General features: G+C 44.3%; 2 protein-coding genes across 11 annotated transcripts in view; one reads left to right on the top strand and one right to left on the bottom strand.

Annotated features, from left to right (window-relative positions):
• Positions 1 to 35800: 35800 nt before the first annotated feature.
• On the top strand, positions 35801 to 225680 carry LOC110530414 (zinc finger protein 521). Of its 10 annotated transcripts, none has more exons than XM_090182424.1 (8): positions 35801 to 36066; positions 48927 to 48980; positions 66811 to 67020; positions 111812 to 115368; positions 115752 to 115836; positions 161829 to 161960; positions 192321 to 192436; positions 224161 to 225680. In XM_090182424.1, the coding sequence occupies exons 4-8, from the start codon at positions 112168 to 112170 to the stop codon at positions 224188 to 224190; spliced, it is 3564 nt and encodes a 1187-aa protein (XP_090038550.1). In that variant the 5' UTR covers positions 35801 to 36066; positions 48927 to 48980; positions 66811 to 67020; positions 111812 to 112167; the 3' UTR covers positions 224191 to 225680. The 10 variants fall into 10 exon arrangements, with proteins under 10 accessions (XP_090038550.1, XP_090038548.1, XP_090038546.1 ...); XM_090182422.1 differs by having other exon boundaries at positions 35919 to 36727; positions 115755 to 115836; XM_090182420.1 differs by having other exon boundaries at positions 35919 to 36727.
• A 17656-nt stretch (positions 225681 to 243336) lies between these two features.
• The window catches only part of LOC110530413 (histamine H3 receptor), an 18216-nt gene continuing 6264 nt past the window's right edge, over positions 243337 to 255288 (bottom strand). The window contains exon 3 of the mRNA XM_021613439.3: positions 243337 to 244255. Within this exon, the coding sequence (XP_021469114.2) occupies positions 243467 to 244255 (789 nt within the window). The 3' untranslated portion in view covers positions 243337 to 243466. The remainder of the gene's footprint in view (positions 244256 to 255288) is intronic.

Here is a 255288-nt window from a genome sequence, read left to right as displayed (position 1 = left end):
TTTAGACGATTACGGTCTGTGTTATAAATATGGCACACATACAGCCCACAACAAAGGCCATCATCTGTAAATACATTCTGTATGAACAGATATATATTACAATATTACAATAGATCTGTCACATTTTCTGGGAAGCATGTAAGGGTGTTTTTCAGGTGATCAGTTGGCAACGTTTAATGATGTTCACCAATAAATCCACTGTGTGTTCGTGACTTGAGGTAGAGTTAGTAGACAACTAATGATTTTCTATGCATATGATGTGCAGCTCTTTGCTTCGTTAAAACCAACCACACCATGTTTGTTGCAGTTTAGCCATCAACTCAAATGAACAGTGTGCTGTTTTTGTTTGTGTTCCAGCCTGATAGAAGTTGTGTCTCTGGGAGAAATAGCAGGTATGTTGATATCAGTATTCCCACAGCCTGCATAATTGGAGTAATTTGCTTTCCCTTTGGGTAATCTGTAAACATGGCTGTTTTGATGTTTTTGGCATCCTCCATTGGCTGGGCTCTCTCCTCCTCCGGCGGAGCCCTCATCTCAGCCCAGGGTGACACAAATAGATCCTTCCCCAAAAGGTGCACGTACTTTCAGTGTGGTGCGATCAATACGGCCCAGTCCTCACTGGGACACACTGGGGTGCTGGCGGTATTAAAACTGCCCTGTGAGCCGCCTCTCGCCACGCAGGCATTTTAGGGAAATAAAACCATTGATCCTCCAGGGCCTCTGGCCGAGCATTAACCTGGCTAATAAATTAGAACATGCTCATCTGAACACATCTGCCTGTAATGTTCCCAAAAAGGCTGGCCTGGGGAGAAGGAATGGAGTTTGAGAATGGTAGAGGGTGCCTGCTGGTTGGGAAGAAGAGTAGTGCCCTACTTGACGCCCCCGTCGAGGCGGGAGGGACAGGCAGAGGCAGGGAGAGGCATCTGGATGCCCAGGACTTCCATTAGAGGGCCAGGTTGGTGGCATGGGTCGATGTGGCCAGGTCTAGTAGGGGGTACGCCATCTCGACACAGTGTTTTTCAGCTCCCTGTGATGAGAAGAAAGAGGGGCTGTTGACCCACTGACATCCTGTGCTCCTGAGGGGGGAGGAGGGAGGTGGAAAGGGGGTGAGGAGGAGAAAGAACACCGTGTCCATGGCTGGGCTGGGCCCTGTAGAATTAAAGCACCTCTATACGTTGGATGTTGTTTATCGTTTATCGTTTATCACCGTAGTGTCTCTTTGAAATGTCATTAAATACGTTGTTCTCGTCATACAGGGATGAATAGAATTGTTAACGAAGCTGCCTTATGAAGACCACCTGGAATGACTTCAAGAAAACCGTTGAAGACCTTTTCTCCACTAAAATGAATAAGTGAAATAAGTCTTCATAGAGTGAGTTTCTTGGTGTATCACTTCTTTACCGGTGTACGCTATGCCCTGGAAGGTTCCCCATGACTCTTGAACTAGAGGAGATCCAACTTTTTAAAACCATGGAAATGCACACACTTGTAAGCACCATTGCAAACACTCATGTGTCTATAGAAGTTCTTGAGTCGGGAAACCTATAGTCACGCAGAGGATAAGTAGTAGGTAAAACCGGAAGCTGTCATCTCCATTTTCAGTTAAGATTCTTCTTTGTCTGCAAAATACATGATCGGCATGTATCTCCATGAAAAGCATGAATAAACAAGATGAGACAATATGTGATAGAGATCCCAAGCTAAACCACTCCCTGGGATAAGCCTATTATTATACAACCAATCAGTCATTATATTTGACTGTGAGATCAGAGCCTAGTAAAAACACACACACACACACACACACACACACACACACACACACACACACACACACACACACACACACACACACACACACACACACACACACACACACACACACACACACACACACAGAACTGTCTCAATAATGTTGAGAATAAGAAATGAGAAGATTTTGTATAAACTATGAGGCAAAGTTATTGTCATCATCTCCACACCAGACATCCACCAATGGTATAACTGATAATACAGCAGGAGACACTCTCTCTCTCTCTCTCTCTCTCTCTCTCTCTCTCTCTCTCTCTCTCTCTCTCTCTCTCACACACACACCTACTGTAGCAGTGGGAAGGTAGGAAGTTCTCTGCCCCAGTTTACGATGTCCTTGAGAGTTGTGCCTTCGCGCCGTGGCTGGTGGGGTCCCGTGGTGCACAATGTGTGCTTTGTGTCCAGACTCCCGCTGTACTCCGCTGCCCCTGCGTGGCTCTGGAGAGACGCCAAGCTCCAAGGGGATGTCCGTGCGAGCGGGGGAGCGTGCTACTGGAGAAACAGCTCGTCTCCTCCACACATCCTCCTATCTCTCTTGATCTACCATCCCCCTTTTCAAAACAACACCACACAATATAAATCACTGCGTTGTGTGGCACACCTAGAATAGAATGCGTATAAAAAAGTATGAATGAGTAACTAGATAGTAATAAACTGTTTACTGATCTGTAAAAAATTTATAAGTAGCTCCCTTTTTCCAAATTGTTATTTTTTCAAAGTGTCAAACCACAGGATAGGATGAAGGCCTACAGTATCCTATGTTGTGCAAGTCAAAAGGCTGCAACAAAAGCCTTTGTCAAATTAATCTAACCCATGTATCTTTTCTGTCTGTCATGGATCTTCCGGAGACCACTCTCAGTTGTAGGCCACCACTCCATGTTAAACTAAATGTATATCTTATTCAGGACATGTGATTTGTGTGTTTGTAGTAATTACTATGGATATTGGCCAAGAGCTAAAGATAAAGATCCATTTTCTAATATTTTGTCCTTGGATTTTGTACCACGGGAATTCTCTTCCCTTTTTTTTCATCCTTTCTTTTTCCCTGGCTTTGGCATGGGGAATTGGTGGGATGAGAGAGGCTATTCCCTAAATAGCCCATGGCAAGAGGTAGTCTGATTAGCATGCTGCCTGCTCTCTGGCAGCAGTCCTCTAGGCCACAAGCGCTATCACTTAGGCTACGTGCTGTTTGTATTTGTAGTTGATAGTGTGTGCTGTTATAATTGGAATGAGCTCGGGAACCTCGTTTGCTTTTGATCTGCTGCCAGCCACTTGGCGTGCTACTGGGCCACAGCTCTCACCTCAACACTCCCATAGGATTGTGGGAAACGGCAGTGCTTATGTTCTAAAAAGCTGCCTGACAGCATCTCATTCAAGGTCGAACAATAGTGTAGGGAATGATAGACCAAAAACAAATAAAATAATGGGGAGATAATCGAATGATGTCTGGCTCGTTATACATTTTCTCATCTGCCATGCAATGTTCAGTTCAGGCTTCTTCTTGCTTAGCTCTTTCTTCCATAGAGGACTGTCTCAGGGGAATTATGGGAGTTTGACGCACCCCTTTCTGCCAAATGTCAGTAGAGCCAATGAAAAATAAGTTATCTTAAATTCCTAAGCTCAATATTTAATCATACTCCTGGTTGGGTTACTTTTTCTGTTTGATTAGGTGAAGGAATTGGGCTGGCTTCCTCTCAGAAAGAGAAAGGGAGGTTTTAAATAGTAGTGAAAATATTTGACAAAAGCTTCTTCATTACACTCCTTGATATTGGGGTTGAAATAAATGTAAATTGTCTCCCAAACAACAGTAGCAACTTCAGGAATGGTTTCTTAACCTATTTATTCCGCTTTACAGATTCTAGCATCCCAGGCCACTCTAATACAGACACCAGAGTGTCAGAGGTAAGTACAAAATGATAGAATAAATACAAAAACATACTGTTCACTCCGTGACAGAATCAAAGTTGTTGAATTACGAGTAGTTATAGTAGGTTAGTTATAGTCGTAGTAGTAGTTGTAGTAGTAAAATTACTAATGACATTTCCATTATCATACTCTCTCATTCCATCATCAACTCTCAAATGTGAATACCGCTTAATGATTGTGGCCTAATATGACTGTAAATGACTGGTCCATCCTATCCCATCTTATCCACGGAGGACCCCAGAACAGATTCACCTGAGACTAACCCTGATGCGCTCGTTCCACCAGGGCTTTACCGCTGGTTAAGTACAAACACCTGCTAAAATATTGGCAATTAGGACATAATTAGCTGCTAATGTATTTGTAATTCCAAAGTGAGCCATAGATTTGTATTTTTTTGCGGAGACTCCCTTTTTTTAATGTTCTCAGTTGTTATTGTCTTCCTCAGGTATTTGTATCCCGAGAACATTGACTAAGTACCCTAGTTCATCATATGCAAATGTATTATTAATTACACATGCATTATGCCAGTATTCAAAAGACATCAAAGGGCCTGTGAGTCTTCAGATGCCCTCGGTAACAGGGCTCAGGTTACAAACGCCTGCGTGTGCACTTTCCCAGAAAGACGCCTTTTCAGGCAGAATAAATGCATGCTCAATTAAAAATGTTAACAGGAAATTTGAGAAGCATCTCCAGTGGTCTGAGGATGTTTGCGTTTTGGATATCATTCGAGCCATCACACAATGTCACTAGAGCTAGATGATTTTGTAGTCAAATACTGATAAGAAATTGCACAGGAGAGGTAGCTCGCCATTTGTTGAGCTACCACTCCTAGCACATCATCAAATAAGAATGACACTCTAGGCTAAACTCCGAACATCTCTTATATTCCTACTGTATGACACTGCTTTCCCCCTGTCATTTCTATAGTGTTCTATATTTCAGTTTTACATGCAGCCATTATAGTGCTATATGACAGTCTGGTCTGTCATCTCTCCCTGGTGACTTGCATGTTAATGACCCATAGAGTAAGTGCCAGACAATGATTTATATAACCCATAATGCATTACATTGATTAGCAATAGTGCTGTACCAGGATAAAAAAAAACACAACAACACACCCCACCATCATAATATACCTAATCCTATATCCTGCGGCAACATATTTCAACCATGTATCTAGGATAACACTTTATCATACTGTATATCCAACGAGATGTTGAAGGAGATGTGTAATGTGTGCAATCATTTTAACCCTGGGAAGTCCTGGGTTAGCAGTCTCTGGTGGCCTGGTCTGACTCGGTGCTGCTAGAATAATTAGCACAAGCTAATGCTTTGATGATAAACTGGGAAATGGAGACTGGAGAGTTTGTTTCCTTCCCAGCCTCCCTGCCTACCAACCTGATTTTACATATTGTTTATTGATCTAATTAAACATGATTTAGCTTTTAATTAAGTCTTAATGGAGGGTATTGGGGGAATAAAAGGCATACAAAGATGGCCACATGAAGATCCAGTGTTAAAGATCAAATTAAATGTTAGTGCTTCAGCTCTGGCCACATCAGTTACGGTGTTACTGTATGTTCTGCATTGATACAGCTACTGAACAGTATTCCACAGCACAGAAACAAACCACACACAATATATCCCAAGGCTAAAGCCACCAGGTGGGGCTCATACTTCCAATAGAAAGACCCATACAGAAGGGCTGTGGGGGACAATATTGCTGTGGTTGTGCTGCTGGGGCTGTGTGTCCTATCCTAAATGTTTTAGTTTGTCGTTCTTCTACGGTCGTTTTGTGTATGAAACACAGATCAATCATTCCCCATTAGTAGACCAAAGTGTTTCAGGTTTGTCCTCATTACTAAAACGGTAAGCTCTCCCCCTGAGGTAAACAATAGAGACAAATCTACCTCAGGTACTGCTCTATTTATCTTTCTGTTCTAACTCTGTTCTAACTCTCTGCCACAAAGATTTATTCTGTGTTGCTGTCAATCCATCTCTAATGGGCAAATGCATCTTTTTTAGTGTGTGTGTCTGTGCGTGTGCGTGCGTGCATGCATGCCTGCGTGCCTCTGAATGTAAAATAATCAAACACACACACTCACACACACACAGGGAGAGACTCCTAGAGGTTGCCGGAGACAGTCAGACTCAGAGACTCAGTCATCTCAGATTCCGGAGACCTAGGTGTCTCTCCCCAGCCAGGAAACCCGTGATACAAGTCAGTATTCGACGTATATCCATGCATGCCCGAGGACGTCGGGAGATGACGTGGAAATTGTCCACTAGGGGCCATTACCTTCAAGGAGGTTTCGGTAATCCCAACCTTAAAAATGCAGAGTTAATGCCTAAACTTAACCTTCAACACTTTTAAATGTGACGTTTGCAACAACTTCAAAATGTTACGTTTGAGAAAGATGGATGATTCTAATTCTGACGTGAGACTGTGAGAGCTAGTTGCTCTCTCTGTATGTGGGAGACACACACACACACACACACACACACAGAGAGAGAGAGAGAGAATCCTAGAAGTCGCAGGAATCAGAGACCCAGTCATCTCAGAGGTATGTTGCGTCGCGAGATAGCTGAGATGTCATGTCATAAAACGGACTAATGATGCTGAGATGGCTGCTAGGTACGAGGTTAATCTCCTCACTCCTCTAAAAGTCATAAAGAGCAACTTGTCAAACACAGATGGTCTCATAATGTCTTCTGAGAACTTCTGTTCAACTTTACAACAACAGTTTACTTCGAACACGGATGAATTAATTAATTAATTAATGCTATTAAAAGAGAGACAGTCATCATGCCTTTTGTATATACAGGACCAGTTTTTTTTTTTAAATGATCGATTAGCCTTTTAACGTGATCAACTTGGATTAGCTAACACAACGTGCAAAATGGAACTCAGGCGTGATGGTTGCTGATAATGGGCCTCTGTACGCCTATGTAGATATTCCATTTAAAAAATCAGCCGTTTCCAGCTACAATAGTAATTTCTAACATTAACAATGTCTACAGTGTATTTCTGATCAATTTTATGTTATTTTAATGGACAATAAATGTGTTTTTCTTTCAGAAACAAGGACATTTCTAAGTGACCCCAAACTTTTGAACGGTAGTTTACATGTATACAGTTGAAGTCGGAAGTTTACATACACCTTTGCCAAATACATTTAATCCTAGTAAACATTCCCTGTCTTAGGTCAGTTAGGATCACCACTTGATATTAAGATTGTGAAATGTCAGAATAATAGTAGAGAGAATGATTTATTTCAGCTTTTATTTCTTCCATCACATTCCCAGTGGGTCAGAAGTTTACATTCACTTCCACAAGCTTCCCACAATAAGTTGGGTGTATTTTGGTCCATTCCTCCTGACAGAGCTAGTGTGACTGAGTCAGGTTTGTAGGCCTCCTTGCTCGCACATGGTTTTTCAGTTCTGCCCACAAATTGTCTGTAGGATTGAAGTCAGGTCTTTGTGATGGCCACTCCAATACCTTGGCTTTGTGGTCCTTAAGCCATTTTGCAACAACTTTGGAAGTATGCTTGGGGTCAGTGTCCATTTGGAAGACCCATTTGCGACCAAGCTTTAACTTCCTGACTGATGTCTTGAGATGTTGCTTCAATATATCCACATAATTTTCCATCCTCATGATGCCATCTATTTTGTGAAGTGCACCAGTCCCTCCTGCAGCAAAACACCCCCACAACATGATCCCCCGTGGTTCACGGTTGGGATGGTGTTCTCAGCTTGCAAGCATCCCCATTTTTCCTCCAAACATAACAATGGTCATTATGGCCAAACAGTTCAATTTTTTTTTCAGCAGACCAGAGGACATTTCTCCAAAATGTACAAACTTTGTCCCCATGTGCAATTGCAAACCGTAGTCTGGCTTATTTATGGCGGTTTTGGAGCAGTGGCTTCTTCCTTGCTGAGCGGCCTTTCATGTTATGTCAATATTGGACTCGTTTTTACTGTGGATATAGATAGTTTTGTACCTGTTTCCTCCAGCATCTTCAAAAGGTCCTTTGCTGTTGTTCTGGGATTGATTTGCACTTTTCGCACCAAAGTACGTTCATCTCTAAGAGACAGAATGCGTCTACTTCCTGAGCGGTATGATGGCTGCGTGGTCCCATTTTGTTTATACTTGCGTACTATTGTTTGTACAGATTAACGTGGTACTTTCAGACGTTTGGAAATTGCTCCTAAGGATGAACCAGACTTGTGGAGGTCAACAAATTATTTCTGAGGTCTTGGCTGTTTTCTTTTGATTTCCCCATGATGTCAAGCAAAGAGGCACTGAGTTTGAAGGTAGGCCTTGAAATACATCCATAGGCACACCTCCAATTGACTCAAATTATGTCAATTAGCCTAGCTGTTCAAAGGCTGTTCAAAGGCACAGTCAACTTAGTGTATGTAAACTTCTAACCCACTGGAATTGTGATACAGTGAATTGTAATTGAAATAATCGGTCTGTAAACAATTGTTGGAAAAAATGACTTGTGTCATGCTCAAAGTAGATGTCCTAACCGACTTTGTTAACAAGAAATGCGTGGATTCGTTGAAAAAGCCAACAGCTGGAGGCAGGGCTTTCTGCTATAGAACTAATTTTTTATGGAATGGTCTGCCTACCCATGTAAGAGACGCAAACTCGGTCTCAACCTTTAAGTGTTTACTGAAGACTCATCTCTTCAGTGGGTCATATGATTGAGTGTAGTCTGGCCCAGGAGTGGGAAGGTGAACGGAAAGGCTCTGGAGCAACGAACCGCCCTTGCTGTCTCTGCCTGGCCGGTTCCCCTCTTTCCACTGGGATTCTCTGCCTCTAACCCTAATACAGGGGCTGAGTCACTGGCTTACTTGGGCTCTTTCATACCATCCCTAGGAGGGGTGCGTCACTTGAGTGGGTTGAGTCACTGATGTGATCTTCCTGTCTGGGTTAGCGCCCCCCCCCCCCCCCCCCCCCCCCCCTGGGTTGTGCCGTGGCGGAGATCTTTGTGGGCTATACTCGGCCTTGTCTCAGGATGGTAAGTTGGTGGTTGAAGATATCCCTCTAGTGGTGTGGGGGCTGTGCTTTGGCAAAGTGGGTGGGGTTATATCCTTCCTGTTTGGCCCTGTCCGGGGGTGTCCTCGAATGGGGCCACAGTGTCTCCTGACCCCTCCTCTCAGCCACCAGTATTTATGCTGCAGTAGTTTATGTGTCGGGGGGCTAGGGTCAGTTTGTTATATCTGGAGTACTTCTCCTGTCCTATCCGGTGTCCTGTGTGAATTTAAGTATGCTCTCTCTAATTCTCTCTTTCTCTCTTTCTTTCTCTCTCTCGGAGGACCTGAGCCCTAGGACCATGCCTCAGGACTACCTGACATGATGACTCCTTGCTGTCCCCAGTCCACCTGGCCGTGCTGCTGCTCCAGTTTCAACTGTTCTGCCTGTGATTGTTATTATTTGACCATGCTGGTCATTTATGAACATTTGAACATCTTGGCCATGTTCTGTTATAATCTCCACCCGGCACAGCCAGAAGAGGACTGGCCACCCCACATAGCCTGGTTCCTCTCTAGGTTTCGTCCTGGGTTTTAGCCTTTATAGGGAGTTTTTCCTAGCCACCGTGCTTCTACACCTGCATTGCTTGCTGTTTGGGGTTTTAGGCTGGGTTTCTGTACAGCACTTTGAGATATCAGCTGATGTACGAAGGGCTATATAAATAAAATTGTTTTGAAAAAATTTGATTTTTGCAGAATCTAAAATCTAAAATAACACTTTTTTGTTTGCTACATGATTCCATGTGTTATTTCATAGTTTTGATGTCTTCACTATCATTCTACAATGTAGAAAATAGTAAAACTAAAGAAAGCCCCTTGAATGAGTAGGTGTGTCCAAACTTTTGATTTGTACTGTATATATTTACAAAAACAAATATAATTTATCGGGAATTGGAAATGATGCAGACAATTACATTGATGGAAGCCGCAGTCTTTCTGCAATATTATCATTTTTTTTTACAATCGCTAGAACCCATTTCTCAATACTTAGGTCACTTTTTACAAACTCTTCACACAGTTCTCCTAACCAACTTTCAGCTTGGCACAGCAGTTAATTTCACATCCAAAATGCACTAAAACTACCAAAACACTTCATATATGTCTCAAATGAACACATTCTTCCTTAACACTAGCAAAGGTTGTCACCCAACAAGCACACTTTGTCACCCATGAAACAATGACCTAAAAAACACTATCAACAGGTATGTAAACACAATGTTTACTTTTGTAAAATGTCTTTACAAAACAAGAATGACACCTCTCTACTGTTTAGAATTCACTGCAGTATATGTTACAGGAATGAATCAGACATGATGCAATATGCTTCAATGTGTTTTGTCATTTTTTGGCATTGAGTGATTCCAAAATTCAATAATTTGTCTATACACCATTTACCGAAACAGATACAGTAGCAATGCTAGTCAACCCTGTCTTCTGCATTTGGCCACAAGTTCTCATCCTCATCACATCTTATGTCATCTTGGGCAATACATGGGAGGCATGCCTGGTCCATCCCTGGCAATTTTCTGCAGATATGTCCAGGCACCCAGCATTCATTGCGTTCAGGAGGGACATTTGATCATATGGATGGTGGTCATAAACCTTCCACCTCCATGAGGAAAATAAAATCATCGATGGGTTTGAGGAACGGAGAGTAAGGTGGGAAGAAAAGTGACACCATCCTGGGATGGGCTGTAAAGCCCCTGTGGCTGCACGGGAGTGGGGAAATTCCACATTGTCCCATACAATCACAAACGTTGGCCGAATTTGCCTCACTGCAACCCTTTCCTCACCTGGCACAACCCTTCCATAGAGGTCACCCAGGAATGAAATGAGGCGCTCAATGTTGTACGGCCCAATTAGTGGTTTGTGTAACAGCAATCCATCAGAGGATATTGCTGCACACATTGTGTTGCTGGCACCCCTCTGGCCCGGGCCATCCACTGTGGCTTTTTTCCCAATTACATTCCTTCCTCGCCTCCGTTTTTTGGCCAAGTTGAAACCAGCATCACCCGCAAAGATGAATATGTGGGGTGTTTGCCTGGATTCAATGTCCATGACTCTCTAAAATAAATCCACAAAGCAACATAAGAGTTAGGCTATTACGGTAGTTTACATTATACCTAAAAACATGCCATTGTGTGCCTCTGCCCTGTTTGGTTTTGTTCAAAACCAGTTCTCTATTTTATAGTCATCTTACCTGGACATATTGGATCCTGAGTTGCTTGACTCGTTCAGAGTTCCTCTCAAAGGGGTTAGTGTACTGCTTCATCCTGACTTGATGTTGTTTCAGGACTCTATAAATAGTTGTTATGCTTACATTGGGAATATTTCCAAATGTAATGTTGTCTGCCATCTGTCAGATTCTCCCTAGGAGAGGTGGGTGTGAAGTCAGGTGCAGGAGAGCAAGAATTCCAAGAAGTGCGTTTTATTACAAGTCCATCAACAGAACAGGTGCAGGACCTAAGAAACAGGAATGCAGTCCAGTCGAAAACGGAGGAACACACTCCTCTGACTTAACTAACGTGCGGGAAAACAGTCCCGTGAAATACACCTTTTTAACAGAAAAAACAAAAAGCAACCCGGCGATCCGGCGATCCGGATGGAGACTGTGTTACTGTCGGATGGAGGCTGTGGAGGCTGTGGAACTCACACAACAGAGATGGGTCCAAGATGTCCCCCACGGGCGCCCTTGGTGTCCAGGGGGGGTGGAGGGACCTCCCGCACCTCAACATCCTGCAGTGGACCAGCTACCACCGGCTTGAAGAGAAACACATGAAATGAGGGGTAAATACAATAGTAAGGGGGAGCTGTAACCTATAACACACCTTGTTTATTCTCCTCAGGACTTTAAATGGCCCCACAAACCGCAGGCCCAGCTTCTGGCAGGGCAGGCGGAGGGGCAGGTTTCGGGTCGAGAGCCAGACCCGGTCCCCCGATGCGAACAAGGGGGCCTCACTGCGGTGGCAGTCAGCACTCTCCTTCTGCTGCACACCGGCCCGTTTCAGGGCTTCCTGGATGGCTCTCCAGGTCTCCTTTGAGCGCTGCAGCCATTCCTCCACCGCAGGAGCCTCGGTCTGGCTCTGATGCCACTGTACCAGGACTGGCTGATAGCCCAACACGGCAACAGGTTCGTGGAGGAGTGGCAGAGTGAATTTTGGGCCATCTCGGCCCATGGGACGAACCTCGCCCACTCTCCTGGCCGGTCCAATACGACCGCAGAAACCTACCCACATCCTGGTTAACTCTCTCCACCTGCCCATTACTCTCGGGGTAAAAACCCGAGGTTAGGCTGATCGAGACCCCCAGAAGCTCCATGAACGCCCTCCAAACCCGGGACGTGAACTGGGGACCCCGATCAGAAACTATACGGCCAATACGGGAGCATCGGTAAACAAAGCCTTCAGGTGACCAAAAGCTCTGTCCGCCTCCGCCAACCACCGCAAACGCACCGGCCCCTACTTCAGCAGTGAGGTAATGGGAGCAGCCACCTGCCCAAAACCCCTGATAATTCTCCGGTAGTTATTGGCAAACCCTAAAACCCGCTGCACCTCCTTTACCGTGGTCGGAGTCGGCCACTTACGCACGGCCGCAATGCGGTCACACTCCATCACCACCCCAGATGTGGAAATGCGATACCCCAGGAAAGAGACGGCTTGTTTGGAGAACACACATTTCTCGGCCTTGACGTACAGGTCTTGCTCCAACAGTCGCCCAAGTACCCTGCGCACCAGAGACACATGCGCGGCGCGTGTGGCGGAATAGATCAGAATGTCATCGATATAAACCACCACACCCTGCCCGTGCAGGTCCCTGAGAATCTCGTCTACAAAGGATTGAAAAACGGCTGGAGCATTTTTCAACCCATAAGGCATGACGAGGTACTCATAATGGACTGAACGCGGTCTTCCACTCATCTCCCTCCCAGATACGCACCAAGTTATACGCGCTACTGAGATCCAGTTTTGAAAGGAAGCGTGCTCCGTGAAATGACTCCACCGCCGGGGCGATGAGAGGTAGTGGGTAACTGAACCCCACTGTGATGGAATTTAGACCTATATAGTCAATGCACGGACGCAGACCTCCCTCCTTCTTCTTCACAAAAAAGAAACTCGAGGAGGCGGGTGACATGCAGGGTCGAATGTACCCCTGTCCCAGAGATTCAGTGACATAATCAATGAGGAAGAGACTAATACGCCAGCCTGATGGACATGGTCTATCAGTTGGTTCAGAGTGAGGGTGGTGTCTCGACAAGCTAGCTCCCTGCGGACGTCCTCCGACAGGCTGCACCTATAGTGGTCCATCAGAGCCCTGTCATTCCACCCCGCTCCGGCAGCCAGGGTCCGGAACTCCAGCGCAAAATCCTGTGCGCTCCTCATCTCCTGCCTCAGATGAAACAGACGTTCACCCGCCGCTCTGCCCTCCGGTGGGTGGTCAAACACAGCCCAGAAGCGGTGGGTGATCTCTGGGTAATGGTCCCTCGCTGAGTCTGGACCCTCCCGGACCGCGTTGGCCCACTCCAGGGCTTTGCCCGAAAGGCAGGAGACAAGGATGTTGACACTCTCCCCATCCGAGGGAGTCTAGTGAAAGGTCGCCAGGTAAAGCTCCAGCTGGAGCAGGAACCCCTTGCACCCGGCATCCATCCCATCGTACTCCCTCGGGAGCGCGAGCTGAATCCCGCTGGGGCTGGACGCCGCCGGAGAAGGTGGTGGTGCAGGCTGGAGAGTGGCTGAAGACGGGGTAGGGAGGCCGCTCCTCTCCCATCTCTCCATTCTCGCCATCACTTGATCCATAGCCGTTACCAGACGGTGTAAAACGACGGTATGCTGGAGGACACGCTCCTCCATGAACACACTCTGACTAAACTAACGTGCGGGAAAACAGTCCCGTGAAATACACCTTTTTAACAGAAAAAACTCAACCCAACCCAAAGCAATGACAGTAACACAAACAATCCCGCACAAAACCTAGCGAGTAGGGCGAGATTAAATACCCCACTGATTAGCCTAAACTAGACACAGGTGAACACAAGACAGACAAAACCAAATAAAAAGAAAAGGGATCGGTGGCAGCTAGTAGACCAGCGACAACGACCGCCGAGCGCCGCCCGAATAGGCGGCGCTTCTGTCCCAAATCTCTGTGAGTTTATGCCATTGTTTCTGATGACCATATCAACGATTGCAGTTTCCTGCACAGCAGTGAAAATCCTACCTCTCCCGCCTGTGGGAGGTAACCGTTGGGTCCTAAGCAGAAATACAAAAACAATTACACATAAGTGGGTTTGGAGGCTTTGCTCAATTTACTTCTGTAATGAGCAGTTCAGTCAGATGCCCTTGCAGAATGCACATCTTACCTATTGTTTTGCCGGATATTTCTCATAAGAGATGCCACTGTTGAGCGTTCCAGATTTTGCTGCACTCTCAGACCAGCCTCTTTCATTGATAGACCATGATTTATTACATGATCAATTTTAGTGGCCCTAATCTCATCTGAGACTACAGCTCTTGATCTTCCTCTCAGCCTTCTTCCACCATGCATACGTACTCCTCTCCCTCTCCCAGCCACTCTTCTTCCTCTGTCAGCCACTTCTCTATCTCTGGCTGTGTCCATGTTTACATTACAGTACATCATTATTCCTAAAATGTCCCCTTTTGTATAGATAGTAATGAAATTGAAAGACTAACACCTGGGTAGGTGTTCAGTTACAATGGGAATCAGCTGTGGTTGGTCTAATTGTTTTGATAGTATTTCATTTTTTAGATTTGGAATATATTTCAATACGGTATTACTGTATGTAGCAAGTTGCTGTCTTATTCAATTTTGTGTTCTTTTTTTTGGGGGGGGGGGGGGGGTAGATCAGCTTTACAGTTTTTTTTAAAACAATCGCTAGGACCCATTTCTCAATACTTAGGTCACTTTTTCGAAACTCTTCACACAGTGAGCACAACAGCAGTCTATGTGGGCTAAACTGTGGATCATTTTTCATTGCTTTGGCACAAAATGCATTTAATGACTACATCTTTCAAATTTCAGACACAACCACCACCAGAACTTTATGTACCTACAGGCCAATTTGCACATGTTTACATACTCTTTTCGAAACTGCTAAACTTAAATTCAAAACCTAACAAAACCTAACATAACACAAAATTGAATAAGACAGCAATTTGGAACTTGCAACATGGAACTTGCAACCTTCCGGTTACTAGTCCAACGCTACACCATGCCTACAGTGAAGCATGGTGGTGGCAGCATCATGCTGTGCGGATGTTTATCAGCAGCAGGGACTGGGAGACTAGTCAGGATCGAGGGAAAGATGAACGGAGCAAAGTACAGAGGGATCCTTGATGAAAACCTGGTCCAGAGCGCTCAGGACCTCAGACTGGGGCGAAGGTTCACCTCCCAACAGGACAACAACACTAAGCACACAGCCAATACCATGCAGGAGTGGCTTCGGGACAAGTCTCTGAATGTCCATGAGTGACCCAGCCAGAGCCCGGACTGGTACCCAATCAAACATCTCTGGAGAGACCTGAAAATAGCTTTTCAACGACACTCCCCATCCAACCTGGCAGAGCTTGATAGGATCTGGAAAGAAGAATGGGAGAAACTCTCCAAATACAGGTGTGACACGCTTGCAAAAAATGATAAAAACCTGTTTCTGCTTTGTCATTATAGGGTATTGTGTGTAGATTTATGAGGAAAGACAACTATCTAATACATTTTAGAATAAGGCTGTAATGTAACAAAATGTGGAAAAAGTCAAGGGGTCTGAATAGTTTCCGAATGCACTGTAAACCCTGATTTCATTGATATATACGTTTAACAGCTTCCATCATATAGAATACATAAGTGTCACACCTTCTGACGACTTCATCATAAAGAAGGGTCTCTGAGTTCTTGATCATTAGGATGTCATTAGTTAGCGGACATGGTTTCTCATCATTAATGCACACAAACAATCCTCCCAACAGCAGCAGCAGATAATGTTGTCTGGTGGTTCAGTCTAATGAGGGGATACATTTGCATACTGCCCCCCACCCACACCCCAAGCCCCAACACCCACACCCACCCTCATTTATTCAAATAAAATTGCATTAGACCATCATGGGGTAATAAAGTGTCTATCCCATATCACAGGGATGTCAACGTTTCAGAGCAGGAAATCCATGTTAGCCTCATAGGATTAGTGTAGACTATTTAGTGGAAATATTCATGTAGAGATCGTTATTATCATGCTAATCTCTAATTGTGTTATTTCTATATGCCTTTAATAATATGTGTAATATGTAGTATCTCGCCAAATATCTCCAAAGCAACTACAATGTATAGAAGTTAAAAGTCAAATGAGGTAACATAACATTGCATCCACTTAGTAAAGTTTAATTGATTCCCCTCAGTGAATTATTTTCTTGATTAAAAACAAGAAACTGTTTAATTTAAAGTAATCTGTAATCTTGATTGCACTTAATTGTATAGGATACCACCTGAGGTGGGTAAATTTCCAGGCCATTTCTTCATTATCGAAAAGCTGTGGTTTTCTCCAAGAATAGTTCCAGGCATTATTTAAGCTGTTGTTTACAAAATATGTGAGTGTGTTACTTACAACAAGGTCATGTAAATGCATGCTGTCAACATTGCAACTCAGACGTTCTCCTCTCCTCACACTAACAACAATACTTTTACCAGAGCTCATCCCTGTGCTTTGTCTCTGTCAGTGTCCATCCTTGTGTGTTTGTGTGCGCAAGCGTGAGTGTGTCCGTCTGTGTGTGTGCGTTAGTGCTCCCATGTCGGAGGCTCCTCCTAAATAAACAGTGTGTTTCTCGATGCCTAACGGTGTGCACGGCCCATGCAACACTGTTGTTGATCCACAGAGGACAACCAGGGGCCCCTGTTCACTCGCTCGCACGCTCGCTCACTCCCTCCATTCCTTTCTTTGCCTGCTCCCCGCTCTTTCCTTCATGCCCAAATTGACACTTGGTTCAGCGGCAGAAAGACAGGGGGCCTCTCCACCCGGCGTCTCCAGAGATGTGGCCCAGCTGTCAGTTGTCTAATCCAACCCAACCTCCCCCGGAGCCAGGCATGGGGAGCTCCAGGCAAGCAGGGGCTCCAGGCTGCTCTGCCTCCATGTGCCCAAAGGCTCCAGCAAACAAAACCGACCTGCAGCATAACACAAGAACACAACACAGCAAGTGAGGATATCACTAAGTGAAATCCACAATGACCATTTGAGATAAATCAATAAACTGACCGTTTGGATTTTAATCCTGGAAGACAAGTGTCTGTATCAGAACAGAAGAGGGTTCGTCTTACCACAAGAGAGTGTCTCTGATGTCAAAACAGGAGGAATCTAATCAATTGCGAAAGGAAAAATAATGAGATTTACTTTGGTGGACAGTGCCACACATTATTTCGATTTCTCAGGACATCCCTGAAACTGTGGTCTACTGTAGCCAACTAGCTGTGATACTAGCAACCTATTTCATCTCTCTTCTTTCTAATCAGTTTTCACAGGCCTGATACAGACATCACTTGGCCTCATAACCATGTCACGCCCTGATCTGTTTCACCTGTCTTGTGCTTGTCTCCACCCCCACCAAGTATCTCCCATTTGTCCCAATTATCCCCTGTGTATTTATACTAGTGTTTTCTGTTTGTCTGTTGCCAGTTCGTCAAGTCCCATCAAGTCTTACCAGTGTGTTTTCCCGTCTTCGAGTCTTTCTAGTTGCTGTTTTCTAGTCTTCCTGGTTCTGACCATTCTGCCTGCCCTCAACCTGCCCTGGCCTGTCCCATTGTATAATAAATATTATGAGAAATTTACTATCCGCCTCCTGTGTCTGCATCTGGGTCATATCCTGAGTCGTGATAAACCATCTCTCTGATTACTAGTGTCGGTCATGTTACTATGGAAACAATGATACAGATTAAATTACACATGAATCCTTTGACAACCCTGAACAGCTGGCATGAGTAGGGCATGATTCACTATGTATTTTTACTAGTGTATTCTTCCCAACCAGGAGTGTTGGAGTCATGGTTTATGGTGTCATTCTTTATTTGCAGCATTAACCCATATATTCACTTAGTACTGTTTTACAAATCCAGTCCAAAGAGAATGTCAATCAGCAAACAATCCAATATCACATTTGTAAGAGCACTGTTATTACAGTGTAAAATACAATATACAAAGTCTTTATTGCCACTTGCTGTAAACAAGTGTTACGACCCAGCTGTGTATTTGAAATAATTGATTAACCATCCATAAAAACAATTGATAACAAAGCTCAGAGCATGGGCATGTGTGCCAGTGTGTGTGGGTGTGTGTGAATGTGTGTGTGTGTGTGTGTGTGTGTGTGTGTGTGTGTGTGTGTGTGTGTGTGTGTGTGTGTGTGTGTGTGTGTGTGTGTGTGTGTGTGTGTGCATGTTTGTAGCTGTGTGTTTTGTGTGTTTTTGTGTGATTCCCCTGTGTCGTTCTCAATATCAGTATTCCTGTAGATGTGTTTGATGTGTTTGAAGCCACGTAGCATACCTAGGAACATGACAGTAAACATGGCAGAGGCTCTCCCTCAGTGGAGCAGCCATGCACGTCACCCCTCAGAAGTGTGTGTGACGGGTGTACAAACCAAACCTACCTGGGAACGGCGTCTACCCTGAGAGCCTCCCTGACTACACCGCCACGCTGGCTGCATGTTGTTCAATGCAAAACTGTTCCAAATCACTTCACCGCCCTCAGCCTCAAGAAACAAAAGAACACCAAAGCAATAAAAGACAAACAAAAGAAAAAATAAATATGGACTCAACTGGAAGTGAAGAGAGAAGACACTTAAGTGAGTCTGTGGCCAACCAGCAGTAGCTAGGTAGATGACATGAGTATTTTCCCCTCTGTCCTAATGTTTTTCCTTCGTTTCATCCTTGGAAAATCACTGGTGTATGTTTCCTGCATGGCCCCGAGGGAAATTAAGAGGCACACTATGGATCCCTGGGGGATTCTTCCAAGAATGAGGAAGAAAAAAGGCAGGCAGCATGAAAGAATAGTGGAGGTGTGAGGAGTTACTGGCCTGGCGAAGGGCTTGCCAACACATCAAAATAAAATGGGTGTTGAACAAGACAACAGGAACCAGATCCATTTACACCTGCCAGAGAGAACGATATGATGTCTGTAGCATCATACACAATGTATGATGTGGTGTGAGGTGTTTGGCAGGTTGCACGGTGTCATTACGAACTTTAAATAAATAACACACATTACATAGTCTTGTCGCTGTGCTCCTTTGAATGTTATTTGAGCTTTAACAAGGTGCATATAAATCATCCAGATACAGTGATTCTCTCAAGATGTGGCCTACGCTGAGCTTTATTATTAACGTTGATGTGAAAAGACAGAAAGAAAGAAAGAAAGAAAGAAAGACAGACAGACAGACAGACAGACAGACAGACACAGAAATATATAAATTGTAGCCCACAAGGTTGCATGGGTATGGGCTGTGGGCTCCACCCGGACCACTCCTGGTTTGTGTTAAATAGGAGGTGTGTGTGTCATTAAGGGTGAAGCCATCTTGACCAAATGTTTTGGAACTAGGAAACTGTTCGTAGTTTAAAAGCCTAGTTTTCTCACTCAAAAGACTACAAGTGAGATCTTCCTCAAAGAATCATTAGGGATATTGTATTGTTCACCTGAAGAAGGTTCCTTTTGTAGACTAAAAGCATCGAAAAACCAATGTGTGGAAGGCTATTTCCAAGGCCTGTTATAGTTATTTTCCTCAGTGAAATAATTCAAAGGAGAAATAGCAACAACTGAACTGGTAAAGTCAAACCTTATTTTAGATGTCTTACTCTATTTTCTTTCTGGATTTTGTGACTGAATTGAACATGTACTTTAATTGGAGGATGAAGACATTGTTGCTAACTAATATAGACTTGATTTTGCATTTTCATGTGTGTTTCAGAGAGTCTATACATTTTGGGGAATTTTGTTTTGGTTCTGTATGCCAGCGGATTTCTTTGTGAATAAACATCATTTGTTACATAAAAAATGGTACCCTCCTTTGTATTTCTATTAGTGGCCTTGGGTTAAGTGCTAACTAACCGTTAAGAAAAAAGAAAGAAAGAAAGAAAGAAAGAAAGAAAGAAAGAAAGAAAGAAAGAAAGAAATAAAGGAATACAGGAATACAGGAATACAGGAATACAGGAATACAGGAATACGGGAATACAGGAATACTGAAAGAATTCAAGAATGAAAGAAAGAAAGAAAGAAATGTGGGGTACTGGATACTAAGGCTCCGCCTTCCAAGAGAGGGGTGGAGGGAGATGACAGTAGAGAACAGATGAGATGAGGCTGCAGCTTGGTGCATGGTGGTTAGGAGTTATAGTAGGTGGGATATGGAGGAAGGAAGGGGGAATCTAGGTCACTGTCCAGACTCCCAGCACCAAAGGCCCCTAGGTCCCTGGATGCCCCGTGTCAGCCCTCTGACAGGAGAGATGGGACTGTGTAACTGACTTTTCTATCCACACACTGCATCTTCTCTTCAGTCTCCTCTGAAGAATACCCCCCTCCCCACACCAGTCAGAGTTTGAGGAGAGCAATGCACTAGTTATTATAAGGAGGGCATATGACATGGGACCTCTTGCACTCTAGCTTTTGAAAGCAGCTCCCCTCTGCACTTCTCTCCGGAGTCTGGGAGACTTCCTTCCTTTCTACTTGATACATTACTGGAGTCATTGTGTTCTGAATAGTATTGTTGAACCGTATGTTCACACTGAAACTGTCATTGACAGCTGGTTTGATAGAAATCGATCACCTTACAGCTAACTACCTTGTATTAAAGATCGTACCTACGGAAACTATTCAGCATGCCAACCTGCCCATCATTGTTTTGTATGCCTCTAACACCACATACGATCTCCTATACAACGTTTCCCAGCACCAATATTGCATAGTAGGCGTAATATAGGGCATAATCAGGTACTGTGTGTTGCCTAGGTAATTAAAGCCTTGTTAAAAATATAAAACCTTGAGACTCAAACTCTGAGTGTGTCCCTGGCGAGTCAAACCTCAGAGCAGATCTATAAACCAAACAGCGCTCCGGTGGGAACGATGCTTCTCTCTCTGGATGGATGTGTAATTACCTTGGGCTTGTTTGGGGAAAAGGGAGGAGAACTGTTTCACTCCCTCCTGTTTGCCTTTAAATGCATTAAACTGTTTATTTAAATTAATTGAGATTAATCAACATGTTATGATGCTTGGTTTTAGATAGATGGCTGTCAATCTCATATATGTAATGCTTTGTTATTGTAATCAGAATCTTGCATTATAGTCTATTGAATTATATTTATAGGGAAACTGAGTGCAGTTTGGTAAAAAAAAAAGCAAACTATGTGGAGGAAATATACAGGGTTACCATGAATTTGTAATAGTATTAAGCCTATTGTTATGGAATACGGTAGTTATGCTATTGTCAGGAGCATAATTACACACTACGCTACACTTCCACACTCCATCGCCCGGGAGGCAGAAGCAACCGGGTCTAGATGCTGAGCCAAGCCTTGATAAAGCCGACAGGGGCAAGACATCAGGATTGATTGTGAGTCCTGGAGAGATAGGAAGCCAAAAGCCTCTCAGCCGGTCTTTGTTAGTTTCTTGTGTTAGTTAACCTCTTTAGTTGTGTGTGTCTTTTTGTAGTTGGGTTTTTGGACATATTTTTTTAGTCACCATTAAGATATGAATAATATGCTTGGACTGGCCGACCATGGGAGACATGACTGAGCTAGCCCTGGACTTAAGGTAAGGTACTGTGGCATTCAACACCTGGTCACATACATTCAACACCTGGTCACATACATTCAACACCTGGGCACATACATTCAACACCTGGGCACATACATTCAACACCTGGTCACATACATTCAACACCTGGGCACATACATTCAACACCTGGGCACATACATTCAACACCTGGGCACATACATTCAACAACTGGGCACATACATTCAACACCTGACCACATACATTCAACACCTGACCACATACATTCAACACCTGGGCACATACATTCAACACCTGGGCACATACATTCAACACCTGGGCACATACATTCAACACCTGGGCACATACGCTTACTTCTCACATTTATACACAGATCAAATCAGCTTACTGACCATGTAGCTAGGCCTTAGACCCCTAGACATAACTAGTGCAACAAAATCAGTAGGCTAGTTATTGGTTTTGTAACACTATCGATCTGAATATACATTCTTTGAAATGTATGATGTGTCACAGGGTGGAACTGTTGCAGGATTTGAATGCAGCCTTTGCCAGTCTCAAGTGTTGGCAATTGCAATCAAGGGTGGGATCAGTTACCAGAGAGGAAGAGAGAGAGGCCCAGCTCGGCTGAAAATCTGTCTCCCTCCAGCAGGTGGCGTTTCTTCATTGTTTCACCCACCAAGCAAGGAGTTTTTGTATGGAGGTTATTAATGAACGAGTGTTGAATTTGGTCGACAAAAAATATGTGGCTTATTTGCTACGTGAGGTTTATTTGATTGAATAGAATATTCAAAAAAGGATTACAATAATGATATGTGTCTACCAATCCAAATAAAGGTTTGGTGGGAGCTAAACAGCCCGCCGTGCCGCTTTGTGGACAATGACCCCCATTGTTATGGCGGATAGACGTATCTTGTCAGTATATTCATAATCTTTGGAGTTACTTATCTTGATTATAAAAATGTCTGTTTCTGTTTGTTCCACAGATCCCATTGTCATGAGAAGGCGCAGGGAGGACGGAAGTGAGCGGTAGCAGCATTAGGCATCCACTCAAGGACTGCAGGCATGATGGAATCAAGGAGATAATTGTCGCAATCCTGACAAAATAAGTAATTGGGCTAGATTTCCATCCACCAATTAATTCAATGACCAAGATAGGTAAATATATAACCAATGTTCACAACCTGGATACTGTTGTTGTAGAGCATCAGAAGCACTCAGATTAGCTCCTTCAAACTAGCCAACAGCTGAAAATGACAGATGCTGTGTTCAAAACTGAAACAGTTTCAGCCTGTTACACAATGTTTTGTGAAATTAGTTGTCATCACATTCAGGAATATGCATAATAATATTTAGTTTAATTACATGAGGTGCGCTTCCTTAACTTTAGGTAATGTTTTAAAAACTTGCTACATAGTCTTAACCATTCATCATTTATTCCCTATTGATACTCACGCTGAACTAAACTAGGCCATCTATTTCCCAACAGAAAATTCACCCATATGAAAACAATGTTATATATTTGGGCAACATGGAGAGATAATTTATCATCATTTAATGATGCTCATACAGACAGTGCTGCTCCATACATGGAGCAGTTGTAGAAGATACAAACTGTAGAAGATCAGTATGGACACCCAATTCTCTTCCGACATGCACCTCAACCGCTCTCATTGGTGTTTAATTAACTTTTTATAAAAATGACCACCTTAATTCCCCTCTTTTTATCTCTCTCTCTCCTTCACTCTCTGAAATCTCCTCATAAATAGGCCTCCATCCCACTGTCAGCCGGCAGCCATGGAAGTGTGTGTGTGATGGGGATGATAGTCGGGGTGTTAGGTGGGATGTGGGGAGGGGTGGTGAGGAGGGCTTCTCTGGGACACACTAATCAGCTCCCAACCAAGACCCAGGCATGCCGTCTCACACTGGACAGGTGAGAAGAATCACTTGCTAGCTAGCTACATTGCCCACCCCATGGATGCTCCTTAGTACAGGGTCAACCCAGCCACCACCCTCCCTTCATGGCCCAGTCCCGTATTCCAATTGTCCCCCACTCCCAGTTCACCTGGCTCCCATCCCCCGGTCCCCTTATAGATGGTGCTGAGGGAGAGGAAAGCCAGCAGCTGCTCCACCAAGGGACAATCACCAATACAGACTCTGAGACCCCTGTGTGTGTTCACCTTTTCCTGTAATTAACAACTTACCCTAACCTCCCCTGTGCCACCCAAAGTCCAGAGAGGGACTCTTTGGGCTTGTGCCACTGTCAAGGAAGTGGGGGAGACACTCTGGGGGGGATTGAGGGGGGTAAGGGGGTGGAAGGGGATGAAAAATGTGCACATGGTCTGGAAGTAGCAAGGTTTCCTCCTAATTCTTCCGAGCCCTTCTTATCCACATGCCTCTATAGAGCCACAGCACACCACACCACCCCAGTCAGTCAACTACAATGCTGCTGCCTTTTAATCAAGGGGAGATGTAGGTCCTAAAAGACAGCTTTTCTTCATCTCCAACGGACCTCATTCTACTCTTTAGTTAGAGGTTTCTTCTGTTCATGACCAAAGTTACTTGAGAACAATGTACGTATTAAACCTCAGTGACTCCTACCTAACCAGTGGGTTTAATATAGCTGTTATGCGGCTTGTGCACATTTTGTCCTGCTTGTACCAAGTAATATTATTAATATTCAGGGCGTTGTAACTAATCACAGTATATGACATCTGCTTACAAAGGAACTATTTGATAACAAAGGAACTAAATGAGGTGGGATAGCTCTGGCGAACCTGTGGGTGGTCAGACACATATATAGCTGCTCTGAGAGGAGTCGCAGTGATAGTGTAGAATGTTCCGTGAGATGAGTGTTCTGTTCTGATGCATCACTGCGTACTGTAGCCTAGTTAGTTGAAGCAGCATGTAGAAGGAAGGTACAGAGTCCGGATTTAAACTTGTAGAGACGGTCAGACCGCTAATGAGAATGAGTCGTAATGAGAATGAGTCGTAATGAGAATGAGTCGTAATGAGAATGAGTCGTAATGAGAGAGAACAAAAAATGAATCGCTCTCATTTGGATGGGAAATAATTTCGGAGGACTCTTTATCTTCTCTTTTTCTCATCTTGTGGGTTATTGCCAAGAAGAAGATAAAAGTGCCCATACAGCAATAAGAGTAGAATGTTTAATCTTGGCTCCAGGTAATTCCTCTAGGTATTCTGTTTCTTGGCATGTTCTCAGTGGTCACCATTTAACAGGAGATGGGTTTTAGAGGTCAAAGCTATTTCGAAGGACATAACCCCCCCCCCCCATGATTCTTGATCACACTATGAAACTATCCCATCGCGGATTAATGGTGTACAGCACGCCAATAATACGTCTTCATGAAAATCATCACACCATGAATTTCTTTCAAAGGTTGTCCCGAGGAAGTACATTCGCTGCCCTCAGACATGCATTGTGTAGCTTACAGTATATAATGCTTTAATAGTGAGGGTGGCCTATGAACAGTAGTATCTTGCAGTCTGGTCATTACATAGAAAGTGGGGTGCAGCTCAGCCCCCTATAACGCCTATAGCCTAAGTCATGATATAGTACGTGGGAGTACAGTGTAGAATCCTGTGACAGAAGCTCCTAACAGAGCCCTATATTCTGGGTCATGATATAGTTAATAAGGTAGACATGAGTGTAACATCCAGTGTCCCAGCTTTATGATGGAGTAAATGGGGGGAAAGCTGCCAGGACCTTCTTGTGGTGAAGACCCAGAGCAAGGGCACAGTCTCCCCAGCCCCATAGATCAGCCAGCCCTGAATGTCAACCCGCACAGCAGCCACTGCGGTGCCAGGAGTCCCCCTCTCACTCCCTCTCTGGCCCGTGATGGGCTTTCTGGTGACACCACCGTGCTAATGACCCGTTTTGGGACTTGCTCTGCAGGGCTCCTTGGCTGGGAAACATGGAAGTCATAGATGGATATCCAACTGGAAGGTCACTGTGTTGACGAGGACCATGCATTTCTGTTTCCGTTTCGGGTCTAGTTTGTGACACCTTTCAGTTGCAAGGACAACGATGACAGGTGCCGTATGAGGGACCTGTGAGTAACCTCTGTGAGTAGCCCAGTGTTAATGATAAGAATCTCTTACAAATGTTTTAAATCTGTGAATCTGGTGGAAATAAGTATTTGACCTTTTAATTACATTTTTGCTGAATAGATGATGTTTACTTGCTTAATGATTTTAGATTACTGTGATTCTGTAGAGCAGAAGACTACTGACTTGCCAACCAAGCAACTCTGAATCCAAGCTTGTGATATGTTTTTGTTAGTTTTTTTTAATCAGCTTGCTGTGTGAGCATGCCTCAGTGCTCAGAGAGGCCAATGTTTTCAGTCACTCCCCACAATATTCTTCCCTCAGCCTCAGGAGTTTGGCTTGTTGGAGCATGGTGTAAGGTCCCGGGAGAGGGTTCCTCCAGTGATGGGGGCGCTGGCTCGACCCTTCTCATGCCTAGTGTGGGTGGCATCGCATCAGAGTGGGGAGGCACTGCAATGGAGGTCCAGACAGAGGCTGCACGATGCTTCTGCTTCACTCTCCCAGGAGCATAGCCTTATTCTCAGGGTCATGCATCCCAGCTAGCACTGTAATTATAAGCAAAGAAAAAAGTGTAATATTCTTGCCTTTCTGGAGATGAATACATAGCCCCTCCTCAAGAGAGACATTCACATCTCAGAGTTCTAGTAGATAGGTTTTAATGAGGCAAGTGAAGTGTGTGTGTGTTTGTGTGTGTGTATTTTTTATTTATTTAACCTTTATTTAACTAGGCAAGTCAGTGATGGACAAATTCTTATTTACAATTACATCCTACCCCGGCCAAACCCTAACCCAGATGACGCTGGGCCAATTGTGCGCCGTCCTATGGGACTCCCAATCATGGGCGGTTGTGATACAGCCTGAAATCGAACCAGCGGCTGTAGTGATGCCTCTAGCACTCCCGCCACTCAGGAGTGTGCATGGATGCATGTGTGTGTACGAGTGCGTGTGTGAATGTGTGCACACTCTGCCCTGTTCTAATGACTGTAATTGATCTACTGTGGGTGCACAACACATTGCTGTTTTCACCATTTGTTAGGGCATTCTGGGTTCGACTAAAAAAGCCTTCAGTGGTAATTATTTTTGCGAGCATTAAAACTTTTTAAGAGACTCGTAGTTGATTTGTTGTCAAACACAGACAAAAAAAATCTGAAACCAGAGAAAGAAGTGAACTAAACTATGTATTCAGACTGCCAAAAACAACTGAACTGTTTTTGGCCGATGTGTCTGAAGAGTGAAGCCCTCCTAGACAGACAAACAGACAGACAGGCTAGAGGGCTCGGGGGCTCCGGGTGAGGCGGAATGTCATGATCCAGTCCCCAGTAGACCACATATTCCTGTAGGGAACATTTCATCCTACTGAAAGAGAGTGGAAACTCAGATGCTCAGACACACTCGGCATGAAGTCTCAGTGTCTCACCAACTAGTTATGAGTGGAACACAACTGCTCCATTATACTCCAAGATACTTTGATAAGGAACTTGTATTCTAATAATAATAGTTTTTGTGGCTGTTTGTCTTGTTTTCTCTTTACTTATGTTATTTTCATCAATTTAGCTATTATCAAAATTCCACTGCACCCTCAAATAAAAGTGTTGATTTCATAATTTTCAGCTGAAGGCTTAGTTGTATTTTCAGAGTTCAACTATATGATACCAAGAGATGATACAGAATCATGTTCTACCTTTTTCAGGTATGGGGCATTTCATATATTTGAAAGCATTTCATGGTGTGTTGTGTTATTTGTTTTTGTGTCTTCACTTATATATTTTCTTAAGCATGGTATGATGCTCATCACTGAAGAGTCAAATTGTCTATAGCTCTATTCTTCACATCAGTTATCTTTCACTCTTTTCATTCCCGCTATTTTGATTGTCATTTTGTCTCTGCTGAGTGGGTGGGGACAAAACACAACCAATTTGGTTGATTATCAATGTTCCTATTTGTTTGTGAAAACCCCATATTTGATTTCCAGTTCTAAACTCCTAGAGGTCCTCCATTGGGATCATGAGTCATGACAGCCTATTGTCACAGACTCCTGAACAACACCCTTCACATGATGCTCCTCTCAGTCTCACACACAACAACAACTACTTCTGAGCAACACTCCACATCACTGCTGTACCTCAGAGAGTGAACTGAGTGAGCGCTGCTGAGCCAAGTCAAGTCTTTTCCCTGTGACTTTGTCATCTAATCAAAGTAGCAAACCGCCCTGGAGGACCAAGCAAGGAGCGTACTGTTTGTGTTTGTGAGACTATTCGAGGGGGTAAGGGGGAAGCAGTGGTGGTAAAACTTTGGGAGAACCTCCTGACAGTGCGCTGGGACGGTGAGGAGGAACTTCGGAGCACACTTAAGATTGAAGTTGATGACAGCTGGGACCTCCTGACAGAATCCAAGCACCTACAAATAGACGTTTCATATGTGTTTACCCAGTGTTACTGTAGTTAACAGGTAGCTTTGAATTCACCAAATCACATCATGTCAATTTTTGCCAGTCTTCTCTTTTATTTAATCTTTCGTACACATATTTCTGTGTGGCAGCAAGTGGATGGGGATGTGGATTGAAGAGTGAAAGTTACGGCTAATATTACAGGATGTAAAATAAGCAAACAAAAAGAAAGTCTTGACAGAGTATATGGATCACAAGTTCCCACTTATGCAGTTTAGGTCCCTATGTATACAGAGAAACAAATAGTCTGATTCAAGGTAATAACACATGACAAGGCTTTCTCAGTCTCAACAATAGAAGAGTTATAAACTCAGCAAAAAAAGAAACATCCCTTTATCAGGACCGTCTTTCAAAGATCATTCGTAAAAATCAAAATAACTTCATAGATCTTCATTGTAAAGGTTTAAACCCTGTTTCCCATGCATGTTCAATGAAGCATAAACAATTAATTAACATGCACCTGTGGAACGGTCATTAAGACACTAGCAGCTTACAGAAGGTAGGCAATGAAGGTCACAGTTATGAAAACTTAGGACACTAAAGAGGCCTTTCTACTGACTCTGAAAAACACCAAAGGAAAGATGCCCAGGGTCCCTGCTCATCTGTGTGAATGTGCCTTAGGCATACTGCAAGGAGGCATGAGGACTGCAGATGTGGCCAGTGCAATAAATTGCAATGTCCGTACTGTGAGACGCCTAAAACAGAGCTACAGGGAGACAGGACGGACAGCTGATCGTCCTCACAGTGGCAGACCACGTGTAACAACACCTGCACAGGATCGGTACATCCGAACATCACACCTGCGGGACAGGTACAGGATTACAACAACAACTGCCCGAGTTACACCAGGAACGCACAATTCCTCCATCAGTGCTCAGACTTCCCCAATAGGCTGAGAGAGGCTGGACTGAGGGCTTGTAGGCAGGTTCTCACCAGAACGTCACCTATGGGCACAAACCCACCGTTGCTGGAGCAGACAGGATTGGCAAAAAGTACTCTTCACTGACGAGACGCGGTTTTGTCTCACCAGGGGTGATGGTCGGATTCGTGTTTATTGTTGAAGGAATGAGCGTTACGTAAAAACCTGTACTCTGGAGCGGGATCAATTTGGAGATGGAGGGTACATCATGGTCTGGGGTGATGTGTCACAGCATCATCGGACTGAGCTTGTTGTCATTGCAGGCAATCTCAAAGCTGTGCATTACAGGGAAGACATCATCTTCCCTCATGTGGTACCCTTCCTGCAGGCTCATCTTGACATAACCCTCCAGCATGACAATGCCACCAGCCATACTGCTCGTTCTGTGAGTGATTTCCTGCAAGACAGGAATGTCAGTGTTCTGCCATGGCCAGCGAAGAACCCGGATCTCAATCCCATTGAGCACGTCTGAGACTTGTTGGATCGGGAGGGTTGAGGGCTAAGGCCATTCCCCCCAGAAATGTCTGGGAACTTGCAAGTGCCTTGGTGGAAGAGTGGGGTAACATCTCACAAGAACTGGCAAATCTTTGCAAGAACTGGCAAATCTGGCGCAGTCCACGAGGAGGAGATGCACTGCAGTATTTTAATGCAGCTGGTGGTCACACCAGATACGGACTGTTGCTTTTGATTTTGACACCCCCTTTATTCAGGGACACATTATTCCATTTCTGTTAGTCACATGTCTGTGGAACTTGTTCAGTTTATGTTTCAATTGTTGAATCTTATCTTGTTATGTTCATACAAATATTTACACATGTTAAGTTTGGTGAAAATAAACGCAGTTAACAGTGAGAGGATGTTTATTTTTTTGCTGAGTTTATCCCTCGGCGAGGGATCACTACCCCGTTATTCACCCGCCGATTCCGAGCTGTGTTCGATCCCCCAATCGAGGGTCGGGCAGTGGGTGAACGGCTGTTCCACCTGCGTCAGGAGACGAGGAGCGCGCAGGACTTTGCCCTGGAGTTCAGGACCTTGGCCGCAGGAGCGGGATGGAACGACAGGGCTTTGATAGACCACTACCGATGTAGCCTCAGGGAGGACGTTCGCAGGGAGCTAGCGTGTCAGGACACCACATTCACCTTGGATGAACTCATAGACATGTCCATTCGTCTGGACAACCTTCTGGCTGCCTGCGGGCGTCCGGAACAGGCCCTATTGTTTCCACCCCCAGGCTCTCCTGCTCCCATCCCCATGGAGTTAGGGGGGGCTGCATCGAGGGGGACTTGCTGCACCAGTTGTGGTCGGCGAGGACACACGGCCGACCGGTGCTGGAGGAGCTCGTCTGGGAGTCGGGAGGGCAGGCGGAGCACTACTTGGTCACCCCAGGTGAGTCAGCACCAGACTCACCCAGAGCTTCCTGTCAGTCATGTGTTTGTGTTAACCTCTTTTCCTGGGTTTTCTCCCTCTCTACAGCACAAGGCGCTAGTCGATTCAGGCGCAGCTGGGAACTTCATGGATCGTGGGCTCGCGTTATTAAGGCTAGGGATTCCCCTGGTGTCGTTAGACCTACCTTTCCCTGTGCACTCCTTAGATAGCCAACCATTAGGGTCAGGAGTGGTCAGGGAGGTGTATAGGAGTTTCTGTTGGGGCGACTACGGTGGAGAGTCCAGACCAGGTTTCCACCGTGCGCATTCCCTCTGAATATGCCGATTTGGCTATCGCCTTCAGTAAGAGGAAGGCAACCCAATTACCACCCCATCGCCGAGGGGACTGCGCAATAGACTTCCTGGAGAACGCTGCACTTCCTAGGAGTCATGTGTACCCATTGTCCCAGGAGGAGACAGTGGCTATGGAGACATATGTCGCTGAATCGCTGGGACAGGGGTACATTCGGCCATCACCCGTCTCCTCAAGCTTCTTTTTTTGTGAAGAAGAAGGAGGGAGGCCTGCGCCCGTGCATTGATTATCAAGGTCTAAATTCTATCACAGTGGGGTTTAGTTACCCACTACCTCGCATCGCTACGAATGTGGAATCATTTCACAGGGTGCGCTTCTTCACAAAACTGGACCTGAGGAGTGCGTATAATTTGGTGCGTATCCGGGGAGGAGACGAGTGGAAAACCGAATTTAGTACTACATCTAGCCATTATGAGTACCTCATCATGCCATATGGGTTGAAGAATGCTCCACCATTCCCCTAGACCTGCTCGGACAGGGAGTGGTAGTGTACATCGATGACATCCTGATATATTCTGCCACACGCACGGCGCACGTGTCTCTGGTGCGTAAGGTACTTGGGTGACTGCTGGAGCATGACCTGTATGTCAAGGCCGAGAAATGTGTGTTCTTCAAACAGGCCGTTTCCTTCCTGGGTTATCACATTTCCACCTCCGGGGTGGTGATGGAGTGTGGCCGCTTTACAGCCGTGCGTAACTGGCCGACTCCGACCAAGGTGAAAGAGGTGCAGCGGTTTTTAAGGTTTGTCAATTACTACCGGAGGTTTATCCAGGGTTTTTGTCAGGTGGCTGCTCCCATTACCTCACTGCTGAAGGGAGGACCGGTGCGCTTGCGTTGGTCAGCAGAGGCGGGCAGAGCTTTCAGTCGTCTGAAGGAGCTGTTCACCAATGCTCCCGTGTTGGTGCATCCAGACCCCTCTTTAGCATTCATAGTGGAGGTGAACGCGTCCGAGGCTGGGGTCGGGGCCGTGCTGTCCCAGCGCTCGGGCATGTCACCAAAGCTCCGCCCATGTGCTTTTTTTTCGAGGAAGTTCAGTCCGGCGGAGCGAAACTATGACGTGGGGGACCGAGTGTTGTTTGCTGTACTCAAGGCTCTGAAGGTGTGGAGACATTGGCTTGAGGGGGCTAAGCACCCTTTTCTCATCTGGACTGACCATCGTAATCTCGAGTATATCCGGGCAGCGAGGAGACTGAACCCGCGTCAGGCTAGATGGGCTATGTTCTTTACCCGGTTTCGCTTCACCATCTTGTACCGGCCAGGATCCCAAAACACTAAAGCCGACGCGTTGTCCCACCTCTATGATACAGAGGAGCGGTCCGTCGAGCCGACCCCCGTCCTTCCACCTTCATGTCTCGTGGCACCGATGGTATGGGAGGTGGACGCGGAGATAGAGAGGGCATCACGGTTAGAGCCGGCCCCCCCTCAGTGTCCAGCAGGGGCTCAGTACGTGCCGAGGGGGGTCCTTGAAAAGTACTATGTTGGGCTCATATTCTACCCTCCTCGGGTCATCCTGGCATCGAGAGGACAGTGCGTAGTCTTAGGGGGAGATACTGGTGGCCCACAGTGGCTAAGGACGTGAGATTTTATGTCTCCTCCTGCTTGGTGTGCGCTCAGAGCAAGGCTCCCCGACACTTGCCTAGAGGGAAGTTACAGCCCCTCCCCGTTCCACAACGGCCGTGGTCACACTTATCGGTGGACTTCCTCACCGACCTTCCCCCGTCCCAGGGAAGTACGGCGATCCTGGTCATTGTAGATCGGTTTTCTAAGTCCTGCCGTCTCATCCCGTTGCCCGGTCTCCCTACGGCCCTGCAGACTGCGGAGGCCCTGTTTACCCATGTCTTCCGACACTACAGGGTGCCTGAGGACATCGTTTCTGATCGGGGCCCCCACTTCACGTCCAGAGTTTGGAGGGTGTTTATGGAGAGACTGGGGGTCTTGGTCAGCTTGACCTCGGGTTTCCACCCCGAGAGTAATGGGCAGGTGGAGCGAGTAAACGAGGATGTGGGCAGGTGTCTGCGGCCACAATGCCGGGACCGGCCAGATGAGTGGGCGAGGTATGTTCCTTGGGCTGAGCTCGCTCAGAACTCCCTCCGCCACTCCTCAACGAACATTTCTCCTTTCAGTGTGTGTTGGGCTACCAGCCGGTCCTGGCCCCATGGCATCAGAGCCAGACCGAGGCTCCTGCGGTAGAGGAATGGGTACAGCGCTCAAAGGACACCTGGAAAGCTGTGCAGGAAGAGGAGCACTGACCAGCACGGCAGTGAGGCCCCCGTGTTCGCACCGGGAGACCTGGTCTGGCTCTCGACCCAAAACCTGCCCCTCCGCCTGTCCTGCCGGAAGCGTACTTAGTACGCCTGCCCTGTCCTGCCCGGCGTACATAGTACATGGCATTCTGGACTCGAGACGTCAGGTGGGAGGCCTACAGTACCTCGTGGACTGGGAGGGGTACTGTAGGAGGAGAGGTGCTGGGTACCTGTGGGGGACATTTTGGACCCTTCACTCCTGAGAGACTTCCACCGCCTCCACCCGGTCGCCCTCGAGGCCGGTGGCGGCGCGCTGCGGGAGCCGCGCTTCAGGGGGGTACTGTCACGACTTCCGCCGAAATTGGCTCCCCTGCCTGTTTGGGCGGTGCTCGGTGGTCGTCGTCACCGGCCTACTAGCCACCACCGATCCCTTTTTCCGTTTTCTGTTTGTTTTGTCTTATTAGTTGCACCTGTGTCTAATTGTGTTTTCCTGTTGGGCTTCCTGATTTAAGGCTAGTAAACCCGCCCTTGTTTTGTGCGGGATTACTCTTGTGTTACGTGTTGTGTTGTTGGGTGTGTTCGTGCTCCGGACCGGGTACCCTGTGTTTTGGGTTGGTCCATATTTTTTGCACCCTGTGTGTTTTGGGCATTGCTTTTTGGTGCCATATTAAAGTGCACTTCTCCCTTTGGAACTCTCTGCTCTCTGCGCCTGATTCTTACCTCACACACCTAGTCCCGAGTGACAAGGTCTCTAGGTCTACTCATGACCTTGGATAGCCTTTCCCTTTCAACCCTCCTCCACACTCCCACCTTCTAATGTCTGCTTGAGAGCTACTCTGTTAAACCTCTATGAGGCCTTGCTCAGAGAATAAAATATCAATATTATAATATAATAAGATATCAACAATATGAAACTCTGTAAAATTCTGAAAATGTAGGTGTCCAATCTGAATAGAGGAAAAATGTAATTGTGTTTATGCTAAATGGAACATATGGAACATAATATACAACAGAAAAGGTCATGAACATTTGCTTGGGATATGAAATATTTATATGTGTTACATACATACATTTGAATTATCACAATGAGAGCTTGCACTTTCGCAGATCATTGTAGAAGTCTATTTGAAGAGTTTCTATCAATAACGCTAAATAGCCATTTTCAGAAATGTTGGTCAATTAGCTTTTATTGTTATTGTAAGAACTTATTGAAGAGTTTGGTGGGAGTTTTATCTCACTATTTAATCACAGCATGGGGTTGATGACAGAGATGTATTTGTTTCAGCGAAATAAGTAGTACTTTGAGGTTTCACCGGGTCAAATGTAACAAATAACTAAATGTTTTATAAAGAACAGTACAAATGATACATGACATCATTATTGTGACATCAATATTATGAATCAATACATTAATATGAGATCTGTATGTAAAACATTTACATTTTAGTAATTTAGCAGATGCTCTTATTCAGAGTGACAGTTAGTACATTCATCTTAAACTAGCAAGGTGAGACAACCACATATCACAGTCACATACAATACACGAACATTCCATTCCATCTAAACAAGAAATATATAGCAATTTGTAAGAAAAAAAAAACATTAAAAAAAATCTGAGAACAGTAATATTTGACACACACTTTAAAGGTACCCATAAGCAATCATTTCTGGTGAAAACACAACCGTGAAAAACTGCTGGATATAGAGATTTGGAAATGAACTCTTAATTTACACTGTAATACAGGTACCAAGATGTACTTTCAGGTGCATGTGATATTTCGTAAGTATTTAGACTCCATTGTGCTACTGTTCTACTGTTCTACATGTCTATATGAGGTGTTGAGCAACACTCTTCTCTCCCTCTCAGCCTCCATTCTGTATGAATTCAACAGAATAAAAGTGCATTGAGAGGAGAGATGTCCTTGTGTTTGTGTGATTTTTTTTTATGAGGCCCCTGACAGTGGCGTCGCTCTACCAGGATGTGGGGGGAAGAGGCCAGAGTGAGAAGCCCACCACAGGACTCCTTCTCTGGATCTAATTTTCACATAGCAGGGGTATGGACCTGGACATTCGTGGGGAGTTAAACCAGTAGCCAGCACCTCTATAACAAGACACTGCCGAGAGAGAGAGAGAGAGAGAGAGAGAGAGAGAGAGAGAGAGAGAGAGAGAGAGAGAGAGAGAGAGAGAGAGAGAGAGAGAGAGAGAGAGAGAGAGAGAGATAGAGAGAGAGAGAGAGAGACAGAAAGAGTCTATGTGTGTGTGTGTGTGCGTGCGTGCATGTGTGCGTGCGTGTGTGTGTGAGAGAGAGAGAGAGGTCATCCAATCCAATGACCTGTATCAATACTGATGTTTGATTTGAACATGTCAGCCTAAAGTTAAAAAGGATATGTATAAATCATTAAATGTATACTACTGTATTTTATAACTGGTTTGAAACAATTAGCTTTATATTAGGCCTACTCTTGATTTATTTTTTTGTTTTGAGTTATTTATACACAAATAATGAAATTAATTGTTGACTTCGGAGGATGAATTGTATTACAATAAACAGGAATAGGCTAGATAGTAATAACGCATAGATATTACATAAATTAATAATATAATATCTATAATTAATATAGCAATTTATTTTAATTTGCAATAGGTGAATATTTAAAACAAGCATGTTCAATTGTTCTTCCCAAACACCAAATATCATGGTTGCCTACATGAGGGATGTCAACAGCCACAACAAAAAACTCCTTCCCTGCTTAACCGTTTCTACCAGAAGGGGGACCAGTCCGTCTGCCGAAGACGGAGAGTGGTCGACCGCGAGCCGAGACAGACGAGACTGCGGGGGCGACCAAGCAGATTTTGGGTTGTGAGTTCGACTCCGGATCCGGGGACTAGCAGATCCAGCAATCCGCATCTTGCCATGATCCCGAGGATTTTAATCATGCCTCTCTGTCTGTGTGTGAGTGCAGGCAGGCTGACAATGATTTCCTCAGTGATTACGTACAGAGCGAGTCCCTGCGGGGTAGGGGCCCCCTCTGGAGCCATCCTGATGGCTTTGGGGGCCTTGCTTCCATTTTCCATTATTATGTGGACTACCGGAGCGACAGCGCAGTCCAAGACCTTGCAGGTTTGTGATGAGGAGGGAGCTTCCATCTTCTCTCTGCTTCTTCATCCTCTTTTTAAACCAATTTAGACGTAGATTTAGATCAGATACCGAACCTAATCCATGATTAGCTAACTGGATTGGGAAAAGGAAGACTCTATAAGAGTTTTGATGCTTCTAGGTGGATATGCAGGGAAAATTGTTATTCTTTTTTTCTTTTGTTTCATTTTTGCTCTCTCACAGCAGGCGTTTTGCATATGTCTTTCTCACGCGACTGCATTTGAGATCTGAAGCTAAAAGCAACAGTTCAGCTTTTATTTCTAAACGACTATTAGCCTATACCTACAGTACACGCGAATGTGTATTGCTGGAGAATGGAAGCGCATGACGGTACCACTATATTCTGACACTTTTCCCGATACGCAGTTGAACTAAATAGAGTTGCCTACCGATTAATGGATTTTAACATTAGGTTACATCCACCTACTCATCACAAAATAATCGCAACTGATATTCAGACCATATACATTTTTTTGTAATGGTAAAATAACACTCGCTGCTATTGTCAGTGAAATTTAAAAAGGATTTCCTTAGTGAATCCAATTTACCTGTCTGAAACTGAGCAACTTCAGCGTTTTCTGTAGGATGTCGCGCCGCAAGCAAGCTAAACCAAGATCATTGAAAGGTAAGTGATATGTTGGATGCCTCTGAAAAAGATCGTAAACTATGTTGGTGTGGAAACCAACCAAATTCACCAACTAACGTTTTAGATGAAATAAACTTGTATACGGTAGTGTGAGTTCATGTTTTTACAGAGATTAGATACTATTTTCCTCTCGTTTAAAAGTATTTTCCCCTTTTTTACATACTCATTTGGAAACGCCTGGCGAATTCATTTTTCTTGTAGGAAAACCCCTCATGGTATAGTAACATTGTAATTTGTGTACATTTAGGAAGCTAGAGAGGGGAGAAATGAGACAGCTCTATACGGAATAGGCTACCCCGAGCGATGTGATGGAACGCGGCGAGTTTGAGGACCATCTGGATCTGTTAATGACGCTGAAGTTCGGAGCTTGAGCTGTCTGTCTGCTGGAATGGTTGATTTGTAGTGTCACGTGACGCGAGTCTGATATTAAATGGGAGGAAGCATTTTTAATAAAGTGTGTGCTTGTGGAGGAGGAGATTAGTAGATTAAATTGATAGCTAGAAGGTACTACTTTGCGTTTGACCTGTTCCTTGAGAGCCTTGATAATTAGATTTCACGAACTGTCAGATTACTTTATAACTTTTTCATTATTGGTCAATAGTGGGGATTTTCTCATACAATCTATTCCACATTAGTGCTATATTAAAACGAATGCTGTTATATGATTATAAGCATAAAGCAGAACTACATCCACATGTGATATGTATTTATTTGATAGACTCTCAGTTTCCAAAGTGCTACATTATTTTTGCTCTGAACACATTCATTTGAGATTAACTTTGTCTTAATTTATTCTTAATTGGTCACATTATGATATGTACCAAAGGTATCTTAGATACATACACGTACACATACACACACATAGGGCTGTGACGGTCATGGAATATTGGATGACGTAATTGACAAGCCAAATGACCAGGGTCACTGTTCGAATAGCAAAAAAATGTATGCATTATTATTTAAACAAATTATTTAAGCACATTTTCTCCTCTGCTCCTTACTGCATGTGCTGCCATAGAAAAATAATGAATAGAACACCCGTCCCCATTCAAGGCAGTGATGGCATATAGGTGGCCATTGTGAATGTGCCCATAGGAGCAAAGCAGGAAGTAAAAGCAAGAACTAAAAGCAGGAAGTGCACCCATCAATATGTGCTGGGATTTGTTGATTCAGCTTAACTGACAAAACCAAAAATATTTTCCATTGCATGAGCCACGTCATATAACATAATTTGAATTAACATTCTACATTACCATGGAAATGATTGCATCACAATATTAGGAAGCCATTGCGAGTGTAGTGTACCCATGAGTTTACAGTCAAATTTCCAGGGTTAGAGGTTCCAAGCATGTTCTATTTGTTATATTTCTATGTACGCTGCTGCTGCATTGTGTGGGGGAGGGGGGAGACTCGTTTGGGAGACTTGTTTGCTACAACAACACCTTTTGTTTCAGCAAGGAGTAACAAAGTTTCATCACGTTGTGAAGAGTCCATGTTCCCTCCCCCAAAACAGTTATGACGGTTATTTTATTTTAATGATGTCTTTATCCATAACCGTCAGTTACACGGTTCTACGGTAGCCAGCTTTACACACACAGTATTTCTCTGTAGTGTTTGTGGTATGGTAGCTGCCGAGGTTCGAGGTTGAGCTGCAGTTCATCTGACAGGCATTGTATTTTGCTCAGCAAATAATTGTCCACAATTTCACTGTCTCAGCTTGTGGTCTGTTGACTCTTTCTTTCTCCCCTTTCATTCTCGGAAGTCTTCATCTCCAAGGATAGTTACATGGTCTATGGTAAAATTCCTACAGCGACCATTTTAAATCAATACCCAGGAGAGAGGGGAATGTGAGTGTGAGTGTATCATGCACATCTCACTGTTCTTGTCACAGACTTCTTCAAGTGTGTCTGTGTCTGCTGGTTATATTCACAGTAAACAACGCCTCTATAGATAGATTTCTGTTTTTGTCAGCAGCTCACACTTTGGTGGCATTGACTGGTTTTGATGCTGTAGGTGAAATGACATTCTCTATTCTCCAAAGATAAATCACTTAGACATTATATGTTTGAACCAGCAGATGTGCTACAAGTGTGTGTGTGTGTGTGCACATTTCTTTAGTATGTAGGCACATTTCTTCTGTGTGTGTGTGTGTGTGAGTAAACAGTATGTGTCAGAGAGAGACTGCATGCAATATTTTAAATATTGTCTGAGTGATGACATTTAGTGTTTGTTTTTGCAGTGCTATTGAAATCCAAATGCAACAGCTTAGTTGCAGAAACGGTTTCTACTCCCATATGTTCTCCACAACTGTCTTGTCTTTAAGTGAAGTTGTAATGAAATGTGAACCCGTCCTAGATTCTTCAGAAGAGAGCAGGCAGATGTTGTTTATTGTTTTGTGTCCACCTCTATCCGTAAGGACACAGTCACACTTATACTGATGTTCACAAGACAGCCTTCCTTTTCATCTGTTTTGGGGATTCTGCATAGTTTCAGTGTTTGCATTAGGTGGTGTCTTTCAGATTATATTTCCCCTCAGAATGTAGTAGCAGAGTATTATTTATTGGTTGTCTTGTGTTGGCTAGAAACAGTGGTCAGTGTTTGAATGTAATGGTAGCTCTTACTCTAGGTAGTTTACCTTTCAGACTGTAATAGCAGAGTTTCAGATCACAGTGTCATCGATTGTGTTGTGTGGGTTGTGTGGGTTAGAGACAGTGGTCAGTGTTTGAATGTAATGGTAGCTCTTACTGCAGGTAGTTTACCTTTCAGACTGTAATTGCAGAGTTTCAGATCACAGTGTCATTGACTGTGTTGTGTGGGTTAGAGACCTGGTCAATGTCCATGTCTCACCCTGACAGTAAAATAACACTTTGTTCTGTGACTGATAAAAGTAAGGTCAGACGCTGATGACACATGTAGGGACAGTCAATCCCAATCATGTCCGGAGACGGGGGTGTACGGGAGGCTATCGGTTGACTTAGGTTGAGAGACAGCATGTACAGAGAGAGAAATCAAATCAAATCAAATTGTATTTGTCACATGTGCCGAATACAACAGGTGTAGGCCTTACAGTGAAATGCTTACAAGAAAGAGGACAAAATGAAGCCTTGATGGTCGCCTCTCTTTTTCTTCTTATTCTGTCTATGGAATCTGTCCCCCTTTCTTTTCTCTGTGGAATCTGTCCCCCTTTAACTTCTCTGTCGATTGGATGCTAGAGGGAGTCAGAGGTTATGTTTTGGTCCTGTTGAGGAAAAGGGCAACGTTACAAGTCCCGTTTCAATTAAGTCTGAGAGAAGTAGCCGGCGCCGTTAATGCTTAGGGGAATAGATGGCACAGGACAAGACCGTACATAATTCACTTATATGCAAACACTTCACCCTCGCCACTGACATTTACTCAATCCTGTTCCATCTGCATTTCTAAACTGTGGCGGGTGCATCGTGATTTTGTTTTGATGTGAACGCTGAAGTGTTGGGTCAGAAGCTTGTTTAGTCACAGTGATCTGCAGTGATAGAGGGATAGAAGGACGATCCCTCAGTCAGACTAGTCCAGATTCTGCACATACAGAACATATGACTGCCTGCCACGTTGCTCACTGACCTCCTGAGCAGAGAGCGCGAGAGAGAGACTGTTTTGATATTTTCTCTTAGAGCACTCTCTCCCACTCCTCTGTCTTCATTGGCTGAAAACTATATTTCCAGGGTAGCTGTCGTCTGCATACATACATTTATTTTCTGCACCATTTAGTTAATGTATAGCAGAGTATGATGAAATCGTTGTCATGTCATATACACCTTAAATATATGATGTTTATCACAAGATGAGTTCCATCACCACATGAGTGAACTCTGGGAATTGGCTTGGCATTGAAGCAATGGAAATAGTATGCTCATTACAGTCAAGGAAATGCTATGAAATCAACAGCTAACATAGATCGTCTGTGTCATATAGGCTGAGTGTCAAAAATAACCCTGTTTTGGCTTAATTAACAGTCAGATTTAATTTGATTTCAGGTCATTGACGTTCAGGCTTTATTGTTATCATATTAGAAGGGTTCATTTAAAGTGGTGCAAATGTTGAGAGTTCAACCATAGTTAAACCATGTCTCCATCTCTAGTCCAGTATCGATGCATTTATTGATGTCCAACCTGGCCAATATGGAACTAGGCAGATGTGCTGCACTCTGTGGATCCATAGCCACTTTTTTCGATTTGCAAACCAAATTTACAGTACCTAATTTAAACCAAGTGATTGCAACTAGGCCATACAGTACTTAAGCTTTAGAGTTTTGTTGTTGCGAATATTAATGAAAAATAATTATTCAGTATGTATTCATAATTATAAAAAAATGCAATAAGAGCTGCACTCATTTGCTTTTAATGATTAAAGTGAGAGACAGAGTAGATATGCTATTCACTCTATTTTATTTTCCTCTACTTTAAACGCTAGCAAGCTCTAATGCCATTTCTACTTTAATAAGCTCCCAATATTTTTTACATTATTTGATTTTATTTTAATTTTTACAATTAATGATCTGTGATATAACACCCATTAACACTTTTCTAATGTGACACAAAAATATGGTTAGTATTATCATTAAGGAAATGATGATGGAGCCATAGAAATCCCATTAACATGGCTGTCAGTGTTCTTGATGTGCTGGAGGCTGGGGCTCAGTGAGTTGTGCCGGGCCTGTCTGGGTGCCACGGGAGCTGGCCGATATCTACTTTTATTTCATGGCGTGTGTCTCTCCTGTTGTCATGGCTTGTCTGTCTGCTGGGAGATGGTGCCTCCCCGATCTGCTCTCAATGATTGATTTCCTGACAAATTTGTTTGAATAAAATACATAAAGTATTATTATTTTTGTTTAATAAATATGAACATAATATAAAATAATACATTAGTATGATTATTTATCCATTGATAGTATTATTATTTTCAATAAGGTATTATTCAATTTCAAACTACTTCAGAATGACTATTCATATGTGTTTACATTATAATAATACATGAAGGATTACAAACATTACAGTGTATGATTAACACATGGCTCCTCCATTGCAAATTATTTATGACCCTAATCAGCAGCAGTTCAAATAATGCTCATTAAGAAAGTTATTCATGGGCAGTTTGTGTCCTCTCCCCTCCTCTCCCCCAGCACTAATTGAGGAGGTTTGACCTGGTGACCTCAGCTAAATTGAGTTGTAGTCCCTGTGGCGAGTGTCTCCTTCCCGGTCAGTCAGGGCCGATTACACAGCCATTGTGCTCCACATTGTAATGTCCAAGCTCACTGTAACCAACCAGATGAATCCCGCTGCTACTCACCGCTCGCATATCCAGGAACAGAGACTCAGGGCTTTGCATGTGTGTGTGTGTGTGTCTAGCAGTCCTGCTTCTCTCTCTCACACACACACACACACACACACACACACACACACACACACACACACACACACACACAGCCTCTTTACTTATGGCCTTACAGCCTTTCACGCAACAGGAATTCATTTGATGGATTAAAGCAAGTGATACTCAGATTGTGTTGTGTTTTGCCTGTTCACATCTTCATTAGATTGTGTTGTGTTTTGCCCGTTCCCATCTTCATTAGATTGTGTTGTGTTTTGCCCGTTCCCATCTTCATTAGATTGTGTTGTGTTTTGCTCGTTCACTTCTTCATTAGATTGTGTTGTGTTTTGCCCGTTCACTTCTTCATTAGATTGTGTTGTGTTTTGCCCGTTCACTTCTTCATTAGATTGTGTTGTGTTTTGCCCGTTCACTTCTTCATTAGATTGTGTTGTGTTTTGACCGTTCACTTCTTCATTAGATTGTGTTGTGTTTTGCCCGTTCACTTCTTCATTAGATTGTGTTGTGTTTTGCCCATTCACTTCTTCATTAGATTGTGTTGTGTTTTGCCCGTTCACTTCTTCATTAGATTGTGTTGTGTTTTTTGCCCGTTCACTTCTTCATTAGATTGTGTTGTGTTTTGCCCGTTCACTTCTTCATTAGATTGTGTTGTGTTTTGCCCGTTCACTTCTTCATTAGATTGTGTTGTGTTTTGCCCGTTCACTTCTTCATTAGATTGTGTTGTGTTTTGCCCGTTCACTTCTTCATTAGATTGTGTTGTGTTTTGACCGTTCACTTCTTCATTAGATTGTGTTGTGTTTTCTACATGATTTCTAAGAGACATTTCACCATATTGCTTTTATTGAGGACATATGGCCATGAGTCTTATTCTTTGGGTTTGTATTTATTGGTTGGTAATTCATTTGTAGATGACATGTTGAAGGATTGATTCTTGCCAGGGGATTGCCAATCTCTCCTAAATGACTTTGTGTTGGATTGTATATGTTAATCAGCGGACCTTCGATGCTACAACACTTGTAGTCAGATGACATTATTCCTGTTACATGTATAAAATCAAAGGAGCAGTGTTGATTTGGTCCCATGTGTATGTTGTATCAACACAACATTGCAGCATGATAATAAAAACAGTGTGTCACTGGCAGAGTTTTACAATGTACCTTGTCAAAAATGTATTAACTGATGTGATATTCTGTTTGTCTGCTCGTATAATATATTATTATAATATAATATATTATTATGTCTGCTCGTATAATATATTATTATATTATAATATATATATCTTCAATATTATACGAGCAGACAAACAGAATATCACTTCAGCAGCCGACCAGCTACCATCTCGTTGAGATGGTTATCAGGCAGCTGTAGTATATATTCATTAAATGAGTCAGGGGTATTATTATTAATTTCTCATTGAGTATTGCATCAATGGCTGATGAAATGTGTATTTGATCGTTGCTGAGTTGTCATTGTTGGAGAAATACTATGGGTAAATTATTTGCATGTCTGACAGGTTAGCTCGGATGACCAATAGCGCACCTAGGTAGCACATGTCAAATCCACTGAAACATCCCATGGAGTGATGGAAATAAAAAGGAATTTACATCAAGAACAAAAATGGCTTGGTTTGTCATTTTTTAATAAGTTCACAGTGGTGACAAATCATCAAATCATGGCTGATGCTGCTGTAATGGATAAGTTCTGATGGCATTCTAAAATGGAATTTTCTGCCTCAACTCCCTTATCTCACCAACAGGGACAGTAATCAAAACAAAAACTCCAGCTCTCCTCCAAACACACACACACACACACACAATCCTTCCACTCAACCAATCTTTGTACAAACCATGGGGCATTTATTAGGATCCCCCTCTATCCTGGTCCATTTAAATGATCCTGGATGCAAGGTGCTCAACACAGCTGGGTAAACTCATTAGATTCACAGGGACTCAGGCTCACTCTCTAAGGCCTGTATGTCTCCACAGGACGAGGCGAGGCTTCTGCACTGGTGAGACGGAAAGATACAGAGACACAGTTCTCTATTTACGGTGCTCTATGGGGACACATTCAACATTGCGTTCATCTGCCACTCCTCATCTCTCCCATTTTAGTGATGTGTTTAACAAATTAACTAACAGAGTTCAGAGGACTTTTGTATTCTCACAAATTGGATAAATGGTGTGTGATTAACTCTGGTAGGAGTGCAGATCTATTGTTCTTCCTTTTGTGGAATGAAACACATTTCCTAAACATGGCATGTCATAAAGACAGCTTTGAAGAGGATCTCCTTTACTGAAACTCTTGTTCAATATCGGCCAGCGGTTCCGGCAAGTGAAGGAGACATTGCCACTCCTATCTCTCGCGTTACCGTCTTCATAAGAAGCTGCTTGCCTCTTCCCTCTTGATTCTCCAGCGAGGTTTGACACCACTCTCTACATTGACTCCAGCTCACTTGAGAATAAGTTGCTCACCACCATAAGATCCTTGTCTTAATTATACAAAGTACAGGATATTTGGTGCCTTTGTTTAAAAGTGTCACTAGCTGGTTTCTGGTGTTGGCAGTCACACTGCCACTCTCCCCCTGCTGGGAGGTCCTGTCAGACACCCCTTTCTCTCTGCTGAAGGGAAATGAAAGGCTAGATGGAGAAGGCATAATGGAGAATGCATTTCAACTGCAGGGGAGGAACAGCGAGGCATCAGAAGTCCTTGGTGAGACCCTAATTTCACAGGGAACAGGTGGGAGAGTCTTTAGTTCTCTTCCCGCTGCTAAAATACATTTAGTTCCCTGTACTTGACAAGCTGCAAGGAACTCTCTCCCCCCCACCGTCACCCAGTTCAAAACAGTGCCCACGTGAAAAAAAATCCGGCCTCATCAAGATAAAGTTATTTTTGTCAAGACCAATATCACATTGTATCAAAGGGTTAATTGCCATGTAGTGTAGCTAATGAATTAATCTTAACGCTGATCAAACCATCACTCCTATGACAAGCGTTCAGTTACCTATCACTGACTGACTGGGGGCTGATCTGAATGCACAGTCATACTCTGACAAATTAAACCTCAAAATCGCACAAATATGCCACGTTGTGTGTGAACTGGCCTTGGATGAATACATATAAACACAGTCTTTCAAAACTACGAAATATAAATAATATTATATCTTATGATATAATATATATTATATCTTATTATATCTTATGATATCCTATGAATTGTTCATATCCCCGTAGTCTCACGTTGCCATATCTCTAAAATCATATCGTTGTCATGCCTCCCTTGGACTTTTTGTATTGCAAAAACGGTTTGAATGTTCCAAAATAGTTTTCTAACTCATCTTCTGTGGGGGTGGTGTGATATGTGCATCACTGTTTTCTGTCCGGGTAGTTGTTGCCTATGCTAGTTTTAAAGTTGTCAAGTGTGGCCGGCAGTCTATGATTTATATTTGTTGAAATTGAAAGAGGACTACGCTGGGAAAGTCAAATGTCACAACACGTTCTAAACCGCTCTAGTGACAAATTGACTTTTTCCTTCGTCTCCATTCATCCACATGGCTGCTGGCTGCACTTTTGCCCATTATTTTTCTTTTGTAAGGACCCAAAAAATGGAGGCAGTGGAAGAACCTATTCGAGTAAGTAAACACAGTTTTTATGTAAAAAAATAAAATAATTATCAGCTAGCTAGCTGGCTACACTTTGTATGCTAACTTAACGGAGCTGCTAGCTAGCTGTTTAGCTAAGTTAATTAAATGTCATCAACTAGCTCAGCGTTTCCCAAACTCGGTTCTGGTCCCAGCTTCAGCTGTCAGTAAAGGAACAGTGTAGGCTACTGGATAGGGCAGGTATTTTTGTGTGAGGACATTATGAAAATATTCTCCAGTTCCAGTCCCTAGAGAGGGACATTTTGAAGACAGAGATAATAGCAACATATTCAGTGCTGTCAATTTTGAGGATATTGAAGCCTGTTTGTTTGTTTGTGATGTTTTCTGTCCTCAGGAAATCTGTGAAAGCCTGTTTGCAGAAGAGGAGAGAGGTCCATATGAATATTCCAAGAGACTGGGTAGTTCCTATATTGTATGTGTAGGCCTACCTATGTTAGCAAATGTTGCATACAAAAAATACAGTTTAACATCACTCACAATGTATAAACCTATTACAATTGGCACTATTACCATTACAAACCCTGCATGAGGTCTGCTGGGAGTGCAGGGTTCTGTCTAGCAGGGGCACAACTTTGGTTTTATAAGTGGGGGGACATCATTAAATGTTTTTATCCAGTCGGATAAACACTCCAAACAGCCTACCCGACCGCTTGGAGGAGTTTGCATGGTCCTAAAGCACACCATTGCCTCGTTTTGTATCACATTCCAATGGTAAAACTGCCATTTCAGAATGTGGGGGGACATGTCACCCCCGTTCCCAGTGAAAGTTGCGTCCCTGCCTGAAATTATGCTTTAGTAATAATAGCCTACTTGTTACTACTCAAGTATCTATTGTTGTTTACTCTAAGATGTCTAATCTTTACATATGACTTAGCTTATTTGTACATTTTGAAGTGTTGATTCTTTGAAGTGAAGTGTTTCAACTTGTTTTAACTGTTAAACTATTATTCAAAATGAACTAGTGTCAATGTTGATTAATCATCACAATCCTGCAATAAAGAGGGGTTCTGTCTCTAATGTGTCTGTGTTTCTGTGTTGTATTCTCAAATGAACATTTCCTTTTTGTCTAGTTGTAAGATCACCAATCTGTTTTATTTGATTGTCACTCTCTCAGTATATCAGCTATGTGAATCCATTTTGCACATTATCATATGGCATGCATCACTAATGCAGCCATAGGCCTACAGTATGATGTATGTCTACAGACCCTGGTTTGATTCCAGGCTGTATCACAACCGGAAGTAATTGGGAGTCCTATAGGGCAGCTCATCATTGTAAATAAGAATTTGTTCTTAACTGACATGTATAGTTAAAAGGTTAAATACATTTAAAAAATGATGGCATTACTGGCCTTATGGGCAGTAAACTCACATATTGTTTACATGTAGAGATATATGTTCTCAATTTTAAATGATACCAGTAGACAATGTACAGTATATACCAGATTTTGTATATGCCTTTTAAGTGCTAACATGTACAGTTGTTTAGTGCACATCTAACCCTTGTAATTTAGGTACCATATGGAAATAAGGAGATGTCAATTAGGCTACAGGAGATGAGCATTACAGATAACATTTTATGAGGTTAATGAAATGTTATTTTATAAATATTTAGCAATGTTGCTTGCAAAATAATTGCAGTTGTTCCCATAGATAGACAGTACATGGTTGCTCTATGTATCACTGACCCTGCATAAGCTAGCGACTAGGCTAAAACAGCTAACTTTTAGGTCAATAAAATATGCTGTTTTTATTAACATTTTGTAGTCTTTATAATCATGTGAGAACGTTAACTAGCTAGATATACCAAGGTAGCTTAGAAGGTTAGCTGACTTTTCTAAAAACATACCTCGTTGTGGCTAGGTACTTCTTGTCCCTTATGCTAGCCTGTACAGCCAAATATCACTTCAGGAATATATTGATAATGGCTGGCATTGTAGGCCGTTGTCCTGAATGAATTGTGAGTTATGATGTGTGAGAAAGTTACAGAGGAATAAATATCATACCCCCAAAAACCTTTATTTAACTAGGCAAGTCAGTTAAGAACAAATTATTATTTACAACGCCGGCCAAACCCTCCCCTAACCCGGACGACGCTGGTCCAATTGTGCCCCGCCCTATGGGACTCCCGATCACGGCCGGTTGTGATACAGCCCGGGATCGAATCCGGATCTGTAGTGACACCACTGCGATGCAGTGCCTTAGACCACTGCAACACACGATCCAAAATTCTAGATTAATGCTGTGACAGTACCATTTTAGTCTAAATGTTTTATTTATCTATATCTTCTGTCTAATACATGGGGTTTTATTTTGTCTCAGAGATATCCTCTCACTAATGCAGTCATCAAGGTGTTTTTCAGTTTGTCACTGTTGATGTTGGGAGAGGGTTTCTTGGAAGAATTTAATGAATCATAATGTCATTACTCAGGCCAATATGTTATTTACGTGGGAGGTTGCCTACCTTGTTGCCGAACCTCATACACATGAAAGGCTTGTGGATTCCCAAACCCCAGAATTGCAGAAATCACTGAAGCTGGAGACTTATATCTCCCTCTCTAACTTTAAGCATCAGCTGTCAGAGCAGCTTACTGATCACTGTACCTGTACACAGCCCATCTGTAAATAGCACACCCAACTACCTCATCCCCATATTGTTATTTTTATTTTTTGATCTTTTGCACCCCAGTATCTCTACTTGCACATCATCTGCACATCTATCTCTCCAGTGATAATGCTAAATTGTAATTATTTCGCCATTGTGGCCTATTTATTGCCTTACCTCCCTAATCTTAATACATTTACACACACTGTACATAGATTTTTCTATTGACTGTACGTTTGTTGATCCAATGTGTAACTCTATGTTGTTGTTTTTGTCGCACTGCTTGGTATTATCTTGGCCAGGTCGAGTTTGTAAATGAGAACTTGTTCTCTACTGGCCTACCTGGTTAAAGGTGAAATAAAATACAAAATAAAAAAACAGGTTGAGCTGTTGAAATCTCCTGGAGTTTCCATGCAGTAAATAATAAATATAAAAAAGATAGTGTAGAAAAAAGGGAAAAGAAAGTCTCAGTGTGTCTGACAAGTGGAAACTTGTTTTTGGTTTCTTGCTGTTAATCGCTTCTTCCCCCTCTCTCTCTTTCTTTCTGGCAGTAGAAGACAATGTGATAGAGGAGCAGCACAGTCCTGGGCAGACTGCCATTCCGAGCGGTAATGCTCCATTTCATATTTCATAATTGGGGTCTGGAAAGTGGAGCGTGCGTGTGATCTATGGAATGAAGTGTGTTTCAACCATTAAGATATGTTACTGCTCCTTGTGTGTTTGCTCACCTGTGTGTGTGTTTGTGTGTGCGTGTGTGTGTGTGTGCGAGTGCCCGTGCAGGCACGCATGTCTGTTTGAGAGAGCATTTTTATCAAATGCTGTAAAATGCATGCGTTGTGTGTATATTGTATACATGCCTGTTTGTTTGTGTGTGTGTGTGTGTGTGTGGGGGGGTACAGTTGAAGTCGGAAGTTTACATACACCTTAGCCAAATACATTTAAACTCAGTTTTTCACAATTCCTGACATTTAATTCCCTGTCTTAGGTCAGTTAGGATCATCACTTTCTTTTAGGAATGTGAAATGCCAGAATAATAGAAGAGAGAATGATTTATTCCAGCTTTTATTTCTTTCATCACATTCCCAGTGGGTCAGAAGTTTACATACACTCAATTCAATTAGTATTTGGTAGCATTGCCTTTAAATTGCTTAACTTGGGTCAAACGTTTCGGGTAGCCTTCCACAAGCTTCCCACAATGGGGTGGCAGGGTAGCCTCGTGGTTAGAGAGTTGGACTAGTAACCGGAAGGTTGCAAGTTCAAACCCCCGAACTGACAAGGTACAAACCTGTTGTTCTGCCCCTGAACAGGCAGTTAACCCACTGTTCCTAGGCCGTCATTGAAAATAAGAATTTGTTCTTAACTGCCTAGTTAAATAAAGGTAAAATAAGTTGGGTGAATTTTGGCTCATTCCTCCTGACTGATTCCCTTTTTAACTGAGTCAGGTTTGTAGGATCCTTGCTAACACACACTTTTTCAGTTCTGCCCACAAATCGTCTATAGGGTTGAGGTCAGGGCTTTGTGATGGCCACTCCAATACCTTGACTTTGTTGTCCTTAAGCCATTTTGCCACAACTTTGGAAGTATGCTTGGGGTCATTGTCCATTTGGAAGACCCATTTGTGACCAAGCTTTAACTGATGTCTTGAGATGTTGCTTCAATATATCCCCATAATTTTCCATCCTCATGATGCCATCTATTTTGTGAAGTGCACCAGTCCCTCCTGTGGCAAAGCACCTCCACAACATGACGCTGCAATCTCTGTGATTCACGGTTGGGATGGTGTCTTTGGCCTGCAAGCCTCCCCCTTTCTCCTCCAAATATAACGATGGTCATTATGGCCAAACAGTTCTATTTTTGTTTCATCAGACCAGAGGAGATTTCTCCAAAAAGTACGATCCCCATGTGCAGTTGCAAACCATAGGCTTTTTTATGGTGGTTTTGGAGCAGTGGCTTCTTCCTTGCTGAGTTGCCTTTCAGGTTATGTCGATATAGGACTAGTTTTACTGTGGGTATAGATACTTTTGTACCTGTCTCCTCCAGCATCTTCAAAAGGTTCTTTGCTGTTGTTCTGGGATTGATTTGCACTTTTCGCACCAAAGTACGTTCATCTCTAGGAGACAGAACGCGTCTCCTTCCTGAGCGGTGTGACGGCTGCGTGGTCCCACAGTGTTTATACTTGCGTACTATTGTTTGTACAGATGAACGTGGTACCTTCAGGCATTTGGAAATTGCTCCCAAGGATTAACCAGACTTGTGGAGGTCTACAATCTTTTTTCTGAGGTCTTGGCTGATTGCTTTTGATTTTCCCATGATTTCAAGCAAAGAGGCACTGAGTTTGAAGGTAGGCCTTGAAATACATCCACAGGTACACCTCCAATTGACTCAAATTATGTAATTTAGCCTATCAGAAGCTTTTAAAGCCGCAACATAATTTTCTGGAATTTTCCAAGATGTTTATAGGCACAGTCAACTTAGTGTATGTAAACTTCTGACGCACTAGAATTGTGATACAGTGAATTATAAGTGAAATAATCTGTCTGTAAACAATTGTTGAAAAAATGACTTGTATCATGCACAAAGTAGATGTCCTAACCGACATGCGAAAACTATAGTTTGTTAACAAGTTAACAAGACATTTGTGGAGTGGTTAAAAAATGAGTTTCAATGTATGTCAACTTCTGACTTCAACTGTACAGTGCCTTGCGAAAGTATTCGGCCCCCTTGAACTTTGCGACCTTTTGTCACATTTCAGGCTTCAAACATAAAGATATAAAACTGTATTTTTTTGTGAAGAATCAACAAGAAGTGGGACACAATCATGAAGTGGAACGACATTTATTGGATATTTCAAACTTTTTTAACAAATCAAAAACTGAAAAATTGGGCATGCAAAATTATTCAGCCCCTTTACTTTCAGTGCAGCAAACTCTCTCCAGAAGTTCAGTGAGGATCTCTGAATGATCCAATGTTGACCTAAATGACTAATGATGATAAATACAATCCACCTGTGTTTAATCAAGTCTCCGTATAAATGCACCTGCACTGTGATAGTCTCAGAGGTCCGTTAAAAGCGCAGAGAGCATCATGAAGAACAAGGAACACACCAGGCAGGTCCAAGATACTGTTGGGAAGAAGTTTAAAGCCGGATTTGGATACAAAAAGATTTCCCAAGCTGTAAACATCCCAAGGAGCACTGTGCAAGCGATAATATTGAAATGGAAGGAGTATCAGACCACTGCAAATCTACCAAGACCTGGCCGTCCCTCTAAACTTTCAGCTCATACAAGGAGAAGACTGATCAGAGATGCAGCCAAGAGGCCCATGATCACTCTGGATGAACTGCAGAGATCTACAGCTGAGGTGGGAGACTCTGTCCATAGGATAACAATCAGTCGTATATTGCACAAATCTGGCCTTTATGGAAGAGTGGCAAGAAGTAAGCCATTTCTTAAAGATATCCATAAAAAGTGTAGTTTAAAGTTTGCCACAAGCCACCTGGGAGACACACCAAACATGTGGAAGAAGGTGCTCTGGTCAGATGAAACCAAAATTGAACTTTTTGGCAACAATGCAAAACGTTATGTTTGGCGTAAAAGCAACACAGCTCATCACCCTGAACACACCATACCCACTGTCAATCATGGTGGTGGCAGCATCATGGTTTGGGCCTGCTTTTCTTCAGCAGGGACAGGGAAGATGGTTAAAATTGATGGGAAGATAGATGGAGCCAAATACAGGAACATTCTGGAAGAAAACCTGATGGAGTCTGCAAAAGACCTGAGACAGGGACGGAGATTTGTCTTCCAACAAGACAATGATCCAAAACATAAAGCAAAATCTACAATGAAATGGTTCAAAAATAAACATATCCAGGTGTTAGAATGGCCAAGTCAAAGTCCAGACCTGAATCCAATCGAGAATCTGTGGAAAGAACTGAAAACTGCTGTTCACAAATGCTCTCCATCCAACCTCACTGAGCTCGAGCTGTTTTACAAGGAGGAATGGGAAAAAATGTCAGTCTCTCGATGTGCAAAACTGATCGACATACCCCAAGCGACTTACAGCTGTAATCGCAGCAAAAGGTGGCGCTACAAAGTATTAACTTAAGGGGGCTGAATAATTTTGCACAGCCAATTTTTCAGTTTTTGATTTGTTAAAAAAGTTTGAAATATCCAATAAATGTCGTTCCACTTCATGATTGTGTCCCACTTGTTGTTGATTCTTCACAAAAAAATACAGTTTTATATCTTTATGTTTGAAGCCTGAAATGTGGCAAAAGGTCGCAAAGTTCAAGGGGGCCGAATACTTTCGCAAGGCACTGTATGTGTGTGTGTTCACGTCTTTGTTTCCTAACCTCTGATAGAGGTAGAATAGAGCTCACAGAGCAGATGAATGTGTCCTGTCTGCTGGTGTGGCATTCACCATAGGCCCTCCAGGAACAGAGCAGTAATCCAGGTCAGGCTCACATAGAGCCCCCTATGAATGAGGCCTGCTTCTGATCGCATCCACCACGCGACCATTCTTTCATTTCATTTGTCTGCTAAAGGTTAAGTCTCATTTGTGGTTATTTTAAACCTGATATGGATGGCTTTGCCCAGCAGGTTGGGGACCCTGGGTACTCACACAGTCACACACACACTGCCTGGCACCTAGCACTGTAGTGAGTCCAGTAGCATTTGCACACATCCCTCTCCCTCTCTGGGCCCCTTCAGACAGAGAGAAATGCAGAAACGGGAAACACAAGGGCTGTTTTACTACAGTATGTCTGTGCGGATGAGTTGTTTTATTGGTTTTGTGTAAGAGAGTTAAGTCTCTTTCCTTCAGCCCCCTCCTAGTGTATATGTGTCTGTTCAGTATTTACCTGTCTTCCTCTGCCATCTCTGTGTAAAACAGTATTGTGCATAAGGCAAGAGCACCAGGCCCATACCAGTCTAGTCTACGGCTGTAGTGTTTTGTATTGATGTCTGGGTGTTTGTTGGTGTTTGGTAGAGAAGCAGGCTCTGTATGTCTAGGTGTTGGTTGGGGAGAGTCATACTCCGTATATCTGGGAGTTGGTTGGGGAGAGAGGCAGGCTTCGTCCTCAGCCAGCCCAGCGGCAGTAGATGAAGCGCTGGGCTTATGAGCTCCTGTTTCCCCTGGTTCCCTGGGACACCTCCTGTCATCCACAGCCAATGGCGGGCTAATGAGAGCCCCTGATTACAATGACCTCCTCAGACACACGCACACACGCCTCTCTCTCCTCTCCTCTCCTCCACACCTTCTTCCCCCGCCACCTCCCTCTAGACGCCATCTCCTGAGTTAGGGGAGACAGCAACGACTTGATCGATGTCTGCCTGTGGAGAAATCAAGAGGGCACACAAATTAATTTCTCACTTTTCTCATTTGAGTTTGTATGGCTGATTTTCTTTTAACCCTCTTGTCAGATGCAGTGTAAAGGATGCTAGTAGAAGTTGCAGAAATTTGCTAAAATATAGGACAAGATTATTGTTATTGTTTTGAATAATTTGCCGCACATTTTTGACTTTTCATTTAGTCTTTCATGTCATTTCACCTGTTATAGTGCCTTGAGAAAATATGATTTTGGACCAATGATCAAGAACAGTATTGTTTTTAAACCCCTTTATATTTAAATGACAGATCTAACATTACAGGGCCTTATGGTTAAACCATTGCCCATCAAGAGCTTTTTGATGTAAAAAAATACATCAGCTTCTATTCATGCGTGTAGGCCACTGATCAGTGATTGACATGGTCACAATACCCATTAGCCCCTTGATAATCCCCTACCTAAATCAGACGTGATGTGTCGAGGGCTTGGCTCAAGAGAAGACCCCCAGCAGTGTTCCTCTATGAGCCTGTATGTTCATTGTGTCTTACAGCCAGGTACCTACTGTATTATTATTCTATACGCCACACTCATGTTTGATGTATAACAGAATAGGAAAAAGGGGTAAATTATAACAAAATAGGTCTCTGGTAAAGAAGAAAGACAGCATTTTAGTTAGCTAGTGCGGAGGACAGGAACAGTATGATATGGAAGGTTTAATGAGGCAGAGTGCTTTTTACCCGGAGAGAGAGTGTGGAACAGGCTTAAGATCCACAGCTTGGCTTTACAACTGCCGTCACTGCCTGTGTGGAGTTATAACCACATGCTCCGCCTTCTTTCTTCTCTCTTTAATATCTGCTTTTCTTTCTCTCCTCCTGGCTGTGGCTGGTTGGGGCTGTTTTGTGGAAGACGATGTCTGCTCCAGCTAGAATCGGAGTGGACTAAGCTCTGGGTCTATGAAAGAGAAAGGGTGTGTGTGTGTGCCTGTGTGTGTGTGCCTGTGTGTGTGTCTTAGTGTGTTTGTATTCTTATAACAGGCGTACATGCTTACATGCGTGTGTGTCTGTAATAGAGTGTGTTAGATCTGTGAGGTTGTCTGGATGGCGATGTACTCTTACTGTAGTGCAAGCTAGTGGTATACATCATAGTGTCGGCTGATGGCTGAGGCAGCCCCAGATCAATGCACTGCAGGGCTTCGTACAGCAGGAAGAGGAAAGGAGTCTTTCACTCCAGCACTTCTCAAACCATATTCTCTATTATTCATTTCCTTTGTTGTTCGACTACACTAATGGCATGGCAAGGCGCTTCGTTCAATATTATCACTCAGAGAGAGAGAGAGCAAGAGAGAGCGAGAGAGAGAGAGAGAGAGAGAAAGAAAGAAAGAAAGAAAGAAAGAAAGAAAGAAAGAAAGAAAGAAAGAAAGAAAGAAAGAAAGAAAGAAAGAAAGAAAGAAAGAAAGAAAGAAAGAAAGAAAGAAAGAGGAAATCAAATCATGTTTCTCATTCGTGCGCTTTGATTTCCTTTCCTTAGTGTTCTTATATTCCTTTTGGTGCAACGATTTTAATGGTGAATGATGCCACCTGTGTTACCTGTGACATGTGGTGGTTTCTTTATCATGTAAGCTTCCGTGTTGTTTCGGTTGTTTGCTCTACATCCTCCAGTAATAGTTTGGCCACGTGAATCTAAAAATGTAATATCAAATCAAATTTCATTGGTCGCATACACATATTTAGCATATATTATTTCTGGTGTAGCGAAATGCTTGTGTTCATAGCTCCAACAGAGCAGTAGTATCTAACAATTCACAACACACACTACGGTTCAAAAGTTTGGGGTCACAGAAAGGTCCTTGTTTTTGAAAGAAAAGCAAATTTTTTGTCCATTAAAATAACAGAAAATTGATCAGAAATACAGTGTAGACATTGTTAATGTTGTAAATGACCTTTGTAACTGGAAACGGCTGATTTTTAATGGAATATCTACATAGGCGTACAGAGGCCCATTATCAACAACTATCACTCCTGTGTTCCATTGGCATGTTGTGTTGGCTAATCAAAGTTGAGCATTTTAAAAGGCTAATTGATCATTAGAAAACCCTTCTGCGACTATGTTAGCACAGCTGAAAACTGTTGTCCTGATTAAAGAGGCAATAAAACTGGCCTTTCTTTAGACTTTCTTTAGCACCAGCGATTGTGGGTTCGATTACAGGCTCAAAATGGCCATAAACAAAGAACTTTCTTCTGAAATTCGTCAGTCTATTCTTGTTCTGAGAAATGAAGGCTATTCCATGCGAGGAATTGCCAAGGAACTGAAGCTCTTGTATAAAGCTGTGTATTACTCCCTTCACAGAACAGCGCAAACTGGCCCTAACCAGAATAGAAAGAGGAGTGGGAGGCCCCAGTGCACAAATGAGCAAGAGTACAATGGAGTGTCTAGTTTGAGAAACAGACACCTCATAAGTCCTCAACTGGCAGCTTCATTAAATAGTACCTTCAAAACACCAGTCTCAACGTCAACAGTGATGAGGCGACTCCGGGATGCTGGCCTTCTAGGCAGAGTTCCTCTGTCCAGTGTCTATGTTCTTTTGCCCTTCTTAATCATTTATTTTTATTGGCCAGTCTGAGATATGGCTTTTTCTTTGCAACTCTACCTAGAAGGCCAGAATCCCAGAGTCACCTCTTCACTGCTGATGTCGAAACTAATGTAAAAGAATGGAATTAAGAAATATATAAATATTAGAACGAGCAATGTCAGAGTGGCATTGACTAAAATACAGTAGAATAGAATACAGTATGTACATATGAGATGAGTAAAGCAGTATGTAAACATTATTAAAGTGACTAGTGTTCCATTATTAAAGTGGCCAGTGATTCCATGTCTATGTATATAGGGCAGCAGCCTCTTAGGTGCAGGGTTGAATAACCGGGTGGTAGCCGGCTAGTGACGGCTATTTAACAGTCTGATGGCCTTGAGATAGAAGCTGTTTTTCAGTCTCTCGGTCTGAGCTTTGATTGCACCTCTACTGACCTCGCCTTCTGGATGATAGCGGGGTGAACAGGCTCGGGTTGTTGATGTCCTTGACAATCTTTTTGTCCTTCCAGTGATGCTGTAGGTGTCCTGGAGGACAGGCAGTGTTCCCCCAGTGATGCGTTGGGTAGATCGGTTTGGTATCTTTAACAATCCTTGGTTCCTGCCGGTGCCTGGTAAAGATATGAGGGGGGGCCATCATGACCTCCTCTTTAGGACCGTCTGGCAGAATGCCCAGAATATGTTCTTTAACTTAAGATAGGAGATGGTGCCCGACACATGCTGGAACCAACCCTATGAACTATGCTTATGTTACGTGTCTGTAACCTGTATATAAGGGAACTAACGGGAATGCCCCGTAATAGCTCCTGATCATCATGTGTACATGGTGCATTGAGTTGGTTGGAACCTCTCCAGCGTGCTGATAGTAAACAATGATTCATGTAAGATTGACTTCAGGTGTCCCTGTGTAAGATTTTGATGACAATGGTCTGAGGAGCCAAGCCGAATTTCTTCAGCCACTTGGGATTGAAGAGGCTCTGTTGCGCGTTCTTCACCACACTGTCTGTGTGGGTGGACCATTTCAGATCGTCAGTGATGTGTACGCCGAGGAATAGGAAGCTTTTCACCTCCTCCACTACGGTCCTGTCAATGTGGATAGGGGCGTGCTCCCTCTGCTGTTTCCTGAAGTCAACGGTCAGCTCCTTCATTTTGTTGCCGTTGAGGGAGAGGTTATTTTCCCGGCACCACTCCGCCAGGGCCCTCACCTCCTCCCTGTAGGCTGTCTTGTCAATGTTGGTAATCAGGCCTACTACTGTTGTGTTGTCTGCAAACTTGATGATTGGGTTGGAGGTGTGCATGGCCACGCAGTCATGGGTGAACAGTAAGTACAGGAGGGGGCTGAGCATGCACCCTTGTGGGGCCCGAGCATGCACCCTTGTAGAGCATGCACCCTTGTGTGTTGAGGATCAGCAAAGTGGAGGTGTTGTTTGCTACCTTCACCATATAGGGGCGGCCCGTCAGGAAGTCCAGGACCCAGTTGCACAGGGCGGGGTTCAGACCCAGGGTCCTGAGCTTAATGATGAGCTTGGAGCGTACTATGGTGTTGAAGGCTGAGCTATGGTCAATGAACAGAATTCTTACATAGGTATTCGTCTTGTCCAGATGGGTTAGGGCAGTGTGCAGTGCGAAGGGAATTGCATCGTCTGTGGATCTATTGGGGCGGTAAGCAAATTGAAGTGGGTTTAGGGTGACCGGTAAGGTTGAGGTGATATTATCCTTAACCTGTAGTGACACCCCATCCCGTGAATGGGACCGTTGTCATCATCTGACACTAATTAGCATAACGCAACGGACATAAATCTTCCTAGAAAATCTTCCTATTCATGAAAATCACAAGTGAAATATGTTGGAACACAGCTTAGCTTTTTGTTAATCACCCTGTCATCTCAGATTTTCAAAATATGCTTTACAGCCAACGCTAGACAAGCATTTGTGTAAGTTTATCATAGCCTAGCATAGCATTATGCCTTGCTAGCAGCAGGCAACCTTGTCACGGAAATCAGAAAAGCAATCAAATTAAATCGTTAATTTATTATCCCACTCCAGAGTACAGGCCTCGGTGTAACGCTCATTCCTTTGACGATAAACGTGAATCCGACCATCACCCCTGGTGAGACAAAACCGCGACTCGTCAGTGAAGAGCACTTTTTCACAGTCCTGTCTGGTCCAGCAATGGTGGGTTTGTGCCCACGTTGTTGCCGGTGATATCTGGTGAGGACCTGCCTTACAACAGGCCTACAAGCCCTCAGTCCAGCCTCTCTCAGCCTATTGCGGACTGTCTGAGCACTGATGGAGGGATTGTGCGTTCCTGGTGTAACTCGGGAAGTTGTTGTTGCCATCCTGTACCTGTCCTGCAGGTGTGATGTTCGGACGTACTGATCCTGTGCAGGTGTTGTTACACGTGGTCTGCCACTGCGAGGACGATCAGCTGTCCATCCTGTCTCTCGGTAGCGCTGTCTTAGGCGTCTCACAGTACGGACATTGTAATTTATTGCCTTGGCCACATCTGCAGTCCTCATTTCCTTTTTCAGCATCAGTAGAAAGGCCTCTTTAGTGTCCTAAGTTTTCATAACTGTGACCTTAATTGCCTACCGTCTGTAAGTTGTTAGTGTCTTAATGACTGTTCCACAGGTGGATGTTCATTAATTGTTTATGGTTCATTTAACAAGCTTGGGAAACAGTGTTTAATCCCTTTACAATGAAGATCTCAGAATTTATTGCAAATTTACACATTTTCTTTGACAAATAGTGACGTTTCCTTTTTTTGCTTAGTTTACATCCAAAGAGCTCAGACACAGTAAAATAAGCAAGCCATCCAGACTTAATTATGAATCGGATCTCATTGTATGATGATCTGACCATAGATCTGCTGAAGAAATACAGTACAGTAGCCCCTCAATGTTAACACCTGATTATCTTTAATAATGTGGTATCAGTTGATCTCTCTGCTCTCAGAGTCTCAGAGATAGATCAAGTTAAGTCTTTAATGATCTGTGATCAGTGGATTTGATGGGCTAAGTGGAGGGACCCCAAATTCCATGCAGCCACATAGAGGAGGAGAGGAGAGGATAGTTACTGTACATAGATACGTTCGGAGGAATTCACATGTGGCATTAGAATGTACTGTAATGTGGCTGGCAGTCTGACCTATATTGTGAGAGCTCTCCCGCTCTTCTCTCTCAGAAAAAAATAAAGTTTGAGGATTTTTTAATAATGAGGTGGCAGGCGGGCGGCAGCATCCGTGTGAAGGGTTTTTCAATCTTAATGTCCTATTTCTGACAGCCCTCCTCACTCTGATAAAGGAGCTTGCCTTTGATCAGGCCTGCCGATATGTGTCGACAGAAGCTGCTCGCTGGTTAAAATAAATTCTTAATTTGAACTTGGGGGTTGATGGTGGGAGGGGTAGCATGGCAAATGAGGGAGGGGAGGGCTGAGGAGAGAGGGACCATCCACACGATCTTACTCTCTTGGAAATGAGAGAAAATGAGTATGGAGATGGTTGAACAGAAGGACTCCCATTGAACCTTATGGAACTAGACGTACAGTACAGTAGAGACGTAGCAGGAGCAGGAGAAAGCATGGCACCACCCCGGGGTCATTTTTATTGCCATGTCTTCAACCTTTATGTTTCGGATGGATTTGAATGAATTTGATTTAGAAATATTCGAGACCCCTCCAGTGTAGCATTTAAAGACCTATAGTGTCAGCCAAATTATGTCTACCTCTCAAAAACTCACTTTCTCTCGCTCCACTGTACTGTACTGTACTTTTCTCAATATCTCTTTTTCTCTCTCGGTTTCTTTCTCTCTCTTTCCCCATCTCTATCTCTCCCCAGCCCCCGCCTCCCTTAATTTCTCCCTCCTCTCCTTCCCCTCTCCCCATGGCCAAAGTGGCCCCACCTGTCTCTCTCAGTGCTCAGTGGGAGGCCGTGAGGGGACATGGGGGGCCCGGCTCTGCTGGTGTCCTTCTGGTTCCCTGGTGGGGGTGAAGGGAGCAGAGAGGAAAACATCAATTAAAAGATTATAAATATTTAAGAGCAGAAATATTCAATAATATAAAGGTGGGAGGTCCAGGGGGATAAATGTCAATGCACCTTAACAGACAGGAAATGGATGATGGATGGACCCCAGGAAGACGTTACTGGGCGACTCAAAATGGCGTCAATCACTAGCCGGAATTTAATCTTTTGATTTACTAATCATCTACGAGCTTTTAACTCCCAATAATATCCACTGTAGCATTTTAGAATGCAGTTCACTGTGTAGATACATTCTGTGGTCTTATTGAATCAATATACAGATATCCACCTGACCTTAACATATGGATTTGTGGATTTAATTTAGATGAATGTAGCCAATGTTTTCCATATCTGGTGAACCCTTGTGACATTTCTATACTGATATAAGCATCCATTCCAACTGCAACTTGAAATAATTAAAATAGTCACACCAATGGATGCCAGAAATGAACAGAGCAGTGGAATAGACAGCAAAAAAATTGAAATACAGTATAACACCATAGCTGTCTTCTGTGTGTGACTGTCAGCCCCTCCAAGCAGCAGTAGATGTGTTGTTATTCTGTCCAGCCTGTAGAGGCCTGGTTTAAGAGCATGTCCGGATCTGATAGATTACTGTAGTGGTTCCCAAACTTTTTATAGTCTCGTACCCCTTCAAACCTCCAGCTGTGTACCCCCTCTAGCACCAGGGTCAGCGCACTCTCAAATGTTGTTTTTTGCCGTCATTGTAAGCCACACACACACACTATACGATACATTTATTTAAACATAAGAATGAGTGTGAGTTTTTGTCACAACCCGGCTCGTGGGAAGTGACAAAGAGCTCTTATAGAACCAGGGCACATATAATAAAATAATAATAATCAATCATTTTGCTCTTTTTTTAACCACCTTACATATAAAACCTTTTATGTTCATTGAAAATTGTGAGTAACTCACCACAGGTTAATGAGAAGGGTGTGCTTGAAAGGATGCACATAACTCTGCAATGTTGGGTTGTATTGGAGAGAGTCTCAGTCTTAAATCAATTTCCACACACAGTCTGTGCCTGTATTTAGTTTTCATGCTGGTCAGGGCCGAGAATCCACTCTCACATAGGCACGTGGTTGCCAAGGGCATCAGTGTCTTAACAGCGCGATTTGCCAAGGCAGGATAATCTGAGCACAGCCCTGTCCAGAAATCTGGCAATGGCTTCTGATTAAATTCAATTTTCACAGAACCGTTTGTTGCAATTTCGATGAGGCTCTGTTGTTCAGTTATCGGTAAGTGGACTGGAGACAGGGCATGAAAGGGATAACAAATCCAGTTGTTTGTGTCATCCATTTCGGGAATGAACCTTTGTAATTGCACACCCAACTCACTCAAGTGCTTCGCTATATCACATTTGACATTGTCCGTAAGCTTGAGTTCATTTGCACACGAAGAATCATACAATGATGGAAAGACCTGTGTGTTGTCCTTGTTAATGCAGACAGAGAAGAGCTCCAACTTCTTAATCATAGTCTCAATTTTGTCCCGCACATTGAATATAGTTTCGGAGAGTCCCTGTAATCACAGATTCAGATCATTCAGTCGAGAAAAAACATCACCCAGATAGGCCAATCGTGTGAGAAACTCGTCATCATGCAAACGGTCAGACAAGTGAAAATGATGGTCAGTAAAAACTTTCAGCTCGTCTCTCAATTGTGGTCACGTGGATTGGGATATGTTCTGCATAGCGTCGGACAATAACATTGATGAATACGCTGATTCGGTCAGTGAGTTTATTAGCAATTGCATCGGTGATGTTGTACCCACAGCAACTATTAAAACCTTCCCCAACCAGAAACCGTAGATTGATGGCAGCATTCGTGCAAAACTGAAAGCGTGGACCATTGCTTTTAATCAGGGCAAGGCGACCGGAAACATGACCGAATACAAACAGTGTAGCTATTCCCTCCGCAAGGCAATCAAACAAGCTAAGCGTCAGTATAGAGACAAACTAGAGTTGCAATTCAACGGCTCAGACACGAGGGGTATGTGGCAGGGTCTACAGTCAATTATGGACTATAAAAAGAAAACCAGCCCCGTCGCGGACCACAATGTCCTGCTCCCAGACAAACTAACAACTTCTTTGCTCGCTTTGAGGACAATACAGTGCCAACGACACGGCCCGCTACCAAAACCTGCAGGCTCTCCTTCACCGCAGCCAACATGAGTAAAGCATTTAAACGTGTTAACCCTTGCAAGGCTTCCGGCCCCGATGGCATCCCTAGCCGCTTCCTCAGAGCATGCGCGACCAGCTGGCTGGTGTGTTTACAGACATATTCAATCAATCCCTATCCCAGTCTGCTGTTCCCACATGCTTCAAGAGGGCCACCATTGTTCCAGTTCCCAAGAAAGCTAAGGTAACTGAGCTAAATGACTATTGCCCCGTAGCACTCACCTCCGTCATCATGAAGTGCTTTGAGAGACTAGTCATTTCACCTCCACCCTACCTGACACCCTAGACTCACTCCAATTTGCTTACCACCCCAATAGGTCCACAGACGACGCAATCGCAATCACACTGCACACTGCCCGAACCCATCTGGCAAGAAGAATACCTATGTAAGAATGTTGTTCATCGACTACAGATCAGTATTTAACACCATAGTACCCTCCAAACTCGTCACTAAGCTTGAGACCCTGGGTCTCGACCCCGCCCTGTGCAACTGGGTCCTGGACTTCCTGAAGGGCCGCCCCCAGGTGGTGAGGGTAGGAAACAACATCTCCACCCCGCTGATCCTCAAAACTGGGACTTTTTTAAACCACTCCACTATGTCTCCCTGTCATGGCTTTTGCACCATCAGTTCAGATACCAACATGAGCAGCAGCTACGTTTGGCTACATATGGACCGTTAGTGGAATTCCCGTTAATGTTAATGTGATTGGATGTTAATTATTTGACTAGGGTAACTTATTCTAACTTTAACATTGTGTTGTTATTTCGCTGAACACTAGATCGTTAAATAAACATTTTTGGCAGTGAAACGAGGCTACTCAATCGAGAAAAAAACCTCACCCAAATGTATAGCCACGCTGGAAAATATAAATGGATTGTTTGAAAATGTGAATCACATTTTTATTTGGCGTACCACCGACGGCATTGTGTAACCCAGTTTGCTGCAGGAGACCCAGAAAGACCCAGACAGGCTCAGGATCCTTAGTATTGACTTGGTGTGGTGGTGGGCCTGTAAACTGTGAGCCCCCCCCCCCCCCCCCCCCCCCCACACACACGTTCAACACTTTACCTAAACAACACCAGTTTAAAGGGGAGGTATGTGGGGTTAGTCTCATGTACAGAAAGCCATGATTCCGGCTTACATCCACAGGACACTGGTTTGACATTAGTGGTGTTCAGGAGGGAATGCTTATGTTTTTATAAGTTACTTTAGTTGCGTTTTTAGCCTTTTGCTGTGATTTCTTGAATCGGCAACCCAAAGAATAAGTTGACTTTTTTGAAAATATCAAATAAAAAGAGATGGTCACCCGGCCAAACTGAGCAGTCGGGGGAGAAGGGCCTTGGTCGGGGAGGTGACCAAGAATCCGATGGTCACTCTGACAGGACAACCATCTCTGCAGCACTCCACCAATCAGGCCTTTATGGTATTGGCCAGATGGAAGCCACTCCTTAGTAAAAGGCATCAAACAGCCCACTTAGAGTTTGCCAAAAGGCACCTTAAGAACTCTCAGACCATGAGAAACAAGATTATCTGGTCCTTTCATTTTTTCATTTTTTCTTAAAAAAACTAAATGTTTTTCTCCCCAATATCGTGGTATCTAATTGGTACTTCATCTCTGCAACTCCTGTACGGACTCGGGAGAGGTGAAGGCCGAGAGCTGTGTGTCCTCCAAAATACTACCCAGCCAAGCCGCTTCTTGACACAATGCCCTCTTAACCCAGAAGCACAAATGTGTTGAAGGAAACACCGTACACCTGGCAACCGTGTCAGCGTGCACTGCATCCAGCCCACCACAGGAGTTGCTAGTGCACGATGGGACAAAGACATCCCTGCCGGCCAAACCCTCCCCTAACCCGGACGATGCTGGGCCAATTGTGCGCCACCCCATGGGTCTCCCGGTCAGCTGCGACAGAGCCTGGACTCAAACCCAGAAGCTAGCACTGTGATGCAGTGCCTTAGACCACTGCGCCACTCGGGAGGCCTCATTCTTCTCTGGTCTGATGCAACCAAGATTGAACTCTTTGGCCTGAATGCCAAGCATCAGTTCTGGAGGAGACCTGGCACCATTCAAACAGTGAAGCATGGTGGTGGCAGCATCATGCTGTGGGGATATTTTTCAGCGGCAGGGACTGGGAGACCAGCCAGAATCGAGGGAAAGATGAACGGAGCAAAGTACAGAGAGATCATTGTAGCGTCTTACCCTAGAAGACTCTAGGCTGTATTCGCTACTAACGGTGCTTCAAAAAAGTACTGAACAAAGGGTCTGAATGTGATATTTCATTTAAAAAAAAAGTTTAATACATTTGCAAACATTTCTACCTGTTTTTGCTTCGTCATTATGGGGTATCCATTTTAGAATAAGGCTGTAATGTAACAAAATGTGGGAAAAGTCTGAATACTTTCCGAATGCTCTGCGTATATGTGTGTGTCATAAAGGCTTCCGTTGATTGAGTCTTCAACAAAAATAAGTGTAATTTCACTTGACTTTCTGGTGCCTGTGAAAAACCTTGACGTTTCTTAGATAGTTTTTTGTGGCACATTTGGAGTCGTGCTCTGCTGCTGGGCCTGTGAGTATGGATGAATCATGAGTGTATATTGTGTGGCGTTTGGCCTCAGTCAAAAGCAGCATTCCCCTTAGAGAGCCCAGCGAGGCCTGCATCTGCGAGGATTGGGTTGGGATTTTCATTTTCTTGAAACACCTTCTGTTCTGTTCTGTGGTGGTCCCAGCGGGGACTATAGCGCTGATATTTTTAGAGGGCATGTTCCGAAAGCCTCCGTCGCCAAGAGGGAAGGACAATGGTGGGTGTGATGTTACATCGATACTTGGCCGCGAGTGGAGTGGAGGGAGGGGGGAAGGAAAAATCCTGGGTGGCCTTGATGAGTTTTGGAACGCCTCTTCTCCGAGGAATTTCACACTGTTAAGAGCACCCCACAGACCGACCAGAGAAAGACTTTAAAATGGCCGGCCAACATGTAGCCCACATATGTACAGCCCGGCTTCATGCCAACACAGTGCCACAGACACGTTAATGCACTACTTCCTACCCACCCCATGTCCTTAAGCGGTCTTAACTGTATGCTAGGCAGTCCTGCTCATAATGTTCCCTCAAGAGGTTTCAGGCAATGTTCGAAGATAACTGGCAGTGGGACTCAAAATGGCTGCCAGTCAGTGTAGGGAGGGCTCCTTCCACTACCCAGAAAGCTTTGGGAGTTAGACCGGTGGGGCCATGATTGTTTAATTGTGAGTATGGCTTTGTAATCAGCCTTATTGTATTGAAATGGGAGAGACACAGCAGGGGAGAGAGAGAATGGACTGCAGGCAATGCTGCCTGCTGAATCTGAAAGATGCTGCTGATATTATCCCTCCAGTTTGTTTACCATATGTGTTTTGTTTTTTACTGTTCTCTAAATGGAGATGTTTAAGATGAATTAGCAAGCGATGCAGGGTTTGTTGTGTTGTTGTAAGAGTGTAGTAGTATCACCTGGACCTTGGTGCTGTCTGTCTGTCTGTCTCCCTGGGTTTACGTAGTTTGTAGTCCTGGTTTGTAGACTGGTAGGTCTTGGTTCACGGTAGTCGGCCCACCCCTGGCACTACTATAGCACAAAGCCAACAAGAGACAAAACTGCAGATGGATTGAAGAATATTGATGTGTGTGACCCGCGGCTGCCTGCGAGCAAGGCTGAATAATTCAGAGATGTGTGTTGTGACGACAGCGTAACACACACTAATCTCAGCCCTGTGTGTTGCTTCTCTCTCTCTCTCCCTCTCTCTCTTTCTCATAATTTGCCAACATTTCCAGGTTGGAAGTCTAGATTACATGGGTAGTTTCCTGTCTCCTTTGACACATCCAGAGTGATGCAGTTCAGCGTTCTCATGTGGAACTCTCAAATTTGGAAGAACCTGCAAGGCCTGCAATCCTGGATGTATTAACAACACATATTCCCATCCGGCTAGTTTCATACACTGTACTTTGAGGACAAACACAACATCAAACCATTTTTAATAAAATAGTGGTGTGTGTGTGTGCATGTGTGCGTACGGTGGTGGCCGGCGGGTGAGTGTGTGTGTGTCCATGTCAGTGTGTTTCCATGTCAGTGTGTGTGTGTGTCTGTACTCGATATGTTATGCTTGAGTTACAGTATTCCAAAAGGAACCTCCATCTTTATTACACTTTTTATTATTGTTTTATTAAAACTGGACTCTAGAGATTGTTTTTATTGTCACCCAGAGGTAGCCTCTCCTCTCCACTCCGGGTCACTCAACTAACTGTGTGGTGTTGTGTTGTTTCCTGTGACTCCAACAGACCCAGAGTGCGCCCTCGAGAGCGGACTGGAGGATGGTGAGGCTCAAGCCAGGTCCAGGCGTTTGAGGAAGAGGCTTCTCTCTCCAGAGGAAGGCGAGGAGGAGGAGGAGGAGGAGGAGGCCGCGCTGCACAGCTGCGACAGCTGCCAGCAGGTGTTCGAGTCGCTGAGTGATCTCACCGAACACAAGATTAATCAATGCCAGCTGACAGGTAAACAACGCTCAGCCCACCGAGCTTCCCTTCCCTCTCCACCAGTCAGTTCTATCTCTCCCAATCCAGTCTTCGCACTGGAAAAAAACATAGGAATCCATAGTGAGCTGGGTACTTCACCACACAGCCTGTAATTGACTGCAGCACTAGTCTACCTTAGATGAACATTGCATGCCATGAAATAGGCAGAATTCCAGTATGACACACTCACAAAAACTCTATTTTTTTTGCATGCATTATATGGATAGTTTCCATTCTCCTTTGCCGTTACTACACAGACACACAACACAATGTGTATGTATGCACACACCCACACTTCCTCTTACCGTACTGATCATTTGAGTTTTTAGGCACCTCACTACACCACGCCACACACTCTACTACATACTCCACCAAGCCACACAGTCATATTCACCAGTAGTCAAAGCCAATGTCATTGAGGTCTCACTGTAACCAGACCTCCTTGGTAAGTGGATCCCTACTATAGTGAGGTCTCTCCTCTTAGTGTGGAGGCATCATCCATATCTACTGGGACCCTGGGAGGAAGACGAGAGAAGGAAGGGTGCCATTGGCAGACTGTGTCATTGAACCTGAGATGGATAAACAGAACACTGCTATAAATACTCTGACAAGGTGGCTCAGAGAACTAATGATATGAGCTGCTGAAGGTTTCCTCCATGGGATTTTCATGGACTTGGTGTTCTCCTTTACCCTGTCCCTTTACCACTCTGTACTGTCCTGTTCTATACCGTCCTGTCCCTTTACCGTCCTGTCCGTCCTGTCCGTCCTGTCCTTTTACCATCCTGTACCGTCCTGTCCTGTACCGTCCTCTCCCTTTACCGTCCTGTCCCTTTACCGTCCTGTACCATCCTGTCCTAAACGTCCTGTCCCTTTACCGTCCTGTACCGTCCTGTCCCTTTACCATCCTGTCCCTTTACCGTCCTGTCCCTTTACCATCCTGTCCCTTTACCGTCTTGTACCGTCCTGTCCCTTTACCGTCCTGTTCCGTCCTGTCCCTTTACCGTCCTGTACCGTCCTGTCCCTTTACCGTCCTGTACCGTCCTGTCCCTTTACCGTCCTGTCCCTTTACCGTCCTGTACTATCCTGTCCCTTTACCGTCCTGTACCATCCTGTCCCTTTACCGTCCTGTATCGTCCTGTCCCTTTACCGTCCTGTACCGTCCTGTCCCTTTACCGTCCTGTACCGTCCTGTCCTATACGTCCTGTCCCTTTACCGTCCTGTCCCTTTACCGTCCTGTACCGTCCTGTCCCTTTACCGTCCTGTCCCTTTACCGTCCTGTACCGTCCTGTCCCTTTACCGTCCTGTCCCTTTACCGTCCTGTCCCTTTACCGTCCTGTACCGTCCTGTCCCTTTACCGTCCTGTACCGTCCTGTCCTATACGTCCTGTTCCTTTACCGTCCTGTCCCTTTACCGTCCTGTCCTATACGTCCTGTCCCTTTACCGTCCTGTACCATCCTGTCCCTTTACCGTCCTGTCCCTTTACCGTCCTGTACCGTCCTGTCCCTTTACCGTCCTGTCCCTTTACCGTCCTGTACCGTGCTGTCCCTTTACCGTCCTGTCCCTTTACCGTCCTGTACCGTCCTGTCCCTTTAACGTCCTGTCCCTTTACCGTCCTGTACCGTCCTGTCCCTTTACCGTCCTGTACCGTCCTGTCCTATACGTCCTGTCCCTTTACCGTCCTGTCCCTTTACCGTCCTGTCCCTTTACCGTCCTGTACCGTCCTGTCCCTTTACAGTCCTGTACGATCCTGTCCTGTACCGTCCTGTACCGTCCTGTACCATCCTGTCCCTTTACCGTGCTGTACCATCCTGTCCTGTACCGTCCTTTCCATTTACCGTCCTGTACCATCCTGTCCTGTACCGTCCTGTCGTGTACCGTCCTGTCCCTTTACCGTCCTGTCCCTTAACATTCCTGTACCGTCCTGTCCTGTACCGTCCTGTCCCTTTACCTTCCTGTACCGTCCTGTCCTGTACCGTCCTGTCCCTTTACCGTCCTGTCCCTTTACCGTTCTGTACCATCCTGTATTGTACTGTCCTGTACCATCCTGTCCTGTACCGTCCTGTACCGTCCTGTACCATCCTGTCCCTTTACCGTCCTGTACCATCCTGTCCTGTACCGTCCTTTCCATTTACCGTCCTGTACCATCCTGTCCTGTACCGTCCTGTCGTGTACCGTCCTGTCCCTTGCTGTACTGTGCTATACCGTCCTGTACCCTCCTGTACCATCCTATACCGTCCTATCCCATGATGAGAAAAACAGTCTGACACAAATTTCTTCTTGTCATTTTTGGGAGAGATCAGTGAAGTTCATGTGAAGAGGAAGACTTACTTTATGTTAGGAGTTCCATTGTAAGAGGGGGGCTACAGTAAACATTGTCCTATCAGACAGCAATATATACTCTCCTCTGTTTATACACAGACATAGTTTGATTTCATATTTTGCAATCCGCAACCAGCCAACCACAAAGGGCAGGACTGCTTCAGAGTGATCTCAGATTTCCAAACAACCAGTAAGATATCCCATATGAGTGTTACAAATATTTTCCATTAGCAGGAAGCATGTCTCACTGAATGGACAGTGTCTTGCTCACGTGTGTGGGCGCATAGATGTACGCTACCGTTCAAAAGTTTGGGATCACTTAGAAATGTCCTTGTTTTTGAAAGAAAAGCACATCACAGGAGTGATGGTTGTTGATAATTACGCCTATGTAGATATTCCATTAAAAATCTGCCGTTTCCAGCTATAATAGTCATTTACAACACTAACAATGTCTACACTGTATTTCTGATCGATTTGATGTTATTTTAATGAGAAAATGTTTTGCTTTTCTTTAAAAAACAAGGACCTTTCTAAGTGATCCCAAACTTTTGAACGGTAGTGTATTTGTGTCAGTATATGTGTTTATGTGTGTACTGCTTCACAAGCAGGAAGCCAATCAAGCAAAGTGTATATGAGAGAGGGCCTAGCCTACTTTTCAAAAGGTGTGGAAATCTGTTGAATGTGCACTTGCAAATTATGACTTTCCTGACTTGAGTGGAGCCCTCAGCCGTCTCCTCTCAATACACCCAGCAATCCATCAAACAAATATTGATTCCAGCACATTATATTTGGCATACATATGAAATCATTGCACAAAGGCCATTTCATTAAAGGTAGAGTAGGAAAGAAGCTCATGCTGTACCATTGACTTCTAACAGTATTGCCGATTTCTAATAGCTCTTTGATTTGTTTGATACCTTACCTTTTTCCTATTATGATTTGATTGGGAACAAAGGGAGGTATATTTCTAGGGGCACCTTTAAAGTGCTGAGAAATGTTTTCAGATTTTTCTTTTTAGCATTTTGAGCAAGACAATAGTCAAGCATGTTCTGACTTATAGACAGGGTCTTACATTATCTAGACACGGTCACAATTAACAACTCAGGCATATTATTTATCCTAGAATTAAGCAAAGGCCTTTATTAATGTCAATCTCACGGACAAATAAGATTTAATTGCTGAATGCTGGAATGCTGCAGTTTGGCTAAGAACCCCTGTAAAACCTGAGCATTATGCACGACCACTCTATAGGTATTCAAACACAGAGGGAGAGGAAAAATACACTTTGAGATACAGCAGACTGTGTGTGTGTGTGTGTGTGTGTGTGTGTGTGTGTGTGTGTGTGTGTGTGTGTGTGTGTGTGTGTGTTACAGTCGGGAGTCTTCTTCCTATGTGGCTGGCATCCATTACCAATTAATCAGCTTTACATCGACTCTCAGCTCACAGATGGATTCTTTTTTAAAACCACATTCTAATCAACAACCAGCACCTACTGAATCCTCCACTTCTACAAATCACTTTTTTAGGTTTTATTTTTAGGAAACCTATTCAGAGCTTGACTGGACCCAATCCTGATATTGAGAATGAGTAGGATTTTATGGAAAATGTAGAAATTGTTGTTGCAGTAGATATTCTTATTTGTTTGTGTTGGTTCCATGTTTCATGAGCTGAAATAATAGATCACAGAAATGTTTCATACGCACAAAGCTTATTTCTCTCAAATTGTGTACATAAATTTGTTTACATCCCTGTTAGTGAACATTTCTCCTTTGCCGAGATAATCCATCCACCTGACAGATGTGGCATATCAAGAAGCTGATTAAACAGGTGCACCTTGTGCTGGGACAATAAAATGTCACTCTAAAATGTACAGTTTTGTCACACAACACAATGCCACAAGTTTTGAGGGGGTGTGCAATTGACATGCTGACAGCAGGAATGTCCACCAGAGCTGTTGCCAGGGAATTGTATGTTCATTTCTTTACCATAAGGCACATCATTTTAGAGAATTTGGCAGTACATCCAACTGGCCACACATTTGGGCGAGCGGTTTACTGATGTCAACATGGTGGCGGGGGAGTTATGGTATGGGCAGGCATAAGCTATGGACAATTTATTTTATACCTTTATTTAACGAGGCAAGTCAGTTATGAACAAATTCTTATTTTCAATGACGGCCTAGGAACAGCAGGTTAACTGCCTTGTTCAGGGGCAGAACGACAGATTTTGACCTTGTCAGCTCGGGGATTTGATCTTGCAACCTTTTGGTTACTAGTCCAATGCTCTAACCACCAGGCTACCTGCCGCCCCAATGAACACAATTGCATTTTTTGATGGCAATTTGAATGCACAGAAATATGAACGCACAGAAATACTATGACGAGAAGCTGAGACCCATTGTGAGGCTCATTTATTTTAAGGTATCTGTGACCAGCAGATGCATATCTGTATTCCCAGTTACGTGAAATCCATAGATTATGGCCTAATGCATTTATTTTAATTGACTGATTTCCTCATATGAACATGAACTTTTTTTTTTTATCGTTTCGCTACACCCGCAATAACATCTGATAAATATGTGTATTCGACCGATACAATTTGATTTGATGTGATTTGAAACTCAGTAAAATATTTGACATTTTTGCTTGTTTCATTGATATTTTTGTTCAGTATAGTTAGCTTAGTAAATATTTACCATGTACTGTCTACTTGAGGAGATTTCAGAATGCATGCAGACAGATATGTATAATACCCATGCAGGCACATTAGAGCTGGGCAGTATGGAAAACAAATCCATATCGCAATAAATTGTCAATTTTTTGCACTAACTATAAATCAGTGATAAATTATTTTGGGGTGAGGTGCTAGAGCTGGCTGATATGGACAAAAAGTTATATAGCGATATATGTTACTCTTTTGCTTGATGAAAACCAATACAACCATTTTTTTTATGGACAGTTGCTTTACATTAATGGCAGGGCTCTAGATAATATTTTCCAGTGCCAAGTAAGATAATAGAGATTAGAGGTCGACCGATTAATCGGAATAGCCGATTAATTAGGGCCGATTTCAAGTTTTCATAACAATTGTAAATCGCTGATTTTTCCGATTTAAAAATATATATATATATATATATATATATATATATATATATATATATATATATATATATATATATATTTTTTACAACTTTATTTAACAAGGCAAGTCAGTTAAGAACACATTCTTATTTTCAATAACGGCCTAAGAACGGTGGGTTAACTGCCTTGTTCAGGGGCAGAACAACAGATTTTTACCTTGTCAGCTCAGGGATTCAATCTTGCAACCTTACAGTTAACTAGTCCAACGCTCTATCCACCTGCCTCACGAGGAGCCTGCCTGTTACGCGAATGCAGTAAGAAGCCAAGGTAAGTTGCTAGCTAGCATTACACTTATCTTGTAAAAAACAATCAATCAATAAATCATAATCACTAGTTATCTACACATGGTTGATGATATTACTAGTTTATCTAGCGTGTCCTGCGTTGCGTGTAATCGATGCGGTGCGCATTCGCGAAAAAGGACTGTCATTGCTCCAATGTGTACCTAACCATAAACATCAATTCCTTTCTTAAAATCAATACACAGAAGTATATATTTTTAAACCTGCATATTTAGCTAAAAGAAAGGTTAGCAGGCAATATTAACCAGGTGAAATTGTGTCACTTCTCTTGCGTTCATTGCACGCAGAGTCAGGGTAGATGCAACAGTTTGGGCCGCCTGGCTCATTGCGAACTAATTTGCCTGAATTTTAAGTAATTATGATATAACATTGAAGGTTGTGCAATGTAACAGCAATATTTAGACTTAGGGTTGCCACCCGTTAGATAAAATACGGAACGGTTCCGTATTTCACTGAAAGAATAAACGTTTTGTTTTCAAAATGATAGTTTCCGGATTCGACCATATTAATGACCTAAGGCTCGTATTTCTGTGTGTTATTATGTTATAATTAAGTTTATGATTTGATATAGAAGTCTGACTGAGCGATGGTAGGCACCAGCAGGTTCGTAAGCATTCATTTAACAGCACTTTCGTGCGTTTTGCATGCTTTAAGCATTGCGCTGTTTAAGCTATACTGTAACACTGGCAATACTAAAGTGCCTATAAGAACATCCAATAGTCAAAAGTATATGAAATACAAATGGTATAGAGAGAAATAGTCCTATAATTCCTATAATAACTACAACCTAAAACTTCTTACCTGGGAATATTGAAGACTCATGTTAAAAGGAACCACCAGCTTTCATACGTTCTCATGTTCTGAGCAAGGGACTTAAACGTTAGCTTTCTTACATGGCACATATTGCACTTTTACTTTCTTCTCCAACACTTTGTTTTTGCATTATTTAAACCATATTGAACATGTTTCATTATTTATTTGAGGCTAAATTGACTTTATTGATGTATTATATTAAGTTAAAATAAGTGTTCATTCAGTATTGTTGTAATTGTCATTATTACAAATACATTTTAAAAATTGTCCGATAAATCGGTATCGCCTTTTTTTGGTCCTCCAATAATCGGCATCTGTATCGGCGTTGAAAAATCATAATCGGTCGACCTCTAATGGAGATGGTTCAAAATGTAAGCTATTTCATTTAACATATTCAGGAGATGATTGATTGATATTTTGATGTGCAACCTGTCCAAACAGGATCCAGAATTATCAGATGTATTTTTGTCTCTTTAGAGAATTTGCAGACATCTTTGTGCGTATTGGGCTATAGGCTATATTAGTCACCACCTGAGGAAGAGGGAACTCTAAATATTATATTGTTGCTAGATTGCCAAGTAGGCTTATCGATTAATCTATCACTAAATGTAGGCTAATGTAGGCTAATGTCATACAAAAACTTCCCAGCGCTAGGCCTAGGCTACTTGATGTACGACTATTCACTGCAACTGGCTCCATGCATCATACTAACTACAGCCTACTCTGGTTGTAAAGTGGTGCCATGAACTCAATATTAAAAGGTGAGAAATACATGATCTACTCCCAGAAAGCTGTGACTCTCCTCTCTGTAACTAGAACAACAGTAGTTGCTTTGAAAACCCTATTCTTCCCACAACATTTTGAGCAACGGTAATGCTTTGTGCTTCACAGAATGCATCTCTCCATCCTCCTTGCGCACAGTGGGGAGAGGGAGTGAGAGTCAGCAGCCGACAGCAAAACAGGGACAGGCAGATACTTTCATAGCAGGGATCAACGTAATGCATAGGCTATTACTGTTGACCAAATAATAGTTTTAGAAACAATCTACAGGAATGTTGTGTAGAAAAATCACAGACAATTACAGACGTAAGCAAAATGCTTCGGTAAGAGGAAGGCAATGTCGGTGTCGGAAATCTTCGGTTTATTGTCCCAGCTCTAAGGCACATGCACACCACAAACAAATGAGTACCCATACCCACCGTCTCACTATCCCTTGGTAACTAAACCTAACAACACGATCTACAGTTTAAAGAACAAACCCTGGTGCTATAGCATTCTGTACCTCGGCCTACTAGACCACGCCCAACAGACAAGAGAGAGAGAGATGTATAACATGTCACCCTGATCAATGGCTGCCATTGTCTCCCCACCGTCTGGCTGAAGTTTAACACCTCTCCATGCACTTAAGCCGTGACCACTGCAGTGCGCTAAGGGAGCACGGGGGTATGGATTGCCTCGTGTCCCCGATGCGATCGGTGCTATCGATCGTGCTAATGCTGGACTGCGGAGGAAGGCAAGAGATAGCCTGGGAGAGAGGAGAGGCAAGAGGAGGGAGAGTGCTGCAGGAATGTGTCTCCAGAGACTGTCTTGGGCTGGGGCAGGGCTGTAGGAATGCTCCCCCGGAGGTAGACTTCCACTGTTCGAGTACAGGCTGATGGTGGAAGACAAGGCAGGGCTGGAAGAATGCTTCTCTGGAGAGCCGAGAGTGGAGAGGGTTGGAGAGGCTGGGGCTGGAGGAGTGCTCCCCCAAAGTGGTCATCTAACTCTGGGGCAGGACTGAAGGGGCTCCGGAGGGCAGGGGGGCTGGGTGTGGGGGTAGATGGGGGAGGCGGGCGTGGCCCCCCTCCAGGCTCCAGGATGGCTGCGGATCAGGTTTCCGTGTTGGGATCAGCATCCTGCCGTCAGGGCTTTAGGCTGCCCAGGGGAGGAGGCAGGAGAGAGACGAGTTAGGAGGCAGCCTTTTATTCCGTAGGCCTCTCTCTTTCCACTAGCTTTGTCTCTCAACAGTCTCAGTCTTCCATTGTCTGCTCCGGCTCGCATTGTTAGCGATTATGATGCGGGAAAGAGACACCTATGGTTGGTCCTCAGTGTGGCATGGGTTTTCTTTTGGGCCGCACACACATGTTAATAGTTGAGATACATGACAGTGTAATGGCATGTAAGAAAATGTACACTAATAGTAGCCCTTACTGTCTTTTAATGTAAATAAGGACAATGGCACCAGTACTGAGTTTAATTCAAAGGTAGTTTGGTTTCACAACGGCTTACCTTGCCAGTGTCAATTTTATTCTCCTATACTGCTGCTGTGCTGGAGGCATTTGAATAGCACAGTGCACACAGTGCTGTCATCCTAGTGGTCATACTTTCATTACTGGCCCGCTCCCTAGAGAAACACCTTTTCTTGTGTCCTTCACTAGAGGAGAAGCACAGCTCGTCCCTCAGGAGAGATATGTGGCCTGCTATTTTAACCCTCTGTGAGATGACCTTTTTAATAAGTGTCTTTCTCTGTTTTCTTGCCGGCCACTGTGAGAGCAAACAGAGCATGTCTTCTGCTTCCCTCAGATAAAGAAATCAATCAGAAAGAGAGAGAGAGAGAACTGGGCCATATATGGATTTATATTATGTAAATTCTTCCCTTTTTCTGCTCTTGCCTGTGGAGATTTAGCGATGCATTCAACATCCGATAAAATACATTTTAGATTTATGAGAAAAATACAAATGAGGTATATTCATGTACTATGAAACAATGAGTTGCACTATTTCCTAGCAAGACATCGCAGGCAATACTGCAGCGATTTGATGTAATTTGATAGGGACATGGGAACACAGAGGCATACTGTTCAGTTCTCTCTGTTAATGATTTAGCTCTGTTTATTTTCAAGCCTTTATAAAGAATTTCATTACATTAAGGCTCTCTGAATATGTTCTCGTTGTCTGAATTCGTACACCAACATGCTGGTACGAAGTAAAACAAGTCTTTGGGTCAGCGGCATGGAAACGTTCAGTAATACCCACAACTATCATTAACTAGTTGCTGGCGGACCGTGTTTTGTAATAACTGTTTCCAGTAGGATCTCATTGGCAGACCTGGAGCTTTTTTTCCACACAGAAAAAAAGGATGAATTGATCCAACGGCTGCTTTGCGGCAACCAAAAAGAACACTCCTACAAAACCACAAAGACTTTATTTGCTTCAAAAGCCTTTAGCAGACACTGATAGAGAGGAGACATGAGCAGCCCTGAATAGCCCAACTCTGAGCATTCTGCCGGTCATCAGAAATGATGCCATGTTTTTGCCTGGGCGTCTTGTGACAGTGCGGTACAAAGTGTGGCACAGCAAGGCTTTGAACGGGGGAGAGGTGGTCAGGGGAGAATAGCAGCGACTTCTGGCACAACGCAGCCACTGAAAAGAGAATTAGGTTGGAGTCTTTCCCAAGTTTGTGTGTTTGTGTGTGTGTGTGTGTGTGTGTGTGTGTGTGTGTGTGTGTGTGTGTGTGTGTGTGTGTGTGCGTGCGTGCGTGCGTGCGTGTATAAAGTAGTAGATCTGACTCCTCAATGTAGCAGCCCCTTGTGTTTGCTCTCTGTACGACTGAGCCGGTAACATTAACAGGAGTGTCATTAGGATTTCAAAGCATATTATGCTCTCATGAGGGTACCCTCTTCTTCTTTCCCCTGTGCTTCACACAGCACACGTTATGCACCGTATAAAGTATTTATTGGTCTTTTGTCAGCCGAGCTCGGCATTTTCTGCAGTAACACAATCAAAATAGTAATAGAGGAGTCTGTTTGTTTGTGGATGTGTATGAGACAGACTGATGGCCAACTCAGACCAGCTCAGCAGCTCGGCTTCTCTCTGTCTCTGCGCCTTTTTTGTACCCACTTCACTTGTCTCTTTATCTATTGTCATCTCTCTGTCTCTCTCTGTCTCTCACTTCATTCAATTTCAGTTGAACAGGTTTTATTGGCACGGGAAACATATGTTTACATTGCCAAAGCAAGTGAAATAGACATTAAAAAAATTAACAGCTAACATCATACTCACAAAAGTTCCAAAAGAATAAAGATATTTCAAATATAATTTTATGTCAAAATACAGTGTTGTAATGCTGTGCAAATAGTTAAGGTACAAAAGGGAAAATAATATATAATAATAAATATTTACAATGGTGTTTGTTCTTCACTGGTTGACCTTTTCTTGTGGCAACAGGTCACAAATCTTGCTGCTGTGATGGCACACTGTGGTATTTCACCCAGTAGATATGGAAGTTTAGAAAAATTGGATTTGTTTTCGAATTCTTTGTGGGTCTGAGTAATCTGAGGAAAATATGTGTCTCTAATGTGGTCATGCATTTGGCAGGAGGTTAGGAAGTGCAGCTCAGTTTCCACCTCATTTTGTGGGCAGTGAGCACATAGCCTCTTGTCTTGAGAGCCAAGTCTGCCTTCGGGGGCCTTTCTCAAAAGCAAGGAAATGCTCACTGAGTCTGTACATAGTCAAAGATTTCCTTAATTTTGGCTCAGTCACGGTGGTCAGGTATTCTGCCACTGTGAACTCTCTGTCCAAATAGCATTCTAGTTTGCTCTGTTTTTTTGTTAATTCTTTCCAATGTGTCAAGTAATTATCTTTTTGCTTTCTCATTAATTGGTTGGGTCTAATTGTGATGCTGCTCTCGCTCTCTGTCTCTCTCTGTCTCTGTCTCTCTCTCTCTCTCTCTGTCTCTCTCTCTCTCTCTCTGTCTCTCTCTGTCTCTCTCTGTCTCTCTCTCTCTGTCTCTCTCTTTCTCTCTCTCTCTCTGTCTCTCTCTCTGTCTCTCTCTGTCTCTCTCTGTCTCTCTCTCTGTCGCTCTCTCTGTCTGTCTCTCTCTGTCTCTCTCTCTGTCTCTCTCTGTCTCTCTTTCGCACACACGCACCAATACACACACATACAACCATTGTGCGCGCGCACACACACACACACACACACACACACATACACACACACACACACACACACACACACACACACACACACACACACACGCACACAGACACACACACACACACACACACACACACGCATGCACACAACTGCGCGCTTGCACTTTCCACCTGAGACTAAACATAATTTGTAGCCGGAGGGGCTAAACAACATGCTGTGTCTTTAACATTCATCCAGACAACCTCCTTGGAGATCGAATGGAGACAGAGGAGCAAGGTTGAAAGGCTAATGTAATGGGAAGGATACAGAAAATATCATGTAAGTATCCGTGAAATGACGTATTTGTATTTGCAACACTGTTGTGGTTTGCCCTTTTTTTCAACCTATGGTCCGTTTGTCGTGTGCAGACACGTCACTAGGATTGTTTGACGGTGGCTTGGTCATGGTGTAGCAGGCTGACTCTCCATCTCTCTCTCCCTGGCCCTGGCTCTGCTTGCTCTTTGTTCACTCTCCTACTCAGCCTCCAAGTCTTTTTCAGTGGGGCAGGCAGAAGAATGGCACATTAAATCTTAATAGGACTGCGTCTGGCCTTGTTGAATTGCAGAACGTGTTAAGCCGGTGCTTTCCTCCCCCTTGGCACATGCTCGTGGAAGTGGAAAACAATTGAATAAAAGAAACCGCTCCCTCGCTCTGTAGCACCAAGTGACTCTGACTTCTAGTCTGAAGCAATGAGCCGACCGAGAGAGAGTACTACACAAATGACTTAAGCCCCTGTGAAGACACTGTAACACAAATGACGTAAGCCCCTGTAAAGACACTGTAACACAAATGACTTAAGCCCCTGTAAAGACACTGTAACACAAATGACTTAATTGCTCACAGCACATACAGTGCCTTCAGAAAGTATTCATACCTCTTGACTTATTACACATTTTGTTGTTACAGCCTGAATTCAAAATTGATTAAATATTTTTTCTCATCCATCTACACACCCCATTATGACAAAGTGAAAACATGTTTTTAGAAATGTTTGCAAATGTATTGAAAATGAAATACAGAAATATCTAATTTACATAACTATTTACAGACTATTTTCTATACTTTGTAGAAGCGCCTTTGGCAGCGATTACAGCTGTGAGTCTTTCTGGGTAAGTCTCTAAGAGTTTTCCACGCTTGGATTGTGCAACATTTGCCCATTAATCAAAATTCTTCAAGCTCTGTCAAATTGGTTGTTGATCATTGCTAGACAACCATTTTTAGGTCTTGCCATAGATTGTAAATTAGTCAAAACTGTAACTCTACAACTCAGGAACATTCACTGTCTTCTTGGTAAGCAACTCCAGTGTAGATTTTGCCTTGTGTTTTAGGTTATTGTCCTGCTGAAAGGTGAATTCACCTCCCAGTATATGATGGAAAGCAGACTGAAACAGTTTTCCCTCTAGGATTTCTCCTGTGCTTAGCTCCATTCTGTTTATTTTTTATCATGGAAAACTCCACAGTCCTTAACGCTTACAAGCATACCCATAACAAGATGCATTTTTTTGCAAACAGGTTGCATGTTTTATAATATTTTTTATTTTGTACAGGCTTCCTTCTTTTCACTCTGTCAATTAGTATTATGGAGTAACTACAATGTTGTTGATCCATCCTCAGTTTTCTCCTGTCACATCCATTCAACTCTGTAACTGTTTTAAAGTCACCTTTGGCCTCATGGTAAAATCCCTGAGTGGTTTCCTTCTTCTCCAGCAACTGAGTTAGGAAGGACGCCTGTATCTTTGTACTGACTGGGTGTATTGATACACCATCCAAAGAGTAATTAATAACTTGCTTAAAGGGATATTTAATGTCAGATTTTTTTTTAACCATCCACCAATAGGTGCCCCTCTTTGCGAAACATTGGAAAACCTCCCTGGTCTTTGTGGGTGAATCTGTGTTTGAAATTCACTACTCTACTGAGGAACCTTACAGATAATCGTATATAATTGTATATTTGGGGTACAAAGATGAGGTAGTCATTCAAAAATCATGTTAAACAACTTATTATGTGACTTGTATAACAAAGGGACTGATTACTTTTGGCATTTTTAAAAACATAATTCCACTTTGACATTATAGGGTATTGTGTGTAGGCCAGTGGCAAAACAAATCTCAAATGAATCCATTTTAAATTCAGGCTGTAACACAATAATATGTGGAAAAAGTCAAGGGGTGTGAATACTTTCTGGAGGCACTGTAGACATACAGTATGATTCAGGTAGGTATAGGATTTACCGTGCCACCTATATAGACGCCACTACACAGAGTTCCCTGCCTGGAGACTGAACCAAAAATGGCATCAGTCCTCACATAAACGCAATTGCAAAAAGGAACCAAGATTATTTGGGGTAGATGCTATCATGAAACGAATAGATACTAGAGAAAGAGGGAACAGCAGACCGACAGCATTTGCAGCAGCACAATATATGATAGGACTAGAGAGAGACACACAGACAGACAGACAGACAGACAGACAGACAGACAGACAGACAGACAGACGAGGAGATTGAGACAGACAACACTAGCAGGCTGCATGGTGAATGCAGGCAGGGCATGGCATCTTTGTTGGAACGTAAGAGGTGGTAATTACCTAGTGATGAGTTGACTGGTTGCGTGTCCAGTGCACGGTGCTGCTGGGTGGGGCTGCGGGAAGCAGATAAGACCCCCATGCTGGAGCTTATCTCTGAAAACCGAGAGGCACCAGGCCCCGCCAGGCAAATCCACTGCACGGCCCACCGTCTGCGTCTAGCCCCCCGATTTATTAACGACATCATTAATGCCAGACAGGTTACGTGCATTGACTCTCCGTGAGAGGGGAAATGTGATAAAACAAATAAAGTCTAGATTCCTGGCTGCTCGAACCGGTCGACCGACCCCTGTGCCTAAGAGGCATTGGTGGGTTGACGTGTTTTGAAAGTGAGGAGGTGGAGATGTGATGTTTACCAGGTAGTGTTTCAGCCTATGGAAAGGCACGGAGAGTGAGCTCAGATCTTACCTCTGGGCTTCACTCGTTCTCCTCAGGGTCACAGGAATTCAAATGATTTTTTTTTGTTTCACTGAAACGTGCTGCTGCTCACCAGAATAATGATAAACCAGATACCAAAAAAAAAACATAACTAGACCAGTGGGGAAAAAAAGCAGGATAATGAATCTTGAAAACTTTATGAATTGTGTGTCTTGGCTAGGTTTTGTTCTGTTTTATGCTTTGTGAAATGGAAAAACTATAAGATTCTATCTGTTAAAAGACGATTGTGAGATAATTGGCGTTAATGTTCCAAACCCTCATTGGTTTGAATGGTGTCAACACTTTTTTATCTTGTATTCTTAGGAACTTAACAACATTGACATACTTCAAAAATCATGTCGTTGTCATGCCTCCCTTGGAGTTCTGGAGAATTTTGTATTGCAAAAAACGGTAGTAATGGTCCGCATGCTCCAAGCGGCAAATGTTTTATTGGAGGTTACATTTCACGAACCCTTCCCCTACAAGCCCGTAGAAGGGGGATGTGGTTATATGCGTCACTGTTAGTTGTTGATTATGCTAGTTTCAAGTGTGGCCGACAGTCTGCGATCTAGATTTATTGAAATTGAAAGTCAATTACACTGGTAAAGTCAAATGTCACAACATGTTCTAAATCGTTGTGGTGACAAACATTTTTAGCCTTGTCTTCATTCGTTCACATAGCTGCTGGCTGCGCTTTTCTACCACCCAAAAAAATGTGGAAGATTGCCCATCATTTAGTTTTTGGAACAACCCAAAAAACGGAGGCATTGGGAGAACCTATTCAAGTAAGTAAATACATTGTAGGCTAACTCAACTGAGCTGCTAGCTAGCTAACTTTACACACTGTTCAGCGAAGTGAATTAAATGTCATCTAGCTACTTCTTGTCCCTCATGCTAGCCTTTACAGCCAAATATCACTTCAGAAAGATAAAAAGCATTGGGGCGGCAGGTCGCCTAGTTTTTTAGAGCTGACAAGGTCAAAATCTGTTGTTCTACCCTTGAACAAGGCAGTTAACCCACTGTTCCTAGGCCGTCCTTGATCATAATAATTTGTTCTTAACTGACTTGCCTCGTTAAATAAAGGTCAAATAAAAAAATACATATAAAAACTGTAGACCAATTTCTCCCTTTGAAATAACAGAGAAATGTTGTGAAAATCCGTGTGCTGCAAACGCTCTAAAATGTTTTGGTGGCAGTGCTTCTTGACATTTTTTGTACTCGCGCACTGTTGCTCCTAAGGCACTAATCTGGTGAACACCTTTGGAGCTCTGCCCAAGCAAGGCATTTGATTAGTTTGATTTGTTGCGAGAATTTGAATTTTTTTTGTCAAAGACTCCAGTCACCTAAGTCTGTTCCCATAGACTGTTCCCACTGCTAACTGTCCCGAAGCTCCAAGTATAGGTTCAAAAGGCTCCTTTACAGCTTCTACCCCCAAGCCATAAGACTGCTGAACAATTAATCAAATGCCCCCCCACAACTCGGTTCCCCCTGTATATAGCCTCATTATTGTTCTTTTGTTGTGTTTTTATTTTATTCAGTAAATCTTTTCTTAACTCTATTTTCTTAAAACTGCATCGTTGCTTAAGGGCTTGTAAGTAAGCATTTCACGGTAAGGTCTACACCTGTTGTATTCGGCGCATGTGACAAATACAATTTGATTTGATTTGATTCCGACCCCTCTTCAGCTGATTTCTGCCATAGAACTTCCCCAGGCTTTCTGTTTTAGGGAAGCCTGGTTCGCGATGAGGCTATTCCACTACAGACTCCACCTGTAGTGTTATCTCTTCAAGATGTTTATGAACTTGTGTGTTTGTTAGAATGTATCTCCATCAATAACAACACTTTCAATTAAGCTATACCTGTACATGTGGTTGTTCGATGAATAGATAAGTTAAAATTCTATCTCAAGATAGCCTTATGATATTGTGTTTGCAGTCATCATGTTTCCTTTCATCCGTAGGCATCCTAGCAGGTGTCTGGCGTGCCTGCGACAAAAGAAACGCTCGCTAGCTTGCTCTGGTTAGAATTAATAAACAATCACGTGAAGTGTGAAACATGAACAAACATAATTAAAACCCGGTATTAGCATATCAAATGCCAAGGAGCTTTTCAGGGATGATGTACTTATTTAAGATGATGTGTGTCTCTGTGTCTTGAGTCTGTATGGGACTAAATGGGGATTTTGGAAACAGGTTAGTTCGCTGTACAGCACTGTGCACAGAACATGGCACTTAGTCCTAAAAAAGCCCTAGCAATGGCTTTTGGACATTACTAGCTTTTAATGCTTACTAATGAAAAGGTCACTGGATTTTTTTGCCTACGTCTGCGTGGAAATGTACTGCACATTGATACCCTAAGGGCTTGTTCCCGAGACGCATACGGCTTTGCCAAACTGGCCAGCAGTGCGGTGGGATGGAAGGATGGAGGGAGGGCGGGCGGTGGAAAGAGTGACTGGTCCGACAGGTTTATATGTCCCCACAGGCTGTATTCTGTGGACCGGGCTGGACCCAAAGGAAGGAACAGAGCCAGCTGTGTGACGGCATTCTGCTGGCCTGCTGGCCCCTGAGCTTCAGGAACTCTGGGCCTGAATTCACAAAGTAATGTCTCAGAGTGCTGATCTAGGATCTGGTCCCTCCTATCTATATAATCGTACACTCTTAGAAAAAAAGGCGCTATCTAGAACATAAAAACAGTCTTCAGCTGTCCCCATAGGAGAACCCTTTTTGGTTCCAGGTAGACCCAATTGGGTTCCATGTAAAACCCTTTCCACAGAGGGTTCTACATTTTAGTAATTAAGCAGATGCTTTTATCCAGAGAAACTTAAAGTAGAATACATTTTCATACTTCCCCCCCATACTGGTCCCCCGTGGGAAATGAACCCACAACTGTGGCATTGCAAGTGCCATGCTCTACCAACTGAGCCTCACAGGACCCTGTAAGGTCCTGTATTTATTTTCTTAGTCAACCTTGTGTTCTGTTTTGTTGTGTTCTTGAATGTAGCCCTGTCTTTCATTTTTGTTCATTGATTTCACCTGTGTTATTTACTCACCTGGTCTCATCAGCTCCTTATTTAGTTCAGTTCATTCTGTTTGTGTTTTTGTGGGGCATTGTTCGTTTTGACTCTACTAAGCCTTTTCCTAGCTTGTTTGTGTGAACCAGTCTTGATACACCTGTCTGTTTGCTTACCTGTGTTTGACCATTGCCTGCCTGTGACCGATTCCTGCCTTGTGTGAAGGTGAAGTATACACCTGCCGCGCTCTGCGTGTAAATCTACACCTTTTTCTCCCTGAGTTTCATTACATACCCAAAAAGGTCAAACCTGGAACTAGAAAGGGTTCTCCAATGGGGACAGACGAAGAACCCTTTTGGAACCCTTTTTGCTGAGTGTGTTCATTATGGCAAAACCTAGATCAGCAGTACTACTCTTAGATGTTTGTGAATGCAGGCACTATCACAGTCTCAGTGTTTCCCCTCCACCAACTCCTCCACCTCCCCTCCCATGGGTTGTTGCTTTTTGCCAGGCCAGGGGGATGGTGTCTGGTGTGGGGCGGTGAGGGCCAGAGCATCCCCCCTTTTGCCAGGATGGGGAGTCCACTACCCACCCACAAGACAGATTTCCTCTAACGTCAACTTGCAGTATAACACACTTGTTCCTCTGCACTAATTGCCCATTTTTCGAAGCTGGAAGGTGGTGGTTTCATAAATAAATGTTTATGTGCAGGATGGGTGTCGTTCTCAGGATCTCTTAGGGTACCGGCTGGACTGTGCTTTGGCAGGACAAACACTATGGTGTGTGCTGTAGTCGTAAGGACTCTAACCCATAGATCTCCTCTCATGCTTCAGAGGGGGGGGGGGGGGGGGTGTCGCTCTACTGCTGTGAATGTAAAGGTTATCCAATCTGTACATCTCACACCTTCCCACTTAATGGATTGGCTGGGGGGGGGGGGGGGGTGGCAATTGATTTGATCAGAGCTAGATCTTCTCTTAATTAAAGCCACGGTTGGTTGGAATTCTGCGGAGGGCTGCACAATGACTAGCTTTGGCCGTGACTCTGCTCTAAACTGAGGCATTAAAACCCCTGATTGAATAGTAAACCACCTGTGGTACTCTAGCCCCGCGCTGAATCAGTCGCTGTTTTAAAGAGAGAAGAACCCCCTGCAGTCATCAGTTCTACCATCTCCACAGCCACAATAACATCCAGCCATTTAAATCAGCTTCATTCTATATTCACTGGATGTACACAAAAAAAAACAAATCACATTTTCAAAAATAGCTCAAAGGAATTATGTCAGCCAAGAGGGACTGGGTTTTAGTAAACAGAGAAGCAATCTTTATGATTAGGACATCATGTGCCCTCAGTCAACGCATGAGGCATCCTGCTTTCTCCACATCGTAGGACAGGGTTTGTTCAACATACATACCCCACAAATAGAGTCAACACACCAAAAACCTAACTTGTGATTGGATTTTAATCCGATAGCATTATTATTCCAGTCTCCCATTGGCCATTCATTACTCTCACATGGCGTCTGTGTGGGCTGTGATCACCCAATCAGCATCCAGACCGTATTCCAGAGAGCATGCTTCCGTTTGCATCCCTTAAACCCTGTGAGATTCTCTCTCTCTCCGGGCCCCACCGACGGAATGCCTAATTCCAAAGTAAACTGATTGCTCTCTCCGACAAGATTACACTGTGATGATGTTATCCAAACGAGACGGTGCTAATCCGCCATGGATGCAACCAAGGTGGGCTAGAAGGAGGATGCTTACCCCAAGATGACTGATCAGCATGTTAAGAGAAATGAGGGAGGTGGAAAAGAATAAAGAAAAAAACCCCACAAGTGAGTTAGATTGATCGAAAGAGTGCGAGAGAGAGTTGTCGGTATGGGGGTATGTAGAGGAAACTTAATTTGCTTCTCACCTCAGGCAACTGGGCTCTGAGACCAGTAAATATGCAAACATGGCCGAGTCTGGCCATCAATATGCACACCCTGGATGATTACTAATCTTCACTGCAGAACACCAGACAGTACTAAGGTCTGCTCAGGAGCGGGGTGTGTGTGGGGGGGGGGGGGGGGGCTAGATCATGATCAGATCATGGGTGGTTTAGGCAGCGGTTTAGGATATGCATGAGATTAGGAGTTCCATACTGCCTGGGCTCTTAGCTGCATTCAAGATTGCAACCTTTTTGCAACGTTTCAAAATATGTTGGGCTTCAAGGCCATTCTCACTGTCTTGTCTGGATTTTATTTAAGCCCTTTTCAACAATTAACTTTTACAATGAAGACAATTATCCATCTAGTGCATAGGATTCTAGAAACAGTGAGCAACAGTTACGTAAATCCAGACCTAATCACAATTGAGATGTTGTGGCCGGATTTGATAGTGAGCAGTTTATGCTTGAAAAGCCACAAATGTTCCTGAGTTAAAGCAGTTCTGCATGGAAGAGTGGGACAAAATTCCTCCACAACATGACAGACTGATCAACAACTACAGGAAGCGTTTGGTTGGAGTCATTGCAAGGGGTGTAAGGGGGCAATTTATTTTTCACACAGGGGAATTGGGTGTTGCATAAACTTTGTTTATGAAATAAATAAAATAAGTATGTAATTGTCATGTTATTTGTTCACTCAGGTTCCCTTTATCTAATATTAGGTTTTGGTTGAAGATCTGATAACATTCAGGATAAAACAAATGTACAATGTAAAGAAAATTAGAAAGGGGGTAAATACACACACACACACACACACACACACACACACACACACACACACACACACACACACATTGCAGGTAGCGGGCTGCAGTCATTAGGTGTGCGAGGCTTACCCAGACAGCCAGATAAACCAGATGCCTCGGGATGGCCAGGGGTCATCTCTCTCTTTACCAGAACATGCTGTTGATGTCCTTGGTTCCCTCTCTCTCTATATCTCTCTGTAACACACTCTCTCTCTCTCTCTCTCTCTCTCTCTCTCTCTCTCTCTCTCTCTCTCTCTCGCTCTCTTTCTCACTTTCTCTCTGCTCTCCCTCTCTCGCTTTCCATCTCCCCCCTCTCTCTAGCTCAGTGCTATACAGTCATCACACACATGCATTTGTGCTCAGTACTAAAGAACCTGTCAGTTATCAGGAAGGAAGGGAGGAGACAGGGGAGTTGTCTGTGGCCCTAGTCTTAATGCCTGAGGGGGTGCTACGTGTGGAGGATAGTTAGTGCCGGCTGTAGCTACCTCAGTTTGCAGGTGAACACTTTCTCATTTGTGAGACTTAACTGTGTTTGAATCACGGCTCCTGTGGGGAAATATGATGACTTTCTATGATAGAATGAGCAGTGATAAATGCACCAAAATGTGTAATATCTGTAGTCTGAGTAACTCTATGGTAGAACCCTGTAAAACACACACAACCTAACCTCAGTGTATGGTCTCTTTCAACATTATTGACTACTTTCCGAGGTTGGAGCATCAGAGTGAGCTGTGTTTCCTCTCTCTCTGCAGTGAGCACATACAGTTTGAGGATGTTTATCTGGCATGGTTCCTGTTGTAGAGGAGAGCCAGGCTAGTGTGTGTGTGTGTGTGTGTGTGGGGTGTGTACGTGTGTGTGTGTAGGTGTGTGTGTGTGTGAAGGAGATCATTAGTAAGGTAAGGGTCAGATAGCATACTCCATCTTGTCTGGATGAGATCTGTCTCCAATGTTAGCTTTTATTTTCAAGAATCGAGGTGTGTGTGTGTGTGCACGCTACTATGCTCTCAGTCCTGAACTGAACTATCCATCTATTCACCCATCCATCTTCCCTCCTTCCTTCCCTCCTTTCATTTACTCATCTATCCATTTATCCATCTCTGGCTGGTGGCTGAAGGGCTGTGTCTCTTTGTGGCCCAGGTAATCTGGACCAATTTCCTCTGCAATTTATTTCCCAGCCACCCTGTTCAAGCAGCAGCTGCCTTCTCAAGGTAGAGCTACTCAGCTTTACCCCCCCCCCCCCCCCCCCAATCCCTATCACATTCTTTATCCCTTTCCATTGTTTTCATCTCTCTTTCTTAGCTAGTGTTTTATTCCTCCATCTCTTATATCCTCCCCCTTTTCTTCCTCTCTCCCACCCCTTTCCCTCTCCATTTTCCCACTGAAGCTGTCTCTGCCTCCATCCTTTCTCTCTCTTTCCCACCCTCCATCCTGTCATTCTCTCTCGCTGCCTGCTTCCTTTCTCTCCCTCCATTTCGCTCTCTTTCCCCTGTTCTCTTTCTCCCGGTCTCCCTCCCTCCATCCTGTCGTTCTCTCTCTCTCCCTCTCTCTCCCTGCTTGGCTCCTCAGTATTCAACTGCTGTCTTGTGTGGAGTGATTTTGCCCAGACACGTCTGGCTCTGGGTAAAGTGCGGTCCCCAGAGAGCACGCTCCGCAGCCCCCAGGTCGCCGGCACCATGAATACATTATGATCCCCATTTCCATCCTGTTGCCACGGCAGCACTTTCGAAGCCGCAGGGCGATTAAGACGTACGCACACCTTCGATACCCTGCCTGATACGAGCAGAAGTTGGATGCAAATGTTTTGGCCTTTGATCAGCTTCAATCCCTAGACTGGGTCTGGGTGGTTAGGACAGGAGGAGAGGAGACAAAGAGGAAGAGTAGACGTTGTGTTCTTGTTGTCGAGTTGACTACCTGACAAACACTTACATAAAAGCACCCATACACACACACCCTCATCTCTTATTCCTCCTCGATTTCATTCCCTGGCTGAAACCATTTCCCTCCCTTACCCTCTATACTTCCGTTCCACCTCCTCGCCTCAAGTTCCTCCTCTTCATCAAACCCTACCTCCCCTACTCTTCAGTTCAGCTAAGGCAGAATTATACACACATGCTCTTTATTTTCTGGTCTCCAATATTTTCCTTTCCTCACAAAGGAAGCGACTACCTTACCTTTTTTATTGTTTTCTTTTTTCCCTTGGTGGGGAGGATGGAGGGGTGATGTATTAAACATGGAGCCTCAGGTAGAGGATGTTGGGTAGGAAGCCATGTCCCCCTAAATGGCCAGCCGTGTGCATGCGCCTAACACTTCACTGAGCAATCTGTCAACATGTCAGCAACACATGTTTTGTAAAAAGCCTCTGGTGGGAGTCAGGGGACAAAATGCACTCCTGCCAGACCAGAAAGGAAATGTGCTCGTGCTCGTCCTCTCGCTCTCTCTCTCTCTCTCTCTCTCTCTCTCTCTCTCTCTCTCTCTCTCTTTCTCTTTCTCGCTCTCTCGCTCTCTCGCTCTCTCTCTCTCTCTCTCTCTCTCTCTCTCTCTCTCTCTCTCTCTCGCTCTCTCTCTCTCTCTCGCTCTCTCTCTCTCGCTCTCTCTCTCTCTCGCTCTCTGCAGTGGATTTTCTATTGCTGGTGCACACGCTCCCACAGGCCCTCCCTCCCCCACATATCCACCCCCTGCCTGCACTTCAGAAATGTGAACTGGAAACCCTCAAGGGGGTTGGGGGCGGGGAGGGGTATTTGGGGGGGCTCCCTACCTTCCCCTCCTTTTTCAGAGCGGCTCTGAAATTGTGAAGGTATATTGTGGCAGGTCCCCAAGCGGTCTTTTCTAATACCTGAGTTTCTGGCGAAGCTGGAAATTACTGGCAGCTTCCCCAAGGGACGGCTTTATCCACACCAGGAAGGGGAGCACAACTCAGTGGGGAGGTTGCTTAATGCATGGCTGAAATAAAATCATTTCTGAGAGACAGGGGGCTGTAAAGCTAGTCTTTCTTCACCCCCCACCCACCCACACTCCCTCCCTCTCTTCTTTCTCTCTCTCTCTTCTCCTCCCCAGTAGTGTAGTTTACTGCTCTCTGCCTTCTCTTGAAGGGTTCTAGTTTAATAAAGTTTCAGAGGCTGCTGGAGCAGACAGCTAGACAAATACCCTTGTGTGTTCTTCTTTGTCTGAGACACAGCTTTTTGTTATGTTCTTGCAAATTTGATTTCTCCCTCTGTCTTTCGTTTTCTCTCCCTCCCTCTGTCTCTTTCCCTCTCTGCATTTGTCTTCATATCCCTACTCTCCTTCTCTCACTCCCTCGATTTCTCCTTCTGTCTCTCTATCTACCCCTCTCTCTCACTCATACACACACAAACACACACTCATATGCACACATACTCACAAACTCTCTCTCTTGTGGTTGAGTTCGGTCTGTCGCTATGCTTTCCGTCAGTGCTCGCTTTCTTTCTCTATGTTTTGTTCTAAGTCGAGGCAAAGATGCTGAGATGCAGGCAGACTCTGCTCTGGATGGAGTGCAGATGATGGGTGCATCACACTTGTCTATTCATGGGTTGCATGTTTCGTCACAATATTGTTTTGAACATTCGTTTTGGACTGATGCTCGACTGAGCATTCTACTCAATGCATCGTCAAGGAGCGCTGATGAAGATTTCATCACAAGTGCATTACTGTGGCTTGACAATACAATGGCATTTAGAAGGAGGCAAATATAACTAGTAAGAAAACCTTTTGTCGTCATTTTGATGTCGCCAGATTGACTTTAGATGCAGTATAAGGTTTGCAAGCTAGCGAAGATTGAGGGGAGGCCACCGCATTTTAGCTAGCTAACATTATCATTGCTAGCTATTTTGACAACCTTTGCTAGCTAATGACAACATTGCCATCTGTCTAATAATGCCGACAAAGTTGTTTCCTACTAAATATTTGACCACTTTAGCAATGTCATCGTATTTCCAGGCACTATAGTGTAATTTAGACAAAACAGTAGTTAGCCTCCGTCCAAAATGACTGGATGCATCAACACTTTGGGGCACCACTATGGCGCCGCCAGTAGAGGGTGGCTTGAAAACGTTCAAAGCAATGGCATGACGCAACCGAGTGATGGAGGTGCAACCTATGAATTGGACAATGACCTATCTATCTATGACAACATATCCAAGCAATGCCTTTTGATTGCTTTAAAAACATATTTAGTCTTGCTACTGAACATGTTAACATATTATGTCATACTATGATGCACGACTATCGAGTTGTGCTATACATTTAATCAGATTTATCATCCGCTGAGGTTATAGGTAAGCTGATTTGGACTTGTCATTCGAACATCATTGCTTGTACTTGAAGTGCCACCTTTACTCATATGTACTGTATTTCTAATACTCTGTGAAGGTCTATATTGTTGTTTTGATAAGGAGTATTCTGCATTGTGTTGCCAGAGCAGCAAATTACCTAGGTCTAAATGTCCTATTTCATAATTATACAAGTCTGCCCTTTCCACTGGGAAGCCATGCACACTTCTATTTAATGTCTACGGATGATTTATCTTGTCTTTGTCGTAACCTCAAAAACAACATCAAACCCCAGCTACATGCAGCCTCTCTCTTTCTTCTCTCTCCCTCTCTATCCTCCTCTCCCTCTCTCACCATCCCTACCTCCTCCTCTCCCTCTCTCACCATCCCTACCTCCTTCTCTCCATCTCTCCACTATTGGTAAATAATTCACCCTTTTCCCTGTAACAAGCCGTGGCCTTAAGAGGACAACCGTAGCATACCTGTAGCTGGGATAAACAAAGCTGCCAGTCTGCCCCCACAAGGGAAACAGAGGGATTTGGTACAGAGGAGGGGGATAAGTCATTTCCTTGTGAAAGGCTAACACCAGACTAGCTGACAGTAATTAAACCCTATAGGATCAAGGTTATCTAAGGCCTAGCAAAGCGTACACCCTGGGCGTGCTTGCAGGATGCTGTGTCCGCCAACTCGTACAATTGCGTCTCTCTCTGCAGCTGCATACTCTGCAGAGTGAATGAAAGCCCATTCAACCAACCAACCAACCAACCACGTTAAAGCTGCACAATGTACAGTTTGAGTTATTTTCCCATCCCTTTTGACATAATGGTGGGTGTTGCAAAAATATGAGCAATAAAGGCTTAAACCCAAATATATTTGCAATAATGTGAATGACCTTTGGACAGTTCACTCCATTGTAATAGGAGTTAGTAGCTACCTCATTTAAATGTTGATATACCACATGTACCCCATCTTTATATCTGAATTATAAAATAAGTTTAATACGAGTGTTCAACGACTCATATACAACCCTGTGGTTGCACTCGTAACTTAACAGTTGGAGTCTCCTCCGTCTGCTCACTGGAGATTTCTCCCATGCTGTACCTGTGACTGAGTCACCTGACCCAGGCCTCAGCAGGGCGTCGAGGTGGCTTGACTCATGTTTGACAAATTACCCAGGGGGATGTGCATTCACCACCTCTTTGCCCACATTTCCTCCCCGCTGTATGCACAGTACGCAGTATTCTATTCCCCTCGCCAAGCTCCTCATTGAGACAATGACGAGTCGGCACGGCAACAGAGACACTCACCTTACTAACCCAGTGACTCACAGGAAAATACAAACTGAGGAAGGGATCCAGCACGGCTCTGACCTATCTGCTACTTCCTGTGTTTCTGTTGGTGCATGGATCCTGTGACCAGTAGGAGAGGCATCTTCTGTGTGTTGGCATGATGGGTACTACAGTGGTAATCTCATTCGTTCTACTTTATAGCTCTCTACCTCTATCTCTATATTTCTATCTCTTGATAACTCTATCTCTCTTTCTTTGTCTTGGTCTCTCTCTCTCTGTCACTCTCTCTCTCTTACACAATCTTTCTCTTATTATCTCTTACTTATTTGCATGCTAAATCTAATTAAATGTCACTTATTTGTTACAAGGTAAAATAAATATGCATTGGGGTATGACTGTGCCTTAAACAGGCAAACCATGGTAATCACATTGTGTATGTATACTACAGTAGACTACTATTAAATAGTTTGTACTAGAGCCAGATAAGTGCTAGTGTTGTTCTGTGATGTTAATAGCCTGATGTAGAAAAAAGGAATTAGCTGATATGGATGTAGCTGTCAGTGATAACTGATATTGGGGGACTATACACTCATTCCCTGGAATGATGATCCTTGAAATGGCTTCATCACGCTAAGCTGCTCATTGGTGATGGACGTGAGATTATGGACTGACTCCACGCCATAACGAAACACTACTACACTGTCAGCAAGTTGGATGAAATGAATATTATCTCGCAGACTGTGCTACTCCATTTAGCCTACTGATCATATAGTAGCCCCACCCAGAACTTCAGATTGTAGTAAATATGTGCTACTATGCTAGTGACATCTGTGAGAGTCAATGTGATGTTTCTGTGTTGATTTGAATGTGATCTTCCTTCAGATCCGAATTCCATATTGCATGGGTGATGACGATAATTCATCCGGGGGCGTTGTTTGGCAGTCAAACTGAGTTCCTCTCTGGAGAACAGACAAAATATTGTCTCGCAGGTGGTGGAGATGGGAGAGAGCTTATGTTAAGTAAATAAGAATCTGTGAGAGAGAGACCCAGAAGAGGGGCATCATGGGTAAGGATAGAGGACCACAGTTGTTTGGCTGGAATGCTGATGATTCAGACCCAGAGACCCTGGAATTTTACAAAAGAAAAGTGTCCAACAACTACGCAGGTAGCCATGTAATCTTTTCAGCATAGGCTACACCAGGTCAAGATAACTGTTTTCGTCCAGCTGATGAATAGATAAACAGGAATAAATCAATGTGTAGTGATGGATGAATAAATAAAATGCCCTGTAGTCATTTGTCTGATGTGATTCAGGCCTAACACACACTCACACACCATGTTCGACACATGAGTGTGAGGAGTTAGAGGAGAAGGAGGCGTTGTAATCTTCCACAGTGATCTGTCCGTAAAATACACAACAACGTTCTTCGAGCACTTTGTCATTGTGATGCGATGAGTCGCCTGAATACCAGCAGAAAGAAAACAATAGGAGGGAAAACAAAGCCACAAATCCAACCCGCCTAAATGTGTCTGCCATTTGCCGACTCCATACTGTTCACATTGCATGGGACTCCTGGCACGGTTCCTCGGTCGGGGAGCGGGGAGAGAGACAGAGAGAGAGGGAAGTGTTGGTCAGGAGCCTGGCCCATCCTCTGGAGACCTTCCCCGCTTCCTGCCTCTCTGTTGTAATATGGACCGTTTGAGACTACCGACCAGGTTTAACGACAGCCCAGAAATCCGCTTTAGGAACACAAACATAAAAACTGAGCCGACCCACCATTAGCGATCAGTAAAAAAATATAATTAGGGGGACTGTGATAATTGTGTCAGGGGGGAGATAGATCTGATGAGTTAGCGAGGGGAGAAGAAGCAGGAAAATCTTGCCATTGTGATCGTGGCGGCTTTGTTACTTTTTGGTGTTGATTTAGTTTCTCCCATTGATCCACCCATCCATCTGTCATTTTCTCCTTTGCTCCTTCCTTCTCTCTCTTCCTTGGATTGGGAGGGGAGAGGCGCCTGCTGGCTTTGGAGGAGCAGGGATGAAGATGTTTATTCATCTGGAGGGTATTAGAGCCATGATTAAGGAAAAGAGGAGGAGGAGAGGAGGACGGCGACGTCTGCAGCCTTTGCTCAGAAACCAGCTACTCAGATGGATCCTGGCACAGATGCCAAAGAAACAGAAAAAAAAGACAATACAAAAATAACACAGCTAAAAACATTATATCAGCTAGGGAAGGGGTTGGAGTTTACCTGGATCTCTCTATCTCGCTTTCACTCTCTCTCTGCCTGTCCTCTCATCTAATTATTAATGAATGCGGTTTCTGTTGAACCTCGGAGAAGTGTCAGTGCTCCAGTGATCTGAGTTTTAGGAAATCTTGACATTTAAGACAGGGATGCATAAAAATACATGGGCTGTTTGCTTGGTTTGCTTGTTTTCCTCCCTCCCCCTCTATGCCTCCATCCCTCTATCCCTCCATCCCCCTCTCTTCTCCTCAGTGGTGCATGTTTTCCACTCCCTCCTGGACTGTCTGGAGTTGTTATACCGCTGACAAGACCACATGGCATTGACGAGATATCAAACGGAGAGCCAGAGTGGATTAATCAGGGGAAGGCAGGGTCAGGGCTTAGAGGTCAAGGTTCAGGGTGTTCTGGTGCGTGCATTCTAAGACTAGTAGGCTACCTAGCATCTGTCTAGCTGTCTGTTGTTAGCCTCTCCTCGGTTCCATGCTTGATCTGGCTCAGTACTGTAGCTAGCTCAGTGCCCAGAGACACCGGAGGTCTTTGAAACAGACGATTGTCTAAACATCAGCCGTGTTCTCAGTGGTAGGAGGTTGAAAGGTTCACTGACCTCCGCTTTCCCCTGAACGGAACATGCTGCTGAGAGGTAGATTACTCAAGTGCTTCAAGAAGTAAACATCCACACATTTTCCATAGATTCATTTTTTTTCATTAGAGTGTCTAATTCTTCAAATTGTATAATTAGGCTGAGTGGGTCACCATGACAGTATGCATATGAAAATATGATTTATTTTGCACTTTGAGTCCAGCACTTGGTTCATAAGTAATAGATAGCACCTCTAGGAAGTTGCTGAGCCAACACGATTTTAATGAAGCAGCAAACCATTGAGTAACAGCATATTTCCATGGCTGTATATATTTATTTAAAAAAGTTTTATCACATAAATCACGTTCTCTGTGAGTAAATTAACAGGGAAAATAAAACACTACTGTCCATGTAAATTCCCCCTCTGTGATGTGTGGAAGAAGGTGAAACCAGGTGTAAGAGGATGGTAGAACATAGCGGAATGCTGTGTTTCTCCAGCTGGCTAGTTGTCCACTGGGTCTCCAGCCTGCCTGCCTACACGCTACCTGCCTTCCTGCCTGCCTAGCCTGCCTGCCTAGCATGACTGCCTACCTGCTACCTGCCTTCCTGCCTGCCTAGCCTGACTGCCTACACGCTACCTGCCTTCCTGCCTGCCTAGCCTGCCTGCCTAGCCTGACTGCCTACATGCTACCTGCCTTCCTGCCTGCCTAGCCTGACTGCCTACCTGCTACCTGCCTTCCTGCCTGCCTAGCCTGACTGCCTACCTGCTACCTGCCTTCCTGCCTGCCTAGCCTGACTGCCTACCTGCTACCTGCCTTCCTGCCTGCCTAGCCTGACTGCCTACATGCTACCTGCCTTCCTGCCTACCTAGCCTGCCGTATTGGTGAGGGAAAGGAGCCAGTACACACGGCCCCCTCTAGTACCCAGATCCAACCCAGCACTCTCCCCCTCACTCCCTCAGAGCCAGTGCAGTGAGGCAGGAGTGATGGGTCGTGCTGGGGGACAGATTGTCACCCCTCCTCCCCCTGCATCCCCCCCTTCTCCCCCCTGGGAGGCCCACGGGAGCTGGTGGTCCGGCCAAGGCCTGGGGCGGGGCAGAGCCTCCTTCCTGTTAGTGTGTTCTCTCCTCTCCTGTAGTAACTGCCATGGTCAACTATCTGTTCTTCCTCTAGCTTCCATCAGCAGCCTTGAGTTGAACAACACCCACAATCACACTCATATACTGTTAAGTTAGTTAACAATGCTTTATGGTGGGGCTGATCTTGTAACAGTGAATAGCTGGGGTGAGGAAAATGACCAGATCTCACCATTCTTGGTGGCCACAGTGTGTCTTCTCTGGCATGGTTTCATCATTGACTCCAGGAGAACAATAAGGTTCATCTTCATGATGATATCGTACAGTGCCTTGCGAAAGTATTCGGCCCGCTTGAACTTTGCGACCTTTTGCCACATTTCAGGCTTCAAACATAAAGATATAAAACTGTATTTTTTTGTGAAGAATCAACAACAAGTGGGACACAATCATGAAGTGGAACGACATTTATTGGATATTTCAAACTTTTTTAACAAATCAAAAACTGAAAAATTGGGCGTGCAAAATTATTCAGCCCCCTTAAGTTAATAGTTTGTAGCGCCACCTTTTGCTGCGATTACAGCTGTAAGTCGCTTGGGGTATGTCTCTATCAGTTTTGCACATCGAGAGACTGAATTTTTTCCCCATTCCTCCTTGCAAAACAGCTCGAGCTCAGTGAGGTTGGATGGAGAGCATTTGTGAACAGCAGTTTTCAGTTATTTCCACAGATTCTCGATTGGATTCAGGTCTGGACTTTGACTTGGCCATTCTAACACCTGGATATGTTTATTTTTGAACCATTCCATTGTAGATTTTGCTTTATGTTTAGGATCATTGTCTTGTTGGAAGACAAATCTCCGTCCCAGTCTCAGGTCTTTTGCAGACTCCATCAGGTTTTCTTCCAGAATGGTCCTGTATTTGGCTCCATCCATCTTCCCATCAATTTTAACCATCTTCCCTGTCCCTGCTGAAGAAAAGCAGGCCCAAACCATGATGCTGCCACCACCATGTTTGACAGTGGGGATGGTGTGTTCAGTTGTGTTGCTTTTACGCCAAACATAACGTTTTGCATTGTTGCCAAAAAGTTCAATTTTGGTTTCATCTGACCAGAACACCTTCTTCCACATGTTTGGTGTGTCTCCCAGGTGGCTTGTGGCAAACTTTAAACAACACTTTTTATGGATATCTTTAAGAAATGGCTTTCTTCTTGCCACTCTTCCAGAAAGGCCAGATTTGTGCAATATACGACTGATTGTTGTCCTATGGACAGAGTCTCCCACCTCAGCTGTAGATCTCTGCAGTTCATCCAGAGTGATCATGGGCCTCTTGGCTGCATCTCTGATCAGTCTTCTCCTTGTATGAGCTGAAAGTTTAGAGGGACGGCCAGGTCTTGGTAGATTTGCAGTGGTCTGATACTCCTTCCATTTCAATATTATCGCTTGCACAGTGCTCCTTGGGATGTTGAAAGCTTGGGAAATCTTTTTGTATCCAAATCCGGCTTTAAACTTTTCCACAACAGTATCTCGGACCTGCCTGGTGTGTTCCTTGTTCTTCATGATGCTCTCTACGCTTTTAACGGACCTCTGAGATTATCACAGTGCAGGTGCATTTATACGGAGACTTGATTAACACAGGTGGATTGTATTTATCATCATTCGTCATTTAGGTCAACATTGGATCATTCAGAGATCCTCACTGAACTTCTGGAGAGAGTTTGCTGCACTGAAAGTAAAGGGGCTGAATAATTTTGCACGCCCAATTTTTCAGTATTTGATTTGTTAAAAAAGTTTGAAATATCCAATAAATGTCGTTCCACTTCATGATTGTGTCCCACTTGTTGTTGATTCTTCACAAAAAATACAAAAAATGTTGCAAAAGGTCGCAAAGTTCAAGGGGGCCGAATACTTTCGCAAGGCACTGTACATGGGGCTATAAGAGACACATCATATGCATCTTGCTCTCATGTCCCCTTACCATGATCTGTCACATTCTTTTATGATAGAAAAACATGTTCAGTGGTTTCTGCTCTCACACTTCTCGTCTGTCTTCAAGACATCAGAACAGTGGGATCAAGACCCATGATAAGTAATTGAATCCCTCTCCTCCTCTCCTCGCTCTGTCTCACTCTCCCCTTCCATGTCCTCATGGAAAGAAAAAGGCCCCAGCTCGTAAAAGATGACTGGCCGCCCTACTTTCCCTCCGCTGGCCCTCCATTTGTCTATGTTTCCTGGGACGCCACTGGGGCACTGTGATTTCTGGGACAGTGACCAAGTGCTACTCTCTGTGCTGGGGGACATGGGTAATGTGGACAAAGTAGTTTACAGTTTTCTGTTTCCCCGTGGTTGGGGCAGACAGAGCCGTGAAGGCCGGTATAATGGACCCCAGGCCACTGAGACAGCTAGGCAGCAGTTTAATGTTCCAGCTTCTAGTGTCAGGCCCTGTGTAAAAGCCTCCCCTTGACTGCCATTTTGGTGTGTGTGTTGTGTTGTGTTGTGACAAGGCGTGTCATTGTGAGCATGACGTGACAGGAAGAGACACGTTGCTAAGGTGCCACTGAAACCATGGGAAGTGCATCCTTCTATCATTCTCGACCCCTCCCTCCTCTCTCCCTCTCTCTCTCTGTCCTCCAGTAATGCACCCATCCCTCTCTCCCCCCTGCCCCTCTTTTTTCCTCCTTTAGTAGTGTTGCTGTAGTCCCCTCTTCCCTCTCTTCCTGTAGCATGTCAGATTTGATTGTTCTTTGGCAGGAGGGAAAGCAGGGCCTGACATTTCTCACTGATGTTTAAAAAACATATTGTTTGCTAAGAGAGAGTGGGAGAGAGAGCGCAAGATAGGGAAAGAGGGAGAGAGAGAGGGAGGAGAGAGAGGGGGAGAGAGAGGGAGGAGAGAGAGGGGGAGAGAGAGAGAGATTGAGAACTAAAGAAAGAGATGGTGGGAAGGCAAGGACAAGGCTTGGCATTAAATCCATCTCCAATGGGCAAGAGAGGACACTCAATATTCAAGTTCTACTTGTGTATGTATGTATGTATGTGTGTATGTGTGTGTGTTTATGTTTGTGTGTAGTGTCAGTGGTAGTATGTGTGAGACTGGTGCAATAAGCCATGCTACCTGGCACTTCTCTTTGAGTGCTGCTGGGAATGTTCAGCACTCCATTTTGACTGGATGTGATTTCTTTTTAACCAGGGCTGTCGCAGTGTAGCAGTGGCACTGTATGTAAAGCCTTGGGGCTGGGCTCGCTCCAATAGCTGTGTGGGGTCCTGAGTCGGCTCAATGATCCAGTCATCTGAGGAGAACTGGAATTAGCCTGAAAATTGAAACCATTGAAACCTCTTTTTTTCATGTGAGGGAAACGGGAGTCTCTTTAGCTAGCTAAGCTGAAGCCTCTCGCAGCTTTCTAGCCTCCGCTTATTAGATCTTAAGTGGTTGTGTCACATAAAGCAGTGAAGATGATATTGTGTTGTTCAAACATGATATCATGTTTGATGTGCGCTTCAGAATGTGCTTTGAGATGACACATCAACAATGACACATTAACAGTCTCGAGGGGATTGTCAGACTACTTTTACCAGTAGCCATAAAGGATGCCTTGTTCTTCTTCTCTCTGAATATGAAGTAGGGTCATAGCGTTATATCAGACGCTTTGGCAGTTCTTTGTTTATTCAATGAATCGCCAATCCTTGCTGTGCGGAACACAAAGACACGCAAGCTTGTGCACTCACATTCAAGCACACACGCACGACCACGCACACATACACTTACACTCAAGCACACACGCACGACCACGCACACATACACTCACACTCAAGCACACACGCAAGACCACGCACACATACACTCACACTCAAGCACACACGCACGACCACGCACACATACACTCACACTCAAGCACACACGCACGACCACGCACACATACACTCACACTCAAGCACACACGCACGACCACGCACACATACACTCACACTCAAGCACACACGCACGACCACGCACACATACACTCACACTCAAGCACACACGCACGACCACGCACACATACACTCACACTCAAGCACACACGCACGACCACGCACACATACACTCACACTCAAGCACACACGCACACATACACTCACGCACCCTCACTTGTGTACGTGCGCACTGATACAGTTCCTAGGAAAATCCCTATAAAGATTTCTGGTATGATATCAAGTTGTTTTTTTTATTTGGGAAAGGTGCATTGACGGTTCTCTCTATCATAAGAATATGCAGTGATGGGGAAGCTTCCAATTACTTCACAGTGGAAGAAGTTAAGCTGCACTAATGGTACCCTTAAGGAAAATATAGTTTACTTAACTGAAGTTACTTTGAAAAAGTAGTTCACTTCATCCGAACTACTTAAAACTATCTGAATCTGAAATGTCTTAGAATACAAATTGCAAGAACAGACCACTCTGGAGTCAGATGTTAACACAATGTGTAATTTAGCCAAATTTAAATTAAACACAACATGTGAGAATTAGGCATACAAAATGTGTTTCAAGTGAGAATTAGGCAGGTCACCCATATTTTATCTTATTTTAGCAGAAAACAATAGTGTGTAGTTCCAAAAAGCTACACCATGACATGGTAAAACAGTAATTAATTACTGAACCACTACCGAGATGTGAATTTAGTTCCACTACCACCAAGCTACTACCAAATTTAATTAAATTACTAGTTGAACTAAATGTAGTTCATTACTCCCCAACACTGAGAACATGGAACAGGTGTTTGACAAAAGTCTAGCGGTATAATTGACAGAAGATCTCCTAAAGCCTTTGTCTGATAAGATAAGGAGGTGGATTTGGATAAAAGTTGTCTGTCTCTGGAATAAGAGACAAGGTGCTCTAGCCACCCCTGTTTAGTTCTGTCAGGCAGAGATAAGACTCCTTGAACTGCTCCCAGGAACCCAGACAGGAAGCCACAGGTGCCAACAGTGAGTCATTCCCTAAGCATGGCCCTTAAAAGCTTAATGCTGTCTGTGCGTTATGACTGGATAAAAAAACAATCACTAGCAGCTTGTCGTCAGTCGTTAAAGTTGATGTCCATAGCGGTGATTTAGGGGTAGAGGCCATAGACTGACACAGAGGCCTGTCTGGTCTAATTTATCATGCTACGCAAGCTGGGAGGGGAAACATGCTTTCACCTCTTCTGTCAAATTGTCCTAGTTCTGATGACAGGGCAGAGAGAGGTGGAGTTACACAGTCCTGCACTATAGAAGTATAGAATACGAGAAGCTTGAACGTATTCATATTCTCACCCACCTAAACCATAATGACCACACCTGTGACTTCACTGCATTCCTGCTCATTTCTCAACATGTTTTATAGTGAAGACATGAGGAAGAATGGGGTCACAGAAACAAACCAATTTGAACTAACAGATACTGTACTGTAGCTATATTTTTGCACTAAACGCTTGAAGTGAAGCGCATGTCAGCTTACGGGTCGTTAAGAGCAGTGTCTGTGTGTATGCAGGAGCAGTAATGGCAGCAGGTCCCTGGCTGAAGGGCTTATTTGAACAGCCATATTTACTCAGTGAGAGAGAGCTAAAAATGAACATGGAAGAGAGGTGGCACACAGAGAGAGTGTAGACTGGCTTGGAAGCTCAGGGTGATTGTGTATGTGCATGTGTGTGTGTGTGCGCGCACACGCGCGCGTGTGTTCGTTTGTCAGTGACTGTGTTTGTGGTGGGTAGTTTTGTTAGGTTGTGATTATTGTTATATATATTTTTTATTTTACCTTTATTTTACTAGGCAAGTCAGTTAAGAACAAATTCTTATTTACAATGACGGCCTATCAAAAGGCAAAAAGGTCTACAGCTGGGATTAAAAATGAAAAATACATTTAAAATATAGGACAAAACACACATCACGACAAGAGAGACACCACAACACTACATAAAGAGAGACCTAAGACAACAACATAGCATGGCAGCAACACATGACAACTAATAGAGGAAGGACAAAAAACAAACAAAATAAAACTATTGTAAAATAGATTGTCTCTGTAAAATGTGTATAATATGTATAAGCTGAAGGTAGAAGCCTAAGTGTTATTGTTTATTAGTTTACTCCAATTGGGGGAAGGGTGGTAGGGTTTGCAGGGAATAATAAAGTTACAGTGCCTTGCGAAATTATTCGGCCCCCTTGAACTTTGCGACCTTTTGCCACATTTCAGGCTTCAAACATAAAGATATAAAACTGCATTTTTTTGTGAAGAATCAACAACAAGTGGGACACAATCATGAAGTGGAACGACATTTATTGGATATTTCAAACTTTTTTAACAAATCAAAAACTGAAAAATTGGGCGTGCAAAATTATTCAGCCCCTTTACTTTCAGTGCAGCAAACTCTCTCCAGAAGTTCAGTGAGGATCTCTGAATGATCCAATGTTGACCTAAATGACTAATGATGATAAATACAATCCACCTGTGTGTAATCAAGTCTCCGTATAAATGCACCTGCACTGTGATAGTCTCAGAGGTCCGTTAAAAGCGCAGAGAGCATCATGAAGAACAAGGAACACACCAGGCAGGTCCGAGATACTGTTGTGAAGAAGTTTAAAGCCGGATTTGGATACAAAAAGATTTCCCAAGCTTTAAACATCCCAAGGAGCACTGTGCAAGCGATAATATTGAAATGGAAGGAGTATCAGACCACTGCAAATCTACCAAGACCTGGTCTTCCCTCTAAACTTTCAGCTCATACAAGGAGAAGACTGATCAGAGATGCAGCCAAGAGGCCCATGATCACTCTGGATGAACTGCAGAGATCTACAGCTGAGGTGGGAGACTCTGTCCATAGGACAACAATCAGTCGTATATTGCACAAATCTGGCCTTTCTGGAAGAGTGGCAAGAAGAAAGCCATTTCTTAAAGATATCCATAAAAAGTGTCATTTAAAGTTTGCCACAAGCCACCTGGGAGACACACCAAACATGTGGAAGAAGGTGCTCTGGTCAGATGAAACCAAAATAGATTTTTTTGGCAACAATGCAAAACGTTATGTTTGGCGTAAAAGCAACACAGCTGAACACACCATCCCCACTGTCAAACATGGTGGTGGCAGCATCATGGTTTGGGCCTGCTTTTCTTCAGCAGGGACAGGGAAGATGGTTAAAATTGATGGGAAGATGGATGGAGCCAAATACAGGACCATTCTGGAAGAAAACCTGATGGAGTCTGCAAAAGACCTGAGACTGGGACGGAGATTTGTCTTCCAACAAGACAATGATCCAAAACATAAGGCAAAATCTACAATGGAACTGTTCAAAAATAAACATATCCAGGTGTTAGAATGGCCAAGTCAAAGTCCAGACTTGAATCCAATCGAGAATCTGTGGAAAGAACTGAAAACTGCTGTTCACAAATGCTCTCCATCCAACCTCACTGAGCTCGAGCTGTTTTGCAAGGAGGAATGGGAAAAAATGTCAGTCTCTCGATGTGCAAAACTGATAGAGACATACCCCAAGCGACTTACAGCTGTAATCGCAGCAAAAGGTGGCGCTACAAAGTATTAACTTAAAGGGGCTGAATAATTTTGCACGCCCAATTTTTCAGTTTTTGATTTGTTAAAAAAGTTTGAAATATCCAATAAATGTCGTTCCACTTCATGATTGTGTGTGTCCCACTTGTTGTTGATTCTTCACAAAAAAATACAGTTTTATATCTTTATGTTTGAAGCCTGAAATGTGGCAAAAGGTCGCAAAGTTCAAGGGGGCCGAATACTTTTGCAAGGCACTGTATATTATAAAAAAAAGTATGTCTATATAGGTATGTGTATGTATATATGTGTATATGTATGCATGCGTGTATGTATATGGATATATATATTTACCAAAGAAATATACAGGGGATTGGAAATGATGCAGACAATTACATTGATGGAAGCAACATTCTTTTTGCAAGATTAAGCTGATCCACCCCTAAAAAATAAATAAATAAATAAAATGTAAAAAACACATGACAGCACAGCATGGTAGCAACACAACATGACAACAACATGGTAGCAACACAACATGACAACAACATGGTAGCAACACAACATGACAACAACATGGTAGCAACACAACATGACAACAACATGGTAGCAACATAACGTGACAACAACATGGTAGCAACACAACATGACAACAACATGGTAGCAACACAACATGACAACAACATGGTATCAACATAACATGACAACAACATGGTAGCAACATAACATGACAGCAACATGGTAGCAACACAACATGACAACAACATGGTCGCAGCACAACATGACAACAACATGGTATCAACACAACATGACAACAACATGGTAGCAACATGACAACAACATGGTAGCAACATAAGATGACAAAAACATGGAAGCAACACAACATGACAACAACATGGTAGCAACATAACATGACAACAACATGGTAGCAACATAAGATGACAAAAACATGGTAGCAACACAACATGACAACAACATGGTAGCAACACAACAACAACATTTCTTTATTTTTTTTATTTAAATAGGCAAGTCAGTTAAGAACAAATTCTTATTTTCAATGATGGCCTAGGAACGGTGGGTTAACTGCCTGTTCAGGGGATTGGAACTTGCAACCTTTCGGCTGGTAGTCCAATGCTCTAACCACTAGGCCACCCTGCAACATAACATGGCTGCAGCACAAGATAGTAGCATCACAAAACAGGGTACAAACATTATTGGGCACAGACAGCAGCACAAAGGAGAATAAGGTAGACACAACAATACATCACACGAAGCAGACACAACTGTCAGTAAGAGTGTCCATGATTGAGTCTTTGACTGAAGAGATGTAGATAAAACTGTCCAGTTGGAGTGTTTTTTGCAGCTTGTTCTCGTCGCTAGCTGCAGCGAACTGAAAGAGGAGCGACCCAGGGATGTGTGTGCTTAGGGGTCCTTTACAAGAATGTGACTGGCAGAATGGGGGTTGTATGTGGAGGATGAGGGCTGCAGTAGGTATCTCAGATAGTGAGGCCTAAGAGGGTTTTTTAAATAAGCATCAAACAGTGGGTCTTGCGACGGGTATACAGAGATGACCAGTTTACAGAGGAGTATAGAGTGAAGTTATGTGTCCTATAAGGAGCATTGGTGGCAAATCTGATTGCCGAATAGTAAAGAACATCTAGCCGTTCGAGAGCACCCTTACTTGCCAATCTATAAATTACATCTCCATAATCTAGCATGGGTAGGATGGTCATCTGAATCAGGGTTAGTTTGGCAGCTGGGGTGAAAGAAGAGCGATTACAATAGAGGAAACCAAGTCTAGATTTAACTTTAGCCTGCAGCTTTGATATGTGCTGAGAGAAGGATAGTGTACCGTCTAGCCATACACCCAAGTACTTTTATGAGGTGACTACCTCAAGTTCTAAGAGAGCTTCCTACTGCCTGAGCTATGTTGTTGATGTCAATTGAGAAGAATGTGGGGCATAAGATCGACCCTTGGGGTACTCCCTTGGTGACAGGCAGTGGCTGAGACAGCAGATGTTCTGACTTTATACACTGCAGTCTTTGAAAGAGGTAGTTAGCAAACCATGCCAAAGTCCCCTCAGAGACACCAATACTCCTTAGCCGGCCCACAATAATGGAATGGTCTACTGTATCAAAAGCTTTGTCCAAGTCAATAAAAATAGCAGCACAACATTGCTTAGAATCAAGGGTAATGGTGACATAATTTAGGACCTTTAAGGTTGCAGTGACATATCCATAACCTGAGCAGAAACCAGATTGCATACCAGAGACAATACTATAGACATCAAGAAAGCCAGTCAGTTGATTATTAAGTTTTTCCAACACTTTGATGAACAGGGCAAAATAGAAATTGGCCTATAAAAGTTTGGATCAGCTTGATCTCCCCTTTAAATAAAGGATGCACCGTGGCTGCCTTCCAAGCAATGGGAACCTCCCCAGAAAGGAGAAACAGGTTAAAAAGGTAGAAACTTTGTAGTGGGGCAGGGGAAAAAGAGGGAGGAGCATCGTGGGCTTGTCGCATTGGAAAGGGTGGGAGATGAGGAAATGTTGGATGAGCAAGGAGGTATGGCTGAGTCAAATAGGAATCCTGACTTAATGAAATGGTGATTAAAGAGCTCAGCCATGTGCTCCTTGTCAGTAACAACCACATCATCAACATTAAGGGACATGGGCAGCTGTGAGGGGGAGGGTTTATTCTCCAGGTCTTTAACCATATTCCAGAACTTCTTGGGATTAGACCCACAGAGAGAGAACTGCTCCTTAAATGAACTAACTCTGGCCTTCCGAATAGCCTGAGTGCACTTATTTCTCATTTGCCTGAACGAGAGCCAGTAAGCCTGAGTATGCAAGTGCCGAGCCTTTCACCAAATTTAATTCTTGAGGTGGAGTAACTCTGACAGATCACAGTCGAACCAGGGGCTGAACCTGTTTTTAATTCTAATTTTCTTTATGGGGGCATGTTTGTTAACAATACCACTGAAAAAAAAATAAGGTCCAAGCGTCTTCGACAGAGAAGATCAAGATGATTCTATACCAAGTCATGAAGGATGGCTTGCTCATTAAAGTTTTTTTTTCTTTGACAAATCAGGACAACTCGTTTCACTGAGCAGCCATTACGAACACAGGCTGTAAAACAGTGATCACTAAGGTCATTACAGAAAACACCAGACTGATACCTATCAGGATTATATGTGAGGATAACATCAAGGAGAGTAGCCTTTGGGTGTTTGGAGTCATACCTTGTTGGATAATAATCTGAGAAAGATTTAGGGAGTCCCATTGCTTTAGGACTTGGTCAGGTGGTTTAAGCATGTCCCAGTTTAGGTCACCTAGCAGGACAAATTCAGACTTAGTGTAAGAGGTCAGGAGAGAGCTTAGGGCAGGTAGGGTACAGGCCGGTGCTGATGATGGATGATTACATCCAGCAACAGTCAACAAATCAAATCACATACACATGGTTATCATATGTTATTGCGAGTGTAGCGAAATGCATGCGCTTCTAGTTCCGACAGGGCAGCAGTATCTAACAGGTAATCTAACAATTCCACAACAACTACCTAATACACACAAATCTAAGAAAAGGAATGGAATAAGAATATACATTTATGGATGAGTAATGACAAAGCAGCAAAGAGCTATTTGAAGTTTAATGCTTAAAACCAGCAAATCAAATTGTTTGGGAACAGACTTGGTGGAGACAACCGAGCACTGAAGGTGAACCTTGGTAAGATTGCCACTCCACCACCTTTGGAAGGTCTGTCTTGCCGAAAAAGGTTATAACCAGAAAGGTTAACATCAGTGTTCAAAATACTCTTTCTTAACCACTTCTCAGTAAGGACCAACACATCTGGATTGGAGCTGTGAACCCACACTTTCAATTGATCCATTTTAGTGTTAAAGTGCAAAAAAAAGAAGAAGAAAGAAGAACAAAGAAATCAGTGACGCAGATATCAGAGCAGAATTGGGGCTAGCAACAGTAGATGGGCCAGGGTGTACATGCGCATTAATACAATCAGGGCACGGCAGAGGACAGGGAGAGCTCTGCAGTGTTGATTTATGACATTTGAATGTGCATTAGATGGCAACGTTGTACTACAATTTCATCAGGGTTGTGTGTTTCACTGAAGCCTCGATAAAGGTTAGAAGTTATAGTAGTTATACATTTAAGTGAAAGCTGATATGCCAAGATTATTTTGTAATAAGTAGTGAACAGAGCCCAAAAATATTTTGTTTTTAAGTGCCACCATTCCCTGTGGACCTCCAACTCAGAACAAACCAAGAAAGATAACATATTTAAATGTAGCTTAAAAAACTATATTTGTAATGCACCAGTCTTAGCTAGAGAACGAGCACACTCTTACTTAACAGATGTCAAATGAGTTTCCAGCTGTCCCCTGTATCAGCCCCGCAACCAAGTTGTTTTGTTCTATGTAGCAGACATTTAAAGGAAAGAGAGAGAGAGAGAGAGAGAGAGAGAGAGAGAGAGGAAAGAACCCAGTAAGAGAGAGAGAGGAAAGAACCCAGAGAGAGAGAGAGAGAGAGAGGAAAGAACCCAGAGAGAGAGAGAGGAAAGAACCCAGAGAGAGACCATAAAGAGAGAGAGATTAAAGACTCCAGAGCCCAGAGAAAGAGAGAGAGGAGCAAGGGAGAGGGACCTAAGATGGAGGTCTTCCTCCCAGGATGTGACAGGCTGTTGGCTGGAGGATGCTCAGGAAGGCCTTGGCAGGCCAACAAAGACAGCCCTTCAGCTCCAGGGTGTACTTTTTCAGGCCTCAGAATACCCTTTGGCAGCGGCGCAGAGAGCTCTGGCGTGCACAGGCCCCAGAGACGGACGGACGGGGAAGTATAGGCCTGCTCGCCTCGCTTTTATTTACTCAGGCTGATGAGACCTGGGCATTTCTTGTCTGGGTGAAGTAGGGAAAAAACAGAGCCTCTCTCTCTCTCTTTCCTCTTACGTCTCCTGGGGTTGAACAGTACTTTCCATCTGCCGTTGTTCACACACTTGTCTTGGCTGTGTGTGTGGGTGTGTGTTGGGGAGGGGGTTGTGTGTGTGTGGGTTACCTGAGCTCTTGTCCTCAAGTGCTACCCCCATGGTGATATATGAAAAACATATAGAATATGCCTTGGTGATGATAGGGGCAGCAAAACATATAAAATATGCCTTGGTGATGATAGGAGCAGCAAAACATATAAAATATGTTATATAGTGAACACAAGTTATCTAGCTACGAGGGGTCAGTAACCACCTGTTTGCCAAAAAGCCATATCAGTGCATCTTTTGAATTGCACACCGACATCCTTTCAAAACAATGTCAAGTGTTAGTGGGAATAGCAACAGTTCAGAGAAAGCAGCGTAGATATCATTCAGAAGACATTAGGTCACACAGGTACGATTAACAAACTGTAAAGTACCTGGAATACTGTACTCACAGGTCCAATGTCAACACAGCTGTAAGGTCTACATACATATATCATCAATTCACTTGTGTTAATCAACAATGTGGCACCATGGAGCATGTTAAGTCAATTAAGCATCTGACAGTTCAACTCAAATGATGGCCCACATGTGTACATTACTCATGACTCCCACTCCCCACTCTTGGGTTTGTATGTTAACTAATGTATGCAGCTCAATGTAATAAAGACATTATATAAATAATATAAATCAGTCAACAAAGAAGGGAGGAGGCAGCCTTGACAGCATCGCAATATCGCAATGCCATCATCATTTAAGACAGGCGGAATTAGATTTTGCCTTGTATATATCTTGTTATATGTGTTTGTTTGTTTTGGTTTTGTCTCCTAGCTAACATGCTTGACTATAAGGCATTGGTCATTCCTCTCTGCTCCGCTGTCTATTCCAACCCTGTAAGTGTGTGTGTGTGTGTGTGTGTGTGTGTGTGTGTGTGCATGCGCAGATCCTCCCACACTGTGGGGGAGGGCATTCCACTGACTCACCCATCCTCCCTCAAAGCAGAATAAAACAACATGGATGAACTGGATAAAGAAAGTCAGTAGATGCTTTGGTTTTCTGCCTGCTCCTTGAGTGAGAGCTTGTGTAAAGTGGGCTGTGGGGGGGCAGGGGAATAACCTCTGACCCCATCTGTTTCCTGAAGATAGGCCCTGATGACGCCTGTAAGTGCTCAGTGAGGGTATGTTATCCTGACGAAAGGCAGATCTTTTTCCCCATCAAAAACAACAGAACGAGAGAGAGGGAGAGAGAGACTAACAGTATGTGTCAGCTGAAAGATAACATGGTGAAGGGGAAGGTTGGATTCTGGAATGATGGAGGCTTTATGCTTTTCCCCCAGCCGTCCCATAAATAAATAAGTCAAATACATCTGTGCAGTTTCCTCTTGTTTTTCCCGTTCCAATGCAGGTTTTGGCCTTTTGACTTGGGATTTTTTTCTGAAGGGGTGAGATTACGTGGTTTTATCAAGTAAAGAAGTTCACAGCACTTAGAATTGGGCGACGAATAGCCCATTGTGATAATGATAAAAGCGAGGGTACATTGGCAGTTTTTCTGATGTCCCCAGGTCATTCACTGCACCTGCTTGTCCTTGGGTGAGGTATTTATCCTCCCCCACGCTTCCCCCATCACTCTCTCTCTGACCTCACCTTAACCCTTCACAGTGCCCCCTGGCACACCTTATCTATCCAGCACCGGCTGCCTTATGGCTCAGTTTAGCCAGCACTCACTCTGCTCAGCCAATATTCTATAATCTAATATCTAGAACAGATTAATGGTCAGAACAAACCGCGTTTCTCTTAAAAAGTTGCTCATTTTGCGGTTGAGACGGGAGTGTTGTTTTTGCATATTTATGTACAATGTGTTTCCATTTCTGTCTTTGTTTCAAATCTCCCTTTTGACTTTTGTTTTCTTGTCTCCGTTGACGTAAGGTCATTTTAAAGCCTATTATTTCATAGAAGCTATTCAGGTAATTGCTAAAAAATAATAAACATGTCCTAATTTACCTCATGTGGGGCTTACATCTTGAAGCTCCCCATTGCCTTGTGTTGGGGTTTAAATGTCAGAGAGTTTGCATTGTGAGTCACGGTGGGCTAAGCCATTACATGGCCCCATACAAGGTTAATTGTGGTAAAAGCGCTTTCATTTTTCTTTCCTTACCTGTAATTATACTTTAAATAGCAGGTTGAAATGTACAATTTTAGATAACTCCTAAGATGAGGCATTGTTTCCTGTGAGAGGCAAGCATAACGCAGTAACAAGAGAAAAAATGTCAAAGTAACAAAGGAATGTAAACTCATACTTAGCTACCTTGCAATTACCATAATGACTAATGCCACAGCAGCCAACCTTTACTATTTAACAGAGCTGAGACAAATGAGTTCCTAATGCAATCTGACAAAACACCTCTCTCTCCCTCTCCCTCTTGTTCCCCACTTTCTCTTACCTCTCTCTCCCTCTCTCTCCCCCCTCTGCTCTCTCTCTCTCTCTCTCTCTCTTTCTCTCTCTCTCTCTCTCTCTCTCTCTCTCTCTTCTCTCTTTATGTACCTGTATCTATGTACAGACGGTGTTGATCTCGATGATGACCCATCCTGTTCTTGGCCTGCATCATCTCCATCCAGTAAAGACCAGACTTCCCCTGGCCACTGCGAAGACTATGATTTTGGCGAGGATGAAGGGGGCCCTGGCCTACCGTACCCGTGCCAGTTCTGTGACAAGTCCTTTAGCCGTCTGAGCTTTCTCAAGCGCCACGAGCAGAGCCACGGTGACAAGCTCCCCTTCAGTTGCACCTTCTGCAGCCGCCTGTTCAAGCACAAGCGCAGCCGCGACCGGCATGTCAAGCTGCACACCGGCGACAAGAAATATCATTGTGGCGAATGCGACTCGGCCTTCTCACGCAGCGACCACCTCAAGATCCATATGAAGACCCACGCCTCCAACAAGCCCCACAAGTGCCCTGTGTGCCGCCGGGGCTTCCTCTCCTCCAGCTCCCTCCACGGACACATGCAGGTACACGAGCGGGGCAAAGACAGCAGCAGCAGGGGGTCAGGCAGTGGATTCTCCAAGGAGGAATGGAAGCTGAAGGAGACAAGGAAGTGCAGCCGCTGTGAGGAGGGCTTTGACGTCCCTGAGGAGTTGCAGAGGCACATCGCTGAGTGCCACCCTGAGTGCTCTCCATCAGAGGACGGGGGCCTGTGCGGTGCCCTGCAGTGCATCTACTGCCACGAGCCCTTCAGCGATGAGGGCATCCTGCTGACCCACATTGACCAGGCCCACAGCCATGACCGCAAAGGTCACTGCTGCGCCGTCTGCTCCGAGCACTTCCTCTCCGTGGAGGACCTCTATGCCCACATGGACAACCACCAACTCCCTGAGTCCAGTAACCACAGCAACAGCCCTTCCCTGCTCACCGTGGGCTACACCTCTGTCTCCAGCACCACCCCGGACTCCAACCTCTCCGTCGACAGCTCCACCATGGTGGAGGCCGCCCCACCTGTGCCCAAGACCCGGGGGAGGAGGAAGAGGGCTGCCCAGCACACCTCACATGATGTCGGGGGACGCTCCTCCAAGCAGCCCAAGATCTCCTACAGCTGCATCTACTGCAACAAGCAGGTGTTCAATAGCCTGGCCGTACTTCAGATACACCTGCGGACCATGCACCTTGACAAACCTGAGCAGGCACACACCTGTCAGTTCTGCCTGGAGTTGCTGCCCTCCCTGTTCAACCTGAGTGAGCACCTAAAGCAGGTGCACAACGCCGAGGACCATGCCGCCCTGGTGGCCAGCCTGCCCGACGCCTTGCTCCAGTGTAACTTCTGCACTGAGGTGCTGAGCAACCTCAATGCTCTTCAAGAACACATCCGCTGCTCCCACAGCTTCCCCAGCCCTGTGGCTAAGGAGAGCAATGCCTTCTTCTGTCCCCAGTGCTTTATGGGGTTCCTGACCGAAGCCACGCTGGAGGAGCACGTCCGTCAGACCCACTGCGAGGCGGGCAGCCTGCGTTTCGACTCCCCCCTGGCGGTGACCCCCAAGGAGCCCGTCATGGAGGTGTACTCCTGCTCCTACTGCACCAACTCGCCAATCTTCAACAGCGTTCTGAAGCTGAACAAGCACATCAAAGAAAACCACAAGAACATTCCGCTGGCACTGAACTACATCAACAATGGAAAGAAGTCTCTGCGGACCCTCAGCCCTTCCTCACCCATATCGATTGATCAATCTTTCCTTCATGGTTCCTCCTCTCGTGGCAATCGTGGCATTAGCGAGTTCATCTGCAACCAGTGTGGGGCCAAGTACACCAGCCTGGACCTGTTCCAGACCCACCTGAAAACTCACCTGGACGGGATACAGCCCCAGCTCACCTGCCCCCAGTGCAGCAAGGACTTCCCCAACCAGGAGTCCCTGCTGAAGCATGTGACAGTCCACTTCACCATCACCTCTACCTACTACATCTGCGAGAGCTGCGACAAGCAGTTCACCTCAGTGGACGACCTGCAGAAACACCTGCTGGAAATGCATACGTTCGTGTTCTTCCGCTGCACCCTGTGCCAGGAAGTGTTTGACTCCAAGGTGTCCACTCAGCTTCACCTGGCCGTCAAGCACAGCAACGAGAAAAAGGTGTACCGCTGTACCTCATGTAACTGGGACTTCAGGCACGAGGCCGACCTGCAGCTGCATGTCAAGCACAGCCACCTGGAGAACCAGGGCCGGGCCCACCGCTGCATCTTCTGCGGGGAGTCCTTCGGCACGGAGGTGGAGCTGCAGTGCCACATCACCACCCACAGCAAGAAGTATAACTGCCGCTTCTGCAGCAAAGCCTTCCAAGCCATCGTACTTCTGGAGAAGCACCTGAGGGAGAAGCACTGTGTGTTTGAGGGAAAGGCCCAGAACTGTGGCGCCAATGGATCGACCACCGGAGGAGTGGACCACCACCCGGCGACCAAGGACGACGCAGAGCTACAGGGTCTGTTGACCAACAACCATGGTGTAGGGGTGGCAGGATCAGGGGGCGTGTTGGAGTCCCCAAACAACCATGATGGGAGTGAGGAGGAGGTGGACACCGCTGACCCCTTGTTCGGGTGCGACATCTGCGGGGCATCGTACACAATGGACTCCCTCCTCACCAACCACCAACTCCGAGACCACAACATCCGCCCGGGCGAGAGCGCCATGGCGAAGAGGAAGTCAGACATGATCAAGGGCACCCACAAGTGTAATGTTTGCCAACGCACCTTCTTCTCAGAGGCAGGTCTGAGGGAACACATGCAAACCCACCTGGGCCCCGTCAAGCACTACATGTGTCCTATCTGCGGAGAGCGTTTCCCCTCGCTGCTCACACTGACCGAGCACAAGGTCACCCACAGCAAGAGCCTAGACACAGGCAGCTGCCGAATCTGCAAGATGCCCCTGCAGAGCGAGGAGGACTTCATGGAGCACTGCCAGATGCACCCAGACCTGAGGAACTCCCTGACGGGCTTCCGCTGTGTGGTGTGCATGCAGACCGTCACCTCCACCCTGGAGCTCAAGATTCACGGCACCTTCCACATGCAGAAGACTGGCACAATATCCACCAACCACCCCATCGGCCGCACCACCAATCTGGCTTCCCACAACCACCATCATCACCAACAACACCACCAAGTAAACCAGAAGCTCTTCAAGTGTGCCTCGTGCCTGAAGGAGTTCCGGTCCAAATCTGACCTGGTGAAGCTAGACATCAACGGGCTGCCGTACGGGCTGTGTGCCGCGTGTGTCAGTGCCGCTGGCTCAAAGAGCTCCAGCCCCAAGGTAATGAACGGAGGCAGGCAGCAGCAGGGAGGGGGAGGAGCCACAACCCCAGCCATGCCTGCAGCAGCATGGACTGCTCATATGGAGAGTCTCAGCCCCGGGGAGGGGAAAGGCAAGCTGGCCCATTCATCGTCATCGTCCTCCTCCTCTATCTCCTCAAGCGCCGCCAAGACTCGATGTACCAGCTGCAATGTGAAGTTTGAGTCAGAGGCGGAGCTGCAGAACCACGCCCAGACGGTGCACAGGGAGCAGGGAGGGGACTGCAACAGCGGGCAGCTCAGGACCCCACAGATCTCCCCCATGCCCAGGGCAAGCCCCTCACAGACTGAGGAGGTAAGGGACTTTAATACAATGTAAATAAACAAAAGGTGCCGGTTTCCCTGAGAGAGATTCAACCTAGTCCTACACTAAAAAGCTATTTTAATGGAGATTCTTTATTGACCATGCTTTTTATTCCTGGACTAGGCTTCATCTGTGTCAGGGAAACCGCCCCTATGATAAAACATATCTTATAAAATTACCAAATTAGAAAAGTACCAGAGTTTTTTGGTTGTCCAGTGAGCTTGTTAATTAATCACAGAGTATACAAATTAGTTTCAGATTTGTAGCCAAAGAACTGCTCAGAACTACTCAGAGTGCTCAGTAAGAATGTGACATTGACATAGTATAAAACCCTGTGTCCTTGTGTTGTCTTTTCCTCCTGGTCTCTTGCTCAGAAGAAGACCTACCAGTGCATCAAGTGTCAGATGGTCTTCTACAGCGAATGGGACATCCAGGTCCACGTGGCCAATCACATGCTAGGTAGGAGAGGTGACTCATTTCATATTTCTCTCCATGTTTATGGTCACTTTTTTGAGGTACTGTCTAATACAAAGGAATATCTGTTGATATATTGTTAATTATTCAACATATTTCCCGAAGATATTCCATTTACACTCAATTTTTTTCATTTTGCAGACGCTCTTATCCAGAGCATATTGTTTCATATTTGGCTTTAAATCTTTCACACTCTCCCCAGATTGCAGTACTAAATACACCCTTTGTTGTAACAAAAATAATTACTGTAAGCATAACTATAGAATATAAAATCTTCTATTTTTATACCTTGTGAATATGTGATGAAAGCCTCTGGGATGCACAAGCATGAACATTGTGTGAGCCTGCTTTTGATTTTCAGATATTCTTGTCTGTCAATGCTGAAATGCCTGATCCTGTATGAAATGTATGAAAACAACAATGTAGTACAATTTGATGCATGTAGACTAAGTTCATCGAACAAGAATCTAGATAAAAACCCTTTATTCAAATGTTATTCAACACATTAATATTCTGAATGCTTAATTAAAACACAAAGAGCATACCCTCTCCTGTTCTATAATTCTCAAATGTCTTTACTTTTGGCTTTCATTTGTATGCAGGTAGAATCATTTGCAGAGAAAACACAATTCACTACCCAGGCTTCTTTCTTTCTTGCCTGCAGTAAGTAGGCGTCTGAATTCCAGTCTCACCTTCCTTTATTCATTCATTTATTCAACTCGTTTGGCGTCTCTTTCATTACACTGCATTATCTGTTGTCTTCAGTGGGAGAGAGACTCATTGATCTGGAACCAACCTGCCTCTCTGTTTGGGACGCGCTCCTAGGCGCAGGTGAATTTAAACACGGTGGGCAATTCTATAAGGACCGGTGGGCAATTCTATCAGGAACACACTGTTTGTGCATAAACAATCAGGCATGTGATTTCTGATTTTGAGCTGTGTTTGAGCTGTGTGTGTGTGTGTGTGTGTGTGTGTGTGTGTGTGTGTGTGTGTGTGTGTGTGTGTGTGTGTGTGTGTGTGTGTGTGTGTGTGTGTGAGAGAAAGTGTGTAGCTATGTGTGTGGTTGGTTTGTATTCATCTGATCTGCTCTCTCTACACTTTACTGGGGGTGCCTAATACATCACCATGCTAGCGCTAGTCCTCTCAAAACACCTCCCCCTGCTGGTTACTTTAAGTCTTTCAGCCACACAGACAGGCATGCTATTCCCCCATAATGTTAGAATCCAAACAGTTTCAGAAAACCAAATCTGAAATTACTTTATTTGGAATAAATACAAATGTGCAGTGGATCAAAATCAATTATTGATTGATCGAATGCGTTTTGTTAAAGAAAGTATATACTTCAAATAGATTAAAGAGAAATAGATATAATCAATAAAAAGTAATTGTAATTTTTTTGTAATTATTTGTTAATTGCCTATAGTTATGTTATTACACAAACATTGTTCAGAGTTGACATTGGTTGGTTTTATATGCTGAGGCATTTCTCTTTCTGCTTTCCCTCTCCGACAATGGAAGGGTTAAACCTGGAGCAGGCTGTAATTACAACAAACCCAATTTAGCTGAAATACCCTCATTCCCCCTCCAAAAAACTGAAATACCCTAATTTCCCCTCCAAAAAACTGAAATACCCTCATTCCCCCTCCAAAAAGCTGAAATACCCTCATTCCCCCTCCAAAAAACTGAAATACCCTCATTCCCCCTCCAAAAAATGAAATACCCTCATTCCCCCTCCAAAAAACTGAAATACCCTCATTCCCCCTCCAAAAAACTGAAATACCCTCATTCCCCCTCCAAAAAACTGAAATACCCTCATTTGGAAAAAGCTCTAACTACCGTCTCTTTCTCCCTGAAAAAGGGAGACTTTCTCACTTTAATGGCCATCTGCACTAGAGAGGGGAAACGGAGCTCGGGTCATCTCTGCTCAGCTCTCAGTGTTATTAGCCTAGGTAATGGAGCAGGAGCTGGATTCATAGGGGTGTTATTTTCAACCCATGCCCTGCTCCACTCCTACCCCACTCCACACTGGTTTTGCTTCACACTGATAACTATATATAGTGATGTGGCGTGACATAACGCTGTCGCTAAGTGTATGGAACAACAGAACCCGAGAAGTCCATCTCAGCTGTCTGTCTTTGTAATACAATCATCTCTGACCGTAAATCAAGTGCACTCTGTCTCCCCTTCCTCCCCGCTTTCCTAACCAAAGAGCTAGCTAGCTTGTGGCCTTGTTTGTACGTCTGCCAGCACATTTTGATGCATGGATATTATGCTCGCATGACGACAGAAAGCACAGCTCTCGTGCATTGCTTCTCAACATTTAGCATGATCATTTGGAAGTGGAAGGGAGGGAGGGAAGGAGGGAGGTGGCTATGGGTGTGAATGAAGGAGGACAGTACACTGCATACCAGCCCTAGCCTGGTTGAACCAGACTCAACACTGTGTTCACAATGTTGCCTCTGTGTTCAGTCTGGTTTAACCAGGCTAGACCAGCTCTGGCCAAGCGCTGGAAACAGACCCAAGTGTCTTAAGATGGAGGCTGCAACCTGCTAGGGCCCAGATGGATCAGTACACATTTGCTGTACAGCTGGTCGCTCTGTTTGGGGACCTGGTGTGATACTCCTATCGAGAAAAAAATGATATTGCCACCATCCAAGGAGCAATTTAATAGCAGGCCAGAAGACAGCTGGCCACTCTTTGGTTTACATTTTTTTTTGGCATGGTGCACTTACAGAATTGAGGGTGCCCGACAAACAGATTTATACTGCTTTCAATTGTTGTGGTTGTCGACTATCAATTCCCTCATTTGTATCTTTCTTCGTGCAGGATGTTGATTAAGGCATTCTGAATTCTTCATCCTCCACACAGATACAACACATTTGTGTCAATCATCATCTGTTTGGGTTGTATGAGACAAGCACTCTAGATCAGGGATGGGTAACTGGCGGCCAGCGCGTGACCCCCCTTTTGTAGGCCCGCAGTTAATTATTTTTTTCTCTCTGCTGTCAAGGAGACGATAAAATGTGTTGCTCAGGCCCCCCAAAAGGCTAGAGCCAGCTCTGACTACGTGTGTGTACGGATGTGGGTATGCAGACCTGCGAGACACCGCGGCCCTTCATGATGAGTTAAGATTTTTCTTGGGCCCCACCACCATCAAAATTGCCCATCCCTGCTCTAGATGGGTTGTTTGTTTGCTCAAGTTTTTGTTTGTTTTGAACTGTTTGCCTTTGAAGCTCCTTCATATGTCAGTTAAGCCTGTTGGGTTTAAACCAACGGGACATAACCTCTCCACAGCCCTTCACTTTGACCTCACCGTGAACTCATGGGGGGGTGACTTTTGACCCATTTATCCTACTGTCTCAAATATCCCTCTGTGGATTTCAGTGACCAATGACACCTTTTAAAAGCATGGGCAGTAATCGTGGTGCTTAAAAGGTGAAGAAGGGTCTCACATTTTCACAATTTTGGTGTCCACTCTGATCCTATATTTTTATACTAGTCCAGTCCAAGCTACTCCAGCCAAGGTGGCAAGGCTCAGAAGGACAATCATAAACAAACAAACCCTAGGCAGCAGGGTAGGACATTCCAGAAAGTGGTTTTGGGGTCACCTCTACCGTTTTTTGGGCTGGTGACAGGACAACGCTGAGCCTGCAGCCAATTCAGGGAGGAGCCTTCTCCCTCTCACAGAGCGGAGCCAGTGGCCTGGTCAGCTTGGGCGGGGGGTGGGTGGGGGGGGGGGGGGGGCACAGGAGGGGTAGGGTACGAGGTTCGGGGCGGAGAGGGAAAGGCACATTTGGTGTACAGCTGGCTGCTCTGTGTGAAGCAGGTCACTGTGGGCCGTTACAGAGCTGGAGAGAGGAGGGTGAGGAGCATGAGGCCTCTAGCCCTCCTCCAGATTCAACCTCTGTCTCTGTTATCTCTCCCTCCCTGACTCTCTGACACCGTTTTTCATACTAACCACCAATCTGGCAACCCTAACTGTGTTTGGCTTTTAGTGATGTAGTAAAGCAGGAAGAATAGCTGTTTTCAGAGGCTAAAAGGCTTGTTTAGTTTTTTATATGATCCACCAATCTGGCAACCCTTACTGTGTTTGGGTTTTAGTGATGATAGAGTAAATAGAGAAGTATAGCTGTAGTTGAGGCTAAAAGGCTTGTTTCATTGCCTTCTAAAGGGCTTCAAATGATCCCTTTCCTCCTGGTTGTGGGTCCCTGGAGCAGTTTGGACAATGGTGTGTTGATTAGGCTGTCTCTGTCATTCTCTTTACTAGTGGCAACACACTCACTCACTACTCCATTAAAGGACATTTATTTTCGTGTTGCGTAAAGAAATAGGATGGTTTTTAGTGTTTTCTTGTTATTACCACCAGACAGTATAACAATAACCTGTGCTCTGCAATGAATTAATCCCATTCATAAAGCACATACACATGTAATCTGTTAACTAACATAGTGGAACAGGCTTCTCATTTCAATCCTAGGGGGTTGGATCAGACTCTAAAACCCAATAGTCAACACAACATACCACAGCAACAGGAACTCGATCAATGTTATGAAATAAATAAGAGAACAGACCAGCCTCACTCTGACCAGCCCAGATCAGCCATTGGAAACAAAAGGATGCCATGCGTACTGTAGACTGAGTGCGATTTCTAGCCTGATTTGTATTAATTGGTGATTAATAATAACTCCTCTCGATTCGTTAGCGCAGTCACCTCCCGCGCAGTCGAGTGTGCTGCTGCTAATATGCAATTACGCTCACCTTCCTTCCCGTTACATTATACCTCTCTGCCTGACTAATGTGGAGTCCATGAGGAGAATAGAGAAACAGAGATGGGCTGCAAAGAAAAATACTATCTGTAGTTTCGACACATTCAATTGCACAGTTTTTACCTGACTGGATTATAACTTCTTCCTTAAAAAAAAAGTGAAAGTTCTCCTTTAACTCAGAGACTGTCTCTATTAAAAGCTTTTACAGCATTGCGGTGAATGTACCCTTCTTGGAAAGGTATTTCTGTTATGATGGTCTGTTGCTAGGCCAGACAAGCTCCGTCTGAAATGGTCCTGATATTGAGATTTTCTTGATATTTCCCCAAACCTCACAGACTAGGCCAACATGTGAGAAAATATGTGATGCTCCCACAGTTCATACGGTGTGTTTGCACAAGGTTTGAGTGAACAATGTCTGGACTCTGTTGTGATTGGTAGGCTGATGTCATGTCACCATGGTGATTTTATTTTGCCAAATCCTTTTGAGGAGATACTGTTGTAGTACTCTACCTAATGACAAATGTGTCTGTTGTAGCTCTAGCCCAGCTACCATGTCAGACTGCTTGGTTTCTCTACAGTCCTGGAATGAGCTTGAGGTAGAAGGCTCATCCTTCCTGTGCTCCAGTCCTGGCTCTTCTATGTTTTATTGATATACAGGAGGGATGTCTCCTTTAGAGTGTTAATGCCAACCCTTGTTCTGAATTGGCCTATAAATACTGGATGATCAGAATTAACCTCTCCATTCCTGTCCCTCCCCGGAGGTTCCTAGATGTCACGGAGGCCAACGGAGCATGCGCACCGCGGCACTCCCCGGTCCGAGGGGGTTGCTAAGCAGTCTGACGGGGAGGTGGCTTATGGGAGCAGTGCAAACAGACAGCTCTGCCTTAGTAAAGGTCAATGCTGCAACCCACACCTCTCAAATCGCAGAACGACCTCTCATTGTGTGACCCAGACTCTGAGTGTGACTGGAGAGAGATGCCTCCCTCTGCCCTGGGGAGAATTACAGGGCTAGCGTTGTGTTGTGGTAGACATGACGTGGTGTGGCGGTGTGGTGTGGTAGACTGACGTGGCGTGGCAGACTGACCCGGTGTGGTGGTGTGATAGACTGACGTGGCATGGCGGTGTGGTGTGGTAGACTGACGTGGCGTGGCGGTGTGGTGTGGTAGACTGACGTGGCATGACGGTGTGGTGTGGTAGACTGATGTGGCATGGCAGACTGACGCAGTGTGGTGCTGTGATAGACTGACGTGGCATGACGGTGTGGTGTGGTAGACTGACGTGGCATGGCAGACTGACGCAGTGTGGTGCTGTGATAGACTGACGTGGCATGGCGGTGTGGTGTGGTAGACTGACGTGACGTGGCGGTGTGGTGTGGTAGACTGACGTGGCATGACGGTGTGGTGTGGTAGACTGACGTGGTGTGGCAGACTGACGCGGTGTGGTTGTGTGATAGACTGACGTGGCGTGGCAGACTGACGCGGTGTGGTTGTGTGATAGACTGATGTGGCGTGGTGGTGTGATAGACTGACGTGGCATGACGGTGTGGTGTGGTAGACTGACGTGGCATGACGGTGTGGTGTGGTAGACTGATGTGGTGTGGCAGACTGACGCGGTGTGGTTGTGTGATAGACTGATGTGGCGTGGTGGTGTGATAGACTGACGTGGCGTGGCGGTGTTGTGTGGTAGACTGACGTGGCGTGGCGGTGTGGTGTGGTGTGGTAGACTGACGTGGTGTGGTTGTGTGATAGACTGATGTGGCGTGGTGGTGTGGTAGACTGACGTGGCGTGGTGGTGTTGTGTGGTAGACTGACGTGGCGTGGCGGTGTGGTGTGGTAGACTGACGTGGTGTGGTGGTGTTGTGTGGTAGACTGACGTGGCGTGGCGGTGTGGTGTGGTAGACTGACGTGGTGTGGTTGTGTGATAGACTGATGTGGCGTGGTGATGTGATAGACTGACGTGGTGTGGTGGTGTGATAGACTGAAGTGGCGTGGCGGTGTTGTGTGGTGGACTGACGTGGCGTGGCGGTGTGGTGTGGTAGACTGACGTGGTGTGGTTGTGTGATAGACTGATGTGGCGTGGTGGTGTGGTAGACTGACGTGGCGTGGTAGACTGACGCGGTGTGGTTGTGTGATAGACTGATGTGGCGTGGTGGTGTGATAGACTGACGTGGCGGTGTGGTCTGGCTTTAGAAATTGTCACCTATATACAGTATCTTCATCTGATGAAACTTTAGTCCTAACATAGTCCTTCCGTGTTGGTGTCAGCTGGGAGGAATTACAGCAGTACATCCGGGTGCGATATAAGATAACTCTTCTACTTAAAAGCAATAAAGAAAAGGCATTCCAGTGGCATAACTTATCATAAGCAGATTCTGTGGCTATGAACCAACAACAAACTGCTAAAGAGATGTACCCAAGGATTGGAACACTCTTAATGGCGCACAATTGGTATTTCCAAAGTGCTGTGTAACGATTGACTGTTCTCATCAACGCTTGGTGTGTGAACGACAGACATGGGAGGAGAAGGGAGGGGAGAAGAGAGGTGAGGGGGGTAGAGCGTAAGCCCCTCAAAAGGCCCCCCAGCGCCAAAGCCTTAATAATCATGTGAGCTGCACTGGACTTCATTACCCTCCTGTTCGACAGGCGGAGTGCCAGCCTGGATCGCTGGCTGGCTGCGGCAAGGTCAACGTTGGAGGAAAAAACAGTTACTGTGTTACTCCGGAGTGGGAGTAGAGAACGGGAGTAGAGGAGAGGGGCTGCCATCTGTCAGCTCGGGCCTGCCATACCCGCAGAGCAAATGGACACGGGCGGCCAGAGGAGAGGCCACAGACACCCATGGAGCTAAACCCACCGAGCATAACACTGAGGCTTGGACAGACAGAGATCCAGCCAATGCAGAGCAGAGCACAGAGATGGACCTTGATGCTGCAGCTAAACACAGGGACAGTGCAGGGACAGTGGTGTGTACATAGATAGAGCTAGCTAGCGTGGTAAAGTTGGCATTGGGTTCTGTGTGCTTGTTTCTTAGTGTGAGTGCACTATTGGGGTCTGGCTGTTATGAGTCCAGATGGCAAAGTATTGAACACAAACATGATCTGTTAGAGTATGTTGTCAGATTAAAGTCATTCTTGACATTTTAGCTATATTTTGATAAAGACCTCCTTTTTCGTATTTCATTTTTATATTTTCAGAAGAGCTCTTCACGCTGTCCTTAGTTTCAAGTTTCATTAGTCATATGTAAGGGATACGCATGGTATACATAGTCCAACAAAATGCTTACTTGCAGGTTCTTTCTGGACAACAACAATAAGAAATAGTAATAAATAAGAATACGAACAATAAGTAAATGGCAGTAGAATAGAATAAACATTTTTGCATAAATATAATACAGGAAGGCTCAATATACAGTGCCTTGCGAAAGTATTCGGCCCCCTTGAACTTTGCGACCTTTTGCCAGATTTCATGCTTCAAACATAAAGATATAAAACTGTATTTTTTTTGTGAAAAATCAACAACAAGTGGGACACAATCATGAAGTGGAACGACATTTATTGGATATTTCCAACTTTTTTAACAAATCAAAAACTGAAAAATTGGGCGTGCAAAATTATTCAGCCCCCTTAAGTTAATACTTTGTAGCGCCACCTTTTGCTGCGATTACAGCTGTAAGTCGCTTGGGGTATGTCTCTATCAGTTTTGCACATCGAGAGACTGACATTTTTTCCCATTCCTCCTTGCAAAACAGCTCGAGCTCAGTGAGGTTGGATGGAGAGCATTTGTGAACAGCAGTTTTCAGTTCTTTCCACAGATTCTCGATTGGATTCAGGTCTGGACTTTGACTTGGCCATTCTAACACCTGGATATGTTTATTTTTGAACCATTCCATTGTAGATTTTGCTTTATGTTTTGGATCATTGTCTTGTTGGAAGACAAATCTCCGTCCCAGTCTCAGGTCTTTTGCAGACTCCATCAGGTTTTCTTCCAGAATGGTCCTGTATTTGGCTCCATCCATCTTCCCATCAATTTTAACCATCTTCCCTGTCCCTGCTGAAGAAAAGCAGGCCCAAACCATGATGCTGCCACCACCATGTTTGACAGTGGGGATGGTGTGTTCAGCTGTGTTGCTTTTACGCCAAACATAACGTTTTGCATTGTTGCCAAAAAGTTCCATGTTGGTTTCATCTGACCAGAGCACCTTCTTCCACATGTTTGGTGTGTCTCCCAGGTGGCTTGTGGCAAACTTTAAATGACACTTTTTATGGATATCTTTAAGAAATGGCTTTCTTCTTGCCACTCTTCCATAAAGGCCAGATTTGTGCAATATACGACTGATTGTTGTCCTATGGACAGAGTCTCCCACCTCAGCTGTAGATCTCTGCAGTTCATCCAGAGTGATCATGGGCCTCTTGGCTGCATCTCTGATCAGTCTTCTCCTTGTATGAGCTGAAAGTTTAGAGGGACGGCCAGGTCTTGGTAGATTTGCAGTGGTCTGATACTCCTTCCATTTCAATATTATCGCTTGCACAGTGCTCCTTGGGATGTTTAAAGTTTGTGAAATCTTTTTGTATCCAAATCCGGCTTTAAACTTCTTCACAACAGTATCTCGGACCTGCCTGGTGTGTTCCTTGTTCTTCATGATGCTCTCTGCGCTTTTGACGGACCTCTGAGACTATCACAGTGCAGGTGCATTTATACGGAGACTTGATTACACACAGGTGGATTGTATTTATCATCATTAGTCATTTAGGTCAACATTGGATCATTCAGAGATCCTCACTGAACTTCTGGAGAGAGTTTGCTGCACTGAAAGTAAAGGGGCTGATTAATTTTGCACGCCCAATTTTTCAGTTTTTGATTTGTTAAAAAAGTTTGAAATATCCAATAAATGTCGTTCCACTTCATGATTGTGTCCCACTTGTTGGTGATTCTTCACAAAAAAATACAGTTTTATATCTTTATGTTTGAAGCCTGAAATGTGGCAAAAGGTCGCAAAGTTCAAGGGGGCCGAATACTTTCGCAAGGCACTGTATAATCCAATATTTAAATGTTTAATGGGGAAGGAGGGGCTGGGTGGCAGTGTATGAACTGAGCAGTGTAATAAGAGTCCGGTAGCAGCAGTTGTGATGTGTGTGTCGCATTAACGTATATTTGTGTGTGTATGTCTGTGTGGGTGTGTGCATGAGTGAGTGCATGTTTGTTAAGGTGCGGAGAATCAGAGCAGGTAGTCAGTCCAGTTCAAGTGTTAATCAGTCTGATGGCCTGTAGATAGAAACTGTCTCTGAGCCTGTTAGTATCAGACCTCATGCTCCAATAGCGTCTGCCCAGCAGTAAGGGAGAGAACAGCTCGTGGCTAGGGTGTGTGGGGTCCTTGATGATGCTGCGTGCTCAGGCACCGTTTTGAGTAAATGTCCTGGATGGGTGGTAGCATGATCCAAGTGATGTACTGGACCGTCTTCACCACCCGCTGGAGGGCCGTTGCGGGAGTGCACAATTTCCGTTCCAGACCATAATGCAAGTAGTCAGGACTCTCTCGATGGTGCAGCGGTAGTATCTGGAGAGGATCTGTGGTGGCATGCTACATTTCTTCAGCTGCCTTAGGAAGTAGAGATGCTGTTGCGCCCTCTTGACAAGAGTGGTGGTGTTGTTGGTCCATGAAAAGTCCTTGGTGATGTGGACGAGGAACTTAAAAACTTGTGACTCTCTCTACTGCAGTCCTGTTTATGTGGATCAGGGCACGCTCCCTCCTCTACATCCTGAAGTCAACAATCAACTCATTTGTCTTGTTGACGTTGAGGGAGAGGTTGTTGTCATGACACCACAATGCCAGTTCACTTACCTCCTCCATAGCTGACTTGTCGTTGTTGGTTATCAGGCCTACAACCGTGGTGTCACGAGCAAACTTGATGATGGAGTTGGTGTCGTGTAAAGCCACACAGTTGTGGGTGAACAGAGAGTACAGCAGAGGACTGAGGACACACCCTTCTGGGGCCCTTACGCTGCTCTAGTAGTCATATTTCCTTTTGCCATGCTGTATTGCCCGACTTGAACACCAACAACAAGAGCCAGATTGTTTTGACTCTTGTTGGACATTTTAGAAGCCTCTATCCCTTCTCTCACACGCAGTGGTGGTTGTATTGTTGTTTCAACTTGCCTGTCCCGGCTGTACAATACACTGGGTCTGGGGACGAAAAAACTACTGGGCATCTGATTTAGTGAGCAACCCTCTCAGTGAAGACCTTTATGATGCCCTCTGGCTAATGTGAAGCAGAGTGGAGGAACCCTGTGGAATGTTCTAAAGCGCTCTCTAATAGGTTTCAGGTGCTGTGAGACACCGGCCAAACCCCCGTCCCGTCCCGTGTGATAGCAGCACTGCCATTTCTCCTCTCAAGGAGACGGGGGAGACACATGACAATGGACACCAGTCATTTCTAGAGGAAAATGCTCAGTAAAAAGTTAATTGTCATGTAGACCCCTCCCATTCCCGCAGTGTGGTATTCCTGTTGTTTGTCTCAGTGTAACATTTCTTTAGCTTTTAGTTTACTGTACTCAGAATTGTACTATAGGCTAAAAACAAGTGTACAATTTCTTACAGTAGACTCTCCTCACTTGACCTCTTAACCTTAACAAGATGAGGAGAAAACAGATCTGCAGTTTATCCCTCCACCTCTCCACAACTCTTCCTGTCCTCATCTTAGAAAGTTACTGCTTGTTTTCCCTGTTCCATTCCGTGACTGCAGCCCCCTCTGGCTCCATCGTCAACACACTCCGGAACACTGGGAGAAGAGATGGTCCTGGGCGATTCTTCCTCATTAATGGAACTCCCACAGGAACTCCCAGGATGAAAGCTGCAGTACATACAGTATTACTCCCACAGGAACTCCCAGGATGAAAACTACAGTACATATTAAGCTTTAATGTTGATGTATCAGTGTTAATACAGTTCCTCGACTCTGCTGAGGTAGAATTGTCGGTGTGGCGCAGATCTAGTCTGTATCACGGGTTTTAATTGAGAGGATCCATTTCAGTCTTGTTATGTGGAGGATAATGTTAGTTATGTTGTTGGATAATGTGTGTTATGTGGAGGATAATGTGTGTCCTGCATGCATCATCTGTTACCATTATTGTACGTTGCATTGTGTTACAACATTATCCCCGCTACAGTTGATGATGAGCATGAAAAGACTGCTGGAGCGTACTGTAAAGTGGTTTTGCCTAATCAACAGTAAAAGAAAGCAAAATACTGGACAAAATTCAGTGTTTTTTGGTTTATGAGCTTAGATGTATGGGTTTGTTCTAAAAATGTAATATAATTTATCGGGAATATTTTTTTTTGCATCAACATTTTTAATTGACACATTTTCTCTGCAGATTTTTTGAAAGACAATACATTCAACTCAGACATAGAAAGGTATTAGTTGGGCGTTAGTGGTAGAATGTTCAGAGTTCTCTGTTCGTTCCGTAAAGGTTCAGAGTGAACATTGTGGCGACGCAGCCCTTTGTCTTTCCATTTGTCCCACTGGAGACGCAAACCTTAAGCCACTCTCCCTCTGATTAATCTTTAACGTTTATAATTACTGATTAAGTTAGTAAGAGACTTTTAATGTAGTCCTCCTTCAATGGGGAACAGAGAGGACAACAGATCATTAGCTTCAATAATGAACGTGAATGAGACGGATAATAGCCTATGATAGGTGAACAGTGACAGTTATATTAAATGAGGTGGATGGAGGGTATATGGGAAAGACTGTGAGGATGTGGTAGCTTCATGGATTGGGAAGCTCTGGAAGACAGTACTGTGGTTGAGTGGTCCCACAAAGTCTAGTGTGGTGAATAAACAACACTGAAATGGAGGGGTTTGGAGAGAAAATGTGTTATTCTAGTTGGTAGACAAAATGTAGGCTGTGGTTGGTTGGCACTCCGTCATGGTGTAATATATTCCATGTGTCTGTTGTTCATATACCGTGATAAATGTTGATCATAGGTGTCAAGCGTTTTTCCGAGACTATGTTCTTTTAAAAAAAATCGCATTATCACTTAAGTGCTTTAGTGTTGGCTGTCATTATCATGGTGTCTGTGCTGTGAGATATACTGCTCATTATTTCATCTAATTTTTTTACCTTAAAGACGACAATGATGCTAACCTGGCACTTCCCACAATCCGGCCCACTTTTGGGAAGGTGCTTATACCATAATGATTATTATCATTAAGAAGATATTAATGTGCTTAGTGTTTGTGACCCAGCTGCTCATCATGCCCGTCGCTGCCAAAACGGACCCTGCTCAGGGACCACAGGGGCTGACCGCCCACCTGTCCAGGGGCTCTCAGGGTCACCAAAGGTGACGCCTACAACCCAGGCTTCTGATTGGACAAGTTTGGTTATTAGTCGAAACCTACTCTATCTAGCTACATTTCCAGTGCAGAGGTGTTGGTGAAAGTTGTGGATTTGTGTGTACATTTTTTTTTAAAGTAGTGTGTTTATACTGTATGTGGGTGTAATAAACAAAAAAGTAACAAAATAATTGGTTGAAAGATTACCAACGTCTATAATGAAACTAAGTGATTATTATAATAACCAACCCAATTCTTAAACATCTCCCTCTTATACAATATTGGCGTACATATTAATTCTAACTATGTTATTCCGATGCAAGGGGAAATGTATGTTTTCCCTTCAGAGATTTATTCCACATAATTATACAGTACATTTCCATGTTACTGTTAACTCACGCTGTTCCAACGGTTGAGCAGTAATACTACATTTTGGGTGAAATTAGACTTTTTGTGCCAATAATTTGTTTAATTTCTGGTAATAGATTTAAAAACGGACAATGTGACAGTACCATATAATAGCTTTCTCTTTTACTCATTTCCACAATGACGGTGAATTAACTAAGGGTGTGAACATCATAGTTACAGTAACCTAGGATTAGAAGAACATGTTCTACGACAACTGTGAGGCAGTCATGATTTACATATTGCTGTAGTTGGGGCGGTTGGAGGACTACTCTGTTAGAGTAGCTCAATACAGTGTGATGTGGTCGTCACGGAGACAGTGTGTGTGGAGCTAGCTATAGGCTGTCTGGCTCACTCTCCTCCTTTCCCAGTTTTCAAATTGCTGCTTCATTAGGAGTTGGAAGAGGATCCTGTGGTTACATTTAATCAAACGAATCGCTATGGAAGACTCACACAATCAATCACAATCCTTATCCAATATGTCACATTCTGTAACTACCATGCTGGCTTGGAGAAAAGTCAATTACAACACTCTCCCCTTTCTCTTTCTGCGGCTTTTCTGTGATATTATGCATGTTTTGCGGTTGTTACAGTATGCATACGTTAGCATCTAGCTTATGTAGTTTCATAAACTAGATGTCGAATCTTAATTTGACCCATTTCGTCATAGGAGGAAAATAATCCTGCAGTAGGAGAATTTCCTCCTGGTCTAACGATGTAAAATGTTGGTCTCTACCGTGGAAGACCCGGGTACACACCTGTACTGTACCTTATGTAGGCTACTTGCAGGCTACAGCATCATGTGAATTCTAATGTGGATTGTATTTGTAGGGGGTATATGTATTTTTCATTCGTTGAAATAATGTATTTATTTATTACATGTTGAAGGCAAGGAATAGGCAGAATCAATTATTGGTTACCTCAGTGCTTGTGTGGTCCAGCGGTTTACCCCGGCACACATATGCTACAGCCCTTTGACTCATGAATGAATGTATATTTTTGACGCATTCATTCCTCGTGGTTACTGGGTTCATTCTGCATGGTTACTGGGCTAAAACAGAAACAACTAAACGGTTTAGGCGTTCATTCCGAGTGGTTAAGGTTATGGCTATGGTTTTGGGAAGGCTTAAAACAAAATAGTTTAAAACAACGCGCCTGTGTATCATCAGTATTTATAACATTCTTAGAGCTTGCATTGTAACCTGCCGTAGTGCAGTGGAGTCATGAGTTTGTGCCCAGTGCTGAGCGATCTAGTGACCAGCCTGAGCCTGCATTAGGCCCACAAGTTAATTGCACTTTTTAAAATGTTTTTAACAAGTAAAACAAATAGTCTGATCATTAACACATCAGAGAAAAGTGTCTGAGCTCAACGAAATCGTCTTTGGATTGGCTCAAACGCATAAACATCTTGACAGCTTTATGAAATGTAATATTAAAGCCACACAATACAGGCTTTCACTACACCAAAGACCATAACTAAATTGATAAATTATACATAGCTGAACAGTAAAACGTGGGCTAGCATCCACACGGGAGGAAAGTTTATACAGTAGGCCTACATCTGTCAATAAACTGATGGCCCAGATCAGTTCATCAACTCAGCTCGGAAAACACGAACACTGTTAATGGTTTTCATACCTTTTATTATGTGACTATGGCTAGGCTAACGGGTAGCCTACAGAATGTAGCTTATTGGAATATAATCAAATAACAAGGGACCTACATTGTTGGTACTAGGTTATCACCAGTTGATGTCTCGTTAAACCATCAATATGTGCTAAATTCACCCGCACAGCTGATCTTAATTTCTGGTCATCTCATTACCGCGGCCTAAAAGATGGTGATGGGTGACATTACACATTCAATACCGCCTTGCACACTCTTGCCTGCATATAGCTGATCTAGAGTGTTAATCATTAGTCCAGCAGTTGCAAACAAGAGTTTCTTTTGGACAAATTCAGGTATGATTATCCCCGTTTCGTTCGGTTTGCTTCTATTTAAGAAATGGCGGAATGAATACACCAATGATCACAGGCAAACACAGTTCACTTTCATACAGCCACATACAAACAGCATGATTATTTTGCTTGTTGTAGAATTCCTTCTCGCGTCTATGCACTCTCTCACCTTTTCTCTTCGCTTGTGGACTTCAGTGCACAACACATCAGCTGTCTGTGACCAGGCGATAAAACATTTCCATGCCATACCTTAATATCATAACTGCTAACTGCTACAGAAAGCATACATCGTGGTCACCATATTAGCTAACGTCACAGCAAGTCAACATAGCTACTAGAATTAACACGCTAGTAAACTATAGTAAAATCATGAAGTAGTTTAGCAGTTACACCGGAAACAAATGTATAAAACAAAAAGCTTACCTTGACTTGGAAGAGTTCCAGTGTTGGAACGTCAGCTAGCTAACATAGCATCCCTCTCTGTTTGAGGTGGGTGTTTGAGTAGGCTAAACTAGCTAGCTGCATTCGCTATCTAAGTGAAAGTAAAAAAATATATACGAAATTTCTCTCTCTCTATCTCTCTCTTGCTTCTCCTTCATTAACAGTTCGAAACTGTTTAACCTTTCTAGGGCAGGCGTTCTGCTAGCGGAACCCCTCGACAACATTCCGCTGAAAAGGCAGTGCGCGAAATTCAAAAATATTTTTTTGAAATATGTAACTTTCACATATTAACAAGTCCAATACAGCAAATGAAAGATAAACTTCTTGTTAATCTACCCACCGTGTCCGATTTCAAAGAGGCTTTACAGCGAAAGCACAATTTATGATTATGTTAGGTCACCACCAAGTCAAAAAAAAACAGCCATTTTTCCAGCCAAAGATAGGAGTCACAAAAAGAAGAAATATAGATAAAATGAATCACTAACCTTTGATGATCTTCATCATATGACACTCATAGGACATCATGTTAGACAATACATGTATGTTTTGTTCGATAATGTGCATATTTATATACAAAAATCTCACTTTACATCGACGCGTTACGTGCAGTAATGTTTTGATTCCAAAACATCCAGTGATTTTGCCAAAATACTAATAATAAACATTCATAAAAGATACAAGTGTTATTCACAGAATTAAATATATACTTCTCCTTAATGCAACCGCTGTATAAGATTTTTTTTTTTTACTTTACGGAAAATGCATAATCTGAGAACGGCGCTCAGAGCCCAATCAGGCCAAAGTAATATCTGCCATGTTGGAGTCAACAGAAGTTAGAAATAACACTATAAATATTCACTTACCTTTGATGATCTTCATCATACAGGAATCCCAGTATGACAATAAATGACTGATTTGTTCCATAAACTTTCATAAAGTCCATCATTTATGTCCAAATAGCCACTTGTTGTTAGCGTGTTCAGCCCAGTAATCCATCTTCATGAGGCACGAGCACTTCGTCCAGACAAAAACTCAAAAAGTTCCATTACAGGTCGTAGAAACAAGTCAAACGATGTATGGAATCAATCTTAAGGATGTTTTTAACGTAAATCATCAAAAAGGTTCCAACCGGAGAATTTCATTGTCTGAAGAAAAGCACTGGAACGAGAGCTAACCCTGTCGGGAGCGCGCTTCACGAGCCTGAGACAAACTGCCGGACCCATGACTCATTCAGCTCCCATTCCCCCCTCCTTTATAGCAGAAGCCTGAAACAATTTTCTAAAGACAGTTGACATCTAGTGGAAGCCGTAGGAAGTGCAACTTGACTCCATAGACACTGTGTATTCGGTAGACCAAGCTTTGAAAAATGACAAACCTCCGATTTCTCTCTTCCTGGTTGGATTTTTCTCAGGTTTTTGCCTGCCATATGAGTTCTGTTATACTCACAGACATAATTAAAACTGTTTTAGAAACTTCAGAGTGTTTTTTATCCAATACTAGTAATAATATGCATATATTCACATCTGGGACAGAGTAGGAGGCAGTTCACTTTGGGCACGCTATTCATCCAAAAGTAACCCCTATCCCAAAAAGGTTAACTGTTGTCTTTCTCTCTCTTTGAGTCAACTACTCACCACATTTTATGCATTTCAGTGCTAGATAGCTATAGCTTGTGCTTTCAGTACTAGATTAATTCTCTGATCCTTTGATTGGGTGAACAACATGTCAATTCATGCTGCAAGAGCTGTGCTAGGTTGGAGGACTGCGGAAGTTGTCGTAATTACTGTGTAAGTCTCTGGAAGGGAGTGAGAACCATGAGCCTCCTAGGTTTTGAAGTCAATGTACCCAGAGGAGGATGGAAACTAGCTGACCTCTGGCTACAACATGGTGCTACCCTACAGAGTGCTGTTGAGGCTACTGTAGACCTTCATTGCAAAACAGCGTGTTTTAATCAATTATTTGACGTGAATATGTTTAGTATGGTTTTATCTAAAAACTTTTAGAATGTTTCACTATTTTTATGAATTTCACTGAGGAGCATGGTCCTCCCCTTCCTCCTCTGAGGAGTCTCCACTGTAATCAAGGGGATTGAGTTATTTGTACCAGAAGGAAATCAAACCCACACCGACACAATAGTCCTATATGGCAGCTAGTCCACCCCAGGCCACGATTGAACTACATTTTGACAATTCATTCCTTAACCTCAGGATACACTTGACACTTGTACAGTTGAAGTCGGAAGTTAACATACACTTAGATTGGAGTCATTAAAACTAGTTTTTCAACCACTCCACAAATGTCTTGTTAACAAACTATATTTCTGGCAAGTCGTTTAGGACATCTACTTTGTGCATGACACAAGTCATTTTTCCAACAATTGTTTGAAGACAGATTATATCACTTATAATTAATTCACTGTTTCACAATTCCAGTGGGTCAGAAGTTTACATACACTAAGTTGACTGTGCCTTTAAACAGCTTGGAAAATTCCAGAAAATCATGTCATGGCTTTAGAAGCTTCTGATAGGCATATTGACATCATTTGAGTCAATTGGAGGTGTACCTGTGGATGTATTTCAAGGCCTACCTTCAAACTCAGTGCCTCTTTGCTTGACATCATGGCAAAATCAAAAGAAATCTGCCAAGTCCTCAGAAAAAAAATTGTAGACCTCCACAAGTCTGGTTCACCCTTGGGAACAATTTCCAAATGCCTGAAGGTACCACGTTCATCTGTACAAGCAATAGTACGCAAGTATAAACACCATGGGACAATGCTGCCGTCATACCGTTCAGGAAGGAGATGCGTTTTGTCTCTAGAGATGAACGTACTTTGGTGCGAAAAGTGCAAATCAATCCCAGAACAACAGCAAAGGACCTTTTGAAGATGCTGGAGGAAACAGGTACCAAACTATCTATATCCACAGTAAACGAATCCTATATCGACATAACCTGAAAGGCCGCTCAGCAAGGAAGAACTCAATGCTCCAAAACCGCCATAAAAAAAGCCAGACTACGGTTTGCAACTGCAAATGGGAACAAAGATTGTACTTTTTGGAGAAATATCCTCTGGTCTGATGAAACAAAAATAGAACTGTTTGGCCATAATGTCCATTGTCATGTTTGGAGGAAAAAGGGGGATGCTTGCAAGCCGAAGAACACCATCCCAACCATGAAGCATGGGGGTGGCAGCATCGTGTTGTGGGTGTGCTTTGCTGCAGTAGGGACTGGTGCACTTCACAAAATCGATGGCATCATGAGGCTGGAAAACTATGTGGATATATTGAAGCAACATCTCAAGACATCAGTCAGGAAGTTAAATCTTGGTCACAAATGGATCTTCCAAATGGATAATGACCCCAAGCATACTTCCAAAGTTGTGTCAAAATGGCTTAAGGGCAACAAAGTCAAGGTATTGGAGTGGCCATCACAAAGCCCTGACCTCAATCCCATAGAAAATTTGTTGGCAGAACTGAAAAAGCGTGTGTGAGCTAGGAGGCCTAGAAACCTGACTCAGTTACACCAGCTCTGTCAGGAGGAATGGGAAGCTTGTGGAAGGCTACCCGAAACGTTTGACCAAGTTAAACAATTTAAAGGCAATGCTACCAAATACTAATTGAGTGTATGTAAACGTCTGACCCACTGGGAATGTGATGAAAGAAATAAAGCTGAAATAAATCATTCTCTCTTCTATTATTCTGACATTTGACATTCTTAAAATAAAGTGGTGATACTAATTGACCTAAAACAGGGAATTTTTACTAGGATTAAATGTCAGGAATTGTGAAAAACTGAGTTTAAATGTATTTGGCTAAGGTGTATGTAAACTTCCGACTTCAACTTTATGTCATAGCCTAGTGGAGATCAATATCTATATTATGTTATTAAGATGGATGTTGATGTGTATGGCTGCATTTCAGATATATTTTTGTACATTTGAATGTTGCAGCAATAGGTGCTAGGCCTAGTGTTTGAGCGAGCGAGAGATTAGTTTGATAGCAAGCTCTCATTCCAATGACTCAACTGCCCCCCGCATGGAGAGAAAGAGAACTGCTCGTTTTAGGGACTCATGGGAATTTCCTGATGCAGCAGGAGAAGTTAAGATCCGACATCCGTATTGGTACCATGGTTATTGTATAATACACACACACTGACTTGTTGAAGGGTTTGATATGATATGCCCTACTTATAAGAATAAAATGAACTATTAATGAACATTTTCTAATTAACGTTTGTGCCACTCAATACAGTCAGTAGTGTGTCTCTGTCTCAGAGTAGTGGTGAATTCTAGGATCCTTCATTTTTTTAGTTGATATTATTTGCTTTTGTAGTTTGTCTCCCTGGATGTTCTAGTCACCCTATAGCAGCCCTTTAGCACACACACAAACACACAAACACACACACACACACACACACACACACACACACACACACACACACACACACACACACACACACACACACACACACACACACACACACACACACACACACACACACACTAGGTTGGGTAGGGCCACGGCCGCTGTTCTTCCTTCCTCTCACGGTGCAGTGTAGAGCGGTGTGGTCCCAGAGTGGCTCCCTGGGCTCGGCTGCCGGTTGTTTGCCAGCGTCTCCGGGTGGAATTCATTCAAATTAAAGCGTCGGAATGAGGCCCGGGTCCCAGAATGCCTGGTCCCTCTCCTTCATCAGCATTCCGCCGATGAGAGTAATTAAAGCCAAAATTAATTCTGCTGTAAGCAGAGGAGCCACAGAATAACTGATATTAGAGGCTGGATGATGAATGCTTGGCATCAAGGGAGGTCTCAGGGGATAGAAGGGGGAAATTCACAGATCTCTCTTTCTTCCTCTCTCTCTCTTTCTTTCTTTCTTTTTCTTTCTTTCTTTCTTTCTTTCTTTCTTTCTTTCTTTCTTTCTCCCTTCTCTCTCTGTCTTGTACTCTACCCTTTTTCCGATAGTTTCTCCCAATCACTCTCTTTTTCCTGCATTTCCATTCCTGTCTCTCTCTCTCTGTCTGTGTTGGTCCTGACTACTTTACTCTCCACTCTCTTCCTCTCTCTCTCTCTTTTCATCTCTTTCTCTATAGGTTTCTGTGTTTGTTCCCCCTCTTATTGTATTCCTTTCTCATTCATCCCCTCTCCTTTTATCTTCTGGATCACTGTTTTGTCATGACAAGGCTATGCTAAAGATTGCTACATGTGTACAAGTCAGAATGTAGGGTTGAAAAGCACACGGCTCACTGCCCTCTTCATTAGGTTGCCTCTGCCTGCACTGATGAAAAATAAATGTTATGGAGAGTTTTTGTTTCCTGGTCTCTTGGCATTGTGACATGACATTGTACCCTCGTAGCATTTGTTACCTTGAATGTTAGTGTTAAGTGAAGCTGCAAATGCTGGCAGTTTGTAACAGGTGACACCAGGAGCCAAAATGGAGGATGTGTACTGGTAAGGCTGTAGCCATAATGTTATAAGTAGAGCCCAAATGGAGAATGTGCTCTACTTTATCATGTATCTGTTTTCTTCTTATTTGTACAACAATTATAATCCAGGTTAGGACTCTTTTTTTATGATGAAAATGTTATTTGGAACAGTCCATAAATATAGAATAACAATATTTATACAGTAGAAAAATCCACCCTCTTCTTGAAGATCTTATTTTCGAGACCCAGTTTGATATTGAAGACAGACGCTTTCCAGATGATGTGATATTCTAGCCAGTATGATTCAATGATCCCCCATCTCCCCTGATGCTTTATTCTTGGAATAGCACGTCTTTAGCAAGAGCAGTCACAAGACTGAGAGACAAACAACAACTCTACTCATGAAACACATACACAGATTGGACGAGGCTGTCAGCTCAGCATTGTGATTGTTTTTATAACTCTCTTAGAATCAAATGAATTTGAACGAAAGCTTAGCCCTTATGGGGATTATTTTAATGTGAGATACATATGATGCTGCCATGGAATTTGCCTATGCATGTCTTTGCAGTGTCTGACTCAGAGAGATGAGTGAATGGTGATGATGCTGACTTCTGCCCTGTCTCTTAGTCCGCCCCAATGGGTATAGCACTTTAAAAAGAAGATAAACAATAGATACTATATCTGTATTGAATTTATGTTGTGCTGTCCTGTCTTAATTGTAACAGAATATTGGTATACATTGGAATATGTGTATGGATTGTGTGGCTTGTAGTGTTACTGCTACTGTAATTAATATGTTACTGGTTTTAATTGGTTCATTCAAGAATTTTAAGGAATATTTATTGTAAATTAGAAAAGAAGCTCAACTTGAGAATTACTGACCGCCATTAAGAATTAAAGGCCTGGTGTGGCTTGGCGGCAGGCAGTGGAAACCCAGAGTGAAAGATTAGAATCCATAAGGGGGCCAAATGCAGGGCTGCGACTGGGGCCCCTAGAGACTGGATGAACCCACACACATAGATGGGGGCCGGGGTGGGGGGAGTTGGAATGAAGCCTTCCCTGGCAATGCACTGTCCTGATTAGACTTAAAGGGGCAGTGGTCCTTTTAGTTTTCTAATTTATGACTATTTTGTCACCCTGTTTGTCTTGTTAGACTTGCTCTAGTAGTTCCTGTATTTGTATTTGTTACAGTACTGTATGTGGCCTTTGAAGTTATATGGAGTGTGCTGGTGCCCCACTGGGCACAGACGTCAATTCAACATCTATTCCACGTTGGTTCAACGTAATTTATTTGAAATGGCGTGGAAACAATGTTGATTCAACCAGCGTGTGCACAGTGGGTTGTGTGTGTTTTTCAATCTCTCAATCTTATCTCTTTCTCTCTCACAAATGCACAATTAAGGCTGGTTTATAGTTGGTCCATATACATGTCTGCAGTTGTCGCAGTGACATCAAACTTCTTGTTGTAGTTATGAAAAGGTATAAACACAAAACGACCGGCTCTGCATGATATCAGTAGCTCAGTGCTCCGAATAGCGTATTTGCTCTATTTATAAAATGAATTTAGCCAGGCAACTAAAAGCAACTTTCTAAACAATGTTTTGGTTCGTTGCTAGCTTGATAGCTAGCTAACTAGCTGGCTAGATAGTTCAAATAATGACCAGAGTATAGCTGACAACGTCTTAACTTTAGCAACATTTTATTCATTATTACATGAAAAATAACCCACAACAACATAGTTATTTACAAGGTAAGGATGGCTAGCTTACAGAAAATGGGTTACGGTTAAAAACTCCTGCACATCTGGTCACTGATGGATTTGGACTTGTTGCTGTAGCAGCCACGACAACGGATGTTGCGACAGTCGCAGACACATTAACTTTTTTCATGTCTGTGCAACAAGGAAACCACCAGTTACAGCGACGGTGTACAGGCATTCCACCAGAGTATGAATTACATTTTGAGCTGCTACACTTTTCACTTTCTAATTGTCTACAGACATGTCGTTAGACCAAGTATAAACTGATCTTTACCCACTTTCTCTATCTCTCTATTTGAAAAGGTGCAGTAAAAGTAATGACAAAGGCATTTATATGAATTATTTAGTGATCTTGTATTTTTATAGTTCTGGGGTTTACCTATGCACCTTACTAAAAGCTTGGCCTTTAATTAATGCTTGTTTTTAACATGCAGGCCTACAAATATGGCCTAAAAATTGGGACTAAAATATGTTTGCTACTGTACAAGGAATTGTTATTTATCCCTTCAAATGATGTAGTGTTAACAACTTGGTATTTGTTATATAGATTCTGTATCAGTAGCAATAGTAGCTTTGTTTGTTTAACAACTTTGTTTTAAAGGCCGATTAAAAAAAACACTCAAGATGAAACCTCGATGTAACAATGACCTTAAACGCAATGGCACTCTTTCCCATAACACTGTCCTATCCAAAAGTCCAGAACTATCCAAGAAACCTTACAGAGAGAGAGAGAGAGAGAGATTAGTTTCCTCCCTCCACTGTCTCTGCCCTGGCTGAATTACTGAAACAAGATGCTGCACTTAGAGAAGTCTTTGGAGAGAGTGAAGATGGAGAGAGAAGTGAGGGAGAAGAGGGAAAGAGAAACACTTTTAGGGACATGGGTGCCATTTAGGCTAGGTCCACCTCCTCACTAAAAGCAGTGTATGGTCGTCTTCTGGAGGGCCGTCCCTCAGAGGGCCACAGTGGTTTAGTATAGCCTGCTGGTGTGGTTAAGTGAATACAGAACAAACACTCAGGTTTGAGGTGAAGCCAAGATCATTAAAATGAGCATCCATTCCAACCCTCAAAGTATTGTGTTTTTACACATGGTGTAGTACTGCGAAGAGTGAAATGTCAGGGTTCTTCATAGGCCAATATGTCCACCAGAGGAGGCTGGTGGGAGGTGCTATAGGAGGATGGGCTCACTGTAATGTCTGGAATAAATGGAACGGTATAATGTCCACGGCCACGCCTGCATTTTATTGTCTGATATTGTGTAGATAGAAAATGAATCGGGCTCGTTTGGTAGACACATCGTGGCGCTTAAGGGATCCAATCCCTGTAAGTGCCATTAGGTGGAAATTGCTGTTCACATATTCCAGTGGTTTGATTAATTACTTTCACTCTCATGTGCTTCCGTAAAGGCACAATGAAATATGGTGAACAAATTGCATTGTGTTCCTGTATCCTGTTATGTAAAAGCAGTTTCATTATTGACACATGTTTTGCCACCTGGCAGAGGGAGAGGGGATGGTTGGACATGAACAATATATATTATGAGACTGGTATACAGATGTAGGATCTTATGGCCAGTATTGTCGCAGCAAAAATAATCCTACAGCAACAGGATCTCTGCCAATGTAATGTTTCTTGATTGGTGGTTAGGCTATTAGCTGGCCAAAATTAGGCTATATGAAAAGTGCAATACTGGTTAATAAAACATGTGTTAATGCAGTGATCAAATTAAGATCCAACACCTGTAGGGAGAGCTATAACTCTGGAGAGTCTAGAGCAGGGGTGTCAAACATAAGGCCCACTGTCCAGATCAGGGGTCCAATCTGGCCCATGGGTGGTTTGAGTAAAAAAAAATCTAAAATAATAATGAAGTCCATCTCTCTCTCTCTCTCTCATCTGTGGCACGTTTTCTTCCACTGTCTGTGCCATTCTTTGGATTCTAGTGCTGAATATAAGAGTGTGAATTAAACGATGGATATGTCACTCCTGTGAGTGATGTATTTTGAAGAGTTTATTGTATTTTTAACCCAATTTGACGACATACAGCAGGGCTGCTTTTTTGACAGTTGTAGTCTGATAAATATGTAGTTAAGATATTTTTCTGAAGGCTTTACACGCTCCTGGGGGGTTTAAAAGATCATTTGAAGCTTTGTGTGATATCTTAAGGTAGCTTTTTTTGATCAGAGAGTCGGCTTAGGCATTCAGCTGCTCTCTTTGACTGAGCAGGAGATTATGTACGGAGCCAACCAGCAAATCCTCGCTTTTCTGTGAACTGTCACTTTTCTAAAACCCCAGGCATCAACGTTTCTTATTTTCCTCTCTCCTTTTAGTATTTATTTCCTCCTAACGCTGTGTGTTATGAGGATGGCACCCCCTTCTGCCAGGGAGACTTAATAGCATGAATATGCTCTATTCTGTATTCTATACTGTACAGTACCTATTCTACAGTGTATGCAAAGATAACTATAATTCCATACCCTCATATGGCCATACTGAGCCTCACTCCCCTCCTCCCATGTCCCTGAGCTCTATATGAACAGCAGGTGATGCTTGGTTCCTCGTAGCTCCCTCCTGTTCTGTTTGCCCAAAACTATCCCATCCGATCTGGCCCTTCCTGATCTAGTTGACTGGGCTGGGTAAGTTAGGTAGGCAGTCCCTCCCCTCCACCCCTCAATCCCATCCTCCCTCCCTCCCTCCCAATATCCACTTGGACCAGGGCTCAGGCTGCACCTTTTGTGTTCCACAGGGATAGGGGGGCCAGATGGAGGAATTTGATTAACCAGCAGTGGAGGACCAAATGTTCATTTGGATACAGAACCAGTTGGAGGGAGGGAGGGAGAGAGAGAGAGAGAGAGGGAGGGAGGGAGGTGGGTATAGAGACGGAGAAATCTAAAATGGCTGGTGGTGGTGAGCGCCGGCCAACACTTTCCAAAGGGGAGCCGAAACAGGCACTAAGGTGTAGTAATGCAGAAGCCGTTTTCCAAGTACCAGCTGGGCCTTTTAGGAGCCTCTATCCCCACAGCAGACACTCAGCAGCCTCCGAGCAGCTTGACTTTACCATATGTGGAACTTTTTTTACGCTCCACCTGGTTTTCCCTGGGGACCCGTGCCGCTGGGACGCCGGAGGCAGGTGAATTGCTCTTAATGCAAGGCACTGAATCACTGGGCCAACAACACGAGGGAGAGGGAGGGTGGCGCCTAGGGAGAGGAAATGGATTTGAAGAAAGAAAGACTGGCACGACCTTGGAACCGGGCGCCCGCCATCCCGCTCACCCACCTGCGGAACTGAAACGGGGCGGCGTGATGTGCCATTCCACTCTAGATCTGCACGCCGCTGCCACTTAAAAAATATCCACAGTCATCAGTTTTGTTTTATGTAACAGTGTGTATAATTTTAAAATGGAACTTAATCCATTTGTAAACTGGCTATGTCTGTCTTCCTCCTGATCCATTTAGCTAGTTCCCCCTCCTCTGCTGATGGTCGATTTCTGTCTTCCACTCCACGTATATCCTGGGTAGCATTTTAGCATAACTACTGTTAGTTCAGTGTTATATGTAGCAAATTGAAACAAATACCATCACCCGTATTACTTGCATCACACCTTGTTGGAACATTGGAATGTTCTGTATGGTAATAGTTTGGGGGTGTACAGTACCAATATCAGGAGCACACTAGCTCTAGCCTGCACCAGGGGTTATATTGACTCCTGTCTGAGATTGGGGAGGGTCTCTGTGCAGATAGGTCAGGCGAGGATGGTTTTAGGTTTTAGGCAAGACAGCGGGATATAGTATGTCCAGTCGGCCACTCTTATGCCTGCACCTGTCTCACAGTGAGGAGGGGCTGGCAGAGGGCCAGAGGTCAGGGAGGTCAACGGTCACCACTGGGGACTGTTAAGGTCAAGAGGTTTAACACTCTTTGATGGTCTCTGAACCATCCCTCAGGCACTACTATACACTATGCAGTACACTATCACTATGAAGCCCCAGTGTGCTGTGCTTTAGTTTTCTTCTCCTTCTTTTTCTAATCCTTCCAAATGGCTTGGACGGATTAAGACTCTGACAGACAAACAGACACACAGCAGTGAGAGAAACTGTAGCTAGCTAACTGTGGGGTGTGTGTGTGGGGGCTATAAGCCGTCAGCTGGAGATTTCACTTTGAAAAACAACCTGTTTCATTTTCTCTCTCTCCGTGCTGCCCGTTTAACCAATCAGGGCCACCACCAGAGTCCAGGCACCCAGAACAGCTGCCCTCTGACCCCACTAGCAGTTGTTGGGTTGTTTTGTTTGATGGTTTTAGTGAGGTGGGGTGAGAGGGCTGTATTTTGACAGGTCAGACAGCAGGAACTTGGATGAGGTCTTTAGCGGAGAGAGAGAGACAACCAGACAGTGAGAAAGAAAGAGACAGCCAGTGTGGGAGAGGAAGAGGGAGAGAGAGACAGCTAGGGAGGAAGAGAGAAACAGAGGGAGGGAGATGAACCGTCAGTGAGTTGGTTTCAGCAGTGGCAGAAACAAGGCACTAGCTACCCTGTGTTTCAGCTCCAGTGTTAACAGTCTGATTACTGCAAAGAAAAAAAGAGAAGCTGTCTGGATCGTTACACTCCCACTCATTAAGACGTGAACAACGGCCCGTTTTGGTGGGAAAGTGGGGACATTCATGCAAAGTCCATTCCTTCAGCAGACAGACATTCCTTGATACCCCTGTTTGCGCAGCTGTGCTCTACGATTAAATTACACCCGACCCGCTCTCTGCACCCCCCGGCTCCCATCTGCACCCCCTCACTCGTCCCCCCATACCTCCCCTGAGCCTGCTAGGAGCTGGAATGTGTGGGATCCCAGTCGCTGGGGACAGAGGGAGAGGTGAGAAGAAGGGAGGGGGGAATGTAACCTGTGGCTCCCCCTACTGGCAGTCGTAATCGGGGTGAGGCCGTGGAGCCTCTACGGGTCAGAGGACGGGCCTGTCATGTGAAGGGTGTGGACAGGGGCAGGGAGTAGTGAGGGGCAGAGGTTGTAGGCCTATGAGGCACGTCCCTGGAGATGAAGCAACTAACCGTCACGCTGTAGAGCAAGCTCTGACAGGCCGTGGGGGACGGGGCTGCCGGGGCCACCGGTCGGATAGAGCCTGTCAGCTGTTCCAGCAGCTAGCGCCCGCTGCTCTGCTTCGAGCTGAGCCCCGATCGAGGAGCCCTCCACCGGGACTGTATTACTGAAGGCTTTTCTTCTCTGCCCCTCTCTTGGTTTTTGGGCGGGGATGGTTGGGGTTGTGTGTGTGTGTGTGTGTGTGTGTGTGTGTGTGTGTGTGTGTGTGTGTGTGTGTGTGTGTGTGTGTGTGTGTGTGTGTGTGTGTGTGCATGCACGTGAGGGGGTGTTGAGGGGTATAATTGAGAACACAGAGGGAGCTTCATCTCTCCATCTTATGATTTGCAGGTGAAGACAAGTGCCCGCGGGGGCCCCCTGTCAGAGCTTTTGGGCCCACTCGGCACAGGCTTCAATAAAAACACACAGAAAGTAATTCCCCCATAAGGGCGCCTGGCTGAATTGCTGACGCCAATGTAAAAGATTCAGTTTTCAGTTAATCATTTAGGGCACGATCCTGCCTGCGTTCTCTACACAATGTGACAACGACAGGAAGTACCCCCCCATGCTTTCCTCCTTAAAACACAACAAACTCAGAATACAGACCTATATTTTCTCAGATACTAGTTCACACATTGATCACATTCTCTCTCTCTCTCTCTCTCTCTCTCTCTCTCTCTCTCTCTCTCTCTCTCTCCCTCTCTCTCGCTCTCTCTGTCTCTCTCTGTCTCTCTCTCTCTCCCTCCCTCCCTCCCCCTCATCTGTCATGACAAATGGCAAGTGTAGTCAGTGAGGAGTGTGTGATGTTTTTCTGGGTAACCAGAACTTGCCAGAGTTGCCAAGTCGGTTGTACGGTGGTACAGTGGGACTACGAGGCTGCTGCATGAGGAAGCAACACACACCACATCACATCGGAGCCGCGGCATCAGACATGTTCTGAGAAAGTAACAGAAATGTTTGAAAGTGTTACAATCCCACAGGCTCCTGCTGTTGGCGTGCACCAGAGGGAGATGGTGCCTTCTCAGCCCTTTTGTCTCTCTCCTCCCTATTGCTATTCATCTAAACTCTGTTGGGGGGGGGTATTATTTTGTGGGTTTTGACAGAAGGGTTGGTTCTCAGTTGGTGTTGTAGTCAGAGGTAAAATTGGATTAGTTGCCTTTTTGTGTGACTTGGAGAGCTGTCATCTTCCTAGAAGCTGTGCTGAGCCTGTCAGTCAGACACAGGGTGTTTTAATCTCCTCTGTCCCACCAAGGATGTGCTGATTGATAGACCAAGGGTTCCCTGCCCTGGATAATACCATTCTGTTACATGCACTCTGATGTCACATGTAGCAACCGGTTAAGGAAAATGAAAAGTTTCTCTGTCGACTTCCTTAATCCCGCTGCAAAGCAATGGGGGAATCAAGCAATGGCTGCCAATGGGTTTTGAAGACATATCAGATATTATATCAGAAGTCTGTTTGAAGGTGTTTTGTGATCTTGTACTGTACGTCTTCTGACAGCTGGAAGGAAATAGTAAAAAAAAGCTCAACCGAACTGATAGAATCATTGTAAATCCTCGACTTCATAGCAGTGTAATGAACAAGGGTACCCCCGTGCGTGATAACAATAGTGTTCTGTAATTCTATACCCTTTCTAATAATACTCTAAGGAATTGAACACTAGCAAGAGATCCTTTGTAAACCAAAGCACGCTAGATAGTAAATGCTATTTCACAGAATGCAGTGTTACCCAATAGAGTCTGTTTATAGGAACTCTATGACTAGAGAACGATAGGAGATGGGCTTTTCCTCCAAGCAAAGTTATAGTAGCCAGACTATCTATCTGACTGAGATAAGCCAGAGAGCAGATTCAGCTTGACCCTGTGTACAATATAGTTGGCTAGTAGCTTCTAATAGTGCTCCCCTCTCCTCTAACCCCCAGCAGCCCCAGACTGAGTGTGCTCTCTAAAGACCTCTTCGGAGATATGGCCTATTGTATTCAAGGAGCATCCTCTGACAGTCTTAATGGACAAGTGGTCTCTCTCCAAGGCTATGGACTGTCTCTCTGTCTCTCTTTGCTCTCTCGCTCTTGCTGAAAAGACCACTCTGGGCATGTCTGGGATAAGAGCTGTTTTCTCTCCTATCCTCTTATCCTCCTCTCAGGCCCTACCAAGGCTGTTGTGTTTACTGGGAGGAACTAAACAGAGCGATCAGAGAACAGTGAACATAGAGAGTAAAGCTGAGGAGAAGAGGCTGGGGAGTGAACAAGAGGAGGTGTGGGGAGGAGGTTGAATGAAGAGTAGACTAGGCTGTGGAGTGAACAAGAGGAGGTGTGGGGATAAGATGCTTGGCAGAGGTGCTGAACAGGGCTGAGGAGGTTGGATGAGGAGTAGACTAGGCTGGGGATGAGGAGCATGGCTGAGGGATGAGGAGAGGGGCTGGGGAGTAGAGTTAAGGGGCTTGGATGAGGAGCAGGGCCGAGGAGGTTGGACGAGGAGCAGGGCCGAGGAGGTTGGACGAGGAGAAGGGCCGATGAAGTTGGATGAGGAGCAGGGCTGAGGAAGTTGGATGAGGAGCAGGGCTGAGGAAGTTGGATGAGGAGCAGGGCTGAGGAAGTTGGATGAGGAGCAGGGCTGAGGAAGTTGGATGAGGAGCAGGGCTGAGGAAGTTGGACGAGTAGCAGGGCTGAGGAAGTTGGATGAGGAGCAGGGCTGAGGAAGTTGGATGAGGAGCAGGGCTGAGGAAGTTGGATGAGGAGCAGGGCCGAGGAGGTTGGACGAGTAGCAGGGCTGAGGAAGTTGGATGAGGAGCAGGGCTGAGGAAGTTGGATGAGGAGCAGGGCTGAGGAAGTTGGATGAGGAGCTGTGCTGAGGAGGTTGGACGAGGAGCAGGGCCAAGGAGGTTGGACGAGGAGCAGGGCCGAGGAAGTTGGATGAGGAGCAGGGCTGAGGAAGTTGGATGAGGAGCAGGGCTGAGGAGGTTGGACGAGGAGCAGGGCTAAGGAGGTTGGACGAGGAGCAGGGCTGAGGAGGTTGGACGAGGATCAGGGCTGAGGACGTTGGACGAGGATCAGGGCTGAGGATGTTGGATGAGGGGCAGGGCTGAGGAAGTTGGATGAGGAGCAGGGCTGAGGGGGTTGGATGAGGAGCAGGGCTGAGGAAGTTGGACGAGGAGCAGGGCTGAGGAGGTTGGACGAGGAGCAGGGCTGAGGAGGTTGGACGAGGAGCAGGGCTGAGGAGGTTGGACGAGGAGCAGGGCCAAGGAGATTGGACGAGGAGCAGTGCTGAGGAGATTGGACGAGGAGCAGGGCCGAGGAAGTTGGATGAGGAAGTTGGATGAGGAGCAGGGCTGAGGAGGTTGGACGAGGAGCAGGGCTGAGGAGGTTGGACGAGGAGCAGGGCTGAGGAGGTTGGACGAGGATCAGGGCTGAGGAGGTTGGACGAGGAGCAGGGCTGAGGAATGAGGAGTGTGGATGGGGAGGTTGGCTAGGGAGTATAGATGAGGAGGGTCTCTAGGCTCCTTTGGGCTCCTGATGGGAGGTCTCTTTCAGAATGGGTGGAAATGGTCAAGAGTAGAGCTTTCTTAAAGTAATAAACTTGAACATGGTGGCATGAGAGTGGAATGCCGATATTGAAATGTAGTACACTGCGCCATATTATATATGCTGATCATTGGCATGCTTTTCATTGAGATCTTAAACATGGATATAAACAACATACCAAAAGTATGTGGACACCTGTTTGTCAAACATCTCATTCCAAAATCATGGACATTAATATGGAGTTGGTCCCCCCTTTGCTGCTTTAGTATAACAAACTCCACTCTTCTGGGAAGGCCTTCCACTAGATGTTGGAATAATGCTGTGGGGGCTTGTTTCCATTCAACCGCAAGGGCATTAGTGAGGTTGAGCATTGATGTTGGGTGATTAGGCGTGGCTTACAGTCGGTGTTCCAATTCAACCCATAGGTGTTTGATGGGATTGAGGTCAGGGCTCTGTGCAGGCTAGTCAAATTCTTCCACACTAATCTCGACAAACCATTTCTGTATGGACCTCGCTTTGTGCATGGGGCATTGTCATGCTGAAACAGGAAAGCGCTTTCCCCAAACTGTTGCCACAAAGTTGGAAGCACAGAATAGCCTAGAATGCCATTGTATGCTGTAGCGTTAAGATTTCCCTTCACTTGAACTAAGGGGCCTAGCCCGAACCATGAAAAACAGCCCCAGACCATAATTCCTCGTCCACCAAAGTTTACAGTCGGCAATATGCATTGGGGCAGATAGCATTTTCCTGGCATCCGTCAAACCCAGATTTGTCCGTCGGACTTCCAGATGGTGAAGCTTGATTTATCACTCCAGAGAACGCTTTTCCACTGCTCCAGAGTCCAATGGCGGCGAGCTTTAGACCACTCCAGCCGACGCTTGGCATTTGCGCATGGTGATCTGAGGCTTGTGTGCGGCTGCTCGGCCATGGAAACCCATTTCATGAAGCTACTGACGAACAGTTCTTGTGCTGACGTTGCTTCCAGAGGCAGTTTGGAACTCGTTTGGGATTATTATTACAGAGGGCAGACGATTTTTACATGCTACGGGCTTCTGCACTCGGCGGTCCCTTTCTGTGAGCTTGTGTGGCCTATCAGAGGGTCGAGGTTGAGCCATGGTTGCTCCTAGACATTTCCACTTCACAATAACAGCACTTACAGTTGACAAACTGACTTATGACAGTGCCACGTTGAAAGCCACTGACCTCTTTAATAAGGCCATTCTACTGCCACTGTTTGTCTATGGAGATGGCATGGATGTGTGCTCCATTTTAGCACACAGCAACGGGTGTGGCTGAAATAACCAAATCCACTAATTTGAAGGGGCGTACTTTTGTATATTTAGTGTATCTTCATCTCAATAGGCACAAGCCATGAGCTTTAAACTAAATAACTTAGCACAACAAATATTCAGACAAACCCCCTAAGCAATTAGTCCACTGCCTCCTTTCTCTTTGTCCACATCACCATTGTTCTCTTTTTAAAAGTCACTCTTCCCACCTCCACTTTCTCCATACTTTTTCCTCTGAGAAAATGCAAGTCCAAGGTTTCTGAGTTGAACCCACAGTTGGTTTAAGTGTAATAAAATGTATGTCATGTCTGTGGCTCTGAGGCTCTCTGGCTTTCCCCCCCTGGCTTCGCTCACCCCCCTCACCCCATCACTCCCCTCACCCCATCACCCCTGGCCCTGAAAAAGCCCTGAGTCTGTTCTGACAGGAAGGCCTCTGTGGCTTCCTCTGCAGTGATCTTTAGCCCCTCCGGGTCCTGTCAACTATTTCAGGACGTCTGTGTGATTTGAGAGCGGACTCAATCGTTTACAGCTCCACGTATGCTTCAGAGAATCGACTGAGGAGGAGGAAAAATAGACAGAAAGATGGTATGGGGATGGAGGGATGGAAGACTTGGACAGATAGACTAGTAGGCCTCTGGGAAATCCTACTCTGATGCCGGACTGGATGGAAAAAAACAGGCCGGATCTGGTTTAATCATGTTTATTAATATATGGAGTCTCTTCATATGGAACAATGCTATGGTGCAACGGTGCTATTCTTGGGGTTATGACATCTAGTAGGCACCCTTTTATTTATTGGATTAGTAAGTCATCTTCTTGTGTCCTTTTCTGTCCTTTCATTTCGATGGGTTCAGATAATGGAAACTATGGCAACAGAAGTCAGGTGCAGTCAGTGGCTAGAGGAGACCAGAGGCACACAAGCTGAGCCGTGTCCCAGATGATGCACATTTGAATTTTGACATATATTGACTCAATTCCTGGTATCTGTTTGTTTATCATATATTCAATTTTAATGTAGATGAGTGAGAATATAAATTATGTGTGAAGTGCTTTCCTTCAATGGCTTGTCGCACTTGTGTATGTGTGTCTGTGATGGGTAAATGTGTGTGGGTGCATGAGTATGTGTGTGTGTGTGTGTGCGTGCATGTGTTATTGCCACTCCGAGAGACTGTGTGTGCATGCACACTATATTAGACAAGGGGTGGCAAAGGGGGGTGCCCCAGCTCAGAGCTCTCGAGCTCTCCAGGGGCCAGCTTGGGGAGGGAGGCCTGGCAGGTGGGGGGTGGAGGGGTGGGGGCATAGCGAGAGTAACTGCAATTCCAAGTGCCACCTCTGCTTGACACCAGTCAACAGGCACAGTGATGACACAGTGGATGCCAGTCGGGGACACGTCTCTGGATTTTGGGGCGTTGTGTTGATTCTGGTGAACTGCAGTGGTGGATGGGGTGTGTCGAACGCAACACAGGCTTATAAAACTGTATGATATTGTTGGGGTTTTGGGACAAAATTTGGCAGGATTCCACTTTCACCCAAAAACACAGACATAGTGGATATCAATTTTGCTTCTCTATATCTCTCTCATGTGTATGTGGCCTTGTAGACTATTAGTTCATATTTGAACTAACCGACTGAGTCCACTGTCTGTTCTGTATTTGAGTGTCCGCCAACCAACCCAGCCATACTGTAGTCCTTCAGCCCCAGAGGCTCCAAGGTCTGTTGGGGAGACGGGACGTTTCAAACAGAATAACTCCCTCTCTCTTTACACCCTCTCTGCTCCCATTACTTCATTATATGCAGGTGTTTTCCTAACTTAAGTTCCTCTCTCAGTTTCTTGTTCTTTATCTAATAAAAATGTAAGTGTAAATGCATAAGGCAAGATAGAAGAGGGCAGAGGGAAAAGGAAAGGAGGAGGAAACAGGAGGCTGGTGAGAGAAGCTATATGTTAACAGGCTCATTGTAATGGCTGAAATGGAATCAATGGAACGGAGTCAAACACCTTGTTTCCATTTGTTTGATGTGTTTGGTACCATTCAATTGATTCCATTAGAGCTATTACAACGAGTCTGTCCTCCTATAGCTCCTTCCACCAGCCTCCTCTGAGTAGGAAGTAGCTGAATATGCTGTCTGAAGCAAATTATGGGCCCCATGTAGATTCATCAGTCTTCCCGGCTGGATTAAGGAAGGGCCTTTCTAATGAAGTTCGCCCTGTCAAAATGAAGGGACTAATTCTGATTTAGCTGCGGTAATGAACTTCTCTTCTCCTAGTGAGATCAGCACCATGGGGCGAGAACGGGGGAGAGAGAGAGAGAGAAAAACAGGACAGTAGAGCGACGTGGAGAGGAGGGACAAGGAGAGACTAGAGAATAAACTAGACTACACTCTTAGAAAAAAAGGTTTCCAAAAGGGGGCTGTCCCCATAAGAGAACCCTTTTGGGTTCCAAGTTGAACCTTTTCTGGAGAGGGTTCTACATTGAACCCAAAAGGGTTCTACCGACAATCAAAAAGGGTTCTTGAAAGGGTTCTCCTATGAGGACAGCCAAAGAACCCTTTAAGGTTCGAGATAGCACCTTTTTTTCTAAGAGTGTATAGACAGGTAGGTATGTCGCTCACAGAAAATAATTAAAAACATTATGCAAAATGCCTGTCTCATATTTGCTGAGATGTATTAAATTTCCAGCGTGGCTGTGTTATATAAAATTATGCTAATGTCTAGCTGACCCGCTGCGAACGGTGGCTTGCTGGTCCTGAGCATGCGTGGCTGGCCGCTACAAGGAGCGCGCTCAGTGGGACTCGGCTTTTCTATTAAGGAAAACCTCTAGATACCTGATGATGAATTCTCTCTCACCAAATGTTCCCCTCTCTTTTTTGTGTTGAAAATATGAGCGCTTTTATAAATGACTTTGGAGAGCCCGGCGTGGTGCTCGATGCTCCGTGGTCTGCGCTGAGCGGAGGGGTGTGGGGTGGGGGGGTTGTATTGAAGGGAGGAGGTGGTGGTGGGGTCCCTCTGCACCAGGCTAAGGGAGTCAATTAAAGAGAGCGCTGATAATTATAAGCTAGCAGAACGCAGGGGCTGGCTAATTGTACAGTGCTCCATGCCGCGAGACCAGCCAAGGGACCTTTCTCCATCTCTCCCCGCTCTCCAGCCATCTATCCTCCCTCCTGCTTCTTTGTGTGGATGGGCTGCGGACGGACACCATAGAGCCATGCGATCCTCAGCCTGCACAACGCAGCTGCCACCATGTGAATAGCGAAGAAAGGCCCTTGCAAGTGTGTCATAATTAACTTTTTACATTTAGGCCACTTACTCTTTTCATGGGCAGAAAGACAGATTATTGTTAGAGTTGTCCCTGCTCTACCTCCCTTACTTGTGCTTCTTTGCCTGTTAGCTATTTTGTCTGATTCACTTCTGTCTTTTTCTCTCTTTCTTTCGGCAGCGGGTTGCATTGGGTGCCAGTCAGAGCCTTCTTGTGCTGTGAAATAGCAGGACTATAGTCATTTGACCTTTATTTTCTCCCAACAAGAAAAGGCCCCATTAGTTTAGAATGGGGCATGGATGAAGTAAATGAGAGCAGTTGACTGCAGAATTGTGTTTGTATGGCTGCAGGGGGTCTAATGCTCCAATACCATCCATCTCAGCAGCTAACCTGCACTGTTTGGCCCCCATGGACCTCCATACCTGGCCTCAAGCTGCAGTGCCTACACATAATTCGTTAACAAGTCTTCTGCTCTGCTCTCCCCTTTGCTATGGTGGGGGTTTTGTGTGTGCATGTTGGTGAACTGCAGCCCCAAAGACCTACCAACTATTAATTTGAGTTATAACCAGTGTGTCTTCTTGCTTTAACTGTAGCTATTAAGCAAAAAACTGGCAGACAGTCAGAGGATCATATACTACCTAAGTCATGTGTAAACACCAGCTCTTCTCTGGTTTCACTGTTTGAGTGTAGCACACACTTCCATACAGCAGCATCCTTAACTTCAGCTGAGTACTGATTAGCTAGAGAAAAAAATGCCACATGCCCAATGTTTTGATGTTCTTATTACTTACCTGATATTAGCCATCTTGATGGCAGACAGTGACTATTAGCTCATACTGTATGTATTTTACCATGTTGATTGTTAAGTTTGTCTTTTAGTGACTATTTAGCAACACTTTTTATGCATTGTATAGGTCTACTGTCTACTATGCATAACCCATAAAGAGGCTATGATATAGAACAGACACCTTATAGCTCACAGATAACCCAGATATTACAGTGTGCTGTCCTCTTCAAGGTGTTCTAGTTGGCTACGCCTTTTATACTGTCTTCAGGCCTTACACTTGTTTATCTCAATACCAGTTTGGCAGTTAGAAGGTGCCTGTGACCTAGCCAACCTGGCCGCTAGGGGATGGTGTGAGACGGATAATGCCGGCGGTGTAGAGAGAGAAAGAGAGCGAGAAAGTGGCTAGCATAAGACTAGCTGTGCTCTGATTAGCACTTACACCCTGCGCTGTGCACTGTGCACCACTGTGCGTCCAGGTTCAAGTTCAGCCATGCATCAGGCCTGACAATCTCCCAGAGACTTAGGCTGCATCCCAAATCACACCCTATTCCCATTTGGGGACGTAGAACTATATCCCGCCCACCCCCAGATGCCAGCGGCAACTCGCTTGTAAGGTCGTCGCCACCACTGTCACCCGACAACCTCACCCCTTAGTTCAGTTCACTCTGGAGGTTTGAAATAAAAGTCACACAGACATGGCACAAGCATGGGACCCTGACATTGGGGTTTTTCTTTCTGTCTGTCTGTGGCACATTGGTTTCCACTTCCTGTTCTCTCCTTGTGATTGCCCCGATTCCCTTATACTCTCACTTCAATTAATGTCTTCTCTCTGTTTTGACATGAGTACACTTCTCTGCTACACATCTCTCCTGTATTCTTATTGTTTATAGCTGATATACAGGTAGTTTTATCAGTCTTAATGAGGTTATTAGCTAGCATTTGACCATACTAGGGCATCATTATCATCATACCTGTATAGTAATGAGGGTGATGTTCAGGACGTTTAAATAGGGTTTTATTCTATAATGTTGTTCATAATGGCATGTCCTCCTCTTTAAACTGAGAAGGCAGGAAATAAATATTAGGTATATTCCCCTCCAGGTGCCAGTTCTCCAATCAGCCTAGGTTCACGGGGAGCCAATCAGCCTTGGTCCAGGGGGAGCCTGGTCCCCGTGCGCTAGCTACAGTAGCTCCCATCTACCAGCTACATCCATATCCCGCCCCCTTTCTCTTCTCAACACACTAATGGGCCTTCTAGTATCTCTAAAATGAACCGAGTTCCACATGAGAAGTGGTTCTATATCTCCAGAGAACACACATACACACTCACTCCACCACACGGAGATGTATTTGTATTCACCCATAATTCCCTGGGCCTTAATCACTCAGATTTTCCCCCATTATCTGTTAATGGATAGTTCCCATGGAGATGTAGAGCCAAGTAAACCCACCTACTGTTTACAGCCTCAGAGCTGTCTACTGAACTCTGCCACCATACACACAACACCATAGCTTTACTCTATATACTAGTATGTCCTCTAAAAAAACAAATTATATCCTTCTCTCGCCTTCTCACAATTTAAAAAAGTATTGCAGTCACAAGTAGCATTTCAGAGAGTGTGTAAGTTGAAAGATGTTTGAATGCAGGATATGTAACTGAGTCTTTCAGAAACAGCTGTGGACTACTCTGGGTTTTAATGCCAGGCAATTTCCTCAGATGTTTCTTGGTGTGTTTTCTGTGACCTATAGTACACCATATTGCAGTCTGAAGCCTATCATCTTTAGACCTGATTGAGCACAAATAATACCTTGTTGAGAGACTGCAGTCTGAGTGTGACCTCAACCTTGACTTGACCCCGATTGTAGTTTGTTTAGTCTACCGTGTTTCCAATTCCTTTTCTATGACTACTGTTTTCTATGACTACTGTTGTCTTTGGTTGACATCTTTTGTTTTGTCTCCACAACTTTGTTAGAGGTTGTTGCCTGATTTTGAGAAGTGAGCAGACTTGGTTCCTTTAAGAGGGAGCTTGTGAGTAAGATTCACAGTGAGACAGAGAGAAGTGTAAATCTTACTATCAGATTACTATGAAGTGATCCTGAATTCCCCTTTCAACTGGACCTGCTCTGAAGCAGAATTGTTTATATAGGATAGTATGTAAGGGGTAGGGGATGAGGAGGGGACTTGGCTAGGATACATATTTTAATTAAGCCCTGTAGAGCAACATACTTAATTTTGGTCAAATTTGTGAGAAATTTGTCAGCAACTGTATTCACTAGTGCGCACTATATCCACACTAAATCCTCACACATACTGTACTGCACACACACACAGATTCACACTCTTACTCAAACCTACTCTACACACATACTCTACTATATACTGAGTTTACAAAACATTAGGAGCACCTGCTGTTTCCATGACATAGACTGACCAGTGAAAGATATAATCCCTTCTTGATATCACTTGTTATATCCACTTCAGTCAGTGAAGGGGAGGAGACAGAAAAAATAAGGAATTTTAAGCCTTGAGACAATTGAGACATGGATTGTGTATGTGTGTCATTCAGAGGATGAATGTGCAAGACAAAATATTTAAGTGCCTTCGAACGGGGTATGGTAGTAGGTGCCAGGTTCACCGGTTTGTGTGAAGAACTGCAACGCTTCTGGGGTTTTCATGCTCAACAGTTTCCTGTGTATATCAAGAATGGTCCACCACCCAAAGGACATCCAGCCAACTTGACACAACAATGGGAAGCATTGGAGTCAACATTGGGCCAGCATCCCTGTGGAACGCTTTTGACACCTTGTAGAGCCCATGCCCTGATTAATTGAGGCTCTTCTGAGGGCAATTCAATATTAGGAAGATGTTATTAACGTTTTGTACTCTCAGTGTATACAAAGCTGTACTTGAACATCCAGACGAAACCAAAAGGAAAACAAACCCCAGTGTCCCAAACAACCTTCAACAGAACATTAACTTCAGCCTGGTTGCTGAAGAATAAACACAAGAAGAAATAATAAAGGCTGTCCTTTTTTAAAATAGTTTTCCTACTCCGTCTCCCTCTCTCCTTACACATGGGAAAGATATTAGATGTTTGTGTTTTTCAGGAGCTGTGAAATACATAAACCATGAACCTTGGATGTGCCACCATGCCCTGTGGATATGCAGATGGACTTACTTTGCTGGTGTCAGGGACGCTTAGAGGGAGCAGGAACAGAAAAGCTCTCATCTAAAAGATTTCGCTTATGAGTGCAGGGGGACAGGGTGGTGGCAGTGGAGGCAGAACACTCACGAGAGTGGAGGGAGAAGGGAGGGTGAGGGGGGTGAGAGAGAAATATATATATAGAGAGAGAGAGCTTCCAGTCCCCAGTGGCTCTGTAACTATATCCAGAGTCTGCTCCAATCAGTGCAGAGCGGGCCAGGGTGGGGGCTCCTGAATGCTCTGTCCTGATTGGACAGCCCTGGGGGAGGCTGGGGGAACGACAGGAAGTGACCTCACCCCGATGAGGGAGCTATAGGGCTGACTTCCTCCCTTGACTCTCACTAAGGAACAGGCTGCCAGTGTGATCCAACCCCTGCTCCCCTGCCGCAAACAAACCCGTCCCCCTATACACAGTTACATTACAGGGGCGAGCAGTGCCGAACAGACTCGTGCACTCACACACTGAGTCATCCCACTTGCACTGTATTGTCTTACACACACTCTTCATGCACACACATGCAGTATCAAACAATCACGTATCTTAGATCCACAGACATATGCAAACCTCTCTCCCTCTCACACACAAATACACACACGCATGCACCCAAGGTCAGACGGTTGGGCAGGTGCAGAGTATTCTGCATAATGAAGCAGGTCAGGTCTCTGAAGGAACAGGAGTGTGCTCCAGGGTCAAACAAGGGCTGCACATATGGGCAAAGGCATGGAGTGCTCTGAACACACACACACACACACACACACACACACACACACACAGACGGCCAGGTTGAATGGGGATCAAAGAACTCTGTCGCTCTCTTACACACATGCACAAATTATGCACACACATATGCACGCACACACGTGCACACACACCATGTCTCATCTTTCAAAGGGGAATGCACAATTACAGGCGACACAATCAACTCCTCTGGTTTCTGTGATAAAATAGTTTTTTAAATCTTTCCATCCATACCTAAGCCACTAAGCCAGACACACACAGTAAGACAATAGCTTGTCATGTGAGCTCATTCAGACACGACCAGCTTTAAATGTTTGTTTTGTGGTCGTAGTAGAGGATTCTCCTTGACAGGGTTATAAGGAGAAGAGGGCTGGCCATATGGTGAAATAGAGCATAAACATGCTCTGTATATAATAAATTAATAGACTCACTATGCTGTGTAACACGTTTCCCATTGCCCTCCTAGAACAGCCCAGGTCGCTGGGTTGTATTGTCACTTTATATCGTATTACATGATATACAGTGGATACTCTCCATTATACTGTAGGTAGCTAGTCACCAAAACAGGTACAGATACCTCTAATTGTTTTATTACTATACTGTACAGTTACTGTACTATACTGTAGCACATCTCATTAAGTGACTACACTTCCCTTGTAAAGAATTAAACCAATAACATTTAACTTGGTATTAAAATGCTTTATTAACATTATTTTGCAAAGCTTGTTGTAATCGGCTGCAGGTTTCAGAAATTACCCGTTTTTTATAACGTTGCCAAATGTTGTTAGTGGAGCGATCCAGCCCATGTTGTTTAATGTGTGCTTTGAGCAGCGGAACAACAATTGACCATAAAAGTACAAATGGGAAAGTCACTGGCAGTGTGTGGGCGGGGGTTTTAAAACACTGGCATCTAGGTGGATCTGGGACGAATCTGTCCCGTTCATCTCAGGCCATTGTTGTTAAGGTGATTTGCTTTGCCAGATCTGTGAGTTGCGTTGCCAGATTTGCCCAAGGCCCATCCGGTAACCCCCCACTCTGATCCTCCAGGGCTTTAGATGGCCACAGCTGGTTAGGTGGATTGTGTGTTTCTGCGTCTGGTACCCTGGGCCCATGTTGTGGGCATTGGGCTGTAGAGACTGAAGGATGGGCCCTGGCCCTGGATAGGCACTCAGGGACCCTCCTTCCATCCCCCTTCACCCCCCTCTCGCTGGCCCCATGCCTGGACCCATGCTTCACGGGACAAGGGGATTTTGACAGAGTACAGGCCAAACTGCATGGATAGCAGAGTGCACTGGGTTTTTATTGGCGTGTAGTTCAGGAGATGGGCAGTTCGGTTCTGCTGAATGCTGAGTCAGCGGATCGTTGTGCAGCAAATGAGCAGTAGGGAAGGTTCAGTGTCTGAACCAATGCCATTTATTTCAGCTATCAAGGTCTGAAATATCGGTCCGAGGTAATCTAATGTCAGGGAGAGACGTGTCATACATTCTAATGTGACAGGGGAATGGATGCAGACTCACAGTTGTTTTGGCCATTGCCTTGAGCAATATCTCATTTCAGGTATTAATTATAACTCATGTATTAGTAATAACATGAAAACATGGGTATTCATCTTGGTTGAAAACCATGAGATTAAATTCAACAGTGGTGTTAAAGAGAGCGGTTAAAATGCCATGGTGATAATAAAGGGAAGTGTGTAAACGTTGAGATGTTGAAATCTATAATATTCTCACTTGCTCATATTGTTTATTATTAAATGTTGATTATAAAATGAATATGTTCCCCCGCTTGGCTATTCTTACATTTTCCACTTGAATCTGTAAATTAGCCTAGATGTTTTTTATGCATTACATCTTTCCCTTTATCAAGCTACAGTAGCACTGCACCCTACAGCCCATTTGCCCACACCAAGTCGCCCACAGAAATTAATTTGCGTGTTAGCCAATCAAAAAGAGCGATGCTTGCCATGTTCAAAGTGCAAGACCTCGCCTGTGCAATTAGGCCCCACACTGGCCATCCAATTTATGCCTGATGGGTCTAGATCACACATTATATTACTGTTGGTATGAGCCACGAAAGTTATAGGCAGGAGCCTTTGACACAAATGTGTTGGAGCTCAATTAAATGGGGAAGGAGGAGAAAATAAATAATATATACTACCATTCAAAAGTTTGGGGTCACTTAGAAATGTCCTTGTTTTTGAAAGAAAAGCACATTTTTTGTCCATTAAAATAACATCAAATTGATCAGAAATACAGTGTAGACATTGTTAATGTTGTAAATTACTATTGTAGCTGGAAATGGCAGATTTTTTATGGAATATCTACATAGGCGTACAGAGACCCATTATCAGCAACCATCACTCCTGTGTTCCAATGGCACGTTGTGTTAGCTAATCTAAGTTTATAATTTTAAAAAAATCTCATTGAACATTAGAAAACCCTTTTGCAATTATGTTAGCACAGCTGAAAACTGTTGTTCTGATTAAAGAAGAAATGAAACTGGCCTTCTTTAGACTAGTTGAGTATCTGGAGCATAAGAATTTGTAGGTTCGATTACAGGCTCAAAATGGCCAGAAACAAAGACCTTTCTTCTGAAACTCGTCAATCTATTCTTGTTCTGATAAATTAAGGCTATTCCATAACTTGGATTAGCTAACACAACGTGCCATTGGAACACAGGAGTGATGGTTGCTGATATTGGGCCTCTTTACGCCTGTGTAGATATTCCATAAAAGAATCAGCCGTTGTCGCGGTCGTCATATGGAGGAGACCAAGGCGCAGTGTGATGAGAATACATTCTTCTTTTAATTAAACGAACACTTAACAAACTAACAAAATAACAAAACGAACGTGAAGCTACAATAACAAGTGCTGACAGTCAACTACACATAGACAATAACCCACAAAATACCCAAGGAATATGGCACCTAAACGATAAACAGCTGCCTCTAATTGGGAACCAATCTAGGCAACCATAGACATAAACACCTAGAATATAACAACCCTGTCGTGACATTGTATTAGTTAATGTGACGACTGTTGTTCATCGAATGATTAAAAGTTTCTAATTGCGTGATTATCTGAATCAAGCAATTATTAACTCATTAACCTGGGGCACCATGGGAAAACTAGTTTTTATTGAGTTTCTATTTCCCAAATTAACTCAAAGAATATCAGAATATCGATTTTACAACAGCCACTAATTAACCAGTTACGTCTACCAATCTCATTCTGAACGTCGTATAGCCCGTGAATCTGCGCGGACCCGGGTCTCACCAATGAGTTCGTACCACACCAATCTTAGTTGAATATTTATTCACTAAAAAGCTAAAATGATGATAAAAGACACATATAGACAAAACACATTATAGGCTATTGATTAGAACTTAGTATAACGGGCCAACACACTATGGCGCGTGTTACCCAAAATGGGGATTTCAAAGAGAGAGAGAAAAAGAAAGTACACGGACGCTCTGGACTGCCGAGGCGCACTATAGGCCTGGTGCGTGGCACCAGGTGGTACCAGGCTGGGGACACACACCTCAGGGCGAGTGCGAGGAGCAGGAACAGGGCATAATGGACCCTGGAGGCACATTGTAGACCTGGTGCGTGGTGCCGGCACTGGTGGTACCGGGCTGGGGACACGCACCTCAGGGCGAGTGCGAGGAGCAGGAACAGGGCATACTGGACTGCCGAGGCGCACTATAGGTCTGGTGCGTGGTGCCGGCACTGGTGGTACCGGGCTGGGGACACGCACCTCAGGGCGAGTGCGGGGAGGAGGAACAGGGCATACTGGACCCTGGAGGCGCACAGGAAGCCTGGTGCGTGGTGTTGGCACTGGTGGTACTGGGCTGGTGACACGCACCTCAGGGCGAGTGCGGGGTGGAGGCACAGGATACACTGGACCGTGGAGACGCATTGGAGATCCAGAACATAGAGCTGGCTCAATACGTCCTGGCTGGATGCCCATTCTAGCCCTGCAAATGCGAGGAGCTGGAATAGAGCGCACCGGGCTAGAATAGCTTACTGGAGACACCGTGCGCTCTACCGCATAACACGGCGCCTGACCAGCTCCCCACAGTAAGCACGAGGAGTTGGCTCAGGTCTCCTACCTGACTCAGCCAATCTCCTCGCGAGCCTTCCCATCTTGGGGCTGCCCCTCGGGCTTCCGTGCTAGCCGTGTACATTCATATCATCGCCGTTCCTCTATTCTCCTGTATTTTTCCTCGTAGTTTCGCCGTTCCGCTTTCGCTGCCTCTATCTCCTCCTTAGGACGGTGATATTCCCCCGGCTGCGTCCAGGGTCCTGCTCCATCTAATATCTCCTCCCAGTTCCATCTCCCCATTAAGCGCTGTTCCTCCTTTTCACACTGCTTGGTCCTTGTTTGGTGGGTGATTCTGTCACGTTCGTTGTATAGAGGAGACCAAGGCGCAGCGTGAGATGAATACATTCCTCTTTTAAATAAATGAAGAACACTTAACAAACTAACAAAATAACAAAACGACCATGAAGCTACAATAACAAGTGCTGACAGGCAACTACACATAGACAATAACCCACAAAATACCCAAGGCATATGGCTACCTAAATATGGGCCCCAATCAGAGACAACGATAAACAGCTTGGCCTCTGATTGGGAACCAATCGAGGCAACCATAAACATATAAACACCCAAACTATAACAACCCCTAGACATACAAAACCCCTAGAATACAAAAACTACACAAACCACCCTCGTCATACCCTGACCTAACCAAAATAATAAAGAAAACAAAGATAACTAAGGTCAGGGCGTGACAGCTGTTTCCAGCTACAATAGTCATTTACAACATTAACAATGTCTACACTGTATTTCTGATCAATTTGATGTTATTTTAATGGACAATAAATGTGTTTTTCTTTCAAAAAATAGGACATTTCTAAGTGACCCCAAACTTTTGAACGATAGTGTATATTCTGGATCCATCTCTGCAATTTCTACTCAGATTATTCACCCTTCTAACTATGCTGTTTTGTGTGTTGTGTGGTCTCTTTCTCCTTAGAAGAGGGCCTGAACCATGAGTGTAAGCTCTGCAGTCAGTCGTTCGACTCGCCAGCCAAACTACAATGCCACCTGATCGAGCACAGCTTTGAGGGCATGGGCGGCACCTTCAAGTGTCCTGTCTGCTTCACAGGTGAGTGCCTGTGTGCATGTGTGTGCTTGCACATGTGTCCTCAGAGAGCCCCACCCACAAAATTGCATTACAATGCAAAGCAATTTTCAGAAACCTCATTGTTTGTCTAAAATGGCAAATGGTTTTCTAAATGAGTATGAAAAGGTCAGAAAGGCAGGTCAGCCAAAGCTGAAAGCAGTTTGTTGCGTGCATCTTAATATTTACTCAAATTGCCTCTAAATCAAGACCTGTCATGAGCAGAGGGATAGAGGGTAGAGGAGGGGAGAGAGAGAATGGGGGAGAGGGCGGGAGAAAGGAAAATAGGAAATAATAAGGAGGAAAAGAGTGTGCTAGAGTGGAATAAAGAGGAAGGGGGGATGAAGGGAGTGAAGGAGGGAGAGTGAAGTGCTAATTGTGGATGTCGGTGGTGCTGATAGCTGTAATGATCTCATCTGTCTGCGTGCGTGGAGGTGGAAGGACCATACAGGACTCCTCCGGAGAGGATAACGCCCTCCTTCAGTGTCAACAGGGTTAACTATCTCTATAATGAAATCTGCAAAGTCGTTAACTTCTCCTCATTCTTTCTTTTCCCCCTCTCTCAGCTCTTTAGCTATACTCGTTATTTTTCACTTTTTTCCAATCCTCAGCTGTTTACTCACTTCACTCGTTTTTATCTCAGTGTTTTTTCATCAGTTAATATTTAGAATTGATCAGGTCTCATCATTTTACTTTATATTTATATTTTCGCTCTTCTCCTCTTCATAAGCTCTTCTCTTGTCCCATTGTCCAGCAGATGCTCACTCATTTGGCTTGTTTCTCTCACTTTTTCTCAGTATTCACCCCTCCTCTCATACCCATCTCCTCTCATTGCTGTTTGGCCTTATCTCTCTTTTAGCAGCAGCTTATTGATATTTCCCCTCCTTCCCTTCTCCCCCCCTCCTCCCCCTGCCTGGGTCAGGCCGTTTAATATACAGAGCATGCTTTCTTCATCTGAGCCTTCATTTTCTACAGGCTGCTTTGACAGACAGGTCCCCCTTCTCCCTCTGCATCCATATCGATCACGGCGGCAGGCGCAGGAGAGAGAGGGATGCAGAGAGGGAGATAGAGAGAGAGAGAGGATGAGAATGTGAGCGAGACAGAGAGAGAGAGAGCCCTCAGGACAGTGGTGGTAGAGCAGACACACAGAGGCAGGGGACGGGGGGATGGATGGAAGTGGTGGACCATGGGGAGTATGGATGGAGAGACTGAAAGGCCTGCTACTGTTGAGAAATGAGGGAGGGGACAGGCTGAGACTCAGATCACACTAGCCTCCTCAGACATTTTCTGGATAGGGAGAAATGGGTTGGGGGCAGTTGTCTGTGAGACCCAGTCTGTCCTTGAAAACATTTATATCCATTAAGATGGACTCAGTGATACAAGTCTGTATCCAAATGATCCAGTTAACCCGGAGAGGCATGTCTGTGGCGGAGGGGCAAAATTACTTGCAGTTATTCATTTGAGTTATTCACCACCTGGATTCTGTCTTATGTAGTAACATTTGATTTTTTATTTGATTTTTTACATTGGATAAAAGTAGAGACTCGGAGCTACAAAATGATATATCATACACGTTTCATACACAATTGTTGAGGAACAATGGGAAAGTAATTCTGCTTTGAAAGTTGATACACTTTGAGAAAAGGGCCTTTGAATGTTGTGGTACCTACTGGAGAGCTCTCCTTTGTCTACACCCATTTAGCATTGTTCACACCCTCTTAAGCCAGCCCCACACATCTCTTTAAGGATTCACATGAAGTCATGTGCTAAACAGTGAGTAGTGTAGTAAAGTTAAGACTAATACTGGTAGTAGCCTACAATAAGGGAAATTCCAGGTAAACAGAAAGCGTCCAGATATCGCTAAATATTAAATGACACTTATTTATTTATTTATTATTTTCACCTTTATTTAACCAGGTAGGCAAGTTGAGAACAAGTTCTCATTTACAATTGCGACCTGGCTAAGATAAAGCAAAGCAGTTTGACACATACAACAACACAGAGTTACACAAACATACAGTCAATAATACAATAGAAAAATAAGTCTATATACAATGTGAGCAAATGAGGGAGGTAAAGGCAAAAAAAAAGGCCATGGTGGCGAAGTAAATACAATATAGCAAGTAAAACACTGGAATGGTAGATTTGCAGTGGAAGAATGTGCAAAGTAGAAATATAAATAATGGGGTGCAAAGGAGCAAAATAAATAAATAAATACAGTAGGGGAAGAGGTAGTTGTTTGGGCTAAATTATAGATGGGCTATGTACAGGTGCAGTAATCTGTGAGCTGCTCTGACAGCTGGTGCTTAAAGCTAGTGAGTGAGATAAGTGTTTCCAGTTTCAGAGATTTGTGTAGTTTGTTCCAGTCATTGGCAGCAGAGAACTGGAAGGAGAGGCGGCCAAAGGAGGAATTGGTTTTGGGGGTGACCAGAGAGATATACCTGCTGGAGCGCGTGCTACGGGTGGGTGCTGCTATGGTGACCAGCGAGCTGAGATAAGGGGGGACTTTACCTAGCAGGGTCTTGTAGATGACCTGGAGCCAGTGGGTTTGGCGACGAGTATGAAGTGAGGGCCAGCCAACGAGAGCGTACAGGTCGCAGGGGTGGGTAGTATATGGGGCTTTGGTGACAAAACAGATGGCACTGTGATAGACTGCATCCAATTTATTGAGTAGGGTATTGGAGGCTATTTTGTAGATGACATTGCCGCAGTCGAGGATCGGTAGGATGGTCAGTTTTACGAGGGTATGTTTGGCAACATGAGTGAAGGATGCTTTGTTGCGAAATAGGAAGCCAATTCTAGATTTAACTTTTGATTGGAGATGTTTGATGTGAGTCTGGAAGGGGAGTTTACAGTCTAACCAGACACCTAAGTATTTGTAGTTGTCCACATATTCTAAGTCAAAACTGCTGGACGGGCGGGCAGGTGCAGGCAGTGATCGGTTGAAAAGCATGCATTTAGTTTTACTTGTATTTAAGAGCAGTTGGAGGCCACGGAAGGAGAGTTGTATGGCATTGAAGCTCGTCTGGAGGGTTGTTAACCAGTTGGATTTAAGGGGCGCTATTTTAATTTTTGGATGAAAAACGTTCCTGTTTTAAACAAGATATTTTGTCACGAAAAGATGCTCGACTATGCATATGATTGACAGCTTTGGAAAGAAGACACTCTTGACGTTTCCAAAACTGCAAAGATATTGTCTGTGAGTGCCACAGAACTGATGTTACAGGCGAAACCCAGATTAAAATCCAACCAGGAAGTGCCGCATTTTTTGAAACCGCCTCATGCCAATGACTCCTTATATGGCTGTGAATGAGCTACGAATGAGCTTACGTTTTCCACATTTTCCCCAAGGTGTCTACAGCATTGTGACGTCTTTCTAGCCATTTCCCTTTAAGAATGACTGTAAGGGACCATATATGGCATGTGGTCACATGGTGTCTCCCGCAGAAAACCTTGCGTAAAATACTGAGGTAGCCATTTTTCCAATCGCTTCTTATGAGAAACCAACTGCCTCGATGGATATATTGCCGAATATATTTGTTAAAAACAACTTGAGGATGGATCCTAAACAACGTTTGCCGTGTTTCTGTCGATATTATGTAGCTAATTATGAAAAAGGTTTGGCGTTATAGTTGTAGCATTTTTCGGTCTATTTCTCAGCCAAGCATGGTGAAGAAACGGAAGCTTTTTCGCCCACAAAAATAATATTTTTGGAAAAAAGGAACATTTGCTATCTAACTGCTTTCCTGAGTGAAAGCATCCAAAGTTCTTCAAAGGTAAATGATTTAATTTGGTTGCTTTTCTTATTTTTGTGAAAATGTTGCCTGCTGCCAGCAGAGCCTAGCATAGCATAATGCCATGATAAACTTACACAAATGCTTGTCTAGCGTTGGCTGTAACGCATATTTTGAAAATCTGAGATGACAGTGTTGTTAACAAAAGGCTAAGCTTGTGTTTGAATATATTTATTTCATTTCATTTGCGATTTTCATGAATAGGAAAAGTTTCTAGGGGTATTTATGTCCGTTGTGTTACGCTAATGCGTTTGAGGCTATGATTACGCTCCCGGATACGGGTTTGTTTGCAATTGTTAACACAGTGTCCAAAGTAAGGCCAGAAGTATACAGAATGGTGTTGTCTGCGTAGAGGTGGATCAGAAACCAGCAGCAAGAGCGACATCATTGATGTATGTACAGAGGAGAGAGTTGGCCCAAGAGTTGAACCCTGTGGCACCCCCATAGAGACTGCCAAAGGCCCGGACAACAGGCCCTCCGATTTGACACACTGAACTCTATCAGAGATGTAGTTGGTGAACCAGGCGAGAAAATCATTTGAGAAACCAAGGCTATTGAGTCTGCCGATAAGGATGTGATGATTGACAGAGTCGAAAGCCTTGGCCACTGCAGTTATCACAATTCAGGTCCACACATGTTTCCCCAACTCCATAGTGGGTGAAGAAATGGAGCATGTTGATGACTGCGCTGCTGCCTTTTGCTTGCTTGGACCAGCTCTCTTTTTGATGGGAGGCATTAGACCATTCTCCTTGTATGACTGGTGGAGGAGAGTCAGGCGTGTTCTACTGATGCTTAAATACAAATTCCAGATACAAATATTTTTGCATTTATATACAATAGATGCGAAATGGCATTCTGAAAAAATATCACTAACATTACACACAATTCAATCATACACGATACTAGCAATACAAACCGATTGTCATAGCTAAAGTTAACCAAATAAATTAGGTTCAACATTAACGTTAGCTAGCAAGCTAGCCATCTAACCACAGCTAACTTTAGCTAGCTAATAGCAAGTTTTAACTTTGGGTCTTTTGTTTAGACATGTCACGTTAACGTTAGCTAGCTAAAAAATGAACTATAATCTCAATCCATAGAGTAACATTGCTAGAAATACAAACCGATTGTCACAGCTATTTTATTCTAAGTTATTCTAAGTTATTCAAATAAATTAGGTTCAACGTTAATGTTAGCTAGTAAACCAGCAATCGAACTCCAGCTGGCTAGCGAATCATACGCGTAAATTAATGTTAGCTAGCAAGCCAGCCATCTAACCTCAGCTAATGTTAGCTAGCTAACTGCAAGCTTTAACTTAGGGTCTTTTGTTTAGACAAGTCACGTTAATGTTAGATAGCTAAAAAAGAAACTACAATCCCAATCCATAGAGTAACGTTACTAGCAATACAAACCGATTGTCATAACAGGTCGATGAATACGGCTGCACAGTAATGTCTCTTATCGATGGCGGTTATGATGTCGTTTAGGACCTTGAGCGTGGCTGAGGTGCACCCATGACCAGCTTTGAAACCAGATTGCATAGCGGAGAAGGGACGGTGGGATTCAAAATGGTCAGTAATCTGTTTGTTAACTTGGCTTTCAAAGACCTTTGAAAGACAGGGTAGGATAGATATAGGTCTGTAGCAGTTTGGGTATAGAGTGTCACCTCCTTTGAAGAGGGGGATAACCGCGGTAGCTTTCCAATCTTTGGGGATCTCAGACGATACGAAAGAGAGGTTGAACAGGCTAGTAATAGGGTTGCAACAATTTCGGCAGATAGTTTTAGAAAGGGAGGGTCCAGATTGTCTAGCCCGGCTGATTTGTAGGGGTCCAGATTTTGCAGCTCTTTCAGAACATCAGCTGACTGGATTTGGGAGAAGGAGAAATGGGGAAGGCTTGGGCGAGTTGTTGTGGTGGGTGCATTGCTGTTAACCGGGGTAGGGGTAGCCAGGTGGAAAGCATGGCCAGCCGTAGAAAAATGCTTATTGAATTTCTCAATTATAGTGGATTTATCCGTGGTGACAGAGTTTCCTATCCTCAGTGCAGTGGGCAGCTGGGAGGAGGTGTTCTTATTCTCCATGGACTTTACAGTGTCCCAGAACTTTTTTGAGTTTGTGTCGCAGACACAAACCCAGACACGTTTGTCTAAATTGATGGGTCATGTGAAATGAATGCTATAACCCTCAGGCACATCCAGTGGTGGAAAAAGTACTAAATTGTCATACTTAAGTATAAATAATTTTAAATTCCTTATATTAAACCAGACAGCTGTGTCCTGTCCAGGTGGTGCTCATACAGGCATACGATCTATGGGAGAAATAATGTCAGTGTTGCGCAGCAGCTGAAACATGGTACCGACAGTCAGAACGCTTCTTGGCGACAACAACACCAGGCTCCAGAGCATCGAGGCTATAAAACAGGGAATAACAACAACAAAAAATCTGAAAACATTACAACCCTGCATAATGTCAATTCACCTCCTGAGTTTAGATCAGAAGAATAACCTCATAAAATGTAATGAAAATTGTTTTCACCTGAAGTGCTGGTACTGCTTGATCTGTGGCAGCGGCCTGAAGTACGGAGTCAGGTGTTGTTGCCAGCCATAGCTTTCCACCAGCACCGTACCATCCTCCAGTCCAACCAGCTGTAAGATGTTGAACCCTGTCACAGTGCTGTCCTTAACAACACCAGCACTCTGAGGCAAAGTGTTCACTCTGGTCTTTCCGAAGCGCTGTTTGATGAGACCGAATAACCAGTCGTGGCAAACTTGGTGTGACCTGGGATCAGGAAGTGAAAGTACCAGAGCACAAACTTGTTCTTGTTTTGGCTACTGCAGTTATCACAATTCAGGTCCACACATGTTTCCCCAACTCTGTAGTTGGTGAAGAAATGGAGCATGTAGTTGATGACTGCGCTGCTGCCTTTTGCTTGCTTGGACCAGCTCTCTTTTTGATGGGAGGCATTAGACCATTCTCCTTGTATGACTGGTGGAGGAGAGTCAGGCGTGTTCTACTGATGCTTAAATACAAATTCCAGGTACAAATATTTTAGCATTATTATACAATAGATGCGAAATGGCATTCTGAGAAAACATCACTAACATTACACACAATTCAATCATACACGATACTAGCAATACAAACCGATTGGCATAGCTAAAGTTAACCAAATAAATTAGGTTCAACATTAACGTTAGCTAGCAAGCTAGCCATCTAACCACAGCTAACTTTAGCTAGCTAACAGCATGTTTTAATTTTGGGTCTTTTGTTTAGACATGTCACATTAACGTTAGCTAGAAACTATAAAAAAAGAAACTATAATCCCAATCCATAGAGTAACGTTACTAGCAATACAAACCGATTGTCACAGCTAAAGTTATTCAAATGAATTAGGTTCAAAGTTAATGTTAGCTAGCAAGCCAGCAATCAAACTCCAGGGGGCTTGCGAATCATACACATAAATTAATGTTAGCTAGCAAGCCAGCCATCTAACCTCAGCTAATGTTAGCTAGCTAACAGCAAGCTTTAACTTAGGGTATTTTGTTTAGACATGTCACGTATAACATTAGCTAGCTAAGAAATAAACTATAATCCCAATTCATAGAGTAACGTTACTAGCAATACAAACCGATTGTCATAGCTAAAGTTAAACAAAAAAGTTAGGTTCCTTGTTAACGTTAGCTAGTAAGCAGCCTTCGAACTCCAGCTGTACAGCTAACAGCAAGCCTTAACCTGCAACGAAAACAACTTTCTGACTAAATTAGAAACGTATAATATCTGAAACTGTAGCTATACATGGATGAAAGCTTCACGGCAGACTGCAACTCCTTTCATTAAATAACACGTCCTGTGTCATTTCCGTTTAGTTTGCACAGCTTGTTTAGCCCGTTGTGTTCCACTGATTTCAAAACTAGGTCAACTTCTTCCGTGACAACAATACTGTTGATCACTGTTTCTTACCCATTACTGGCATCAGAAGACTCTACAATATCTTCTTCAATTGAAATGTTTTTACCTAAATCAGGGATTTCCTCATTGTCTGATTAATTTCAGAGAGTCAGAGAGTTAGCATGGCACGATCGTCCTCCAGAAAGTAGTTGTCGTGACGTTGTATTCGTTAATCTGACGACTGTTGCTCATCGAATGATTAAAAGTTTATAATTGCGTGATTAACTGAATCAAGCAATTATTAACTCATTAACCTGGGGCACCATGGGAAAATACGTTTTTATTGAGTTTCTATTTCCCAAATGAACTCAAAGACTATCCGAATATCGATTTTACAACAGCCGCTAATTAATCAGTTACCTCTACAATCTCGTTCTGAACATCGTATAATCCGGGAATCTGCACGGACCCGGGTCTCACCAATGAGTTCGTACCACACCAATCTTAGTTGAGTATTTATTTACTAGAAAGCTAAAATGATGATAAAAGATACACATACACAAAAACACATTCTAGGCTATTGATTAGAACTTAGTATAACGGGCCAACACACTATGGCGCGTGTTACCCAAAATGGGGATTTAAAAGAGAGAGAAAAAGAGAAAGTACACGAGAGAAATATACATTTGGGTGAATTTGTCATCTATGTTTATTCTAACCCTAGCCTTGCCCCAAACTGCCGCTCTTATGGGTCAGAATATAAGGATGTAATTACGTGGGGAAGGTCTCTGTGGATTCTCCGCGTGGACCGTCCAGGCTGCTCAATGACGCACTTCTCCGGCGCACCTCTCTGGTCGTCCTCACTATGTCAGTGTCCTTTTGGCTTAGGAGTCTGTTCCCTCGCCCTTGTTCTGGAAGGGCTCTTCTGAGGACAGACAGCTCTGTAGCTCAGAGCTCACAGCGTAGGAATGAAACAGTGTAGATACCACAATTCGATGGGAGATGGAGGCTAGGGGCTTTGACTTGAATTCACCCACTTAGACGCAGCTACTCATCCGTAGCTTGGGTAGAAAAATATTTATTTGTCTTCAATCTTGTGTTGCGTTTTGGGTTAGTTGACTTTTTAGACCTCGGCTGCAGCTTGGGTCACGTAGTCTAATCTGTAAATTCTTTACTCACAGGTTTTATACCCTCGTGTCAGAAGTGGGTGTAACCGCCTTTATGGCCCTTCTCTGGGCATACCAAGTTATGGGCAAGGTCTAGATTTGATTCAAATCTAACTTCACATTTCATCTTTACCAAAACATTCTCTTTGATTTGGACATTTTCCATACAACGTACAATGTATAAACATCAAACATATACTAGGTAAACTGTTGACGTTACAAGGTTTTCGTAATAACGTCATCTATTAACCTCTAGCGTCGAGCAATCCCGTATCCGGGAGTGTAATCATAGCCTCAAGCTCATTACCATAACGCAACATTTCCTATTCATGAAAATCGCAAATGAAATGAAATAAATATATTCAAACACAAGCTTAGCCTTTTGTTGGCAACATTTTCACAAAAACAAGAAAAGCATTCAAATAAAATCATTTACCTTTGAAGAACTTCGGATGTTTTCAATGACGAGACTCTTAGTTAGATAGCAAATGTTCATTTTTTCCAAAAATATTATTTGTGTAGACGGAATAGCTCCGTTTTGTTCATCACGTTTGGCTAAGAAAAAGATCGGAAAATGCAGTCACTTACAACGCCTAACTTTTTTCCAAATTAGCTCCATAATATCGACAGAAACATGGCAAACGTTGTTTAGAATCAATCCTCAAGGTGTTTTTCACATATCTATTCGATAATCTATCAGTTGTGGCAGTTGGCTTCTCATCAGAAGCAAACGGAAAAATACTGCAGCTGGAGATTACGCAATAATTGCAACGGAGGACACCAAGCGACCACCTGGTAGATGTAGTCTCTTATGGTCAATCTTCCAATGATATGCCTACAAATACGTCACAATGCTGTAGACACCTTGGGGAAAACGTGGAAAATGTAAGCTGACTCCTAGCTCCTTCACAGCCATATAAGGAGTCATTGTCATGAGGCGTTTTCAAAAAATGCGGCACTTCCTGATTGGATTTTTATCTGGGTTTCACCTGTAACATCAGTTCTGTGGCACTCACAGACAATATATTTGCAGTTTTGGAAACGTCAGAGTGTTTTCTTTCCAAAGCTGACAATTATATGCATAGTCGAGCATCTTTTCGTGACAAAATATCTTGTTTAAAAACGGGAAAGTTTTTCATCCCAAAATTTAAAGAGCGCCCCCTATATCCAACTAGTTAACCTTTAAAAACAAAACAAAAATGACATACATTTTCATATTCCATCTATCGTCATGACCACCATTGTGGCTGATGGAAACCATTGTTCCAAAGTGCCTTTATTTCATGTTTAATGTTCTGAGGCTGGTTCTCCATAGTAACAGGACAAAATAATTTGTCTGTGGCCTAAGATATACCAGGGGCGCGAGGGGTCATAAAACCACCACATCTTCAGACCCCTAGATCTCTCCTCCTCTGTTGGGGCTGAGAGATAATCTGTAGGGTTGTGGTCTCCTGTAACCTGACCTGATCAGGACAGTCATGACAGTCCCCCTCTGGTAGGTTCAACTTGGGATGATTCTGCATGTTGCAACAATCGGATGTCCTGGTTTGTGGATCACCATAGCAGGCCCCCCCCCCCCCCCCCCTTTGGTGGTTCACTCAGGCAATACTTCATTACATTTCCTCCCCAAACGAGCGCCATTGGGCTCTACTGCTTCCTAAGTGTCAAAGGAAATTAAACGAAAAATAATGGATTAAAACATAAAAGTATACAAAATGTGTCTACCATACCTTAATCATCTAATTTGGACTATGTTCTATATATGTCCAAGTTCTTGGCTAAATGACTCTATCATGGCATTGTCTCTAATGTTGGTCTAGGGTGATCCTACTTGCAGGTGGGTAGTTAAGGCACTTGTAAAAACTTTGCCGCTGAAGGCCAAAGCTTACATTGGGCACATTACTGGGCTGACCTAACGAGTTCGGGAGAGGAGGCTGGGACTGGACCCCCTAAGGGGGTTTCAGGATCCATTGCCAACTTTCCAAAAATCGGAATCGCTTCCGTCCCACGGGTGATCCTAGTATAAGACCTCATTAGGTCTTCCATTGCACATGTGCGCCTGTGTACGTAGTAGGTGCACACACCAAGGGAAATAAGACCAAGGATCATGGTAACAGTCAGGATACTGTCCGGCACCGTCCAAGAGCGGGACAAATCTTTTGGTCTGTAGTCAGTCGGGTCAACTAAAAGTGCCTTATCCTGTACCCTAAGATCAACAGTCATGGGTCCCTCATACTGGATTTGGTTTTGAATGGCTTGTCGTAACTAAAGGGAACGTTTAGAAAAAGCGCCCGGCATTTCAATCTCGGTGTCTATCCTGTGTCTATCCTGGAAGTTGGTATAGAGCTTACCAAAAACAGCCTGGTTGGGGAGGTTCAATTGGGTGATGGAGTCATGGCGTTCGTAAGTCATAGTGGCGGACGCGGACGGTGTGTTCCCTACCACCTCCACTTGTGTGGTGGTGGCCCCATCCCTGGCTTTTAGTTTGGCTCTCCCGCGTTCTTCGCTGGTGATAGCTTTAATACCACAAAGACGCTCAGTGTTATCCCTGACAAACGGTTTGCTAGGACAGAGGTAGTGGACATCTTTGGTTAGAGTACACATTAGGGGTGAGATAGAAATCTGGGTTGTTTTCCTGGTAAGCTACAACTGGGGGCTTGGCAATCTTTACGTGGGTACTGTCACTCCAAAATCTGACATTGAGAACTGTTTTCAATCTATAGGTATTCTCCAGTTCAACAAGCGGCAACGTAAATCCTCCAGTAATAATCGAACCAATTGGACATGGGCATAGTCATGGTTCATGACCTCTGCTAGCTTTCCTACAGACAGGATAGTTTTGTTCAGGAGAGTAGCGTGTGAGTTGACCACCAGAATAGTGTCCTGGAGAGACTCTCCCACATGTTGTAACCTGAGGGCCTGTGCCTTCATCTGCTGCTGGATAAGTGGCATCTCTTCAGTAATCTCCCTAACATTCCTCTTGACTGTGGCTAGACTGACTGTGTTGACGGCAGTGGTACCTAGGGCAAATAGTGACCCAACGGCTGCCCCAATCGATAGTAGCGCCCCAACTAATCGTTTCTCTCGCCTGGGCTCGGGTAGTTCAGACTGGGTTACTGTGAACTTTTGGAGTTGGGCCAACATATGGGCAGTGTCTAGCTGGGTGTGCTTAATTGCCTGGCTGGTCCAGTCAGCCCCGGCCCAACTCAAATGTGCCGCAGGTGGAATGTGTTGGCGGTATTTTGAAACATTACAGCGCAGAACGATATCAATAGTGTCAACAGATGTATATCTGGTAGCTGGGAAGCAAATAAGAGATGTTAGGTGCAACGTACTGATCTCCTGGAAGGGATCAGCTGAGGGGACTTAAGAATTTTCTCAGTACCTCTGACTTTGCCAAGTTTTTATCTATTCGGTGCTGGCTAGCACCCCTTCTATTCCCATGGGGGGAGTGTACAACTTGATTTGGTTCCGGTGGACACACTTTAATGTGGCGTTTTGTCGACCTTTGCTGATTCTTATCTGGTAAGCTACAGGTGATAGCTTCACCACAATCTCATGTGGCCCCGTCCAGTGGGGCAGGAACTTTGTTGCGACGCCCGCGGGTTTGGTGTATATGTAGTACCACACCTTATCCCCGACCTCAAACACCTGGTGTGAGGCCTTTTTTTGTCGTAATAGGTCTTGTCACCTTCTGCACTTCTTTCCAACTGTCCTTGAGCATATGCAAAGGTAGTGTGGAGATGGTTCCGCAGGTCAGTCACGTATTGATGAGCCGTGTAGGCCGTGGCTGCGGCGACATCTCCCAGTTGGTACAGGAGATGCAGTGGAAGTGTCATTTGCCGGCCCGTCATCATCTCGAAGGTTGTTATTCCTGTAGACCTGTTGCGTGTGGTTCTGATCGCCATCAGTACCAATAGGAGTTTGAGGTCCCAATCTTTGTGGTTGCCACATACTTCCTCAAGATTCTGACAATTGTTTGGTTGCTCCTTTCTACCCTGCCCGAGCTCCTAGGGTGGTATGCTATGTGGAGTTTAGCTTTGACTCCCAGAAGCCTCCACAGTTCGGTCATTACAGCTGCCGAAAAGTTGGTTCCTCTGTCGCTGTCCACGGTTTCTCCTGGCAGGCCGAAACGACTGAAAACGTGGTTTAGCAAAAGAACGGCTGTGGTTTCCACTGTGTCATTGGTCGCCGGCAGGCACTCCACCCACTTTGTGAATGCGCAAGTCACTGTGAGGAGATACTTGTTGCCTCTGGCCGACCTGGCAACTGGGCCGACCCAGTCGATCTGGATCGAGCTCCAGGGGTAAGACACACCCTTGCGTTGTAGGGGTGCTCTGTGAAGTGGCATGGAGGGTTGAAACTAGACACCCCCTCACGTATTGTGCCACGTCTTGTTCCATGTGAGGTCGCAATGTTTCACATGTAGCCTTGACCCCCTTTTGGCCTCCACATGGCTCATTATGGGCATGGGCTATCATTTTCCCCCTCTGTGTTTTAGGAACCACCCACCTTTGAGCGGTGTCGGTTTCTGAAACATACACCAGTAGCTCATCTACAAGTGTGAGGTGCTGTTTAGTTGCGTACAGCGAACGCAAGTGGTGTGAACCTGCCAAAGCCAGTTCGGACACTGGATATGACAGGAACGCCATAAAAGTGGCGAGGGACTCATCTTGGTGTTGCATTGCTACCAGATCGCTATTCAGGAATGAATGCGTTATAATGCGAACACATTATGTTCGTGCAAAGACGTTTTCTGTGGTGCTACATGGCTATGCGTTAACGCAGACACCATAGCTTCCTCAGTGTTTTTTTCGTCTTGAGCATCAAACACCCAAGGGAATTGATTTCGCCATGCTGTCGGCATGGTCATTTCCAAGTTTGTCATGACCAGGTGATTTGGAGTGTCCTTTGACTTACTTCCAATACACCTGTATGTCGTGTTTGGTGATGAGGTCATCACAAGCTAGGATGAGCTCTTTGTTTTTCACCTCTTTACCACTTGAAGTAGTCATTTGCTTTTCTTTTCAAAACGGCAAGTGGCATAAGAAGGTGAGTCTCGCGTAGTTTGAGTCGGTGCAGGTCACCAGTTCTGACAATTGGTGTTTCACCATCGTTTGCAGAGTGATCGACACACCAGCCACTTCTGCAAACTGGCCGGTCTTGTTGCCAAGCTGAAATTGAAGCGGTTTGCACGGAATGTCGTTGTGCCATACCAATCTCACCCCAGCTTGCAAGTGGTCTAGATTGCGGTAAGAACAGCCATCTACAAGTGCCATCAGCATTTCAAGACACTCGTTCTCTTCGAAGTAGAAGGCAATGGCGGAGCGATGTCACGCGGGGGTGGTGCGGAGTCGGTTTCATCGTCACCACAGCGTTGACACACCGCCATGGCACTGCCCAAAGACAGGTTTTTCGCTTTTGCGTAGTTGATTACTACATCATGGCTCTGTAGCGTCATAAGCCAAGCCGCTATCCTGCTGTTGTGTACAGAGCCCTCACGGATTCGTTGGCTTTTCAGAAAAGTCACAGGCTGGTGACTTGTTTCTATGATCACCTTTTGTCCGCCGACATAACTGGTGAAGTGTTTGACTGCCCAGACTGTCGACAGCAGCGCTTTTTCGCAGTCTGAGTATTTGTGTTCAGCAGGGTTGAGTGTTTTGCTCACGTTTGTCTTGGTCGTATTTTTGGTACAACCCAGGGCTAAGGCAGTGCTCTGAGAGACCGACTTCCAAAAATAATGTCTTGTCTTTGTTGGGGTATACCAGGCAGGGTGCCTCTCAAAGCAGGTTTTTGAAGGAAGCCACAGCTTCGTTGTGAGTGACATCCCAAACAAATGGGGTGTCTTTCTGAAGAGGACGAGTCAACGGTTTTGACAAAACAATGTAGTTTTCGATGAATTGACGGGAGTAATTACATACTCCCAAGAAGCTGCGCACCTCGTGAAGGTTCGTAGGTGTTTTGATGTTGCGGACTGCTTGGATTCAGTTAGACTGTGGCAGGATGTCCTCGGCACCCAGCAGAAGCCCAACGTAGTTTACCTTGGTCCTGCACCATTGTCCTTTCATGATGGCCAATTTAGCCCCTGCAGTCCCGAGTTGGGTGAGAACGTTGGCCATTTCATTGTCTCACTTCTCATGAGAACGTCGTCCACATAGATTATTGTCCCCCTAGAGGCTGCGTCTGGCATTGCCTTGTGCAGGAAGATGTTGAACTCTGAGGGGGAGTTCGCATACCCGAATGGGCAACGATTGAACGTGAAGAGCTTGTTCGAGAAAGAGAAGGCCAACTTGTGTTGGTCACGAGGGTTGACTGTCATGGTCCAGAAACCATTAGCCACGTTGACGGTGGAGAAGTACTTGGCGTTTGCTACCTTTGGAAACTCTTGTTCTAGCTGTGTCATTGGCCAACGAGACAACGGAACCGGTTTGTTGAGTTCTCTATAGTCAACGGTAAGACGCCATTTACCCGTTGGTTTTAGAATGGGCCACACGGGAGCGCTGTATGTACTGTTACATTCCCTGATTATCCGTTTAGCTAATAAGGAATCGATAATCTCTTGTACCGCTGCGTATGCTGCGAGTGGGATTTTGTATTGTCTAACAAACGTAGGAGTTGCTCCGGGTGGCGTAGGAATACGCACCACATGGATACCCGTCACCCCGCAATCCAGTGAGTCTGTTGACCAGATCTCACTTTGTTTGTTAAACAATTCTCTCAACTGATGGCGTTGACAAGAGCATCAGCCTCCGACAGTAGTTGTATTACCTGTGCATGGAAACCAGGATATGGTTCGGTGACATTGTGCAGGTCTTCATCGGGTGGTGATGGCATGTCACTTTTGGGAGAGTCATCGGTTGTTACCTCACAAGAGTGTACTTCGCATGCAGGAAGAGACGCTATGTCATCCTCCGTGACGATGGAGTATATTAACTCTTGAGGATAGGGAGACGCTAGTGTCTCAACTGGCCAATTACCTGGGGAAATGCAGAGCGCCAGATTCAAATAAAATGCTATAAAATTCAAACTTTCATTAAATCACACATATAAGATACTCAATTTAAGCTACACTCGTTGTGAATCCAGCCAACATGTCAGATTTAAAAAATGCTTTTCGGCGAAAGCATAAGAAGCTATTATCTGATAGCATGCACCCATCTGAACCAGTAGTAAACAAAAGAGCTAGCGTAGCAGGCGCTACACAAAACGCTGACATAAAATATAAAATATGCATTACCTTTGACGAGCTTCTTTTGTTGGCACTCCAATATGTCCCATAAACATCACAATTGGTCCTTTTTTCCGATTAATTCCGTCCATGTATACCCAAAATGTCCATTTATAAAGCACATTTGATCCAGAAAAAAACAGCTTACCAAAACATAACGTCACTGCAAAGCATTTCAAAAGTTGCCTATAAACTTTGCCAAAATATTTCAAACTACTTTTGTAATGCAACTTTAGGTATTTTTAAACGTTAATAATCGATCAAATTGTAGATGGGCAATCTGTATTCAATACAGAAAGTAAACAAACCATGCTCCTTTTTTCGTCTTGCGCAACTCTCAACAGTGTAACCTTGTTCCAGGATGTGCTTCTTCTTCTTGCACAAATTATTAACCTCAACCAAATTCCAAAGACTGGTGACATCCAGTGGAAGTTGTAGGAACTGTAAAATGGTCCCTATCAAATATCCCTTGGCAAAGACAACAGAGGGAACGGTCAGAGGCAAAAAACAAAAAAAATTCTGAACAGTTAGTCCTCTGAGTTTTGCCTGCTACATACCAGGAGGTAAGTGGATCTAGCGGTTAATTCCAACAGCGGGTTGCCTTTGATAGTTAGCCCCAAGTCGAATAGTTGCGTAGAGGGTTGGAAGAACGCAGTGTTGCCTTCCATCCGGTATCCGGGCGCCAGGTTCAGTCTTACAGAAACCTCTGTGGTTCTTGCTGGAATCAACATGGCGGACTCAGTTATCACCTTGCAAGCTTCAGGAATAGTCTGCCCGGATGCCATTCGCACCGGGTCGAAAGACAAGGCATGTTGGTTTGGCTGCGCCAAAGACCAAAGAACATGGTGTATGGTATCGAGTTTCACACCCAATTTTACCAAAATGTCCACTCTAACATAGACTGTATGTGGGAGGTCCGCGACAACCAGTGGGTAGTGAGATACTTCCTTGGTTCTAATGCAGATTGATAGCGCACACACCACTATTGCGGTGAGCGTCGTAAAGGGAGTCGTTCCTAGTGGAAATCTAAATGTTTTTGGCACAAGGGGATGGCAGTTAGCTGTTTTCGAAATTTCGTTGAACATTTCCAAACTGATTGCGGATTTTTCTGACCAGGTTGCCAGTCTGACATCCTCAACCATAGTGCCGTTTAGGCACACGCCCCCTATCAGAGGAGGGCGGTAAGTGTCGGCTGTTGAGTCACCCAAGCCACACAGGAAAACCTCATGTTCGGTTAAGTTCCGAGTTGAACTCACCTTGTCATTTGCCACCAATGGCGGGCTCATGGACAAGTTCACCGGTTTTGCGTCAGATGCTGACGTCGAACCCACGTCGTTGCACAATGTATGGCAGGTAGCCTTGGAAGAATGCTGTAAAGTCAATGGAGTTGGCATAGGTATTTGTGACCAGATTTGATTGGTTTTCCAATCCATTAGTGGTACCAAACGGTCAATTAAATCGATCCCAATCAGCATCCATTCAATTTCGCTAGTCACATACGCGGCTCAGTGACACGCTTTCGAAGTTGAGTTTAAGTAGGAGACGTTTCAACCAATGTTTTGAAGGGTCCACTGCCCTTTTTAGTTCATCCAGCAAGGTTTCGTATATGAGGGAAATTGTCGAACCCGAATCTATCAGAGCGTGACAGGTCAAACAGTCCTCCAGGTCTGTTCTAAGGTATGGTCTGTTCGAGTTGGTTGTCCTCGTCATATCCCCAACGAAATGGAGTGGGTTGGAAGAACGCAGCGGTTTGTAATCTGTGTCGATTTCCAAGACAGGTAAGTCACCTATGTGACCCAGTGGGTCCTCTATCGGAATGGGGGAGGAGTCATCTGTTGCAACGCAGCTTATCTTGTGCATCTCCACATCCGTATCCAAGTCTATAGACAAAACCTGCAGGCTTGTGTCTAGAACGAGTGGTTCCTGGACAGAGATTTGAGTGGGGAAGGGGATAATGGAAATGTTTGCGTCCTCTCGAATTGCATGAGTTTTAGCGGACTTGGTTTCCAACGATTTTATGCCTAGTCATGATGACTTATCCTTGTACTCTTTCTCAGATTTCTTACGATGCAGTACATCTCTTATCAGAGCTTCTAGATCATCTCGGTTAGCATTTAGATCATTGTTGAACACTTTGTTGCCCTTGTTACGCTTGTTACCCTTAGGTCCTGACCCTTTGTGAGAGTTTGGTGCAGGGGCATGTCGGCTAGGTTGATCTCTACGCGACCTGTTAGATTGGTGACGTTCATCGTAGCTATTGTCACGGCGGTGGTTGTCGGGTGGTGGTTACTTGGTAGCCACCCCCTTTCATTGTCATCTTTTACCGCACATGTCCCCGATGCAGCACCTTCTAATTCGAGTGATGGTTCACACCTAAGCTCGAAAGTCGAGGTGTCTGGGCTCTTAGCCCGGCTTGCTTTTGATGCTTCAAAAGCGGTGCTTGCAAGTTCTTGGAGTGTTGAGATTGGCAACCCAACGTGGGCAGTAGGGCCCAAGTAGTTAATGAAGTTGGGAGACATGTTTGACAGGAACAGTTGTTTAAATGGCAATAAATATTCCATTCCGGTTTCAGTGAGCTTGCCAAAGTAAGCTGAACGAAGCCGGTGATAGTAGGCTTGTGGATGTTAATTTCGAGCTTGTCTGATATTGTTAGCCAACGAGCTATCGTGTTTGCGAGTCGCAGAACCACTGAATTCTGTTTTCAAAACCGTGGCAAGTTTAGCATAGTCGTTTTGCACATGTTGCTCTTGTAGACGGATGAACCTTGTCACGTGTCTGTTGGATGTTCGCTTCAAAAGGTAGAGCCTGTCTGCATTCGTAGCATTTGGGTAGCCATCCAAGGCGTCCTCTATGTCTGCTAAGAATGTCTCAGTGTCGTTTGGCTTTCCTGGAACGGGGTCAAAGAGGCGGAAGTTTTTGACGATTTTGTCAAGGAGATCCCCGCCAAGTGCGCGGGGAGCATCTACACTCTCCTGTGGGGAATTGTGGGCCGAAAGGCCAAGAGGAAAAGTCAAGCTGTGGTTGTGTTGGCGAGGAGGCCCCAATTCACTATGGGCCGAATGGCCAAGAGAAAGAGGCTGAAATCTCCTGTCATCTACATTCCCTCCGTTTCTGAGCTCCGGATGTGAGCTATGTTGCTTGGTTTGGTTGTCCTGCGATAGCGCGTGACTGTTCTGGAGTTCCTCCAGATGATACCTAAGGGTGGTGTTCTGCTGCATCGCAGAGTCCACCTGGGAGTTGAGGGTGTTTATTTTAGAGACGTAGGTGTTGCCCTTGCTCCGCTCGGCCTCATACTTATCTGTCATGGTTTGCAGTGAGAGGTCCAAAGTGTGGAGTGAGAGATCCAGTGATGCGATGTCCTCCTTTTGTTTAGAGGTCGCCTTTTCCAACTTTCTCACCTGGTCTTTCTCATCCTCCATTAAATCAGCGACTTCAATGAGTTCTGCTGTTTTGTCCTCCAACTTGGTCATTGTGTTCATTAACTGATCGTCTTTGGTCTGCAGCTTTTGGAATAGAGCATTATTGCTTTGAGTGGTTTCATTCACAACTGTTTGCAGGGCATCAAGTTGCTCGCAATGGAAACCCATTTGATGGATTGCTCATTGTTATGATTATCAGTTATTTCAATTTATGTAATGTTTGAGTTTTTGAGTTGGAGGCTGCAAACACGATTTAACTCAATTTGTAAATGTCAATGTTATTACTGAACTTGCCAAAACAGATTTAATTGATTAAATCGATTTTAATGATCAATCTAGCCTGTATAGGCTATTTGGGAATTTGAACTTTAATTCACCTGAAAGAGTTGCTATCTCTAAGTTAACGTTGAAAAGTTTAACTATGTCTCATTGGTTAGAACACATTAGTTTGCGTATTATTTAAATAATCAACCTGGAAAGGAAGTGTAGCAATTTAATGTATGTATTAAATTGAATGAGCCAATGATATCCAATCAGTTGAGACTGGTTAGATATCGTACAGCATAACCTGAATTATTTAAAAATAATTACTGGTGATTCTTCACCATCGGAGGCCACTGTTAACACAAGCTAAAATCGACCAGGTACCAGTGAAGGTAGAATTTCACAATGCTGTAAAAAGGTCTCCCTAAACACCATTAAGCTGGTAAAACAGATTTAATTTATTAATCATTTTGAATGATTAGTCAACCCTGTATAGGCTACAGGAATTAGCTTTAATTAACCTGAAATAGTTGCTATATCTAAGTTAATGTGGAACAGTCTAACCATGTCTCATTGGTTAGAACACATTCGTTTGTGTATTATTCCAATAACCAACCTGGAAAGGTAGTGTATCAATTTAATGTATGTATAAAATTGAAAGACAATATTATCCAATCAGTTGAGACTGGTTTGATATCCTACGGCGTAACCTGAATTATTTCACGAAAAATGACTGGCGATTCGTCGCCAGAGGTTACTGATAGGGCAAGCTGAGATCTCACACTATGAACAAAGGGGAAAACAAAAATGGCTGCTCCGCTTTGTTAGCTTAGCATCTGGCGCAATGCTTTCTTGCGCGGGGTTTCCACCACGCCGCACAAGGGAAGTTCCCTCCAACAAGGGAACGGGTTTGCTAGGTGTCGTCTTACGTTCAACCCTTATACTCTTCACGTTACCTAACGCGAGAGGTAGAGAGATAATGACTTTGCTTCGGTCAAACTAATATATCTACTCCAATTTCCGTAATGGCTGGCTCATATGTCCTCTGCTCCTGAAAGCGATCGACAGAAATAACACTAAGTTGGGCCGGACTAGTATTATTCTTAGAATGCCTGCATCGGCTGGTACTTATGCCCTGGCTCGTAGCATTCAGTAGACCCCCCTACACACTGGCTTTCGTCAGAAATACCACAGGGTGGTACTCTCCCGACCAGTATCTGGGTGAAATTGAACGTCACACACACACGCGCTTCTCTCCCGCACTAGTCCTGCCTATAGCTATTAATGGTATATACAGTGCCTTGCGAAAGTATTCGGCCCCTATTGAACTTTGCGACCCTTTGCCACATTTCAGGCTTCAAACATAAAGATATAAAACTGTATTTTTTTGTGAAGAATCAACAACAAGTGGGACACAATCATGAAGTGGAACGACATTTATTGGATATTTCAAACTTTTTTAACAAATCAAAAACTGAAAAATTGGGCGTGCAAAATTATTCAGCCCCTTTACTTTCAGTGCAGCAAACTCTCTCCATAAGTTCAGTGAGGATCTCTGAATGATCCAATGTTGACCTAAATGACTAATGATGATAAATACAATCCACCTGTGTGTAATCAAGTCTCCGTATAAATGCACCTGCACTGTGATAGTCTCAGAGGTCCGTCAAAAGCGCAGAGAGCATCATGAAGAACAAGGAACACACCAGGCAGGTCCGAGATACTGTTGTGAAGAAGTTTAAAGCCGGATTTGGATACAAAAAGATTTCCCAAGCTTTAAACATCCCAAGGAGCACTGTGCAAGCGATAATATTGAAATGGAAGGAGTATCAGACCACTGCAAATCTACCAAGACCTGGCCGTCCCTCTAAAATTTCAGCTCATACAAGGAGAAGACTGATCAGAGATGCAGCCAAGAGGCCCATGATCACTCTGGATGAACTGCAGAGATCTACAGCTGAGGTGGGAGACTCTGTCCATAGGACAACAATCAGTCGTATATTGCACAAATCTGGCCTTTATGGAAGAGTGGCAAGAAGAAAGCCATTTCTTAAAGATATCCATAAAAAAGTGTTGTTTAAAGTTTGCCACAAGCCACCTGGGAGACACACCAAACATGTGGAAGAAGGTGCTCTGGTCAGATGAAACCAAAATTGAACTTTTTGGCAACAATGCAAAACGTTATGTTTGGCGTAAAAGCAACATAGCTCATCAACCTGAACGCACCATCCCCACTGTCAAACATGGTGGTGGCAGCATCATGGTTTGGGCCTGCTTTTCTTCAGCAGGGACAGGGAAGATGGTTAAAATTGATGGGAAGTTGGATGGAGCCAAATATAGGACCATTCTGGAAGAAAACCTGATGGAGTCTGCAAAAGACCTGAGACTGGGACGGAGATTTGTCTTCCAACAAGACAATGATCCAAAACATAAAGCAAAATCTACAATGGAATGGTTCAAAAATAAACATATCCAGGTGTTAGAATGGCCAAGTCAAAGTCCGGACCTGAATCCAATCGAGAATCTGTGGAAAGAACTGAAAACTGCTGTTCACAAATGCTCTCCATCCAACCTCACTGAGCTCGAGCTGTTTTGCAAGGAGGAATGGGAAAAAAATTCAGTCTCTCGATGTGCAAAACTGATAGAGACATACCCCAAGCGACTTACAGCTGTAATCGCAGCAAAAGGTGGCGCTACAAAGTATTAACTTAAGGGGGCTGAATAATTTTGCACGGCCAATTTTTCAGTTTTTGATTTGTTAAAAAAGTTTGAAATATCCAATAAATGTCGTTCCACTTCATGATTGTGTCCCACTTGTTGTTGATTCTTCACAAACAAATACAGTTTTATATCTTTACGTTTGAAGCCTGAAATGTGGCAAAAGGTCGCAAAGTTCAAGGGGGCCGAATACTTTCGCAAGGCACTGTATGTATCTTGCTACACAATTGGTATAGAATTAACCCAACAGTGCGGCCTAGTCCTATTTTAGAATCCTCACAGGGGGCGCCAATATGTTGTGACGTTGTATTAGTTAATGTGATGACTGTTGCTCATCGAATTATTAAAAGTTTCTAATTGCGTGATTAACTGAATCAAGCAATTATTAACTCATTAACCTGCGGCACCATGGGAAAATATGTTTTTATTGAGTTTCTATTTCCCAAATTAACTCAAAGACTATCTGAATATCGATTTTACAACAGCCGCTAATTAATCAGTTACCTCTACAATCTCGTTCTGAACGTCGTATAATCCGGGAATCTGCACGGACCCGGGTCTCACCAATGAGTTTGTACCACACCTATCTTAGTTGATGATTTATTTACTAGAAAGCTAAAATGATGATAAAAGATACACATACACAAAAACACATTCTAGGCTATTGACTAGAACTTAGTATAACGGGCCAACACACTATGGCGCGTGTTACCCAAAATGGGGATTTCAAAGAGAGAGAAAAGAGAAAGTACATGAGAGAAATATACATTTGGGTGAATTTGTCAGCTATGCTTATTCTAACCCTAGCCTTGCCCCAAACTGCCGCTCTTATGGGTCAGAATATAAGGATGTAATTACGTGGGGAAGGTCTCTGTGGATTCTCCGCGTGGACCGTCCAGGCTGCTCAATGACGCACTTCTCAGGCGCACCTCTCTGGTCATCCTCACGATGCCAGTGTCCTTTTGGCTTAGGAGTCTGTTCCCTCGCCCTTGTTCTGGAAGGGCTCTTCTGAGGACAGACAGCTCTGTAGCTCAGAGCTCACAGCATAGGAATGAAACAGTGTAGATACCACGATTCGATGGGAGATGGAGGCTAGGTGGTTCGACTTGAATTCACCCGCTTAGACACAGCTACTCATCCGTAGCTTGGGTAGAAAAATATTTATTTGTCTTCAAACGTGTTGCGTTTTGGGTTAGTTGACTTTTGGGTTAGTTGACAGCTTGGGTCACGTAGTCTAATCTAGAAACTCTTTACTCACAGGTTTTATACCCTCGTGTCAGAAGTGGGCGTAACCGCCTTTAGGGCCCTTCTCTGGGCGTACCAAGTTATGGGCAAGGTCTAGATTTGATTCAAATCCAATTTTAGACAACTAACTTCACATTTCATCTTTACCAAAACATTCTCTTTGATTTGGACATTTTCCATAGATCGTACAATGTATAAACATCAAACATATTCTAGGTAAACTGTTGACCTTATAATGTTTTCATAATAACGTCATCTATTAACCTTTAAAAACAAAACAAAAATGACATACATTTTCATATTCCATGGAGAGAGGGAGGAGAAGGGGAAGAAAGCTGGGGAACGGAAGGAGGGTAAATGGGAGTGGAAGCGAGGAGAGGAGATGAGAGGAGAGGAGAGCAAAGAGGTCCATAAGCCCCTGGATGAGGAGATAGTGTGAGGCTGACTCTCCCAGGACAGCTTTGACAGGTTTCAGAAGTGGGGGAGCCTGCAGCTAGGAGTGTCTGCTCTTCCCGCACCATTAGGAGCGGCTGCGAGGGGCCTGCCAGGGAAAATGTGATTGGGAATATTAAGACAAACAAACAGGAGAAAGTGTTGTGGGTGTTCCCCCCTTTTGTCACAGTAGGTGAATGAATGTCACAAAACTCCAGGATGTTCTTTGTCTTTTATTGGAAATAGAAAGTGATTTCTGTAGTCCATTTCTTTCATTCCTTCCATGAACTGCCAGTCTCTTCTGTTGTTGTATCAAACAAAAGTTTCAAAATAGCATCCCAAATTAAGCTTATTACTAACAATGAAATTACATAAATCTGAGAGTACTGAATCACGTTGCTGGAAAATCTATAGCTGTCCTATCATGAACTCCTGGGTGTGAAACACAAGTAAATAAAACAGATAAATAAATACATAAAAAAGATGAAAGGGAGAATAAAAGCAGGATCAACTTTTCTCCCACAAACAGCTTAGTATTGGTGATGTATGTTCAGAGAGAGTGAAAAAGAGAGACAGCCTGCAGAGAGCACCGTCCACCCTGCCAAAATAAAGATGAGTTGGGGCCCGTGCTGAGGCCCGTAGTAAAGGAGACGTCTGCCATGGCGGAGGCCCCTGAGATCTAATCAGAGGGCTTAATATCCCCGACAGCCAGGAGACCTTGGCCCCTCTGCCCCGCCCCTCAGCTCAGACCAGCCCCAGACCTGCTCACTCATTCGGCCTCCACTCACACAGCCAGAAAAGTCCACAAAGTCGTATTCCTAGCTCTCTCTCGCACTCGCTTGCTCTCTTTCGCACACACTTGTTTTTTCCACTCTCTCTCTCTCCCTCTATTCCCTGTCTTTCTCTCTCCCTCTCTTTCCCTGTCTCTCTCTCCCTCTCTTTCCCTGTCTCTCTCTTTCCCTCTCTTTCCATTTCTCTCTCTTTCCCTCTCTTTCCCTGTCTCTCTCTCCCTCTCTTTCCCTGTCTCTCTCTCCCCCTTTCTTTCCCTGTCTCTCTCTCCCTCTCTTTCCCTGTCTCTCTCTCCCTCTCTTTCCCTGTCTCTCTCTTTCCCTCTCTTTTTATGTCTCTCTCTCTCCCTCTCTTTCCTTGTCTCTCTCTCTCCCTCTCTTTCCCTGTCTCTCTCTTTCCCTCTCTTTCCCTGTCTCTCTCTCCCTCTCTTTCCCTGTCTCTCTCGCTCCCTCTCTTTCTGTCTGTCTCTCCCTCTCTTTCCCTGTCTCTCTCTTTCCCTCTCTTTCCCTGTCTCTCTCGCTCCCTCTCTTTCCTTGTCTCTCTCTCCCTCTCTTTCCTTGTCTCTCTCTCCCTCTCCTTCCTTGTCTCTCTCTCTCCCTCTCTTTCCCTGTCTCTCTCTTTCCCTCTCTTTCCCTGTCTCTCTCTCCCTCTCTTTCCCTGTCTCTCTCGCTCCCTCTCTTTCTGTCTGTCTCTCCCTCTCTTTCCCTGTCTCTCTCTTTCCCTCTCTTTCCCTGTCTCTCTCGCTCCCTCTCTTTCCTTGTCTCTCTCTCCCTCTCTTTCCTTGTCTCTCTCTCCCTCTCCTTCCTTGTCTCTCTCTCTCCCTCTCTTTCCCTGTCTCTCTCTCTTTCCCTCTCTTTCCCTGTCTCTATCTCTCCCTCTCTTTCCCTGTCTCTCTCTCGCCCTCTCTTTCCCTGTCTCTCTCTTTCCCTCTCTTTCCCTGTCTCTCTCTTTCCTTGTCTCTCTCTCTCCCTCTCTTTCCCTGTCTCTCTCTCTTTCCCTCTCTTTCCCTGTCTCTCTCTTTCCCTCTCTTTCCTTGTCTCTCTCTCTCCCTCTCTTTCCCTGTCTCTCTCTCTCCCTCTCTTTCCCTGTCTCTCTCTTGCCCTCTCTTTCCCTGTCACTCTCTTTCCCTCTCTTTCCTTGTCTCTCTCTCTCTCTCCCTCTCTTTCCCTGTCTCTCTCTCGCCCTCTCTTTCCCTGTCTCTCTCTCGCCCTCTCTTTCCCTGTCTCTCTCTCCCTCTCTTTCCCTGTCTCTCTCTTTCCCCCTCTTTCCCTGTGTCTCACGCTCCCTCTCTTTCCCTGTCTCTCTCTTTCCCTCTCTTTCCCTGTCTCTCTCTTTCCCTTTCTTCCCCTGTCTCTCTCTCTCCCTCTCTTTCATTGTCTCTCTCTCCCCGTCTCTTTCCCTGCCTCTCAGTTTCTTGCTCTGTATCTTGCTTCCTCTCTGCTATTACTATGGCCCTGTGTAGCCATTAATAGGGACAGTTCTAAACGCGAGGTGCCAAAACTCAGTGTCATAAAAAAATGTGCCCACTTCCCCAATGTTAAAAATATTTTCGCACAGCCCTCGCCTTGTCCTGTAAAACATTTTTGAACACCGTCCCCCTCATAAGAATAACTCAAATTAATGTTTCCGACCACAAATAACAATAACTTTAGTGACCCTGTGTTTATAAATATGGATATTGACTTTGCCACTTTGGCATGCTTTTGTGGCACAGTCGATTACACACAAGGCTATGGGCCAGAAGATTGAGGGTTCGCCGACCACCACACCTCTCCCGGCCTGTTTCATTAGACCCACACTATGATCTGAGCCAGCTGTAGACAATGATCAGCTAGGTGGAAATCAGATTTTTAACATGTTGATGTTATATTTATAATTATATATGCAACAAATGTTACACCAACAGTTTCTGTGCCAATGCACCACAACCAATAAGCAAAGCATACTGACTTTGGGTGCTTCAACGTCATGATTTACGTTTTTAACACCACAATCTGGACAGGTTGGATGCCTGAATTATATTTTGAACGAACGTGCACATGTAGCCTACAGGAGACTTTTGAAGTAGCTTAATCAGATTAAACGTTGTGTTTATGGAAAGGGGTCACCTAGTCCGTTGCACAACTGAATGCATTTAACTGAATTTAACCCAACCCCTCTGAATCAGAGAAGTGAAGGGGGCTGCCTTAATCGACACCCATGTCATTAGCGTCTGGGGAGCAGGTGTTGTTGGGGGTTAACTGCCTTGCTCAAGGGCAGAAATGCAGATTTTTCTACCTTGCCGGCTCAGGGATTCAAACCAGCAACCTTTTGGTTACTGGCTTAACGCTCTTAACTTGATGCTACCTGTCTCCCCTAAAAGGTAATACATTTTAAAAGATAAATTACAAATATTTAGGCTATATTGAAGTGTTAGGTTCTAGGTGCGCGAGGAATAGCTGCTCGGAGGCAGAGCACGCATGACGCTTTCCTGAACAACTGGGCCTGTTGGGAACATATGTGGCCACATTTTTATAGCACGACTTAGGAGAATGATGATCCGCAACAGACAGCGTATCTCAGGTCTTAAAATACGGCCAGACTGGCCTGGTATTGTGTCTTTATAGGCCTTATAAACTGTCCAGAGTAGACCCACAACTGATCCAAATTGAATTAATGGAATGAAATATTCAAATCACATGATTCTACGTGTGGTATCATTGTTAGTTAACATATTGCAGATCTGGACAAACTATCCACCTACCACTATTGTCACTTTGAAAGGTGGATAGAGGGCAGGATAGACAGTTAGACTGGTAGACTATATTAGCCTGTGGTATAGTTAGTAAGTGGAGATGTGCAGTGCATAATGGAACCTCCAAAACATCTTGATATAGGGGAGGTGCATGCAAGCAGATGAGGACATTTGTCTACAATGGAAGAAATGATATAGTAAAACCTGCACATTTAGTGAATGTGAACCTGGGGGAAAATGCATTATAAAAGCTAAATAAAAAGTTAGACAACACTCCCCTAATAGCCCACTGGGTGTTTTTACTCATAGTGTTTCAATTTCTGATGATAAAGCTGTGAATTCATATTTGCCAGAGATATGTTTCAAGGATTGGTACAAACGTACCAATGACTTCAACCCACTGAATATTGATGTATGAACAAGGTCAGAAGACATGTTAACATCATGATATGAGGAGCTCACCTGACACCTCTCTTGTGTACTGTATTGTAGGTAGGCCGGTGTGGGATTTACAACCCATCCCCATGATGAAAGTGTTTATTTATAACTAGGGAAGTCACTTAAGAACAAATTCTTATTTATAATGACGGCCTACTTGTAAAGTCCCCTAACCCGGATGACGCTGGGCCAATTGTGCGCCGGCCTATGGGACTCCCGATCACGGCCGGTTGTGATACAGCCCGGGATCAAACCTGGGTCTGTAGTGATGCCTCCCAGTCTTGAAGCTTTTTTTTGTCGTAGGGATTTCTCTGCCTCCCAGTCCAAAAATGATAACTCACTGTTGTTGGGTTGACCTGTTTCTATGCAGAGCAGACAGACAACACCATGGCTTTAAAAAACAGCTATTGTCTGCAAGCCTATTTTCAGTTTTTAAAAATATGTCAAAAACACAATCAAAGCCACAATCATTGTAGCCTCTTAGAACAAAGTAGTTGTATAGTTAAAGCGTTGGATATTCTCATGTTGTAGTTAACCTTGGGATAAAACAAGGCTGTTGTGAATAGAACATCCAGCAAGCTGTCTCTATCTCTGTCTGTTTGTCCTTGTGTTTTTAAAAGTGTGCCAAAACCAATACCATAGCTGTAGCATTGTTTGTTGGTTCATTAGTGTGACTTTGTTCATATCAGTGTTCAACACGGTGTTTAGTTTAGTCGTGTATCACAGACAACTGTCACTGAGATATTAGTAGCCAGGCAGTGTCTGTCACTCTGGATGTAAAGCGCGAGCTGGAGATATATAAACGTTTATTTAAAAATATATATTTAAGGACCGTAGGTGGCGGCCATCCTGGTGTCTGTTTGCCGGAGCTACGTGAGCCTCAGGCATATGCAGCTCAATAATTAATATCAGCTCTCCCTGGTGCACTCAAATTGGGACATGTTGATGTTGCGAGCTCCGCCATGCGCCCGTGCGCTGCAGTGTGGCTCCCATCAGGGGCAAATGGGCTGAAGCGACCCCAAAGTGCTCTCAAATAGACACCTCACCTTTAGCGGCTGCTTTTCATTCACCTCCCTGCGGGCCTCAGCCCCTCAGCCCAGGCGGTGCATGCATTAAGAGAAAAGTTATTTTGAGAAATTCAAATGAAGCCTGGCCCCACATGGTAACTTTTCGGAAGCAGTCTGTACGTACTTCCTTAAAGCACAGGGGTCTGGGATAACAAACGCCATGTTTGAAGTGCCCCTCTGAGAACACAGAAGAGACACACGCACACACACTCACAAACACACACACACACACACAAATTACACAGACAAGCACACACGCATACACCCATCTCCCTAGTCTACTGTAGCAACGTGGACTATCTATGGCTTAATTAAAGCACAAATGCATAGTATATATTTATATATTTTAAGTGCTAGGCAAGTTGTATGCGTGTATGTGTTTATATCATAGTGACTGTAGTCTTAGTCTGCATAAATAAATAGTGCATCTGCATGAATATTTATATTGTCAATATCATTAGCGATGTAGAGTAATGGAGGCCATGTTTTGCACGAAGCAATGCCAATTTCTTCTGTGGTTGTTTATTTTCTAGTTTGTTGTCCCCACAGTATTCCTAAATAAAGATCATCATTATTCTCATACCATTATGTCCTAGCTCACTGTAGTGTAGCAGCACAGCCAGGTCAATCAAAGCCTATCAAAGTTCACTTCTTTTTTTCTTAATTACTGACATCATAATGTCATTTATTGTCCGTACAACATATTCAGGCGCCCGGATTTAGTGCGTTTTCCTAGCTATTGTCGACGCATATATATATTGGCTTTACAATCATTTGTTGCTCTTTTTTGTTTCTGTTTCATTTAGCCTATTTAATTGTGTTTTATTTTGCATTTGCCGTTATTTCCTGATAGCTGTATTTGTTTTGTTAGCAACATTTTAAATAATTTACTATGATTTCAAAAAATAAACTCATTTTTGTTTTTCCTCTTTCTCTCCCTCTCTCTCTGTCCCTCTCTCTCTGTCCCTCTATCTCTGTCCCTCTCTCTCTCCCTCTCTCTTTGTCTCTCTCTCTCCCTCTCTCCTTCTCCCTCTCTCCCTCTCTCTCTCCCTCTCTCTCTCTCCCTCTCTCCCTCTCTCTCTGTCCCTCTCTCTGTCCCTCTCTCTCCCCCTCTCTCCCTCTCTCCCTCTCTCCCTCTCTCTCTCTCCCTCACTCTGTCTATAGTATTTGTCCAGGCCAGCAAGCTCCAGCAACACATCTTCTCAGCCCATGGCCAGGAGGATAAGATATACGACTGCTCCCCGTGCCCACAGAAGTTCTTCTTCCAGACCGAGCTACAGGTAAACCCAAACTTAGCCCTGGTAGTGGTCACCAACACCAAGCACACGCACGCACGCACACTCACTCACTCACTCACTCACTCACTCACACACTCACACACACATGCAAGCAGGAGCACACACACATACACACATTACACTGTGCCCCCTCTCTGTTCCGGTTGAGACTGGGAGACTCAGACAGAATTACCCCAGTTGGTTTCCAAACTAATTTGTGATCAACAGATATAGAATGATTTGATTTGCTTATTAGACCTTACATATCTAGAATTAGAAGGATTAGGAGAATGTGCTTTTTGGGGAGTATTAACTATACTGTGCAGAGAAAAAACACAGTTCAGTCAATAATATGCCAGCAACTCCCAGCCTCGTAATCACAGAGGAGGCACTCATAGCTAAATATGATCTGTGACTGTAGGGATGCCAAATCTGCCCTTCAACAAAGTTAGAATTTGGACTCTTTGAAACGTTCAACGTTGTAGAGATAATCCATTTGCAAGCCATCTCTTCCCACTATCCTCAGAGTACTTAAACAAAATTAAATAATTTCAGTCGTCAACTTGTTGTTTTTAAGCAGCTCGATCATATTTGGGGGAATTGTACCCTGGCAGGGCATGCCACATCTTTCCTAGTTCCTTGTACAAATCTTTTATTTTCTATCAGTACTTCTTGTATCTCTCATAGTTGAGAACTAAGAACCCTAACATATATGAATATAGCCATCTGAGTAGAGACAATTAAAGTGTTCATATGTCCAAGCACCTTGTGAAACCCGCTAGTACACTCTTGGAAAAAGGGTTCCAAAAGGGTTCTGCGGCTGTCCTCATATGAGAACCTTTTTTGGTTCCAGATAGAATACGTTTTGATTCCAGGGAGAACTCTTTTGGGTTCCATGTAGATAGGGTTCTAAATGGAACCCAAAATAGTTCTACCTGAAACCAAAAGGGGTTACTCAAAGGGTTATCCTATGGGGACAGCCAAAGAATCCTTTTCGGTTCTAGATTGCACCTTCTTTTCTAAGAGTGTACCGAACATCATACTACTGACCTCTAACCCCAACCACCACTTACACAGATTGGTGGCGCTAGCTCAGTATTAGCATCGAGCCAGCAGATGGAAGGGTGAATCCAAGGTTTTAGCTTAGCATTGATCAGACAGTTCATGTTGAGATTCAGCCAGTAAACACATATCCATGGTGTGCCAGGAGGAAGGTGAATGTGATTATTATCTACCGGTCAGTTGAGTCTACAGAACAGACCAGCATGAATAAAATAAGTGTTGATGCACCACCCACCAACATACAGGTTCCTCATGGAGGACAAGGTTATTAGTAACTAAAAAGTATTGTGTTTAACTAACACGTCTTGTGTGTGTTCTCTATCTCTCTACACAACATGGCAAACAGCATCTGATTTATCCCACTTCATCTCTCATTGGAACGAGTGTTTGGAGTGTTTTCGCTATAGCCAGGGTTGTTACAAGTACCTGTAAACAATCTCAAATAACCTGGGGATGTTTTTCCTACTTTTTACTCTGACATGTTTTGGGATCCAGCTCCCGGAGGTGTTGTTTCATGCTTATATTGTTTTACACCCTTTGTGAAGAGATGGAGAGCAAACATGAAAGATCTATGGCACTTTGTTGTGGAGCAGAGGGTTGTGAAAAGGAGAGCATGTATTGAGCATAGGGGATAAGATCATCATCAAATTCAACCTGTGCCATGGCATGTTCTTGAAGCAACCCCAAGTGGGTGCATACGCACATAGACACACACACGTGTGCGCACATGCTCAAACACACACATGCACGCACACACACACACACACACACACACACACACACACACACACACACACACACACACACACACACACACACACACACACACACACACACACACACACACACACACACAGGCTTATCACACTTAAACATGCATTCAGAACACAGCATTACATACATTCACATTATATAAGATACACAAGCAGTTTATTAACACCAAGACCATCCACTGACTCCGCCTGGAGTTCCTTATTTTTAATAATGAAGACACGTGTTTTCAATGTTTCTAGAATATACAGTTGAAGTCGGAAGTTTACATACACCTCAGCTAAATACATTTAACTCTTAGGGCTGAAATCCCGTGAACGGGATCGATATGACAACAGCCAGTGAAAGTGCAGGGTGCCAAATTGAAAAACAACAAAAATCTCATAATTTAAATTCCTCAAGCATACAAGTATTTTACACCATTTTAAAGTAAACATTCTCATTAATCCAGCCACAGTGTCTGATTTCAAAAAGGCTTTACAGAGAAAGCACCACAAATGATTATGTTAGGTCACTACCAAGCCACAGAAAAACACAGTCATTTTCCAGCCAAAGAGAGGAGTCACAAAAAGCACAAATAGAGATAAAATTAATCACTAACCTTTGATGATCTTCATCAGATGACACTCATAGGACTTCATGTTACACAATACATGTATGTTTTGTTTGAGAAAGTTCATATTTATATAAAAAAAATCTGAGTATACATTGACTCGTTATGTTCAGAAGTTCCAAAAACATCCAGTGATTTTGCATAGCCACATCAATTTACAGAAATACTCATCATAAATGTTGATGAAAATACAAGTGTTATACATGGAATTATAGATATACTTCTCCTTAATGCAACGGCTGTGTCAGATTTCAAAAAAAGCTTTACAGAAAAAGCAAATCATGCAATAATCTGAGAACGGCACTCAGAAAACATTTACATATATCCGCCATGTTGGAGTCAAGAGAAATCAGAAATAACATTATAAATATTCACTTACCTTTGATGATCTTCATCAGAATGCACTCCCAGGAATCCTAATTCCACCATAAATGTTTGATTTGTTCGATAATGTCCATAATTTCTTCCAAATAGCTAATTTTGTTAGCGCGTAGAAGCCTCAAACAAGTTTCTAAAGACGGTTGACATCTAGTGGAAGCCTTAGGAAGTGCAACTTGACCAATATCCCACTGTGTATTCGATAGGGGCTGAGTTGAAAATCGACCAACTTCCTGTTTGGATTCTTTCTCAGGTTTTTGCCTGCCATATGAGTTCTGTTATACTCACCGACATCATTAAAACAGTTTTAGAAACTTCAGAGTGTTTTCTATCCAAATGTACTAATAATATGCATATATTAGCAACTGGGACTGAGGAGCAGGCAGTTTACTCTGGGCACCTTATTCATCCAAGCTACTCAATACTGCCCCCAGCCATAAGAAGTTAAGCCATTTTGCCACAACTTTGGAAGTATGTCATTTTGTACCAGCTTCCTCCAGCATCTTCACAAGGTCCTTTGCTGTTGTTCTGGGATTGATTTGTACTTTCGCACCAAAGTTTGTTCATCTCTAGGAGACAGACCGCGTCTCCTTACTGAGCGGTATGACGGCTGCGTTGTCCCATTGTGTTTATACGTACTATTGTTTGTATAGATGAGGCATTTTGAAATTGCTTCCAAGGGTGAACCAGACTTGTGGAGGTCTACAATTGTTTTTCTGAGGTCTTGGATGATTTATTTTGATTTTCCCATGATGTCAAGCAAAGAGGTACTGAGTTTGAAGGTAGGCCTTGAAATACATCCACAGGTACACCTCCAATTGACTCAAATAATGTCAATTAGTCTATCAGAAGCTTCTAAAGCCATGACATCATTTTCTGGAATTTTGAAAGCTGTTTATAGGCATAGTCAACTTAGTGTGTGTAAACTTCTGACCCACTGGAATTGTGATACAGTGAATTATAAGTGAAATAATCTCTGTAAACAGTTGTTGGAGAAATGACATGTGTCATGCACAAAGTAGATGTCCTAACCACCTTGCCAAAACGATAGTTTGTTAACAAGAAATGTGTGGAGTGGTTGAAAAACGAGTTTTAATAACTCCAACCTAAGTGTATGTAGACTTCTGACTTCAACTGTAGATGTCTCTTTTCTACTGGATCCATAATGCGGCATACTGCTCGTCAAAGTTTATGTACCGTATACGAGTTGTTTGTTTTGGGATGTTGGTTTTTATATCACTACTCAAAAATGTCTCCCTAACATGGTGAAGATATTTGTCAATCTCTTTGTAGTGAAGCTGTCATCCAGCAATGAGGAGGTAGATGTTGCTTCTCTCTCTGCCTGGTCTACCTGGAGTTTTGAGTTTCTCTCTCCTCCTACACCCAGACACTCTGGCTACCTCGACTCCTCATCTCTCACTGTAGTCAGAGAGGTCAGGGGGTTACTGCAGGCAGGGGGGAGAGAGAATAGGGGAAGCAGGCATGGGGGAGAGACTAGAGGAGAGGGAGAGCTGTCTGCCATGGTAGGCAGGTAAAGGGAAGCAGCAACAATATTTTATTAATTTGCTGCTGAGATTCCCTGAAACAGACCAGGCTGTGACTGGTATGCAGGGCCACTCCCCTCTCCCCCACCGCCTCCCCCCTTCTCCTACACCGCCTCCCCCTGTGAACTCTACCCTGCGAGGGGTAGACAATTTTTGCCGGCCTGTCGAGATGGATGATGGGAGAGCATCCGTCTAATCAGCCCTCCCAGGACCCCCCTCCCGGCCACCCCCTCGGACCGGACAGATTGACTGACTCCTGGGCCTCGGTGACCCAGAATCCACAGTCCAGAAGAGACTCTGCTCTCCCCTAGACCATCATTGTTTCCTGAATCCTCCTGTGATCCGTCCCCAACCTCCACACACCACCTTTCCCCTTCCCCCATCCCATTAAAATATGGAGTGGAGATATTGCATGAGGTACTGATGGGGAGGGCCAATGGTTCAGTGTTGGTGCTATCAGGGCTAGCTGTGGTGTGGTCTCCAGTATGGTCTCCCTGCTCTCTCTCACTCGCTCTCTCTCTCGCTCTCTTTCTTTCTCTCTCATTCTCTCTCTCATTCTTTCTCTCCCTCTTTCATTCTCTCTCTCTCTCATTTTCTCTCTCTCTCTCTTCCACCACCCCCTACCGTCCACCACCCATGCACCTATAGGATAGGGGTAGGAGACACATCCTCTTCTAGTCTCTCCTCCAATCTACTGTACTCTTACTTCCTCCCATGCCCTTATCCTGGTTTGGACAAGCCAGGGGTTTGTGGATACTCAGGACTGGCCATACTGAACATTTTTTGTTCTCCCCTTTCCTCAGTATTAGATTCAGTGGATGTGTCTCTTCCTTATTACATAAGGCACTGAGTCACTGACAATGCTCTACTATTCCACTGGGTTAATGAGGCAGATATATTAACTGATGGAGGTGGCAGTGAATTAGCCACAGCTTAAATCTTTCTATAAGTGGAAGTTCATTTTGCAGTTCCACTTACATTTGTACATTTTTTCTGGGATGAAATTCCCCCTTGTTCCTCTTGGCTGGGGCTCTTTTTTATACTACACTTTCATATCATTCCTTGGAAGTCATGTATGTCCTGCTCCAATTGACAGATGAGAGGAGAGGAGAGGAGGGGAGTGAGTGGGTAGTCAATTTGTACACTAGGACTTCTCCTTCTCCCTTTTCTTAGATACCCGCAGGACACACCTTAATTGGAGTGTCTTTTAAAATGATTCCTTCAAAGACGCCAAGTAGTCACAAGAACACGTCTGTATCATGTTGTACTTCTTCTCACAAATTAAATCCTCCTTTTTCCTCTGTGTGTGATAGCCATTATTGCCAAGCTTTTAATAAATGAAGGAAATGTATTAGCTGGCGTGTCGCCGTGTTAGTGTAAACAGCGAAGCATGTCGTGACATCCATAATGTCTGGGGAAAATACTTCAAAATTGGGAGAAAAGATTATATCTTGGAAATAGAGCAGAAATAATCACCATGGTTTGTTGTATTACTAATGATATTATTGCATTAGCATATGTAATAGCATAGCCCATTCTACTGTAGATCGGATAACAATTTTAGGGTAATTTCTCAAAGTCTGTGAGAGCCAAATATACACGGTCATCACACAAAATATTATTTAAACAATATTACATTATATTATTTAGTGTTAAGTTTGTCAGTGTTTTTTGGAGAGTGATGTTTATCTGTGTTTTTGGGTCTCTCGCCGACGTTGAGAAACTGAAACGAGGCAAAGCATTATTCTGACACGGTACATCGGGACTATAATTCCCATGAAGATTGATTTTAGAATGTGCCCATTTGGAATATGCCCCCACCTTGAGTGCATCATGTCCCTAACACTTTCCACTCTGAGGCTGATCTACATTTCACTTTTTGAGAATACACTATCTTCATTTGCCAAGTGTGACAGCTTCACATGCGTTTGAACTTCTGTTTTTACCTTTTTAAATGACAAGCCGTTCTTCTATTCATCACCCCAGGTGCTCACAATGCTGTCACTATTTCAAAAAGTTGAGCATCAAAGTAAAAGTGAATAAAAGAGCACAACTGTTTGTTTGTGATGCGCTATAATTAATATTTAAATGTATCTATAATGATGTACAAACACGCTGTACAAACAGTCGTCCAGCCCTGTAAAAGGGGATGTGAACATTGTGAGATGAATGGCGACGACGTAACACAGTCTCGGCATTCTACTTTCCTACTATAGGTGGATCAGAATTAGACAGCATGACAAACCTAATGATCCTAGGAGGATTTTCTCACTGCAGTGTGTATGTGTGTGTGTTTGTGTATGTGTGTATGTTTGTGCGTGTGTGTGTGTGTGTGTGTATGTAGAGTATGTGTCTCTGTTTCTTCCTCCAAGGGTGGATCTGATGTGTACATGCAAACACAGTGTCTGGAGGGAAACATGACAAAAACTCCCAGAAGCCTTTGAGGCATTCTCTTTCTCTTCTTCCTCCGCTCGCTGTACTACAGGGAAAAGTTAAAACCAAACAGAGGGAGGGATGCTCAGTGCTGGAATTCATCATCGGATCTGTTCCCTAACACACACACATTTGTATTTCTATTTCACTTTCTGACACTTTGATGAAGCTTGTCATTAACGCCGCTTGAGAAATATATTCCAGGTTTAAAGAGATTCACTCTGCAAATGTTTGATTCTAAACGTGTTTTACAAAACCCTGTTGAGGCTAGCTGGTCCTCACAGCGTCAGATTAAACAGTTCTTCACAGATACGTTTTCAAACATGTACAATAATTATTAGACATTTCAATTCTGTACAAATGTTACATGACACCAATTGTGTGGCTATTAAAAGTGAATATTCTGACTGACTCTCTCCAAACAAGTGGGTAGATGTGAGAGTGTATTTGTTCTTTGTCGGCGTCACAGTTTCAACTCAAATCTAACAGTAGCCTCAAATTTACTCCTAAAATTCACTCTGTCACTGAAGTAGCTAGAGCAGCGAGAGGAAAGGAGAGAGAGACATAGAACAGAGAGAGGGGTATTGTATGAGTGAGTTTGCTGTGCTGTGTTGTAGCATCATCATGCAAACTCTTGTGCGTAAGGGAAGCAGTTAAATGTGAGAGTAATTTTGTTTTGTTTCTGGGACTGTGGAGCTCCATGGACCCCATCTCCCTCCCAGTGACAGGCTTGGATCTCACATCCTCTACCCCCCTTCCACCCCCTGCCTCAGTCTAATTAGTGTGTGTAGCCTAGGGCTCACGTCCCACCAAGACTCATCCCCACCATCTCCCTCCCAAGATGGCTCCCCTAAGAAAGATCCTTAATTGGGTTCTTTAGTCATAGTCTACGTTTTAAGTGTGGAAAGGCATCTGTGTTTGTAGCTATCACCTCAGAAATCAGCTCAGATTTTTCTCTTTCTCTCGCTCACTGCTTTCTTTATCTCTCTCTTTTCACTGTCTCATTCTCCCCATCTCCCTCCCTCTCCATCTGCTCTCTCTCAATTCCTGTATGTATCTCTCTCACCATCTCTCTCTCTCTCTCTCTCTTATTTTCTCCCCATCTCCCTCCCTCTGCCTTCTCTCAATTCCTGTATATATCTCTCTCACCATTTCTCTCTCTTGCTTTCTCTCCATATCCCTTTCTCTTTCTCCCCATCTCCCTTCCCTTCCTATTTCTATCTCCCCTCCCTCTTTCCATCCCTCCCTCTCTCTCTGTTCTCTCTCTCCTTCCCTCTTTGCCACTCTGTAGTCGCTTCACTTAATGAGGCTCTATAATAACCCAGTGGTTGTGCAGTTGTTTTGCTACCTCAGTCACTCACTGCATAGTGGGTTTCTAGCACCATTCACTTGTCTACATAGACAGGGTAATGATTATCATTTGGTGGAACAAAGCACACTAGCCATCCAATAAGGGATCTGTCTTCTCCCGTTGCACCTCAAAAAGTATCATTACTCAGGATATGACCCAGATGCAGGCACAGGAGGTGGATGGTTCGGTACTCAGAATATTTCTCGCCGATACATGGAGGAGGTCTAAAGAAGAGCGGACCAAGCTCTCTTCCAGGTAAGCCGACAGCGGCGAATGAACATCTGGGCCGAGGGTATGCTGACCTCTTCCTCTTGCTCAGGGAAGAGGGGGGCTGGTAACCCAAGGAACACTCGAAGATTGAGAGTCCAGTGGCCGAGCAGGGAAAGGAGTTGCGGGCGTACTCCACCCACACAAGTTTCTGGCTCCAGGTGGTGGGGTTGGCAGAGACGAGGCAGCGAAAAGTAGTTTCCAGGTCCTGATTGGCTCGCTCCGATTGGCCGTGGAGCACAGGCTGGCCAATGAACCATTGAGGGTGCAGAATGCTTTCCAGAACCTGGATGAGAACTCAGGACCCCGATCAGAGACCATGTTGACCGGAAGTCCATGGATCCGGAAGACATGCTGCACCACAAGTTGGGCCGTCTTCTTGGCTGAGGGTAACTTGGGAAGGGGAATGAAATGTGCAGTTTTGGAAAACCTATCCACCACAGTAAGGATGGTGGTGTTGCCAACTGATGGAGGGAGACCGGTGACAAAGTCCAGGGATATATGGGACCAAGGGCGATGATGAACAGGGAGTGGTTGAAGGAGGACAGCTGGAGCGTGCCGCAGAGTTTTGTTCTGTGCGCACACAGTGCAGGCAGCGATGAATGAGGAGATGTCTGGAACCATGGTGGGCCACCAAAAACGTTGGCTGATGAAAGCCAATGTCTGATGGGAGCCGGGATGACAGGGGAGTTTGGAGCAATGGGCCCATTCCAGGACCGGGGACCTGGCCAAATCTGGTATGAACATCCAGTGTCTGGCTGGGAACGCTGCGCCTTGAAGCTCCGGCTCTCAATACCTCAGACTAGTGTAGCTGCTAGACCGGAGGTAGGGAGGATGGTCTCAGGGTCAGATGGTGTAGCATCGGAACTATACAGGCGGAGAGGGTGTCAGTCTTCACTTTCTTGGACCCAAGGTGGTAGGTGATGGTTAAATTGAATTGAGTGAATAACAGGGGGGAATGGCCCTGGCCCGGGTATCCTGGAAGGATATTGACCTCATCCCGTCCGTAGAGGATGCCTGGTCGTTCTTTAAAAGTAATTTCCTCACAATCTTAAATAAGCATGCCCCTTTCAAAAAATGTAGAACTAAGAACAGATTTAGCACTTGGTTCACTCCAGGACCTGATTGCCCTCGACCAGCACAAAAACTTCCTGTGGCGGACTGCACTAGCATCGAATAGTCCCCGCAATATGCAAGGGAAGTCAGGAACCAATACACGCAGTCAGTCACTAGTTCCAAAAACATCAAGTGATTTTGCATAGCCACATCGTTTCAACAGAAATACTCATCATAAATGTAGATGATAATACAAGTTATACACATGGAATTATAGATATGCCTCTCCTTAATGCAACCGCTGTGTCAGATTTCAAAATACGTTTGTGGAAAAAGCAACCCATGCAATAATCTGAGACGGCGCTCAGAACAGTAGCCAAATTAGCCTCCATGTTGTAGACAACAGAAACCAGAAAATACATGAAAAATGTTTCCTTACCTTTGATGAACTTCATCAGAATGCAGTCCTAGAAATCCCAGGTCCACAATAAATGCTTTTTTCCCGAAAATGTCCGTTATTTATGTCCAATTAGCTACTTTGGTTAGCGCGTTTGGTAAACAATTCCAAAGTCATTGGAAAGTCATGTCCAAAAGTTCCGTAACAGTCAGTAGAAACATGTCAAACGATGTACTGAATCAATCTTTAGAATGTTGTTTACATATATCTTGAATAACGTTCCAACCGGAGAATTAGAATTACTTCAGATGAGCGGTGGAACGCAAGTCCTTCCCCTGTGAACGCGCCTGGTGAAAGCATGGTCCACTCATGGCTGTGGTGACTATTTCCTGTGTCAATCGACCCCCCCTTCACATTAGACTCATCAGACTCTAATGACTGCTGACATCTAGTGGAAGGCGTAGGAAGTGAAAACTCATCCATATCTCGCTGTAATTTCAATGAGACCTTGGTTGAAAATCTGCCACCTCCAGAAAAAAAACAGGAAGTGGAATTTCTCAGGTTTTTGCCTGCTATATGAGTTCTGTTATACTCACAGACATCATTCAAACAGTTTTAGAAACTTCAGAGTGTTTTCTATCCAATACTAATAATAATATGCAAATATTAGCAACTATGACTGAGGAGCAAGCCGTTTGATATAGGCAACATTTATCCAAGCTACTCAATACTGTCCCTGCAGCCATAAAAAGTTAATAAACAGATCACTGACCATTTCGAATCCCACCGTACCTTCTCCACTGTGAAATCCGGTTTTTCGAGCTGGTCACAGGTGCACCTCAGCCACACTCAAGGTACTAAACGATATCATAACTGCCATCGATAAAAGACAGTACTGTGCAGCCGTCTTCATCGACCTGGCCAAGGATTTCGACTCTGTCAATCACCGTATTCTTATCGGCAGACTCAACCGCCTTGGTTTCTCAAATGACTGCCTCGCCTGGTTCACCAACTACTTCCTAGATAGAGTTTCGTGTGTCAAATCGGACCTCTGGCAGTCTCTATAGGGGTACCACAGGGTTCAATTCTCGGGCCGACTCTTTTCTCTGTATATATCAACGATGTCGCTCTTGCTGCGGGTGATTCCCTGATCCACCTCTACGCAGACGATACCATTCTGTATACATCTGACCCTTCTTTAGAGACTGTGTTAACAAACCTCCAAACGAGCTCCAGTGCCATACAACTCTCCTTCTGTGGCCTCCAACTGCTCTTAAATGCTAGTAAAACTAAATGCATGCTTTTCAACGGATCGCTGCCCGCACCCGCCCGCCCGACTAGCATCATTACTCTGGACGGTTCTGACTTAGAAAATAAAATCTAGAATCAGCTTCCTATTTTGCAACAAAGCCTCCTTCACTCACGCTGCCAAACATACCCTCGTAAAACTGACTATCCTACTGATCCTCGACTTCGGCGATGTCATTTACAAAATAGCCTCCAACACTCTAATCAGCAAACTGGATGCAGTCTATCACAGTGCCATCTGTTTTGTCACCAAAGCCCCATATACCACCCACCACTGCGACCTGTATGCTCTCGTCGGCTGGCCCTTGCTACATACAGTATTTGTCGCCATCTATAAGTATTTTCTAGGTAAAGCTCTGCCTTATCTCAGCTCACTGGTCATGATAACAACACCCACCCGTAGCACGCGCTCCAGCAGGTAAATCTCACTGGTCATCCCTAAAGCCAACACCAAGTTTGGCTGTCTATACTTCCAGTTCTCTGCTGCCAATGACTGGAACGAATTGCAAAAATTGCTCAAGTTGGAGACTTATATGTCCCTCACTAACTTTAAACATCAGCTATCTGAGGAGCTAACCAATAGCTGCAGCTTTACACCGCCAGTCTGTAAATAGCCCATCCTATCTACCTACCTCATCCCCAAATTGTTTTTATTTACTTTTTTGCTCATTCGAACACCAGTATTTCTACTTGCACATCATCATCTGCACATCTATCACTCCAATGTTAATTTGCTAAATTGTAATTATTATGGCCTATTTATTGCCTTACCTCCTCACGCCATTTGCACACACTGTATATATTTTTTCTATTGTGTTATTGACTGTACGTTTGTTTATTCCATGTGTTGTTGTTGCACTGCTTTGCTTTATCTTGCCAGGTCGCAGTTGTAAATGAGAACTTGTTCTCAACTGGCCTACCTGATTCAATAAAGGTGAAATACATTTTATTTTTTTTAAGAGGCCAATGAGCGTGCCTAGAGATATTCCAAATTCTTATGGTCGGTCCACACTAAGAATGGATGTTCCGCCCCTTCAAGCCAGTGCCTACACTCATCCAGCACCATCTTGACCGCCAGAAGTTCCCGATTTCCCACATCATAGGTCCTCTCAGCAGAATCGAGATGATGGTAGAAGAAAGCGCAGGGATGCAGCTTTTGGTCTTGGCAGAACGCTGGGACAAGACGGCCCCCACTCCAATGTCCGAGGCGTCAACCTCCACCACGAACTGACGGGATGGGTCCAGATGGATCAGGATGGTGGAAGTGCTGAAACGGTGCTTCAGATCCAGAAACACCCAGTCAGCAGCAGGGGACCACATGAACGGAACCTTGGGAGAGGTGAGTGAAGAGGGGGAGGCCAGGGTGTTGTGGAGTTGAATAAAGCTGCAGTGGAAATGAGCAAATCCCAGGAAACGTTGCAGCTGCACTCTGAATGTGGGTTGGGGCCAATTCACCACCGCTCTCATCTGTCAGGATCCATCTGAATGTTCCCTGCAGTGATGACGTATCCCAGAAGGAGACAGTAGTACAATGGAATTTACATTTATCTGCTTTAACAAACAACTGGTTCTCCAGGAAGCGCTGAAGGACTTGTCGGACTTGGAGAACATGCTCTTGAGCTGACCGGGAAAAGACAGGGATGTTGTCGACGTAGACAAACACAAACCGGTTCAACATGTCACGGAGCACATTGTTGACCAGAGCCTGGAACACTGCAGGAGCGTTGTTCAGACCAAACGGCATAACTAGGTACTCGTAGTCTCCTCTAGCCATGTTGAAGGCTGTCTTCCACTCGTCTCCTTCCCGTATCCAAACCAGGTGGTAGGCGTTCCGAAAGTCCAACTTCCAAAAAATGGTCGCCCCCTGGGGGCACTCAAAAGCCGAGGAGAGGAGTGGAATCGGGTAACACTTTTTTACAGTGATGTCATTGAGGCCCCAGTAGTTGATACAGAGGTGCAGGGTTTTGTCCTTCTTTTTCACAAAACCCTGCACCGGCAGGGGAGGATGAAGGATGCATGGTCCCAGCAGTTAAAGAGTCCTCAATGTATACCACCATGGTCTTGGTGTCCGGGTCAGACAGGTGTCCGGCCGGAGGTCAGTAGCACAATCGTAGGGTTGATGCGGAGGAAGGGATGTGGCGCGAGCCTTGTTGAAAACCTCCCGGAGGTCCTGGTACTCTGCGCGAACCGCGGAGAGATCCAAGGCTTTTCACAAGCCCACAGAACGACGTCCCAGGGCAAGCTGCGCTGCCTTAAGGTAATGTGCATTGCAGAATGGGCTCCAATCCAGGATAGAAGGAGTAGCTCAGTCAATCAGGTTTTTTTTCCTCTGGAGCCATGAAAATCCCAAAGCCACAGGTGTATGAGGAGATCAAATTAGTAGAAACTGTATGGGATCATTGTGATTACCTGACACTCGCTGGTTAACGGGAACCGTACTATGAGTGACCCTGTCAACGGAGCATCAGTCCAAAGCACTGGCGTCCATGGGAATAGAGAGGAGTTGAGTAGAGATACCCAGCTCAGATACCAGGGAAGCGTCCATGAAGCTCTCGTCAGCCCCAGAGTCAATGAGCACCCGGAGAGATTCTGACCAGTCAGCCCACAGCAGGATAGCGTGCAGTGGAGTGTGAGTAATGGGAGTTTGGAGACTCCCTGTATGGCCCACCAGCGTTCCCGTACCTACTGATGAGCCTGATATTTTACTGGACAGGTGGATATGTCCTGAATGTCCTGTTGTACCACACTACAGGCAACTGTTGGCGCTCAGCCTGCGTAAATGTTCATTAGGAGACATTCGAGCCCTGCTCTGTTGCATGGGTTCAGGAGGAGATGAGCCGCTAGTCCCAGATGATCCCCGAGGGGTCTCGGGCTTTCTTGGGAATGCAGGCGTCGGGGACTTCCGGGGTTCTTCGGAGGCGAGGGTGAAACCGTGGACAAGCGTGTGTGGCTGAGAACAGACCTTCTCTCCCTCCTGCGTTCCCGGAGGCGCCCATCAATCAATATAGTCAAGGCTATGAAGGAGTTGTGGTCCCTGGGTAACTCCCGGGCAGTGAATTCCTTTTTGATTTCCTCCAATGATCCATGAAGGTTAGGTGTTGAACAGGGACTCCGGGTTCCAGGCTCTCTCGGCGGCCAGCGTACGAAAGTCAACCGCGTAGTCTGCCACACTGCGGGAGTCTAGATGAAGTAGCTTCTCAGCCGCCTCTCTCCCAGACACATGGGAATAAAACACCTTCCTTACATTCTCCATGAAATCTCCAGACTAGGGCAAACAGCGGATTGTTGATCCCACATCCCTGTAGCCCAATCGAGCACCCTTCCAGATATCAGTGTTCTAAGATACTCTATTTTTGACCAATCCAAAGGAAATGAAGAGGGCTGTGGATCAAAGATGAGCGAGAACTGGCTGAGAAACTCACGGCTGGTTCCAGGATCCAGGAGGTTTCCATTGTGGCTTGCTCTAGTAATGAGTTGAACATAGAGTTAAAGTCGGAAGTTTACATACACCTTAGCCAAATACATTTAAACCCAGTTTTTCACAATTCCTGACATTTAATCCTAGTAACACTTCCTTGTCTTAGGTCAGTTAGGATCACCACTTTATTTTAAGAATGTGAAATGTCAGAATAATAGTAGAGTGATTTATTTCAGCTTTTCTTTCTTTCATCACATTCGCAGTGGGTCAGAAGTTTACATACACACAATTAGTATTTGGTAGCATTGCCTTGAAATTGTTTAACCTGGGTCAAACGTTTCAAGTAGCCTTCCACAAGCTTCCCACAATAAGTTGGGTGATTTTTGGCCCATTCCTCCTTGGCCTCGTTGCTCCTTGCTCGCATACGTTTTTTCAGTTCTGCCCAAAAATGTTCTATGGGATTGAGGTAAGGTCTTTGTGATGGCCACTCCAATACCTTGACTTTGTTGTCCTTAAGCCATTTTGCCACAACTTTGGAAGTATGCTTGGGGTCACTTCAACTGTATGGTCAAGGAGTTCTTCCAAGGTATGGAGTCCCTCCATAAGGTTCTGAAGTAGCTCCTCGTGTCTTCCAATGGTGGCTCCTTGCAGGAAGAGCTGGTCTGAGTCTACTGGATTGAGGGCATGCAGAGGTTTGTAATCCAAGGCAGAGTCATCAAGGGACAGAACGGCAGGCAGGCTCAGGGTAGACATAAAGGTCAGAACCTGGAAGACTAGTAAACAGAACTAGAGAGAAGGTAACACACGTAAAAGACGCTGGGATGACTTGACGAGTCTTGACGAACTGCCTAACAGACAAACAGAAAACGCAGGTATAAATACACAGGGGATAATGGAGAAAAATGTGAGACACCTGGTGGGGGGTGGAGACAAGCACAAGACAGGTGAAACGGATCATGGTGTGATAAATTATGGCTCTTTTTTCTATCCAGCCAGACTATTCCAGCTATTACTCATTTATTACATGGCTATTATCCACATAACCACATGCCAGAGGCTAGACACAATAAGACACACACCAAAGTCTCCCCACTCCACGCTAGCCCCAGAGCTGTACTGAATGTCCACGTGTCCCCAGACACCTCACTTCAAACAAAGCGGTTGGTTACCAAGGAGACCATAGCGGTGGTGGCCAAACAGCGACAAGGTCAGCCCTCCCTACGCCCAAATAAATCAAATCAAATTTTATTGGTCGCATACACATATTTATCAGATGTTATTGCGGGTGTAGCAAAATGCTTGTGCTCCGAGCTCCAACACTGCAGTAGCATCTAAAAACAATTCACAATAATACACACAAATCTAAAAATGGAATTAAGAAAAATATAAATGTTAGATTGAGCAATGTCAGAGTGGCATTGACTAAAATACAGTAGAATAGAATACAGTATATACTAATACAGTCAATTAGTGTTGACTATGGAGAGTGACAGCTGCTAGTTTTATTAGTTGTATTTATTTATTTGATTGTATTCTTCATAAGCCAAACAGGAAGAGATTGCACCCCTAGTGGTTGTGCCAACAGTATGGAATGGAGATCAATGCAAGCAAAGGGGGACTGAGTCAATACTGGCCTGGGTTCAATTAAACCCGCAATCACTGCTCAGACAGAACCCAGGGAATGTAGCACTAGGACTGCATTGGCCTTCTCGGTCTGGTCATAGGGGTGAACTTCACGTATATAGGTTAGGTATGAACAGTCTTTTTACAGTATCTGGTGAAAACACCATAGAAAAAATTGCTATTTAGAGCTTTGTGGAATGAAATAGCATTTGTCCAGTGCTTTGTGTTAGTAGTTCGGATACAGCATGACCCATATGTGTCTCTTAAAGCAGCCCAATGTTCCAGTTTAACCTGTGATCTGTTCTGAGGCCTGTGAGTTCTTTGCTCAGCGTATCTGAGCAGCAGCGTGCTCTGCTCTTATGCATTAATTAAACATCTGACTGATGACTAGCAGTGTGCTGTGGCTGGATCTCTGTGGTTTGGCGCTCCGCTTGCTCCCTGTGCTCCAGATCCAGCTACTGTATGTCAGCAGACTTATGTCCGCTATGAGCAGAGAGGTAGTTTTAGCACACACTCAGTAGATATGGGGGGCATAGCCACTACTGTTTAGACATGGGGGGCATAGCCACTACTGTGTAGACACGGGGGGCATAGCCACTACTGTTTAGACATGGGGGGATAGCCACTACTCTTTAGACATGGGGGGATAGCCACTACTGTTTAGACATGGGGGGCTTGGCCACTACTGTTTAGACATGGTGGGCATAGCCACTACTGTTTAGACATGGTGGTCATAGCCACTACTGTTTAGACATGGTGGTCATAGCCACTACTGTTTAGAAATGGTGGTCATAGCCACTACTGTTTAGTCATGGGGGGCATAGCCACTACTGTTTAGACATGGGGGGCATAGCCACTACTGTTTAGACATGGTGGTCATAGCCACTACTGTTTAGACATGGGGGGCATAGCCACTCCTGTTTAGACATGGTGGTCATAGCCACTACTGTTTAGACATGGGGGGCATAGCCACTCCTGTTTAGACACGGGGGGCATAGCCACTACTGTTTAGACATGGTGGTCATAGCCACTACTGTTTAGACATGGTGGTCATAGCCACTACTGTTTAGACATGGGGGGCATAACCACTACTGTTTAGACATGGGGGGCACAGCCACTCCTGTTTAGACACGGGGGGCATAGCCACTACTGTTTAGACATGGTGGTCATAGCCACTACTGTTTAGACATGGGGGGCATAGCCACTACTGTTTAGACATGGTGGTCATAGCCACTACTGTTTAGACATGGGGGGCATAGCCACTAATGTTTAGACATGGTGGCCATAGCCACTACTGTTTAGACATGGGGGGCATAGCCACTACTGTTTAGACATGGGGGGCATAGCCACTACTGTTTAGACATGGGGGGCATAGCCACTACTGTTTAGACATGGGGGGGATAGCCACTACTGTTTGACATTGGGGATTGCCACTACTGTTTAGACATGGGGGGATAGCCACTACTGTTTAGACATGGGGGGCATAGCCACTACTGTTTAGACATGGGGGGATTGCCACTACTGTTTAGACATGGGGGGGATAGCCACTACTGTTTAGACATGGGGGGATAGCCACTACTGTTTAGACATGGTGGTCATAGCCACTACTGTTTCGACATGGGGGGCATAGCCACTACTGTTTAGACATGGGGCGATAGCCACTACTGTTTAGACATGGGGGGGATAACCACTACTGTTTAGACATGGAGGGGATGCCACAACTGTTTAGACATGGGGGGATAGCCGCTACTGTTTGACATGGGGGGATAGCCACTACTGTTTGACATGGGGGGATAGCCACTACTGTTTGACATGGTGGTCATAGCCACTACTGTTTAGACATGGTGGTCATAGCCACTACTTTATAGACATGGTGGTCATAGCCACTACTTTATAGACATGGTGGTCATAGCCACTACTGTTTTGACATGGGGGCATAGTCACTACTGTTTAGACATGGGGGGGATAGCCACTACTGTTTAGACATGGGCGGCATATCCACTACTGTTTAGACATAGGGGGATAGCCACTACTGTTTAGACATGGGGGGCTTGGCCACTACTGTTTAGACATGGGGGGATAGCCACTACTGTTTGACATTGGGGATTGCCACTACTGTTTAGTCATGGGGAAATAGCCACTACTGTTTAGACATAGAGGGATAGCCACTACTGTTTAGACATGGGGGGATAGCCACTACTCTTTAGACATTGGTGGATAGCCACTACTGTTTAGACATGGTGGTCATAGCCACTACTGTTTAGAAATGGTGGTCATAGCCACTACTGTTTAGTCATGGGGGGCATAGCCACTACTGTTTAGACATGGGGGGCATAGCCACTACTGTTTAGACATGGTGGTCATAGCCACTACTGTTTAGACATGGGGGGCATAGCCACTCCTGTTTAGACATGGTGGTCATAGCCACTACTGTTTAGACATGGGGGGCATAGCCACTCCTGTTTAGACACGGGGGGCATAGCCACTACTGTTTAGACATGGTGGTCATAGCCACTACTGTTTAGACATGGTGGTCATAGCCACTACTGTTTAGACATGGGGGGCACAGCCACTCCTGTTTAGACACGGGGGGCATAGCCACTACTGTTTAGACATGGTGGTCATAGCCACTACTGTTTAGACATGGGGGGCATAGCCACTACTGTTTAGACATGGTGGTCATAGCCACTACTGTTTAGACATGGGGGGCATAGCCACTATTGTTTAGACATGGGAGGGATAGCCACTAATGTTTAGACATGGTGGCCATAGCCACTACTGTTTAGACATGGGGGGCATAGCCACTACTGTTTAGACATGGGGGGCATAGCCACTACTGTTTAGACATGGGGGGCATAGCCACTACTGTTTAGACATGGGGGGGATAGCCACTACTGTTTGACATTGGGGATTGCCACTACTGTTTAGACATGGGGGGATAGCCACTACTGTTTAGACATGGGGGGCATAGCCACTACTGTTTAGACATGGGGGGATTGCCACTACTGTTTAGACATGGGGGGGATAGCCACTACTGTTTAGACATGGGGGGATAGCCACTACTGTTTAGACATGGTGGTCATAGCCACTACTGTTTCGACATGGGGGGCATAGCCACTACTGTTTAGACATGGGGCGATAGCCACTACTGTTTAGACATGGGGGGGATAACCACTACTGTTTAGACATGGAGGGGATGCCACAACTGTTTAGACATAGGGGGATAGCCGCTACTGTTTGACATGGGGGGATAGCCACTACTGTTTGACATGGGGGGATAGCCACTACTGTTTGACATGGTGGTCATAGCCACTACTGTTTAGACATGGTGGTCATAGCCACTACTTTATAGACATGGTGGTCATAGCCACTACTTTATAGACATGGTGGTCATAGCCACTACTGTTTTGACATGGGGGCATAGTCACTACTGTTTAGACATGGGGGGGATAGCCACTACTGTTTAGACATGGGCGGCATATCCACTACTGTTTAGACATAGGGGGATAGCCACTACTGTTTAGACATGGGGGGCTTGGCCACTACTGTTTAGACATGGGGGGATAGCCACTACTGTTTGACATTGGGGATTGCCACTACTGTTTAGTCATGGGGAAATAGCCACTACTGTTTAGACATAGAGGGATAGCCACTACTGTTTAGACATGGGGGGATAGCCACTACTCTTTAGACATTGGTGGATAGCCACTACTGTTTAGACATGGTGGTCATAGCCACTACTGTTTAGAAATGGTGGTCATAGCCACTACTGTTTAGTCATGGGGGGCATAGCCACTACTGTTTAGACATGGGGGGCATAGCCACTACTGTTTAGACATGGTGGTCATAGCCACTACTGTTTAGACATGGGGGGCATAGCCACTCCTGTTTAGACATGGTGGTCATAGCCACTACTGTTTAGACATGGGGGGCATAGCCACTCCTGTTTAGACACGGGGGGCATAGCCACTACTGTTTAGACATGGTGGTCATAGCCACTACTGTTTAGACATGGTGGTCATAGCCACTACTGTTTAGACATGGGGGGCACAGCCACTCCTGTTTAGACACGGGGGGCATAGCCACTACTGTTTAGACATGGTGGTCATAGCCACTACTGTTTAGACATGGGGGGCATAGCCACTACTGTTTAGACATGGTGGTCATAGCCACTACTGTTTAGACATGGGGGGCATAGCCACTATTGTTTAGACATGGGAGGGATAGCCACTAATGTTTAGACATGGTGGCCATAGCCACTACTGTTTAGACATGGGGGGCATAGCCACTACTGTTTAGACATGGGGGGCATAGCCACTACTGTTTAGACATGGGGGGCATAGCCACTACTGTTTAGACATGGGGGGGATAGCCACTACTGTTTGACATTGGGGATTGCCACTACTGTTTAGACATGGGGGGATAGCCACTACTGTTTAGACATGGGGGGCATAGCCACTACTGTTTAGACATGGGGGGATTGCCACTACTGTTTAGACATGGGGGGGATAGCCACTACTGTTTAGACATGGGGGGATAGCCACTACTGTTTAGACATGGTGGTCATAGCCACTACTGTTTCGACATGGGGGGCATAGCCACTACTGTTTAGACATGGGGCGATAGCCACTACTGTTTAGACATGGGGGGGATAACCACTACTGTTTAGACATGGAGGGGATGCCACAACTGTTTAGACATAGGGGGATAGCCGCTACTGTTTGACATGGGGGGATAGCCACTACTGTTTGACATGGGGGGATAGCCACTACTGTTTGACATGGTGGTCATAGCCACTACTGTTTAGACATGGTGGTCATAGCCACTACTTTATAGACATGGTGGTCATAGCCACTACTTTATAGACATGGTGGTCATAGCCACTACTGTTTTGACATGGGGGCATAGTCACTACTGTTTAGACATGGGGGGGATAGCCACTACTGTTTAGACATGGGCGGCATATCCACTACTGTTTAGACATAGGGGGATAGCCACTACTGTTTAGACATGGGGGGCTTGGCCACTACTGTTTAGACATGGGGGGATAGCCACTACTGTTTGACATTGGGGATAGCCACTACTGTTTAGTCATGGGGAAATAGCCACTACTGTTTAGACATAGAGGGATAGCCACTACTGTTTAGACATGGGGGGATAGCCACTACTCTTTAGACATTGGTGGATAGCCACTACTGTTTAGGCATGGGGGGATAGCCACTACTGTTTAGACATGGGGGGATAGCCACTACTGTTTAGACATGGGGGGATAGCCACTACTCTTTAGACATGGGTGGATAGCCAGTACTGTTTTGACATGGTGGGCATTGCCACTACTGTTTAGACATGGGGGGATAGCCACTACTGCTTAGACGTGGGGAGTAACAACTACTGCTTAGGCATGGGGGGATAGCCGTTGCTAGGACTGTGAGCTGTATGACAATAAAAACAATTGTGCAGGGTCTTGGATGGAATCAGGTAGCAGAAGTAAGGGGAGTTAGTGCTGGAATCACTTTCAGTTCTTGTTGATATGAATATATGAGTTTGAAGAAAGTTTCCATTGCAGACATGCATTCAAAATAAAATAGATTGTTTTGTCATTTTTCTGTCTTTCAATGTCAGTTGAAAATTACCTGACAACTCCCTGAATTGTCCTTTAGCAAACTATTCAATCATTGTTGTGAATTGGTGCGCATACAACGTGTCAACAAATGTTTACCATTTCAATTATGTCTCTTTGAGGCCTAATGAGAATCTGATGTTATTCACCTGGCCTGGACTGTGCTCTCTGTTGCCTGGCATTACGCTTGTATAATATAATGTCTCCTCGACTTTCCCCCAGTTTGAGGGGTCTCCCGAGACCCAAGCTTAGAGAGTAATTATTGTTCATTCCATCAGCTTTCTGAACACTCTATAAAGTCACAGCTCTGGGTTGTAGTAGACATTCCAGAACCAGAAAGAATGAGTTGAGTTTTTAGTCCTGCTATAGTTTTGCCTAGTTTGTAGATTAGGGACTGACGCATGCCAGATCTTACAACTCCTAGATAGGTATTTTAAGTATCAGCTAACCTCATCATATGTTATAGCAATCTGTCAGTCGATTACACAGTCGATAATGTGGCGTGCAACCATTGGTTGATGCATGCAATGCCTGAGCAAGGGACATGACCTAGAGTAAACGAGAGGTTTAAAATGGCAGCTGATCTGTTTGGCTTTTTCCTCTGCAGGGCTGATGTAACAGGTACACCTCTGTTGCCTTGCTACACTGGAGCCCAGACCGGTGCTATTGATGGAGACCAGAGGAATTGGAAACTACATAAAGAATGATTAGTTAATAAATCAACTCCCCAGCCTGCATGCACTTTCCCTGTCTCTCTCCTCCCTCTCTCTATCTCTCTTCCTCTCCTCCTTCTCTGTTAAATTCTTTAAGACATTTGCATGGGTTTTCATAGGTACACAGGACCCCTGCCGGGCATTCTCCCTCCCTCCCTCCATTCCCTCTCACCCCCCGAGGGCGTTCCAGCAATATGATGTAATCTGATGAAAGAAGGCGGTTGGAGGGTTAACGGTGGCAGAGAGCCAATCGATGGAGCAGAGAGAGGGGGAAGAAGAGCCTTCCCAGTCACAGGCTTTATTCGGGAGAGAGATGGATGCTCATTATTGATCAGAGCAAAACTTTATTTAGTGGAGAATTGACTGTTAAGGGTTTTACCTGGGCTTTGCTGGTAACTGGGACCTGCAGTTACCAGTATAGCAGCGTGTTGTATGTAGCCCAGCGGGTGGTCGGGAAGAAGAACCATGGGGGGTAAGGGAGAGTGTGGCTAAGAGAGGGGGAGATTGAGGATAAGATAGGGGGTGATGCGGGGTAAGTGAGTGTGAGATTGGGGGTTAGGAAGAAAGAAGATGGGGTAGCAAGGAGATTGGTGGTAAGGGGTCAGTCAATCTGTTATGAATTGACATGATTGATTTAGGTGACATTGGTGGGCTGAGGCTAGGAGCTGAGGCAGTGTATTTGCTCTATTTCACTGTGTGAATGGTTGCACACATTGGCCTTCAAGAATTTCATAAAATGATAGAGTCGAAATTGAATGATGAGTTCTTATTTTCTCTCCCTCTATCACTCTCTCCCTCCCCCTTTCTCCACTGATATACAGAACAGTATCTATCTTCCACTCTGTGGAGTTCAATATCCACAGAGGTAAAGGTATCATTTTCCTTTTACCTTTTTTTTAATCTCTTTCATTCTTTCTTTCTTGTCTTTCTATTTCCCTCCAGCCTGCATGGCTGCCACGGCCACTGAAGTCGTTTAGCACCGTCCTTGAAAAAGCCCTCAGTGAGAAAACTACTGGCATGTTTAAGGAAAAGGTAGAATGCAGTGTGTGTCAGACAAAGCTGGGATGTGCAAGGGGTAGGGTGGTGGAGATGGAGGGGGGGTACTCCCCAGGGGGGTTATTTTCCCCTCTAATAGCTGTTACGAGCCCTACATTATATCCAAGGAGCTACATTCCTTTGGGGTCCAGACACACACACATACACATACACACAAACACACACGCACACACACACACAGTACACATACAGTACACAAACACACACACACGCAGGCACACTCTCTCTCCCTCTCTCTCTCTCTAACACACATAGAAAAAAGCACACACACACTCTCCCGGCCGCTTTGCTCGCTCCGTGTCAATATCCTGCCATTTGAAGTCACGTACTGCAGGGGCTTCTGGGAGTCACCGAGGAGCCAGGCTGACGGGTAATGGGCCGCATTCATTAATAAGGTTGCCGTGCTCCTGTCCCTCCCCGGCAATGCCACGGATGTCTTCACCGGGGGGATGGGAGGTGGGGGGGGGGGCGTCCCGTGGGGAGTCTCCTCCCAGACTCACTTAAAGGAGCTTTATTTCATCGAGAGAAGAGAGGAAAGAGAGAGAGAGGAGAGGGAAGCAGAGGAGAGAAGAGAAGCCGGGACCGGCTCTTTAAAATGAAGTGCGGGGGCCCAGATGGGGCCCCAGGCAAGCCGAGGCTAACCCTTCTAGGGGTCAAACTCCCTCCTGCCCCCGTCAAACAGCTTATTACCCCACCTGTCGGAAAGTAATCGCCCCGGCTGAAAGGAAAGCTGTCGAGGTGTTTAAATGCTTTATATGGAGGCACTTGAAACGGTAAAGAGGGAGGGGATGGAAGGGAGGGGACAAATGGACGTGGCCTAGCCTGCCTTAGGGATTCTGCTATGTTGATAAGACTGAAGGTGACTGCAGTCAGTGCATTAGTAAACTCACCTTTATGGCTCAGGCTCGCTGAAGGAGTCACAACCTTTTGTGGTTCAGGGTCTTTCCATGTTGTTTATTCAAAGAGAATTCAAACCTATCCGGAGTAGGAGTTTGCTTATGTGTGAGGGTGTGTTTGAACTGTATGTCACTGTTCTTCTTTGTGTGTGTAATCAGCGTACTGATGAGTGTTTGACAGGTGTGCCTAGTCCGTGGAAGTGTAGCGAGTCCAAGGCCATGTTTTTAACAGAGCGCAGCAAGTGGGGCATGTGGTTTGCATTAAAGGGATTAGCAGTCACTTCAAAAGATGACCTGGATTTGGCCCACCAGGGACACCAGTTACACACCCCCTGGTCCACACACACACACACACACACACACACACTCCCTCCTTTAAAGAACCTAGCTGGCGCAGCTGCCCCCACTACAACCACTCTCCCTCACTGCACCACACCCCACTTGTGTGTGTGTGAGTGTTTGTGTGTGTGTGCAGGGTTGCATAGGTTACTTTCTAAATGTAATCTGTTACAGTTACTAGTCCAAAACTGTCCTGTCCAAAATTGTAATCAGTAACGTAATTTTGGGATGACCCAAACTCAGTAACGTAATCTGATTACATTCCGTTACTTTTAGATTACTTTCAGCTTAGGCGGCATTAGAAGAAGACAGAAATGTATGTTACCAATTGATCGACATCTATTGCAGAATAAACCAATGTTAAAGTTTAAATAGCTGGCCATATATTGATGTTAAATGTTACTTTATGGGTTGGTTATGAAGACTTCTTCTAACCCATCGCTTTCTACTACATATAATAACACAATTAAATTAAACTCAGCAAAAAAAGAAACGTCCCTTTTTCAGGACCGTGTCTTTCAAAGATAATTAGTTAAAAATCCAAATAACTTCACAGATTTTCATTGTAAAGGTTTAAACACTGTTTCCCATGTTTAATGAACTATAAACAATTAATGAACATGCCCCTGTGGATCGGTCGTTAAGACACTAACAGCTTACAGACGGGAGGCAACTTAGGACACTAAAGAGGCCTTTCGACTGACTCTGAAAAACACCAAAAGAAAGATGGCCAGGGTCCCTGCTCAACTGTGTGAACGTGCCTTAGGCATGCTGCAAGGAAGCATGAGGGCTGCAGATGTGGCCAGGGCAATAAATTGCAATGTCCATACTGTGAGACGCCTAAAGACAGCGCAACAGAGAGACAGAATGGACAGCTGATCGTCTTCACGGTGGCAGACCACGTGCAACAACACCTGCACAGGATCGGTACATCCGAACATCACAGCTGCGGGACAGGTACAGGATGGCAACAACAACTGCCCGAGTTACACTAGGAATGCACAATCCCTCCATCAGGGCTCAGACTGTTCGCAATAGGCTGAGAGAGGCTGGACTGAGGGCTTATAGGCCTGTTGTAAGGCAGGTCATCACTAGACATCACCTGCAACAACGTTGCCTATGGACACAAACCCACCGTCGCTGAACCAGACAGGACTGGCAAAAAGTGCTCTTCACTGACAAGTCGTGGTTTTGTCTCACCAGGGGCGATAGTTGGATTCACATTTATTGTCGAAGGAATGAGTGTTACACCGAGGCCTGTACTCTGGAGCGGGATCGATTTGGAGGTGGAGGGTCTGTCATGGTCTGGGGTGGTGTGTCACAGCATCATCGGACTGAACTTTTCATTGCAGGCAATCTCAAAGCTGTGCGTTTCAGGGAAGACATCCTCCTCCCTCATGTGGTACCCTTCCTGCAGGCTCATCCTGACATGACCCTCCAGCATGACAATGCCACCAGCCATACTGCTCGTTCTGTGTGTGATTTCCTGCAAGACAGGAATGTCAGTGTCCTGTCATGACCAGGGAAGAGCCCAGATCTCAATCCCATTGAGTACGTCTGGGACCTGTTGGATGGGAGGGTGAGGGCTAGGGCGAAATCCCCCCAGAAATGTCTGGGAACTTGCAGGTGCCTTGGTGGAAGAGTGGGGTAACATCTCACAGCAAGAACTGGAAAATCTGGTGCAGTCCACGAGGAGGAGATAAACTGCAGTACGTAATGCAGCTGGTGGCCACAACAGATACTGACTGTTACTTTTGATTTTTGATTTTGACCCCCCCTTTGTTCAGGGACACATTATTCAATTTCTGTTAGTCACATGTCTGCGGAACTTGTTCAGTTTGTCTCAGTTGTTGAATCTTGTTATGTTCATACAAATATTTGCACATGTTAATTAAGTTTGCTGAAAATAAACACAGTTGACAGTGAGAGGACGTTTCTTTTTTTTTGCTGGTTATATCTTTACATTAAAAACCAAAGTCTATCAGAATTAGTCATTCCAATAAATGTTATACCCATTGATCTTCAGGAATAGGACTTGGAAATATGGAAGTATAGATTAGCCAAGTTAAGAATTTATGAGCCAGCCCTACTCTGTTGTTGATGATTTTGTTGTCATGGAGGACTGATTGGGCTCATTGATTCGAGTTGAAAAATAAATGCTGCGCTCATGGAATGGCATGCTTTGACCACTACTGAAAAGTGATATTTACATGTGAAAAATGAATGCCATATGCTGGATTTGCTATAGGCCTATTGGTGACACTTTGATATCTTGATAATATCCAGCTGTTTAAAGGGCAAATCCACAGATGAAACATTAACAAAACGGATGCCCCGTCTCTGTTTTGGTAAAAAGCTGAGGGATGGGCTTGGAGAAATGTAACCACTCTCAGATTAATAGACGGAGCTATTGATGCAAGGACTGACCATCCATGACGAAAAAAAATGTTTAAACCATGTTATGAGGCTGTACAGTGTTTGTTTATATGTACAATGTTTACAAACATTGGAGTAAAACAAGCTTAACAAGGTTCTCAGAGAGTATGACAGTTGAACTAAGCACACGCGGCATGTATAAGTTATATTCTTCAACAATCAATGGATTCCTCCATATATATATATATATATCTTCCGGCGCCGACAGAGATGGCCGCCTCGCTTCGCGTTCCTAGGAAACTATGTAGTTTTTTGTTTTTTTACGTGTTATTTCTTACATTAGTACCCCAGGTCATCTTAGGTTTCATTACATACAGACGAGAAGAACTACTGAATATAAGATCAGCGTCAACTCACCATCAGTACGACCAATAATATGTTTTTCACGACGCGGATCCTGTGTTCTGCCTTACAAACAGGACAACGGAGCGGATCCCATGCAGCGACCCAAAAAAACGACTCAGAAAAAGAGGGAAACGAGGCGGTCTTCTGGTCAGACTCCGGAGACGGGCACACTGTGCACCACTCCCTAGCATTCTTCTTGCCAATGTCCAGTCTCTTGACAACAAGGTTGATGAAATCCAAGCAAGGGTAGCATTCCAGAGGGACATCAGAGACTGTAACGTTCTTTGCTTCACGGAAACGTGGCTCACTGGAGAGACGCTATCCGAGGCGGTGCAGCCAACGGGTTTCTCCACGCATCGCGCAGACAGAAACAAACATCTTTCTGGTAAGAACAGGGGCGGGGGCGTATGCCTTATGGCTAACGTGACATGGTGTGATGAAAGAAACATACAGGAACTCAAATCCTTCTGTTCATCTGATTTAGAATTCCTCACAATCAAATGTAGACCGCATTATCTACCAAGAGAATTCTCTTCGATTATAATCACAGCCGTATATATCCCCCCCAAGCAGACACATCGATGGCTCTGAATGAACTTTATTTGACTCTTTGCAAACTGGAAACCATTTATCCGGAGGCTGCATTCATTGTAGCTGGGGATTTTAACAAGGCTAATCTGAAAACAAGACTCCCTAAATTTTATCAGCATATCGATTGCGCAACCAGGGGTGGAAAGACCTTGGATCATTGTTACTCTAACTTCAGCGACGCATATAAGGCCCTGCCCCCCCTTTCGGAAAAGCTGACCACGACTCCATTTTGTTGATCCCTGCCTACAGACAGAAACTAAAACAAGAGGCTCCCACGCTGAGGTCTGTCCAACGCTGGTCCGACCAAGCTGACTCCACACTCCAAGACTGCTTCCATCACGTGGACTGGGACATGTTTCGTATTGCGTCAGACAACAACATTGACGAATACGCTGATTCGGTGTGCGAGTTCATTAGAACGTGCGCTGAAGATGTCGTTCCCATAGCAACGATTAAAACATTCCCTAACCAGAAAACGTGGATTGATGGCAGCATTCGCGTGAAACTGAAAGCGCGAACCACTGCTTTTAATCAGGGCAAGGTGTCTGGTAACATGACCGAATACAAACAGTGCAGCTATTCCCTCCGCAAGGCTATCAAACAAGCTAAGCGTCAGTACAGAGACAAAGTAGAATCTCAATTCAACGGCTCAGACACAAGAGGCATGTGGCAGGGTCTACAGTCAATCACGGACTACAGGAAGAAATCCAGCCAGGACATATTCAATCAATCCCTATACCAGTCTGCTGTTCCCACATGCTTCAAGAGGGCCAACATTGTTCCTGTTCCCAAGAAAGCTAAGGTAACTGAGCTAAACGACTACCGCCCCGTAGCACTCACTTCCGTCATCATGAAGTGCTTTGAGAGACTAGTCAAGGATCATATCACCTCCACCCTACCTGACACCCTAAACCCACTCCAATTTGCTTACCGCCCAAATAGGTCCACAGACGATGCAATCTCAACCACACTGCACACTGCCCTAACCCATCTGGACAAGAGGAATACCTATGTGAGAATGCTGTTCATTGACTACAGCTCAGCATTCAACACCATAGTACCCTCCAAGCTCGTCATCAAGCTCGAGACCCTGGGTCTCGACCCCGCCCTGTGCAACTGGGTACTGGACTTCCTGACGGGCCGCCCCCAGGTGGTGAGGGTAGGCAACAACATCTCCTCCCCGCTGATCCTCAACACTGGGGCCCCACAAGGGTGCGTTCTGAGCCCTCTCCTGTACTGCCTGTTCACCCACGACTGCGTGGCCACGCACGCCTCCAACTCAACTCCAACTCAATCATCAAGTTTGCGGACGACACAACAGTGGTAGGCTTGATTACCAACAACGACGAGACGGCCTACAGGGAGGAGGTGAGGGCCCTCGGAGTGTGGTGTCAGGAAAATAACCTCACACTCAACGTCAACAAAACTAAGGAGATGATTGTGGACTTCAGGAAACAGCAGAGGGAACACCCCCCTATCCACATCGATGGAACAGTAGTGGAGAGGGTAGCAAGTTTTAAGTTCCTCGGCATACACATCACAGACAAACTGAATTGGTCCACTCACACAGACAGCATTGTGAAGAAGGCGCAGCAGCGTCTCTTCAACCTCAGGAGGCTGAAGAAATTCTGCTTGTCACCAAAAGCACTCACAAACTTCTACAGATGCACAATCGAGAGCATCCTGACGGGCTGTATCACCGCCTGGTACGGCAACTGCTCTGCGCACAACCGTAAGGCTCTCCAGAGGGTAGTGAGGTCTGCACAACGCATCACCGGGGGCAAACTACCTGCCCTCCAGGACACCTACACCACCCGATGTCACAGGAAGGCCATAAAGATCATCAAGGACATCAACCACCGGAGCCACTGCCTGTTCACCCCGCTATCATCCAGAAGGCGAGGTCAGTACAGGTGCATCAAAGCTGGGACCGAGAGACTGAAAAACAGCTTCTATCTCAAGGCCATCAGACTGTTAAACAGCCACCACTAACATTGAGTGGCTGCTGCCAACACACTGACACTGACTCAACTCCAGCCACTTTAATAATGGGAATTGATGGGAAATGATGTAAATATATCACTAGCCACTTTAAACAATGCTACCTTATATACTGTTACTTACCCTACATTATTCATCTCATATGCATACGTATATACTGTACTCTATATCATCGACTGTATCCTTATGTAATACATGTATAACTAGCCACTTTAACTATGCCACTTTGTTTACATACACATCTCATATGTATATACTGTACTCGATACCATCTACTGTATCTTGCCTATGCTGCTCTGTACCATCACTCATTCATATATCCTTATGTACAAATTTTTTATCCCCTTACACTGTGTACAAGACAGTAGTTTTGGAATTGTTAGTTAGATTACTTGTTGGTTATTACTGCATTGTTGGAACTAGAAGCACAAGCATTTCGCTACACTCGCATTAACATCTGCTAACCCTGTGTATGTGACAAATAAAATTTGATTTGATTTGATTTGATTTATATATATACATACATACATACATACATGCATACATACATACATACATACATACATACATACATACATACATACAGTGGGGAGAACAAGTATTTGATACACTGCCGATTTTGCAGGTTTAACTACTTACAAAGCATGTAGTAATTTTTATCATAGGTACACTTCAACTGTGAGAGACGGAATCTACAACAAAAATCCAGAAAATCACATTGTATGATTTTTAAATAATTAATTTGCATTTTATTGACTGACGAGTTTCAATAAAACTAGTTTCAATGAAACTAGTCAAATTAAGAATTTATTAGCCAGCCCTACTCTGTTGTTCATGATTTTGTTGTGGAATGGCATGCATTGAGCACTACTGAAAAGTGATATTTACAAAAGTAATCCTCAAAGTAATCATCTAGTTTTTCAAAAGAATCTGTAATCTGATTACAATATTTTTGCTGGTAATTTAATGGATCCCTTACATGTAATCTCTTATACTCCCCAACCCTGTGTGTGTGTTAATATATTCCATCACAGATATTACATGGTAACTGTTGTTTCCGTGGCCACAGCCATTGATCTGATGTTGGTATTGATGGTTGGGGATTGAGATGTTGTAGGGAGGGAGATGTTGTCAGCTCCGTGGTGGCGTGTCAGTGTGTCAGGAGAGGACTTAACCATGTTTAATCCCTTGGAGGACCAGAACATATGGCTCCACATAACCATTTACTGCTGCTCGGGTTGATTGGACATACACCCACATCCTGACATTCACCACTTACAACACTACGTTATGTCAATCACTAACCCTCTGAAAAACCAATGGGAATTCATTATTTGGTATTAGGAATATGCCTTAATATTAATGAGAAGATATTCAGTGTTCAAATTCAAACTTTCTAAACGGAGTAAATGTTGAATGAAATGGAATGTCCTTGTGTTGAATTTGATCTTGATTCAGTCGTTTCATTCCTTTCTCTCTCTCTCCCTCTCTGTTCTTCCTCCTGTCCAGAACCACACGCTGACTCAGCACAGCAGCTAACCAGGCAGATCATCACTTGGCCTGAGGAGCAGAGGAGAACCATACGGCGAGGAGGAGAATCATGTCTGACCCAGTCAGTCCTCCAACCACCGTCAGTGCAATAGCCCACTGTCTCTTTTGCACTGAACTTTGGATTCACTTCACATCAGGAAGGACCATGTCAAACAAAAAGAAAAGGACAGATGAAAGACAGAGGTGTGAAAAAAAGACAGAAAAACGTATCTCTTTGTCTGGTCGTCATGTCACCAAAACTGGACAACTATCTTTGTAAATAGAAGTACTTCTTCATGTGTTGCTTAATAACTCCAGCTAAATTGTAGTCTTATACAGTACAGTATTTGCTAATGTACAGTTCAGAACCGGTTGTCTCCAAAAAATAAAGAGAGAAAAAAAGCTAAACAGAGAATGCCACTGTCAACAAGAAGATGTGGAACTCATCCACAATATGTTGGCGAAACAGGGTGCCAATGTGGGGTATTATTATATAGGGAACATGAAGTTGTGGTATGGTCAGTAAGGTCCCTTTTCATCAGCGCACATTTCCTGTATGTGACACTATCCTGACCTGGTCACTTATGACAGAAGGGTGTAGCAGGATGCTTGATCACCAGCAGAGCCTGACATGACATCACAGGTCTCATTCCAACATGGCTGCCATTCCAGTTGACCAGCTGAGGACTAAGTTGTGCATTTAATCTGGTCCGCCTGCCTAACTGCACATGGACAAGTTCAAATGAGACAAAGAAAAAAAAATAAAAAAATGGAGAAAAACAGGACAGGGTTCTGATATATGCAAAAGCAGTGACACAGATTTGAAAAGGCCAGCTAGCTACTCTGGTTGGCACGGTAACATAGACATTGTCAACCCCCCTGTGTCTCCTAGAGCATCATGGGAAATCTCCAGCCCACTGACTCAAACCTGTACGTTTCTGTTATTAATGTTTACTGCTCGTTCAAGCCTGGAGATTACTGGAAAAATTATGTCATTTTTCTTAGCTCTTTGTATTACATTTTTTTTGCAATGGGGAATAAATCCATTTTGATTTGGGGTCGTGGGGGAGACTACATGTATTAGGTCTCTCTGGGGGATGTGCTTAAACTTATGTCCTGGGCTCTCCTTGAGAACTCCCAACTCCTCCTCTTTCTTCCCTGTTTCCTGCGGTATCCCATTGCTCTGCTCTCTGCTCAAGCTGGAAGCCAATGTGGCATTATAATACACCAATATAAATCATTCTGTTATGTAAATGTTTTTGCATTCATTGAACCTGAGATGCACTTTTGTATGAAACTTTAATGTTTTGATCTTTTGATTGAGAATTGTTCGTACTCAGTTTACAGGAAATTAACCACCATCTCCTGCTTCAGCAAAAGGACAATTATCTTGTCTGTTATTCAAATGTTATTGTACAAATATGGAGTTCTGTATTTGGCAGACCTCGTTTTTTTTTGGTGTTGCACATGTGATGGAAATATTAAAACTGTATGAAAAATGCTGTGTGTGTGTGTGTGTGTGTGTGTGTGTGTGTGTGTGTGTGTGTGTGTGTGTGTGTGTGTGTGTGTGTGTGTGTGTGTGTGTGTGTGTGTGCGTGCGTGCGTGCGTGTGTGTGTGTGTGTGTGTTTATGCATGCATGTGTGCGTGTGCATACAGTATGTGTGTGGATCAATTAATTTGATTAAGTGGCAAAATGGGCCCTTGGCAGCATAAACATTATCATCTTCAAAAGCTTACTTTGCATTTTTGGATTTAAATCAAATTCCATCCTTTTCGCTGGTTCCCTTGTGGCTCTGCCTAACGAACATCTGAGCATCTTAAGGGAGGTCTGCGTTATTAATGACTCCATTACCCATCACCCTGTGCGGTCCCATTCCACACACCCTCGCACCAGGCCTATTAGGGAGCCTGCAGCACTCCAGGGGACCAATGGAAAGGAAGGATGTCTGTGCCGAATGGGACAAAGGGCCAACTAGTAACATCTGTCTGTCTTTACAGATGATTCCTCACAGCAATGAGATGAAAAACACAAAGTCCAAAATAACCGTTATGACAAGGGACATGAGTATGTCATGCAAAAGGATATATTTAACAAAGACAACAAATTGAATAATATTATAGAATACTTATTAATGTTTTAATAAAATGATGCCACTTTTTTCTGAACAAAATTAAGATTAGAAATAAATTAAATCAGCAGGGAATATTCATTCCCATATTCATGGGAATTCCTCGTTCCTGGGAAATAATTGCAATCCCCAATCCCTATCAGGAGGACCTGAAATATTCTGCTTTTACAAAATGTGATGCTGTTTTCAAATGAAACACAATACCTTGCTCTTGTTAAAGCTTTTAGAATGTATTTGTTTATTAGTATTATGATTCACCAACCTACCGTCTTAATACATCAATACAAGAAAATATATAAACTCACAGCACCTCCCATTGATCTGCCTGTAGGATGATTGGCTGGTAACAGACCCAATTATGTGTCCAGACAGATTATTGACCATGATGAGCCAGCACCACGACCATGGGGAAATAAAGTCACTTTATGTGTCAACAACAATTACTTCACTGGATTCTCCTTCACTGTATCCTAATGAACACATATAAGCCGATCAGAGATATATATATACATATATATGTGTGTATCTGATGTAGAGGTTTTATCTGCTATTTTGACTCCTCTTCATTATGTTTTTCTGACTGTGACAATCTTTTTCAATTGAAATGGAATGGAATAGATGGCTCATCTCACCAGTGTTCCAGCATTAACTGTCAAGCAGAATGCAAGCTGGGCAGCCATTAAACAACTCTGCTAGCATCTCCCCATGCCAGACACTTTTAATAAGCTTCAAGGGCATTCTGAACGGGTCCAGAACTTTGTGTTGCCAGAGATGGACTGGCCCACATCATCCATTACGTTAAATTGGGTGGCGGCCTCCAGCTCATATTTATGATTTAATTAAATGAACTTGTGAGAACCACCGAGGCCTCCCTTTCTCCCGCCAGCCTCAGCAATGAAAAGCACACACACAAAAACAAACACATGCGCACATGTATACACTCTCACACACAAAAACACACATGCATGTGCCTCCAAATTCCTCCTGCCCAAGAGTGAGACTGTGGGCGCTTTGGCAAGGGGACTCTCAGAGGCTCAATTAAAGGAATATAAATACACAGACCCCTGTCATCTCCGACAGCGAGCAATGGACCACATGGCCTGCACGGCATCTATAGAGATATCATTACTGGGCTGATCCACCATAATATGGCTGCACACACATACTGTACTTTCAGTGCAAGACGAATGATGTTCCTAGGTTGTTTGAACCGCGGTTTGGATATTTCACGTGCTGGTAGTCTTTGCCTGTGGACCTTCTTTATACCACACGGGGTGGGTCAACTCCCACCGCACATTGTAGGCCTGGATTATCCTGCGGTATGAGCATCTTTCCTGGTGAGGGGGCCTCCCTGTCATCCTACCCTAAACTGAGTTAGCAATGGAGTCCTGACACTTTATCATGGTCACTTCTCTTGGTCTATCCCTGCTTGCCACAGAGGTTAGCTCACTCCTTCATACTGTTAACACTTCATGGGTAGTTTGTGACACTTTATCCCACGTGACAGAGGGGGCAATCCAATAAAAAAAATGTGTCCTCTGCTCTATTTTCGTGTGGCCCGCCTCTTACTGCGTGTTATCTCGCTGTTCACGCAGGATACGTTCAGCCACGGGGTTAAACTATTTTTATAAGCATGGCATAATCTCAGACACTCCTGCTAGCGGCTGGTCTTCCCTTTATAGTTGATCTGATAACACAACTTCAGGGGTGAGTCACACTTGCCAAGTCCCAGCTTTAGGGTTTCAGCTAAAACAAATGTATTGAAATTAATTCTCAGCCTAAAGCAGGGGTTCGGCACTTCGTCTGAGTAAGGACAAACTATAGACACTCAGTAGTCCTTTTGTGTGATTGTTACACAGTTACCCACAAGCTCCCCTGTGGTTTCCTGCTCAAGCCCACAATATGGTATGGCCGCGGGACACCTAAGGTGTACCCCCTGAGCCTAAATTTGTTATAATGAAACTTTTTCTCTTCAGCACTTATTTAACAAATAGTGTCATTTAACTAGTTAATGAAAACCAGTAACACTTCTGTTTTGGTTCCACAGCTTCACAACTGATGGGTTTTCACGTTTTTTTTCTATAGCAATTACAATGCAGTAGCTTCTAACAATAGTAATTAAGTTGTGTTCTTACCTTACCCCACAAATTATTCCAACTTCTAATACAGGGCTGCCCAACCCTCTTCCTGGAGATCTACTGTCCTGTAGGTTTTCAGTCCAACCCTAATTTAGCATGTCTGATTCAGCTAGTTAAGGTCTTGTTGAGCAGCTAGTATGTAGAATCAGGTGTGTTAAATTAGGTTTGGACTAAAAACACACAAGACGGTAGATCTCCAGGACGAGGGTTGGGCAGCTCTGTTCTAATACATTGATCAGCTCCTGAAGCCCATGCCTCCTTTGAGTACAGCCACACAACACACCCCCTCCCACCTACACGTGATATTTAAGGAAAATTACATACCACATTTTCTCCTTTACACGTGATGTCTACACAGAGTCGGGTAACAAATTGATTCCTTCGTAGGTGACGACAACCCGTGGTGTCATCTGCTTCATGGCCACGTCCCATCAGGCAACTCTAACAACTCCATCCGAGGGCAGAGATTTGACGGGGGTGTCGTCAAATAAGATGAACCTCCACCATCCGGCAGAGGATCATCTACATACAGTCCACCCGCACCCAGAATTCCCTCTCTGCCTTTGGCTGGGTCTTGCTGCTCTTTAGAACTACTTGTGGTCCTTCTTCCATTCTTTTTGTCTTTTCCTATTTTCAGTTACCAGATTTCTGTCTGGGGACTGGAGGAGTCATCAGTTCATACTGACTAGGCTCATTCACGACAACATGAAGCTAGGGTTATAGTTAGGGTTAGGGTAATGGATAGGATTAGAGTTGAACCAGGAGGTGGACATGAAGCTAGGGTTATAGTGAAGGACCACGTAGGGTGAGGCGGCAATCAGCAGGAGAAGCAATCAGCAGGAGAAGCAATCAGCAGGAGAAGCTCTCTAGTCTGTTGACCTCTACTACCAGAGGCATATTGTAGTGTACAATTCATGAAAGAATAATGAAAACCTACTGGGGTATTCACCTTCCTTAAAAAGCGTTGTTTTTGCACTGCAAAAAACACAAACACCAAACAACTCCTTCGCTTCTTCTTGCTCCCTTAGCTTCTCCTTACTGTCGTTTCTTTTTTTTACTGACCACGGTTAAGACTGAGCATTCCTCCCACTGAACGGGACCTGGGAGACCTCTTATGGCATTCAATATGTGCGCCCAAGCATGAGCTCCAGATCCATTTAGCCGGGGATCCATGGGGACTGTCTGGGGTAACCCAATCTCTCACACCACCGCGCCCATAGAATTAGGAATTAGAATACTAGAATGGATATGAACCTTCTTATGGTGAGATAAAGGTCAGCCATTTTGGTCAGGGAGTTGGTCAACCTTGGTTTGCCAGTGCTGTGATAAGATATTGTGTAAAATAATGAATATGCCAACATTGCATTCAGCAGATGCAGTCAATCCACTGCCATACACTGACTGAAATCAGCTGATGATAGAACTTAGACAAGTTGTAAATGCAACAATTACTGCTAATGTATCATATAATAACACTCACATCTTTTCAAGAAAACAAACATTTAGACATTTAAGGTCTGTTTGCATACATTTTAGAGGCTATTTATATAGAAAATGTGTATAAAACCGGTAAAAACTGTATTTATGATTATACAATATATACTAACGTATGTGGACACCCCTTCAAATGAGTGGATTCAGACATTTCAGACACACCCGTTGCTGACAGGTGTATAGAAATTGAGCACACAGCCATGCAATCCCCATTGAAAAACATTGTCAAGAAAATAGTTCAGTGACTTTCAACGTGGCACCGTGATAGGATTCCACCTATCAAACAAGTCAGTACGTCAAAATTCTACCCTGCTAGAGCTGCCCGGTCAACTGTAGATGCTGTTATTGTGAAGTGGAAATGTCTAGGAGCAACATCGTCTCAGCCGCGAAGTGGTAGCCCACACAAGCTCACAGAATGGGACCGCTGAGCGCTTAAGCGCGTAGCTCATAAAAATTGTCTGTCCTCGGTTGCACTCACTACCATATTCCAAACTGCCTCTGGAAGCAACGTCAGCACAATAATTGTTAGTCGGGAGCTTCATGAAATGGGTTTCCATGGCCGAGCAGCCGCACAAAAGCCTATGATCACCATGTGCAATGCCAAGTGTCGGCTGGAGTGGTGTAAAGCTCGCCTCCATTGGACAGTGTGATGAATCACGCTTCACCATTTGGCAGTCCAACTGACGAATCTGGGTTTGACTGATGCCAGGAGAACACTACCTGCTCCAATGCGTAGTGCCAACTGTAAAGTTTGGTGGAGGAGAAATAATGGTCTGGGGATGTTTTTCATGGTTTAGGCTAGGCCCCTTAGTTCCAGTGAAGGGAAATGTTAACGCTACAGCATACAATGACATTCTAGATGATTCTGTGTTTCCAACTTGTGGCAACAGTTTGGGGAAGGCCCTTTCCTGTTTCAGTATGACCATGCCCCTGTGCACAAAGCGAGGTCCATACAGAAATGTTTTTTTTTTTAGATCAGTGTGGAAGAACTTGACTGGCCTGCACCTTTGGGATGAATTGGAACGCCGACTGTGAGCCAGGCCTAATTCATCCAACATCAGTGCCCGACCTCACTAATGCTCTTGTGGCTGAATGGAAGCAAGTCCCCGCAGCAATGTTCCAACATCTAGTGGAAAGCCATCCCAGAAGAGTGGAGGCTGTTATAGCACCAAAAGGGGGCCAACTTCATATTAATGCCCATGATTTTGGAATGAGATGTTCGACGAGCAGGTGTCCACATATTTTTGGTCATGTTCTGTAGTGTATGACAATATTTTAGGTTGACAATAATTCTATTAGATCATTTCTGACATATCACATGCCTTACTTTTATTTCCCTGCATAAGTAAAATCAGTGTTATGCCTCTAGTGCCATTCATTCCAATTAGACTGGTTTGGATTTCTCCCTGACCAATATGGCTGCCATTTTCAGCCCATTCTGGAATTTTGATGGTTTATGACATATCCCTTCTAATAATTTAATAGGATCTCCATGACCACACCGTCCCCTCTCCTCTCTCTTGTCCAGAGAGACATCTTTTCAAAACTGTGTCAGCAAAATGGACATTGTCGCCTCTCCATGTCTAATCGAATCTGTGTGAAAAGGGGCCGCCTTTAGTATTTTTTTCAATTCACTGTATTTTCCATTTTAACAGACGCTTTTATCCAGAGTGACTTACAGGAGCAATTAGGGTTAAATGCCTTACTCAAGGAGACATCGGCAGATTTTTTCACTAGTCGGCTCGGTGACGCGAACCAGCGAGCTTTCGGTTACGCCCGTAACCACTAGGTTACGTGTAGCCCTCATCTCCTCTGTGTCAAACTTGATCCTTGTGATGCATAGTAATCAGCTCTACTGTAACTCATAGGCTCTTTGTAAAAATCCATCTTTATAGAAGACCTTCTTAATTAAGAGAAATAAATACTTCACAGTGATCACAGTGACTTCAAAACTAACCTACAGAGAATTATGGGCTATAGAGGTGTGGATGGCAAGAAAAAACCTCTCAGGTGATAATGGGAGAAAAAAGTGTGTAGCTGTGAATATCACCTTCGGATCTTGGAGGAGTCACAGAAGCTTGGCAACAGTGAATCACCCGCCCCCATGCAACACCACAAATCCTCTCTTCCTCTAATACACCTGACAACACAGGTACTACAATATGTCACTACAACACTACTACTACAGTAGAACAAACATGACCTCAACTGTCTGTAATAAAACGATGCGTCATAATGTCAAATTAACTGAACGTATTGAAGATACCATTGGAGCTTTGCCTATGTGATCTAGATCTTAACTTACTCTTGAGCTGTGTACATCCCACTTACACAGTTAGCTGCAGTAGCTGTGTGTACACTGCATTATTTATATACACAGTACTATCTCTCTCTCTCTCTCTCTCTCTCTCTCTCTCTCAGATTTTCAACCTTCCCTTCCCATCACACTGGCATGCAGGAGCCAAGAGTCTTCCTGTGGGTTTGACCACACATAGTCTATATTTCATTACTTGGTGTTTAATTCATTTTAGAGAATACAAAAATAATCCCCCTGTTTTAAGTGTTTTGCTGTCTTGTTGGGTCTGCTAGGGCAGTGGGGTGGGATGGAAGATGATGGCTAGAGGGAGAGACTCACCTTCAGCCTCTCCTAGTTCAGGACGCAGGGGGGATCATTAGCCATCAGGGCCGCAGGAGGGAGGAGGGAGTGGGGGATGGACAGAGGAAGAGCCGAGCTCACATGGCCTCTGCTCTAAGTCTGAGTGTGTGGGGGTGTAGAAGAGGGCAGAGTAAGAAAATAGCTACTTCTCGAAGATGGGCAGGGATAGATGGAGAATGAAAGACAGAGAAACACAGCCATACTGAATTGAGTTGATTTAGTTGTATCTGGGCTAATTAGACTTGTCAGTCATTCCATGGTTTTATGTGATATATTTGATTGAATGCTTTACTGGCAGAGGAGGCCTAACACATTGCAATGGAGGTGTGTTTTTGTGAAGTCTTATTTTTGTCTGTTTGTTTTGCCTTATGGAGGCTGGGAGGAAGGGGAACTAATTGTATTGCCTCATAATGCCAGTTAGTTTGTCATTTGTTTTCCTACATGTACTTATTGGTGAACTAGGAAATGCTCTATAATGGTGCCTCGTGGGAGATAAAGGCCTCATTCCCCCTGCTTCTGTCTTTCTTTTTCTCTCGCTATCCCTGTATTACCTACTTTCTCTCACCCTTGTTTAATTTACTGCTACCTCTTTACCCACTCTCCTCAACTCTTTTATTTCCCTCTGTCTCTCTCCCCCTTTCCCTCCCCTCTCTCTCCCACCGTCCCCCTCCTCTCTTGCATATCTTGTATTGTAAACAGCTCACAAAAGTGTGACAAGGTCTCCTCGTGTTCCCCCCTCTTTACTCTCCCTTCTCCCAGCTGTTTGTTATTGTCTCCTCCGCTATCGTGTGTTTGTCTCTATCACACTTTTCTTTATTCCTCTCTCTCTCTCTCTTTTCTCTCCGCCGCGTCAGAAAAGAAAAAGTTAATTAAATATGGAACGAGACGGAGCAGCATCTCTTTAAACCATCATGTCATTAAAATGGCATCCCTGGGAGATCAGCTTAAAAGGAGTCGGAGCACAATGTCTTCTCAGTCAGATATTTATGGGCCTGGTTATGTAAACATGCTCTCTTTATTCTCTATGTATATTTCATGTAATTATCACTTTTTGTAGCGCCTGTCCCCCGAGACGTGTAGAGGCAAGGAGTTACTGGGGGAATGTCATTAGAAGAGACTATTGTTACAGAGACAGTATGATACTGCTGTTGAGTATGCTGTATGCTACATTCCCAGACTCACTGAGGAAGGTTTTTTTTTTAAAAATTTATAATCTATATTTGAGATGTATCATCCATAAATCATAATCGTATGTATTCATATATGCTTTTGAATCTGACTCATATCTCTGTCTCTCTGTCTGGTACGGGACTCAAGCTTAATTCAATCATCTGTACATTTACAACAACAGACCTTGTATTCAATTCACTAAATGATTTCTCCATCTGAAAGCAATGGATAAATGTCCTACAAAGGACTGATCAACTGATCAAATAAAAACAGTGGACCCTTCACCTCACCCATCATATATTCCCATCTATAAAGAATGGGGATCTAGTGCAGTGTGAACTCGCTTCTCCAACAAAACTTGGAGAAGCCACTGCCAGCTGACGGAAGCTGCTAATTAAGAGGGCTGGAGAGCCAGCAGGGGCGTCTTATGAAACACTACAGGCACAGGGGTTGAACTAGAGTAGAGGAGGCTGGGCCTGGACCTCTATCACAACCCACAACAATGGTGCTGTGGACAGGTGACAAGGGAGAGGGGAGACTGGGGAGACAGGGGGAGGGGAAACAGGGGAGGGGGAGAGGGGCAAGAGGGGAGACAGGGGACAGGGGAGAGGGGAGACAGGGAGGAGGGGAAACAGGGGAGAGGGGCAAGAGGGGAGACAGTGGAGAGGGGAGAGAGGGGAGTCTGTAGAGAGGGGAGATAGGAGACAATAGAGAGGGGAGGCAGGGGAGAGGAGAGGGGAGAGAGGAGACAGTAGAGAGGGGAGACAGGGGAGAGGGAGGGGAGATGGGAGCCAGTAGAGAGTGGACACAGTAGAGAGGGGAGACGGAAGTGAGGGGAGACGGGAGACAGGAGTCGGAGGAGAGGGGAGATAGGAGACAGTAAAGAGGAGAGGCAGGGGAGAGAGGGGATAGGGGAGACTGGGGAGAGGGGAGACAGAAGGGGAGGGGAGACGGTAGAGAGGGGAGACAGGGGAGAGCGGAGTCGGAGTCGGAGGAGAGGGGAGATAGGAAACAGTAGAGAGGGGATACAGGGGAGAGGGGAGAGAGAAGAGGGGAGATAGGAAACAGTATAAGGGAGACTTTCCTAAATTAATGTTGTCCTCTCCTCTCCTCCCTGTTCCTGTTCCTGTCCTCACCTCTTTTTTGAAGAGCTGAGGTTCCTTCTCCTCCAATGCTTCCATCTGCTACTTCCCTATCAAGGAATAGACTTTTGAGATGTAGCCAAGGAGACAGTAGAGACAGGATATACAGAGCAGACTGCTCTATGCCACGCACATTCACTCAGGCATGATGTCATGTCAAATATGATTCACAAATCAAAGCTCTTTCCTTGTTTTCCATAGATACAGAGAGACGTGATTGCATGGTATGATGGAACAGCTTGTCAAGGTGCATCAATCCAAACACAGACACACAAACATGCCTATATTATAATGGAAACACACACACAATTATTGCCACTAACTATTGTTCATTTGAATCTACTGTGCCATGGAGTCAAAGTGTCTCTGTGTAATTTAACAATGTCTGATTAGGGACAGGACAGTGCATGCAGGTCTACTGACTGTGAAGCTGTAATTTCTCCTCTGGTTATCAGGACCAGAAAACCCTCTTCTCGTCCCTCTCGCCACACCAGTGAACCTGCCATAATGCCATCCAATCTGACCCCTCACATCACCCTGCCACATCACCATGCAGTAAACCTATGTGAACTGCAGAATTCTAAAGTTGTCTGCAATAACCACTGCAGAATTGCTTTTAATCAACGTCTGAAATGAGGGTGACTGGAAGCGTCGCCCCATGCTGATTAAATGTAATTGTTTAATTGCCAAGTGCTGGGAACCCATCCTAAGAGGATTCCAATGGAATTATTTAAGCTCCAGCCAGGAAACGCTGTGTCCCGGAAAAGCGGAAGGAAGGAGGGAAAACGGAAAGAGGGAAAAATTGCACACAAAAAAATAGCTTTTTTTAAATATTATTTCTATGAAATATTGAGTGTGGTTTACCTTTCAGTTGGGGGATAAGTGAACAGCCTGGGGCCACATTGAACAGCAACGACCCTGGTCAATCACCATCTCAAAGGAGGTCAGGTCACACTCAAGCCCTGTGTGGGGTGAAGGAGGATGGCCTCACCTCCCTCCTGTGTTTGATTTCCCCTTTCCCCTGTGGACCTATGGATCTATTCTCAAGGTGCTTTAGCCTTTATTTCTACTGAAATACCCTGTGACAATGACTTTGTGACAAGGTCTGTGTACTGAAATGTCGGTGAGGGGTTTCACTGTCCTTCATCATGTTACAGTAAAGCACAGCACTTATACACCATTTTCAGGTCCAAGTCTTTTTCAGGGTCAAGACTGAAGATTAGTTAGTCATTAGTCGTAGAGAACCTAAACAGAGGTTTTCAGCATGAAGTCATTGTATCCGGCCCTATACATGAAGGACTCCTGAAAGGCTCTCATGAATGGGGTTATATAGGCCCCCTTCTCCATCTGAAAACCACTTTGTTTATCCGACAATGGGCTCTATAAACTTAAGGGGCACAGGTGCACTCCATTTAAGGTCGCAGAATTTAGTCACAGATGTTTTGTCTTCCCACACACACACACACACACACACACACACACACACACACACACACACACACACACACACACACACACACACACACACACACACACACACACACACACACACACACACACACACACAAGCACACACACACACACACAAGCACACACACACACACCCATGTTGACTCCAAAGCTTCCCACAGTTGTGTCAAGTTGGCTGGATGTCCTTTGTGTGTTGGACCATTCTTGATACACACGGGAAACTGTTAAGCGTGAAAAACCCAGCAGCGTGGCACCTACTACCATACGCTGTTCAAAGGCACTTCAATATTTTGTCTTGCCCATTCCCCCTCTGATTGGCACACATACACAATCCATGTCTCAATTGTCTCAAGGCTTAAAAATCCTTCTTAACCTGTATGCTCCGCTTCATCTACACTGATTGGCCACATTTAAAAACATATTTCCACAAACCCCATGACATTTTAATCTATCAATCACACTATCTTTCCTAACCTCACTGACCTAGTGCAAAATAGATGCCCGTTAGTGGAGCTTGTTTTAGCATTTAGAAACATGCAGGAAGAACTGAGGTTTCGTGTTTTGATGATGAGTGCAGTAATCCATCCCTACCATAGGGAAATGCTCTTCCTACTGCTACTGCTGCATCCCATGCCTCTAGGCACAAGTGTGTCTCTGTCTCCCAGACCTGGGTTCAAATAGTATCTGCAATCTTTCAAATACTTTGAACATTTGTTTGAACCTACCTGGAGTGACGTATAGTAGGGGTTTGCATTTGATTCATTATTCTGTGCCAGGCAAGCTCAGTAAAGCGCAGCTATAGCATTTGAAAGATTTTGAGTACTATTTTAACCCAGGTCTGTCTGTTATCCCTCACCACCATACAGGGGGGTGGGAGAGGAGCTTTGCACCCTGCAGCTGTGGCCTTATTCCCAGGCAGGCAGCCAACACCTGACCATGCAAGGCCAGCTGGCCCAGATGTGCACACAGACAATGGCAACACTTTGAGCAATGCAGTCCCCTCTGGGACCCCAGGCACCTGCAAACCAAAGGCCCTTCTCACTATCTAGCATCATGTTGCAATTATACATCTAATAACTCACCATCACCCTGAGAGAACCACACTAATATATAACATAACACAGGAGTGACTCTCCACAATTTATTTTGGAGCATCATACTAAACAAGTGTGGTCTGTGGAAGATTTAGTACTTAGTTACTGTAGATGACCCAGAAGCGTGCAGTGGCCCAATTTGTAGAACTTACCTGCAAGTTTTGGTCTGGAAAGTTCACTAAAAACAACAGATAACTTGTCAATCTTGTCAAGCACTGTGTCTCATTGAAGCCAAGCAACATACTCAAAACAAGGCTGCACCTCAGTGTCTTATCCTTTCTAACAGACCAATGTTGATGACATCTTTTTTTGAATCAATGACAGAGCACTGCATAAAATTATCAAAATGACAGGGTTAAACATTTTACACATGGAGTGCAGAAAGCGTAACTGAAGCCTAAGAAAACAAAGTCCTCAAATGAATAATTTGATCTGTGCTTATTTTTAGTCTCAATCAATCGAGGGTATTGATGCAGTCAGTAACTAAGAATTAAGCATCAGCTGTCAGAGCAGCTTACCGATCACTGTACGTGTACACAGCCAATCTGGAAATAGCACACCCAACTACCTCTTCCCACCCCCCATATTGTTACTTACCCTCTTTTTCACCCCAGTATCTCTATTCTCTACTTGCACATCATCTGCACATCTGTCATTCCAATGTTAATGCTAAATTGTAATTATTTCACCTCCATGGCCTGTTTATTGCCTTACCTCCCTGCTCTTCTACATTTGCACACACTGTACATAGATTTTGCTATTGTGTTATTGATTGTACGTTTGTTTATGTGTAACTCTGTGTTCTTGTTTTGCCGTCCTGCTTTGCTTTATCTTGGTCAGGTCGCAGTTGTAAATGAGAACTTGTTCTCAACTGGCCTAGCTGGTTAAATGAAGGTGAAATGAAGTAAAAAATAAAATAAACTATGGGTACACAGAGGGTGTTGATACAAACAAAAGCTAGAAGATGCACAGTGACATCTAGTGGCGAATTTACTCCTGTACACCAAGTTCATTATCCAATACGGTACAAAAGAAACAAATACCTTGATTTACCACCTGTCTGTCATACAATAAAATGCCTTCTTGTATAAAGCAATTTCATCTGGCCAATATGGTAATTCTGCCTAATAAATGTTAACATATCAGTTCATGTTGGCCAATGTTTGATGACAAAGAAATATTTTCTATACAAGTCAGTAGTGGCATAATTCTGACAGCAGAGGAAGGTAGTGGCCTGTTTCTGAAAATAAAAAGAAACATGACACTTCTGTTGCTTTTTCTATTATTTTATTTCTGTGACCAAAGGTAGAGAGAGGTGGGCCAGGATGAACCTGCTTTGTTCCAGTATAATATTTATGTGACCAAAGGTAGAGAGAGGTGGGCCAGGATGAACCTGCTTTGTTCCAGTATAATATTTCTGTGACCAAAGGTAGAGAGGTGGGCCAGGATGAACCTGCTTTGTTCCAGTATAATATTTCTGTGACCAAAGGTAGAGAGGTGGGCCAGAATGAACCTGCTTTGTTCCAGTATAATATTTCTGTGACCAAAGGTAGAGAGAGGTGGGCCAGAATGAACCTGCTTTGTTCCAGTATAATATTTCTGTGACCAAAGGTAGAGAGGTGGGCCAGAATGAACCTGCTTTGTTCCAGTATAATATTTCTGTGACCAAAGGTAGAGAGAGGTGGGCCAGAATGAACCTGCTTTGTTCCAGTATAATATTTATGTGACCAAAGGTAGAGAGGTGGGCCAGAATGAACCTGCTTTGTTCCAGTATAATATTTCTGTGACCAAAGGTAGAGAGAGGTGGGCCAGAATGAACCTGCTTTGTTCCAGTATAATATTTATGTGACCAAAGGTAGAGAGGTGGGCCAGAATGAACCTGCTTTGTTCCAGTATAATACAAAAGGTACTACATGAAAAACTTTTTGAGGGTTGATATCAAAGTTAAACATGAATGTTTTTTTATTCATACACCAAATATTGGTCTTACGAAAATGATGACAAGCATGAATTCACATGGGCCACATAGTACCTTGGTGCCATATAATTTGATGAATACTGTACATTTGCACAAAATTCAGACTTCACAGAGAACGAATATTGCCATACACATGCTCATAATAGATTCAAATCTACTCTTCAAATATACTTTTGTAAACAGCAGTCAATATGACAATCGGTTTAGTTATATCCAATATTTTCATTGGTAAAATATCAGATTTGGTCATTACCCCTGGGAACACCACGTAATTTCAACGTGGATAATTGTGTACTGTAATATTCGGTTAAGACGTTGATCAATGAGATTACAACCTATAGTCCTATCCCACCCACTCAAAAAGACAGCCCAAAGTTAGTTGAATTTTCATCATGTTGTCATTATGCTTTGAACCATCTAAAAGAACGACCAAATTCCAATGGAAAAGCAATGTCAGATGTTTTGTTTAATAACCTATCAATGCTTTAAAAAAAACACAGCAAAGTTCAAATGAGAAAACAATGTCTGAGATTTTGCTTAGGTATACAACAGATTAACGTGTTATCACTGTGCTTCATCTAATAGCAGAAACAAATTACCTGGATTGCAGTTGAGATTATATTAAAAGTACATGGTGCAAGTGATCAATGCAGTCAACAAAACCAAATATCAACAAATCTTCTGATTTATCTTCTGCTTTCGGAGAGATAACATGAATAATATGCATGTAAAGGCTGAAAGTGGAGGAGATATTGACTTCATCACTACTTGTTTTTGTAAGAAGTGTTGACATGCTGAATACATCGAGCTGTCTGTTTAAACTACTATCACACAGCTCAGACATGCATACCCCACAAGACATGCCACCAAAAGATCTTTTCACAATCCCAAGTCAAGAACAGACTATGGGAGGTGCACAGTACTACATAGAGCCATGGCTACATGGAACTCTATTCCACATCAGGTAACTGATGCAAGCAGGACAATCAGATTTTAAAAAACAGATTTAAAAAATATACCTTATGGAACAGGGGACTGTGAAGAGATGACACACACTCTACACACACGTACACATGGATGTTGTATTGTAAATACAGTGCCTTGCGAAAGTATTCGGCCCCCTTGAACTTTGCAACCTTTTGCCACATTTCAGGCTTCAAACATAAAGATATAAAACTGTATTTTTTTGTGAAGAATCAGCAACAAGTGGGACACAATAATGAAGTGGAACGACATTTATTGGATATTTTAAACTTTTTTAACAAATCAAAAACTGAAAAATTGGGCGTGCAAAATTATTCAGCCCCTTTACTTTTCAGTGCAGCAAACTCTCTCCAGAAGTTCAGTGAGGATCTCTGAATGATCCAATGTTGACCTAAATGACTAATGATGATAAATACAATCCACCTGTGTGTAATCAAGTCTCCGTATAAATGCACCTGCACTGTGATAGTCTCAGAGGTCCGTTAAAAGCGCAGAGAGCATCATGAAGAACAAGGAACACACCAGGCAGGTCCGAGATACTGTTGTGAAGAAGTTTAAAGCCGGATTTGGATACAAAAAGATGTCCCAAGCTTTAAACATCCCAAGGAGCACTGTGCAAGCGATTATATTGAAATGGAAGGAGTATCAGACCACTGCAAATCTACCAAGACCTGGCCGTCCCTCTAAACTTTCAGCTCATACAAGGAGAAGACTGATCAGAGATGCAGCCAAGAGGCCCATGATCACTCTGGATGAACTGCAGAGATCTACAGCTGAGGTGGGAGACTATGTCCATAGGACAACAATCAGTCGTATATTGCACAAATCTGGCCTTTATGGAAGAGTGGCAAGAAGAAAGCCATTTCTTAAAGATACCCATAAAAAGTGTTGTTTAAAGTTTGCCACAAGCCACCTGGGAGACATACCAAACATGTGGAAGAAGGTGCTCCGGTCAGATGAAACCAAAATTGAACTTTTTGGCAACAATGCAAAACGTTATGTTTGGCGTAAAAGCAACACAGCTGAACACACCATCCCCACTGTCAAACATGGTGGTGGCAGCATCATGGTTTGGGCCTGCTTTTCTTCAGCAGGGACAGGGAAGATGGTTAAAATTGATGGGAAGATGGATGGAGCCAAATACAGGACCATTCTGGAAGAAAACCTGATGGAGTCTGCAAAAGACCTGAGACTGGGACGGAGATTTGTCTTCCAACAAGACAATGATCCAAAACATAAAGCAAAATCTACAATGGAATGGTTCAAAAATAAACATATCCAGGTGTTAGAATGGCCAAGTCAAAGTCCAGACCTGAATCCAATCGAGAATCTGTGGAAAGAACTGAAAACTGCTGTTCACAAATGCTCTCCATCCAACCTCACTGAGCTCGAGCTGTTTTGCAAGGAGGAATGGGAAAAAATGTCAGTGTCTCGATGTGCAAAACTGATAGAGACATACCTCAAGCGACTTACAGCTGTAATCGCAGCAAAAGGTGGCGCTACAAAGTATTAACTTAAGGGGGCTGAATAATTTTGCACGCCCAAATTTTCAGTTTTTGATTTGTTAAAAAAGTTTGAAATATCCAATAAATGTCGTTCTACTTCATGATTGTGTCCCACTTGTTGTTGATTCTTCACAAAAAAATACAGTTTTATATATTTATGTTTGAAGCCTGAAATGTGGCAAAAGGTCAAAGTTCAAGGGGGCCGAATACTTTCGCAAGGCACTGTATGTGATAGTAGAGTAGTGGCCTGAGGGAACACACTTAATGTGTTGTGAAAAGTGGTATGAAATGAAATGTCATGTAATATTTTTAATTGTATATAATTGCCTTAATGTTGCTGGACCCCAGGAAGAGTAGCTGCTGCCCTGGATGGAGGCAGCTAATGGTGATCCTTAATAAATACAAAATACAAAGTTCCAACTGTACGACTGACTTAAGTCTGGCTTCAATTCCAGTTATTCTACAAATAACGTTAGATTCACGTCTCCATCTCCATCCTATTCCTTAACTTCGATTTTTGGTTGAGTTTGAGACGTGAATCAAACATAGAAATGATGAATTAAGTCAGTGGCACAGACGGAACATAAAGAAGATACAACTCCTTCAAATGTTGATCTCTGGTTGCGTTGACAACCAAACACAATTCAATATCACTACATATCATTACATTTCAAATCAACCAGAGTTTGAAAGCCTAGGCCTGCTGAACTGAAACAATACCTGTTGATGACTTTACAGATTCTACTGTATATAGGCCTAAATAGCATCGTTGATGATACAGTACATGAGTGATAAAGTATGGTCTCTTTTCATTTGCTACTTAAAACCTACCTTTTTGGAATGACTTTGAGAGCAACAGCGAATCTATATCATTATTAAGTGGAGAACTCGCAAAAATCATTCTCATGATATCGCACTGGTAAGAGTCAGTGACAAATATCATAGCTAAGCAGGGCTGGGCTTGTTTAAAACCTTGGGTAGGAGACCAAAGGGAATCTGTACAGAAATACATTCTCCAGTAGGAGGTGCTGCCCAGCCTATTGTTTTTTTTCTTATTTTGGTAGTGGATATGACATTGAAGATGTTTTAAAGGTATATATTTTTTACAAGGTTTGTCTAGGTCGAAATTTGGTTACAATGGCGACATAATCCTGTTGTAGAAATTTCACCCTCAAAACAACAGTTGATGACTTTTTGTATTTTCCACTTAGATTCCACGTCACAAGACGTTGACAAATTACGTTGAAACAACGTTGATTCAACCAGTTTGTGCCAGTGGGTAGTATCACCTTTGAGTTTATGTAGTATCACCTTTGAGTCATTTCGGCTTTCGAGATTCACCCCACTTCTCTGGCCACTGGCCTATCACATCTAAGACAATCTGTTTTGTTCCATTAAAAATGTTCATTGCTAAAGTATCAGTTTTAGTCTTGATTATCTCCTTTGGGTCACCACTTCTCTGGCTACTGGCCTATCCATCACATGATACAGTAGAGGCCCTTAAGTGATTGGCCATGCTGCAGGTCAGTTGGTGGCCAGCTGAGTTGCCCTCCGTCTGGGACACAGGATCCTGCCGAAGGCCCTGCGGAAGCTGCTGTGACAGAGCGGGTAGAGGAAAGGGTTAATGGCCGAGTTGAGCCACAGCAGCCAGAAGGTGACCTCATACCAGTGGTGCTGGACGCAGCGTCCCTTACAGGCGGCTCTGATGATCATCAGGAGGGTGTAGGGCGCCCAGCACACAGCAAACACACACACGATGACAGCCAGCGACTTGGCAATCTTCTTGTCCCTTGACAGGCAGCTGCGCTGTGTGCCCCTAGTGGAGGTGTCCTGCCGCTCCAAGGGGGGATGGAAGATCTGGGAGTGGAAGGACCCCGAGCCTGATCCCCTCTCCTGGACCGACACAGTGCTAGACAGCTTCTTAACCACTACCGAGTTCCGGGAGAAGAGGGAAGTGAGGCGGAGGCATTCCCCTCTCCCCAGGGGAGGGGGCTGTCCATCAGGCGCGTGGGCCTGTCCACTCGTCTCATCTCTGTTCCGGAGCCTCCTCCGACGTATGTTGAGGTAGATGCTGAGGTTGAAGAAGGTTACGGAGATTAAGGGGGAGAAGAACTCCAACATGGAGGCACTGAGGAGGAAGTACCAGGTGTAGTAGAACTCAGCGTAGCACTCATCCTCTGGGACACGGCTCTTCCCCACCACCAGCTCCCAGAAGATGATGGCAGGGCCATAGAGGACAAAGGCCAGGACCCAGACTGCTATCATCTTCATGATGGCTTGGTGGGTCATGCCCTGTCTGGCACGGTAGCTCACCTGGCGGAAACAAGAGACAAAGATGATGGACATGATTAATGATTTTGGGCTTTGTTGTGTTATGACTCATTCTGTCTAGATGTTGGTTTGTAAAGGGCAATTCCACAATAACTGAATTGCACAGACTCAGGTTTTTTTCTTATAATGTATGCCAAACAAAAACCATTGATTTCAATGTTCAATAAACCATACAACTGTAACGATGTGCGCTGAGAGTCGGGAAGCAAGTTCAGGGAGTGTGTGTTTTAATAAATAAATGAAACACAATACAAAACAAGAGACACAAACAGCACAGACAGGAAACAGAAACAATGATGCCTGGGGAAGGAACCAAAGCGAGTGACATATATAGGGAAGGTAATCAAGGAGGCGATGGAGTCCAGGTGAGTGTCATAAAACAATGATGCCTGGGGAAGGAACCAAAGGGAGTGACATGTATAGGGAAGGTAATCAAGGAGGTGATGGAGTCCAGGTGAGTGTCGTAATGCGCGTAAAGATGGTGACAGGTGTGCGCCATAACGAGCAGCCTGGTGACCTAGAGGCCAAAGAGGGAGCACAAGTGACAACAATTTACACAGTACATTTTACAAAAACACATCTACTGGAAGAACTGCGCAGATGCAAAGTTTAGTAACGTTTGAAAAAGTCCACGTTTTCAAAAACCCTTAAATATCTGCTCCAAATTAACGTTCAAGATATCTGCAGAAAAAAATGGGGTGTCAGCTATGACACCTATTTTGGTTATTGAAATGCATAATAATAATAATAATATTAATAATATACATCCGATAACAGAATTAAGTTAACGGAATTTCATCATGGGTCCCTGATCTATAATACCCAGAAATGTATAATTATTGACATGAATGTTATTCTCTTCATGGTTATGTATCCTAAATGTGTACACAAAAGGTAGAAATATGCAATATCTTCCTTTACATATTTGGGTGTTATTCTACACACTGGCTATTACTTTAATGAGCTCCACCACCAAACAAGACAGCATTTAGTTGGTCTGAACAGGACCGAATCTGAACCAATCCTAGACGTCTATGTTTCACAGGTTTGGACATCAAAGTACAGCACAGTAGCGCTACTGTACCGTAATGTACTATACTCTACTTTACTGTACTCTACTCTACTCTGCTTTACTGTACTCGACTTCTTTACTGTACTCTACTGTAATGTATTGAACTACACTCTACATTTTCTTTAGTGTACTATACTGTGCTCTACTGTACTGTTACATACTGAGCTGTCCAAACTTGTGGCAACTATGATTGGTTCACATTTGGACCAAATCTTAACCAATCATGGACATCTATGTTAGGACGTTAAAATCAAGGCTGGTCCGGACATGACCAAAAAACAACTGTGGACATCTGTGAACGTTGAAATCACAGCCAGGTCGGACCAAATTTCAACTACTTTTCAACGTCCATGAACGTCTCGGTGCTCACTGGTTGAAAAAAAAGACCCCACCTTGTCTAGCATATTTTGGTTTTGGTGACATTTGGAAAGTTTACAGACAAATGTGCTGTTTCCATCAGGGATGAGATTTTTCATCCGACATGTACATTACCTGCATAAAAAGGTTGGATGGAAACCTGGTTGTGAGGATGAAACTTAGTGTGTAATATATGTACACAATATATGTAAACTTACTGTGTGTAATATATGTACGCAGTCCACCCTTCAACTTGCACTAGGGAGTGACCAGGACCATGTGACCACGTACCAGGTAGTGTATAGGGGTTGGAGTTCTAGGTGGCAGAGTATTTCCTGGTCAGGTCAGTAACAAGTCCTGGCCCTAGTCTTGTAGGGCTTTCTAGGGAGATGTCTTGGTACATCCCCCCAGCCTAGTCTGCTTCATGAGCTTCAATGAGGTTCTTCAACATGCTCTCTTAGATTTGATCCAATTTCTATCGGAAAAAGCTCAACTTGCACCACCTGTACTGACCCTACATCTCCATCTTGATCCCAATCTTTCCTTTTCACTTCAGATGCTCTACAATATGTGACGGCCTGCCACTTCTATTTCAAGTTGGGAGGAAAGTGCTTTAAGGCAAAATGCCGCTCCTTGGCCGCCGACCATCTCTTTCTCTCTACTGATTGATTGGAGGGAAACTGGAGGATCATAGAAACTGGAGGATGTCTATGATCAAAGCGTAATGTCGTGTGGCTTAAAGGAGAGCCTCAGCCTCTCTAGTTTCATTTGTATTCATGCCTCTGATGTTAAGTGTTGTGCTGGTGAAACAAAACAGAACATTATACACAGTATTACTCTCCTTTGTCTACTGTGCTTTGTATGCTTTACCTCATACAAAGACACTAGAGAAGGAATGATCAGTCACCTGGCATATGCACATACAGTCACTGATGGCACAAATTATTTAAATTGGCATAATGAAAGTGGGTGACACTGTCTGTGCCCATTTCTGAATTCAGAGATGCTGTTGTTTGGTACGAGAGTCGGTTTAAATAAATATATACAAATATTTCTACACTCTCTGCCACAGTGTTGCTAAAAGTTTGTTTTACACCACAGATCACTTACTACCAAGACATTCTGTGCAGTAATTGTTATGGTTAAACTGATTGTGACAATTCAGTCAGTGGTCTAATAAGGTATCTGATACATTCGTTCCATATAGTTTATTTTAATTCAGTATGTATCTTTAGTATGTCCTTTGCTGGACACGTCACCGACAGAAGCAACCTACTCAAAAATGGTCGATATGACACACTCACACAGAACTAAAGAAGATGTCAATATACTCAATCTTCTTGCTCACCAACACTCATCGATAGCCTATCATGAAGTAAGTGCTGGTCTTGGCAGAATCAGAACGGTTGATCAGCGCTAAAAGTTTCCCCTAGTATACCTCAATTAGCCTACAGCCATAGACCTCTTTGCACTCTTGTATACCAAGGACTCTATAAAAGTATGGCTCTGCACAGTCATATGGCTCTGCACAAACATGACCATAGGTTTCACTTCAGCCAGTAAAAAGAGGGGAATGACTGACTATTCAGGTTTATTCTCCCAGCTGGGTCAGAATAGGTATCTGGTCATTTGAATTCAGATTGGGTGCTGTGAAGAGTTTACTTCACCCTGTCTTTTGGTGAAACAAAACAGAACATTATACACAACATCCCTCTCTCCTTTATCTGCCTTAACTCATTCAAAGGATCTGACAACTGGGGGAAAACTGGTTGAGTCAACATTGTTTCCACATCATTTCAACCCCCAAAAATCTGTGTTGACAATGTGGAAAAACTAATTGGATATGGCAAGTCATCAACGTTAGGGCATTTTGTCTCTCAACTTAGTCCAATGACATTTTGTTGATTTCACGTTGAAGTTTATTTGTCACGTGCGCCGAATACAACAGGCTTACAGTGAAATGCTTACTTACAGGCTCTAACCAATAGTGCAAAAAATATATTAGGTGAACAATAGGTAAGTAGAGAAATAAAACAACAGTAATGCAGTCATGGCCATGCAGTCGTGGGTGAACAGGGAGTACTGATCACGCACCCCTGGGGAGCTCCAGTGTTGAGGCAGATGTGGCAGATGTGTTGCTACCTACCACCTGGGGGCTGCCCATCAGAAAGTCCAGGATCCAGTTGTAGAGGGAGGTGTTTAGTCCCAGGAGACTTAGCTTAGTGATGAGCTTTGAGGGTACTTTATCAATATTGAGGACGTCCCCACAGAAGCCATGGATTACAGGCAACATTCGCACTGAGCTAAAGGGTAGAGCTGCCGCTTTCAAGGTGCAGGATTCTAACCCGGAAGTGTTGAACGCTGAATTCTGTGTGAATTCTCACATAAGTGTTCCAATTTCGTGGTATCCAACTGTTTAGTAGCTACTATCTTGTCTCACGGGCTCGGGAGAGACGAAGGTTGAAAGTCATTCGTCCTCCGATACACAATTCAACCAAGCCGCACTGCTTCTTAACATAGCGCGCATCCAACCCGGAAGCCAGCCGCACCAATTTTTCAGAGGAAACACCGTGCACCTGGCAGCCTTGGTTAGCGCGCACTGCGCCCAGCAGTCGCTGGCACTACCGGCCAAACCCTCCCTAACCCGGACGACGCTAGGCCAATTGTGCGTCGCCCCACAGACTTCCCGGTCGCGGCCGGTTACGACAGAGCCTGGGCGCGAACCCAGAGTCTCTGGTGGCGCAGCTGGCGCTGCAGTGCAGCTGGCGCTGCAGTACAGCGCCCTTAACCACTGTGCCACCCGGGAGGCCCTCATAAGTGTTCCTTTTGTCCAAGTGGGAAAGGGCAGTGTGGAGTGCAATAGAGATTGCATCATCTGTGGATATGTTTGGGCGTTATGCAAATTGGAGTGGGTTTAGGATTTCTGGGATAATGGAGTTGATGTGAGCCATTACCAGCCTTTCCAAGCACTTAATGGCTACGGACGTGAATGCTACGGGTCTGTAGTCATTTAGGCAGGTTGCCTTTGTGTTCTTGGGCACAGGGACTATGGTGGTCTGCTTGAAATATGCTGGTATTACAGACACAATCAGGGACATGTTGAACATAACAGTGAAGACACCTGCCATTTGGTCAGCACATGCCCGGAGCACACGTCCTGGTAAACCGTCTGGTCCTGTGGCCTTGTGTATGTTGACCTGTTTAAAGGTCTTACTCACGTCGGCTACGGAGAGCGTGATCACACAGTTGTCTGGAACAGCTGATGTTCTCATGCATGCCTCAGTGTTGCTTGCCTCAAAGCGAGCATAGAAGTGCTTTAGCTCATCTAGTAGGCTCGTGTCACTGGGCAGCTCGTGGACGTGCTTCCCTTTGTAGTCTGTAATAGTATGCAAGCCCTGCTACATTAGACGAGCGTCGGAGCCCCGGTGTAGTATGATTCAATCTTAGCCCTGTATTGACGCTTTGCCTGTTTGATGGTCCGTCGCAGGGCATAGCAGGATTTCTTGTAAGCTTCCGGGTTAGAATCCTGCACCTTGAAAGCGGCAGCTCTACCCTTTAGCTCAGTGCGAATGTTGCCTGTAATCCATGGCTTCTGGTTGGGGTATGTACGTACAGTCACTGTGGGGACGTCCTCAATATTGATAAAGCCAGTGCCATCGGAAGAATCCCGGAACATGTTCCAGTCTGTGATAGCAAAACAGTTCTGTAGTTTAGCATCTGCTTCATCTGACCACTTTTTTATAGACTGAGTCACTGGTGCTTCCTGCTTTCATTTTTGCTTGTAAGCAGAAATCAGGAGGATAGAGTTGTGGTCGAATTTACCAAATGGAGAGCAAGGGAGAGCTTTGTACGCGTCTCTGTGTGTGGAGTAAAGGTGATCTAGAATTGTTTTCCCTCTGGTTGCATTTTTAACATGTTGATGGAAATTTGGTAGAACTGATTTAAGTTTCCCTGTATTAAAGTCTCCGGCCACTATTTAAAAAAAATTAATTATTTCACCTTTATTTAACCAGGTAGGCAAGTTGAGAACAAGTTCTCATTTACAATTGCGATCTGGCCAAGATAAAGCAAAGCAGTTCGACACATACAACGACACAGAGTTACACATGGAGTAAAACAAACAGAGTCAATAATACAGTAGAAACAAGTCTATATACGATGTGAGCAAATGAGGTGAGATAAGGGAGGTAAAGGCAAAAAAAGGCCATGGTGGCAAAGTAAATACAATATAGCAAGTAAAACACTGGAATGGTAGATTTGCAGTGGAAGAATGAGCAAAGTAGAAATAAAAATAATGGGGTGCAAAGGAGCAAAATAAATAAATAAATACAATTCAGTAGGGAAAGAGGTAGTTGTTTGGGCTAAATTATAGGTGGGCTATGTACAGGTGCAGTAATATGTGAGCTGCTCTGACAGCTGCTGCTTAAAGCTAGTGAGGGAGATAAGTGTTTCCAGTTTCAGAGATTTTTGTAGTTCGTTCCAGTCATTGGCAGCAGAGAACTGGAAGGAGAGGCGGCCAAAAGAGGAAGAATGGTTTTGGGGGTGACCAGAGAGATATACCTGCTGGAGCGTGTGCTACAGGTGGTTGATGCTATGTGACCAGCGAGCTGAGATAAGGGGGGACTTTACCTAGAAGGGTCTTGTAGATGACATGGAGCCAGTGGGTTTGGCGACGAGTATGAAGCGAGGGCCAGCCAAGGTCGCAGTGGTAGGTAGTATATGGGGCTTTGGTGACAAAACGGATGGAACTGTCATAGACTGCATCCAATTTGTTGAGTAGGGTATTGGAGGCTATTTTGTAAATGACATCGCCGAAGTCGAGGATTGGTAGGATGGTCAGTTTTACAAGGGCATGTTTGGCAGCATGAGTGAAGGATGCTTTGTTGTGAAATAGGAAGCCAATTCAAATCAAATCAAAATGTATTTGTCACATACACATGGTTAGCAGATGTTAATGCGAGTGTAGCGAAATGCTTGTGCTTCTAGTTCCGACAATGCAGTAATAACCAACGAGTAATCTAACTAACAATTCCAAAACTACTACCTTATACACACAAGTGTAAAGGTATAAAGAATATGTACATAAAGATATATGAATGAGTGATGGTACAGAGCGGCATAGGCAAGATGCAGTAGATGGCATCGAGTACAGTATATACTGTACATATGAGATGAGTATGTAAACAAAGTGACATAGTTTAAAGTGGCTAGTGATACATGTATTACATAAAGATGCAGTAGATGATAGAGTACAGTATATTCATATACATATGAGATAAATAATGTAGGTTATGAAACATTATACTAAGTAGCATTGTTTAAAGTGGCTAGTGATATATTTTACATCAATTCCCATTATTAAAGTGGCTGGAGTTGAGTCAGTGTGTTGGCAGCAGCCACTCAATGTTAGTGGTGGCTGTTTAACAGTCTGATGGCCTTGAGATAGAAGCTGTTTTTCAGTCTCTCAGTCCCAGCTTTGATGCACCTGTACTGACCTCGCCTTCTGGATGATAGCGGGGTGAATAGGCAGTGGCTCGGGTGGTTGTTGTCCTTGATGATCTTTATGGCCTTCCTGTGACATCGGGTGGTGTAGAGGTCCTGGAGGGCAGGTCGTTTGCCCCCGGTGATGCGTTGTGCAGACCTCACTACCCTCTGGAGAGGCTTACGGTTGTGGGCGGAGCAGTTGCAGTACCAGGCAGTGATACAGCCCGACAGGATGCTCTCGATTGTGTATCTGTAGAAGTTTGTGAGTGCTTTTGGTGACTAGCAGAATTTCTTCAGCCTCCTGAGGTTGAAGAGGCGCTGCTGCACCTTCTTCACGATGCTGTCTGTGTGGGTGGACCAATTCAGTTTGTCTGTGATGTGTACGCCGAGGAACTTAAAACTTACTACCCTCTCCACTACTCTTCCATCGATGTGGATAGGGGGGTGTTCCCTCTGCTGTTTCCTGAAGTCCACAATCATCTCCTTAGTTTTGTTGACGTTGAGTGTGAGGTTATTTTCCTGACACCACACTCCGAGGGTCCTCCCCTCCTCCCTGTAGGCCGTCTCGTCGTTGTTGGTAATCAAGCCTACCACTGTTGTGTCGTCTGCAAACTTGATGATTGAGTTGGAGGCGTGCGTGGCCACGCAGTCGTGGGTGAACAGGGAGTACAGGAGATTTAACTTTGGATTGGAGATGTTTGATATGGGTCTGGAAGGAGAGTTTATAGTCTAACCAGACACCTAGGTATTTGTAGTTGTCCACATATTCTAAGTCAGAGCCGTCCAGAGTAGTGATGTTGGACAGGCAGGCAGGTGCAGGCAGCAATCGGTTGAAGAGCATGCATTTAGTTTTACTTGTATTTAAGAGCAATTGGAGGCTACGGAAGGAGAGTTGTATGGCATTGAGGCTTGCCTGGAGGGTTGTTAACACAGTGTCCAAAGAAGGGCCAGAAGTATACAGAATGGTGTCGTCTGTGTAGAGGTGGATCATAGACTCACCAGCAGCAAGAGCGACATCATTGATGTATACAGAGAAGAGAGTCTGTCCAAGAATTGAACCCTGTGGCACCCCCATAGAGACTGCCAGAGGTCCGGACAGCAGACCCTCCGATTTAACACACTGAACTCTATCAGATAAGTAGTTGGTGAACCAGGCGAGGCAATCATTTGAGAAACCAAGGCTGTCGAGTCTGCCGATGAGGATGTGGTGATTGACAGAGTCGAAAGCCTTGGCCAGATCAATGAATATGGCTGCACAGTAATGTTTCTTATCGATGGCCACCTTGAGCGTGGCTGAGGTGCACCCATGACCAGCTCTGAAACCAGATTGCATAGCAGAGAGGGTATGGTGAGATTCGAAATGGTCGGTAATCTGTTTGTTGACTTGGCTTTCGAAGTCCTTAGAAAGCCAGGGTAGGATAGCTATAAGTCTGTAGCAGTTTGGGTCAAGAGTGTCCCCTCCTCTGAAGAGGGGAATGACCGCAGCTGCTTTCCAATCTTTGGGAATCTCAGACGACCCGAAGCAGAGGTTGAACAGGCTAGTAATAGAGGTGGCAACAATTTCGGCAGATAATTTTAGAAAGAAAGGGTCCAGATTGTCTAGCCCGGCTTATTTGTAGGGGTCCAGATTTCAGAACATCAGCTGACTGGATTTGGGAGAAGGAGAAATGGGGAAGGCTTGGGCGAGTTGCTGTGGTGGGTGCAGTGCTGTTGACCGGGGTAGGGGTAGCCAGGTGGAAAGCATGGCCAGCCGTAGAAAAATGCTTATTGAAATTCTCAATTATAGTAGTAGTATTCTCAATTACACTAGGAGTGCTGCCTCTGGGTGAGTGGTTTCCTTATTTTTTGTTTGCTTATTTCCTTACACAGCTGACCAAGTGCGGTCTTAGTGCCAGCATCTGTCTGTGGTGATAAATAAACAGCCACGGAAAGTATAGCTGAAAACTCTCTAGGCAAGTAGTGTGCCCTGCAATTTATCACAGTATACTCTTCTTCAGGCGAGCAAACTCTAGAGACTTCCTTAGATTTTGTGCACCAGCTGTTATTTACAAATATGCCCCCCCTCATCGCGTGCTGTTCCATCTTGCCAGTGCAGTGTATATCCATGTCGTCATTCAGCCACGATTCTGTGAAACACAGGAAATTACAGGTTTTGATGTCCAGTTGGTAGGATATTCGTGATCGTACCTCGTCATTTGGTTGACAACTCAACCAAATGTAAATCAAAACTAGACATGTAACTGACGTCTGTGCCCAATGGGCAAGTAAGACACTAGAGAAGGCACGATCAGTCAACTGGCATATGCACATCCAGTCACTGATGCTACAAATTATTTAAATTGGCACAATGAAAACAGGTGACAGTGTCTGTGCCCATTTCTGAAAGTCTAACTTCAGAGATGGTGTTGTTTGCTACGAAAGACAGTCAGTTTAAATAAGTTAATATAAATATGTATACGCTCTCTGCCACATTCTGTTGCTGAAAGTTCTGCACATCACAGATTACTTACGACAAAGACATTTTGCACTGTAATTGTTATGGTTAAACTGATTGTGACAGTTCAGTCAGAGGCCCTAATAAGGTGCGTTCCCTATCATTTATTTTAATATTATATTTAAGCGATGGTGGCCAAGCTTTTCAGATTTGAAACCTCATTCCTCTGGCTGAAGAGGAGAAGCCCACACCTGCCCATTAGGCATTATTAGGCAGCCGCCAAGAGCAGCAGTTTGACTAGGGCGGCATTTTCCGAGCTAAACTGACCAAGATACATCTCCAACAACACCTCACATTACTCTGCCCAAAAACAATAACTTCTCACTCAGTGGCATGAGGGCTATTTTGGTGAGCGCTGATGCTTAAGCAGGGGCGCAAAATATTTAGCCTGTCCATGTCCAGCGAGCCTTTACAGGTTGCTGTTAGAGACAGCGCTGTGACGCTCCACCAACACTCCACCAACACCAACGCTCCATCAAATTCAATTTCTGTATTTTGAATGTTACACATCTTAAAAAACTTGATGGCTGACAAGCAAAACATTTTGGGACTATGTCAACAAAAGAAAGAAAATTAACAATGCTTAAATCGCTGATGCATTATGCTATAAACTTCAAAATGACCACAAAAGATGCAACTGATGCAAAAACACTACCGTTCAAAGGTTTGGGGTCACTTAGAAATGTCCTTGTTTATGAAAAAAAAAGCTATTTTTTTTGGTCCATTAAAGTAACATCAAATTGATCAGAAATACAGCGTAGACATTGTTAATGTTGTAAATGACTATTGTAGCTGGAAACGGACGATTTAAAAAAAAATTAATACATAGGCGTACAGAGGCCGTTGTGTTTGCTAATCCAAGTGTATCATTTTAAAAGCCTAATTGATCAACCCTTATGCAATTATGTTAGGACAGCTGAACATTTTTGTGCTGATTAAAGAAGCTATACAACTGGCCTTCTTTAGACTAGTTGAGTATCTGGAGCATCAGCATTTGTGGGTTCGATTACAGGCTCAACATGGCATAAACAATGAACTTACTTCTGAAACTCGTCAGTCTATTCTTGTTCTGAGAATTAAAGGCTATTCCATGCAAGAAATTGCCAAGAAACTGAAGATCTCATACAACGCTGTGTACTACTCCCTTCACAGAACAGCGCAAACTGGCCCTAACCAGAATAGGAAGAAGGGGAGGCCCCGGTGCACAACTGAGCAAGAGGACAAGTACATTAGAGTGTCTAGTTTGAGAAATAGACGCCTCACAAGTACTCAACTGGCAGCTCATTAAATAGTACCAGCAACACACCTGACGGGAGTCTTGACCCTTTCAATAGTAATTGAGCACTTACATTTGTTTGGTTCTTAGAAAAACAGCACTAAGGTGTAAGTGCCTAAATGTTCAAGAGAATGCGTGGAATGGTTTACCAAACTCTCACTCTCCTCTCTCACCTCTCTCTGTCTCAGGCAACATTTCCTCTGCAAGTTGTCAAGCAAAATGAAAACAATGGCAACCAACTTCAAGAGTTAAAGTGCAGTGCATTAAAAAAAACAGCTTCATATTAGTGGAAACCAAGACTGTTCTCAGGGCAGGCCTGGTTGTAACTTGAC

The sequence above is a fragment of the Oncorhynchus mykiss genome, chromosome 8 (assembly GCF_057628025.1).
Source record: "Oncorhynchus mykiss isolate SJ-2025 chromosome 8, ASM5762802v1, whole genome shotgun sequence".
NCBI classification, from domain to species: domain Eukaryota; kingdom Metazoa; phylum Chordata; class Actinopteri; order Salmoniformes; family Salmonidae; genus Oncorhynchus; species Oncorhynchus mykiss.
The sequence above is the reverse complement of the archived record's forward strand: the minus strand, read 5'-3'. Positions and strand labels throughout refer to the sequence as shown.

Excerpts from the sequence above, each read along its gene's own strand:
- LOC110530414 (XM_021613440.3), top strand. The coding sequence starts at position 36,688 with ATGTCGCGCCGCAAGCAAGCTAAACCAAGATCATTGAAAG. Across the intron at positions 48,981-66,810 it reads GCAGACTGCCATTCCGAGCG|ACCCAGAGTGCGCCCTCGAG; the intron begins GTAATGCTCCAT and ends TGACTCCAACAG. Across the intron at positions 161,961-192,320 it reads GTGTCCTGTCTGCTTCACAG|TATTTGTCCAGGCCAGCAAG; the intron begins GTGAGTGCCTGT and ends CTCTGTCTATAG.